Source organism: Hemitrygon akajei, chromosome 29 (genome assembly GCF_048418815.1).
Source record: "Hemitrygon akajei chromosome 29, sHemAka1.3, whole genome shotgun sequence".
Taxonomy (NCBI): domain Eukaryota; kingdom Metazoa; phylum Chordata; class Chondrichthyes; order Myliobatiformes; family Dasyatidae; genus Hemitrygon; species Hemitrygon akajei.
Window position 1 is genome coordinate 22,122,975 of NC_133152.1, and position 247,923 is coordinate 22,370,897.

Sequence of the window (247,923 nt, forward strand, 5' to 3'; positions counted from 1 at the left end):
CAGAAGCATTGTGGAGTATTCGAGAAGTCTTTGCAAACTTGAGGTGTGCAGCAATGTTTTTTTGTTAAGAGCAGTGGTTTCCTCCATGGTGTCCTTTCATGAACACCATTCTTGTTCTATGTTTTTCTTATAGTGGACATGTGAACAGAGACTTTAGCAAGTTCTACAGATTTCTGCAGGTTTTTTGCTATTGCCCTTGGGTTGTTTTTCACCTCCTTCAGCATTTAACATTGTGCTCTTTGCAGGACGCCCTCTCTTAGGGAGAGTAGCAACAGTACTGAGTTTCCTCCATTTGGAGGCAACTTCTCTTGCAGTGGACTGATGAACACTCAGGTCTTTAGAAAGGCTTTTGTAGCCTTTTCCAGCTGAAAACTGTTTTAATTGAGTTATTGTGCACATAAATACACGACTCCAAATAGCTTTTGTAGAAGGCATTACACCAGAAGTTCACATTTTTTGAACCTAGACTATGACTGTTTAGATGGTATACTCAGTAATGACAGGAAGTACAATTGTTTGTGTGTTATTAAGTTTAGGCAGATTTTTTGTTTGTCTATTATTGTGACTTGGATGAAAATCAAATCACATTTTATGCATAATTAACACAGAAAACCAGGTAATTGCAAAGGGTTCACAAACTTTTTCCTGCAACTGTAAGATAGCTAATATACATACACACAATATCAAGTCAGTGACAGTGTGGCGCAAGGGAGCTGTCTCATGGCTTCAGGACTGCTTCTAGTGCACAGGCTGGAACTTGCTTGCATGTCAAGCAATGCATAATTCGGGAATTAACTTATGCACCACTATGACCATGCACTGAATCAAAGAGTGTGTAATATCACCAGCAATAAAAACATCCATGTATTCCCGAATCAGAAGCCATGGATGAACAACAAAGTTCAGAACCTGGTCAGGGCTCAGGACAGTGCTTACAGATCTAGTGACACTGCATCATACAGCAAAGCCAGGTGAAACCTTAAAATGAGTCACTAAAACCGCTACGTACAGAAACAAACAACAGAGACACACTTCAGTAAATGTCACAAATTCCCAATGTGTGTGAGAAGACATCAGTTCCATTACTAACTACAAAGGAAGGATCTCCTGCCCTGTAGTAACGTCACACTAGCTGAGGAGCTAAACAATTTCTTTGCTTTGTTTGACAGGGCCAGCAACGAACAAATGATGAAAGCCTTGACACCCGAGGACACAGCGCTGACACTGAGCACACGAGGTGGACATACCCTACGCAGTATCCACACACGCAGAGCAGCTGGGTCAGGTGGAGTAACCGAACAGATCCTCAGGGTCTGCTCTGACTAGCTGGCAGAGGTTTTTACTTCAATTCATAATCTCTCTCTCTCCCTTGCTGTGAGCCCTGCATGCTCCAAAATATCAACCATCATACCAATCCTAAAGCAGTCAGCAAAATGCCACCAACTCACTAGTAATCACCTGTTCAATCTACCATCCAGCAGGATAAACAGAAACATCTCTGCATGGAAAACAGCTCCCCCCCCCCCCCCGCCCCCAAGGCTGTCGGGCACCGAACAGTGCCCCATTTTACAGTTTGTTTTTAACTCAGTTGTTACTTAGATGTCACTCTAAATAACTCAAACATTATTTTAAATTTATTCATTGTGTTTTATTCTGCTCTGCACTGTAATCTCATTGTCCTCAGCCATGACAACTAATTAGATTGACTTTATGTCCCTAGAGTGGTGCTACACACAGGAGTGGTCTGTACACAACGTGACTGACAGGATGGGGGATGTGGAGGGGAGGGTTAGTGGTGGTGGTATTGATTAGTCTTACTACTTAAGAATCGTAACTGTTTTTCAGTCTGGTAGTCCTGGCGTGGATGGGATCCTTTATTGTGTCACCTTTCCGTATACATGTCCTCGTTGGCAGGCAGGGTGGGGCCAGTGAATTATTCGGCAATTTTGTCTACCCATTGTAGAAACTTTGGTGTACAGTACATTGCATGTTAGGATGTTCCCCACTGCACAGCTGTGGAAGGGTGTGAGTGTATATGTGCACAGTCCAGCTCTCTTTGTCGTTCTCATAGAGGCTTTGTTGAGCTTTCCTGATTTGTGTAGACTGTTCTAGGACCACACGAGGTTGTGGTCCTAGAACCACATATGTGCATTTGCAGGATTTTGAAACCGCTTGTGGTTCCCACTGCAATGCTGCCATGTAAAGAGGGGTGTGAGTGAAGCAAGTTCTCCTGGAGTCAATAATTATTTCCTTTATCTTGCTGACATCGAGGAAGTGGTTATTTGCCTGGAACCAGGCCTAGAGCTCTCCCACATCCTCTCTGCAGGCCTTCTCATTCTTAAAGGTGATGAGCCCACCATTCTTAAATCTCAAATTTAAGATATTCTTAAAAAGTCTATTCTCTAAAAGAAATTAAAGTGCAAAGCATTTCGCTGAGAGACAGTAATACTGGATCGGATTCTTTCACATGAAATCACATTAAAAATTCAAAATCAAATCTAATGGTACTGACTGCAATTACTGGAAGTTGGAAATCAGGAGATTTGAATACAGAAATAGAGTGATGACATCTCAAGAAAATGCATAGCAGAGGGGGATAAATAAGTAACTACCAATATTTGCATCTCTCAATATTCATTTGATTTTATGTTTTTCTCAAGGTATTTATTTTCTAAGCGTTCTGCCTTCCTCACAAATACTTTGGATTACTGTCCTACAGAGTATGGGTAACCCTCCAAGTACTGAACTGTAATCAGCTTTCTGAAGACACACCAATGATCTGTATTTCTTGGTGCAACACTATTAGATCACAAGAATAATTATTACTTTTCTGAAATGAAACTTTGGAAATTAAGTGGGAAGATGCCCAGTTGAGATGAAGGATCATTCATCTTATTGAATAAGGGAGCTGAACACCAAGAAAATCTGCAGATGCTGGAAATCCAAGCAACACACAGAAAATGCTGGAGGCAGCCTGGCCTGCTGAATTCGTCCAGCATTTTGAATAGTGGAGCTGGCTTGTTTCTCCTCCTCTTGCTTTCATTTTTAATATCTATTTTGTGGATATGATTGTTACCACACATACTTTACACTTTGACAGTTCATCAGTCACCTATTTTTAAATTAATTTTCTAACATTTAATCTTCTCCTGAAAGCACATACCCTTTACTAACCTTGCCCAAAATGTATGAATCTTAATAATGAATGGTAGCTGTATGAAGAGGTAGTGGCTACACCCTCTCATGATAAGTCAGATTAGAAAAGGAACAGTTTTCAAGGTTTTGCATTTCATTGACTCCAACCATGAAATAGTAGAAGTCTGATGACCTTCTTGTTCATTCTAAAATGAACTAGCACCTTATGTTTAAAACAAATGCCACAACTCTAGGAGCTAAGGTGGACAAACACATTCTCCTAGGCAACTTCAATGCCAATGTCATAAAAGGCACAAAACTCTGAAAGACTGAATGGCAAGGAAGGAGAGAGAAAGCCAACTCCAAGTATCCTTGTCCTGACAAAATGCCTGGAGCAGAGTCATGTCATAATCTGTTTCATAAGAGACATGAACACGACATTATGGAAAGACACCTGATCTAGGCACTGACACGTTAGACTTTGTCGTCATCTGAGTCAGAGAAATCAAGGATGTCCACATCACTGACATCATGAGTAATCAAAGAAGTAAACCCACTGGGCTATGAACAAAACCTTTTTCAATTTGTGCTTTCTTTTTAAAGTCGCCTGTCAAGTTCAAGCTGGGTTTTACTTGACTTTTATATCTGTCTAAAATTTTTTAAAAACTTTAAAAAGCAGTGAATAATAATGAAAAATAATGGTTTTATACTTACCATAGAGACTGCATGATCTACACTTAACTGATAAATATAAATTTATAAATCAAAATCCCTCATGTATGGCTAGAGCTAGTAATTGCACGGTAAACAAGGTTACATACTGTACAAAAGAACGATGACATTGTATTGTAATGTGCACAGATCCACAGTACCAGTCTTGGATAATTATCTACCTAAAAACACCACTATAAATATCATATTTTTGTCTGAACAAAGATAATATATCTGAAGTGTATGCAATGACTCCACTCATCAATATGATGAGAAATAGCAAGTTAATTTAGTTAGAAAAATGAAAAGCTTAACTTCAGCAGAGATGGAATTCCATCAAGTTTTATGAATGAAACCATTTAAATTGGATCTAATTTAAACAAATGCTTGACTAAGATATAAAATTCTAAGCATGTCCAATTTCAGGCTTTAATGCTTGAACAGACTTAAAATTCAAATATCACTATAATTGTATTTTTTAAACATAGGAAACTGTGACACTTTTCTGGGAAGGGCTAGGACACAGTGTTAACTTGACATAAAGACAGCAGGGAAACTCCAATATGTCATAGTTCCACTCCATCTCCATATGTCAAAGGTAATATATTCCAAAATATTCTTCACAATAATTTGATGAAAAAGAAATCTTAAGATCTGAAAATAAACAGATTTGTTTTTTAAACTGAGCAAATTAATTCTGCTTTCTATACTTGATCCCAAATCATCAGCAGTATAATTATATATTCACATCACAGCTCATTGTCAATAATTACACATTCACTATTCCTTGAAATCACTTTTAGTGGATTCCAAGGTCACAGGACAGGTCCAGAAGGTGCAGACGCCATGATCATATGGCATGGCACAGCCTGAAACAGGCATTGTTGATGTTGAATTCTGTGAGACATCTTAAAAAATCATCTACCCATCAAAAAAACATCTAGCAACATTGAATAATGCCAGATAGTAGGTAAGTTGTATGTTCAGTTCAGAGAGAATACTACCATATCTTCTATAATGTGCTAAGATTTTTATTCTGTGTATCAAAATTATAAGTGCCTTCAACATTACCATGAAAGAATTGTTTTTGAGTTTTACAAATATTTACAGCACTGTGTAACACGGTTCAAGTCTGGGGGGGTTGGGTTTCCTTTCTTTTTTACACAAGTTAATCAGATCAGACCAAAGCACAGAATTCCAAAAGTACTATGTACAAACGCCATTAAAAAGTACAAGGAGACTGTTTGCTGTCAGTAGGTAGTTACAGCTAGTTACATGGCTGGCTCTGACAGCACAGCTCTATTTTCTCAGGAGTACCAGTCCCCTTGTGCACCCTTCCTACCAGTTAGGAAAAGGGTGTTTATTTATTCAGTACCAGTTTTTGCTGTTTATTGGAGACCACTTTTCACCACATTGGCTTAAATCTGAGTTGGATTGCTCCAAAAAAACAAGGAGGATTAAAAAAAACAAGTAAAGACTGTGGAAAGAATTTATAAATTAATGAGATTGAACAGATGTCCTGACAAGCATAAAATACTCTCACATCTTGAAGGGCAGCGTTAAGGAGCAGTGAAGCGCACTTAAGAATGAATGAAAGTACAAAGTCCGCATATGAAAATAAGATTTCTCTGAAAATGCATTTTGGCACAGGTAAAATTGTATGTTTTTTGTCATCTCAGCAAAGTTTGAATTCATGGTTCCAAGGTTTCAGCATTTCCCACCAGCTTTATTTCCCTTTTCAGCTTAAACTGTTCATCCCTCTTCTCTCAGCAACTGTCCGATTGATTCCTCAAAAGAAGATTTACAAAAGGAAAAAGTTGATCATTACGGTTGACGGTGGGGTTGAGAAGCATCCCATATCTGCCCTGCTGAAATAGGTAGCGATTTTAAGGTCCTGCCTTCCAAGTCCGTCAGAGGGGTCCAGGATGCTACCATGATAAGATCCATAACAATCTACTGCCATACAGTCACCAAGTCACTAATATAGTGCAATGGTAATCCCAATTCACTTAACAGGAATCGCCGAGAGTGCAGGATTACATAGAGGGGTTTCCACTCTGCCACTGGAGCCCACCAGTTCGCCCAGTACTGGAAACATTGTAAACACGTAGCTGCCCATTGTCCAAGTCGGGCCTTGCTTGGAAGAAGATTGGCAGTTGGCAGTGTAACGGAGTTCAAGATTAAAAGAGAGCAAACCAAATGCTCACACTGAAGCAATGACAATCATCAAATGAGGGGAGATGTTGGAGATGCTGGCAAGCAAATCTGGGGCTAGGCGGGATAGATGACTTTCAGAGAATTCACAGGGTGGGAATATTTGAAGAACGTAAGCAGGCTGTAAAGAGAAAAAAAATACAAAATCAGTTTATGTAGTTTTCAAAACATTAGTGGATTTCATGTAGAGTAATATTTATAAAGAAAGGTCACTTAAAATATTAACATAATTCCCCATGAACCATTTTGATATGTAAAAGGACCATAATAAGATTTAATTTCATTGGTGGGGGGAGTGAGGTTGTAAAAATCAGCTTCATTATGTCAAGAAGCTCAGAAACAAATCTCTTATAATTCATCAATATTAACTGTTTATAAATAGATCAGATTCCTCATTATTTCACCAACTGGAAATACAGCATGATCAGGGAGAGGGAAAAAAAAACAGCATATCCAGCAGGAGGGCAAATGACAGAAATGGCCTAGAAATAGTCAGATTCAACGTAGGGTTGGAAACACTAAAGTAAGGAATGAAAGAATGCTTTACCTTCCTGCTGCCAACCACTTTATCCTCAAGTACATGCTATTATTTCAAATCCCACTGAAAAATGCAATTATCTATTTCTTACAGCCCACTGGAAACTCCTATAATATTGTTCAGTTACATTCATTGGGGCAGCACAGTATTTCCCATTACTGCAATGAAACTAATACAAAACAATATAAGACAAAGAAAATTTTGTCACACTCCTGAATGAATGACATTGCCAGCAACACACCCCATGCTTATTTGGCATTCCCACAGATGACAAAGAAAAAAAACCGCACACACAAAGAGCCATGAGGTAATGCTGCATCTCTATAAAACTCTGGTTAGACCAGAGTTCTGGTTGCCTCATCAGAGGAAGGATATGGATGTCTTAGAGGGGGCGCAGAGAAGATTTACCAGGATGTTGCTGCCATTAGAGAGCATGTCTCATGAGGAAAGATTGAACTGAGCCATAGTTTTTGTCTTTGGAGTAAAAGATGATGAGAGGTCACTTGATAGAAATGTATACAATGAATAGAGGCATAGATAGAGTGGACAGCCAGCATCATTTTAGGAGAGTGGAGGAGACTAGGGGATGTCAGAAGTAAGTTTTTTTCCCCCAAAATTGAGTGGTAAGTGAACAGATGGTAGAGGCAGATATGTTAGGTACATTTAAATGACTATTAAATAGGTATAAGGTTGAAAGAAAAATGGATGGCTACGTGGGAAGGAAGGGTTAGATTGATCTTGCTGTAGGTTAAAATGTTAGCACAACATCATGGATTGTACTATGCTCTACTGTTCTATGTTCTCAATGAATTTCAGTTTGATAATCTACCTGATTCGAGCCAGGATTTGGAACATTGATAATTCCAGCAGCTTGTTTGAGCTGTAGATAGCTGATAAAACCAGCCTTCAGCGACTCTGTCTGACTCACTACCTCCTCCTGATCACGGCCACAAGGTAATGCTAATAGTAAGCAGTAATCAGTTTCCACCTGGAAAACAAAATTTGTGAATTAATTTTAAAACAACCAAGATTTCTTTCTTTGCAAGCACCATATTAAACTTACAATGTAAAAATAAAATTGCTGTTGAGGCATTTAATGCCCCATTAAGGCATTTTAAAGTCACTTACTGTCATTCTGCGTGCTACACCTTCTAGTTGTGTTGCTTCCAACCGCATGCGCTGAGCAATTCTGAGCGGAGGTCCACCCTCTGATGCTGGAAGCGATCGATGGGCCAGCACATTGTTGCCAGACACAAAATGTAGTTGTACTGCAGCTGTATCATTCTTAAGAGCTAGCAGACCCTGCCACACAATTGGGTATTTCTAAAGAGATAAATATTTCAAAATGTAAATCACAGTTAACAATCCTTAAAAATTACTGCACTTCAGGAGTATTAATCCCTTCTTGAAAAGCAATTTATTCCTTAAATTTGAGTTAGAAGCACATCATTTTTAATCATGGAAAAATGGTTAGGTGGAAGTATGAAACGAAGTGGACAAAGGTGTCAAAGTAATAACAGAGATAGAAATGGGAGAAATAGTCATCACAAGACATCACCAGTATAAGTAAATAACTTCCACATTCAGTCTTAACATTTGTACATAGCTTGAAATATCGTCTTATTAAATCTAAATCATCATGTTAGTAAATAAATCGAAGATAGTGATGAAGCTGATGCTTACAGTTAGAAGCTGCACCATGTCCACAGGTCTTTGTGAGCCTGATGACGTCTGTGGTTCCTGCTTTACAGTGGCTTGATGATCTGGCCTGGATATTACAGGTGATGGGGCTGCTCCTGGTGTTGAGGACTGTGTTGAAATAAACGATGACTGCTTTGGGGTTAGTGTTTGGTGAGGTGAGGGCAGTTCATGTTTGATTGGCAAAGACACTCCAGTTGGAGAAGGATAGGAAGTTGGATTAGCATCTGGTTGAACACGCTCTCTTTGTAGATGCTGCAGATGAGGTGAGTGCAGTTCCACCTGCCCAGACAGTCTGGTATCCTGGGATATTTGTGGAGTTTTACTTCTCTGTCCAGGATGGACATGTTCCCCTTCTGAAATACCCTATCAGAAATAGATAAGTTTTACAATCATGGAATTGAAAATATTTTCGCACTCATTCTTCCCATTGTTTTTATTAATGAATTAAGACAACCTCAGCAAAATTGCATAATAATTCTGCCTCCTCAATGATCTGCTGTGACTTGTCATCTGGAAATTGTCTTTTCAGGCCTGCTTTTAATATTGAAAATTAGCTACCATCCCACAATATTTTAGAAAAGTTGAGCAGAAATCTTTCATGGGAAGGAAGAAATGATGTGACTTATTATGTAGAAATAGAATTATACTTTTTATAGATAATTCCAAAATCAGAGAAATCCCTCATTAATGGATAATTAATTTTGCAGTATCCTGGACTGAAATGATGGCTTTTGAAAGGATAGAAAATAACTCAATTAAAGATATAATTGAAGGGTGGTAGTGGTGTGGAGAGAATTGAAGAAAAAAATCTCATTGAGAAGAGATCTGAAATTTTCAAGGCCAGTAAATTCCTCAGTGGATCTTCCAACATAATTGTTTACATATCAATCTGTAGTTGGAATAGGAAAGCTCAAAGCCGTGACAGAAGTTAATACGTTAGTCTTTGTTGGAGTCACAATAAGTTCTTGGTTGTTGTAATTGCTGAATATAGATTTTCCTTACATTGGGGATAAAACAGATCAGCAATGTCTCAGTTCATCATAAAAAAACTGAATATAGATAGAATAACAAATATCCAGACATACAAAAACCCTGTGCATACAACATGGGAGTAGTCAAAAAGACGAACAATGAACTTAATACTGATGACTACAATCAATTACAAGTGCCTTTTGAAAAAATGGGGACAGCATGAGTGCAAAGACTCAAAAAAAAGTATGCAGTAAGTGAGCAGACTAATTTTCTTCTGATGGTTACAGGAGGTTAGAGAGACAGATAAAACTAATCACCAAAAGCTTAGGAGTTGAAATCCATTAGCTAGATAGTGCACATCAGTTCAGATTTCACTGAGAGCCCAATTTCAAAGATAAATTTCAAGTCCGTGACGCATCCTCAAGGAAAATAATTCAGTGACAAACACATACAAGAAAAAGTTAATGAGCCCTTTGCAATTACCTGGTTTTCTGTACTAATTATTCACGAAATGTAGTCTGATCTTCATCTAAGTCACAATAATGGACAAACACAATCTGCTCAACTAATAACACACAAACAATTGTACCTCTTCTAATCAACTGAGTACACCATTTAAACAATCACAGTCTAAAAAATTATGTGAACCTCTGGGGTAATGCCTTCTACAAAAGCTATTTGGAATCAAGTGTTCCAATCGATGAGATGAGATTGGAGGTGTGGGTTGTAGAGGTGCCCTGCCCTATAAAAAAGACACAGAGAAACAGGTTACTGACAGAGCCTGTGCTTCTCAAGAAAGATTTGTAGATTTGTTTATGTGCACCATGCTTCGATAAAAACAACTTTTAGAGGACCTTAGACAAAGAATTGTAGAGATACATGAAGCTGGAAAAGGCTACAAAAGCATTTCTAAAGACCTGAGTGTTCAACAGTCCACATTAAGAGAAATTGTCAACAAATGGAGGAAATTCAGTACTGTTGCTACTCTCCCTAGGTGTGGGCATCCGGCTAAGATCACAAAATGCAATGCTGAAGGAGGTGAAAAAGAACCCAAAGGTAACAGCAAAAGACCTGCAGAAATCTCTAAAACTTGCTGAAGTCGCTGTTCATGTGTCTACTATTAGAAAAGCACTGAGCAAGAATGGTGTTCATGGAAGGGCACCATGAAGGAAACCACTGCTCTCCAAAAAAAAACACATCGCTGTATGTCTTAAGCTTGCAAAAGATTACCTGGATGTTCCACAACATTTCTGGGACAATGTTCTGTGGACAGATGAGACAAAAGTTGAACTTTCTGGCAGATCTGTACACCGCTATGCTTGGAGGGAAAAGGGCACTGTACACCAACACCAAAATCTCATTCCAATTGTGAAGCATGGTGGAGGGAGCATCATGGCTTGGGGCTGCTTTGCTGCCTTGGTACCTGGACAGCTTGCAATCTTTGAGGGAACAATGAATTTAAAATTGTATCAAAACATTTTACAGGAGAATGTCAGGTTAGCGGTCCTTCACCTGAAGCTTACTAGAAGTTAAATGATGCAACAAGACAATGATCCGAAACACAAGAGTAAATCAACAACAGACGCTATGGCATGACCTGAAGAGGACTGTTCATGCAAAGGTATCCCAGAAACACTGAAGAACTGAAACTGGTTTGTTTGGCGGAATGGTCTAAAATTCCTCCTCACCATTGTGCAAGTCTGATCAACAGCTACAGGAAACATTTGGTGGAGGTTTTTGCTGCTAAAGGAGGTTCTAACAGTTACTAAATACAATAGTTCACAGACTTTTTACAGGCTGGATTGTAAATGATTAAACAACGTCTTCAATAATGACATGAAAAGTACAATTGTTTGTGTGTTATTAGTTTAGACAGATTGTGGTTGACTGTTACTGTGAATTAGATTAAGAACAGACCACATTTTATGAGTAATTAATGCAGAAAACCAGGTAATTGCAAAAGGTTCACAAATGTTTCCATGCAACTGTAAAAGGCAAATATGTAGGTGAAAAATAAAAAGCATTGACAATCTAAGTAAAACAATCAAAGTGCTATAGTAGGTAAATTTTGCAATGAACATACTCAAAAATGACAAAGAAACTGAACCTACAAATTTGACAACCATTAAAAATAAATTCAATCCAATATAAAACAGCAAAATTTACAACATTGTCATCAGCAGCAAGAGAAGGAAATCCCCAAGCTGCTATGTCTGGAAGTACAGGAAAATCACTTGACTTGAAACTTGCAGTGTCACAGGGATCAGAGCCATTACAAACTACATTAATGACATAGATAATTAAACAATCAACTCTAGCTATCTAAGCCTACTGACAGTACAAAGATAGATGGAAAACTTGGCAAACAAACTACAAATGAACAAGGTGGAATGTAATTTGGGGAACAACAGAAAAACATTTTAGTACATAATTAGAAACCAATATATGTGGGCGATCCTTTGGACCAATGTCTCTGGATACAGAAAACAAACAGCCAATATGTAGCAAGTGACTAGAAAGCCAAAAGAAATGTTGTCATTGTCTACAAATGGGAAAAGAAAAAGAGGGTTTAGAATTATAAATGACAATAGTAAAAAATGCATTTGGAGTATAATGTGGACCTATGGTCATTCTTTTTTGGAGTTGTTATAGTAAATACTAACAAGTTTAATTTTCGAGGTGACAAGGAGGTTCAATTAATAGATATGAAGTGAAATGCCCTAAAACTCACTGGGATCAGAAGAATAAGTAACCGTCAGAATAGGTTCGGAGAGGTCTTTTCCTCAGTACAGCATTCAGATGCTTAGTCTTAGTCTGCTCATTTTCTCCACTTAAGAAACAATGTGAATCTTTAACATTTTCTACAATAGAAGGTTTGGTTGATCAGTCTCTGATTATATTTAATTATCAAGTTTTCAAATCCAGTGCTGTATAAAAACTAAAGTAGATGTCTAAATGGCTGTCATATTGTCCTTTTTACAGAATACCTGCAAGTCAGATTATCACCTCACTTCAAAACTTAAGCATTTGAAAATAATACATTGCACTTATTCAAGCAATATTTAGTTTAGCAGAACTGTCCTGGGCTGACCATATCAAAAAATGTCAAGTTTATGCATTCAAACAATCTTGCAAAGACAATGCTTCAAGGGAGGTCTAAGAAAGATGTACAAAAATACACTCAGAACTAATGAGAAGGCCTGTGGGATTGACGATTTGATGTGTGGAATAGCCACATAGATTAGATTATGTGGCACACAACCTGCAAGATTATATATATAGATCATGATTTTCAGTAGGTGTCAAAGGAATCTATGCAAGGTCTGCCATTAAAAAGCTGTGCTACTAGTGTGACATATATGGTCCGCTTACGGATCATGATTCAGCCATGCATCATACCTGATAATCAACAGATGAGATTGTGTGTTAATATTCAGAGCAGAGATCAACAGATTGTTTAGACTCAAAGTGCATAAAGGGACTCAGCAAGGTAGCGAGTTTGAATGGACAATCAGTCACTGAACAACAAGATAACTTGCCAGGCTTAATGGCCTACTCCTACTATTCTGTAGTTTTCTAAGAGGAACTAAAATCTCTCTGCAAGCTTTGAGTCAATTCCCTTCACCCATTGTCATAGGTGAAACATTTTCTGATTATTACATTGTTACTAATTGTGAAAGCATCTTACCACAAATAGGCTGCTGTGTTTCTTATATTAAAAAAGCAATTATACTCATTTTAAGAATTATTGAAAAGAGATTTGTGATATCCAATGAATATGAAAAGTCTTATTGTCTTGCATATGTTTACAAAAATTGGGTGCAATCTTTTAATCTCAATTATAAGTGTGCATTCAAATAAAACATTTCTCTACAGGAAAATGACCCAAGGGATATACACTCAGTGGTCACTTTATTAGATACACATGCTCATTGATTCACACCTTCAATCAACCAATCATGTAGCAGCAACTCAATATATAAAAGCATGCAGATGTGGTCAAGAAGTTCAGTTGTTGTTTAGACCAAACATCAGAATGGGGAAGAAATATGATCTAAGTGGCTTTGACCTTGGAATAATTGTTGGTGCCAGACAGGGTGGCTTGAATATCTCAGGAATTGCTGATCTCCTGGGATTTTCACGCACAACAGTCTCTACAGATCACAGAAAATGGTGCGCAAAACAGAAAACATGCAATGAGCAATGTCTTGTTAATTAATGAGGTCAGAGGAATGGCCAGACAGGTTCAAACTGACAGTAACTCAAATAACCACACGTTATAACTCTGGTGTGCAGAAGGGCAACTCTAAATGCACATGTTGAACACTGCAGTGGAGGGGCTACAGCAGCAGAAGACCATGAATATACATTCAGTAGCCACTTTAATAGGTAATAAAGTGGACAGAGTATATGTAAACAAATCTTTGAAGTGGCAACATGATTTGTGAAAACAGCTAAAATAAAGGATCCTTGATTTTATAAATAACATGTATCATATCTTCAACTTGGCAAAATACCCCAAGGTAATTCATAGCAGCATTACCACAAAAAATTCAGTAACAAGCCATAAAAGGAGATAATTAGGTTAAGTAAATTTTTATATGTAACTTGGAGGTAAGAGAGTATAGAGGCAGAAATACTTGGGAAGGGAGTTCCAAAGCTTAAGGTAGAGGTAGTTAAAGACTCATCAACTAATGCTGAAGTAGATAAAATTAGCCACACACTAAAACTGGAGAACGGTATTGAAGCTGATAGGGTTGAATGACTGTACAGAAATAGATAATGGCAAGACCCTGGAGGAATTTGAAAATTACACAAAATAATTTTAAGTAAAGGTGTTGCTAGATAAGGAGCCAATGTAAATAAGATTGTTAAGTGAATGGTATAACTTGGGTAAAGCTCTGAACCAATGTTTCAAGGCCAGTCAAGCCCAAGGCAGAAACTCTTGGAGAAGTCTGATCCAAAGTAAAAAAAAGTGATAGATGAAGGATTCAGAAGCACATAATCTGAAGTATGTGGAGAAAATAATAATAACATGCAAGTAGCAGATCTGACAATGGAGAAAATAGAGAGTCAATTTGTATCTCTGTTGCTATTAATCAGGTTCAGCAACAGGCAATGGCTAGGAGGATAGATGGAGGTGATGGCTTTAATTCTTCTTAATTATTTGTGTGAAATATCTACTCATTCAAAATAAGGTGTTGAAGGAGTAGCATACTTTTAAAAATTCCAGAAGTGACTAAGAGTGACTTTCTTGACATCTAAGTGGCATTACAGAGCCCTGTAAAAAATTAAGTCAATGAACATAAAATAAAAATACCGATATAACTACCTACCCTGACATACAATGGCAATCATTCTGGGAATTTCCAATGACCAGAAACATAACTGAACCACTGACATAAACACCATGGCTATAATGGGCACAAGCTGGGAATCCTATAGTGAGTGACTCACTTACTGACTGACAGTCTAAAGCCTTCACATCATTAAACAGATTAAGTTAAGAGCATGAAAAATTTCTCCACTCGACTGGATGAATGGAATACCAATAATTTTCTAGAAACTTGATACCATCCAAAACAAAGCAGTTCACTTGATTGGAACTCCATCAACTCTCCTAAACATTAACTCTCTAATACCACTGATAGACACTGACTTCAGAGTTTACCACCCACGAAGTTGCCTGAGCTACTCCAATATCAAACTGGCCACAACAAAGGAGAAAGCCAATTTGGATGTAGGTACAACAGCACCTGCAGGTTCTCCCCCCAATCACACGCATTGAGTTAGAAAAAATAACACTGGTGCTTCACTGTCACCAGGTTTAATCACAAATTTCTCTCCCCAGATGCACTCTGGAATATCTTCACCAGAAGAGCCGCAGAGATTGAAGGCCTGGCTTACGACCACCTTCTCAAGGGCTAGCAGGAATGGGCAGTAAATGCCAGGCTTGGCAGCAATGCCCACTTTCTGAAAACTGAATGCAAAAAAAAAGAGTGACTCAAGTGAAAGAGACAGTATTCAGGTAGAGCCATGTGTTATCAGAGTACATGCAAAATATTTTCAGATCATATTACAAAGAGGTCAGATTAAGATTAAGAAACAAAGAATATTCTAAGAATACTTCTGATATAATGGTGTGAGTTATAGGATAGTGGCAGAGAATAAAAGAAAACAAATTACAATGAACTGTTAGAAATTGCCCATTTCATGGGAAAATGAAAAATATCACAACCTTTGAGACTGCAAAGCAGCCAGTTAAATGGCAACATGAACTAGAGAGTTCAATGGAATTTTACTCCCTAAAGCAAAAAATATTATGAGAAAATCTAATAAAGGCATTTAACATCATTAAAGGTGCTGAGAGAGCAAATTAACGAAAATAGTCATCATAAGCAGAAGGATAAGTAATGGATAGGTGTCCATTTAAGGTAAAAGCAAATCAGTCAGATTTATTTTTGAATACTGCAAGGTATTATGATCTAGAATATGCCCAAAATTATGGTGGAACTGGATGGGAAAATAGTATTGGGAAAAAAAGAGCATTCAAGAAAGAGTACAGAAATAATCTAGATTGCTCATTCAAAAGCTGGTACATGCCAAATACCATCCTGGATTTTATGATTCCGAAATCCTAAGAATTAATCTAAACTGTGGAATTTAAGCAACTTTTAAAAATTGACATATACAGCAAGACCCAAAAGTTTAGCTGACTTCATAATTTGTTTATGGAATACAATGAGCATCAGAATTGATGAGTGCAGACTTCTTGTTCTTCACATTTTACAAGCTACATTGTATTTCTTCACTAATAAATTACCATAGATAAGAATGATCTCAAAACAATAATCAGTTTTTAAAAGGAAATAATTGAGAGAGGAAAATTGCTGTACTTACCTGAGGTGTCATACTTCGTGATGGCAGGTTTATTCCACCAAACTGTGGATGACCAAGATGTGAAGGATGGAAGTTCCGAAGATCTTGATATCGTGGATAGTCATGGAAGGAACTAGGGACCTGGTGCATGAGCTGAACACCGTGGGAGACCATTACAGACTGAGACATGGGCATTCCAGGGGGGACATTGATCAGCCGAGCTTCACTGTGAGGGGACTTCGCCATTTTCACTTCAGATGTCTTAGGAGCTTCTTTAGCTGGCTGAGGGGTTTTACTAGCTGGAGGAGTTTTAACTGACCCTTCTGGAGTCCTGGCTTGTCTGGTTTCATTATGGACATCGCCAACTGCCGTTAGAGGTGGATACATCATCCGAACATCACGCAGCAGCATCTCCTGGGGGACATTATATTGATCCAATCGTAAACTTCCAGGATGAATTCTGTATTCTGGCTGCATCACAAGGACATCAGGCTGTAGGGGACCCGACCCCCTTCTAATCCCATGATAATGGATTAAATCATCATCAGGTTGATGCTGATTGGGTATCTGAGGCATGCACAAGTCCCTGATAACCGTTGACTGTGGCGTGTTTGATCGCTGCGAACGAAGTTCCATCTGAGATTGAAGCACAGCTCTAGGGGATGGGTGATGAGCTTCAGGTCTAATTCCATATGGGATACCTGGTACTGAAGGGGCATTCATTCTTACTTCACCCTGAGAAAGGTGTCCTAAGGAGACTACCTGAGTCTGTGTCACACTGTGAGGAGGCATAATTACAGACTGTTCTGGTAAATGCACATTGGGAACAAATTGTGCCATTGTGAGGCCAGCATTCAGAACCATGTTTGCATTTATTGACTGAGAAGCAGATGATGTACTACTAGGCTGGCACACTTTGGGAAATGAGGAAGGAGAATGAACAGATGTGTGTGGGGAATGAGGTTCCTGTTTAATGGAAACTGGCAGAGACAGAGCACGTTCTGTTGGGGTGCCACGACCAGAACTGATGTGGTTAGTGTCTGACTGCATCTTACTTGGTATAGCAGCATGGTGAGTGCTGATTCCTGGACTCAGTGTTGACTGCTGAGTTACTTTGACAGGTTCAATTTTAGGAACAACTGGTTCTCCACCTTTTTTGTTAGTAGTTATAATGTTTGGCAGAAGATTGTATACAATCTTCACTGATGCTGGTTGAGAAAGGATGGCAGATTCAGATTTCTCAAGGATCTGATGCTCCTGTTTAACACTTGAAATCACAGGTGGTGTATTATATGGCTGCGCACCACCATGTCCTGCAAGTATGCTTGAGGAATGAGTTCCAATCACATTGTAGCCTGTTGGAGTTTGTGACCCTTTTGTCACAGGTTGTGACTGTGAAACTGGCTCCTGTTTAGCTTGTGACTTGGACACAGATTGCTGAAACTCTATGTCTACTGCACTAGCAGGTGGAATCTGGCTGATTGGAGCACTTATTCGTTGAGGACCTTCAGTCTTCTGGCCTGAGTAGCTCAGTACCACAACTCCTTCAGATGTATTTACTCTTAGCCCTGGACTTGACCCCTGATTTAATGGGATATTATCCACTGACCTTGGCTCATCTGCAATATATGCCATTGTTCCAAGTTTGTATCTGCTGTTTTCAGTCAAGTTTGATCTATATTTCTGTTTTGTCAGAGACATATTTGGGAGGCTGGGTGATTGAGATGGAAGATTACCAGGGCCTCGGTTGTTCACTGAAACTTTTGCCATTTCCTCTTGGTCTAAACTTGGTGGCATTCTGCTTATTACTGAAGTAACTTTAGGTGAGATCAATGAACTAACATGTTTTTCTTTTTCATTAAAGGTTGGTATCTCTGCCAACTGTTGCCCTGCAGTAGTGCATGGTGGAACTGCAGGCTTCTCATCCAAGACCAGTTTGTTGATTTCAGCTGAAGGAAATGCTTCCTCTGTCCGAACTGAAGTCAAAGGTTCATTTATAGCTGTGGTAACAAAAGTTGTAGGGACTCCTGTGGCTGATACATACTTTGGCTCCATGAGAATTTTCCGCAATGTACTGGAGTTTGTGTCAAGATCTGAAGCTTTGGTATCTGGGGGAGGAGCAGCAGGAGGAGGTGTGGAACAAGAACGGGATGCTTCATGTCTTGAAATCCAATCTGACACAGCCCCAGAAGTAACATGCGTAGTTCCTAAAACAGGTGCCGGACTTACTGAAACCTTTGCAGTGGTGGTGGCTGGGAGTGCATTAATAGCCAATCTTGACATGCTCTGCTTAGGCTGAGACTCAGGTGTATGATCATTGTGTTGCTTTAATTTAAAATATGGAGGACTTTTGTTATCCTCATTACATGAAGAATGCTGTGGATCCTGAGGTGAAATAGCTTCAGTTACTGACTCCTTACTTGGTACAGTAACTTTCATTTCATCAGGTTTACACTCTTCTACTCTAGCCATACTGTCAACACCAGTCTTGGGAACACAAAGCGGTTCCACCACTACTCTTTTTGTAGGTTTTTCTACAATGATTTCTGGTGTAACAGTGCTTTGCTTTATGTCAGTAGAAACAGTCACCGGCTCAGGTTCAGAGCTGTTGTCGTCTGCTAGTTCCCCTTTTCTGCCAGTGCTTCCTCGCCTATTACGTCTCGATGCTCTAGGTTTTGAACGCCCTCTGCGACTTGGAGTTCGTGGGACTTCAACAGGTTCTGGTTTCAGAAGGTTCTCAGTTTTCTGGGAGATAATTTCAGACTGCTGGAGGCACATGTCAGGATCTTTTACCTCAGACAAAGTAGTTAATAGAGCAGATCCAGAAACTGAACTGACTGAAACTGCTGACTGACTGTCCACCACTGAAGTTTTAGAAGCCAAACTGTCTGAAGATATAGCTGGAGAAGCAAGACTGACTATTCCAATGGGAGTTTCAGAAACTACATTCTCAATTGAAGTTGAAGCTTTGGAAATCACACTTTCCACTGAGGCAGGAGCTTTAGATATCACACTTTCCACAGAGACAGGAGCCTTAGATATCACACTCTCCACTGTAATAGTGCTTTTAGATAACACACTCTCTTCTGAGACAGGAACTTTAGAAATCATGGTATCTAATGAGGCTGAAGCTTTAGAAATTACACTGTCTGCTGAGGTGGAATCTACTAGCGTAGTAGCTTCAGTTACTACATTACTTGTTGAGGTAGTAGCTTTAGAAATTATGCTATTTGTTGAAGAGGGAACTTCAGAAACCGTTCTTTCTACTGAGGAAACTTCCGAAGACATAGTCTCTGTTGATACGGGAAATTTAGAAACTGAGGGTGGGGCTTTCGAAACACCACGATCTGAAGTTGGGATCTTTGATACCAAACGATTTGAGGGTGATGTTTTTGTCAACAACCGGCCTGAGGCACTAACATCATTATTAGACTCTAATATATTTACAACTGCCTGATCGGTTTCAGGCTGTAATGCATCTGGGGGTGTAGGGAGCACCATATGATCTTCAGAGATGCCTGCCACAGTTTGTTCAGCAGAATATCTTGGAGCAGATGTGAAGTTGTCAGGTTCTGCTGATTCATCTGCAATAATGGAGTCAATGGCAGCTGCAAGTTCGGTTTCACTTGCCTGATGAGCAGGCTTTTCTACTTCTTCCTCTGGCCTAACATCAGGTTCATTTGTTGCCTCTTTGTAAGGATGAACAGTTGGGATTTCTGTTAATTTTGCAATGTTCTCTACTGCTCTTTCAAGTTCTATCTGCTTAGCACGTTGCACAGCTTCTGGTGAACACTCAAGTTTTGGGGTTTCTTTTTCTGGTGATTTTGGTGGTTCTGAAAATGGATTACTTGCTTCTTTTTCTATTAGTTTGGGTGACTGAATGTCATTTTTCACGGAGTCTTTCTTTACTGTCCCAGTCATCTCTACATCACTTTTAGTAACTTTTAACTCTTCGGTATTTAGTCTTATTTCCAAATTTCGTAAACTCATTTTGTCTTCGTTGGTCTTAGAATTTCTTCCCCTTCCGCACTTTGATTTTGAGCCTTTCTCCAAAGTTTTTTTATCTATTATTTCACTAGTGTTTTTATCTGAAGGACATTTTTCTAATGCAACATCATTTTTGTCTGCTTTTTGATCAATTACCATCTCACTTTCTTCTACTGAGGATTTTATATTCTCATTCGAACTTTGCTCAGCTAAGGGTTCTGCAACTTCATCTCTATGGTCAACACAAATCTCAGATGTCCTTGATTCTGTTTTAAACCCTTTTTTTCCTACGTGGCTGCTAAAAGCAGCTGAAGCAGGTACAGAATGTACAGCTTTCTGTGATCTTGGTGATTTCCAGCCTTCAACAGGTTTTGTGCTTTCAGTGCTATCTTTAGTTTCTGTTTCTTCAACTTCTTGTTTTACCTGGTCAGCTTTAAAACACGGGACCTCTTCCCCTGGTCTACGGCGGGATTTTGGGGGTCTACCTCGACGTGGTGGTGTTTGTACATTTGATGGTTCCTGAATTTCTTTATCGCCTCTTTTCCTGGTTGACCGTGATGTATCAGCTGAGTCCTTTAGATTTGGGCCATCATCAACTGTCGCGTAAACTGATCGCACATTTCTGCGTCTTGTTCTACCTAAAGGCAAACTTGGCTCCACTGTTTCAGACTCTGGGGCAGAACTTGGAGACTTTGCTGTATTTTTTGAGACTCTTTCTATTTCCAATTTCTGTTCCTGAACTTTCTGAGTGTCAACACGGGGTGATGATGACCTCTTCAGCTTTTCACGGTCTATCCTCTCACTCTTCCTTGTTACGGGTTTTTCTGTGATGGCTGCAGTGACTGCTTGAAGTGGTGCCTTTGTTCTTTTGGTTTGAGAAGACCTTTTCTCTTTTACACCTACAGAAGGTTCTGCATCTACTTCATTATCCGAAATCTGTGGTTGTACCTCCAAATGTTCTTCTTGCTGGATGGTATCAAACTGGGCAGTGGTAGAAGGATTTTTATCTCCTTTATGGTCTTCTGCTGTCACTTCTTTTTTGTTAGTTTTGGAGGAATCTGCACCGGGTTCTTGCACTTCAGTTTCAGGATTTACGCACTTTTCTTGTAAGTCAGTTCCCCCTGGAGTTGGTGGTTTAATATTCAAATAAGAGGAATGTTCTCCAGCTGATATTTCCTCCTCAGTAGTCACAAGATCTGGAGTAACATTTGCATCTAATTGCTTGTTTACAATAGGTTCTACTTCACAAGGGCTCACACTTACAACAACAGGTTTCAGGACATCTGCTGCAGAAGCAAATTCTGAACGATTCTCTGTTGAGCTGGAAAGTACATTTTCTACCACTGATGCTTCATTTATTACATTATTCTTAACTGTATCCTGCTGTTCAAGGGGAACTGCCTGGGGAACAACTGATGACGGTGGTGGTATATGAGGCCTAAAAAGTGGTGTAGCATTCTTTACCTCTGATTCAGGAAGAGATTCCGGTGTTTTAGGCTGAATTTCTTTTTCAACTTCTCGTCGCTCAAGTTCCTTTGGTTTCTGATCCTTTTCCTTTTCCTTTTGCTGCATACGTGTCAATTCAATGAACCGACTGTGAAACAAGACTACAGGTTCTTGCATCAGTTCTAGGGTGTTATTGGAACCATCTACAGATCCCTGCCTTCCAAATAATTTACCAGAAATTACATCCAAATCATCATCTTTTCTTTCAAGGTGCTGTAGACGTTTTGAATCCTGCTCAAAAATTGAGCTATGCAGGAACCGGGAAGCAAATAGTTCCTGCCTTTCTTGCTCATCTTCCTTATGGTCTTCCTTCTTTTCATCTAATTTACCTTCAGAATCTGTTCTGATTTTTTTCTTTTTCATATACCAAGAGGGGATTGGCCTTGGTGCCGATTCCACCTTTTCCTTATCTTTATCCTTTCTAAAATTTGCAAATCTAGAATCTCGATCCAGAAATGACCAATTTTCCTCTCGCGATGATGACAGAGACTTTGCCCTTTCAAGTAAAGCTTTAGTGTCAGGAGTAATTGTCTTGTCAAGAGCAAAGGAGTAGAATTTATTTCTTTCTAGAGAACTGGATAGCTTCAAGTCTGATATCCTATCCTCCCTATTCCGGTAAAACGAAGGAAATCTAGAACTTTCAAAGGACGTTGAAGCTTTGGGTGAATGAGACTTATGTTCATTATCCTCATCAGAATCACTCGGTACCTCACCTGGTTCTAGCTCACGCACTGAACGCTTGCGAATTCCATCTCGTTTTATAATGCTACTTGGAAAACTAACATCAGATCTACTTGCATCAAGTTTCAAACGTGTTTCCCAACGAGGTGTCTCCTCTTCAGAGCTCTGGGATGTTATTTTAATTCTCGACAAATCTAATACTTGTTCTCGCTTATTTGATTCATATGCATTGCACTTTAAAGGTTCTTCTTTAACAGGAATTTGAATGGTGGAGTCTGGTTTGGGAGAAACTTTAGATTCTTTTAGTAACAATGTCTGACGTGGAGAGTCAGAGTTATCATCCTCATCTTGATAAGCCAGAATATGTCGAAACCCAGGAGAAAGGACAGTTTTTTCAGAATCCTCACTTTGCTGTCGAGAACTCCTATAATTCCTCTCTCGTTTCATGCTAATTTCAAAATCAAATTGGTCAGTTTTTCTCCGCTTAACTGGAGGAGAGTCATCTGTAACATCCTGAGGTGGCTTCCCCACTTCATGGACCAAACTTCTTCTCTCAAATTCATCTGCATTCTCTTTTTTGGGGCTGTTAAATTTTTCTGATTTTGCCATTTCCATTTCCTGTTGCTGCTTAAGCCGGCGGTTCTGTTCCATTTGTTTCCTATAACTCTGAGTGTAATCGATATCAATCCCAAGTTTCTCCTCTGCATCAGATGTCTGCAGTTTTTCATTGGTGGTCTTGTGATCATTTGTTTCTTCAGTGCCACTATACTTCCTCTTCCGTTCATCTCTTTTAATTTCCCCTTCTCCAGACATTTCGTCAAGATGTGGAGGCAGCTGCTGAAGAATTCCCTTAGTCAGAGGTTTCAGTGTACCCACTTTCTTCACTCCAGTTTCCTGAATATCCACCAATTCTTCAGATGGCTCACTTAATCTACACTGTACCTCTATGCTGGACCGCAAGCCAATCCCTGCAGAAGCAGTGGAAGACTCCTGCCCTTCTCTGGGGCTAAATGCTGGAACCAATTTTTCTTGCTTAATTTTTCTGTGCTCTCGTTTGAGTGCCTCTTTCCGCACTGGTCGTCGGTCCAAGTCTCCTTCTTTACCCACTTCTCTCCAGGGAGCCAACTCGGGTTGTTTTTTTAGGCCTAGACGCAGTTCCTCTTCCTCTTGACTGCCTCGTTTAACCTCTAACTTCTGCCTGTCTGTTCTTAAAGCTGGATCTGCAAAACGCCTCTTCCTCGCCTCCAGTTTGTCAATATCCATTGCATTTGGTGCATCAGCACACTGTTCAGGTTTGAGGTTCTTTTTATGCTTAATTTTCACTTCCTTGTCCACAATTTCTATTTGGCTGGCAAGCAGTTTCTCTTTTAACAGTTTTGGCCTAGTAGGCTCTGATTTTGACAGCTCAGCTTTTGTTTGATCAGGTCGTGTTAACTGTACTTTGTTTTGTTCTGTAGGAGGAGATTTGACAACATCATTCTCTGGCTTCCCTCTCAATTTCTCTGAAACCAAGGGTTCAATCACCTTTGTCTCTCTTTCCTTTACACGAGTTAAGATCACACATGGAATTAAATCCAAACGATTTTTTGAAGCTCCTTCTTTCTCTGCTTTTTCTTTCCCTTGTTTTATTTTACCCTTTTGTCCATCAGGATTTAGATCCCTATCTATTTCCTGGTCTGTTTCAGAAGATGGGGAACTTGGAGTTGGGGGTTTCACCTTACGTAGTTTGAGCTTTTCAGTTTTTTCCTTCTTATCCGGTTTCTCCACCTCAGATTTTTCAGTCTTTTTCACTCTTTCCAATTTGTCAACTTTTTCTTTTCGCTGAGTTCGTTTATCGATTCTTTCAGGCTCAAACAGCCGATCTTTCTCTTTTTCATTTTTATCATAACGATCTGGTCGGATTTTGTCAGGCTTGTCAACTTTATCATATCGAGGAGGTGACAATGAGCTGCAACTACCACTACGATCAGAAGATCGACTATAAATCCTGCGTTCAGAGTCCATGCTGTCACTCTGATGTCTTTCAGATTGTGTTGGTGATGCACTACAGCTCTGGGCTCTCCTTGAATGTGTTGGGCTTTGGCTTCGTTCACAAGTTCGTCTTTCATGATCTCGTTCGCGATCAGATTCATAACGTTCTCTCTCTCTTTCTCTTTCTCGCTGTCTGTAACTGTACTCCCTTATGTCCTGTTCATAGGGATCTCTGTAGTCTCTATACTCTCGTGGATCCTCATAATAGCGAGGATCATAATAATCACCCTGGTAGGGATCCCATTCTGCATAAAAATCTCTACTTCTTGCCCGATAGTCTCGACGAGGATCTTCAGGAAATACAGCAGCTGGACCCCTTACTGCATCAAAGTATGCTCGATCTGTAGGATATTCATGATACGATCCTCTCCGGTCCTCTCTGTTAATCAAAGAAATGTATATCAATTCAAATGTCATTGTTTTAAACAAATCAATGGCAGTATAAAATTAATTTTCTATTTGTAAATAGGCCATCGCCAAAATTAAATACTCTAGATTTGATCCTTGTTTCAAAGCTATTCTGTAATGGAAAACTGCAGTCTTTTTTTCACAAGCTGTTGTTAACAGACATTCATTTGATGACGTCTTATCCTGTGCTGTTGAAGTTTTCTAACTCTTTAAATTTAGATAAATTTAAATTTAAATAATAAGACGCCTTTAAATTTGTTTTGTCTTGCCAAGTCTTATCAGCACCTGGAAAGCCTACCTTCTTGTATACAAACCAGCAAACTGCATAGGTTCAATGCTGACCTCTGATGCTGAATTTGTGAATTTTTGCATGTTCTCCTTGTCACCATGTGGGATTTCACCTGAGTGCTCTGGTTTCCTCCCTTTCCCAAAAATGTACTGGTAGGTTAACTGGCTAGTTTAAGTTGTCCTTACTACAGATGGGTTGCAGGAAAATCAGCTGAGTTAATGAGAATGGCGCACTGACTGAGGGGCAGCCTATAATCTATGGGTCAAACAGACTTCTTCGATGTCAACTGGAAAAAAAATCAAAATAGAATATGAAAGGGCAGCATTTGTAAATTTCCATGTCATGAAAACCATTCCTTAAACAGGGCAGCACAGATTGCCTTGTTTTGAAAATGTTACCATAGTGCAGGTATAAAAAAAATTCTTCTCATTGAATCAATGTAGCACAGGGAGCAAAAAAAACATAATCTTTTGAAATGGGGAAAAGTAAGTGGTGCATTGATGAAATTCCAGGACTATATTTGACATAAAAGACAGAAACCATAAGGGACATTACCTATTTACATTGGACATTTCATGTAGGCAACAAGCAAAACACCTGTTTCCACATGTTCCCCCTCCCCCCCCCCCCCCCCAAAAAAAGCACTTCCTACACAGCTATTTCCATCACCTTCGGATAATTCAGATTCAAGCAAGGACATCATCAAATGCTCCACAGAATGTATGGAGTTGCAATATTTGCTGATTAGTAAAGGTCCTACAATGGATTGATCAACAAATCATGGAGTCAAATAGCATGGAAACAAATCTTTCAGCCCACTGAATCCACACAAATCCCATTTAATCCTTCCCACACTATCTTCAGCTCTCCCCCAAAATAGTTCCACTCAATGAGTGCTTGGGCAATTTACAGTGGCCAATTAACTTATCAATCTGCACATATTTGTGAAGTGGATGGAAACCAGAGGAAACTCATGCTTTAATAGGGGGATATGCTAACTAAACACATAATGTACCTGAGGTCAGGATTGAATGCAGATTGCTGGAGTTGTAAGGCGATGGTTCTATTTGTTATGCTATTGCACTGCACGACTCTCATTTTGAAAGTATATTATTATTTACTGAGTTAATGCTTGCAGACACTGAATCATTAGTTTTTTTCCTGCTGTAAGTTAAGAATCAAGTCCTTTAAGTTTCTGTCTTGACAACAGAAGATTCACAAATGGATGAGTGTTTTCACCAAGTCACTGGAGTGATTGTTTAAAGTTTGTTCTGTCTTCTTTATACAAAGTGCATTTTATTAATTTATATCAAAATAAACAGCTACACAAAAATACCAGTAATACAAAATGGTCATTTTGAATTTGGACACAAAGTCTGATATTTTTACCCAGTGATGAATTGATACATCCCTGATCAAAATTGAAGTGCAAGTTGAAAACCAGAAAATGAATTATAACGTTTAAACCCATATATATCTGAATTAGGGAAGAGAGAATTATATCTGACTGCCATGGCCCTTGGATTATGCTAAGTATAGGAAAAACATATTCTAAAGACTTAAACAAAGCTTCCTCCAGAGTAAACCATTTTACCAACAATGCTTTTGAGAGGTAATTAAAACACTAGTGGAATGCATTGGAAACACATTTCGAATATACAAAGGTTCTACATTTTAAAGTTGCTAAGGCAAAAATAATGCATTTATGAGTAACCAATCCATGGACATACAATTCCTAATTTACATATAATAAATGTTCAGACATCTAATTGTCAAAGTTGATCAAAAATCCTGAGCTGAACAGTGTAGCAAACAAGAAGTTCTTCACACTATATAGTTTTCATTGTTTAAGAAGCATTAACAAACTTAAAAAAAAGATTCACTTGCCTTCTCTCTGCAAAGATTTCATACAGATCTCTAATATCTTGCCCAGAGACTTCCATTGAACGATAAAATGCCAACTGACTCTCACGGTTTGCAAAATCCACCTGTATGGAAGATATCTCACTGTTAGGCATTAGAAGCAGAAACTATATCAAGTATGGATATATATATATATATATAAAAAACAAATAAATATAGCTGAATATTCAACTGCAGAAGTTGAACTGGCAGCAAATAGTATTGTTTTAAATGCTTATGTTTCTTGCAAGCATTAAACTGCTTTTCCAATTTGCTTGCTAGTCATTATGCCACTTTAAATTGCTGAATGCCAATAGAGTATGCTTTCCAAAGTTATAAAATAAAATTTTAAACTTTCTGGGTTTTTCTTAAGATTTAAACTAAATAATCCCCTTCAATGTTGCTATTATTTCATGCTCTGGTTCTGAACATAACACATCAGCATCTCATGCAATTCCACAGAACTGAGGAAGGGTTGGGAAAGTTTGTGTATGTGAGTGTGAGAAGACAGGGAACAATGCTATAAACATCTACCTGAAAGACAGAAAGAGAGGAATTTTAAGAATGAAGAGAACGTGCACTCCTAGATTCCCCATGAACTCTCTTATACTAACCTTTATTCTATTTCCTCCAATCTTCCTGCCCTTGGTCTCCTGCACCGCTGTCTGTGCGCATTCAATTTCATCGTACAACACCAGAGCCATTCCTTTCTGACGATCCAACACAATCTGTCCCAGGAGGTAAAGAAAGAAGTCAGCTAGTTCCCTGAATAGGAAGGGCATGTAACTGATATCTAGTAGAATCTCTCGAGGGTTTGTGCATTTTTGAGAAGGGCTAAGTTAGAATTGATGTTTGATGTCATTTTCCTGTAAGTAATCCATAAGCAGAGAGGTCTACTAGAGCTCATATCAATAATGATTATTGTGAAGGTTGTTTACATAGCTTATTCGTGAGCAAGGGACCTGTAATAAAATGTTATTAGAGAAGTTGTGTATCAGAGAGTGACATAGTGAATGACAAATTAAAAGATGAGCTGAAGATATAGAGAATGCTATAGCAAAGAAATAATGCATCATCTTACTACTTTCACATCATTTTATACCCAGAAGAAATTAGCTGCAATGATAAATATAATTTTCAAATAAGCTTTGAACATATGATTTGTTTGATTCAATATCCTCTTCATAAAACTATTGTTGGTCTTACAACCAATTTCAAGATTTAATATGAGAAAAATCAACACCAGGGCTTCCAAAATAACCCAGCACAGATTGTAAAACAATGGCTCTCTACTACCATTACTATTGTTATACAATGCAACGGTTCAATGTTCAACAGCTCCTCACTGCTACGTTCAGCGTTCTGAAAGGAGCCGGGTTACATTTTGTTGCTAAAATATAGAACCGCTCTATATGGACATAAATAAGATTGATCAGTAATTCACAGAGTAAATTTTTCAGTGGCTTAGGTGGGAATATTCATCAGAAATGAGATCTGACAAAGAACTTGCACCTGAAACATTGAACAACTTTTTATTTCAGATTCTCTGTTCGTGAGCTGATTACTTAAAAGCGGTGGGGGAAAAAAAGATTAAATATGCCATGCTGTGGGTGACATTACAGGGACCAGACATTAACTTTTTTAAGCATTTTAAACTGGCCAGAGCAGCAAACACAATCTTATTAAGGAAATAGCTTTTAAAAAGATTATGTTTAAATACTCTGAATAAAATGCATTTTTCACAAGTTTCTTTTAAGGTACAAAATAAAACTGAAAACTGACTAGATTAATATGCTTATGATACAAACTGATTATTATTATTTGCTTTTATCAGAACATGAAATGTATAGAAGGAATATTTTGAAGGGGAAATCGAAATCCAAATGATTGGAAGAAAATTCTTTTTGCTGCCAGTTGTTAATAACTTAAGGTATGTAAATGAGCACTGCAAGAAGACACTTACTTTGAGCACAGGACCATAACGACAAAAATGTCTGGACAAGTATTGTTCAGTAATATTTGAAGATAGACCATCCAGCCATACACAATTAGTTGGCATACTCTTTCCAAATCCCAGCTAAGGAGAATGAGAAACAGAGAGAAGAAAATAAGTGTATTTTAATTGTAACAAAACTCAAGGACCTAAATTCAAAAGATTAAGCTATATGGTAGACTTTCATTTTTGCAAATATCATCTAATTGGCTCATGGACAAAATTTACAAACACTACTTATCAATTATAGAATAACTGATATAAAGATATTCACTGGAGATAATTGGTATAGAAACATGATGGAAATTTATACATGATTTATATATTTTGAAGATCTTATTCATCATATCTTCTTTCACACATAATTGACTCATACATTATTTGGCAGCTGAAACAGGAACTCTGCCTTTCAATTTCCTTGCAGAACTGGCCTTTCAGGATATACTCAAGCATGTTGGGATGACATTCTAAATTTCCCTCACTTCATTTGGGAATCTGCCATTTCTTTCCTTTACAGCTGAGCTAATTTCTCATGGAGTACTGATGTTATGTTTTGTAACTTCAAGATATAATATCTTGAAGCATTTACTCGCTGTTTAAAAGTACTAAAGAGCACACAAATGTCTAATATTTTCATTTGTACATAAAAGTATTACTTAATTATAATTAATACTTCATTATATTAAGTATTAATTATTGTTATTTATCTTATTAGAAAAGTACAATGTAATGGTAGTAGAGAAGAGATGGCCACTCAAATTGTAGTACATAGTCAATTATACAAAGTAGTAATTTTGGCTTTCTTTGGTATATGCCTACTGTATTCAACTGAGCAAAATGAATTTCATTTGAACATTCTTAAGTAAATATTTTCAGCTTCCATGTTGGCATTATTATAATTCAAATTTACATTCAGTGTTATGATCAGATATTCCTACAAACATCCTTGCACTAACTAGATATTATATACATTATTACAACTTGCCCATATAAAGTCTTGCAAAATGCAAACTTATGCATATTGCTTTCAAATCAAATTACAAAATGCAAGAGAAAAAAAACGGCACTTTGCCATATTGGGGACATAATTACTTTATTGTTGATTTCCTAGATGTTGAGTTCCTGATTTTTACTGAACCAGGTCAAGAAAAAAAAAATCCAAATGGAAGTGAGAGAAATCTAAGGATAAGTTGAATTTTGAATCAGATGCTTCAACCACAGAGGTCTGCATTAGCTCATTAAGGTTAGCATGGGTTGCTGTGTGACATGGGGATGGGGTGTAAGGAAGGAGAAACCAGAGCAGATCAATCTTCCAATCTAGCCCAACGGAATCTTAAATCAGAAAGTGCCAGGCTTCACCATTGTCCAGGTCAATTTAGCTTGTTTCAACTCTTATCTGAGAGAGAAACAGTAATGTTTGCTTTCATACACTGTTCAGTCACAGCTCAGACAGGTTGACCAAAGGTAACACCAAATACATCCACAGACAGATCTGCAGGTTGGACACTATACCTAATATGCCAAAGAGAACAATGTAAAAACTTGGAGGGAGGAAAGGGAAAAGTAACTCAATAAAACAATGGGGAATATTACAAAAGTAAAGTTACAACAAAAAACAGTATACAAGAAATTGTTCAACAGAAAATTCTTACTAATATTTCACTGTGAATTCCTGATAAGTGAATATTCCTGATAAGCAAATGACTGTATTTCTCCTTCCTGACCTTGAGCCGATTATTTCCTAAGTACTCTCCGTCCATTTTCTTGATGGCTTTGCAGACACTTGCAATGTCACAGTACTGTAGGAAGGCGTATTGAGGAACCCCATTTACCTTCTTGATGTCAATATCCTGTCATTTTAAATAAAAAAAAAAGACAATAGCATGGACATTGAACTCTGGGCCTTTGCCTCATTTCAAAATCTAGGCAATTTTAATGTTTTGATATTGTTTTCTTTGCATTTACTTTTTAGATTAAGTTGTGCTGCAAAAAAAATTCTTTGTTAAACATTTGATAGCTATTTTCATGTGGAAATGTAATGCATAATATCAACCATTTGCATTGGCCTCTTAAAGGAGTAGAAATGGTCAATTAGAAAATTACTCAAGGAAATGTAAATTTCTTAAATTTTAACAGTATTAAGACACCTGCTTGGATAACACAATGTGTCTTCACCCAATGCTTGACCTTAAAGGCTTGGCAGCAGTTAGGACTTGCACACAACCTTTTAACCTATAAACTATGGTTCAATTTGGAAACCAGACTGCTTCATATAATGGTGCTATTCGGGTTGCAAATCTGGTTCCAGATTTTAATAATTCATATTAACCAAATATAGAATTCAATGTGTGCAGATAAAAAGACAACAAAAAGCGAGTCATTCCTTGCCCTTTAAAAACTTCTGCCTATAACCCTATACCCCATTAGGTCATACTCATGCAAAATCCTGTCCCCATGCTTCCATTGGTCCAGAAGCCCTAACGCTTCCAATTTAAAATTCCTAGTCATGTTTAAATCTTAGCTGGCTTTTTTTACTCTAGTGTTTCAATTAACAAATCAGGCAGGTTGATCAATGTTTAACAGTGCCTTGAAATACTGCAGGCATTCCCAAACGAGGTATTTGGAGTCTGCAGAGTGTTAACACACTTTCAACCTTTCAGCATTATGCACATTGATTTAGAATTAATTTGACCCTGCTCATCAGTTTTACCCATCACCCAAGAGGACTCATAATGTGACAATTAGACTATCAAAATTAAATGTAACAAATATAGCTTATTCTCCACAAGAGATTAAATACAAATCACTAAAGTTATTTATTTAATGTTTGGTAAAAAGATCTGCTCTGCAGCAATTATGGAAGATAATCAAGATGATAAATAATTAGAACGTAGATAAATCTATACAGCCTAACCACTTGCAAATCAGAAGCTCATAGAAAATCCTGTCATCTTCATAATGACCAATCCAACAGTGTACATACCACAATCTCCCCAAAGCGTTCAAAGATGTTTCGAAGATCTCCATAGGTTGTTGTTTTCTCCAAGTTTCCAATAAATAACGTCCTTGTGGCCTTGGGATGAAACTCATCTATTCGGTCATCCAGCGGTCGAAATTCATTCTCACTTTCCGTTTCTGCAAGGGGACCCAAACAAAAAAAAATTCAAAAATATATTATGTCACCACCACTAAAACATTATGCATACTAATCCTTCACATAACTATGCAGTACACATTACGTTCATGTAATCACACAGTTACTTTGTATTTCTCAATCCTCAAATGCTTTAACTAAGGTATAACTGACTAAGGAACTGTGTCATCTAGTTATCAAATACTGATTCCACCCAACCATTGTTAGTCATTTGTTCATCACCTGTGGCCCATTTTCCTAGAGTGGATATATATTCTGTGCTGCAGCAAAGACTCAATGCTGTTCCCTTCAGCCTGACAAGAGTAGTGAAGTGACAAGAGATTAGTTACAGCAAGCAGACGCTAAGGAGACCAGCAAAATCATGGCTGGCAAGTCACAGGTTGGAGGACCAAATAAGCAGGAGTCATGTGGGCCGATCACCAGGGTTGGAGGTCCGTGTGTGATAAAAGTCAAGACATCAGTGAGTCCTGGGGTTGAGGTTGGAGGCCCAATGACTGCAAATTTGGGAGCTTGGGGCCAAGGACTAGAGACAGTCTGTCCTGAAGTTGGAAACCAGTTTGTCTGCCTGGGTGGGAAAGGTTTGTTTTGCTATTGTTGTCTTTTGTTTTGTTGTTGCTGCTTGTGTTGTTCTGTTAAACAATACAGGCATGCTATGTTGGTGCCAGAAAGTGTGGCCACACTTGTGGGCTACCCCCAGTACATCAATGGGTGTTATAGTTAACATAAATGACACATTTCACCGTACAAGTGATGTACACGTGATTCAATGTATACATGATAAATGAATCTGAATCTGCACTAATTTTTAATGCAAGGAAATCCTATCAAAAGCAGTTATTACAGAATTCATAATTAAGTGAAAATGCTTTGACTACAGATTCTAGTTGACTATTGCCTCTACACTTCTACCCACACTGGCCAATCAATAGTTTTCATTTAAAGATAGACCTGAAATCAGCAGCCCACTGGTGAAGTGTGTACACAGATCCACTTTGAGGAGCACTGTACTGTAGAATTTCTCAATGAAATAAACTATACACAAATGAGACTTACACAAACTGATGCTTCCAAGTCAAAATGTTTAAAACAAGGGATCAGTTTTAAAATAAGGAGCTAGAAAGAAGTAAGAACCAATGCCTTCATCCAGAGGGTGTGACATCTTTTGAATTTTCTATTCAAGCAGGTTATGGGGACTTAATCACATTCAAGATAGACAGTGCTAGATTTTTGTACACAAGTAGAATTAGGGGACATGAATTTTTAGTGAAAAATGATTTTCAGGCAAAAGATGATCCATAATCTTATTGAATAGCAGAACTGAGAAAAGCTTGAATGGGCAACTTCTGGTTTTCTTTCTTTATGACCAAGAATAGGCACTTAACAGGACACAAAGCAGGAAGTCAGTTGATTTAATTGAGTTGAGTTTGTGTACCTTTCATCTCTGCATAAAGGTAACAGACAATGTACTACGGTTCTTGTTCTGGCCTTGAGAAGCATCGTTTGTTTTGTTCGAACATCACTTCCTGTTCATAAGCTGTTTTTCACATCATATCCTGCACAGGTTAATTTGGATTTCGACCTGAACCACACATGGTAGAAAGACATCCATCTCCAATCACTCTTTATTTGCCCTTGAAACTGTGATATTTTGTGAATCCTGAGCTTTCTTAATATTGGTAAACATTTAGTAGATGGACTTTGAAGAGGTAGTATGTCCTTTATCACTATTAACCCACAAATTCACTCTGATCTAAATGGCATAGTTACAGAATGTTGCATGTGTGTGTGTTACCTTGTATTCTCACTGATTGTGAGAATAATTGATAGTGTTAGTATATTCAGGCGTGTGACGATTCTGTATTGAATCTAATATGTACTTAACTTAATACAGTTTTACAAGCTTGTCCTCACCAAAAATCCTGAAAAAAGTCTCTGGCTCGGGTGACTTCTGAGAAAAGTTAAACTCCTTGCCTGGGTTTGTACACACACACTGCAAGGGCAGTAGAGTTTCTATGTAATAAACTAATCCAAAACACAATTGTTCCGTGCTTCCATAAAGCCTTTGATATAACCATACTCTCTCAAAACTCAGTGCTGCTCAGTATACACCTACCTGGGCCAGTCCAGGCAGTGACTTCAATCTGCATGCCAAAAAATAACTTCCCCTTAGATGCATTCATAGCCTTCTCTTGATCTTCTTGTTGTCGAAAGAAAACTAGGCCATAGCGCTCTTCGGATGCACCGTGGATCTGCACAGATGTTACCTTTCCATACTTCTTAAATTCATGAAATAGACCATCTTTAAGGCTTGTGTCTAAATGCAAAAATAAATATTTTCAATACAACACTGTCCACATGATGCAAAGTATCATTTTTCTTTAGCTTAATTAGTATTCAACAGAAACTCCAATTTTACAAGTGCTTACATCTAGTATGCTCTTCTGATCTGCAATGATAGACAATCCTGGTTTTCAGAGATTCTCAGATGAGAGCTACCAAAATGATCTGAAAGTATGGAAAGCACTGGCCATGCTGCAGTCAGCAGACAAATATAATATCCCCTGCAAAATCAATGGAGGGGAAGTTGGACTAAGAGAGAATTTGACCTGCTACTTGTATCCAATAATTATAACGACAAGGCTTTGCTCAATTTTAATCCAGATCTGTGTCATCCTTTTCAATAATATTACTAGCACGTAGAAAAATACAAAAAAATTAAGCTGCAATGAGGATCAAAAAAAATCCTAAATTTTATTTTTATATAAATTATGCCGCAAGATGGCATCCCTAATCTAAACTTCTATTAAATTCTCCTATTTTATAAAAATGGATGCCAGATTTATTTCTAGTTCAGATTCTAACTACTATACACGACTGAAACATCAATATTTATAATTTCAACTGCTTCAAGAAATGCAGTAATAATTTTTAAAATCCCAATATTAGCATTTCAGAGTTAAACCCTTTAAAAGGACATACATTAAGAAACCAATTAACTATGGGTTCTGAAATTAAAACACAGTAATTAACCATGTGATAACCATCAAGTTTGGAACTCTAACCTTTTAGCACTGATATAATATCAAATCCAGGTAACTTCTGAGTTTGCTTCCTCCACACGTGCTTTCAATCTTTTTGTTAGGCTCAATAAAGTGAATAGATTGAGGTAAAAAAAACAATCACATTTTTCTGAAGAGTGCTAAAGTTAGTACCCAGTGCTCCCTTTCCCCTCACTCTTCCTCCTAACTGTTTTTCCTTCCCATTTGAAGAGATTTATTACTTGCTGGGGCACAACTGCACAGACTTTTAGTACATGTAGAAATGGCCATTTTCATGTGTACCTACCACATTTAATATTAGCAGATTATTTGGTAATCACACACTCCCACCTCATGTTCACAGAAATAATTTTGACAGTGATAAAGCGAAGGTCTATTTTTCTATCCATAACATGGGTACTTTAGGATCAGATACGGATAATGGGTTCTACCAGTAAGACGGCGGTGTGCAAAGACGCAGCAGCCTCTTAGGGTCAACCAAAGGTGTTTGACTCTGTTGAACACCAATAATGTAAGGTGCTTCAGTTGAACCGAGGTGTAGGCCTCAATCTGCGGGTTTGCCTGCTGCTGCAGTCCAGGAGAGGAGGTGTCTGAGGTGGAGTAGCATGCCATCCATGTTCGGTTGGGGGCTGGCCTCTCCCTTCGGTGTTGCTCCCCAGTGTTTAATTGGTGGAATGGGGTGGGGGTGGGGGTGGGGTGGGTGTGTGTGTGTGTGTGTGTGTGTGTGTGTGTGTGTGTGTGTGTGTGTGTGTGTGTGTGTGTGTGTGTGTGTGTGTGTGTGTGTGTGTGTGTGTGTGTGTGTGTCTGTGTGTGTGTGTGTCTATGGCCTGGCGGGGAACTGCACTATCAATTTGTAGGATATGCCACTCAGGTACTTGGGCTATATACATTTTGTGTGACTGTATGTATGCTCGCTATCTTGAATGTGCTGTGTATGTTTTGCACCTTGGCCTCAGAGGAACATTGTTTCGTTTGGCTGTATTCATGTATGGTTGAATGATAATTAAACCTGAATTTGATTTGAATTTGAGATCTGCAATTACCATCATAGCTGAAGTCATCCTATTAAGCAGAGGATTCCAAATACCTTTATGGCTTAATTTTAAAATTCTCATACATATTTCTAAATTTCTCTCATAGCCTCACGACTTTCTATGTTGTATTCTCCTCTAGCCAGTATGAAAAATTTTCAATCTTCCAATTCTGGAAATGCCTCCCTAAAAAAGTTCTCCTCTCTCTCTGTTCTTCCTTAAGACACTCGCTAAAGCCTCTCCTCTTGACCTAGGTTATTTATTTGTGGTGCAATGTGAAATGTTACTTAATTATGTTCTTTACAGAGTACTCTGAGGCATTTTACTAAAAGCACTGCATGAATTAAAAAATGTTTTATCAGTCACCTATTGAGTGCCTTAACTGCTATCATTGTGGCTCTGGCCTGAAGTATATTCTAACGTTTTATCAATTTTATTTTTACTTCATCATAGTAGTGAGGCTGTCAGGAAGGACAGGTAGATGATAAACCAAAATTGGGATGAGTTGCAGTATAGAAGGGGGACAAAATCAAAAAGTGTTTTGGAAACAGGATTGCAAGTTTTATTTTTGAATGCATAATGCATATGGAATAAAGTAGATGATCTTGTAGTGCAGTTAGAGATTGACAGGTATGACATTCTGGGCAACACTGAGTTATGGCTGAAAGATGATGATATTTGGGAGATAATATCCAAGGATACACATCATATCGAAATGACAGGCAGGGAGACAGTGGAGGTGGTATGGCTCTGTTGGTAAAAAATAAAATCAAATCCTTAGAAAGAGGTAACATAGGATCAATATTGAATCCTTGTGGGTAGAATTAAGAAACTGCATGGGTAAAAATACCCTGATGGGAGTTATATTCAAGCCTCCGAACAGTAGTCAGGATATGGGGTACAAATTACAATGGGAGATAGAAAAGGATTGTCAAAAGGGCAATGTTACAATAGTCATGGGAGATTTCAATATGTTGGTAGATTGGTTTGTGCTGGATCCCAAGAGAAAGAATTTGTAGAATGCCTACTAGATAGCTTTCTGGAGCAGCTTGTAGTTGAGTTCACGAGAGGATCAGCTATTCTGGATTGGGTGCTGTGTAACAAACTGGATTTGGTTAGGGAGCTTAAGATAGTGGAACCCTTGGGAGACAGTGACCACAATTTGATAGAATTCACCCTGCAATTTGAGAGGGAGACGCAAAAGATGTACGAGTATTACAGTGGAATAAAGGGGCGAGAGAGAGGGGAGCTGGTGGAAGTTGACTGGAAGGGTACACTAGCAGGGATGACAGCAAAGAAGCAATAGTTGGAGTCTCTGGGAGCAATTTGGAAGGCGCAGGATAGATATATTCCAAAGAAGTGATAGTTTTCTAAAGGCAGGATGATGCAACTATGGCTGACAAGGGAAGTCAAAAGCCAACGTAAAAGCAAAAGTGAGGACATATAATACTGCAAAAATTAGTGGGAAGTTAAGTGGATTGAGAAACTTTTAATAACCAACAGAAGGCAACTAAAAGAGCCATTAGGGGAAAAGGTGAAATATGAAGCAAACCAACAATATCAAAGAGAATACCAAACATATTCTCAGATGTATAAAGTGTAAAAGAGAGGCAAGAGTAGATATTGGATAACTGGAAAATGAGGTAGTAATGGGGGACAAGGAAATTGCGGACAAACAATATGGATTTTGTATCAGTCTTCATTGTGGAAGACACTAGTAGTATGTTGGAATTTCAAAAGTGTCGGGGGTTAGAAGTGAGTGCAGTTGCTATTACTAGGGAGAAGGTGCTTGGGAAGCTGAAAGGTCTAAAGGTAGATAAGTCACCTGAACCAGATGCACTACACCCCAGGGTTAGCTCCTACGTGTTAAGGTGTTATAAAACAATTCTTCAGCTATTAGAGCCAAGTCTGGTACATAATGAAGAACATTTTTTTAATGAATTATGCTTAGTTTATTTTTGTTTTCATGTATTTGATCACAGAAGACAGATGCACATTGGACATGTTTTTCTTTATCTCAATCTCTACAAGAAATTGCAGAAATACCCATTCGCATTTTATTCTCCTCATAATCTTATCAGCTCCTAAGATTCTATCACTCACCTGCACACCTGAAGTAATTTACAGTGACCTGCTAACTTACAAATATCCCACAACGAAATAAAGAAATCTAATTAAACACAAAGAAATCGTCATCTGCTAATTTAAACCAAATTGAAATTTAAATTTCCAAATTGTAAAACTGTTTCTTTACTGCAGCTACAACGTTGTGATAAGATTACCAGACAATTTCTTCAAACTTTTCAAATATCTACTAGAATATGACTGCTATCTGGATAAAACTTAACAAATGATGTGTTACTCACCAGTAGAACGGACTGGCAAATTTTGGACCTTGATTCCATAACTCTTGCGTGGTTCATCCTTTTCCACAGGTGTTGGGAGTTGAACTGGTGGTGCAGGGACTGCAGCAGACTGAACAGATCTTGCTGGAGACTCGTCACTGGAACTGCTGCTTGAATCACTACTGTGAAAAGAAAAAAGCTGCTGATCAGATTTAACCAAATGTGTCCTGGAAAATATGAGCATTTTCCTATTTCAGCTGCAGAATAAACAACATCCAACTTATTTATATCTATCCTACAATCTCAATCCTGTTACTATGGAAGATAATTTATTATTTCCCCCAAAATACAAAGCTGTAAATAAGCATTAATTGAGACACTAGACTAGAGGCTCTTATAAACAAAGCTAGCATAGCAGCAACAATGAGCTTTTAGAAAGTTTTGCTCAGGTTAGCATGAATGCACATCAATTTACTGTGTAAAAATTTTATAAAAATGCAATATTAGGATAAAAACCATTCTTTTATAGTAAGGCTTGCTGCCTTTCATGGCAATTTTATTCAATCAGTACTTAATGTATGAAATGTCTTTATACATTAAGTACTCAGCAAGGCATTATCATGTCTCTTTACAAACACTAAATTGTATTCAAGGTGTACAAAATAACAGAGCAGCACAATATATGAATTCTCATCAGTTTAACCATATGTGTTAATAATGTGATGTCTCCAGCTTCTGCACTTTATAAGCAATCAGATTTACATCTCAGTGACCAAATTCTAACTTTTTAAAAGATTGATATATTAAAGAAAGCCTTATAATCTATAACTCAACTTAGCATTAGTCATGTGGAAAAATCTTCAAAAAGCTGATAACCACAAGCATTAAATAAAAACTTACAGACTCAATGTACACAGGGTAAGCACAATTAAATTTCAAAATGCAAAACAAACCTAAAAAGACCAACAACTGTTCAATCAAGCTATCTACTCTCAATGATCAGGAACTGATGGAAACCATTACCAACAGTGCTATCAAGTGGCAGGTAGCCACCAATGGATCATGAACACAAGAGACACTGCAGAAAACTTCAGTAATACACACAAAATGCTGGAGAAACTCATCAAGTCAGGCAACACTCATGGAGGGGAACAAATATTGGCTATTTATTCCCCTCCATATATGCTGCTGGGCTTGCTGAGTTCCTTCAGCATTTTGTATGAATAACCAGTGGAATCATCTGGCTCTACATCTCATAACAATTAGGTTTTAAACATGGACTAAAGATCTGAATGCCATGATGAAGCAGATTCTGAGGTCAATAGAGTTCATCTTATTGTACAACGAGACCATTCAATAGTCATGAAACAGCAGGACATAAGCTTTCCTACAGCCTGGTGGTGCATACTTTCAGACTTTTGTATTTTTGCCTAGTGGGCAGAGTGAAAACAGAGATGGGTAGTGCCTATGATTGTGCTGGCTACTTTACCGAGGCAATAAAGAGTGTAGACAGATGCTATGAAGGGTAAGCTGTTTTCCATAATGTGTTGAGCTGCATCCATAACTCCCTGCAGTTAGGTTATTGTAGTCTCGGCCAGTCCAATTGCCATACCAAACCCTGATTCATCTGAGTTCGATGCTTTCTATGGTGTATCTATAACAATGTTGAGAGTTAACAGGGATATGCCAAATTTCTTTAGCTTGCTAAGGAATTAGAGGCGTGGCTATACTTCCTTGGCTATGGGTCTATATGGTTGGAATAGATAAGGCTATTGGTGATGTTCACTCCTAGAGCTTAAAACTCTCAACATAGTTGATGTAAACAGGAGCATGTGCACCCCTTTTGCCTTGAAGTCAATGACCAGCTCTTTTGTTTTGATGATAATGAGGGGAAAATCACTGTCATGACACAATGCCACTAGGCTTTCTCCTAGTACTCTGACTCATCATTATTTAAGATTTGGTCCATTACATTGGTGTCATCTGCAAACCTGTAGATGTTGTAGAGCTGATTCTGCCACTACAGCTGTGAGTGTATGGGGAGTACAGTAGGGGACTGAGGACACAACCTGGTTGAGCATCAGAGTTGAGGATAATTGTGCCAGATGTGTTGCTGCATGTCTTTATTGATTATAGTCCATTCACCAACAAGTTAAAGATCCAGTTGCAAAGGGAGGTGTTAAATCTGAGATCTAGGAGTTTGGCGATGAGTTTCCTTGGAATTATGGCAGAGCTGTAGTCTAACATAGATGTCTTTACTATCCCAATATTCCAGAGGGCCAAGGAGATGGTACGTGCTGTGGACTTTTTTTTTGTGGTAGGCATACTGCAGAGTCTGGCTGGAAACTGGAGTTACGCCATGTCTAGCTTCTTGAAGCATTTCATGATTGTGGACATCAGAACCACTGGGCAATAGTATCAAAGCACATTACCTAACTTTAGGTACCAGTATAATAGTGGTCTTCTCAAAGCAGATGAGAATCTCAGATTTAAGTAGGGAGACATTAAAAATGTCTGCAAACAACCCCAATGTCTGATCAGTGCAGAATCCAAGTATGTGGCAGGACTCCATTGGGTCAGATGCTTTTTGAGGGCTCACTCTCCAAAAGATTTATCTTACGTATTCCGTGGTGACTCTGTGTACAGGTGAATTGGAGGTTATTAGGTGGGTAGTGTCATTCCATTTCTTTTCTGTTCAAAATGTGCATAGATTGATGCATGGGAGCACCACACCTGCAGGTTCCCCTCCAAGTCATACAACATCCTGACTTGGAAATGTATCTCTATTTCTACACTGCTGATAGTTCTAAATCCTGGAATTCCTTGCCCAACTACACTATGTGAGTATCTGTACCAAAAAGACTGCAGTGGTACAAATGGCCAGTTTACCTCAACAATTTCAATCGCAATTAGGATGGGCAAAACCCAAGTCCTCAGAAAAGTATACATGGGATAAACTTGCACACTTGAGGATGGATGGATAGATGATGCATTAATGATATGGTGTGAATTTAGGACAAATGACCTAGTTCAGGAGTTTCCAACCTTTTTTAAGCCACAGACCAATACCATTAAAGCAAGGGCCCATAGGTCCTAGGTTGAGAACTCCTTATTTAATATATTTACTTAAACTTTCAAATTCAAGGATTACACAGCATCCCCTTGGGTGAATCCTGAGGTTTGGAAACCATCAGAAAATGTATATAGCTTATGGAAGCAGCAAATTTCATGGGGACAAGAGAATATTTCTTCTTTGATAACCAAAAATATTGCTGATGCTAAAAATTTGAAATGAATCAGAAAACCCTGCATCTGTGGAGACAGAAACAGATCAATTACTTCTCATCAGAATTCCTGCCTGATCTTCTGATTATTTCTGAAACATTCCTTTTTAAAATTTCTATACTTTTGTATTTAATTTTTAGCCACTTTGTATCTCATCTGTTTGTTTTAAAACCACAGATATGAATCAGTCATGCAGATAAGACAATCAGCCTAGCAAAATTATGAGGTCCCACAGTGTTTGATGCTAAGTATGAAGACTAATTTGTGTACTGCTATTAACAAGTCTAATTAATTACTAACACCAAATAAAATAACACATTATCTAATATCATTCTGAAAACATAAGTACTGAATAATGTTTCAAAAATTGTTAACTTGCATGTTCACATGAGAATCTACTGAAACTTGCTACCTCTTTTTGTTACAGAAGAGGACATGCCACTTCAAAAATAAATTTTCAAGTGAATTAAAGCTCTTAATGCACCAGAGGCAAGAAATTGGAATTAGAAGCCAACTGCACTTTTCTCTGTGGAAGACATGGAAGAAAAATCAGAAGGTATGTTCTTATAAATATATGCCTGCTGACACTTACTCCCGGATGATGCAATATTTTAATATCTGGACATTTAAATCATTTCAGAATTTTGTGGACAGGATGCTCTTCAACTATCTGTTTGACTAATGTTGAGTGGATTTAATGCATTTCAAATGACCAGTGTTCTCATAGATTAAAATAATGTGCAAAATTATCTGCTATGAATTTATATTGTCTGACATGCATACATACAAGTTTAAAAAAAAACATGAAATTGCATGATTACACATACAATTCAACTCTGTACCTCACTGAATGGTAGTCATCAATTTCCAGCAGCGCTGTCATATTATACTCAAAGCAGCTGCAAGGTCACATCACGTCAGGCTGCTGACACCTAACCCAGCTGAAAGATTATTTCTTAGCAGAGCTATAAAAGTCACCAGCAACTGACATTTTGGGTTAAGTACAGTGGCACAAAGCCAGAAATTACTCAAATTTTGTACGCTGCATCATACAATAGGCTCCATAAGATAGCAATTGTTCTACACTTTTCTGGTTTTATGAATGCTTATTTCAATATTTATTTCATTTAGAAACACTCAATTCATAGTTACTCATTACTTTTACTGTGATGCCCTAACCCATGTCCATCTGTTAACTTCTTAAATATCTACATAACAGCTGATCAACATTTTAGATATTCAATAGCCACCATACATAAAAACTGGGGGGAAAAATTACAACCAATTTATCTAGCTGAAACACTTTTTTATCCACATCTGCTGCTGCTATAAATCTAAATTTTTGAAACTTGCTCTCTTTAAGCGGTAACCCTCAAATTAATTTTATTAAATATATAGTACAACTCACTTAACAATAATGATACAATATAACAGACTGCCTCATAAGCAAAAACACAAATAAAATATCCATAGGGATATTCTGTGCTCCATAAGCTTCTAAGTTGAAAGAAGTTATTATATTCTTGTTTATTTATTAGTATTATGTCAAAACCAGTTTGGTTTCATTAAGAAGTCACTGAAACGGGACTTTGAAATCCACTAGGAGGTTCTGTAGTCCCATGAAACCAAAATTGAGCTTTTTGGGTATCACATCAAAAACACACCATCCCTACTATGAAGCATGGTGGTGGCTGCATCATGCTAAGGGGATGCTTCACTGCAGCAGGTCTTGGAAGGCTTGTGAAGATAGAGGGTAAAATGAATGCAGCAAAATACAGGGAAATCTTGGAGGAAAACATGATGCAGTTGCAAGAGAACTGTTTTGTTTTTCAGTAAGACGATGACCCCAATCATGAAGCCAAAACTACAGAGGAATGGCTTTAAAACAACAAAGTTAATGTCCTGGAGTGGCCAAATCAGAGTTCAGACCACAATCCAATTCAGAATTTGTGGCTAGACTTGAAAGGGGCTGTTCACTCACAATGCCCATACAATCTGATAGAGCTTGAGCAGTTTCATTTTTTTTAAAATCACTAATTTTTATTGCAACACCAACAAATTACATTCAATACTACCAGTTGCCGATTACATTTTGACTGTTTAACCCAGCCATCCCCCAACCCTCATCACCACCCCCCTTCCCCTCCACCAACCAATTGAATAGTAGTGCATACACAGACAGAGCTTTCCTATTTTAACAGAGGATCTTTTAAGTTAAATATCAAATCTGTCCACATTAAGATTGTGTTTGGTTGTGTATCATTTATTCTTGCTGATGATAATTCCAGGTAAGAAATGTCCAAAAAGCTCTGAAGCCAGTGAGTACTTGAAATATCATGAGGAGGTTTCCAACGCTGGACTACGATCTTCTTAGCTGCAGTCAAGCCTGCCAGCCAGATTTTGCGTGTTTTTTCCATAAGGGAAAAGTGGGAGTCATCATTTAGAAGATGTACAGCGAGGTCCATTGCTAACTGCACCCCCACTAGTTCTGTAAGAGTACTGATAACCTTCCCCTACAAACCAAAAACCCCTGGACATTCCCATACAACATGTATAAAAGAGCCAATGGTTCCGTGGGGGCAAAATGAGCAATATGGGTCAGGAACCAGTCCCATTTGATGTTTAATTCTCAGTGTTAGATATGCTCTATGACAAAATTTCAAGTGTATACACCGATGATTTAGGTTTATCGAAGCACCGGCAGCATTATCCCAAATCGCATCCCAGTCTCAGTCTTGTCCCAATTCAGATATGTCCCTATCCCAGGCTTTCATTCCTGATGTAAGCATATATTTCTGGGAGTTTAATTTATCATAGATATATGACACTATCTGTCTTGGAGCACTCTGTATCCAACTTTAAATGGGATGGTCCTTTAAATCTGACCTCCAGGGAACCCCATAGGCTTTACAAGCTGATCTTACTCTAAAGTAGTAGAAAAGAGAGTGCCTATCAATACTATAGCGAGATACCAGTTCTTGAAAGCTAAGGATAGTAGTACTTGCTCCATTAACACCTTGAAGAGTAGTAATACCTTTATCCTCCCAAGTTCTGTTAGTGAATGGTTCCCCCCCAGATAGAAATGATTATTGTTCCATAATGGAGATGATTTGCACCATAAAATTTTAAATTTTAGGAATTTTTCTGCTGCTCTAAACACGTGTGGCATATGGGTTAAAATTGGACCGTAATACAAATCACATTTTTTGGTAGACATACCTTCTACATTATTTGTGCTATTAGCTCTTGTTCTATATTTTTCCATGACGAAACTTTATCCTCCTCCATCCAATAGCTAAGACTTTTTAATACAAATGCACAGTAATACAGTTTAAAATTTGGACATGCCAATCCCCCATCTGACTTTTTGAATTGTACAGCTGACCACTTTATTTTGGGTCATTTACCGTTCCAAACATAGCATCGCAGTAAGGAGTCCAGTTTTTGCCAATATCTTGCTGGAGGCGCAAGTTGGATCATTGAGTTGATAAAATTAATGCGGTGAAAGATGTTCATTTTAATGACCAATATATGAGCTGGGACTGATGCTGGCAGGTGTCTCCATCTATTACTATCTTCTTCTAGTTTTTTCAAAATTAAAGAGTAATTTGTTTTAGCCACAGATGATAGGGAAGTATTAACTTTAATACCCAAGTAGAGGACCTCATTTGTAACATTAATCTGGGGAGGGAGAGACACCTTACTTTTATCCATATTAATCAGCATCAGTGCTGATTTTGACAGATTAACTTTGTATCCTGAAAGAAATCCAAATTGCTTCAGTGTTTTTAAAACATAGGGGAGTTTGTTGAACATTTGCCGTATAAACATTTGCGTAAAGTGATACCGAATGTGATGTTGTACCTATTGTAATAGGAGAGATCTAAGGAGAGTTTCTAATTAAATGTGCAAGTGGTTCAATAGATACAGCAAAAATTAAAGGAGACAAAGGGACCCCTTGTCGTATGCCCTGTCCTATGTCAAATAACTCTGTGAAACCTCCTCCCACACATACCCAGGCTGAGGGATTAGCATACAGTGTTTGAAAAATATTGATAAATTTATTGCTGAACTTACATTCTTTTAGAACTCTCCAAAGATATGGCCATTCAAGGCGATCGAACACTTTTTCAGCATCTAGAAATAGCAGGCCACAGGCAGATGGGATTTTATGTATTGCACTCAGTATATGTAAGAGCGGGCGAATATTATCAGATGCTAGACATCCCCTGATAAAGCCTGTTTGATCTGGGCTAATTATCTTCCCAACTACTGTCTCGAGTCTACTGGCTAAACCTTTGGAAAATATCCTGAGGTCGGCATTTATCAAGGAGATTGGACGGTAATTGGCACACTCCAAGGGGTCCTTACCGGGCTTAGGTATAACTGTGATCAGGGCTGTGTTTAGATCTCTATGGAAAGAGCAAGTTCCAATAGCATAATTTAATGTTTCTAATCATACTGGTCCAGGAATATCCCAAAGTGCTAGGTAAAGTTCCACAGGTATGCCATCTATACCTGGCGTACGGCCCTTACTTGTAGCTTTGAGTAGCTCATCCAGTGTAATAGGAGAGTCTAGAGTTTTGGTGTCCTCTAATGACAACGTATTGAGGTCTAATCCTTTTTTTAAAAATGTGAAGTCATTCTCAGAAGGAACTGAGCCACTTGTATACAGTTCTTTAAAGTAGTTCTTGAATGTCTCATTTATTTCCTCTGTTGAAGATACTACTCCACGTTTAGCACACCTAATCGCTGGTTTAGACCTTTTAGCTTCCTGTTGTTTGAGCATTAGTGCCAGAAGATGGCTCGGTCTGCTGCCTTCTGCTTAATACTTATATTTGGTTATATGGATCAACTATTCTGCCCTGCTTCTTAATAAGTCACTTAATTCTGCTTGTTTTGTTTTGAGCTCATTTTCTTTTATTATGGTGTATCTCCTTTTGAGATCATTCTCCAAAACCTTACATTGTTCTTCTAGGGTGGAAATCTTTTGAAGCCGGCTTTTATGCAGATAGGAACTGAACCATATGGCGTTATTTCTTAAAAACCCTTGATGGAGGCCAAAACCACTGTCACACCTGAGACTCTATTTTTATTTAAATTTATAAATTCCGTCAGTTTTGTTAGAAATTTAGAAGGGTGGAGTTAAAGCTCCACCTAGTAACCTTATTTTTGATTTTGCCATAATTAAAAGTAGATATAACTGGATTGTGATCAGATAAAAAAAAGTATCTCTTTTTAGGGGGAGATACTTTTTATAGGCACTGCATGTGCCTAAGACTTCTGCACTTTACCAATAACCATTATAACATAAACACCATCAGCTATGCAATCCAAAAAGCTTAGTAAATAGGTACGATAGCAACATTTCAGAAGCACACAGGAGGCAGGCATGTGAACAGGCAGGGAATGAAGGCATATGTGTAGGCGGATGGGATTAAATCATGATAAATTGATATCATGGTCAGCAGACTTTGTGGACCAAAGGGCCTGTTTCTGTGCTGTACTGTTCTGTGTTCTGTGATCAATGTGGTACAAAACTTTCACTGTCTTACCACTCCTGTCTGAACTCTTGAACAATCAATACAGTGATCCAGCCCAGTGAAGTAAATAATTTCCACTACATGACTTCTTATATTAAAAAGAGTATCCATACTTCACATATGCATAATAAAAAAACTGAAAGATTAAATAGAACCATAAAAATATTGATTGGTCTTCAAGCAAAAATTTCTTTGATCTATACTTTTTAAATAAAGTTTTTAGTTGCTTTATGCATAGCTCTGCAACACAAGTTTTATTTCTAAAAAGATGCTATGATTAATTTCCAAGAGGTCACCAAGTTAATAGACTCAAAATTCCACAATTCTAGAAAGAGAATGCTGACCAAGTTGATCCTGCAAACATCAACCAATGATCAAACAGACCAAAGAACAACTAGTTCTTGCATTTTTTCAGAAGGGGGGTAGCATAGAGAATGTGACAACAGGGTGGAAACCAAATAAGACTAAATATGCAAGTGGTCAATCAGCTGAGAGGGCAACAAATGTTCGTTAAAGTTGAGTTCAGAAGAATAATAAATTAAAGGAGCTGAATTGAGATCTGAGGAAAGGGGGAAATAAAAACCCATTGGAACTGTCAGTCACAGAACAATGCAGGTGTTAGCAACTGGAAATACCAAATAGGTCTGGCAGAGTCAGCAGAAGGAAAACTGAGTTAATGTCAGAGTTTTCAGCTTTTCAGCAGAATGGGCTGGTTCTGACACAAATTATGCCAAAAGCTCCATTACCCACCATGCCAATGTTTCTTTACATCATGCAAGTTACTACCCAAATTATATTTGAAGGATGTTCAATAAACTTAATAACCATCCATATCCAACATGATCTACAACACTGCATTCCGGTATTCAATGTTCAATCCACAATTCCCTGCAGGAAGCTTTCCACCTGAATAATACCGTGGGAGAACATGGTTGGTCTGTCAGAGGTATCTCTAAAACAAACATAAATAAAGTCCTCAAAATAAACCAGAATTATGCCATGCATCACTTCATACTCTAGGAATTTTTCAAATACACACACATCAAATATTAGCATGTACCTAACAATGTGATACTAGGAACACTGGAAACACAAGGTCTTGAAAAGATACATTAAAGGAAAAGTTAGATGAATACACAAGCAAAGATGGGGAAAAATATAAAGCAACTAGGCAAAATGCCTTGGAATGCCGTGCATCTGATATCCTCTACAGTACACTACTTATTTCTGGCACTGTTTATTTGAGAAAATTCACAGCAATTATAATTTCTACTTTCAAGGAAAAAACTGTTAGACATGTAAGGTAAATAAACCTCCTCTATGTCAAGAACAGCTTTAGACATCTAAATATAGATGTAAATATACAATATAAAATGTAAATGTAGATGTAGATTAAATATAGCATTGCTCAACTAGCACTAAATTTTGGCATTGGAGCTAGATGGTGCACAAAGGTAAGAGAGCAGTACAAATTATACTTACGCCTGAGATACTGTATTCAACTACTAAAATAAAAACACTTTACAATTACAACAAAATACAGGAGTAATTTACAGAAGCATTGTCAATTACCAACTGGGTCTTAACCACAGAAGATATAACAGCAGAGGATCAACGGCTTAGTCAAAGAGATTTCAACAAAGTATAAAGGGTGAAGAGAGATGTTTAGGAAGGAGAAACCCCAATATTTGGCTAACAGAGCAGTAATGTGGATTATCAGTAACAGAATGACTAGTATCAGAGAAACACAAGATATCAATAATAGGAAGACTGGAAGGAGTGAGGATATGGAGAACCCTAAAACAAAGACATGAACAATAAAACTGAGGCACTGTTGAACTTGGAGCAAGGGTTATTCAGTAAATAGAAATATGATAGGTGAATGATGCAAGTTAAAGCAGGCACTGCTAAGAAAATTCGTGAGCCTGTTTATTTAGTGAAATGGAATACAGTAAACTCTTGTTTATACTTTCGCAGTCTTCAAGAACCTGGCAAAAATTTCTAAGAATATTAATCAGGGAATTTTGTTTCAAGTGATAAACAAAAGAGTGAAAAAAATTACTTATTTATAAGAAAGGACAGTATATTTGTGTTTGATTAGTAGCAACATCATCTGTGATGATACGGCACTTTATTGGGTAGCAAGTAGTCATTCATTAGATTCATTTTTGCCATATTTTACATTAGTTCTGCCTAGCCTTAAATATAGAGTTGCAGTGTAAAACATGGTAATTTAAAAGGGTAAAGGGATGAAATATAGTTCAGCAATTTATTTAAAGGTTTACGGATAGGACAGTAGTTGTGTGATACATCATAATTTTTTGATTAATTCTGAACTGTTGCCACCTGCCCCCTCCTCATTCACATACCCCACAAAGTATACTGTAATCAGGCAACAGTGACAACAATAAGGATGTCAACATAGTTGATATTAGCTTGGTGGAAGTAAGCAGTCTTGTTGAGTTACAGATACACAGCCAAATGTTCATCTCGAGAAAAATACCATACCAATGTTATTCTGTATAAACACTGATTCATCTTCAGAGAGATGCTATGGGGAGCAACAAAATCAGTGAATGGGAGCTTTTCAAGATAGTAACAACTAAGACACTATCTATATTTTTTCCTTAAAATAGTCTAACTGATCAAACATCAATAGTTCTCAAATTTGTTTCAAAAATATTTATCTCCTGTTTTTGCCCTAATCCAAAAGCTGAGTCTTGTTCAGGCACAACTACAAGGCTAGGAAATTGCAGTCAAAATATACTTAAAAGCCTATCCTCTCCAAGTCAAGATACAACGTGAAGCTTATAAGATTATTTAAAACACAATTTAATAGAGAAAAAATTGCAATTATTGAATTGTTTCTAAAATTAAATTGAAAATATACACATTAAATGATTAATATTTGTTTCACGATTATTTGTTTATATCTTCCAGAATGTACAGAAAGCTAATCTATTTAGTGTTTTATGCACAATTAAATGCAGGTAGTCCCGAGTTATGAACATCCGACTTACGGATTTAAATGCGTTTGCATTTCCCCCTCCCCCCACTACTTTCAAATCTCTTACTATCTTTCCTTTCAGTTAGTCCTGACGAAGGGTCTCAGCCCGAAACGTTGACAGCGCTTCTCCCTATAGATGCTGCCTGGCCTGCTGTGTTCCACCAGCATTTTGTGTGTGTTGTTGTTTGAATTTCCAGCATCTGCAGATTTCCTCGTGTTAACTCAACCTGCAAGTTAACTTTTAGGGAATCTTGCACGAGGACTCCCAAGTCTCTTTGCACCCCTGATTTTTTTTTCACCAATTAAAATAGTCTAAGCCTTTATTCCTCTATCACATTCATGCATTTCCCTACATTATGTTCCATCTGTCCTTCTTTGCCCATTCCCCTAATCTAAGCCCTTCTGCTGACTCCCTGCTTCCTCAACACCACACACCCCTGCACCTATCTGCATATCAACTGCAAGCATAGCCACAAAGTGGTCGATTCTGCCATCCAAATCATTAACATATAACAGAAAAGAACGGGTTTCAACACTGACACCTGCAGAACACCACAATTTGCCGGCATCCAACCAACCCCTATATTCCCACCCTTTGTCTTTTATTTTTCCTGTAACACCATGGGCTTTTATCCTCCAACCTGATGGCATGCTGGGTAGCCTCCAACCTGATGGCATGAAGATTGATTTCTCTAACTTCTGTTAATGCCCCTCCCAATCCCTTATTTATCTGTTTATTTATTATTTTCCCCCTTTCTCTCTTTTTCTTCTCTCTATCCCTCTCACAATCATTCCTTGCCTGCTCTCCATCTTCCTCCGGTGTTTTCCCTTTCTTTCTCCCTAGGCCTCCCATCCCATGATCCTCCCCCTTCTCCAGCTCTGTATCCCTTTTACCAATCAACTTTCTAGCTCTTAACTTCATCCCTCCCCCTCCTTCTTCTCCTATCATTTCGGATCTTCCCCTCCCACTTTCAAATCTCTTACTATCTCTTCTTTCAGTTAGTCCTGACGAAGGGTCTTGGCCCGAAACGTCGACTGTACTTCTTCCTATAGATGCTGCCTGGCCTGATGCGTTCCACCAGCATTTTCTGTGTGTTGCTTGAATTTCCAGCATCTGCAGATTTCCTTGTGTTTGGGCTTTTATCTTGTTAAGCAACCTCATGTGCAGCACCTTGTCAAAGGCTTTCTGAAAGTCCAAGTAAACAGTATCCACTGACTCTCCATTGTCTATCTTGTTTGTTATTTCCTCAAAGAATTCCAACAGATTTGACAGACAATATTTCCCCTTAAGGAAATCATGTACGTAGTCTTTGGTCATCTTATCATGTGTCTCCAAATATCCTGAAACCTCATCCTTAATAATGAACTCTTGAATCTTGCCAACCACTGTAGTCAAACTAACCAGCCTACAACTTTCTTTTTCTTCTTCCTCCTTCCCTTCTTAAAGAATGGAGTGACATTTGCAATTGTCCAGTCCTCCAGAACCATGCCAGAAATCTAGTGATTCTTGAAAGATCATTACTAATGGCTTCACAATCTTTTCAGCTAGCACTTTCAGAATCCTGGAGTGCAGTCCATCGGGTCTAGGTGACTTATCTACCTTCAGACCTTCTAGTTTACTAAATACCTCCTTATAGTAATAGCAACTAAACGCACTACTGCCCCGACACTCTCAATTTCTCTGGCATACTGTTAATGCCTTCCACAGTGAAGACCGACACAGAATAATTATTAGGTTCTTCTGCCATTGCTTGGTCCGCAATTACTACCTCTCCAGTGTCATTTTTCAGTGGTTCAATATTCACTCTCACCTCTCTTTTACTCTTTATAAATCTGAAAGCGTTTGGTATTATTATTAGCTAGCTTTCAGTGGACTACAAGTGCAAAAGACTTGTGCTGCACCAACAGTCTGGCAAAATGCCAGCTTTTGCTGATTTTCTAGCTCTTGGGCTGAGAAATCTCTTAATTGAACCTGTGCCAGGCTAACCTTGGCAGAAATACATTGGGGCCCACTGAAATGAAAAGGGAGAAATTTGCTTCAGAACGAAAGGTAAATTGAACTTATTAATTAAATTAAATGATTTTAATTGTTTCAAGTAATGTCTGTAATTGTTAATTTCCATATTTTATTTTTAAATAACTCTAATACTTTGAATTATTATGGTTATTTGGCAATCAGAATCATTATATCATCACTTGTAATGGAAGAGTCTCTGCACTGAACCAAGATTCTACAGCAGCGAGTTGTGTTCCAAGTCACAAGGGGGAAAAGAGCGCAACACCACAGATCATGAAGCTGTGCAAAATGTGCTCTGAAATTTTTATACTTTAAAAAAATAAACAGAATATACTGTTTTGATGGAACAAAGGTCATTTACCTGAAATATCTGCAGCTGCTCTCTGACCTACTGATCACTCCAGCATTTTCTGCTTTAAGTTCAGGAGCCAAATAGCCAGTGTTTTGTTTATGTGCACAGTGTACAGAAAGCATTAGCACTGACTGGACATTAGCAATTTCTTTAATTTACAAATGAAATTACTGAAAGTGCATTGTTTAGCACCTTTAGCAACAGCTTGTTCAGGCAATACACACAAAATGCTGATGGAACACAGCAGGTCAGTATAGGGAGAAGCGCTGTTGACGTTTAGGGCCGAGACCCTTCATCAGGTCTAAGGGTCTCGGCCCTAAACGTCGACAGCGCTTCTCCCTATAGATGCTGCCTGACCTGCTGTGTTCCACCAGGTGGGGGGGGGGTGGGGGGGTGGTGTGTGTGTGTGTGTGTGTGTGTGTGTGTGTGTGTGTGTGTGTGTGTGTGTGTGTGTGTGTGTGTGTGTGTGTGTGTGTGTGTGTGTGTGTGTGTGTGTGTGTGTGTGTGTGTGTGTGTGTGTGTGTGTGTGTGTGTGTGTTGCTTGAATTTCCAGCATCTGCAGATTTCCTCGTGTTTGCTTGTTCAGGCAGTTTCCATTCCGTGTGTACAATAATTCATACAGTCCAAAATAAAACAGAAAATCATTAAACTGCAGAATTTTCACAAAGATGGCAGCTCAATTATATAATGCTGTACATACGGAATTACTGCCATTTCCTTCTGCCTTTATGTTGCTTTTTCAATCTATCCATTCTTTTTTGAATAGCATTAACATTTTGATTCCTTTTTCATTTAAATTGATACTGAGTCACTAAAGACAGCAGGTTGTGTTGATGGTCTGTGAGTTAAACGGGACTTCTCTAAACTCAGCCGAATAATCGTGCTTGTCCTCAATGACACAGTCTTACTGTGCCTGCTGCCCTTTTGTTCAATGGCCATATCTATCCTGTCCCTCAAAATAACCTGCTCAATCTCACTACCCACTCTCCTCTCCGTACTGCTCATTCACATCAACCTACCGAACATCTACGGTTCTTAGCAATCTCTGATATAGGTGAGAATTTCTTCACGATTCACTTTTCTTTTCATTTACTTTGCATTCAAAATTCAGATTTTTTTAAACTGTCAGAAGAGAATGAAGAGATAATTTACCCCTCTCCTTTTGTATCTCTCTCTCGTTATCTGTCTCTTATTCTGTATCACATGATGGAATTTAAAATTTTGTCATGGATGTAAACCAATCTTACTAACAGTCAACAAAATACAGGTAAAACAGTTAACTGACTGAAGTAAAATACATACATTGTTCTTCCTTTCCTTTATTTTTCAGCTCTTTCCAACTCTGAACAATTTACTTAATCTTTTAACAATGCTCACTTTTTAACATGGTCTGGATGCTTTACATTAGCAGTGCTTCTGGAATTTATCCATTAGCTTAGTTTTCAAATAATTTTAGAATGCATCTGCAAAAATGGTAGAAACTAAAACGAATTCCATCTGTACAGCTGAGAATCCTCCAGACACACCGCACATCCAGGACAATGCAATTTTAATTCTAAATCAGCTCTGGGACAGGTTATTAGCTCCAAATCTGAGAGAGAAATCTTCAAGCGGTATTTATATGCAAAGAATACATTTCATGTTATGATAAAAGTGATTTTTTGTTAGCAACAAGTATTTCAAATTCTTGGGGGGAAAGAAATGATAGCTGAAAAAAAGGTGTGGGGGGGGGGGTAATCTTAACTGACAAACTCTCAGTCCAACTGCCAAAAATGAACAGTTAAAATTATAAAGTTCAGAATCAGAATCAGGTTTATTATCATTGCCATATATGACATGCAACTCGTTTTGCAGCAGTAGTACAATGTAAGGATGTAAATTTACTCTAAAATGCTAAATAAATAAATAGTGCAAAAAAGGAAATAATGAGGAAGTGTTCATGACGGTTCAGAAATCTGATGATGGAGGGGAAGAAGCTTTCTCTGAATTGCTAAGTGTACAGACTCTGTCTATAATAGGTATGGACTTAGAATTTAAAATATTTTTAGAATTGTAAAAATAGGAATTCAAATGGTACATACAAATTGTGCCATTAGATACATGCACATAAATATAGATATTAAACAAATATGACAAAATGGCATGATTTACACACATTGGATGTAAAGTCACTTCATGCAGCAACAAAGCATTTTGCTTTTTTCAATGAAAAACAAAGAAAGAAGAAATAGCAGGTTGATATAAATATATATTACATTGCAGTAACCATTTTACTGGGGTGATATTTTAAGTTTTATTTCTTATACTAGTGAACACAGTTTTAAAATGTAATAGCAGATTTTTCACTTTTATCCCAATCTAGATTGCTCTTCCAGTTTATTGTGGGAAAAAGGATAATCCTAATCCTCCAAAAGTTCATTATTAAATTGGAGGTCTGCAAATGGAAAATGGAGGAAAGGCAATTTGCTCTGTTACATAAAAAGTTTTTAAAAACTACAGAAGCCAAGGCAGACAAAGAGAAAAGAAAATGAAAGGTAAATTTTGTAATTTAGGAAAATAAAGTGAAAAGTAATAAATCTTGGGGGGCTCATTCACCAATTTTGATCAATGAACTTTAGCATTATGCTTCCAATCATGTGAAACCTATGTTAATTTGGTATCAGGAAACATTTGGTAGAAGGTTAGCACAATTCCTCCACAAGCTATAATGACAAATAATTTCTGTGATGTTTAATTCATGGCATCAAAATAACTCCAATGGGTGGAGAGAGCAAGAATAAATAGGATCTCGGACAGCATTGTGAAGATTATTTTGGATACAAGCAGATCATCTATCATGGCAAGTCAATTTTATTTGTAAATGCACTATAGTGGGTCAAAAATACTGTAGCATACATGAAGTACTCCTAAACAAAGTTCCTTCAGAAATTTGTGACCTAAAGAACAAAAGCTGAATGAAGAAAAGATCCAGAAAGTCACTAATGATCGCGCTTCTACATTGTCAAGACCATATCTTGTTCAAGCCCCCAAAAGCCCATCCTGACAGCCAAAAATGGAGGAAAGCACAAGGATAGAGGATGTTCACTGGAAAAAGAGTACTATGAGGAAATTCTCAAACACAATTCTTTCCTTCACTCAAGTCGACACGTGACCTTCACCACAAATTATACTGTTCAGGCCCACGGCCACTCAAGGCCAAAATCAACAAAGCTATAAACAATGAAACAGAAGCTTTGAAGTTTTGAAACGTGGTGGAGTAACTTCAGGGATAAAAATTGATTTTCATGTCAAAGGACAACAGAAATGCCATAACTTTGACCATCTGCAAGATAAAGAGGAAAATCTGATCAAGGTAACTACATCTCCCTGCCACCTACAATAGCAAAATCATCATATGGCTCTCCCTTCCAGTGACTATAGCACTGCCTCCTGATTTTTCAGATTGGATTTCTGACAATCAAGATTCATGACAGACATCAACTTCATTGTAAGACAACAGGAAGAGAAATGCAGAACATGGTGTAAAATGATGCATATGGTCTTTTTAAACCCAGAAAATCCTTCAACTCCATCAACTAAGGGACCATGATATACTACTCTCAAATTGGACTCCCTACAGAAATTTGTCAGCTACGCGATAGCAATCCACTGTCTAAAACAACATGCCCACAACGGTCCCACACCAAGTACAGACTGATGTCAAGCAAAGACATATCATTGCCCTAACACTTTTCACTATCTTCCTCACTGCAGTACTGAACCTTGTATGTAACAAGCTTCCTGTTGGAGAGAAACTAATCTATAGGATAAATGGAGAACTGTTTTATCTACATTGACTTCACTCCAGTACAAAAGTCATTCCAACCTCAAAGCTAGACTACACATATGCATACCTGCAAGGCACAATTGCATGCCAAGCTCCAAATCATTGTTAATTTCTTCACTAAAGCACATAACTTACCCTAAACTATGCTGTTAAGCAAAATATTTGTTATCAACTGTAGGATAAATGAGTCAGGCCAACATCCTCAGTTATCAACTGTAGGATAAATGAGTCAGGCCAACATCCTCAGTTTCACAATGCTAATCACAATCAATTGGCTCTGAAGGGCAGGGCACATTAACTGCATGCCTGATGCCAGGTTCCTGAGACTAGCACAACATTCCAAGCTCCACCTTGGCAAGATTACCAAATGGAAAGATGAAACTATTTCTTCGATAAAATCTGACAACCCCCACCAACTAAAAATAATTCCTGGACCTAACTGCCACAAACAGAGGAACATTTTGGGTGAATTCCATCAATGACAAGCAGGGAACCACCTCCCATCTTAAGAGCCTCATCTATTCCATCTGTGGCAGAGCCTACGGGTCCAACATTACCAAGCACAGATCCCCCAGAAATTACAGAACTGAAGTGGAATCAGGGAAACTTCTTAGTAGACAAGACGACAAAATGCTACTCATTGCAATAGCACAACAGTAATAACTCTATTTTCCCCAAGCAGTTATCCATGAGGAGCTAATAAAAGGAAGCTGAATAATAAAAATGCAGTCTAATTTGTGGAATAAAACAGGAACATATCCATGGAAATGCACACACACTTTACATCATTTGATTCCACCAAAAGCTATACAAATTACAGTACACAACATTTTTGCTTAATAATACTCAATTCAATAAGTTCAAAATAGCCTATAATGTTTTCCTAAAGGATAATATGCATAGTTGTTAGAAATCTCACATAAAGACAGTTAATCGCTATAGTCATTCCCAGACAGCACAGCCACTTTTCTCCAATTCTGCTCCACTTCATTGGGGCGGCAGCAACGTCTACAAGTTAACTGACAGGCTTTTTACAGTCACTGCTGAGAACATGAACCCTTTCCCCCCAGGCTAACCGCAGACTCCTGCCAGTCACATGTGTCCTCCCCTCTATCCTTCCCCCCCCCCACCCACACCACAAGGACTCCATTAGAGGAAGTGAAGCTCATATTACAAATCCAACATGGCCAGCAGCCAATCCAAACTGGATATTTCCAGTTCAAACTAGCCGAGAAGCCAAAAAAGCAGTCTTGCTATATTCAGATGCAAGCTTTTCAACTCATGCCACATAGAGTATTTTGCCAAAATAAGCCACCTTTCAATGTCATTCAGTTAAACATTATTTTTTATTCAATTAACAGCATCCAACTTTCACTTGTATACACTGCAATATATATATATATATACACACAAAAAGCTGAATTTGCCAGAGCATCGCTCTTCGTACTGTGATAAAGGCTAATTGTTACACAATAATTCATTGTTTCCTTTTGCCTGTAAAGTCACTAAGTTAATCCTCAATTAAAAAAAAAGCTTTGTGAATCTTTTCTTTTAAAAAAGACTTTCGGTTCAATCTTAGCATATAAATGCATATATAGAAAAAATAAACTATGTTTTATTTCTTTGCAACAAATAGCCTTTAGTTTTCTACACTAGTCACTTTTATATGATCTATCTGAGCTTTATAGTAACTGGATCTCCAGGCACTTAAATACATTCCCTCTGAGGCAATATGGGTTCTTGATTATGTATTACATATTTAGTTATGTAATAAAACTAATACAGAATCAAGTATATTCTATCAAATTCGACAAAGCTCACAAAATACACCGGTTGAGTTCAACAGGTGAATTCAGATGGAAAAAGTTGCTGGCCATATGAGCTAACAGCCCATACAGCCTTGAGCCTTAGCCAACTAATCAGCATCTTAATATCTGTGGCTCTCAAAAATAGTTGTCTTTACTGAAGCCATTTTCTAATAATAAAATATTCTTGGAATAGAACAGATGAAAGTGTAAAAATGAAAACATGAGTGGACCATTCAGCCCTTTAGCTAGCTTTGCTATCCAATAAGATACTGGTTGGCTCCCTAATATTTCCTTAATATCTAAGAATCTTAGATTCATTCAATGCCACCCACAGTGGAAAGAGTTTTATGCTTGTAATGTGTCTCTTAAGTACTTTGTATAAAAACAAATAAATGTACATCACTTGCACAGGTTTGCTATTATAAACAGTGATTCTGTGGAGGCTGGGAGGAGGGAAGCCTCAGACAAATTTATAAAATTACAACAGCCAAAGTAGCTGATATTTGTTTTCCCAGGCTTGCAATGTCCAATACTAGAGGGCATATATTTAAGGAGAGAAAGTTCAAAGGAAATGTGTGGGGCTAGTGTTTTTTCTTTATGCAGATAATGGCAGATACTAGGGCAGTGAAGGCAGATTTGATTGTGGCATTTTAAGCGCTTTCAGGAAGGCACATGAATAAGATGGGAAGAAGGGATATGGACCACGTGCATGAAAAAGTGATTAATATTAAGTATCATTAGTTTAATTAGCTCGGCACAACATGGGCCAAACAGCCTGGTCCTGTGCGTATTACTCTACATTCTAAAATCACAATATCAAAATCAGTTGTTTTGCAATTCAGAGAAGAAATTTACTTTGATAATATGCTAAATTGCCACATTTCAGTTTCATTAAATGTAGTTTAAGCTTACAAACCAACTTACATATGCACATTTAATAAGGAAATGTCAAAGGTAAAGATGGAAGAGAAAAGAACTAAATAAGAAGAGTTAATCAGCAAAAGTTCCCTGAAAATGGCATTACAATTGGACAGGGTGCAGAAGGCTTTGGCACCCTAGCTTTCATCAGTCAGCACGGAGTGTAGGAGCTGGGATGTTACGATGCAGCTATACAGGATATTGTTGAATCTGCCCCTAGAGTATCGTGTACATTTTTGGTTACTTTATAATAGGAAATATGTAATCAAGTAGAAAAATTGCAAAGAAGACTTACAACAATGTTGCCAAGACTGGTCAAACTGAGTTATAGGGAGAGGTTAGGTAGACTAGGACTCTATACATTGGAGTGTAGGAGTCTGGGGGGTAATTGGGGTGTATAAAATTATGAGTGACATAGGTAGGGTGCACTTTTTTTTCAGCAGGGAAAGGGAATCAAAAACTAAAGAGCATAAGTTTAAGGTGAGATTTAAAATGGACCTTAGGGCAACTTCTTCACACAGCAGATGGTGCCGAAATGCAATGAGCTACCAGAGGAAGCATCTGAGGCAGATACAACAACATTTAAAAGACACTTGAACAAGCACATGAATAGGAAAGGTTTAAATAGACATGGGCCAAAATGCGGCCAAATACGACCAACTAAGATAGGCATCTTAGTTGCTGGACATGCTGGATTGCAGAGACTGTTTCCATGCTATAATAGATTATTAGTTAAGATTTTAATTCTAATAAAAGCACAACATATCTAATATGATTTCACTTACTAATACCAAATTTGTACTTTTTTTTCCATCCTCATATTTGTTTGTTCTACAAATGCAAGCTTAGTTCCTTGTTAAAAGGTACTGAAGAAGTTCTGCATTTGGTTCAAATGCTTTCTGACAGATGAGATATTAAACTGAGGCCCCACCTACCTGTTGAGGTAGGTGCAACAATTCAAAAAAAGAATTCTTTAGATGTTCTCCCCAATATATCCTTCAACCAACACCACCAAAACAGGTAAACTTGTCTTCTGTTATTGGTGTTGGGGGTTCCTGTTGTGTCCAAACTGAGCCTAAAAGAATGAGATAGGGACAGCCAAACTTTAGAATAAAAATTTTAGATCTGGCTTTATATGGCAACTTAAGAACATGAATTTGCAATTTAGAACTAAAGCCTGTTCTCTCATTTAATGAGATCACAGTTGACCTGTTCTAATTCCCTTAACCCTGCTCATTCCAAAATGAAAGTTAAAATCACCAGCCTTATATTTGCCTTATCTTTGCATTTTTACATAAGGCCTATTATCTTACAATTATTTCCTTGTTAAAACTACAATAAACAAGCTAAACTCCCATTTAAAAAAATGTAGCTAACAAATACACATTTTAGTAAGCAGTTTTTCACAGGAATACTAACCATGGAAAGGCCACAGAAAATAAACACATTATTGTTTACACAGCATTTACAATGGCTATGTAATTCAAATTCTGGAAAATAACTCCAGAAGTATGTTGCCTTTGCTATGAAACCATTTTCTGTAACACCTTGCTAATTATAAAATCTGATTTATAAGCCCACTCATCTAATAAATAAAAATACACATCAGGTGAAGACTTACTGAACCATCTGGGACTTTCAAAATTTCCTGCAGTCAAAATATACATACTACTTTCTCCTACTAGTTACAAAGAAACAAATTCAGATGTTTGATTTTCTAGGCATAATAAGTTGATCCAAATTGTGTGTATCTGCTACACTAAGTAGCACTGCAGCTTTCATGCACATCACTATACTTCCATTTCTAACAACCATCTAATAACAGTTGATAGAACCACATTTGCACATAAACATTTGGTACATATACAGAAGGCAAGCAGCTGAATAAAGTCACTATAATAAAACTAATTGCACTGATTTATCGCTTTAAAACATCAGTGTTTATTCAGTCACATTACTTCAAGGAAATATTGATAAGGCCTCAGACAAAGTCAGGAATCAAAAGGTTGAGTGTGGTATAACTAATGTTCTGAGCTGCATATATTTTAATGCAAGAAATACTGTAGGAAAGTCAGATGAGCTCAGGGTACGGATCAACACATGGAATTATGATGCTGTAGACTTAGTTGCAGGAGGTGCAGACTGGCAACTCAGTAGGGTTTCATTGTTTGAAACACGCCAGAGTGGGAGAGATTAAAGGGGGAGGGTTGGCATTACTATTAAGGGAAAATGTCACAGCAGTAATCAGTCAGGACAGACTGAAGAACTTGTTGAGTGAGGCTTTATGGGTGGAACTGAGGAATAAGAAAGGTATGACCACATTAATGGAGTTATATTACAGACCACCCAACAGTCTGCAGGATTTAGAAAAACAAATTTGTAGAGAGATCGTGGACTGCAGCAAGAAACATAATGCTGTTATAGTAGGTGATTTCACTTTCCACGTATTGACTGGGGCTCCCATACTGTAAAAAGACTAGATGGGATAGAGTTTGTCAAATGTGTTGAGGAAAGTTTCCTTCCTCAGTACACAGAAGTCCCAACGAGAGTGTGCACAATACCTGATCTGCTATTAGGGAATGAGACAGGGCAGGTGACAGAAGTTTGTATAGCAGAACACTTTGCATCTAGTGATCATAATACTATTAGTTTCAATGTCAATATAGAAAAATATAGACGTGGTCCACGGGTTGCGATTCTAAATTGGAGAGAGGTCAGTTTTGATGGCATTAGAAAGGATCTAGCAAGTGTGGATCAGGACAGGCTGTTTTCTGGCAAATGTGTACTTGGTAAGCAGGAGGCCTTCAAAAGTGAAATTTTGAGAGTACAAAGCTTGTATGTGTCTGTCAGAATAAAAGGTAAAGATAACAGGTTTAGGAACTTTGGTTTTCAAGAGATATTGAGGCCCTGGTTAAGAAAAAAAAAGAGATGCATAGCAGATACAGGCAGGTAGGAAAAAATGGAATATAAGAAATGCAAGAGAACGCTTAAGAAATAAATCATGAGGGCTAAGAGAAGGCATGAGGTTGCCCTAGCAGACAAGATAAAGGAGAATCCTAAGGGATTCTACAGATATGTTAAGAGCAAAAGGACTGGAAAGGGGAAAAAATTGGTCCTCTGGAAGATAAGAACGGTAATCTATGCATGGAGCCTAAAGAAATTTGGGGGGGGGGGGGGGTTCTTAAATGGATTTTTTGCATCCTGTATTTACTCAAGAGATGGATACAGAGTCTACAGTAGTGAGGTAAATTAGGGTGGACAAATCCCTAGAGCCTGACAAGGTGCTCTGTGGGAGGTAAGTGCAGAAATTACAGAGGCCCTAACAGAGATATTTAAAACATCCTCAGTGACAGGTGAGGTACCAGAGAATGGGAGGATAGCTGATGTTGTTCCGCTGTTTAAAAAAAAATCTTAAAAAATAAACCAGGAAATTATGAGTCGGTGAGCCTGATATCAGTTGTGCAAAAGTTATTGGAAAGCATTCTAAGAGACCAGATATATGGGTATTTGGATAGACAGGGACTGATTAGGGATAGTCCACATGGCTTTGGGAGAGGTCGGTCATGTCTAACCAATCTTATATAGTTTTTCGAGAAAGTTACCAGGAATGTTGATGAAGGTTAGGCTGTGGATGTTGTTTACAGGGGCTTTAGCAGATATTTGACAAGGTCCCGCATGAGAGGTTGGTCAGAAATATTTAATCGCTTGATGTTTTAGATGAGATAGTTAAATTGGATTAGACATCGGCTTTGTGGGAGATACCTGAGAGTGGTAGAAGATGGTTGCCTCTCTGACTGGAGGCCTGTGACTAATAGAGTGCCACAGAGATCATTGCTAGGTCCACTGTTGTTTGTCATCTATATCAATGATCTAGATAATAATGTGATTAACATGACAGTAGTTTCAGGTGACATGAGGGGTCAGATTGGGGGTGTAGTGGACAGCAAAGAAGATTATCAGCATGCAGGGGCATCTGGACCAACTGGAAAACTGGCAGATGGAATTTAATGCAGAGAAGTGCAATATGTTGCACTTCAGCAGGACCAACCAGTGTAGGTCTTATACAGTGAACGGTAGGACACCAAGGAGTACGGTGGAACAAATGGATCTAGGAATATAGATCCACTGTGTCATAATAAAGCTTTTGGCACATTGGCATTCATAAATCAAAGTATTGAGTACAGGAGATGGGATGTTATGTTGAAGTTGTATAAGACATTGGTGAGGCCTAATTTGGAGTATTGCGTGCAGTTTTGGTCACCTATCTACAGTAAACATGTAAGAAAGATTGAAACTGTGCAGAGAAAATTTACGAGGATGTTGCCAGGACTGGAAGATCTGAGTAACAATACAAGGAAATATTGAATAGGTTATGGCTTTATTCCTCGGAACATAGAAGGGAGATTTGATAAAGCTATACAAAATTATGAGGGGTATACATAGGGTAAATGCAAGCAGACTTTTTGCTGAGGTTGAGTGAGACTACAACTAGAGGTCATGGGTTAACAGTGAAAGGTGAAAAGTTTAATGGCCACAAGGGGAAACTTCACTCAGAGAGGATCGTGAGAGTGTGGAATGAGCTGTCAGTGCAAATAGTGCATGCAAACTCGATTTCAATATTTAAGAGAAGTTTGGATAGGTACATGGATAGTAGTGGTATGGATGGCTATGGACCGGATGCAAATCGATGGGACTAGGCAGCTTAAATGGTTTGGCATGGACTAGCTGGGCGAAGGGCCTGTTTCTGTGCTGTACTTTCTATGACTATAATTATATAAAATAGAGCCATGAAAGTAGTTTCAAGAAAGGAGAGATTGACAAATCAAGTAAACACAGATGCAATTTCTTGCTGTAGGCAAATTTCTGGAATCCATATATGGGGATAAAAGTGAATGTGTTTAGGAATACAAAAGCTTATCAAGATCAGGCAGCGTGGATTTCAAAAAGTCATGTTACTTTTAACAAATTCAAATCATGTTTAAAGTTGTTCCTAGCAAGATAAATAGAAGGTGATACCTAACAAAATCATACATTTTTAGAAAGCATCTAGTAAGATTTCTTACAAGGGATTCATTAGTGAAATTCAAAACAATGGATAAAAATAAAGTAATTCACCCAAAAAACCTTCCAAGGACAGAAAGCAAAAGGTTTTTGGATTTTAGAAGTATCAATTAGAATTAGAGATGGATTAGAATATAATACCAAAGATGCTAGTGACAAAACAATTGCAGCACAGGGAGACAAATAAATTAGTGAAAGCAAAGTGATAAACACAATTTGATGTGAAGTAACATATTTTAGGCAAGAATTAGTAATGGAAATGCAGACTCATAGTAGAAAGTAAATAGTAGAATGAAAAGATAAATTTCCAAGTTCAAACTCTTCCATGAAAAGTAGATAAAGTCACATAATTAGTCAATTTTATTTTGATACTTAAAGAATGTAAACAGATGAGTTTCCACATTATTGATAAATTTGGAAAAAGGCAATGAATAGGTCACAGTTAAAAATCACTGAATCTTCAGGTAATCAATTACAGGAGAGACCAAAGCCATTGAGACTTCATAAAATTACTGCCGATGATGCAGATCTGAAAGTACAGTGCATTAACTTCTTTTTCTCCTTTCATAAATGCTGTCTGGTCTGCTGAGTGTTTTCCTATCTTCTGTTGATAATGAAGCTATTCAACAGGATGAAGCTGTTGTCTAAAATACACTTATGGGCAGAGGTAATTTAAGATACTGGAACAACTTCCATTGAAGGAAATAATGCTAAAGTAATTTAATACAGAGATTTTGATATAATATTTTTGCTAGATAGCTCAATGTTGTGACACTAATTTTCATTGTATAATATTCACTCCATAGAGACGTTGCGATACAATTGCAGTTTCCTGAAAGAGCAAGAACATACAGAAAGTGTAACACCTAAAGCTACTTTAATTCAAGATATGAACTAATGGAAGTACTATAATGATTAATTTAAACAATGATAACCAATGAATTTAATTTAAAATCTTTATATAACATAAGCAAGTTTCTGTTATCTGTCTCTCCATAAGCTTCTTCAATTCAACAGAACAACAGCTAGGAATCTTTTATAAATGCTGTTCGCCACATACATGAGTCAATGATGACTCAGAATGTAAGCAAAAGGCAATTTTTTTCAGAATGCATAAATTAAAATGAACCAACATAAAATATTAATAAGGTGAATACTGGCCACTGAATATGGTCAGTAACTTTGCAGATGGCATCAAAATCTGTGAAGTTTGTTCTTTATGTACTTGCCATACAATTGTAATGATCATTGCTCTAAAATAGTGTCTTGGGTGTTAGCAGAATACACACATTGGAGAAAGCAATACTGGGATTGGCTGAAAGGAAGTCCTTAGTTCATGATGTCACAAAGAGGGTGAGGATCTTTAAATGGTCTTTCCTTTCTGTAGTTTCCCATCATTCTGAGTTTTGTTAACCTTTCAGTGTCATGGATTAGTAAATAAACTGTTGCCTACTTCTGCTCCTCCCATGCACCCAACCCTGAATATTACCAACTTCAGATTCAATCAGCAATATTCTTTTCAATGTTATTACCAGTCCCACTTTTTACTTTTATCAGATCCAAGCAATTTCCAGTTTTGCAATTTAAAGCATAGATCCCACAAAAAGTTGCTTGTTACACCTTTGTTTCTATTTACATCTCCTTTTGCTATGTGACATCTCTATGGCAGTTATCCAAGTGATTTTTATTGCTTGTACCTCAACTATAAGACCCAGAGCATTTCTGTCTTACTGTAAATGTTATTTTGACCCATACAAACCACAAGTAATCAGTTATACTGTCACTATGTCTTAATATTTCCATAAATAATGTAATCTGACCACATTCTAATCACAATGCCATGCTATAATAGCAAACTACTTCACAGTACAAAATTAACATAGTTTTCCCCTCATGTTACATACAGATGAGAATATCTGATGAATAAGAAAGCAGTAAGCCAGCTAAATTGATTAGGCATTCTTAAGAATTCAAAAGTAGTTTTCATACGTCTACATATAAATTATTTTAATAGAAGTCAAATGCTTTGATGCTAAACCCATGATGCTGTTAGCTTATTTAAAATATGCCTTTACTAATATTTTTACCACTATGTCACAAGATAAGGTCTATAGAACCAACCAATATCCCAGTAATTTTGAATGTTTGCACACTAGTATAGACACAGCTCTAACCAGATATACTGTTCCACTACAAGCCACATCAGAGGCACCAACCTAACAATACAGAAAATGTTCTAGGTAATGGGAATGGGGCTGCCACATCCACAAAAGACTCAACAAACCCAACTGGAATAACCACAGCCAAGTCATTTTACTTTCAACTAAAGATGTGGAAAGCGTCTTTTACAAGAGTTAATAACCAATAACCCACTCACCAATTCTACCAATTGGCTCCAAACTTCATGAGGTAGGTTCCAGAGAGATTGAAACAATGACTGCCCTTGATGCCAAAGCAATTTTTGACCAAAAGTGGCACTAAGAAGCCATAGTCAAAGTTATGAGAATCAAGGAGTAAACTACCCAATAAATGACGTCTACATTAATGTACATAATTAATATTTTAGCCAAACCAAAAAAATAAATTTGTTTTGTTTAATGTTGTATGATCTCAGTGCCAGGACATCATTTCAGAGTAGTGTCCTCAGCCCCTATCTTCTTGAACTGCTTCATTGATGACATTTCCTCTATCACAAGGTTAGAAATGTAAATGTTTTCAGACAACTCCAAAATATTCAATTTTCACAGCTTGTCTAATACTGAAGCACTCTGTGTCTGCAGGCAACCAGTTTTGGACGTCATTCAGGCAAGGGTTGATGTGGCAAGTCACCAAGCACATCAGGCACTGACCACTGCCAAAAGCAGTAGCAAGTCAAAGAACCAACAATGTTTACTGAATCTCCTGCTGTCAATATCCTTGTGGCTTAGAGGGAGTAAAAACACCACTCAAGCTAGAAGAGCAGATTGGCTGGGGACCCCCTCTAACTCACCTTCTGCCTTCGAAACGAAGAATAGCCTAATTCTGTTACTATGTCTTATGGTCTTACTTACAGGAAGAAGGTGGGATAATGGGATAGAGAGGGATATTAAATCAGCACAGATGGAATGATGCAGCAGACCCAAAAGGTCTAATTCTGCTTCTGTGTCTTATGGTCTATAAGGTACATAAGGAATCAAATAGAATACTATTAACATGTTTAGATAACTACAACTCTTGAAAAGCTTGATACTACTCAAGTTAAGGCATCTATACGTGTAGTTCCCTCAACTTATTACAACAATTCTGAATTACCTCCTTTTCAGGTTTCCTTCCAGCACTTCAACAATTCCTTAGATATTTCTAACCATGAATGCTAGACTGTTTATTGTATCATGAAGAGCATCATATTCAGGTCCAATATCTATCTCCTAGGTCACTATCTGCATACACTTGCCACAGAGACAATAAATATATAATGACACCAAAAACTAGCTAAATAATGATATACTTAAAAAAAATCAAATTTTCTCTTCTAATTTTGGATACCTTATTGGTGCATCATGTTAACTACCTAGGAAAGGAGTAGCCAGAAAATGCATTGTTCTGAACTACTTCATGAAAAATATACATTTTACTGAATCAAAACTGGTAAACCAATCCAGTTCCTAAATATTTTAACTGTTCACTCGTTAAAAATGGAGATTAAATCCATGTCATTAAAGAGCTCAAATCTATTTACTACTTCTATTTCTGTTCTACCTACAATTGAGACCTAGAGCTTCCAGCTGTGTGCCACATTAATTATCTAATCCAGCTTAACCTGTCTTCAGCCCCTTGTATTTTAGCAAAGCTCAATACAAACTCAAGGAATATCCCTCATTTTCTGAAAGGTACATTAAGGCATTTTGGAATAGACAGTGCTTTCAGCAATTTCAGGTAGCCAGCAATTCCAATCTTTGTAGAACCCTAGCATTCTTAAGTGATTTTTCAACCATCTCTTTTTTGCTGGTAATTTCTTAATCATCATCTCCTTATTTATATCTCCTGCTACATTCTGCTATTTATTATACTGGTACTGATGCAAACCCAGATTGCATTCCTGAAATCAGTGATATAAAAGGTGTCGTTACAGCATCAAATAGAGAGAGATGCAGTATGTCCCATGATCCTGTATAAGGAACCTGGCATGAACTTCTACCCTTGTAGCTGTGCATTTCTGTGCTGGAATCCTTGCACAAATCACATCACTGACTTATACAGAACCTGCCTATGAGGGCTAGTGTTGAGCAAACTAAGGTGGCCAATGTGGTCACTCAGCACTGAGACATGGGGCTCAGAATTGCTCTCTGGCCAGCAGCTACAACCATTGCTTTGTAATTGACAGCACCTACTCCATGTGCTGGCTCTCTCATCTTTTCAACTTGATGGAAAACACTATCACCCCCCTCTGGGCTCGGATGATCAGTGGAGGAAAACAAAAGTGAAAGCCAGATGACAGCTTCAATCACATTCAACTGGTGGCAATGAGGGAAACTGTATGAAACAGGAAGTCTGTAAACACAGAAAAAGTGCTGCCAGTGCCCAGCAATGGTCTGTATTCACAGTGCCAGTCAAAGTGCAGCCCTGAGCCTAAATATCTCAGTGCTTGACAGCTGCATTACTTACCATGCCCACCCAAAAGCAGACCTCATTGGCAGTTTCCTCACAATGACAATTTCATTGTTAGATATGCACCAAGGGAGGGCAAGGGTTCACACCAGATTCCCATCATAGTAAGATACAGTCTAAGTAAATGCTTTTTTTGTGTGTAAATAAAGTAACAGTGAGTGTTCGCACTGGAAGACCAAGAACTCTATAATGACAATGCTCTAAAGGTTCTCAGTGGGTACTAGCATAATGCCTTTATTACTTACCTTCACTTTCAATCATCTCATCACTCTGCCTCCACCCTATCATAGATATTCCCTTATTTCTTCCTTCTGCTGCCAACATTTTTCAACTTAAAATATATTTCACCACTAACTTTTCCCAACTTCAATGAAAGGCTAGTGACTTGAGACATTTAACTCTGTTTCTCTCTCCATGCCTGCTGCCCAACCTACTAAGTATTGTGTTCCATTTATGAACTATTAAGCATAAATCATGTATTTAACGTACCACAAATGGTCTTAGATTAGTTCATTTTTAATAGGAACGATATTCCCACTACATTATATATGCAATATAATTAATAGAACATAGAACAGTACAGCACAGTATGAGCTCTTCAGCCCACATGTTGGGCTTAACTATATAAACCTGCTCAATGAACAATTTTATCCTTCCCTCCCACACAGCCAATAACCCTCCATTTTTCTTTCGTCCATGTGCCTCCCTAAGAGTCCCTATTGTATCCGCCTCTACTACCACCCCAACAATGTGTTCAAGGCACTTACAACTCTTGTGTTTAAAATCAAACTACCTCTGACATCCCCTCACCTTAAACAGATGCCGTATGGCATTGGTCATTGCCCCCCTGGGAAAAAGGTACTGGCTGTTTCCTATATCTCTCATAACCTTATACACCTCCATCTATGCCTCTTATCATCTTGGTGACCAAAACTGAACCCATTCCCTGTTAAGTGAACAGGAGCAAGAAAAAAGCCAATATCAAGTAAACTAAAAAGAATTTTATCCGTTTTATATGACTAGATATTTACATTGACTCTGCAACTTCACAAATAAATGGGTGGCATGGTAGCATAGTGGTTAGAATAACACTATTACAGCACAACGAAAGACATGGATCTGATTCCATCACTAACTGTAAGAAATTTGCATGACTTCCCCATGACCGTGTGGGTCTCCTTCAGGTGCTCTGGTTTCCCCCTACATATCAAAAAACATACAGGTTATGAGAATAATTGGTTACATGGATATAATTGGGCAGCAAGGGATTAGTGAACCAGAAGGGCCTGTTACTGTGCTGTATCTCTAAGTAAAATGACTGAACTGTACAATTCTAGTAAGTAATTCCACAGTTAAATCTGAAAACCATACAGTTCAATGAACTTTCTTAAAATTCAGTATTGCAGATGCATTTGGACTGTGTAAAGTATCTCCATAAAGCATTTCATCATGGTTATAACTGGGGCTATTAACCTTTCTGTTCCCACAGATGCTGCCTGATCTACTAACCATTTCTAGAAATGTGTTCTAGGATATGCAGCATTTTGCTCCTTGACTAATATCTCTTCCTTTGGCTCAGCATTCACAAGACTTTTCTCTCCAGTAGGCATGTATTAAGTCAAAACTTAACAAACTCTCACATAAATTGTTTTTAAATGCAATGTCATTTGGATTCGCAAAAATAATTTAAATGACTCTTTACACTGCAAAGCCAAAATCAAAACACATCCAAACGTGTGTAATGTCACATTTTAACGTATTCTTTATTTGGTTAATACTGGAGATTCAATGCTATTTTTTCTGCCATGAATTCCCTACTCTGCATTTTGAGGATTAGCCAGAATAGCAGCAATTAACTAAACCATTTCCATTGCTCATATACACATGAATTAAGAGCAATAAGGTACAGAATGCAATCTATAATGGAAAACAGCTAGAGCACTTGTTTGAAAATTCACATGTTTACTTGACAATAAAATGATGTTGAGCCACAAATTTAACTAATATCATAAATATGTAATGGTTATATTACATTAGCAATAGATGTCAACTGTTATTTTATTATTCCAAATTCCAATTCTTAGTTGATAAAGGATTTCTTGGATATTTTCAGTGCAAAGGTTCAGCAGCTAAAACAATAACATTTATGTAAGACTAGTTTTTCCCATTTGGGATGGTTAGGAGGAATGACAGCAAGGGCTTCAGGTTGGTGTGGTGGTGGCTAATGTTAAAGACTTTGAATCCTGAACCTATGGTGAACTTGCTTAGGAAAGGAGTTGATTAAACAGCTATCTAATAAATATGACACAGCACAGCCAAATATAACCCTAGGACTAGTGGCAGCTGTCAATGTCCTTTCCAACAAAATCCATATGTTGTGTTATGCATCACAGCTCTTTCTAAGAGCTCAGATTATCTGGTAGAAATGTGCAAATGTGTGATATTTATACAATAAAAGAACATGATTTAGTTTCATATTTCAATTTCAAGAGAATCAGTGCCCTTAACTTTTACCTATCTTATAGCTCTGTAAAGGAACAACAAACTGATTTCAACACCACCACAAAATTCTCATTTTCTCAGAGCAAACTGTATTTACACACAATGTACTTACAGACCTATAGAAAGCAACAAAATATATACTCAGTATATTATCATAAGGAAGTATTTCCTAAAAGCACTTGAAAAGCTATGACAGATAGTACAATGGATGAGTCTTTAAACATACATCTACTTATAACCAAAGGTTATTCAGAAATTTACTCAGAAGGAATCAATTTGCCCAAGTTAACATATCTTACACACAGTTGCTGTCCTTCCCTAGACTTAAAAGGGCATACACTTCTGAAGATGCTATATCTCATCATTGTTCCAAATTCAGGAATTAACAGAAGCCGCACAATTTATAAAATTCCATTTGGAAAAAAGGTGTCAAGAGGAATGCAAACAGATAATGCTCTGCAATACTCAAATGGGAAAACTGAATCAGAAACTCAACAGTAACATGCCAAATGAAAATAAGATGATAATAACTTAGATTTTGTGGTTATTAATGGCATCACAACTACCTGTATAATACATTTTAACAATTCGATGCAACATTTCACACATGCACAGTTTAATAAAAATCCCGAACTTGCTGCCAGTAGTGCAGTGCTCTTTTGTAACTGCAGTTTTCAGTCTGCTCCAACACTATCAAGAATTGCCTGAACTGACTTAAATTTAGGCTTTCTGCAAACCAGCCTCACTTCAACATCTCAAACTCAGTTCCATGATATTACAATCAATTCTGACTAAACAATTATAATTACAGCAAATTTCTACATGCATTGCAATTTCCCTATATGACAAATATCTTAAAATATATGAGATTTTAAAATGTTTCTAAAGTTTGGGTTATTTCATTTTGTCTTTAATTCTTATTCATATGTGACAATCTTTTGTTCAGCACTTCACTAAAATGACCCACAGACCGCCTCCCAATATTCTGACTCCAAAATTCTTTAAGTGAAATGAGCTGTTCTGTCAGCCCAACCATATCAAAGCTGCTGGACACAGAGAATTTACATGGATTTTTCATTTGACAGCGGCAAATATTAGAAAAGGAGTGCTCACCGTACAAGTCTCTAGATATTTTATTTATTCACACTGATGGGTTCTGGATCACTGGAAATTTTACTGAATTATGTGGCCAAAAAAAATCTTAAAAAGCAATTTTGCACAGATTTCAAAAGCTTAGGTCATTCTTGAATATTCTTGGTAGAAGTTATAGACACTGGATAAAAGTCCAAAGGTAGGTATATTTCATATTCTACAAGTCCAAAGCATACTAGAATAATAACTAAGGTAGCACACCTGAGGTTAAGGTACAAGTAGCAGAATTCACAGTAAGCTAGCAATTGAACAGAAAACTTACGAGTTAAAAAAATTATTGAGTTTGGTGAAATTGGAAAAATTATGTGTCAAAGTAAATGGTATTGGAGTCACCACTGTTAATGCACTTTCATAATAACTTGGAAATACAATTTAATAATCACAATACTAATCAACATCAATGCTGATTACTGGAAAGTAACTTGTAAAACTGCAGTGTAAATAGTAAATGAATTTTTAAATGGGTAAACAAGATTTGTACAATTTGGCATGAGGAACATAAAGGCTACACATTTATTGTAATCAAAGCAATGTAAAAAATAAATTTAAAGAGTACAAAAGTGACATTAAACTTGCGTTTGATCTTGGATAGATCTCACTTGAAGTACTGTATATACTTCTGAATTATCAATGGCATTATATAAATGCAACAAGAATAATACTTGAAACAAAAGTGGAACTATTTTCTCTTTAATAAACATTTCAGAAGTGACTAAATGGGGTCTTAAAATGTATGAAGGGATTTACTGGAGCAGATGTAAACTATATACCTCTGCATGAGAAATATCTAAAATTAAGAAACGTAACTAAATAGCCAATACTAGATCCAAGCTAAGAAAATAGAAAAGCAGGCTAAACATCCAAGGATGAGAAAGCAGTATATGCTAAAACAACTAGGCAAGTAAGCCTGGGGTTGGCTTATGTATAATGTACAAATCAGCATTGATCATTTTAAAAACATAAACACATTGGAAAGATTACATTGGGGTATGCAACCTATTCTACCAATCTTAATTGCCTGTTAACTCTACTGTCACTGCATCAACCCCTAGATTTAATTTATTCTTGTAGAAATATTTGAGTTATGATATAATAGCTATGCAAATTAAACCATGCAGTACCAACAATGCAAGTCACAAATCTTTGATATGCTTAAGGTATGACAGGTCTTTCTAAATGAGCTTGTTAACTAACGATTCCTGTATGCCAATGTTTCAAGCTGAGAGCCCATGCACCACACCATTTTACCATTTCAAGCAGCAGAATACAACTGGTATAATATTTTAAATAATCTGAATAGTAATCATAGTAAAATGAAAGGTAGGAAATGTAATCTTTCACTATGTACTCATAGGATCGGATGTATCCATGATGCCACATAGTTAGCAGGGATCAGGCGAAATGTTAAAACCTAACAAAAATGCAGTATACAAGTTATACTTTCTCACTAGAATTTTTATTAAAAACTGACATGATATCTTGATCATTCTGCTCCAAATACTTCTCAAAAAACAGACGGGTGTACAATATGCTAAACGACACGTTGTACTTTAAATACATGGATTACCAAGTTGAGGGGAAAGAAAAGATTTCACTGCTCTAAAAAATTCAATATTGCTATCCTATCACCAGTAATTTTATATAAAGTCTGAAAGAAAAAACAGAAATTAATAAATGAAAAACTGAAATGCATAATTTTCTAATTCCAAAGCATCTGAATAGACTAACCAGACACAACTAAACCAAATCACCCAAAACTAAGTATCATTGTGACAAAAACCCACATTCAAACGTATAAGTATTGTTACCAAAAAAATTTTCACACGTGGTAAAAAACCTACATAATCTCAAATTGCTAGTGCCATCAGCATCAACTTAATTCTGTGTTCTACACAAAATATACTTCCATGACTAACATTTTGTAAAGTTAACAATGTTCCTTAATAAAAATGGCATGTAGGTTATACATTCTTACCACTGCATATTCATTGAAATCCTAGTAACACCACCAAGTTATTCTTCTATCGCGGTGGCATTTCATACACATTGTCAAAGATGGATTGTGCAAAAAATACATTCCTTTCTTTTAAATAATTTTTGAGAACTCTTCATAATAAAACATGTGGTAACATAGATAAAAAACAACAAGTTTTTAAAATGTTGAATTACCAATCTGTACACTTCACCTTTTTTGATGACTAGTGAAAGCGACCAAATGATCCCCTTTATTCTGGCGGCAAATGGGATGCGTTGATGGAAACTAATTGTGGTATGCTCCTCTCCACCTACCTGTCACTGCTGGTACTACTGCTGCTGCTGACTGAATCACTGCTTGATGACCTACTCCGGGACCCACTGCCACTGGGAGATCGCCGTGACCGTCCTTGGCTAGGTCGTTGTGGGGACTGGTTTCCTGACCGTGAGGAATGTGGGGATCGACTTCTGCTGTGCTGATAATTCTTTTCCTGGCGTCTCCCCCTTACTTCCCGAGTAATATCTTCCCTGTAGAGATCTCGGTGCACTACACTTGAAATTGCAAACTGTTCCCTCCCTCTTTGTTCATAACGTGGATCATGAGCTTCAAATCGAGTTGGACTTCGACTTCTTGACCCATAATAAACTCCATGCTGTATAGTTCGATCCCGAGGATCTCTATAGTAATCCTGTTCATAATGTCTGGGACGATCAAACCCTGCTGTTGTACGATCGTGGTGTCCATAGGCACTATGATCATAAGTACGCTCCCTGTTATCAGAAGCCCTGTGTTTTGTTAGGGGAAGGGATGGGAAGAGGAATGAAGAAAAAGACAATCAGTCAAGCATTCCCCACACAGCATGAAGATCTTCTAATTGCTCCCTCTAAATACCAGCAAGATAAGCATTTGGTTTTTAGCTAGTGAATATATAGAAACAATAAAGAAATTGGCAAAAGCATTATATTCAGTAGCAGTTATTAAAAAGCTGAATGCTTTCAATTTTTATCCTTCACAGTAGACCATCATTTCCTAATACAGTTGATAATATACTAATTATTAAGCTTATATTTCCTATTCTCAAATAGTAAAGTTAGGAAAACATTACTGCAGAAGCCATTTACCAAAGGCTAATTAATTTGCTGAACATTATCTTAGTAAAAATATACCAACTCATGTAGTTATTTTAAATTCTGGAATTTCCATATTTCTATTCATAATCTTCATAATTACTTTATAAGCATAACTTTTTAATTGCTTCCCATTTTAAAATTCTTCCATGCAAAATATTATAACAGAATTACTTTTTTGTTGACATTCTACAGATTCAGAAAACAGAAAACACTGAGTAGCAAAGCCACTAAACTATGCATAGAGTCAAGTTGACTTAATCAGCGAGGTATAGAACCGAGCTTACAATGTACTGCAGAATCATTTTACACTGACCTTTCAGCAATGAAAAGAAGCAAGCTGATTCCAAAGCATTACTGCCATCAGCTGACACACAAAAAACACAATTTCCTAATCCATGAAAGACAAAGACAGGCAAAGAAGCTAACAGAGGTGCAAGACACTGAGATTCTATTGGCTAAGTGCTGATTGAATTTTTAGCATTGCTAATGACTACTGGAGTTAGTGGAAAGATAGGGTTGACTGGGTTAGGAGAGGGGCTAAGATACGCATGGCAGGGCATACCAACCTTTTTAGACTGCAGTAAACACGACCTAAATCCCAATTAAATCTAGGGAGAGAAAAGTGTACAAACATTCCCAATTTGGTCCCCTCTTAAAGGGGTAATCCAACTTCGGATAGTGCTAGTGCCGCATTGATTTGGGGATTGTATCAAGAAAACTGAACGCCCAAGAAAGATAAACTTCCATTGCCAGTGTTACGTACATTCGCCTCAAACAGATAGCTCCCAAAGTTTAATAGTAACTCCCAAACCCCAAGACCTTTCTGAGATGCGGAGTACGTTCAGATTGATGTATGATGGTAAATAGATGTATCCCAATTCGCGTTGACATTAAGCAACTATAACCGTTACTCCCAGAGCACAGAGCTTTCTTCTAGTAGTAGGTACATAACATCCATTTTCTAGCAGTCAGTTGCCACGTCTTATAATATTTTCATATTTGATCTGAAAGTTAAAAATGTAATGTATCCACTAATAGATTTCCCTTGTTTGATTGTCCACTGGTACAATAAGTAGAATCATGAAGAGTACGAAACACAAACCAGGTAATCCAAACTGCCATAAAACTACTTTAAGATGAATATAATCCCATGTTGAAGAGATAATACCCTCCATTCCATTATGCAGGAAAGTGAAATTCCAAAATGTGTAAAAGCTTCTACAAGTTAATCATTGGACCAGAAATATCCATAAGATCCAAATGGCATGAATCAAAATAGACAGTACATACGTAGACCCTTGCATGTGTTACGTTCTCAATTCTTCAGTTTTCCTTCAAATAAATTCATGTTGAAAATCATTAGCTGTAATATCCTTCAAGGAAAGTAGTAGATCAAAGAGTACTACATCTTCGTTGAAATATTTCATATCCAAAGAATGTGCATCAATATCTTACACTTAAGCCAAAGCCAATATGATACTGCAGGAAGTCTTCAACGTACTTCAATATTGTCTCAAACAGTAGGTCTAGTAACTCCATAGTATTCCTCAGGTTGGTTGTACCAGGATGCAATATCATAGCCACTCAATCGAAGGGATACATCCAGAGGGAACTGCTTGCAATCCATGGAGAAAAAGGAAGCTTATTACGAGGGTTAACTCCATAGTAACTGATAAAAACCTTCCATCAAACTAACCAAACTTATCCCAGGAGTAGTCATCCAGCCAGCTGCAGAATAGATCCACTGCGAAGAGGCCAGAGCTGCTACTGGTTTCAATGCTCTTCCACATCCAACAACGGCACGAATGTATAGATTTCCTCATTAAATCCATCTGGGAACCTAAACATGAGCTGCTGCTTCTCACACTATTTATCAACACCCTGCCTAGAGAAACCTTGGAACTTACCCATCAAGTCTCCGTTCATAACGTCCTTCCCGTCCATGTAGTGATGGTGGTGGTCCATATGTTGGCCCCCCACCACCTCCCCTGAACCCTGAAACCTCTCTAGTACGAGTTCCTATAGGAACGGTATCATCTAATCCCCGAGCAGCACTTGGAATAGTGCCAGGCTCATTGTAATCCGTTCGAAGGTCCCGGTCTCCCATTTTGTTGACCGAATTATGAGCTTTCTGTGCACTTTTGATGTCCACAAAATCCACAAAGGCTGCCACTCCTCCTTCTGAGCCCCTTTTGGGAAGAATTTTAACACTTTCCACACGGCCATATCTGAAAGAAAGAGGAAAAAATATATAAATATGTAAAACACAAACTAGCCAGGACAAGTTACAATCAACATTTTACATAATATTGCAACATTTAAACAGTATTATTTTCAACTTTTCCTTTTAGGTAAAGAAGAAAATTAAATGCAACACTGTATTAAATTCAATACCAATGCAAAACATCACAGCAATTAGTACATCTAACATCTCCAGACACCCTTCAACCGATCCTAACCTTGGGTGCTTTTGTGTCAAGTTTGCATAGTCCCTGCATCATTCTTCTCCTGCAACCCGCACCTCTCCCCAACCCATGTCCCCAACAGTTGTGCTTCCACTCACATGCTAAAGATGTGCTGATTGGTGAATGAATTTGTTATTCAGGAGAATAAGAGAGGAGAGTTGATAGAGATGTCAGAGAGAAAAGAGGGATTAATGCCTGTCTTGATGACTAGTGTGAATATGGTGTGCTGCAGGAATCTATAACAAATTTAATTTTGATGTTTTTTTAAACTATATCCTCTAGCTAATATCTATACTCTTTCAGAAAATATAGCCAACATCATGAAGAAAGTATGACAGGACAAAGAATGGAGGACAGGGGTAAATTCTAAATTACTGTCAATTTCTTGCATATATTCTCTACCTGATCACCAGATTCCAGACCATGGTACTAATGAATATGTAATATTGTTGATTTGAGGACATACATATTTTGCTATCAAAGCCAACATAAGATCCTAATTTACACTGTGTAAAGAAAACCTCAAATGAAATTAACTGTGTGGATTATTTTACATCTGATGCAGAAATTTGAACAGAGCACAGTAACAGCAATCATGTATATTTCCAACATTCACTGAAATGAATCACTGATTCCATTGGTAGCTTTTCTTCCTTGTTCCTATTCTCACTTTCAAAATCAGAGTCCCTACTTCCTCCAATCTCTTATCGGTTTTACTCCATTAATAATCTTAAGAGTCCCAGATAATTGCCATTTTCCCATTCCTCAGTGAATTATCCATTGATGCTTTAGGATATGCACTCAGTACCCTGATGATTAACAGCACTAAATAAATTCCAATGGAAACAATGGCTCCTGCTAAATTCTTAAACAGAGAAACATCAATGTGCTTTAACCTGCTGAGAAACATAAATTCAAGTGTTCCTACAATGCATAAAATAAGATTTTTGTTTTCCAGGTTAAAATGATCCCATCCACTCAAAAAGATAAAGATAAAAGATCAGATTTATTTGGCACAATGTACATTGAAACAGTGAAACATACAGTGAAATGAGTTATTGAGTGTCAACAATCAATGCAATTCAAGATGTGCTGGGGTCCACCCACAAGTGTCACTGTGCTTCTAGGGCTAACCTGGCATGCCCAAAATTTACTACCTTAAGTCTTAATGTCTTTGGAATGTGGGAGGATAGGGAAAACACAAAAACCCTTTACAGACAGCGCTGCGAATTGAACCCCAATTTTATGCTTTACACTAACTGCTATGCTACTGTGCCATCCCATATTCATTAAATATGCAAATATTCATTACAGTCAACACATATATAATGTCCAACACAGCTAAACAATTCTTATAAGAAACTTTAAATTGTCATGTCATGATTTTCATTTCACTTGCCCCATCTCCACCTTTTCTTATTAAATTGCTAGCTTCCACTTGTTGAAGAGTATATCATTGGGACTTAGCTTGTAACTTAGAAAATGGATTATGGTCAAAATTTTACATTGTAAAAAAAATGCAAAATGATGTTATTACTAATGAATGTGCTAAAAGTAATACAACAGAATGTACAACCTATTCTTTTAAAGCATAAATTTTAAAAAATAGATTCCCATCAGTTCTCTCCTAGAATGTCCTTATCTTAGCCTAGAATTGTTTTATGTTTTCTAGGAAAGAATCTGCAGGACAGTGAGGAGTGCAGGGAAGCGAGCTGTTCTTGTAAAGGCCAATAATGATGAGGGGCCAAATGACTTCCTCCGAGCCAATAATGATTTTGTTGTGACACTATCTTTCTTTGACTGCATTCTGGCACTTGAAATTGATCATTTTCTTGATTACAAGAGGTAATATAATCTCATTTTCAACTATCACAATATAAAAACATGTTTCTCTTACAACCTGGTGGTATAAGATTGCTAATTTCCTACAGATTATTGTAAAATACCTACAAAGTTTCTTTTGGGATGCTACTGATCCACCAACCCCTTTGGCAACTCCAAAACGCAATTGCGTGTATTTCCAGGAGGTGTCATTACATAAAGAAATAAAATTGCTCTTCAAACCTCAGATGACTGGGGTTTGTTCTTGCACCCTAAATGTTTCTCACCTACGCTGTTCAAGACTTATCATACTCAATAAAAAAAACTGTTGTCAGCAGTTCAGTGGGCGGGGGCAGGTAAAACTGCGGATAAACGTGGAATCTGTACATGTTTTATTAGGGATGGTTTTATCTTTATAGAATTATTTTAAGTTTCAGTAAATCTCTTACTATTACTAGAAATAGTTACAGCTATGTTATATGACAATTCGTGACTGTATAAACATAAATAACGCATAAAAGGTACAATTTTGAATTAATCTGATCAACGTTTTTGCATCAGTAATTACAAAACCGCAGGCAGTAAAATACCATATTTTCACCAACATTTCTGTGACTGCTGTTATCAGATTTTTTTTTTCATTTTAATCCACTTTCAAATACATGACCTGTTTACAGGCTTGTGTGTACTTTCAGAAACCAAGGCCGTTTAAACAAACGACCGGACTTTGAGCAAATCCCCAGAGCAGCTATTTATGTGTTTTTCCTCAGTGACGAGTTAAACTGGCCGCATGACACACCTTGTGGCTGCTTTCCAACAAGCTCTCCCGACTGCTGCAGTCTCGCAGCCGACCAGCGGTGCAATGCTGTAAAATGGCGGGACATATCACAGGCATCAAACGGACACATATAATGGCGGGAGGTGAAGGGGGGAAAAACTCAAAATTGGGTCATTGTAGTAAATCAATAGCGCTAACTCAAGATGATCGGTTATTTCGATCCCGTCAAACATAATTTTCCCTAAAGCAATCCTTTTCTTTTAATTTCAAGGACATCAGTCTTCGTACGATTTTCATTGGGTGCAGTCATCAAATAATCTACCTTTCAGAAATTGGGTGGATCTAAAAAGGATATCACATGATCTGCTTCTATTGCAGTTTCAATGCGGTATGTTCTAATTTGTACTTGCTTCCCTACGTAGTAAATATATTTTTAAAATCCTCCTTTTCTTGCAAGTAGAGAGGTAGTTCGATTTCCCACTTTTATCCAGTAACTTTTACAAAGATCTCCATGAATGCGATTATATGTTTGTAAATAATTCGTGATGCGACGAGAGTGACGTTTATCAGCGGAAAAAATTGCCTTGTTTGCTTCTGGGCAAGCCTCTTGGGAGAAGCGAATGCCACACCGACATTTTTACACAATGCACATTATGTGGAGCTAGAAACTGCTCGACTACTGCAGAAATCCCGCATTCGAGGTTTTTTTTAATTAAGTTTACTTCTTAAACTACGCGGGATAATAATTCTGTTTTCACAACGGCAACATTTGAAAGGAAACAATGTCCGACTTAATGTGTGAAGAAATTATTTATGCTAACTCAAATATAAACTATCTGCACATCCTATCCAAATTCTGTACTTCTGCACCAGGAACATTCAGCTAATGTTACAGAAGATTGTTAGTACAGGGAGGGCGGTGCGAAGAGTACAAAACTTTTTTTTTCCTTTTTCCCAGTTTTGACAATTTTCAAAACGAAATGAAAACAAAACTATATGAAACAATCTGTACTTTCTACAGATGTTGCTGGATTAATAGTGTTTTCAGCATCAAGATAATTTTTCAGACGCCAACTATCTGCAGGTTTGTTTCACTTCGGGGGGGGGTGATAAATAAGAAACTCTCAAACGCCTGTTTATATGGTAGCAACTTGATCAACGTGACAGGGGTGAAGACATGCTGAAGACAACATGACTTGGAAATTATCACTTTAAAAACACAGAATGAAAATTTGAAAATAAGAAATGGTGGGTTACTCATCATAAATACAATTAGGTTTTCAAACCGTCACTCCCTCACTACGGAATCCAGTGGTATAGCCAGGAATCTGTTAACCTGACATGGGATCTACAATCCATAGATTTCACTGACTGTGGAGAAGGAAAAGGTCTATTTATTTTTGTTTAATGGTGGTTTGTTTAATATGTTATATTATCATATCATATTTTTACTGAGTTAAGTATTGTATGTACCGGTAATTAGTTTTGCTACAATAAGTGTATGGGACATTGGAAAAAATGTTGAATTTCCCCATGGGGATGAATAAAGTATTTATCTATCTATCTATTACTAGTTTAAAAAATGTTAATGCCACACATTGAAAAAACAATTTAAAGCTGACAATATTACAGTTGGGCTGTGGCATTTTGTGAACAGAACTTGTTCTGAGATTCACCCACTGACCACTGCTCTACTCTGGTTCTATTTGATCGAGCTTAACCTTCCCATTCAAATAAAGTAAGTTCAGTCAAGTGGCAATAGTGAGCAACAGTAACATCAAGGCCTTTTGGCTGCATTAGACCACTTATCTCTTTGCAAAGCAGCACTCCATATTATGAAAGTACTGTTGGTTTTTAAAAGATTGAGCTTTACACCACATATAAAAATGGTTCCAACTGCCCTATTGGTGATATTCCAGAGTGGCCAAAACTATCAACTCAATGTAGCATTTAATTTCCAAAGCTCTCTTCAAAGATCCAACAAATGACAGAGAATAGTCAACACCTATACCAAAATATCTTTGTTGTGTGTGGCTTTTCATTGATTCTGTTGTGTTTCTATGTACTTACTGTGAATACCTGCAAGAAAATGAATCTCAGGGTAGTACATAGTGACATATATGTATGTACTTTGAATTTTGAATGACCAGACCTGTTTAACTTATATTGAAACAAAATAGATGCCAGAAATATCCATAAGGTCAGAGGGTGTCTATGGAGAGAGAAAACAGAGACCTTTTAGATCAATGACTCTTCATCTCTCTCCATTGATACCACCTCACATGCTGATCGTTCACAGCATTTTCAGTTTCAGATTTCCAGCATATGCAGATGTGATATACATGGGGTTTTTAAATGTCTCTGATAAGACATGATAAAGACCAAAGCATGTAGAAATCAGACAAACAGGCTATCTAACAAAGCTGAGAATTATTAAAGGCAGTTACTCATAATGTAAGAACAAGGAAATGGATGTCCCAAAAATACCACAATTAATCTTCAGTACTGCCTGTATAATGCTATATCAATTTTCATACAAAATGAATCATGCATTACGAAATCACCTTGCCATGCAAAAGAACTCTAAGCTAAGTAAAAGACAAGTAAAAAAGTTATCCAAAATGTAATGCTCCATGACGTTGCGTAAGGAGACCAGTTTTTTGATTTGTTAACTATAAACCTTACTTCTTATAAACTTATTGACAATTTTTCTTCTGATGTTACAACAGTGGCAACATTTCACTTAGGCAGCACAAATGTCATCACTGTTAGTTATGCCTTAACATGCAAACTTAACATACACCCTTTCTGCCACTGCTTGCTCCAGTTATACAAATTAGTCACATGCAATTTTCCAGTAACAAATCTGTGCTGCCTTTATTTCAGGCAATACATTCCATGGACAAAACAACATAGCTGTTTCCACTTACTCAGCATCTTTAGTATGATAAAAAAATAACCAAGTGTTCTAGCAGCAATATTAATGTCTGACAACCAGTTGCACAAGGAGAAATTAAGAAAAAGTACCTTTGCTGAAATTGGATAAGAACACAAAAGCATGTTTTAAAAAAGACCCCTCAGGCCTACACCACCATTCAGTAGAATTATCGCTGATCTGATCTTGGTCTCGGCTCAACTTTCCTGTCTGGTTTCTTAACTGTTGATTCCACTAAAGTCTAAAATCTCTTTCAATTTTGAACATACTTAGTGATTCAGCCATCACAACATTATTATAAAGATTCACGACCATCTCATTAGGTCTTATGTCCTGTATTTCACGAGACAAAATATTCTTTCAAATTGTGATAACAGGTTGCATAAACTTGGGTTGTATTTTATTAAGTTTAGTAGGATAAACAATGATGCAGTTGAGTTGTCTAAATATTAAATTCAAAAGGGCAAAAAGACAAATCTGAGCTACAATACTTAAACAATGTTCTAATTTTGTACTTAACTATTAAAATCAAATTTCCAGATAACTTAGTATCCATAAGCATCATAAAAATTGAAGTGGATCATATCTTGACCAAGACTTGTTTAGTCAGTAAAAATCTTATGTGTATCTGCTAAATACATAAAATACCAAACAACTGCTAGCAATATATTCCAGACTTTTTCCAGATTACAGGAAATTATAAATTATTTTATCCATGCCGTCATTAACCATATAGATCCAAATACATTGCTGTTGTTTAAAACAACCGTCTCCACTCTAGCCAGTATATAACAAGTAAATCGAAATTTACAAAATACTATTTTTGTAAATGCACACTATATCCACACCAAGTATACACATCTTTGTATGTCTACTTTCGATACTTTAAAGATGGTTGGTGGTTTCACAATTTTTTAAAACACATAAAATTGTCAGATATTTAGCAAGCAGAGACAGGGTAATTTACTCAACAAATTAATCCAACATTACAAAAATATTGGAGACACAAGAGATTGCAAATACTGGAATCTGGAGCAAATAGAAAATGAGATCCTTCATCTGGATTAAGAGCAGAAGGGATAAATATAAATATACGAGGGGAACAGATGGACAAGAGACACTACACTACAATTATGACTGCATTGTTCAAAATGCTATCAAACTAGAATTGTTTTCAAGATTTCAAGTATGCATATGCTCTATATTGTATTTTTAAATATGTGTTCTAGTTACAAACACCAAGTCTGATTGTCCAGGTAGAATTCTTAGCTACAGTTGTTCTTTCCAGCTCCAAAACTGACAATTATCTAACTTCATTATGCAGCATAACATGAAGGAGTAAACAACTTAAAGGCATGAAATCCTCAATATTTAAGTGCACAACAAAGATTATAGTGAATTGCTTAAGATACATTTGTGGTGTAGTATCGAAGTAAAATATTGCCAAACAGTACTTTAAAAAAATCTGGCTGGTGGTGTTAATGGCATCACAGCAGACTTTGAGGTAAGTGATTCCGCTTTCCATCCATGCTAGGCTGAGTGGCGAGCTAGCACTTAGCCTAGTAAAAAATAGACAAATGCTAAGAAATATCAAGGTTGCTGGCCGATGAGCCACAAGGTGTGGAGAGGAACAACAACACAAGTTGTAAATAATAGGTAAAGCTTGCAGAGCTTATTGTTTGTCGGATCATTAACAAAATGTTATGATGTAAAGTACTTACAGCTAAATGATGCTGTTTATCCCCTAGATGAACTAAAAAGTATAATCTTTGTAGAGGAGGTACAGGAGCCTGAGACCCACATTCAACTATTGAGAAGCAGCTGCTTCCCCTCGGTTATCAGTTTCTGAATGGTCCATGAACACAATCTTGTTACTTTGACTTATTTTTGTAATTTAAAGTGATTTTATGTCTTTTCATTGCACTACTGTTGCAAAACACAAATTTCGTGTCATATAAATCAGTGTTAAATCTGAATCTGATTTTGATACATCATAGCTTTAATATACTGCTGTATTCTTCCTTCATTGTGGTGTCAGCCCAAGATTTTGCTGCAGGTTTCACACCTCTGCTTGAATCCATTGCAGACCAATTGTAAATCAAAGTCAATATTGGTTTATATTTTTGAAAGGTTGCATTTTAGATAAAAAATACTGATAGGGAATTGTACGCAAGTATGAGCAATACAGTTGTATTTAGGAGGAAGATTGTTTCCCTTGTATATGAAACCAAATGCAGACACAGCAGCAGGACCAGCTGGCACCTTTGTTAAATATTGTGCCAACAAACCTTAGCTGGTGGTTTGGAGCCAGTAATTTTGGACAAGTCATGATTTATTATTCATCTTTTTACTGCTAGCCATGCAAAGCCAAACTTTTCATTCTACAATCTTGTGCATAATTTACTTCACTTTATCTCTAAAAAAATGTACACATGGATTAGAAACACTTTTCAGATACCACATGCTGAATTCATTTTAAAAATTGTTCTAAGGTAATTAAAGTAGACTACTAACATCAATAGAAAATATCCTATTTGAATTTGATTCCAACATTAGTTTGACCATTGCGAGATAAATGAAATTTAAAATGTTCTCATTATGATGAAACTTCCACAAACTATGCATAAGTAATTTATTGAACAGTAGCAGTACAGTAAGTGCAGCCTTCTTGGAGATGGGGCAGGAGCAGTAATGTCAGTTGCATTCCTGATACAATAATCATCTGAAGTGATCCCAGGAAGAAGGTCAGACCAACATGGAATGTAAAATCAATTTTCAGATTTTGGAATGAATCTACCTTTCCCCATATCAGTAGGAACAGCTAGCTATCTTTAATAATAATAAATGGTCAGGAAGAGTAAATTTAAGTTTAGGCCCTTCCATTTTATCAGAAAAAAACTTCATTCAATGACTCCTAGACAAAATAATTCTTTGTTATTAAAAATGGACTTTCGAGTTTAAGTTATTACAAAAAAGTGCTTTATTTTAAAATGCAAACTAATCAAGATTAAACCTAATCTGTATTCAATTCAATAAGAACATTTCTCCTGAATTTAATAATTGTTCCAATTAGATTCTACTGCAATTTAACACTCTTCATATACCAGATCACAAGGAGGCCACGCCCTCTTCTTAGACCAGACTGTTTATACGCACAAAAAAATGACAACACAGTGTACACTTGAAAATTTTAACGATTTGAAACATTAATGCCAAATCTTCCTTTTGCTGAAGAAAGCATCCAGGCTACCGTCGCTGAATTCGCCCGCCTTGCTCCTACTTTTTAAAATATTTCTTAAATATACAACAACGGTGTATGACGAAAGAAAAACTCGTCGATCAAACGCTATTTAACATAGATCCACTTTATGCTAAGCTAAAGGTTTCCAACGATTCTCTACGCTGTTACAAAATAACATAAGCTGCAAATACAATGGTAAGTATTAAATACACCAAATATTGAATATTGTAACAATGAATTAGCTTGAGCTTTGTTTCACAACCACAAGCTTATTTGTATGTTTCCCCTGAAGTAGAACACTGTTCCAGATCGTTTCTTTCTGAAGCCTTTTGCACCCTCCCTCCCCCTTATGCGTTTCTCGCGTTCTCCAGTGGGGGAGGGGTGGGAACTGGCTTATTTGCATTTCAAACTGTTATACAGAGATACCGCGCTCTTCTATAATTAAATATGAATATAGACATCAGATTCTGGAAACCACAAATCGTTTCAATTCTTATAACCGTTGTGGTAGTATACTACGTACTAAAATTGTTTTAATTCTACAGATCTTTTGCTCGTCCAATCTACTGGGATAAAGCACTATAAAAACTGCAAGAATGTTTTTCTGCCTCTTAAAGAATTAAAACAAACTATTTTAATATAAAGATGAATTTATTAAAAAACGTATTTATAGCACTTGTAGATGTGCTCCCGTTCGCATCCACGTGGAGACATTGTCAAGATTAAGACACATTATATGCGTTCATATACAAATGATGTAATGCAAAATGATGGAATTTACATTACACCAGTAAACCAATCTATAAAATCTAGACATAAAGAACGTCCAAAACGCAGGATAATCGATGCTTATAAATGGGAAATAGAATAGGCAAATTCATCTTTATTGCAGTCATTAAATGCATGTTCTACTACTTCATATAAGATTTTTGACAAACTCCAGACTTAGATCTTATGTAATTAGATGTAACTTAAGACTGCGAACTTGATAACTTTGACAAATCACCAAGCAACTATAACTAAGCGACTTAAGCATTGATCTAAAATGTAGAAACTTCTTACTAAAATCCTTTATCTAAACACGGAATGCTGGCAAAATATACCGGATCCCCTTGTTACTATTTGTTTTCCATCGCACAATATGACTTTCAAATACCAGTTCCTTCTCCATTCCTACTCCTGTCAAAAAGCGAGAAGTCAGGTGCAGAGGTTTCGGAACAATGTATTTGCATCTTTGTCCAACCCTTCGGCCTCTTTCCATTTGTTAGAATAAAAATGTAATGATTTTCGATGCCTTCACACCATTTTGAACACGAGATAAAAACTCTTACAGATCAAGTCAACCGTGGTTAGTTTAACTAAGATTTATCGTGGTTTTTTTTTTAAATCAAGCAACAAACACACGGTTTATTATCAGGTCTGATAATCTCAATGAAATCGGTGTTAAATCCCTAGTGCGTTGTGCAGTTCATAACGATATTTCCACGGGAAAAAAATCGATGAGCTTTCCCGTATTATTTTAAGTTAGCTAGCTTCTGTTCTTCAATAGTTGTGATGCACCCTCCAACAGTTTTGGTATGTCTTTTGTGTTCAAAAAACGTAATAGGGATCAAGGACGCAAATTTATAAGACCATTAACATATTGTTTCACAAAATACTATGTCAGACATTATAGTCACAGCATCATACACAATATGGTAATTAGATTTTGCTACACATCCTCCGACAAAGTACATTTCAAATGCCAAACGTGAGGTATGATGCCGAGAATGGGATCCGCCATTTTACTCACGCTAGCACCACACGCTACGCTCAGTATCCCTATTTTGTCATTACCCTCTACATCAATACAACCGCTGATTAAAACATAACAGTTAAAGTTAGAAGCAAACAGTATGCACACTTGCGACTGGCTTTCGCAACGTAGCCATGTTTTAAAAAGTAAATTAGGTACAATTTCCCAAATTCCATCCATACACGCGAATTCGAACCTTTTTCAATTGAAACTCAGATCACTCATTCCTTTCTGGAAAATGCAATACAGTGCAAGATCTCCAGCTGAAAGATCAGAATTCATCATAGAGAAACAGGAACACATTTGAAAGCATGGCACCTAAAACTTAGTATTTTTAATCAAACGATTTCAATGGCATATTTCCTGCCAGCAGAAGTGTATCACGAGCCTGCAAATTTTCTTTCTTCGCTATGCAGGGTCAAGCAGCTTCTTCTGATCGAAGATAAGCGGCCCCTTTGCTATTAGCAAATGTGTTGTGCAGGATTCCCCTCCCCCAGTCCTGTTTCCCACAGACGGTCCTGTCCTCCATTACAGCTCCCATGTGTCTAAAAACACATCCTTCCCTCTCACGGGGCTGGAGCTTCCCAAACTCATAACGTTTTCCAGCATTAACTGGACGTTACTGCAAACTTCACGCTGCAGCGCACAGCGGTATTTTAAAAAAAGTACCGATTTAGCTAAGTAGCTGACTAGAATGAGGGGGGGGGGGAAGACAAAACGTGTTTGTGTCCCATTTCACTTTTTAATTGCACGGTCTTTCTTCTCTGCGGAGCTCGTCGAAGCTGTCTGGTGACATGAGTGAGCGTATATAAGGAGATCGCCTCAAGATTGTAGCAATGCCACATAACAATAGGAATACAGTCGGGCCGCCTGTGACCCGCTTTGCTAAAGTGGAGGATGTGAACTTAATCAGCAGTGTGTGTGTGTGTGTGTGTGTATATATATGGATCTCACCTACACAGCTGCAGCAAGACGCCGGCACTTTCTCCGGTTTCAGTTTACCCGAGCGGACTCGAAGCCGGGCCCACACAATAATACACTAAAAAAGAGTGTTTACTTCATCTCTCGCACTGCCAACTTACCGCTTAAAATGCTCGATAATCTTGTCTTCGCGGACATTTTCCGGCAAATTCCCCACCCAGAGGTGCCTGGTTTCTCGTACCATCCTTAGCGAGTCATAGGACCCCCGTTCAGTGTGTGAAAGTCCGTGATCGGGGTTGGCTGCTGGCGGCCCCAGGCCGGGTTAATCCTTGAGGTAAAATCCCACCATTAGGCTAACGCACACACTTACTCCTCGCTCGCGCCGCCCGACCTGACGCGTTTTTTTTTCCTCGAGACGCTAACAGTGCGTCCCGAGACCCGATACTGAGGAGAACCACGCATGCGCGGAATCCGCGACCGCGGGCGCGCAAGCGCCACGAAACCCCGGGTCGATTCGGCTCCACGCACGCGTGGAGAAACCCTCGCCTCCCTTCCCCCTCCCCACCCACCCCCTCACCCCGCCACTTCCCAGCCGAAAGAATGGACGCCGTCTGCGCATGCGCGCGCGCTATCTTCCCCCCCATCGTTCGGCTGGAGCCGCGGCACCCGCGCGTGCGCAGTGGGCGCAGCGCCTCCCCCGCTGCGCGACGCAAAAGGCTCCACAGCGGCAGCAGAAGTGCGCGTGCGCAGAAAGATAGCGAGAGGGGAAAAAAAAGCGGTCTGGCGTGTTGTCTGCGCAAATGTGCAGAGTTGGTGTCTAGTGACTGGGAGGAAAGTTCTGGAAAGGCTGCTGTCGGCGCCGGAGCGCGATGAATAGAGAGGAATCTGAGAGCGCAGTTCCAGGGATATCCACTATTCCATTTAAAGAATAGATCTGTTTAATCCGTGTCCTTCGACTAATACTAGATTTTGGATGTTCTGAACGATATGGGAAGATTTTAGATGGCTTGAACGCCGAAATGACCGATTTGAGGAAATACAACCTTCAAAAAAAAGAGCTTGTTACCAGTAGCTTTGTCAGAAAACTGCTGTGTGTTCGTGGGGTTTTCTTACAGGAATATCGTCCATTTCAGTCCTTTGTCCCTGTCTTTGTTCCCCTCCCCCTTCCCTTTCCAATCGGCGCCATTTTAAGGCGATGGAAAGTTCTGGAGAGTCCGCCATTTTGTGGCAGCCAATTTTCTGCCCTAACAGGGAGTGCAGCGCCTAGAAACTGCTGGAATACCAGAAATATAGACTACCTTGTGGCTTAAAATAGTGGAATAACAAGCACTTAAGCCCTATACGATCTTAAAGTGTGATCTTTCTTGGAAGATGCTATTTCGTTTAGTCATATTGCTAAATAAAACTGGCTTTGCGTCCAACCTATACAGATCAACTGTTACAAGATCGCTAAATTTAGGATATGTTAAATTTATATCGGGTTGGAGAGAAGGAAAGAATTCTCTGGGGAAAGGACAACAGTTTGGGTAGTGATACCACAATACAGTAAGTGTTTCAGAAAGGAGACCAATATAAAATACTTTATTAAATTTTGTATTTAATCATTACGTCACCATTCAAACATACATTTACAAACATATGTACAGACATAGCCTGATGGGTCACATGCTTCTCACGCTCTTGCTGTAAAATTGAGACCAAAAAAAATCACTTAAGTTTTAATAGTTTTTTGGGTGGAGGGTTCGTGTTAAAACGGGTTTTCCGGCGATCAGCTGTTAGTGGGGGGGGGGTTAAGTTTAAATGCTGATTGAAATTGCGAAATGTTCTTTGAATTCAGTTTGTGTGTCAAATGGTGCAATAGGCGGTTTCAAATGCCTGCTGTTTCAGCAGGCCCATTTTTATCGAGGGGGGGAAAGAAAAGTTTCAGTTATATAACGTGTTTGATATTCTGGAAATTAGCTGCATATCACAAAGTTGAGACGGAAATGGAACTTGGTTGCAGAAAGGTTACTTGTTTGACCTATGTACTTTATAATCAATCAAGGATTATGTTTACTGTTCTTGGGTATTTAGCCATAGTGACCTTTGGTGCAAGATACCGAGGAGGGAAGGGCAAGGCTGTAAAGTACATGACTCATACGCTTACAGCTTTTTCAAAGGCTGCAATTATGTTCTGAGTTCTGCAATTGGCACACACGCAATATTCTTAAGGTTGCATTTTATGATAGTAGTCATATAAAAGCAGAACTCATAAAAAGGGTAATGGCGTAGTTATCGGAGAACTTTGGATTTGTGTTTGGTGCTAATCAACAATAATTCAGAATTTGTTCCAAATGGAAGCTTTTGATCTAACTAATGTACTGCATTGTGTCTTGTGTACCTGATAATTGGGTCTTGTTTTAGTTACACGTATTTTTAGAAAATGCCCTTTGGAGGCACTTGCATTATTTCTGATTTTGTTTTCTTTCTCTGAATCATCTATGGTAGACTCAGGGTATTAAAAAAAGAGAATTCTTGTATGGAAGGGAATATATTTAGAAACCCAGATGAATACAGGTGTATGTTAAGCTGTTCAAATGTTTTCGAGTATCAGGGATATGACATTTATGCAGGAACATGGTGTTGATATAGAAAATCAGCCATGATTACCCCACTTTTATTATTTGTGAAGGCTGGTAATAAATAATTTTGTAAAGTGAGCACTTCAATTAAAATGCATCACAAAGCAAAATTGAAAGTGTTTTCTGGAGTTTCCTTGTATTTTACTTAATGATAGTGAACCCAAATTACCTTTGCAGTCTTCACTTGTGTGTAGTTGGGCATCTTTTGGTTAACACTTCTTTGCCCTGTGCATTTTGTCCTTTCCAAATAAAACAGAAACAGAAGAATGTTACCCCAAAGGCCGGTGTGTGCATGTATATGTCTTTGGATTACATTCTGCTGACTAAACCGGTCCTAAACAGAACTGCAATTTAGCTTCATGTTCCATTTATATGTGTACTTAGTGATGTTTTGTAACAAATTCAGTAGTTGCTTCCCAGCAACCAGTTTTGTGGTTTCCCAGCAACTACCTTTTTGTTTTGTGGAAACCATGTACATTTGTTCCAAACTGGCTTTGTTTGCTATTCATTGGTTTAACTGTAAATGTAACCATAAATAGTTACTACACTTTTTGCTGTATTTTATGTTTATTATTGAGGTTTCCAGAAATTCTCTGTGATCTAAAAATGGGTCACATTGCTTCAAGTGCCTTGATATTAAGAACATTTTATCTGAATGATTTGTATTTTAAAAATGTAAGTTTCTATTACAAAGCCACAAAATAGGAACAAGGTTGTCCTGTGGCTGAACTGCTCTAGACCACACCTGTGCCAGTTCCAGAGAGCCCTCAATTGTGTAATCATACAAAAATGTATTCAACTCCCCAAGGTATTAGTCTCCTCAAACTTCTGGGGTACAGAACTCCAACATTTAACCACCTTTGGTGAAAATAATTTGTTACACAGCTTTAAATGACTGTTTCCTTTCTAACTCTGCCTTCTTACTCATGGAAACATCTCAACCTATGTAATGCTCCCTTAGGAATTCACATATCAGTAAGATTGAAGATTTTCCTAGTCTTTTCAGAAATTAGCAACTTCACTGGCGGACGTTTTCCAAATATATTGAGCTGTCAATTTGGTGGAAACAGAAGAAGAATGGTAAAATTAATTCAGCCCAACATGGATTGTCCCTTTATTTGGGTTATTTCCTGTATTTAAATAGAGGGGAATATTCTGCATGATGAACAGCATCTATGCATAAAAGCATTTCACATCAATGATCAATTATCACTAGTTATAGAATCAAAACACCGCACAGGAATAGGCCCTTCAGCCTATTCTGCCTTTCAGCCTGAACCTGAATAGAAGCACTCCATCTTCCTCCCATCCATGTACCTATCCAAATTTCTCTTAAGTGTTGAAGTTACGACCTCTAGTTCTAATCTCACCCTACCTCAGTGGAAAAAAACTTGCATGCATTTACCTTAAATTTTACCCCTGCTTACATTTAACCCTCATCAAATCTTCTCTCATTCTCCTATACCCTAGGAAATAAAGTCCTGATCTATTCAACCTGTCCTTATTACACAGATAATGGTTCCTGTAACATTTGTGCATGGTAACTTCCCAGAAACAACAATCAACAGATTGGTTTGGATCTCCATTGAGGAATAAATATGAATGGGGTAGCAGGAGAAAACTTCAGCTCTTCTTCAGAAGGAAGAGCATTTCTCTTAGAAATTATAGCAGGGGTGCTTGTGCATCCGTCTCTGGAGCACTCTTCTGGAGAAGCCCACCAAGAACAGAATTGGTATCAACTATCTCCTGTCACAGACTGGCATCTAATGAAGAGTTCAAACTGCAATGCCAATGTGGGCAGAAATACTGGCTTTTTTTGCTATCCAAATGCTCCTTGACCTTAGTTTTTACAGCATTGTTTTTATTTTTGGTTCCCAGAAACCAGTATTGTAATACTTCTTAATTATATGTGTTTGAATTCTTTTTTTCTGATAACGATAGTTCGTCATTTGACCTTTAAAAAATAGGTTTCTAAAATGCAAAACATAGTCTCTAAATGCTAGCAGTTAGATAAGCTTCTTCCATATTGTGAATGTCTTTTATCATTTCTCTGCTTGTATTATTCCAAACATCGATGTTTGCTACTTGATTTAATGGCATGTACAATTTAGGAAACTACTTTCATCCATTTCTAAAAATGAATACACGAGCTTAAATTAACTTTGTTTATTAGCATTTATTTAGTTACTTTAAAATTATCACATTTCCTTAAAGTTCTGATGCTCTCCTGACGAACCTTAAAGTATCCATGAAATGTTTCATGGGTGAATTCCTCTGGACACCCATATGTATGTCTTTTCCAGATCAAATCATTGGCTGGCATGCTAATAATTTTCCCCTCAATTCAAAGATGTTGCATTTCACTTAAATTCACACCTATTTATTATAGGTGTGTGGTCATGGACCTTTTCCTCTTATAACTATTTTCATCCAAGTGAAATCCTTGGATGTAAACAGACACGAGGAAAAAGTATGTGACCATAAACCTACATTACACCAAGTTATTCAACTAACCATGAAACTACTAGGTTATCTAGAGAGAAAGAAAATGGTTTTCTGATGCCTTTGAGGGATGGAAATACCTCTTTAGCTGGTCAAGTGTATGTGTGACTCCAGATCCATTGATTTAAGTTGACTTCGAACTATATCCTCAATTATATAGAAGCATTGGATTAGGAGTAAACCATCTGGCCCTTCAAGCCTCCTCTGCTATTCCAATGATCACACCAGATTCTTAGTACCATGCTTTTATTTCTTACTGTCCTTGCTGAATTCTGTGCTTGGACGTCTGTCTCCCTTTAAGTATATTTTGCAACTTCTTCTTCACCTCCTGTAAATCCTCCCATCTGAATGGGGGAGGAGGGAAGAGTTTTTATAAATCTCATTTCAGTATTGTCACCCTGTATCATGAAACTGTCACCCCGATTCCAGACTCTTTTCCCTTTCACCAACCTATCCCTCCCTCTCTTCACCTACTGACTGGCAACGTCCAACGTTCTGTATCAGCCCCAATTTCTCCTTCAGTGACCATAAATCCCTGTATGGTAAGACTATCCTTGCCAAAACTGAGTATTGTCTTACCAAGGTCTTCTATAATTTTAGTAAGACAAGCTTGCTCCTGTCTTCATTACAAAATGGCATGTAGACCAAAATACTACTTGATACTTCAACTGCTGGCCACACTTGCATGTTTGCTTTTGATGACTGGTGTATAAAGACATTGTATCTGTTTACATCAATTTATTATTTAAATAATATTTTGCCTTTGTGTTTTTCTTACCAAAGCTGATAACCTTCCTACCTATAATGTTTAAGGGCCAATTGAGGCAACTATTGGGATATTTTACCTCCTCCACCTCCCTCCCCTCCCGCCCCACATTAGGGAACAAAAAAAATTTAGACCTACCTTGTAGATCTGGGGCCTTCTGAAAAATGCATGATTGCAACAAATAGTACTTGTTTATGTTTGTCTTGTAAACTGTCATTTTGCAATAGTAGTCTCATTCAGGATTTCCATCAATCTTAAAAATTCTTGGGTGATATTAACCTTTAGTTGAGATAGTAGTGTTAGTTAGCCTTGCTGCTGCTTTCATTGAAATTAGCTAAGATTTTGGAGGACTGCTGCAAGACACTTATGACTTATTTTTTGCTCATAATATTTAGATTGCATTTTTGTTAATCTTCAAGAAATATCAATTTAGTAGTGTAATGTTTAACATTATGATGCTCCAACCTGTCAAACTAAATTATTCTGATTTGGTTTGGATTTCTCAATACATACCTTGTCCTGATTTACATATTAAATGTGTGTTGTAAAATGACCAAATGTTGTTAAATGTGGAAATTACTGTTACTAAGCATAGTTATTAATATTTTGTAGGTTTCATACTCAGAATAGTGCAATGATTTATTTCCCTTCTGAGAACCCCTGAAATCAACTGCAGTAGCATCCTGAATGTGCAGATTTGTAATAGGAACTCTTTTTCTATTTTGGGAATTGAATCTTGCTGCTTCTGTTAGCTAGTATGCTTCAAGAAATACATTTATACCAGTGTGTAATCACTTATTTTCTCAGCAGCATTTTACCTAGACTCGATGGTAAAACAGCTATCATACTTTTTTTTGCAGAAATATAACCCTTACGCAATATTACAAGTATGGATAAGCTATAAGTTACACTATTAGGTTGTACTTGGGGGACGTTTACTTTGAGGATTTTATTATTCTTTGTACAAGTGAAAGGTTTTTTCTGGTTTTTTTTGGTAGTTAATTAAGGAATATATTACTATGAAGGCATTATTTAAGGCCCAAAAGAAATTGCATTTGAAAAAGGGAACTGCCATCTTGAATCATTATGGTCTTTTTGGTGATTTATTTCTACTGTGTTTCCAAAGAGTTGTGTGTGGCTTCAAGGGGACTTGCAAGAGTCAATAATCTCATATCTGTTTTCAGCTTGTGCACTTGGGTAGGACAGGTTGTGATTATGGCTATTGTGCTTGGATTTGTCTACATTGCATTTTGTTTTTATGATGTGACCCAGTGGCTCTTGCATTCATCATCTTGAAGTGTTTTGAGAGACTGGTCATGGTATGCATTAATTCCAGCCTCACAAGCAATCTCGACTTACTGCTGCTTGTCCACTGACATAATAACTCTATGGTAGGCACCATCTCCCTGACCTACACTCATCTCTGGAGCATCTGGAAAGCAAAGACACCTATGTTAGGCTATTGTTTAATAACCACAGCTCTACCTTCAGTACTACAATTACAAACTCATCTGTAAACTCCGAATCCTAGGACTCAGTGCTTCATGGCCAATGGACTACATTCAGTAAGGATGGGCAGCCAACACTAGCATACCATAAGACTGCATCCTTGTCCCCCTACCCCATTGCCTATACACTAACAAATGCATAGCCAGATTCTGCTTTAATTCCATGTGCACATTTGTAGATGACACCACTAAATGGGCTGTATCTTAATGAGTTGAGTAAAGGAAGCCTAGTGATATGGTGTCATAACAACCTTTTCCTCAGTGTCAGTAAAACAGGAGCTGGTCATTGATTTCAAGAAGAGGACGCAACACATAGCGCCTCTTTACGGTAACAATGTTGACATTGAGACAGTTGATATATTCAAGATCATGAGAGTGAGCATCACCAATAGGCTACCCTGATCCAATCACATTGATAGGACCTTACTGCTCCTCTACTTAGGAAGCTAAGAAAATTTGGCACAGCCCCTTTGACCCTTAACAATTTTTATTTATGCACTATAGAAAGCTTCCTATTGTGTTGAATCATATTATGGCAGTTCCTCTGCTCATGACTGCAATAAACTGTAGAGATGTGAGCACAACTCAGTGCTTCACGGAAACCAGCCTCCCCTCCACAATCTCTGTTTACACATGTCACTGCCTCAGTAAAACAGCCAGCATAATCAAAGGCCCCACCCACCCCAGACATTCTCTCCACTCCCCTCTACCATTGGGACAAAAGCCTGAAAATATTCCACCAGGCTCAAAGACAGTTCTTTCAATAGAAACTATTGAATGGTTTCCTGATGTAATAATATGGACTCTTGACCCCTCTCTACTTCAGTGATCTTTCATCTTACTGTACCTGCACCACACTTTCTCTGTACTGTAACACTTTATCCTACACTTTATTTTACCTTGTACTTAATGCACAGTTATAATGTATGGGCAATATGCAAGACAAATTTATCCACAGTACTTCAGTTCAAGTGACAATAATAAATAAATTTTCCTCATAGTCAATGAAATAATACTAAAATGCAGCAGTTGGTTGTAAGGAGACATGTAACTTGTGCAAACTATTTGGTGGCAGCACAAATCAGTGTTTAGCCCCCTGTACCTTTTCTTGATTTTCTCTTGCACCTCTCGAGGCTAGAATGTATTTGCAAGCTACTCAATCTCGACACATTCTCCTTGTACAAATTGTGTAATGCAAAGTGATGGCACAATATTCCACTGTTTAGGCTACACAGCCAAGTCCAATATTGCACTTGGCAATTATAAAAATGGTATCCAGCAGTTGGAATTGCTGGATGGCATTTAGCATTCCTAACTTTTTTCCTCCTTATCCTGAGAACAAATGTTTTTTTGCCACCCAACCTTTGATTAAACCACTTGGCATAAATCAAGGATTAAAATTGGTTTGTATTATTTCAATTGTGTATATTGATTTCTTTTACCGTTTCATTGTGATGCAGTGGAAAAGACGTACTTCAATATGAATTGAGGTGGGACAGTTGCTGCTGCTTTTAAAGACCCTTTGTTATTCAAGTGACATATATATAATTAGTTCTGTAATTATGCTGGTTCCAAAATGTAATACAACCTAAAGCACGATTGCTTATATTTAAGTTGGATATATTTTGGGGGTCAGTGTTATTTGATGTGTGCAACTTCTGATCTAATGTAAATAGGAACAGATATCAAGTACAAAGATTCACAACTTTTAATATGAAATAGTGTATTAAATGTGCTACATATGTAAAGATTGCTTAGTCCTTGGAACTGGCAGCAATATATTTGGAGCTGGTATCAGGAAGATAAATGTAAAACTTTTTTCATAAAATTAAAAAAAACTTGGATGCAGTTGAATTAGCTTAGAAACATGCCATCTTGCCCATCGTGCCTGTACCCATCTCAAAGGCTTACATGAATGCATTTTTTCTTTTACATTGAGCTTGTGTAGACAAGTACTCTTTACTTATAATGCATGATACAGTAAATTAAGTCATTATACAGGCTTTCCATTCCATACCTGCCCAATCAGGAAGTGATGACATAATTTCACAATAGGGAAAATGTGACTGCCAGTTTGTATAGCCCCTCAGTGTTATCACTAAATTTGTAAGGAGGGTGCTGATGCCAGTCTTATAGCTGATAGTTATTTTGGGTTTGATCATCGGCTATTCATCAAATCTGGTATTTTCAAGGGTTTTTTTTGGCACATTAGAGCTAAGTATACAGAAGCCTCTCACATAAATGGGGTCTGAGGAATGGTTTTTCAGCAGTCTAAGTTCTGATACTGTCTATTTGAAGTGATTAGAAACAAAATAGAGATCTGCAACAACAAACAGCAGTTCACAAGTTGAATAATTCAGTTCTAAAATCTGGTCTTCAAGTAGTGGAGCTGGTACTTAGGGATATGTTACAAGTCTTGCAAAGGATCTGTTTGTTGAGTGGAAAACATCCTTCTTCAGTTGGGTCAGGAGATAGAACAATTCCACATTTCTGTAATACAACATGAAACATTTTAATCCACAGAATGAGTAAATAGACATTACATTCCAAACTCTTCACTAATGCTAACTTGAATTGCTAGCATCCTAATCCTACCACAATTAATCTGATTGTGACAAAGGGTCTAAGTGGATTTCTCAGCACACAGCCCTGTCCCTAGATTAACACACAAACAATATCAACCCCAGAATATGTACTCAAAGGAAATTATGAGTGATGCTCCCAAATAAATTAAGTCACTGGACCATTCCCTTTACAGAAGTTTGATCTATTCCTGGTCTTCATTAAAACTGACTAGACCTTGGCCTCAATGCCTCCTTGTGCAATTAGATCTCATTTGCAGACCCCAGTCAGTTCGGATTGGCAACAACCTCTCCATCAGCAAAGGTGCACCACATTAAACTGTGTGTTTAGTCCCCTGCTCTACTCACTTCACTCTTGCGATTGTGTGGCTAAACACAGCTGCAATGCCTTATTCAAATTTGCTGATGACACCACTGTTGTAGGCCAAATCAAAGATGTTGATGAAGCAGCATATAGGAGGGAGGTTGAAAATATGGTTGAGTGGTGTTATAACACCAACCTCTTATTCAATGTCAGCAAGACCAAGGAACTAGTTATAGACTTCAGAAGGAAACCAGGGGTCCATAAGCCAGTTTTTCATCATAGGATCAGAGTTGGAGAGAGTTAGCAACTTTAAATTCCTAGGTGTTATTATTTTGGAGAACCTGTTCTGGGCCCAGAATGCAAGTGCAATTACGAAGAAAGGATGGCACCAGTTCTACTTCCTTATTGTTTGCTGAGATTCAGCATGACATTAAAACTGTCACAAACTTCTACAGATAGACAATAGGTGCAGAAGTAGACCATTCGGCCCTTCGAGCCTGCACCGCCATTTTGAGATCATGGCTGATCAATTCCTATCAATACCCGGTTCCTGCCTTGTCCCCATATCCCTTGATTCCCCTATCCATAAGATACCTATCTAGCTCCTTCTTGAAAGCATCCAGAGAATTGGCCTCCACTACCTTCCGAGGCAGTGCATTCCAGACCCCCACAACTCTCTGGGAGAAGAAGTTTTTCCTTAACTCTGTCTTAAATGACCTACCCCTTATTCTCAAACCATGCCCTCTGGTACTGGACTCTCCCAGCATCTGGAACATATTTCCTGCCTCTATCTTGTCCAATCCCTTAATAATCTTATATGTTTCAATCAGATCCCCTCTCAATCTCCTTAATTCCAGCGTGTACAAGCCCAGTCTCTCTAACCTCTCTGCGTAAGACAGTCCAGACATCCCAGGAATTAACCTCGTGAATCTACGCTGCACTTCCTCTACAGCCAGGATGTCCTTCCTTAACCCTGGAGACCAAAACTGTACACAATACTCCAGGTGTGGTCTCACCAGGGCTCTGTTCAAATGCAAGAGGATTTCCTTGCTCTTGTACTCAATTCCCTTTGTAATAAAGGCCAACATTTCATTAGCCTTCTTCACTGCCTGCTGCACTTGCTCATTCACCTTCAGTGACTGATGAACAAGGACTCCGAGATCTCTGTATTACTCCCTTACCCAACTCTATACCATTCAGATAATAATCTGCCTTCCTGTTCTTACTCCCAAAGTGGATAACCTCACACTTACTCACATTAAACGCCATCTGCTAAGTATCTGCCCACTCACCCAGCCTATCCAAGTCACCCTGAATTCTCCTAACATCCTCATCACATGTCACACTGCCACCCAGCTTAGTATCATTAGCAAATTTGCTAATGTTATTTTCTATGCCTTCATCCAAATCGTTAACGTAAATGGTAAACAGCTGTGGTCCCAATACCGAGCCCTGTGGCACCCCACTAGTCACCACCTGCCATTCCGAGAAACACCCATTCACTGCTACCCTTTGCTTTCTATCTGCCAACCAGTTTTCTATCCATGTCAATGCCTTCCCCCCGATGCCCTGAGCTTTAATTTTACCCACCAATCTGCTATGTGGGACCTTATCAAATGCCTTCTGAAAATCGAGGTACACTACATCCACTGGATCTCCCCCATCTAACTTCCTGGTTACATCCTTGAAAAACTCCAACAGATTAGTCAAGCATGATTTACCCTTGGTAAATCCATGCTGGCTCGGCCCAATCCTATCACTGCTATCTAGATATGCCACTATTTCATCCTTAATAATGGACTCTAGCATCTTTCCCACCACCGATGTCAGGCTGACAGATGTGTTGTGGAAAGTTATTGACTGACTATATCACAGCCTAGTACGGAAACGCCAATGTCCTTGAATAGAAAATTCTACAAAAGGTAGTAGATACAGCCCCGTCTATCATGAAGAAAGCCCTCCCAACCATTGAGCACATCTACATGAAATACTTGCAGGAAAGCAGCAGCCATCAAGGACCCCCTCCACCCAGGACATGTTCTCTTCTCGCTGCTGCCTTAGGAAGAAGGTGTAAGAGCCTCCAAGTTCAAGAATAGCTACTACCCCTCAACCATCAGATTCTTGAACAAAATTGGATAACTTCACTCAAATTCATTCGCCCCACTGTTGAAATGTCCCACAATCAGTGGATTCTTTTTCAAGGGCTCTTCATCACATGTTCTCAATGCTTACTGCTTTTTTAAAACTTTTTTTTGTACTTGCACAGTTTATTGTCTTCTGCACTCTAGTTGGGTGGTCTTCCATTGATTCTGTTATGATTATTAGTCATAGATTTATGGAGTATGCCCACAAGAAAATGAATCTCAAGGTTGTATATGGTAACATAAATGTATTTTCATAATATAATTTACTTTGAACTTCGGACTTTATAGTAAGCTATCAAATGTTAATATCAAAATTTGTCCTTACAATACAGTTCACACAGAAACAAAAATGTTTCCATAGTAATACTATGCAATGTTACGCTAATGCAAGGACATTAATCTACTTTCACAAAGGCACAATACATGTCTGTCACATGCAATAATTCACACTAAAAATAGTACTCATAACACAATGTACTCCGCTTCTGCACACTTCACACTTCACCTCCAGACAGCAGTTTGTTCAGTTGTGCAGTATCCAGATTTCAACACCATCTGCTAGTATAATAGTGTTACATTTAGTATACTGGGTTTAGATGAACTGTCATTGCCCTAGTCTATTAACTGTAAAGACTAGATTTAATACTCTTTTACAGTATACATTCAAGGTAACCAGTCCAAGTGATAGCACATTGAAGTTAGCAGCAAAATCAGTGCATGGTGTCTGATATGCCACACATTACTTTAAAGTTAGCAAATTCAGACCTCTTTTGCGTAGACCTTTCATCACATTGAAGTGAATTTTCATCATTATTCTTAATGTTACGTGTCTTATTAGAGTAGTTTATGGTGGTTGCAAAGGCAACTAAGTAAAAATGCAATTGTTATATAAGGATCAATTATTTGTCATGACTGTAGAGAAACAAGAAACTGATTATCAGTGATTATGTTTTAATGCCTGGGTCATTGGAGTATTTTCCTATATGATTCCATTTCATCTTTCTGTTTCCCATAATTATAACCTTGAAACAAAAAAAATGCACTATCTAGTGTTGGTTTAGAATTCTATTTAAGCAGTGGTAGTGACGTTGCCTTATTTATTGGTTTACTACAAATTCTGGATCTCCTGAAATACTGCCAAAAATTTCGATTATACTGCACTATCCTACTCTGCTTCTGCTCTAGAGGAAGAATTGTCCTACCCTAAATTTTAAGGCTTTTTTAATACTTATTTTTCTACATCTTTAATCTAAAGATTTTTGGCCCATTTTGTTAATCTTGTATTCCAGGTAACTTAAAAATCTATTCAAGAATATTAACTATTGTTCAGTTGAAAAGTCCATTAAGAAAATCCTATTCTGTTGCAATTGTCATTTACAACTAAATAATTGTGTACAGCATTTTGCTTTTAAAGGACGTTTGTGCTGTGTCTCATTTAGTAAATCCTATTGTAATTCATTTAAGTTGTTGGCAGTATACTTGTGTATCTGGTCCAGGAAAATTCTTAGTGTTTGCTGTATATTTATGACTAAATATAGACATTTTTGAGGGTAGATGTATATAGTATAAATGTTGTGGTCAATAACAAGCTTGATCGTGTAGTGCATAGACAAGGCCATTTGCCTTATCCAACTCATTCAAAGCCTAATCCGATTCTTTGCTCTATATTCCTGTTTAATTATTTCATTCTATTGTGCAATTTGGACATTGGTGTCCTGGATGCTGGGGAGACTAGTGCCCAGGGTGGAGCTGGCATAGTTTACAACATTCTGCAACTTTTTCCAATCCTGTGCAATGGCCCCTCCATACCAGACAATCAATGCTTTCACTTCCATTGTTGCCCCTTCAAAAACTGAAGGCACTTCAACTGACAGCAATAATATTTAATTGTTTTAAATCTCATTTCCCTCTTGGCTCCAACAAAAACAATCACATTGTATTTTCTATAGTGGAGCTAAGAAAGTGCTCTAATCAGTATTTCAAACAAATTTACTTTGTTTACTGTGTTACATTCTTTTTTAATTCCTGATTGCTCTTTTAAATTGTTCATTATGTACATTTGTACTCTAAGAAAACATTTTTGAGGCAGGTCTTTTGGTCCACATTAATACATTTTCATTGTGTGTATGCTCCCTCGTTTTTAATTCAATTTATCCACAATAAATTATATTGTTTCACAATTGTCTGCTCTCTAACCTGCCAATGTCCTTTTGAAAGCTGCCTGACTGTAAATTTATCCTCCTTTTGTATCATAAATTAAGGTTTGACTTTTTCCCCAATCTCTTGACAGATTGATGTAAATATGATCCTGGGCAGTGTCTCAATGTTGAGTGTAACATGCTTCCATTTTAGTTCTGAGGTTACTGAAGTCAATGTGGGAACCACAGATTGAGTAGAAGGTACCTGACCAGATGGGTGAGTGGGTAGCTGATAAGATGCTATTCTTTTACTGCTCTCTGTTCTGGAATTCTGTATATTCCTGATGTATGCAAATAAGAATTCTTAATGCCATCCAAAATGCTCCCCTCCATTCTGAGCAGTCTTATACCCTCCACTCTAGCAGGCATCTTGTTGATGACATTCTGCATTGGGGCAAGGGTTATTGGAAAAAGTGGAGCAATGACACATCCTTGAGAGTCTTCACTGAGATTGTGGATTGTTTAGGATCATGGCTTGCATACCATTGTGAAACAAACATATGCTGAAGACTGACTTTGAGATGAAGTTTCACACTATCTCCCTGTGGATGAAATCAAATGCTTTGAGGTTGAAAAAGGCTATATTTATAGTGGTTGGTGCTGCTCCATGCATTTCATCTCAAATCGTCACACAAAGAGAATGCCACGTGTGAACTTGGGAAGCAAGTAGGAAGTAAACAAGGCTTTGAAGCAGACAGTACTCCTAAATTCAAAAGCTTGAGCAGCTTAATTTGTGAATCTACATATGTTTGGTCTACAATTTGGTAGAGGCTGACTTCAAAGACACTAAGACTCTTCCAGAAAGGAGACATTTGACCTTAAAATGACCTCCTTGCTGTTGACCATAGTGAAAATCAGGATTACTCTTAATGATATGCCGGTGGCCAATTGCAACATTATATCTATTAGTTCTAGAGACAAATAAGATATCATTTATAATAGGGGTTCCCAAACTGGGGTCCAAGGACCACTAGTTTAATGGTAGGGTTTCATGGCATAAAGAAAGGTTTGGAATGCCTGATTTACAAGATACTGCACAATCCTTAAGGAGGTGAAGTCCTAACTTCATGCAAAATTTCTCTTCACCATACTGGTCTCAACTGCATATAACCATTGACCAGTATATAAAACACAGTATTTAGCAATTTGCCAAAATAGTTAATATCTAGCTGCAGAATATGAATTCACTAAGGCAACCACAAATCACTGAGAATATCTTTCTCCACTAGAGAAGACATGAGCATCATTGTAATGTAAACACTTCCTTCCATGTCATTATTTTAATTTTGACTTATTTTTCCCACACTTTGCTACTGGACCACCATTTTGGAGTTGTTTCACCATGGACAATTAGTTTGGATTTCTTTTGGGAAGATTGTGTCTTGACTAATTCTATGAGGAGGTAGCAGTGTACTTATATAAAGGTTTGACAAAGTCCTTTGTGGCAGATTGCTCAAAAATACAATAGTTTTCAGCATCCAAGACTGAAAAATTGGATACACAATACTGTAGATATTTGTGTGATTGTAAGACTGTTGCCATTAGGGTTCCAGAAAGTGAAATGCTCACTCTTTTATCAAATGAGGTAGAGATAGAGTGTGGAAGCTGGTTCTTTGGTGCAAGTCCACACTCACCATCAACTACCAATGTCTCACAAGTTCTAGATTATACCATTTTATTCTGAAATTCCCTAGCTTGTACCTCTCACCTACACACTAGTGGTAATTTGTAATGATCAATTAATTTACCTACCCACGCATCTTTGGGTGGATTGGGAGAGAAATTGGAGTGGTCAGAGGAAATCCAGGTGGTAACAGAGATCAACTGTAAGCCCCACACAGCACCCAAGGTCAGGATTGAATCCTGTACTCTGGCACTGACTCTGCTGGATGTGCCACTGTGCTAAGAAAAATATGTATTTATGATTTAGACCTAAATGGATGAGGCACAATAAAAGGTTTCAGATGGTATTAAAAATTGTCTATGCTTGACAGTGAAGTATAGTTTAAACAGCAGGAATATATAGATAATCTGCTTTTCTGTGCAGAAAAAATGGCAAATGGAGTTTTGGTGAAATCTAATGTAATGAGGAAAATAGAACAGGGCAGTACAGTAAAGAATTGAATTGTGGAATAGTAGAGAGACTGTCCTGTGTATGTTCAGAAATTCTTGTTACCTGAGGCATAAAATAAAGAGATTATGTCAGAACTGTGCACAACACTAGTTAGTACTTGAAGTCTACACTTGCCTTTACCAGCAGGAATATTATTACCACATGGGCAATAAATGCTGGCCTTCCTAGTGTTGACAACATCCACAAATGAACTAAGAAAACATGCAATTTCAAGAAAATATTTTAAAGAACTGAAAATGTATTCACTCAATCACACAAGAATTAGTCTTTTACTCTTTTTCCAATGCTAATAGAGTTGGATGGAACAGCACTATCCAATCCTACCACCTTTAGCGCCTTTTAGAACCACAAGCAAGTCTTTCAGCCCCTGTGGAATTTATGTTAACTTCACTATCTTGGATGCAAATATACAAGAATGCTGCACCTCAGCCACCACATCTTTAGGCATGGTGAAAAACAAGACATTCCTGTTAATAATCCAAAAATGAATTGAAAATGTGTACTTGATCACTTTTGAAGTTGAGTTTGCAGCAAAAAGTGGAATTCTCAAAAATCGATATATGTAATTAATGTTCATAAGTAGGCTTGAGTATGTATCCACAGTTAAGGCCCACTGTCTTGCCCTGTAGTTAAATTTTACTCTATCATCAACTGCTTGGCATATTTTTTGGAGAAAATAAAGCCTTTAGAACTCAACAAATACATGCTTACCTCTACTTGTAGATAGAATTTAACTAAAGCCTGTTGTTACCTTTTAAAAGTGTGGGTTACACCCTTGTTGCATTCATTGAGGGTAAATATTTAGTAGTTCTGACTCTATTTTCCTGGAAGCTTCTGCTTATGAAATGTGCATTGTTCAGGAACTGGTATTTCAAGTTTAAGCAGGAAGACAGACAAAGAAACAAACTGCCAACGAGATCACACAGCCATTTACATAATAGAACTACTTTCCCAGCAAGCTATAATTTTGACCCAGTAACACTGGGCATCAGTAGAATTAAATTAACACACTCCATAGTGTGATACATAGTACTTGTCTGTTTCCCTAATATTGGAAACTTCCTGCTCCATCCAGCATTTTTGATGATTTATCAAAATGTTTGTTCTAATCTTTGCCCTGTTAGAACATTCAAGGTTGGACTTAGAATGCAAAATATTTTAACTTGCCTGTTGATGAGTGTGAGCTGATTAAAGCTCAGAGACTTTAACAGATTGAAGGATTAGGAAACAAGGAGAAATTGTGGGAAAAAGTATAATTTAGTATTCGTGGATTCAATATCAAACCAGATACAAAAGAAAGTTTAAATTATATTGAAAAAAGGTCCTGTTTTAAAATTTGATTTTTTAGGAAATTTCAACAAGTAATAACTGAAGCAAAGGCAATTTAAGCAAAATATTTTAAAAATGTGTGTTACTCCTGTATTGTAATAGCAAAATGCTGGGTATTGTTAGAGAATCAGCTATACTTAGATCCAAGAATAGAGAGGATCTCATCAAGATCAAAAGGGATCTCACTGGAAGATCCATGACGGTAACTACCCCAGAAAGGTGTTGAAAAGATCATTCAACAGTTGGAGAAACAAGAAGACTTCTGGAGGAGTTGGAACCCTCCTGAAGTTCTAACACATGGCACATATTCATAACCTCATCTCATTCCGCTCAGAGCACATAAGGGCATGCCAGAGATGCTGCAATTGTGATGATCTCAAGAAAGGAGATGAGGCTTGTGTCAGTATTTACAGAACAGCCTCCAATTTTTGCAGGGGAAGTCATCACAAAAATCTGCAAGCAACACACACAAAATGCTGGTGGAACACAGCAGGCCAGGCAGCATCTATAGGGAGAAGCACTGTCGACGTTTCGGGCCGAGACCCTTCATCAGGACTGAAGAAAAATCTTCAGCTGTCTTCTTCCAGTAGCCAAAGAGTTCCACCTAGAGTTTCAGTGCAGGTTCCAGCCATTGAGAAGTATTATGGATGTGATATTCACTGTAAAACAAACCCAAGAAAAATGTAGGGAGCAACACCCATCCCATCACTGCATGTTTTTTTAAATTCCTACAATAACCTTCAACATCAGTTTGTGAGTCTCTTAACTATTTGAAAGTCCTCAAATTTGTTTATATTCTATGTTTGCTCTATAGCTCCACCACAAACCTAATTCTGGTGCAGAGTGAAACCAAGCAAGACAGTATCATAAGACTAACTCTCATAATTTTTTTCAATATTTGACTCCAACAAAATGAACGGGAAACTATTCAACCTTTGCCTCCTTTCCAGAATAAAAAAGATCAATCAACTCATCTACCTGCTTGACTTATGAAACAAGTATTCTAGTTTCACTTCATTGTAGTAAGAAATTTCCTAGAGGATACAGAAAACATTTCAAGGACAATTCTCAAAAGTTTCTTTGAAAATTAGTAAGCAGGAATCCCCGAGCCTTGACAGTCACAAATTGGAGAAGGAGCCAGAAGACACCAAACTTTCAGATTGTCTATCACAGGAGTAAACAGAACCACACAACATCCTAATCAAACCAACTTTAACGAACACCATCTACCCCTACCCATGGCGGAGTGTGGATCACACCTCAAAACCCATTAAAAAATCTGGAGTGGAAGCAAAGCACCTAGTGACTGCCTAAGTAGAAGAATGAACATTTTTGAAGTTTTTTTCTTTAACCTTTCTGGTTCTATAAAAAGACCTTTGGCTTGAAATAGGCTGCCTGACCTGCTAAATATTTCCAGCATTTTCAGTTTTTAAGCTTTTGTTTAGATCTTTGTAGTGAAAATTCTGGCTTTGCAGTAATACTCTTTTTTTATATACTGTGGATTCCAGTTAATTCGGACATTTTGGGACCAGTATGTTTGGTCCAATTAAGAAGATACCCCAATTAGCCATTTTTATGGAAATAATTTAAAAGGTATAAAAAAGACAAAACTGCTGTTTAACTGAGTAACAAATTATGTATTTAGATGAAATACAGAATAAATTAGAACACTACTACAGAACTAGAAAACAATGTATTAGTTCCAAATACAACACACACAAAATGTTGGAGGAACTCAGCGGGCCAGGCAGCATCTATGGAAATAGATAAACAGTCGACATTTCAGGCTGAGACCCTTTTTCAGGATTGGAAAGGAAGGAGGAAGAGAATAAAAAGGTGGGATTAGGAGAAGGAGATAGTTAAAAGGTGATGGGTGAAGCCAGGTGGGTAAGGAAGATAAAGGGCTGGAGATGAAGGAATATGATAAGAAAGAGAGTGGACCATAGGAGAAAAGGAAGGAGGAGGGGCTCTGGGGGAGGCGATAGGCAGGTGAGAAGAGGTAAGAGGACAAAGTGGGGAATAGAAGAAATGGGGAGTGAAACTTTTTTTACCGGAAGGAGAAATCAATATTTATGCCATTAATTTGGAGGCTGCACAGACTTCTTCTTTGGTGCTAGATATGATTTAATGCTCTGGAGAGTTTACCCTAATATTCTCATTGACTTCAGTTTTACTAAGGGTTCTGGATGTGCCACAGTCAACTGCTACTATGATACCAAGTGCTGTTACTCATATTTATATATTCTTCACTCACTGAGAGAAACAGTTAACATTTCAGATTGATGATCTTTCTTTAAAAAATGGAATTTTAAAAATATATTTTAAGATGCTGGTTTTCAGATAAAATTGATTACTTATTCCCATTTCTGAGGAAGGATCGTTGACATGAACCATCTTATCTGTTTCCTGACCTGCTAAGTAGTTCTTCCTTTTCCCTCCTCCTTCAGACTTCAAATCTCCAGAATATTTTTGTGTTATATTCATCATTTATTATTCTCAAATCAACTAATATTACAATTTTTGTTCTAATATCTATGTTAACACACCTTGTCAATTAAAGCTCTTATTAAAAGTAAGGTGAATTCTGAATTGAAGATCTAGCTCATGTTAGATCAGACTCAACTTTCTTCACTGTCACTTTAAATGTTGTGATTTAATTTTTTCTCCTATGTACCACATTTAAAAAGATGATGGACCAGAGATACCTACCTATTTGCTAACCTAACATCCCAAAGCCCTGTTACTCTAGCTTCATGAATGGGAGAAATAGCACCATTCTCAGACACGGCAATCAGGATGATCTATGATCATTATTAGAGAGAGAAATGCTCAGTATTTACCTCTTCCTTTCCTTAGTCTCCTTTGCTGCAAAATGAGGCTACCATCTCCATCAAATGGGCTGAATAGCCTAATCCTGCTCCTATGTTTTATGGTTCAATCTATATATAATTTTACTTTTTAAAATTCTCTATTTAAAGCTTCCTATTCTTCCAAGTGAAATATGAGAAGGTATATTGTTGCATTTTCAGTGCATTTCCCAGGAAAGCAGCGCGGACTTCCTCCACTTATGGGTTTCTACCATGTGTTTGTCCAACAGATTTAATGTTCTATCAAAGAAATATGATTTGAGATGTACCATGGGCAGCAGTTCTGACCTAAACTTCCCCATGAGCAAAACTGTCCTAGATGTGGTCTTTCAAATGGAAGTTCTCCCAGTTATGGGAGTACATACAATTCTAGTCATATTTTTGATAGTGTAGTAAATGAATAACTGAGTCATACAGAGAAGTGTGCTATTGTATCCTTGTCCTGAATTCAAACCACACATTGCGTGTATCATGATGAATTTTTGGGAGGTCTTCATTAATCTATTTTTTTTTAAACAAAATTCAACAACATACTAATGTCATCTTGATTGTAAAGTGCAATCAATATGTTTATTAATTTAGTTTCATAGTGGGATTAGATATATATCTAGTATATATGCATACATCTCCTGAACTGCGATCGCTGCAGTCTGCAGCATGTAATTTCCCTTTTAAGGATGTACTTTTGAACTGACTAAACGATCTGGCACTTTTGCGATCTGAGAGATTCAGCGAACTAGAGTCTAGAAAGTGCTGGTAGAGCCCCATCACTGAGGGTGGACGCTACGTCGAAGCCTGTTAGCAGAAGACAAAACTGTTGTCAGCTCTATTACTCCGCACTGATTAAAGCAGCAAGCAAGGTTAAAATCATCAAGGATGAGAGTGGAAAACAAACTGGTGTTCTGTACCATCTGCTTGCGTTTGACCAGTCTCGCATTCTTCTCACAACCACCTTCAGGCAGAAGGTACAGGAGTCTTGGGTCCCATGGGGCCAGATTCTGGAGCAGTTATTGTTCTGCAGCTATTGGGCTCCTGGGTAGGCATCACTCTATCTCTGCACTGAACTGGCTCCGTGGCTGTGGACTCTTTTTCGGGGACTGTGTAATTCATGTTCCACGTGTTTTTGTTTTCGTAGTCTTTACTATCTGTGCGGTTTGTCCACCTTTGCAAATTGGATATGTGGTGATGGGGGGGGGGGGGGTGTGTGTGTGCTGCTGAATTCTATTGTGTTTCTTTGTTTTGTGAATGCCTGCAACAAAAAACATTTCAAAGTTGTATATAGTACCGTATATATATTTTGATAATAAATTTGAAACTTTAAGATCCCTGCAACTGTTGAGTTTACTTTGAAGTTCAAGAGCCCTTTTTCATTATCAAAAACTATCAAACAGTAGATTGCAAGGAGAAAGTTGATACTCTTTTCTGAAGCACAATGATCAGAAAGCAAGTTTTTTTATAGTCAAGGTCACTTTCACAATGTGAAAAACTTGGAAACCAATTTGCATACGGCCAGGTCATGTGTCTAAGTGGTCATGGACAGAATTTAGAGTATTTCAGTAATGTTGGGTGAGAGCAACTCATCATATAACAGTACAACTTAATATGGAAACTGGAGCTTCCCTGGTTAGCATGACGTAATGCAACACATAGTGTTTATTCTTCCAATTTTTTCATATTGTTTTCTAAATATTTGGCTGAAACTGCTTCTCATCATGTGCCGCTGACTTCATTCTGCTGAGTTTCTCTGTACTTTCAACAGATTATTTGAGTTTAGACTATAAATCCACAGCAAATTCTTAATGATGTCTTACAGTAAAGCCTTAATACTATATGGATTGTAAGTTACAAGTTTTATGATGTTCCATAATACTTCATGTATAAAGATTTGCTTTGATGTATGTGACTGTTGTTTTGGAGGAAAATATATCTGCAACAGTCCTCAAACATTGAGAGTTCAGTAACCTATAGGTCACTTTCTGTGGGTGTTATTGTGCAATGAATTTTGACCAGGACGCCAACACTCTGTTCCTTTTCAAGTACTGTAGAGTCATTGAATTGATAAGGTCCACGTGAGTGAGCTGTGACATTGCTCAATTAAAGGTCACCGATTCTAACATGATCTAGATATCAACTGACTTTCTATAAGGATTGTTTAGATCATATATGTCAAACTCAAGGCCCGCGGGCCAAATCCGGCCCGCAGTGGAATTATCTTTGGCCCGCGAGATAATATCTAATTACTATTAAAGCTGGCCCCAGTAATCGAAGCGCCTATGGCGTATGATATGGCTAATGCTGAGTTTATTCAGGTACCAGGTTTTCAGGGTTTTTAGTGTTTATTTGGCAGTCTTCTTCATAAGAAACGGAATTTGTAAAGTGAAACACTTTGTAGTTATAGCAGAGACTGAGACACATGAGAGCAGGCTGAAAAAACGGAGGCAACGAAAGCTGCGTTCGCACGCGTCCGACTGATCCGGCCCGCATGAAGCTGCATTTTGCTCAATCCGGCCCGTGACCTAAAATGAGTTTGACACCCCTGGTTTAGATTGTCCACTGTAAATCTGAAAGAAGACCCATGGAAATCTTAAAAATATGAAACAATTTTTGCAGATTTTCAGTAGCTCCCCAGGCAAAGTTAGAGTAGATGACTAGGATATTACTGCAAGTGAACTTGGTTGGAAGGAGAAATCGAATAGGGAATGAATTCAGCACCAAGAATAGGGATCTGTATTGGGATTGCTTCTTTATCCATTATATGTCACAATTGAAGGCCTTGTGGCCAAGTCTGCAGATAGGTGGAGGGACAGGTAGTGCTGAGGAAGCAGGGACTCTGCAGAAGAACTTAGACAGATTAGAAGAATGAGCAAAGAAGTGGCAGATGGATTATAGTGTAGGGAAGTGTATGGTCATGTACTTTGGTAGAAGGAATAAAGGCATAGATTATTTTCAAAATGGGGAGAAAATACAGAAATCAGAGAGGCAAAGGGACTTGGGAGTTCTCATGCAAGATTCCCTTAAGCTGAACTTGCAGGTTGAGTTGGAAGTGAGGAAGGCAAATGCAATGTTAGCATTCATTTCAAGAGAACTAGAATATAAAAGTAAGCATGTAATGCTAAGGCTTTATAAGACACTGGTATATTGTGAGCTGTTTTGGGCCCCTTACCTAAGAATGGATGTACTGGCATTGGAGAGGGTCCAGAGAAGGATTATAAGAATGATCCCGAGAATGCAAAGGTTAACATATGAGAAGCATTTGATAGCTCTGGGCCTGTGCTCATTGAAACCTATCAAATAGAGTGGATATGGAGAGGATATTTCCTATAGTTTAGGACCTAAGGGCACAATCTCATAATGGAAAGTCACCCCTTTAGAACAGAGATCAGGAGGAATTTCTTTAGCTAGAGGATGATGAATTCATTGTCACAAATGGCTGAGGAGGCCAAGTCGTTGAGTATATTTAAAGTGAGGTTTGATAGGTTTTTGTTTAGTAGGGCTATCACAGGAGAAGGCAGGATCTAAAGCTTGAGAGGGATAATAAATCAGTCATGATAGAATGGCAGAACAGACTCTATGGGCTGAATGGCCTAATTCTGCTGCTTTGGTCTAGGAAATGTTACAATTAGGCAGAAAATAATGTATGCTAAATGGCACAGTTATAAACCTTTGAAAGCGGCAGTACACTTTAAAAGGTAATGGGATTTGAGGACTCATAAATACAGTATAGATATAAAATTAAAGAGTATGAGGTTATTTTGGATCCTTATAAAACCAGGTTAGATCACATCTGCAATATTATCTAATTTTGGCCACCATGCTTTAGGAAACAAGTGAAGTTCTCGGAGTGGATTCAGAAGAGATATATTAGGATGAGGGGTTTCAACAATGAGTACAGACGGAAAAACCTGGGGTTATTCTCCTTGCAGCAAAGATATAGGAACAAAGAGCTTAAGATTGTGAGAGGTTTAAACAGGACTGGGAAAAGTTGTTCTCATTAGCAGTCCAAGGACAGAGGGATTCTGATTTAAAGTACAAAGTAAAACATAGAGGAGAATGTGTGGATATTTTAAAAAATTACTACAAATGGTGATGGCATGTCTAAATGGAGCAGGATTAACTGGGCTTTCAAAAGGGAAAACAATTTATCCAGCTACAGGGAAAGAGCAGGAGAATGGGGCAGAATAGATAGCTACGCAAGGAGTTGCCATGGATTGCATGGGTTGAAGAGCTTCCTCCTCCACCATAACAATTCCATGAAAAAAAAATCATTCCTGAATGCTTCAGTTCGGAAATAGGTCAACCCCACAACTTGGTATAACACATCACATGTCTCTGTGTAATGGAAAGATAGCTCTCTGATCCACTTTATTCCCACTCTATCCAAGGAAGGGCAAGGAACAATATTCCCTCTCCATAAAGAAACTCTTACACTCTTCCATCAATTCACTACCTCTGTCCCTCCAGACCCTAGAAACAAAAAATGGAGTGACATATTGATTGTTGCTATTCAGAACATAGAACAGCTCAGCACAGTACAGGCCCTTTGGCCCACAATGTTATGCTGACATTTTAATCTAATCCAAGATCAATCTAATCCTTCTCTCCTACAAAGCCCTCCATTTTTCTTTCATCCATGTGCCTAATTAAGAGTCTCTTAAATGTCCCCAATCTATCTGCCTTTACTACCAAGCCTGGCAGTATGTTTCATGTGCCTAACACTCTCTGTATATAAAACTACTTCTGACATCCCCTCCCTATAGTTTCCTTCAAATACCTTAAAGTTACACCCCATTGCATTAGCCATTTCTGTCATGGATAAACCCACTCTATCTATGCCTTTTATCAACTTGTACATCTCTACAAGTCACCTTTCATCCTCCTTTCAAGAGAAAATCCCTAGCTTTCTCACCCTATCCTCATAATCCATGCTTTCTAATCCAGGCAGCATCTTGGTAAAAATCTCTTCTGCACCCTCCCTAAAGCTTCCACATCCTTCCTATAATGAGGCGACCAGAACTGAACACAATATTCCAAGTGTGGTCTAACCAGAGTTTTATAGAGCTGCAACATTATCTCATGGCCCTTGAACTCACGGTGTGCATTCTTAACCACCCTATCAAATTGTGCTGCCATTTTGAGGGATCTATGGAAGCAAATTTATTGTATAATTACAAACTTCTTATAATTTACGTACTCTAATGTACAGTCTTCCATTATAAAATTGCTGCTCTTTTGCACTAAGACATGGATAAATTCTCCTCAGCCCATTCTAGCTATGCCTGCAATAACAGAATTTGTCCTCCACAAATCCTTCCCATTACTCAGTGATGAAGACACTTTTGAGATACTTTGCAATAGATATTGCTGTTTCCCTCAAAAACAGAAATTCGTTTGAAAATGCATAGAGTTCCCGACTATATTTTAACATTCTCTCTTCTATTGTCTTTCCTGAAATCGTTTATGCTGCAGCAACCCCTCTACCTAAAATTCACTGTTCAGATGGTTCACATTGATCTCTAGAGTGCAGATGTAGATAGATAGATAGATAGATAGATAGATAGATACTTTATTCATCCCCATGGGGAAATTCAACTTTTTTTCCAATGTCCCATACACTTGTTGTAGCAAAACTACTTACATACAATACTTAACTCAGTAAAAAAAGTATGATATACATCTAAATCACTATCTCAAAAAGCATTAATATTAGCTTTTAAAAAGTTCTTAAGTCCTGGCGGTAGAATTGTAAAGCCTAATGGCATTGGGGAGTATTGACCTCTTCATCCTGTCTGAGGAGCATTGCATCGATAGTAACCTGTCGCTGAAACGGCTTCTCTGTCTCTGGATGGTGCTATGTAGAGGATGTTCAGAGTTATCCATAATTGACCATAGCCTACTCAGCGCCCTTCGCTCAGCTACCGATGTTAAACTCTCCAGTACTTTGCCCACGACAGAGCCCGCCTTCCTTACCAGCTTATTAAGACGTGAGGCGTCCCTCTTCTTAATGCTTCCTCCCCAACACGCCACCACAAAGAAGAGGGCGCTCTCCACAACTGACCTATAGAACATCTTCAGCATCTCACTACAGACATTGAATGACGCCAACCTTCTTAGGAAGTACAGTCGACTCTGTGCCTTCCTGCACAAGGCATCTGTGTTGGCAGTCCAGTCTAGCTTCTCGTCTAACTGTACTCCCAGATACTTGTAGGTCTTAACCTGCTCCACACATTCTCCATTAATGATCACTGGCTCCATATGAGGCCTAGATCTCCTAAAGTCCAATGTAGCAATGAAACGTTGATAGCAAGGACACAGAGCCTTGATACAGGAAATGAATTAAACACCATATGGAATTACACCTCATGTCTACTACCTAGCACAGACAAATGCATAAAGTACAGGACAATGAACGTTCAGAATGTTCTTTACTCACTTTTAGAAACAAGACTGAGCCTAGACGGTAAATTTAAAGAAACAATATTGGCAGACTATTCACCTTTCTGAGATTGTCACGGAGTTAAGCTTAATCCTGTAAATTCAATCCAGGTGCATGCATTTTGTGGCAAGTCACCGGTTACTGATCAAAGTGGGTGCCCTATTAATCTGAAGGCTAATTATAGTGCTTCCTATAACTGCTTCAGCATACAAAGGAAACCATATCTGAAACCTTTTTAACCTCAACAACTCCGACTTAAATAATATTTTTTAAAAATCTGAATATTTACCACAAAGAACCAGCCATAATTATGAATGAAATAAAGTAACCTCATTTCTCCATACACAAGGGCTCACCTCACATCTATAACAGTTCACATGAAAGTGGAGCCCAAACAGTTCAATGTTTATGCACTCCGCCTGTCCAGCTTCAGGTATGATCGGCATTTTGCAGACACAGCATTGCGGGGCATATTTCCTGAAAGATATGAAACCATAATCAAAAACCACACATGAGCAATGAAAAACATCATTTACAAAAAAGTGGTAGAGCTTAAAAGCAGTCGCATTTTTCTCCAATCCATTAATTTTCATCCATTCTCTGAAAGCTGTTGATTTGGGAATACATAGGCATACCTCTGGGACCTTTCATAAAGATCTAGTCTTCAGAAACTATATTTGGGAGCTAATATGGTTCTTCTTCACTCAAAGTGTACCACCACGTGCTTCCCAGGGGAACTATTGTTTGGTTTAATTTTCTTCCCTTGCAAACCAGAAAACTCAATTCATTGAAAACTGAATCCTTGCATTCCCAAGACCTTGTAATCTCTGTTTCTCAGCTCTATGTTTGACAGTTGACTTATCAACCTGTGCCATGAGTAAATTTCTTTTTATTAACTTTGCTAATTCAGTTCCTGGCTATAAGGAGATGAGGGCAAATTCAATTGTTCACAATGTGAGAGTAGGTTAAAGTGTAGAAATATTCTATTGTCTCTAAGCAATATGTATGATAATCTCCTTTATATTACGAGCATGGGCTTTCTTTTATCTATTGGCTTATAAGTCATACCCAGATATTGAAATCCATAGAATCATAAAAATATACAGTCCTTATGTCCCAGAAGGTCCATGCCAATTATGATGCCTAGCTACACAAATCCCATTTGCCCAGATTAAGCCTCCATCCCTCGCTGTCTTTCCTATTATACAAGGATCCTTCCAAATACCTTTTAAGTGCTGTAAATGTGGAGGCGAAGTGCCACCACCACCTCCTCTAGCAGCTTCTTCCAGATATTCATATCCTTTGTGTGGAAAAAATTGCCTCTTAGAACGCCTTTAAATTTCTCCCCTATCATCTAGGCTCTTGTATAATACAGAGGCTTATACAATCTTGATGCAGACTATCAAGGTTGTTTAAGCCTCTATAATGCCAGCCCTCAGTCCACTATTTTCTAGTGAAGATAAACACAGTCTATCGAATCTCCTTATAACGACAGCACCCACCCCACCCCCCATTCCAGGCACAACATCCTGGTAAATTTCTTCCGCTCACTCTCTATGGCTACCATCCCTTTCCTGTAGTGTGGCAGTTAGAATTAACACGATACTAAGTGTGATCTAACCAATCATTTGTACAACTGCAACATGAAGTCACAACTCTTATCTTCAACACCTCAGCCCACAATCCCTGATGAAGACGGCAGAGTTTGTCATCAATTCATCGATTATAATCGGTACCTGTACCCAGCTGGAAACCCAGAAAGATTTTATTTGTTACAAACGTCGGGAAAGCACTAGATCCCTTTTCCTCAGCTTACAAAGTTTACTAAATGCCTTTTTCACTACCTTATATACCTGTGTCACCACTTTGAGGAAGCTATGGACTTGTACCACAAGTCTCTCCGTATATTTATGTTCATAAGATCCATGCCATTTATATATTCTACAGAATTTGACTTACATAAGACTATTACCTCACACTTGTCTGGATTAAATTTCATCTGCCAGTGCACAGCCCAACTGTCCAGCTGATCTGTCCCACTGTATCCTTTAACAATCTTTTTTACGGCACAACATGAAAATTGTTGACCTGCAAAGATACTACTCATACAACCTACATTCTCAGGCCAATTGTATATAAATTGCAACCAAAGCTCCCAGCACAGACCCAAGCAGTACACCATTTGTTGCAGACTTCCAGTAAGAAAAACACCTATCCACCCTATCCCTCCACCTCCTATCGCCAAACCAATTTTGGATCCAGTTTGCCAACATACCAACATTCCCTTGTGCCTTACCTTCTGAACCTTCATCATTTTTCTTAGTTATCACCTCAAAAAAAAATCCACATGCACTATTTGACTCTAAATATTTCCTGTTATTTTTGTGGATTCAATGTACGCTGTATATTGGCATAACAAGGGCATATATAAGTGTCATCTAACAATTAGATGTTCTGATCAAAAAGTCTTATATTAGTAGTTTGTTTATTAATAATATGCAGCCAGTAAAGCTAACTTGCTTTTTGTAATCCAAATTTCCTGATTGGTTTGCAAAGCAGTTTCAATGTACAACAGTGCCACAGACTGATAGAAAGTGGACTTGCAATTTTGCACCAGACACCTCGTGGAAATGGGCAACCTTTTCAGTGACCTTGAATGGCAAGGATATTCAATTTAATGTGGATATTACAATGATTAAATGGGGAAATATTTGCTCATTTACTAATCTAATCTACAGCAACGTTGTTTTGGACAGACGTGGCCAATAAGCAGACTTCTTCATACTTTGCTCAAAGTTACTTCCACACAGTGAGTGATCAACACCCGGAATGGACTGGCAAAAAGTTTAATAGAAGGCTGGATGGCTTTCAGAAACAAATTGATGCAATAGTAGGCTAACACTAGAGTGCTTCTCGAGGAATGAACTATTAGGAGTTAAATAGGCTCTTCAGATCAGCACTTGATCCACTCCTCATTCATTTCCATTCACTTCCCAGCACAAATCACTGATTTTCTTTTCATCCTATCCCAGGGGCATTGAAGCTGACTTTGCCATCCAAAGTGCTATTATAGTTGTGACATGCTATTCCCGTTCACTGCAGACACTGTGATCAGTACGATAGAAGCAATGCAATTCCTTTCTGAGCCACCTTAGAGAGTGTATTAGAGAACGTCATGGTTGCTACCATGGTAAGTTAGAACTATAAATCAGTATAAAAGCAAACCTTCTGCTGAAGCATGATCTTTTCAGTATTCTTTTATGTAGCAATTTAGAAATTATACCTCTGGAAATCTTCAAGGCAGAGAACCTCATTAGCCTGGTTCACTCCAAAGCGCTCCGTTCCAATAAGCCGGTGGCAGACAACACACATGAAGCAGTCAGGATGGAAAGCCTTGTCCATAGCTCTAATAATCTGACTCATTATGGTTTTGTTGCATTTTGCACACCTCTCCAAGGTGTTCTGCAATTTAAGGGAGAATAGAAATCATCGTTAGCATCCTCGCTGCAGCTGGCAAAGTCGGACCCATTATATTGCACACATTATATTACTTGAGCCAAATTTGTTGGGTCTCCATTAAATTGCTTTTTTTGCTTTTCAGTAAAACTGCACTGAATGAGGTATGTGTAGAAATAATAATCTTATATTGGGAAGATATTTATGTGACCTGTATTACATATGGGCTTCTTAGGCATAACCAGTATCACATTTAATTTGATTCTTTCAAGCCAATGGTCCTATCTGCAGAGAAAAATAAGGTTTCTATTTCCCATGGGTTAGATCAGGGGTGGGCAAACTTTTTGACTTGTGGGCCACAAAGGGTTCTAAAATTTGGCAGGGGGGGCCGGACCAGGAGCAGATGGACGGAGTGTTTTGGTAATACACCTCATAAGAGAAAATAAAATATCATGGGATATGTCGAAAACATGTGCTTTAATTTCAATTGAAAATGAACAAATGCATTACAACAAAATATCTGTCTTTGAAGTCCCATGGTATTTAGCTATTTATTGAAATGACTTTTAAAACACTGAAAATTAAATGAATAAAATACAGCTTTTTTAAATAGTAACAGTTATTATTTTAAAGCACTGAAAATTCTGTTATCCTTCAAGATATTATCATCATCACTCTCCTCCTGACTGTCTTTATTTCAAAAACGGTAGGAGATGCAGGTCTACTTGTCCTGCTCCTTCTTATTCAATTGTCCCCTGTGCCAAAACTCAACAACGACCAGCACAAGGACAGAACAGTGACAGCGCGCCAGTATGCGGAGCGCGTTATTTGATCTGGAACGCATTTTTTATTTTGAGAACGTACGTGCACCTGCGCACTACTCATGTCCATCACTTAACAGAAATGACATGTAACATGTAAGGCTTATTGAAAAAAATATTTTCAAATGCATTTTTTACATAACACAACGAAGAAACTTATTTTTAATTTCAGTGGGAACAGTGTTGTTGGTCTCCCTTTTTAGCCAGCGCATCAAAGTCTGGATTTAGTTTTGTTGTGGCGATTCTCAGGATGGATCTGAGGTGTTGGTCAGTTAACTTGGATCTGTGACTGGCTTTGTTGATGTTCATGACGCTGAACACCTGTTCACACAAATAGGTCGAGCCGAACAACGCCAGCATCTTCTGTGCCATCCTCCGGAGGTTTGGAAACACCTCTTTACCAAGTGAAGCATAAAAGTCATTCAGTTTAAGAGAGTTGAACTTCTCTTTTAAGACAGGGTCAGACTGAAGGTCAATCAGTTCCAGCTGTAGCTCCTCTGGTGCTGTTTCAGGATCTTGTGACAGGACAGGCCACCAACTGAAGTGACTTGTCAATTTTTTCAAAATCAGAAAAGCGACGGCAGAATTCTCTGTGCAGCGCATCCAGTGACTCGCTGTATTTTTTCACATTTGCGCCGGTCTCTTCCAGCGTGGCTAGTGTGGGAAAATGAGTGAATAACTTATTCAAAATTTGCCTGGAGAAAAAAGCCAGCTTGGATTTAAAGGCTTTCACGTTTGTGTACATGTCATGCACAAACTGATCCTTCCCCTGTAGCTTCACGTTCAGTTCATTCATGTGTGAAAATATATCCACAGCAAACGCAAAGTCACAAAGCCAGCTCTTGTTGCTCAGCTCAGGAAATTCGCCGGCCTTCCTCAGTAACTCCAAAAATGCACCGATCTCCTCTTTGAGCTCCCATACTCATTGAAACACTTTGCCCAAACTTAACCAGCGGACACGGGAGTGATAAAGTAGGTCCTGGTGATCCGCATCAGTTTCCTCCAGGAACGTGATGAACTGACGGTGCTGAAGTCCCCTTGCACGTATAAAGTTGACAAGTTTTACGACAGGATTCACAACATGATTCAGCTGTAATACCGATTTACATAGAGATTCCTGGTGGATGATGCAGTGAAGGAAAATAACATCCTGGTCAGGATTTTCATTTTTCACTTTATTCTGTATTCTCCTCAGCAGGCCGACATTTTTCCCTGTCAAATTAGGAGATCCATCTGTGGTGATGTTGATAAGTTTACTCCAAGGGAGCTTCATGTTTTCGATGACAGCAGACACCCAGTCATACAAGTCCTCTCCCCGTGTTTTTCCTTTCAGAGACTCCATTGTCAAAAACTCCTCCGTTATTTCAAAAGTATTGTTAATTCCTCGGATAAAAATGAGGAGCTGAGCAGTGTCTTTTACATCGTTGCTTTCATCCAGTGCTAATGAATATAACCTGAACGACTCTGCCTTTTTATTTAAGTCGCTGGTTATATCTTCATCTATCAGTTCCACACGGCGAGTCACTGTCCTGCGTGATAAACTGATTTTTTCAAATTTGTCTTTGCTCTCCGGACACAATACACCTGCTGTCTCCACCATACATTCTTTTAAAAACTCGCCTTCAGACAGAGGCTTGCTGGCCTTTGCTAATTTGAATGACAGCATAAAACTCGCCTTGGTACTTGACTCATGAATGGCAGTTTGACGGTGAAAAAAATTTTGTTGAGTCTGTAAATTAGCTGCCAACCTCTGAGCATTAGCTTCCCGTTCTTTCGTTGACTGGTTGCTAGCATAGTTGGCATGTTTTGTGGCAAAGTGATGGCTGATATTATATTCTTTTAAAACCGCCACAGTCTCTTGGCATATCAGGCATACAGCAGTTGATCGGTGTTCGGTAAAAAGATATTTAGTTGTCCACTCCTTATTAAACACCCAACATTCTCTATCCACTTTTCTTTTCTTAGCTCCACTCATCTTTACAGAAGGGGTGAGAGGTCAAAGAGTAAAGCGGAATAATACGCTGCACCTCAACAAAGGTCAATGTATATAGAGTGCGTCATCTATTGGGAAAACGCCAGAATTGCGGGGAAAAAACGTTAACAAGGTTTATTAATATAATTTCATCAAGTTCTGTGGGCCGGATTAAAAAGCTTAACAGGCCGCATATGGCCCCCGGGCCGTAGTTTGCCCATGCCTGGGTTAGATTATATTATGCTGTCAGGAAGTGTAGAGATAGGTGACAACTGTGCTGTGCCACATAGTCCATCTTCTGGAGGGCATCTTACACAAAAACAATGCCAGAAAATCACAATGTTGCACTGAAAGACTGTATATCCAGCCCACAGTTCTATTTTATTCATGCTCACGTGTAGAGGATAGTGTCCAAAGCATTGCTTTAGCAAAGGTTTAGTAGGTAGAGTGGCAGAGCGGCACTGTGTGTGTCTGCTGTCTCACAGTTCTACACATCCAGGTTCAATCCTGACTTTGAGTGCTGTCTGTGTAGAGTTCGCATGTTCTCCCTTGACTCCGTGGGTTTCCTTCAGGTTTTTCCCAAGATCCCAAATATTTAAGTTAAGTTAAAATAAGTAGTGCAAAAACTAAAATAAAAAAAATAAGTAGTGAGGTAGTGTTCATGGGTTCAATATCCATTCTGAAATCAGATGGCAGAGGGGAAGAAGCTGTTCCTGATTCGCTGAGTGTGTGCCTTCAGGCTTCTGTACATCTGTCCTGACGGTAGCAATGAGAAGAGGGCATGTCCTGGGGGGTGGGTGTCCTTAATGATGGATGCCGTCTTCCTGAGGCACCGGTCCTCGAAGATGTCTTGGATACTACAGAGCTTAACTATGATTTTGTCGATGTCAAAACATTATTATACTGTACTAAGCAATAAAACTTTTCTTCAATAAATGTTATTGCCCTCAGGAAAACAAAGAAGGAAAACACGAACTTTATAAAAAGAAATAATCACAGTACCTGGTAGCAAGATTCACAGTGAAGATCACCATCTAGATTATAATACTTTTTTCCCACGAGTCTGCAGTTACATTTTCTACATGTCAAGCAATTTTCGTGAAACAGTTTGTCCATAGCTTGAACAGCAGGGACGGTTAGAGGAATTGGTTGGTTGCAAAATGCACAGATATCTAAGAGAGGGAAAAAAGTCAAGTTCTTAACTTCCCCAAATCTAGTACAGTCTAGCACGAACAGAACTGTATATTAGAGCCTAGACAGAATTAGGGCACAGATTAATGCTTCACAGTTTGACTGAAACTAAGAGACTAGCATTTCAAAGGCAAGTCAACAATCTCAGACTCCAGGCACCAATTTCTTCACAGTCCTCAGGAAGTAGAGCTTCTGGGAAGCTTGTATCAGCAACTAGCAGATCTTATACTCATGAAGACTTCATGACTCAGTGGCAAATCCAATAATCTGGTTGAGATAAAGCAATTGGTACAAGAGAAACCAAATATTAAGTTGTATTCGTTATGTGAATTTGTTTCCATACCATGGTATATCTCCTAATACCCTTCAACTCCTATTTTAAAAAGTGTCTCTTTAAAAAAAGTTATTATCAATTTAATAGCTCAGAATCCTTTTTTTACATTTCAATACAGTGTTCTAGTATTTTTTAACTTGCCAAAGAACAGCAATTTTCAACATTGTTTTACTTTTGAAACTTTTAAATCAAAGTGAAGCTTGTTTGCTCTGTGGCACCTTCTAATTGAGGAGGGAAGTTCTATACTATATGATTGCAATATTCTTAAATAGTTTTAAGAAATCAACCAATCACGACAATGAAAATCTTAACATTCTTCAGCAACTGAACCTTCAAATTATAATGAAGTTTGTGATAGTTAAAGAAGAATGTTTTTGTGTGTAAGAAAAAAAATCTCTTCAGTTTCAAGCACATCCAAATTTACTAAAGCACAAATTAAACAACAATGTAAAGTTTCTTCTACACTGTCCCAACAATGTGCTTCTACTTTGCCCTGTTGACAGCAGGTCACTGACATTTTGAATTGACTACATAATATGTGTTGTATTGAGTCCAACTTAATACCGCAGATGTATTTGTTTTTCCCAGTTTGGATCAACAATAAAACTAAAGGGCACATTAAAGTTTTATACCCCAGCAGTCAAGGTTGCATTTTAAAATAAACAGTTGAACTAATCTTGTCCAACAGAAATCAGAGAGTAACCACAGGTATGGTAATACCAAAACATTTCTGGCATTAAAGGTTCATTTTATTGTCAAAGTACGCATGATATGGTAATGGGTTTGAGGAAGATTAAGCCTGCACTGCTCCCTGTTACTATTGATGGTGAGGACGTGGATGTGGTGAGGATCTACAAGTGCCTGGGATGCACCCGGATGACAGACTTGAGTGGGGAACCAACACAGAGGCTGTGTACAAAGAAGGGCCAGAGTGGCTTCAGCTTCCTGAGGAGACTGAGGTCCTTTGGAGTGTGCAGGCCATTCCTTCACATGTTCTCTCAATCTGTTGTCACCTTCTGTGCGGTGGTGTGCTGGGACAATGGCATCAACATGGGTGATGCCAACAGGCTCAATAAACTGATTAGAAAGGCTGGCTCTGTTATAGGAGTCAAACTAGACACACTAGAGGCTGTGGTAGAATAAAGGACCCTACGGAAAATCCTGACAATTCTGGGCAATGTTTCTTACCCTCTGTGTGGCACCTTGGCTGAAGAGAGGAGCACTCTTAGTAATAGACTAAAATGACTGCGCTGCACCATAGAGCGCTATGTGAGGCCATTCTTACCCTCAGCCATTAGGTTCTATAATGAGTCAACCTGTAGCCGGGGGAAGTGATGACACCCCCTCCTGTTGTACTGTTTGAGGTAACTCGTTTTTTTTAGTCCTTCACCCTCCGCATGCCACCTTGGCTGAACAGAGGAGCACTTTTAGCAATAGACTAAAACAACTGTGCTGCTCCAAAGAGCGCTATGTGAGGTCATTGGGCTCGAAAATGAGTCAACCAATAGCCAAGGAAGTGATAACCCTCTCCTGTTAGACTGTTTGAGCTAACTTACATTTTATTCTTCCTTACTTCTCTGTACACTTGTAATGCTACTGTGGCACTGTAATTTCCTTTGGGATCAATAAAGGATCTATCTATCAATGTACAATACAACTCTGATATTCGTCTTCTCTAAATAGCCATGAAATGCAGAACAAGGCATTCCTTTATCAGAGATTGATTTTACATTGATGTATTTATTTAAAGATATAGTGCGGAACAGGGCCTTCCAAACCAATGAGCTACAATGCCCAGCAATCACCTGTTTTAACCTGAGCCTGATCCTTAAGGTTGTTAAAGCCAGGGGAGGTAGTGGGGACAAGCTCCCACTACCTATTAAATGCTCCCAATGTCATGTGCCTCAAATAGCCTCTGACGACCAAGTCCAGCTCCTGGCCTTCACGTGTGTCTTAGCTACCAAGCCCAGCAGAACTGTTTCTACTGACAGAAGGGGAAAAGGCGGGTTACTGATGCCATAAAACCAGTCGTTTTGGATAGATGTGGCTCGTCAGCCATGGCTGGTAGCTCATTTAGGAGAAGGAAAACTCTGATCTCAGACTTCCACCACCTTGCGGCTATGCCCTCTCATGGGGAAGGCTTTGGGAGTAAATCCCAAGGGAAAAATCCGGAGCTGGAATCCCTACATTGAGTTCAATATCTACTGGCAACTCCCACAACGCTGCTGATACCAAACTGTATCAGTCTCTGCCATTCCTCTGGGTTATTCAGATCCATGGAGAGGGGGAGCTTGCTACATGGGCAATAACTTGAACTCCATATCGTATCGCACAAGCTTGCATATCTAGTCAGCTAGGACACAATATCCATGGTCAACTCTGTGCGACAGAGGCCCTCACCTCAATCACAGAGCATTTTAGAATGACCAATTAACCTATTAACTGATATATCTTCGGACTGTGGGAGGAAATTGGAGTGACCGGAGATAACCCACTTGTTCACTGGGAGGAGGTACAAACTCCTTACAGAAGATGCCAGAATTGAACTCCAAGCTCCAGCACCCCAAGCTGTAATAGTGTTGCACTAACTGCTATGTTACCATGGTGCCCAGGATTACCATTCGGGTAAATGTGAGTATTTCCACAATGAATGCCAACCTCGACATAAAAATAGAAAACAATAATCAAAAAAGTAACTTGTGCTCCCTGCCCATCTTTTAATCAACATGCAAATATAAAGCCATGTAAATATTAACTTTGAGATCTTATGGCCAAGAACAGCTACGCTTTAATTATGAACCAATAGTTCAATTAATCAGTTTTAGATTCCCGATCATCATGTTGTTGCTCTGAGCAACAAAAAGGATCCAGTGTCTTCCCAACGTAAATGATGAATAAACTCTTCTCGGGCTTCCAGCCAGGTACAGGTATCAATTATGACCGACGTTACGATGAAGATAGCAGAGCTGGTCACTGAAACGCCGTTTATAATTGATACCTAAACCCGGTTGGAAGCCCAATAAGAGTTTGTTCACAATGCTACCCAGGAGATTCAATACAATTACTACCAAAATGAATTAAATACAATTAATTCATAATTGTATTTAAGGTGATGGCTGGAATTTTTTTCTGGTTACGCAAATGAAATACGTGTCAGTAGGTGATACATAAAACAACAGAGATAGCATTAAATGCTTTTAGTTTCCGTAGAATATTCAATACCCAGTTATGTTCCAGGAAACAAATAAATATGTGAATCCATTCCACACCAAATAATACCCACCTACCTTCTGTGGAACTCGGTGAACCATTCAGTTTGTCATTCAGTGTCTGAGGTGCTGAATTTTTCCGTATGTTTCCCACATTAGGAATGCTGTGTTTCACAGATTCAGAGGTTGGAGAAAATTCCTGGTTTTAAAAAAGTACATTAGAGAATTTATTTCACTCTCTTTTTCTAGTTTTTCTTTCCACCTCGTGACAGGAAAATAAGGCTGTACACTCAGTGTCTGACATATCAAAAGTTCATAAGTTTGCAAAGATGCATATCTTACTGATACTCGCATGGCTAAATAGATGAATTAGAAAAATTAAGCTTCCTACCTGCCGTCTAGGGCCTGATCCACCAGTTGGTTTCTGCACATTGGATTGTTTGGAGTCATTTACAGATGGAACTGCCCCCTCTTGGGAAAGCAGAGGTGGTGGAGGAGGAGGAAGTGGCATTTCACTGGGGTAAAATGCATCTCTTATGTTTTCTGGAGCAGGTGGAGGGGGAGGTGGGGGGTAATCTGCAAAAAAGAAGAGTGTGTAATATGGACAGGTAAAGTTGTTAAGACTAAGGCACATCCAAATGGTGGGACATTTCTACAATAGATCGATTAGAGTGAAAGAAACCGTTCTGAACCAAAAAGAGTTCGGGCACTCAGCTGCTTTAAAATGAACAATGAAAATTTAAAATATCAACAATTACTGTTAACTTTTTTATGAAATTTTAAGCCTGTTACTTAATCTCACTAAGCAGATTCAAGAAGGGTTTTGGAAGGGTCTTGTGGTGAACTACATATACCTGTCTGGACACGCCCCCCCCCCCCCCCCCCGCTGACTGCTCCTGTGGCTCCTCCCACAGACCCCGGTATAAAGGCGATAGAGGCCTGAGCCCTGCCCTCAGTCTCCAGGATGTAGCATGGTGGTCAATTGCTGCTTGTTCTTTCTTCCAGTCAATAAAAGCCGCTATCTCGCCTCACGTCTCAGAGAGTTATTGATGGTGCATCAGGTCTCGGCCCGAAACGTCGACAGCGCTTCTCTCTATAGATGCTGCCTAGCCTGCTGTGTTCCACCAGCATTTTGTGTGTGTTGTTGTGTAGATTCAAGACTCCACTGTCTTTCCTGGAGGCTCATTACAAGATGTGGAAATGCAAGCTTTTCCTCTGAAATTTTCTTAAAACACCCATATTTTGTACAAACTTGCAATAAGTGTTGGAAGGATTTTTAATTGTGTATCCATGACAGTCAAATCCAATTCTAGTTTTACCTGATGCATTACATACATACATTTTGCGGCAAGAATCACTGGATAATGATCACAAAAGTTCGTAAAGTCTGGTTGTTTTTTCCCTTCTGTCAAACAAAGGGGTGTTGAGATAAGTTAATTAAGGACTGATATAGAATTGAATGTGGACTGCCCTTATCTGTATGGATCAGTAATGCGTTTCTCCACTACGCCTTTGGGGCAGAGCTACGATCAAATTACCTTAGACATTGTCATTTCCACCTGCGTCTTTACCCTAGTGCAACCTAAACAATCTGAAGTTGGATAGTAGCCCTGATTCATCACCTCAGACTAAGCCCACTGCAAGTTCCGCAGAAATTGATTAGAATAAAGTCACACTGATGAGAGATTGAGACAAACTGAAGCAGACTTTCCTTACCTTCGCTAGCAGGATGTACATCTGGTTGCACGGTCGCTGCCACTCCTTTCCTACCCACATTTTCAAATCTATTGGAGGAGGTCCCGGATCTAGGTGCTGATGGCGCTAATTTTTGATATCTATTGTCGGCCACCCTTGCAGCTTCAAGAGATTTATATGTCTTCGGGGTGCTGACAGTCCCGGGAGTAGCAAGTTGGATATAAACTGAAGAAACCTTTCTTATCTGAGACATCCTCGATTCGCAATGCCTACAGAAACAAATGATAATACTGGACTTGAGACTCTTTGGCTTGGGGTACATCTGACTCTCTGCAGAGTCCTGGCAGACATGATAAAAAGTAATTATCAGCTGTGGTTGCTGAAACACAGATTAACTCAGGTGCTCAGAAAATAACCTGAAATGTTTAAAACAAACTTCTGTTATACTTGAAAGACCAGTCATTGTATTTCAGATAAGATGAATGTATGGCTGTTTCTCCAGTTCTCAAATCCTGACAGCAGAGAGGTCCTGTCCATTGGAGAGGGCCAATAAACAGATTAGTTTCTTGCCTATTCAAGTGTATTTCTCTTTAGGTTTCTTAATTTCTTCTCTCAGAGGGCAATGATCCTCCGGAATTCTTTGCCCCCGAGAGTGGCATGGACACCAGATCATTAGATACACCGTATTTAAAGTGAAAATAGATAAGTATTTGAAAGATCAAGGAATTGAGGGTTATGAGGAACTGGCACAAAAAAGGAGTTGAAGCCAGCTTATACCAGCTATGAGCACATTGATACAGGGAAGGCTTGATGATGTTGATTAATATTAGAGTGAGTTACCAGTCTTTGGTAAGTTGTGCTGACACAGGCAAGGCAACATCCTTCCTACCAAGGAAGAAGAGTGATAAGATGCAAGGAATGAATCTTACGGGAGCTCAAAGAGGGGTCTTGAGCAACACAACAAAATGCTGGCGGAGCTCAGCAGGTCAGTCAGCATCTCTGGAAGGAAGTGAACTGTTGACATTTTACCAAGACCCTTCAGGCTGCTTGACCTTCTGAATTCCTCCAGCAATTTATATCTGTTATTCAAGATTTCCAGCATCTGCTGAACTTCTTGTATCAAAGAGGGGTCTTCAAGCAGGATGGCTTCCCAAAGTTGACCTCATGTTGAAGCATTGACATTCACGGTTCTGCTCCAAATAAGAACCTGACCAAAGCCTTACAAACACACCTATTTTGTCCAAATACATCAAGACTAGATCCAACCTTCACTGCTTTTATGTTTTCAGATAAAACAAATCAATAGAAGAATTTTGATGGAAATTACCAAATTATAAACCGAAAATGACAAGACCTTTAGGAAGAGCATGTGTCTTTCTGTTAGACTCAGCTGCTGCAACCAGGTGGACAAAGTAGTTGAAAGTTCCACTTCTAGTGAGGAGCAAATGAGATTGCAAACTGTATTTTTTTGCTTCCATAGCCTGCACCAATCCTCTATAGGCAGTCATTCAGATACATGTTGCTTCAAGGATACTGTATAATGTGTTGTTTGGCACATGCAATTAAAAAGACTCAGAACATTAATAACCCATTTGGCCCTGATATCCAATGTGACTTGTCACAATGGTGATCATAATGATACCAGCAGCCCTCCATAAAGGACATAAATCATAGAAAGATAGCCACCTTCTAGGGCCTTGGACTCGGTACAAACCAACCAAGCAAATACTGTGGCTTAGGTGCAGCCTTGACCTTCCTGAAACTGTTAACGCGACGTGCAAATTCTAAGAAAATGACTGATTGCAATGCCCCTCCCAGAACTAGGTGTGCTGAGCAAGTCGTTCAAAGCTCAAATCTATGCGTACACAATGATGACTGATCCCAGGGTTTATTGGGTTCACGAGTGGTTGTGGCTCAGGTAATTTGGCTGCCATCCCAAAACATAGTGGGGTGAAACAAATCAGCAAAAGTTCCTGCTCTCAACCCACTCCAACCTCTTCCACTTACAACACTATTTAATGATTCTACGATAAGACCAACTTCTTTTTAAGTTGCCTAGCAGATGACGTATTTCAAACAAGAATTGGCCTGTCAATTTTGCATTAGACACACCTAGCTGAAATATTCAGGTGTTTAATTTGCTGAGAATTATTTCTGTTTCAGCTAGTCGTTTGTATGGTTAATTTTACTTAAAAGAAAGGAAGAAGACTGGACGGACCATTCAACTTCTTATTTGCAGGGATGGATAAGAGCAATTCATTTAAGACCATAAGATTTAGGAGCAGAATTAGGCCATTTGGCCCATCGAGACTGCTCCACCATTATATCATGGCTGATCCAATTTTCCTCTCAGCCCCAATCTCTTGCCTTCTCCCCATATTCCTTCAAGCCCTGACCAATCAAGGATCTATCAACCTCTGCCTTAAATATACATAAAGTCTTGGTCTCCACAGCTGCCTGTGGCAAAGAATTCCACAGATTCACCATGCTCCGGCTAAAAAATGCTCTTCATATAACAAGCCATTCAATCCTGGACACATTTAATCCTCTTTGTATGTTTCAATATACTTACAGACAAGTACTCTCAAAAAGTAGAGCAGCACCCACTATTTGAGTGCATTTCTGAAGAACAATGAGGTACCAGAGGATGGCCAAAGGCTGTGAAGCTAATGTTCGGCTCACATCTGCCCAATCGGTAGAGGAGGGAAGAACACAGTGGGAAACAATGTAGCAGGAACAATACCCAAGCCGGCTTGAAAAAGACAGTTTATAAGTATTTACTGTATGTTACTGGTTGACACCTATAATCCAATTGTACTCAGAGTTCCCTGGAGCACTTACCGAAACTGTAGTATTTGCTGTAGGAAGGCAGGGTTTATATTCCACTAGCACACCTCTTTCAGAGTCTGCAAGCACAACCACTCTGAGTCTGAACTGGTTCTAATTATCTCCTTCCCTCACTCAGGGATAGCCCGTCCGCCTACCTCTGCTTCACTTTACCATAAAAGGAGAATGAATTCCTCAGGCATTAGTACAGCAAACAGGAAGCTGCTCCCTAACCTATCCACTCCGCACAGACTCCGTTATCCATCGTCAAACTTCTGTTAAAAAAAAACGCACTATAATGCGGTTCTAAGATAAGGCCAGTCACTCTGGAAGTTTTTTGACAGATGATGTATTTCACACAAGAAATAGCCTGTTCGTTTTTGCATCATCTCCTCCAGCTGAAACATCCAGGTGCTGTTTACAGAGAGTTCTTTGTATTCTAGTTAAAATCTTGTGTGATTAATTTTACTTAAAAGAGAAAGGAAGGGGACTGAAGGAACATTGCACCCCTGTGACTTCTAGCTTCCCCAGAATTCCCTTTCCTTTTAGACGACTGCCTGCTGGAGATGAGTAAAGGCAATCCATGTTAACCCTTTGAGTTCTGTAAGCCATTATTTCAGGAAAGGCATCTAGAGAGAGCTTCTCTGAAAGACAACTTTCTTGTCTTTTGTGAAGTAATTATGAAATTATGTCTTTCATGAAGTAAGTAAAGATGAAGTAATACCATAAGACAGAAAAAAAGAACAGGGCCAGGTAGGAAAAGATCTTTTTTTTTTGGTGAATATTTTTCCACTTTAACTTTGCAGAATGTTAGTCCCTAAAATTGGAATTGTTTTATTATTGTCACATGCACTGAGACACAGTGAAAAGCTTCTTTCACACTTCTTTACCCAGGGCATTGAACAAGGTAAAACAATAACGTTGCAGAATAATGTGTAACTTGCTGCAGAGAAAACGTGGAAATAATAAGGTGCAGAAAAATCATAACGAGGTGACCTGTGAGGTCAACAGTCCAACTTATCGCAGTGGGGAACAGCAGGGTAGAAGTTGCCCTTGAGATTGGTGGTAGGTGCTGTCAGGCTCTTGTATCTTCTGCCCAGTGGAAGAAAGCAGAAGAGAGAATGTCTGGGGTGGGTAGGGTCTTTGATCGTGGGGCTGTGAGAAGTAAAGGCAGAGTCCATAGAGGGAAAGCTCTATGTGCTTAGCTGTGTCCACAACTGCAGGTGGCTGTGGAGGCCAAGTCATTGAGTATAGTTAAAGTGGAAGCTGATAGTTTCTTGATTAGTAAGAGCACAAAAGGTTATGGGGGGGGGGGGGAAGGCAGGAGAATGGGGTTGAGAGGGATAATAAATCAGCCATGATGGAATGGTGGAATAGACTCAATAGACCAAATGGCCTAATTCTGCTCCTATGCCTTATGGTCTACGGTCTGTAACACTGTTTGTGAAAGTCACACAAAGAGTGAGGGTTTAGTGTAGTGTTATTGAATATCCACATGTAACAGCACACTGAAAAATGGCATTAGTGATTTCAGTGCAGTACTTCCTATTCTTGTGTTGCAAGTTCTTGCATTTGTCCACATGTAGGTCACAGATGCAATCTTTGCAGCCAGTGCTTAAAGGCATAAAGCATAAAACATTTCCAATTCCGGGACAGGAGTGAACCGAGGCTGCAGTGACGAGAGCGGGGCGGGAGAGCGGTCCCAAAGGGTTGAAGGGACTTGGAAGACTTGCGAAGGAGACATTTGCTTTGTGCACAGAATCCGCCAGGGCTACAACATGTTCCTGCAAGGGCATGAGTGCAGTGTGGGTCTGTGGTCTACACCTTGAGATCATCTACAACATAAGTAAATGCTACTCTCAAAGGCAAAGAAAAAGAGATCAAATCTTTTCTTCATCTCTTTGCAGGCCTCGCTAGTGTAGCAGCAATCAGAAGACTAGGACATGTGGCAGAGTTCAGCAGCAGCATCTGAAATCATCCTGAGGCGAGAAGGCTGAGTTCCAACCCTACCTACCAAAAAGATCAAGGCACATATAGGATAGATTTCTGAAGACACAGGCATCCATGGGTCTCCAAGAATACCAAAAAAATGCGGTTGGAGCATTAATAGCACAATTTCAGGAACTTGGCGTTAAACTCTGCTTTGTGAATGGATAAGAAATGAGAGACAATTAAGATTGAAAGATAAATTTTGCAGTGCTTATGTGTCTGCTATTGTCATCCGTTGTGGGAAATTTGCGCCAGAAAAAGAACATTCTAGAGAGAACAACATTTCTGTCAAAGATATCAAATATAATTTTGGTTCCGTAGTGTGTACCCAGCCCCTTATCTCAAAGAGTTAAATTTCCTGCCAGTCATAAATATACCCAGAAATGTGTGCAAGATAATAACCATTCCACGTCAAGCTGATTTCAACAGGGTTTTGTCAAAACAGTTTTAGCTATTGGTATCCCATTAATTACTCACAAGTCAGTACAAGATGTGCTAAATGCAGATTAAAAACCTCTTTCACATTGCCCGGTTAAACAAGATCATATCAGTAAGCACTTACGTGAAATTCGGTGGTGAAGCTCCTTCCGTACTGCTCCAAGTATTCCTTGCCAATTAAACAGAGTTAGATACAAAATGAGGTGACCTCTACACTATCTTAACCGAACACCTTATCTCAGGGGCACAGCTGAGGAATACTGTAATCATTTCCCGCATCAATCTTCCTTCGAGGTTACAATCCAAACTATGCCTGGCTCAAAAGGTCCATGTTTGAACTCCATTTCAAAGAATCCAATGCACAATGACTTTTGGATGCTGTCTGTGTGGAGTTTGCGTGCTCTAGCTGAGACCAAATGGGTTTCCTCTGGGTGCTCTGGATTTCTTTCCACATCCCAAAGACCTGTGGGTTTGTTGATTCCTTAGCAACACCAATTTGTCCCTATTGTGTTGATCAGTGGAGTTGGTAAGATATATATATTATTTAATTATTGAAATACAGTGCGGAGTAGACCCTGCCCTTCCAACCCTTCCAGCCCTTCAAGGCCACACTGCCCCAGCAATCCCCCAGTTTAACCCTAGCCTAATCTCAGGACAGTTTACAATGACCAGCTAACCTACCAACTGATACATCTTTGGAATGTGGGAGGGAACTAGGAGGAAATCCACACCGGTCACGGTGAGAACGTACAAACTCCTTACAGGCAGAGGCGGGAATTGAACCCTGTACTGTGAACCATTGTGCTAACCACGAAAAGAGATGAGTGTAAAATGGATGCTTGATGCAACAAGACCTGGGCAATATCCAGGCCTCGGTTAAGTGGCAAGTAACATTCACATCACATGATTGCTAGGCAGTGTCCATATCCAACAAGAGAAAATTTTGCTATTGCTCCAATATTCAATGACATTACCATCACTGAATCCCCTGCTATCAATATACTGGGAGTTACCATGGCCCAGAAGCTGAACTGGAGCAGCCATATACAATGTGACTACAGTAGCCGGTCTGACACGAGGACCTCACCACCTAAATCCCAAAGCCAGGGTCAAGTCAGAAACATGCTGGAATCTGCTCCACCTGCCCGGAGGAGTGCGACTCCTTCGACACTCATAAAGCGCTTTAGGGAGGCGCTCCACCCCCCCAGCATTCACTCCCCACCACCGCAGCAGCACTTTGCTCCGTGTATGGGATTCCTGCAACAGCTCACAAGGGCTCTTCAGACAGCACTTACCAAACCCACAACCTCTACCAGTTGGAAGGGCGACAGCGACAAGAGCATTGGGCCGCCACCACCTGGAAGATGCCCTTCGAGTCACAGACCATCCTGACTTGGAAAGACATCACCATTCCTGTGCAATGGCCGGGGCTCAAGTCCTGGAGCTCTCTCCTTAACAACATTGTGGGCACAGCCACACCTCACTGTAGCAGGTCAGGAGGGCAGCCCACCACCTCCTTCTCAAGGGCAATTGGGGATGCTGGCTCTGCCTGTGAAGGAGTAATAACAAAATGGCGGAGCAACACGCACCAAATTCTGGAGACAGCATCTATGGAAATGAATAAACAGTTGATGTTTCGGGCCGAGGCCCTTCTTCAGGACTGCATTAGCATTTGCAGACTTTCTCTTGCTAATAATTGTTTCAGTCTTGCTGTTAGAAGTGCAGTACAGAGTGCACATCAGACACACTTTTGGATGTGACAGAAAACCCTGCACAGTCTGGCCTCTAATGTGGACGAGCAGATCCCAAAGCATCGTCATCATTATGTGTGATGTAAGCGATCATGGTCTTTCCAGGGCTATGATTATTTTTGGCAATTTTGTTAACAGAAGCCCTCTTATGGACAGCGTCTTTACAAGATGGGTGAACCCAGCCATTATCAATATACTCTTCAGAGGTTGTCTGCCTGGAGTCAGAGGTCGCAGAACCAGGACTTGTAATATGCACCGGCTGCTCATACGACCATCCACCTCCTGATCCATGGCTTCTCATGGGGGTGTGGGGCTAAGCAGGTGCTACATTTTGCCCAAGGATGACTTGTGTCGTGGTTTCTCGTGCCCCACAAACGACCAGGAGATGCAGAAGATTCTTCAAGAAGTATTAAACTTTAATTTGCAAATCAAAGCTGAGACAGTCATTGAGCTAGTCGCTGATTGCCCACCGATCCTTGTACATAGCATTTTTTATAGGAATCTCCTGGTTTAGTTGCATTAGCATATGCAATCGGTCTATAGTTGCGTATCACAAGTACATTCGCCACTATTGTTTCTACCCATTGACTTAATCATGTTCTAATCTACATCTCTTAGCTACCTCTCATTAAGACACCATTATAATCTACATCTCTTAGCTAGCCTCTCATTAACACCCCATTATCTTCTACATTCTTAATATTTCATTCTCCTACTAAATTCGATACATGCATAGCAAATAGCAAACTCAAAGCTGACTACATAGTTTTGGTCACACAGCAAACAATGCAACTTTTATACTCCAATATATCCCCCCCTTTGAGACCCATAGGGTCTCACACAGAGAAAGAAGACTAAGAGTCCACGCACAAAAGCCCCAATAAACTCAAGCACTTATTCCCAAATCTCGGGTTAAACTATAATTTTCTGTGCCAAGACCTCAAAGTATTCTCTCTCTCCGTTACCCTGGGCCGCTGAGCCAAAAGCCTGTCCCTTTATACCTGAGACAGGGAAAAAAACTCAGAAGCCCTTACAATCTACTCCCACACTGTCGTTTTGCTCTTGTTCATCCTGCAGGTGTTGTAGGCTGTAACGATACATTTTCGGTGTTTCTTTCTCCACTAAGCTTGCTTCAGTAATTGCCACGAGCATCGGAAATTGTTTGGTTGCAGCACACACTACAAGAGGCTTGAGACAAGGAAGAAAACAGCACAGCACAAGCGCACAGCTCAACAATACAATACTGACAGTTATTGCCATTTTAGTCAGCCATGCTCCCCATCCTCCGAGTTTACTTTCTAACCAGTGAAATAACTGATGTCCGGACCCTGCATTCTGTTTAACTTCCTTTCTTAGACTTTTCAACTTATACATTGCCTTCGTAAATGATCCTTCTGGACTAGTGTTATTTGGTATAAAAGTACAGCACTTCTCTCCAAACATCACACAAACTCCTCCTTTTTCTGCCAACAGCCAGTCCAATGCTTGTCTGTTCTGCCACACCATTTTGCTAGTTGCATCTTAGCTGTTCTCCCAAGGCCTCCAATGCATCATCGGTGTAGTTGATGAATCTTTGCTGATTGTAATATATATAATTTATCCATTCAAAATTCTTAATAGTTCCTATCAAGGGTAAAAATGTTTCGAAGCCTGCAGCAATCTCATTTCTCGCCTTAAATTCGTTAGGTCGGTAACTCATCAATGCTAACGGTAAAGCATCGACCCAATTAAGTTTAGTGTCTGCACAAATTTTGTTCAGTTTGGCTTTCAGGGTTCCATTAATTCTCTCTACCATGCCCTGCGACTGAGGGTGGTATACACATCCAAATCTTTGCTTTATCCTCAGCGCTTGTAGTACCAATTTGACCACTTTCTGGATAAAAGCTGAACCATTGGCTGAGCTAACTTCTGCAGGTATTCCAAACCTTGGGATCACTTCATTTGTCAGAAATTTTACCACTGTCTTTGCCCCTTGATCTCTTGAAGGTACTGCCTCCACCCATCTGCTAAATCAATCAATTACTACCAGCATGTATCTTTTCCCTCTTACTGTCTTTATCATGTCTACATGATCGATCACTGGATGTTTAAATGGTCCTTCAGGTACAGGAATGTGACCTATTGGGGTTGTAATTCCCTTCCGAACATTATTCTGTGCGCATACCTCGCACTGTGACAAGACAAAGTCCACTGAAGCCTGTAAATAAGGTGACCAAAAACCATCCTTCTTTATTTTCTTTATCACTTCCCCCCTTGCACAATGGTCCATCCCATGCGCTTCTGAAATCAGAAACGTCAGTAGAGGGGTGGGCACTACCAACAAACCGTCTTCCATGCTCCACAAGCCTTCCGGGTTCTTCGTCTCCACATTGTCTGTCCTGCCGCGGTCGCCAATTTTGTTGTGGTTTCCTATTCTGTTCTGCCCGTACAGACCTCTATTTAGAGCGGTATCCACAGAACTTGCTCTTTGCACCTCGTCTATTCAGACCCTTATCTCTTAAGGCGGTATCCATGAGGATTTTCTCTATTTTCCCTTTCCCTGCCCATTCAGACCTTTGTTTCATACGAAGCGGTATCCACAGGGATTTTCTCTATGCACCTCATCTATTCAGACCCTTATCTCTTAAGGTGGTATCCATGAGGATTTTCTCTATTTTCCCTTTCCCTGCCTGTTCAGACCTTCATTTTATATGAAGCGGTCGGTATCCACAGGGACTTACCAACACCACGTGGAATTTTTCTTCACTTAACTTATTAGCTTATTTGTACTTACCCTCATTGCAGTGTTCTTGATCAATCCTCTGAGCCTCCTGTTAACCCCCAATTCTGCCAGATTCTTTGGACCGGAGAGACCCTTCGGCAGTGGTTCCACACTTCTGAGACTCCAAGACCTCCCCAAAACCAACAGAATTCTTAGTCCAAGTTGTCACAAAAAGCACTTACCTTTTGTTTGGGTGCACCCTTAATTCTGTTAGCCTTGTGGGGGTCCCTAGAGGACTGGGAAGCGTCCCCAATCTGCCGTTTCCTTTCTGCGGGTCTCTTTCCGGTCCTGTCGCGGTCGCCAATTTTGTCGTGGTTTCTCGTGCCCCACAAATGAGCAGGAGATGCAGAAGATTCTTCAAGAAGTATTAAACTTTAATTTACAAATCAAAGCTGAGACAGTCAGTGAGCTAGTCGCCGATTGCCCACCAATCCTTGTGCATAGCATTTTTTATAGCAATCTCCTGGTTTAGTTGCATTAGCATATCCAATCGGTCTACAGTTGTGTATCACAAGTACATCCGCCACTATTGTTTCTACCTATTGACTTAATCATGTTCTAATCTACATCTCTTAGCTACCTCTCATTAACACACCATTATCTTCTACATTCTTAAGATTTCATTCTCCTACTAAATTGGATACATGCATAGCAAAATAGCAAGCTCAAAGCTGTCTACATAGTTTTGGTCACACAGCAAACAATGCAACTTTTATACTCCAATCTTGCAGGCTAGTAGAGGGCAGGAATGCCTCATACTTGCTTTGGTAGAAACTATCCCCACCACAATCCCAAAGCACTATCTGAATAAATGTGGGAATTCTCCCGGTGTCCTGGTCAGCATTAATCCCTCCAAATCCCTCCTGCCAACACAGATGCCTTGTGCAGGAAGGCACAGAGTCGACTGTACTTCCTTAGAAGGTTGGCGTCATTCAATGTCTGTAGTGAGATGCTGAAGATGTTCTATAGGTCAGTTGTGGAGAGCGCCCTCTTCTTTGTGGTGGCGTGTTGGGGAGGAAGCATTAAGAAGAGGGACGCCTCACGTCTTAATAAGCTGGTAAGGAAGGCGGGCTCTGTCGTGGGCAAAGTACTGGAGAGTTTAACATCGGTAGCTGAGCGTAGGGCGCTGAGTAGGCTACGGTCAATTATGGAAAACCCTGAACATCCTCTACATAGCACCATCCAGAGACAGAGAAGCAGTTTCAGCGACAGGTTACTGTCGATGCAATGCTCCTCAGACAGGATGAAGAGGTCAATACTCCCCAATGCCATTAGGCTTTACAATTCAACTGCCAGGACTTAAGAACTTTTTTTAAAGCTATTATTAATGCTTTTTGAGTTAGTGATTTAGATGCATATCATATTATTACTGAGTTAAGTATTGTATGTAATGAGTTTTTGCTACAACAAGTGTATGGGACATTGGAAAAAAAAATGTTGAATTTCCCCATGGGGATGAATAAAGTATCTATCTATCTATCTATCTATCTATCTATCTATCTAAACTACAACATAAAGATGACTTGTTCATTTATCTTACTGACATTCTTGAGAGCTTGCTATGTAATTTGGCTGCCACATTTGGCACTATTTACTTAGAACTGGCTGCACCTCTAGCCAAGTCATTCTGACATGGGCTTTACCTGACAATGTGGAAAACTGGCTGAGCGTATCCGGTTCACAAACAGCAGTAAATCTCAATCGTCAACAAGGTGGTGGAAGCTATCATCAACAATTTCACCTGCTCAACAAGAACCTACTCGCCAATGTGCATTTTGGGTTTCAACAGGACCACTTATTTCCAGACTTCATCACACCCTTGGTGTAAATGAAGTCTGCCTTGGACTAAACCCGGGGTGTCAAACTCATTTTAGGTCACAGGCCAGATTAAGCAAAATGCAGCTTCATGCGGGCCGGATCAGTCGGGCGCGTGCGAACGCAGCTTTCGTTGCCTCCGTTTTTTCAGCCTGCTCTCATGTGTCTCAGTCTCTGCTATAACTACAAAGTGTTTCACTTTACAAATTCCATTTCTTATGAAGAAGACTGCCGAATAAACACTAAAAACCCTGAAAACCTGGTACCTGAATAAACTCAGCATTAGCCATATCATACGCCATAGGCGCTTCGATTACTGGGGCCAGCTTTAATAGTAATTAGATATTATCTCGCAGGCCAAAGATAATTCCACTGCGGGCCGGATTTGGCCCGCGGGCCTTGAGTTTGACATATATGGTCTAAACAGTGACTGGCCTTGGCTTAAAGGCAGAATTTGATTAAATGTGGTACCAAGGTGCTCTAGCAAGACTAGGTATCAAAGGGAGTATGCTCCAGTGTTTGGAGTCACAAAGGAAGATGGTCATGTTCATCAGAGGTCATCATCCCTGCCCCAGGATGTCACTGCAGGAGTTCCTGGAGAGAGTGTCCTTCCCAGCACTGATGACCCACTTTCCATCATAAATTCAGAAGCTGTCTCACTCCTCTTGTGGTCCAGGTTTGACCCTAACATCTGGCGTTCTCTACATGGAGTTTGCATGCTCCCCCTGTGGGTTTTCCCCGGTGTTCCAGCTTCCATCTACAAAAGGAATCATCAGTTGACTACTGTAACTTCCTTCCAGTGGAGGAGGATGTCAAAAGATTGAGGCTGCATTAGTGGGCAGGTGTGAGAAAAACATTTACAGGGAAATAACTGGGATTGATGAGATTGACCTGGGGCAAGCAGAGACTCAAGGGATGGAATGGCCTTCTGCAGTGTATTATGAAGCTAAGTAAGAATCGGTGGTTCATTTACAAGAGAAGCGAGACAACATTCAGGGATGGGCTGTTCATTGACATTGTTCATGACACAAAGTGTCAGGCAGTAAACATCTCCGGTGAACAAGAAGCTCAAGTAGAGCTTTGGTGATCCAGACTCAACCCTGACTTCCATTGCTGTCTGTGTGGAGTTTGCATGTTCCTCCTGTGAGTGGTTGGGGTTCTTCTGGGTATTTTGGTTCCCTCCCATCTCCAATGGAATCACCATCTAGGCTGATCTTCCCTTCCCTTCCCTATTTCCACAGCGATCATACTCTCCATAACTCCCTTGCTGCTTCTTCCTCTCTACTGATCCCGGCACTTATCTCCACAGCTATGTTAATGCTTGCCCCTCCACCTCTTAACCCCCATCCCCATTCAGGGCCCTAAACAGTCCTTCCAGGTGAGGCAGCACTTCACAATGTGCATCCATTGGTGCCTTTTATTGCAACGTCTGCTCCTGATGCAACCCCCTGTATGTCGGTGAGACCCGACGCAGACTGGGGCTATCGTTTCACTGATCACCTTTTCTCCATCTGCTGTAGCAGGCAAGGTCTTCTGGTGGCCAGCCATTTTAATTCCACTTCCAATTCCTACGCATCATATTCCATCTTGGTCGTCTCCAAGCCGATGGCACCAACATCAATTTCTCCAACTACCAGTAATCACTTCCCTCTGTTCACAGTCTCCTCTGTTTTTTTATTCCGTTAACCATGTGGCCCCTTCATCCTTTCTCTTTCCCCTCCTCCATCCTCACAACCGGCCCATCACCTTCTTCCTCCCTCTACTTCTCCACCTCTGTCCTTTTAATCCATGATTGACTCTATCTTCTTGCCTCTTCCACATATCACCTGCCAGCTTCTCATATCATTCCCACTCCCCCCCTCACCTGCCCACCTTCCCTCTCTCACATGATTCACCTATCACCCACTAAGATGGTACTTCTCTCCATAACCTCCCTCCACCCTTAATTCTGGCTTCTGCCCTCTTCCTTTCCTGACCAAGGGTCTTGGCCTATAGCGTCAATTGTTCATTTCCCTCCATAGGTGCTGCCTCACCTGCTGAGTTCCTCCAGCATTTTGTGTGCGTTATTGGAAATGTACAGTATTACCTGTCCTTCACTGTTACTGGTTTAGCACCCCAGAAATCTCTGTACAACAGCATCACTTTCAAAAGACGAGATACAGAATTCAAGAATGTAGTTCATTATCACCTTCACAAGGGCAAGCGAGTGACTAATAGAGGTCAGTCTTGCCCGCAGTTCCCAGATCCCAGAAGTAAACAGAACATTATCTGCAGCAGCTGCCCCGGCCCTATCTTCTCTATTGTTCACAAATCAGTGGGACCTGTTCCTGTCAGATTCTGTCAGTTGCAAGTTGCCTGGCCTGTGAATTGTCTGCCCTGCATGACTGCTTGTCTCCCAACAGCGACTGTGTTTGTCCTGGTCACTCCCTGCCCCCAACGTGTTGCTTTACTGATTTGCAGTGACGTGTAAGATGTTTTTACATCAACGGCTTCTGTGAACTCTCTCACGTTTTTGTCAGCCTTTGGTTGTTTGTCAGTCTTAGTATAGTTTTTCATAAAATCTATTATTTTTTTTAATTTTCCTGTAAATGCCTGCAAGAGAATGACTCTCAAGTTAGTATATGGTAATATATGCTTACTTTGATAATAAATTCACTCTGACTTTTGATACTTTAGCAAATGGTTGGATCCCTTGGGTGCAGATGAGTGGTTTTCAGCTGCTATTGATGTTCAGTGAGTCAATCACACATCAGAAGTCCATAAAATATAGGATCAGAATTAGGGCATTCGACCCATCATGTTTGCTCTGCCGTTACATCGTGGTTGAATTATTATCCCTTTCAACCCCATTCTCCTACCTTCTCTCCATAACCTTTGACGCCCTGATTAATCAAGAGCCCTTCAACCTCTGCTTTAAATACACCCAGTGAATTGGCCTGTGTAGCTGGCTGTGGCAATGAATTCCACAGATTCACCAGCCTTTGTCTAAAGACATCTTTCCCTATCTCTGTTCCAAATGAACGTCTTTCAGTTCTGAAGTTGTGCCCTCTGGTCCTAGACTCTGCCACATCCACTCTATCTAGGCCGTTCAATATTCAATAGGGTTCATTCTTCTAAACTCCAGAGAGTACAGGCCCAGAGCTATCAAACGTTCCTCATATTAACCCTTTCGTTCCTGGAATCATTCTTGTGAACCTCCTCTGGACCCTCTCCAATGCCAGCACATCTTTTCATAGATAAGGGGTCCAAAACTGCTCACAACACTCCAAGTACAGACAGACTAATGCCTTATAAAGCCTCAGTACTAAATCCTTGCTTTTGCATTCTTGTCCTCTCGAAATGAATACTAACATTGCATTTCCCATCCTTACCAGCAACCCAACCCGCAAAGTAACCTTTAGGAACCCTGTAGGAGAACCCCCAAGTCCCTTTGCACCTCTGATTTTTGAATTTTCTCCCCACTTAGAAAACAGTCTATACCTTTTAGTCCTTCTACTAAAGTGTATGACCATGCATTTCCCTACACTATTCTCCATCTGCCATTTTTTTGCCTATTTCCCCCCCGAGTCCTTCCATTGACACCCTGCTTTCTTAACGCTACCTGCCCCTCCATCTATCTTTGAATCATCCATAAACTTGGTCACTAAGCCATCGATTCTGTCATCCAAATCATTGACATATAATGTGGGAAAAAGTGGTCCCAAACCTAACCCTGCAGCATATCACTAGCCACTGGCGGACTACTGAAGAAAGCCCCCTTTATTCCCACTCTTTGCCTCCTGCCAGTCAGCCAATGTTCTATCCATTCTGGTACCTTTCCTGTAATACCATGGCCTCTTACTTTGTTAAGTAGCCTCGTGTGCGGCACTTTGGCAAAGACCTTCTGAGAATCCAGATAAACCACTGACTCTCCCTTGTCTATCCTGACTGTTGTTTCCTCAAGATATTCCGACAGATTTTTCCGGCAAGATTTTCCCATTAGAAAACTATGCTGACTTTGGCCTATGTCATCATTTTTCTCCAAGTACCCTGAGACCTCATCCTTAATAATCAACTCCAACATCTTCTCAACCACTGAAGTCAGGCTAACTGGTCTATAATTTCCTTTCTTCTGCCTCTTTCCCTTCTTAAAGTGTGGAGTGAAATTTGCAACTTTCCAGTCCTCAAGAACCATTCCAGAATCTAGTGATTCTTGAAAGATCATTACTAATGTCTCTGCAACCTCTTCAGCCACCTCTTTCAGAACCCTGGGGTGTAGTCCATCTGATCCAGGTGACTTATCTAGCTTCCAGAGCACCTTCTCCTTAGTTATAGCAACTACACTCACTTCTGCCCCTGACACACTGGAATTTCTGGCATTCTGCTTGTGTCTTCCACAGTGAAGACTGATGCAAAACACTTATTATTAATACTTATCACCATGGGTGTCCAGTCCCTATATTCCTCCATCCCCCACCAGGAAGGTCTCAAAGCTCTCCGCTTCTTTTTGGATTCCGGACCTAACTAGTTCCCCTCTACCACCACTCTCCTCCGTCTAGCCGAATTAGTCCTTACTCTTAATACTTTCTCCTTTGGCTCCTCCCACTTCCTCCAAACTAAAGGTGTAGCCATGGGCACCCGCATGGGTCCCAGCTATGCCTGCCTTTTTGTTGGCTTTTTGTTGACTTTTCCTTCGCTACATCGATGACTGCATTGGCGCTGCCTCCTGCACGCATGCTGAGCTCGTTGACTTCATTAACTTTGCCTTCAACTTTCACCCTGCCCTCAAATTTACCTGGTCTATTTCCGACACCTCCCTCTCTTTTCTTGATCTCTCTGTCTCCATCTCTGGAGACAGCTTATCTACTGATGTCTACTGTAAGCCTACAGACTCTCACAGCTACCTGGACTATTCCTCTTCCCACCCTGTCTCTTGCAAAAATGCTATCCCCTTCTCACAATTCCTCCGTCTCCGCCGCATCTGCTCTCAGGATGAGGCTTTTCATTCCAGGACGAAGGAGATGTCTTCCTTTTTTAAACAAAGGGGCTTCCCTTCTTCCACCATCAACTCTGCTCTCAAACGCATCTCTCCCATTTCCCGCACATCTGCCCTCACCCCATCCTCCCGCCACCCCACTCGGGATAGGGTTCCCCTTGTCCTCACCTACCACCCCGCCAGCCTCCGGGTCCAACGTATAATTCTCCGTAACTTCCACCACCTCCAACGGGATCCCACTACCAAGCACATCTTTCCCTCCCCCCCCCCCCTTTCTGCTTTCTGCAGGGATCGCTCCCTATGCAACTCCCTTGTCCACTCGACCCTCCCATCCCTTCCCACCGATCTCCCTCCTGGCACTTATCCTTGTAAGCAGTGCTACACCTGCCATTACACTTCCTCCCTCACCACCATTCAGGGCCCCAGACAGTCCTTCCAGGTGAGGTGACTCTTCACTTGTGACACGTACAACACACTGGAGGAACTCAGCAGGTCGGGCAGCATCCATGGAGACGAGCAGTCAACATTTCGGGCCGAGACCCTCCGTCAGGACAGGGCAGTGTACTTTGTGTTTACTTCACCTGTGAGTCGGCTGGTGTGGTATACTGCGTCCGGTGCTCCCGGTGCACCCGTCTATATATTGGTGAGACCTGATGCAGACTGGGGAGACTGTTTCGCTGAACACCTACGCTCTGTCCACCAGAGAAAGCAGGATCTCCCAGTGGCCACACATTTTAATTCCACGTCCCATTCCCATTCTGATATGTCTATCCATGGCCTCCTCTACTGTCAAGATGAAGCCACACTCAGGTTGGAGGAACAACACCTTATATACCGGCTGGGTAGCCTCCAACCTGATGGCATGAACATTGACTTCTCTAACTTCTATTAATGCCCCTCCTCTCCTTCTTACCTCATCCCTTATTTATTTATCTATCTATCTATTTATTTCCCCCCCTTTCTCTCTTTTTTCTCTCTCTGTCCCTCTCACAATAACTCCTTGCCTGTTCTCCATCTCCCTCTGGTGCTCCCCTCCCCCTTTCTTTCTCCCTAGGCCTCCCGTCCCATGATCCTTTCCCTTCTCCAGCTCTGTATCCCTTTTGCCAATCACCTTTCCAGCTCTCAGCCTTCACCCCACAGGTCTTCTCCTATCATTTCAGATCTCCCCCTCCCTCTCCCACTTTCAAATCTCTTACTATCTCTTCTTTCAGTTAGTCCCGACGAAGGGTCTCGGCCCGAAACGTCGACTGTACTTCTCCCTATAGATGCTGCCTGGCCTGCTGCGTTCCACCAGCATTTTGTGTGTGTTGCTTGTTATCAAGTTTGTCCGCCATTTCCTTGTCAAACATTACTGCCTCTCCGTTGTCATTTTCCAGCAGTCCGATATCCACTCACTCGCACCTCTTTCTTACCCTTTATATATTTGAAAGAACTTTTTGTATCCTATTTTATATTATTGGCTAGCTTTCCTTGATATTTCATCTTTCATTACCCTGTATCTGTGTTCTCTGAGAGTGGCAGGGAATGGAGGGTGACCCTGGGGAACGAGCATCTGACAATTTCCTCAGGATACCCCTAAATATTGTTTATACTTGCACTATTTTTGTTACACAGCCTCGGCAGCTGGGTCCTATTAGTGGCAGAAAAGCAGTTTAAAAGTAAAAAGTGAATTTGAGGCATGCAAGGAATGCAGAGAGAGAGCAACTGTGGGGAGATTGCACGATAATGAAAGCTGATGAATGCTATTTGCACACTATGTATTTCGCCCAGGAGTGCCCTAATTGCTGATGGGGTTGTTACTCTCTGGAGTTTATTCCTGATGTCAGCTTGGTTCAAAGGCAGCATGGTCGTCTCACCGCCCCCGGTACATAAATAATCTGTGTTACATTTCTGCAGGTGTCATTTTTCCGGGGGGGGTCATCATATTTAAGTTTGCTGACGGCACCACTGTTGTTGGTGATCAATTGGCATACAGGAGGGAGATTGAAAATCTGGCCGTACGGTGCCACAGCAACAACCTCGCTCCATGTCAGCAAGACCAAAGAACCATTGAATACAGGAAGAAGAAACTGAAGGTCCACGAACATCAGGGGATCATAGATGGCAAGCGTATTTAAATTCCTCGATGTTATCATTTCAGGAGATCTGCCCGAGGTCGAGCACGTACATACCACCACAAAGAAGTCACGGCAGTGCCTCCACTTTCTTAGAAGTCTGAGAAGATTCGCGCGTCATCTAAAACTTTATAGCTGCGTGGTGGAGGGTATAACAACCGGTTGTGTCACAGCTTGGTACGGAAACTCCAATGCCCTTGAATGGAAAAGCCTACAAAAAGTAACGGATACAGACCAGTGCACCATAAGTGAAGCCCTCCGCACCACTGCACACATCTACAAGGGACAGCATTGCAGGAAAGGACCTCCCCCCCCACCACCACCATCAGGCCACGCTCTCTTCTCACTGCTGCCATTGGAAAGGAGGTACAGGAGCCTGAGGACCCACACGGTTATTACACCTCAACTATCAGGCCATTGAACCAGAGGGGATAACTTCACTCGCCCCCAACACTGAACTGATCCCATAGCCCATGGACTCACTTTCAAGGACTCTTCATCTCATGTTCTCGATATTTATTGCTTATTTCCATTCTGTATTTGCTCAGGTTGTTGGCTTTTGCACGTTGGTTGTTTGTCTATCCTTGCATTGTGTGCTTTTCATTGATTCTGTTGTGTTTCTTTGTAGTTACTGTGAATGCATGCAAGATCTCAGACATTTATTTATTTATATATATGCACTCTGACAATAAACTTGCTTTGAATTTTAAAACCAACTTTCCATCTACCTGTGATCAATCAATTTGCATGGTACTATTTAAAGAAGCTTGATATTAATCCCCCAGCCAAGAGTTTTAAATGATAATTAAACGTTAATTGGATCATTGCTCTATTTTTTATTACAAAATCCTGTATTACAAATATCGGTGCTATAAAATATATACAAAACAGTGGCAAACACATTTACTTCACTACAAATAGACAATAGACATTACACCAAAATGTTGCCATCTCTATCCACGATGGCATTTACACCCCGCGGAGCCCAACGGTCTCGAAACTCCTCTAAGGTCGCCGTGGACTGCGCGTGTCCTTTTTCAATATTTACCCGGGCACGAACGTACCCTCTAAACATTGCGAGGCAGTCTGCCCGGGGAGATCCTCCCGCCACCCGTTTCCAAGACCCTCGGATGGCAGATTTCGCCAGCCCCAGGAGCAAGTTAACTAGGACATCCTCATCCCTCCATGCCCCCTTCCTTACTGGATGACCATATATAAATAGGGTGGGGCTAAAATGCAGCCAGAAGGCGAGAAGCAGCCCACGTAAATACGTAAAAAGAGGCTGCAGCCTCGCACACTCCATGTACATGTGATACACGGTCTCCTCTGCCTTGCTCTTTTGTCAGATTGTTGCTGAAACCAGACGTGTGAAACATGACACTGGCCAAATGACTCAACCCTGAATACCTACATTCCACAAGTGAAACTCTCACGACTGAAATCCATCGGCATTTGATTATCTATATCTTGCAGAGGGTGGTGAATGCCTGGAATGCTCTACCCCACTTGTGGAGACTGACTTCATCGTAAGTATTTAATATCGCGGACGGTAAAGATTTGAAAGGGTTTGGAATTGACAAAAATGGGATTGAGGCACAGAGGATGGGGGAGGTCTGGGGTAGATCTCCTGGGGTACTGAATGGCAGGGTGAGCTCGAACAGCTAAGACTCCTACACATATCTTGTGGCATTCTTATACATTTTTCTCCTCGGTTTCTGTCTTCAAGGTGCTAACCCGGCCCAGAGTTGACAATACTGAGGTGGTGCCCCCCCCAGTGCCTCAACTAACCCGGGGAGTATCAGCAGAATATTTAACTGCAGAGGGACTTTAGCCAAATTCAGTTCCCTGACTAGATATTTACCGACAATCCCATGCCAACAAGCATATAGGGGATAGTGCAGAGGTTGAGAGGAGATGAGAGGACTACTGACCCTTTGTTGATGCTTTAGAGTTTTCATTTTGCTCTGTTCTCTCTGGGTCCAGAGGAGGTTCACGACAATGATCCCAGAAATGAAAGGGTTAACGTATGAGGAGCATTTTTGATGGCTCTGGGCCTGCGCTTACTAGAGTTTAGAAGAATGGGGTGGGCGGGGGGTGGGAATCTCATTGAAACCTATCGAATAAACGATCTAGGCAGAGTAGACATGGAGAAGATGCTTCCTGAAGTGGGGGAGTCTCGGACCAGAGGGCACAACCTCAGAAAACCAGGACACCTCTTTAGAAAAGACGAGGAGAACTTTTGTTTAGCCCGAGGGTGGTGAATTCGTTGCCACAGTGGCTGTGGAGGCCAATTTATTGGGTATATTTAAAGTGGAGGTGGATAGGTTCCTGATCAGTCAGGGCATCAATGCCTATGGGGAGAAAGCAGGAGAATGGGGTTGAGAGGGATAATAAATCAGCTGTGATGGAATGGTAGAGCAGTCTAGATGGGCCAAGTTGCCTAATTCTGCTCCTATATCTTTACGGCTTTCTTTGATCTTCCCCAGCAGACTCAGTGATACAAAATGACACTGATGTTTTGCCAGGAATTCTTCCCAGCCTGATCACCCTCATGCTCTCCTAGTTATTTTTAGGTGCTGCCTGCTGATATCCGAGACTCCAGCAGCACAGAGCAGTTCAATAACCCCGTCTCGGAGGCTGTGACGATGGGACAAAGCACCGAACATGTGGTGCAGGAGGCCTACGTAATGTCGCAGGATTACATCAGGTACGTGACCGGTAGGGCGTCAAAGGCAGCTCCCAGTGTGACGGCAGCCACCCTGAGGCACGCAGGCGATGACCTCCTGGTGAAATATCCCATCTTCTTCAAGCGATGGCCCCGGGTTTTCAAGGACGTTAGCTCCGACGACGCCTGTGACTACTTATTCAGGATTCTGGACGAGCATTTTCAACCAGAGAAACCCTGGCAGAAGAAAGAGCTGACTTGGAGTGGTATCCTTTCTATTTATGTGCTGGCAGGGCAGCTGGCTATACACTGTCAAAAGAATGGCATGGAGTCAGTGCTGGAGGAGCTGGAACTCAGAGTTGGAAAGTACGTGGAGAGTAACGTATGCCCAAGCATTAGAGAAAAAGGAGGATGGGTGAGTATTGCTGGGGGAAAAAAGTGCCACATCTTGATTCAAAGGCAGTCGGATCAAAATAGTCTGAGTGCATTTGCCAGCCTGCAGTGCACTTCCCCGGCAACAGTGGTGTCGAGAATCTACACCAATCAGTACATTAATGGCCTGGCCTGACTCCAGTCTGAAGGTTTCACTTTGATCCCATTTGACTCCCAAAAATGTGACACCCCACACAATCCACACAACCCAAAAACACCTGTTTCAAAACAGTTCTCTGACGAAAAATGTGACCAAAGAAAAATTGCTTTTTTCTCTGAAAGCAATTTTCCTTTGGTCACATCTTTCCTCGTTAATTTTTTTTCCCTACCCCACTATAATCTTGTTTTCCTTCACAATTTTTTTCAGAATCAGGTTTAATATCACTAGAATATGTTGTGAAATTTGTTGTTTTTCAGTAGCAGTACATAATAATAAAAAAAACTATATTACAGTAAGTGCTGTATGCATGTATAAATTAAACAAGGAATGCAAAAAGAGAGGAAAATAAAATAGGGAGGTAGTGATCATGGGTTCAATGTCCATTCAGAAATCTGATGGTGGAGGGAAAAAAGCTGTTCCTGAAACTTTGAATGTGTGTCTTCATGCTCCTGTACCTCCTCCTTGATGGTAGCAATGATATGAGCACCTCTCCTGGGTCCTTAATGATGGATGCCACCTTTTAGAGGCATCCCCTTTTGAAGGTGTCCTGGATGCTGGGGAGGCTAGTGCCTATGATGGAGCTGGCAGAGTTTACAACTTTCTTCAGATTTTTCTGATCCTGTGCAGTGGCCCCTCCATGCCAGAAGGTAATGAAGCCAGTTAGAATGCTCTCCATGGTACATCTGTAGAGATTTGCAAGAGTTTTTGTTGACTTACCAATGCTCCTCAAACTCTTCTGTTGTGCCGTCTTTGTAATTGCATCAATATGTTGAGCCCACGATAGATCGTCAGAGTTGTTGACACTGCTCTCCCTTTCCACTTCCGATCCCTCGATGAGGACCTGTGTGTTCCCTCTACTTCCTCTTTCTGAAGTCCACAATCAAATCTTACTGACATTGATTGCAAGGTTGTTGCTGCGACACCACTCAACCAGCTGATCTATCTCACCCCTGTACTCCTCCTCGTCACCATCTGAAATGCTGCCACCAATAGTTCTTTCTTCTGCAAATTTATAGATGGTGTCCGCGCTGTGCCTAGCCACACAACCGTGAGTGTAGACAGAGTAGAGCGGTGGTCAAGTACGCATCCTTAAGGGGAGCCAGTGTTGATTGTCAGCGAGGAGAAGATGCTATTTCTGAGCCACACGGACTGTGGTTTCCCAGTGAGGAAGTCAATGATCCAGTTGTAGGGGGAGGTACAGAGATCCATGTGCTGTAGCTTGTTGATTAGAATTAAGGGTATAATTGTGCTAAACGCTGAGCTATACTCAGTAATAAACAGCAGCCTGACACAGGTATTGTTATTGTATTTTTTTTCATACTCGGGTTATGTAGTTATGTTATGCCCAATCATATTCTATCAAAAGCAGTCCCCTTCAAATGCAACTTCAACAGTCCTGACGAAGGGTCTCGGCCCGAAACGTCGATTGTGCTTCTCCCTATAGATGCTGCCTGGCCTGCTGCGTTCCACCAGCATTTTGTGTGTGTTGCTTGAATTTCCAGCATCTGCAGATTTCCTCGTGTTCAACAGTTCTTCCTGTACCTCTACTCTACATAAACAAACCCAAGTCCATAACAAGATTATAGGATAACCATGTGTCAATGTGTCTCCAACATCATATGTATCCTCTCTTACCCACACAACAAACTCACCACCCCTTAACCTCAGTCCTCTGAATCTGCTGGACCCCGACGATACCCTTCCCTCACATTCATTTCGATAGCAGAACAGCAAATAGAAATAAAGATTGCCCATGTATCTCACCAACAACTCACCGAGGAAAGGAAGTCGGAAAATAAGAAAGAACAGAAGAAAAAACAGAGGAACAGGATTTCATACCCTCATTGTCTCTAAATTGTCACAATAGTTGGACTGCTTGTCTGATATTCAGTACCAGGTGGACTGAAGTTTCCTCCAATGAAATAGTATTAAGTCTGAAGTTATTGTTTTCAGTGCCTATCACAAACCCTGTTCCCCAGTTAACATCATCATCCTGCTCTTGGGAAATAGATCATCACAAACTCTAGTTAGACAAAACCAACGTGCATGCATTCACATTTTCCCACCTAAACGCATTGGATTAGTCTCCTCCAACAGCACAAGGGTGGCCCACAGCATCCATACCCCTTAGACAAGAAGGGCTACAGACATGGAAGTCATCTGCAGGTCTCCCCCAAGTCACACGTCATCCTGGTCAACACAGACACCACCATTCCTTCATCAGCACTGGCTCTAAACCCTGGAACTTGCTATCTAACAATGTTGGGGGAGCGAATTGACCAGGAATCAGTGATTCACCACCTCCTTCTCTGGAGCATCAGACATGGACAGTAAACACTGCCCTGGCCAAGGATGTCCATACCCTATACATTAACAATTCTGTCCTCTCCTCGGTTCAGCAGCTGCTAAACCCTCTTCCATGTCATTTGATCTGTAGACCTGACCACTGCGATACGGTTGTAGCAAGCCTCCCCTGTCCCACCCACTCATAAACCCAACCTCTGATAGATTGTCGGTGCCTTAACCCTCACCAAATCCTACTCACCTTTTGGCCCTGTGATTACAATTGTAGAATTATCGAGCTCAGAAATGGGACTTTTCCATACTGACTATGATGCCTATCTATGCTAATATCATTTGCCCACACTAAGCCCATATCCCTCTACATCTTTCCTGTCCAAATGCCTTTTAAATCTTATTGTGACTGCCACCCCCTCTCACAGCTTATCCAGATAACCACCGCCCTCTGTGTGTGAAAATCTTCTCCCTCAGATCTCCTTTAAATTTCTTCCACCTCACCGTAAATCTGTGCCCTCTAACTCTAAGCTCCCTCACCTGGGAAAAAAGACTTTGACAAAGTATCCCATTCGTCCCCATTATTATATAGATTTATAAAACAGTGTGTTAGTAATGCAGAGTTTGAATTCTGTGCACATCGAGAGGAGCAGTAGACCGTTACCGTTACAGTTGCCAACCCCTTGGTGTCCAATCACACCAGGCCATAGAGTGGACTCCTTGCCAACCCAAGCATTAAAGTCTCCCAGCAACAGCGGCTTATCGGAAGTTGCCATGTTACTGATGGTGGTTTTCAGCTCACTGTAAAACGCCTCCTTGACTTCACTGGGATTAGCCAGAGCTGGGGCGTAAATGTTGACTGTGGTGAGGTGGCGCTTTCCTTGCAGAGGCGTATGCGAGGTCTGGATTCGGTCAACCTCGCAAGACTGGGAGCAGAAACTAAAGTCAGGGACATGGTGGCGCGTCAGCTACAGTTTGCTGATGACTGGACACTGGTTGCCCACTCTCTCGAAGCCTTACGGGAGATCACCAGTCGCTTTGCCAGTGCGGCCAAAAGCTTCGGACTGACAATCAGCCTGAAAAAGACGGAAGTTTTGTACCAACCGGCTCCTGGCTCAAGCTATGAAGAACCAACTGTCCTCATTGATGACACTCGGCTCAGTGCTGTCAACAACCTGGGCAGCACAATAACACCCTCGGCTTCTCTGGATGTTGAGTCAAGAACCAGAAAAGCCTGCTTTGCCTTTGGTCAGCTGAAAGATCAAGTTTGGTCACAGAACATCAGGTTGGCCACCAAGTGCAAGGTATACAGGGCCGTTGTCATATCAGCCTTGCTATACGGGTGTGAGACGTGGTGCCCATATCAGAGTCACTACGCCAGCTTGACCACCTGCAGCTGCCTCACCTACGTTCTCTGATGAAGATCACCTGGTGAGACAAGGTCTCCAATACCGAGGTCCTCTCTTGAGCCGGAATGCCAGCAGTTTCAACCTTGGTGATGTCAGCCCAACTGTGCTGGGCAGGCCATGTTGTCAGAATGCCTGATGGAAGACTGCCCAAGGACATCTTGTATGGCCACTGTCCAGTGGTACCCGAAAACGAGGAGGCCAGCGACTGCGGAACAAGGATGTTCTGCACAGGAGCCTCAAGGAAGCTGACATTGCCCCATCAACATGGGAGGATCGGGCTCAAGATCACTCACAGTGGAGGGACGCCATCAGAAGAGGTGTGGACGCTGCTCGTAGAGGCAACAGAGGAAAGGCACAGGAAGCACCACAACAGAGCTTCTGCCCCTGCTGCCCCTCCAGGCCTCACCTGCCCAGAGGGGCAGCAGTGCCTGTCAATGATCGGCCTGTACAGCCACTCCAGGATGCACGTATCAAACCCCACTAACTGACTGAAAGGAACCATCATCATCCTATGGGATGGATAGCCAGAGACAGAGAGAGAGAGAGAGATTTATAAAAGTATATTGTCCTTCAGCCTCCTACATTCCAGTGAGAATAACCCCCTTATAGAATCTCCCCTTATAACCACAGCCTTCTTTTCCGGGTGAATCTATATCCGGTGTGGTGAGCTGAACTTTACTACACTAAGTGTAGTCTAACCAGTGACTGGTACAGCTGAAGATTATGTCCCAAATCTTGTATTCAATGCATTTTCCTATGAATGCAATTGACCGAATTCCTTCTTTGCCACCCTAACCACCCTTGCTCCCTTTCAGAGAGCTATGGACTTGCAACCATGGTGTCTCTATATATCTATGCTCTTAAGGTCACTGCCATTTCTTCTGCAAGTCCTATCAATTTTGACCTCCTAAAGTTCATTTCCTCACAACTGTTGTACCAATTGACTGTTGCCATAATTCCAAAAATCTCACCTTTGTTTTCAAATTCTTCTGTGTCCCAATTCTTTCATCTACCAAATTTTCTAGAGGCCTATGACACTGAAATAATTGTGCTTGTCCAATTCTGGACCATCTTTGAGAGACCATTCATTACTCTCCGTGATGGAGTAATTTGTAGCTACCAAAATCCAGCAGTCTCTTTCTGCACTGTGTTAATCTCATTTCTCATCGAAGTAATTAACTAATAAACTATCTGGTGTTCCTTGGGGAAGAGTGACCATAACATGATAAAATTCTTCATTATATAGGAGGATAGAAGAACTCATTTGGGGAATCTAAGTAAAGGAATCTTGGAAGATATGAGGTGTACATTGGCTATGATAAATTGGGAGAACATTACATAGAAACATAGAAAAACTACAGCACAATACAGGCCCTTCAGCCCACAATGATGTGCCAAACACGTACTTACTTTAGAAATTGCCTAGGGTTTACTCATAGCCCTCTATTTTTCTAAGCCTCATGTACCTATCCAGGAGTCTCTTAAAAGACCCTATCGTATTCACCTCCACCCATTCCATGCACTCACCACTCTCTGCATAAAAAAAACTTACCCTTGACATCTCCTCTGTACATACTTCCAAGCACCTTAAAAACTGTGCCCGCTCGTGCTAGCCATTTCAGCCCTGGGAAAAAGTCTCTGAGTTTACGAGTTGATAATGAATAGGTCATGAGATGCATTTATGGAATACAAGGGCAAATTCCAACAACTGTTCACTCCACTCTGGCATAAAAATAAACCAGGAAAGGCGACTCAACCATGGTTTACAGGATAAAGAGTGGCAGCAATAATACAGTATTAGGTCAAAGGAGGAGAAGTCTAAGATGCCCAGAAAAAGCAGCAAAGCTAAAAGCAGGAGCAGTTCAAAATTCAGTCAAGGGAGACAAAAGGAAAATAAAGTACGAGACCAAGTTACAGAGAAAAGAGAACTATCTGTAAAACCCTTCTGTGGAAATGCGAGGAGAGAAAGATAATTGAAAGCATGTGTGGACCTCTTACTGGGTCAGTTATAATTGGGAAGCAAAGAAATGGCAGACCTATTATGTGCATACTTTGGTTCTGTCTTCACAATGGAGACACCAATAACTTTCCAGAAATATTGGGAGACACATATACGATTCAGTGGGTGGGGTGGGATCTAAATGAAATCCATACTGCAGAGAAATGGTGTTAGTGTTGAGTGTTGATGACTGATAAATCTGCAGGCCTGTTAATCTACATACCAGATTACTTAAGGAAATGATGCTAGAAATAATAAGAGCACTTCTGGCCATTTTCCAAAGTTCTATAGACTCTGGAAGAGTTCCAGTAGACCAGAAGGCGGCTAATGTAATTCGACTATATGAGAAAGGACAGAGAGGGAAAAAAGCCAGCTATGGACCATTTAGCCTGGTAACAGTAGTGGGAAAATGTTAAGAGTCCATTATAAAAGATGTAATAGCAGAGCACTTAGAGACACAATCAGACTAACTCAACACGGATCAATGGAAATTGTTTTAGCAGAACTATTGGCTGTGGTGTATTTGGGTCTTCAGAGGTTTTCAGTGAGGTCCTGTTGAACTCTATCTTATTGGATTGGGGATAACACACTTCCACAACATGGAAACAGGTCCATCAGCCCAATGTGTTCATGCCAGACATGGTGCCTCCCTGATCTAGCTTAATGCACCAATGAGGAGTAAAATTAAAGGGCCTTTTTTGCCAAGTGACCAGTAGAAATCTGCAGGGACTCGTGCTTGGAACCCAACCATTCACAATGTGCATTGATGACTGAGACGAGTGAATTAAATGTAAAATCTGCCAGTTGGCAGTAAACAGAGCTGGGCGGAGTGTGAGCTATGAGGAGACTGGAGGGGAGGCTCCGGAAAGATTTGGACAGGGCTAATGCATAGCAGATGTAGCATAATGAGATTATCCACTTTGGTGGCAAATACAGGAAGTTTATCATTAGTGGTAGATTGGGAAGGAGAAAATGAAACAAGACCTCAGTGTCCTTCTGCAGTAGTCACTGAAAGCAAATATGAAGTGCAGCAGGTCAGTCGTATCTTGTGCTTTGCGGGATAGGGAGTTGGGGTATCTTGCTGCAGAAATCGAATTTAACTATATACATGTATGTAATGTATATAATCATATAATGCATATAGAAGTGTTTCTCCAAAGCAGGACATAAAGCACACGTAACACACAATAACTTATGAAGGTAAGGAGGATAAAATCCACAGGTGAATTACACATAAATAACGAACAAAAGTGCAGAATCAGAATCAGGTTTGTTAACTTAGCAGCAGCAGTTCAATGCAATGCATGATAGAGAGGAAAAAAAATAAAATAATAATAAGTAAATCAATTACAGTATACAGGTATTGAATAGACTAAAAATTGTGCAAAAAACAGAAGTCATATATATTTAAAAAGTGAGGTAGTGTTCATGTATTCAATGTCCATTTAGGGATTGGATGACGGAGGGGAAGAAGCTGTTCCTGAATCGCTGAGTGTGTGCCTTCAGGCTTCTGTATCTCCCACCTGATGCTATCAGTGAGAAAAGGACATGCCCTGGGTGTTGGGGGTCCTTAATAATGGACGCTGCCTTTCTGAGACATCACTCCCTATAAAGGTACAGAACAGATTAGCCAGTGACACTTTGAATACAATGCGGCAGGGAGTTCAGAAGCCTAACGGCCTGAGGGAAGAAAGTTTCCTATCCTGACCGTTGTTGTTTTTATGCATCATTCCATACAGGGCCTTGAGGAGACCACAACCTGAGTATTGTGTGCAGTTTTGGTCCCCTTACCTGAGGAGGTACGTTCTGAGGAGAAGGCAGCTCTGGCAAACGGAGAGGCACTTGGCCACCCAGAGTTATGTTCACCAATATTTCGACGAATGAGGGCATTTTATAGAAACTTGCAAAGTTCCAACCGGGTGGCAGAGACTAAATGTAGGAAAGATGTTCCCAATGGAGTCCAGCAACAGCGATCACATTCTAAGGATAAAGGAGAAACCATTTAGGGCTGATATGAGAAAAACATTCTTCACCCAGAGAATATAAAACCTGTAGGACTCTCGACCACAGCTGACAGTAATCATTCAAAAAGTTAAATATAATTGTTGAGGATAGAGTTCTCAACGTGCACGGGAAGAAAGCAGGAATAAGATATGGAATTTGGATCAGCAAGCCAACAGTCTACTCCTGCTCTTCTTCTCTACATGAGAAGTTTTCTATGTTACTCCTTAAAATCTAGCTCAACATCAGACAGAGTTTAGCTTGAATTAAAAAATGCTGGAGGAACTCAGTGGGTCAAGCAGCATCCGTGAACTGTCGACATTCTGGGCCCCGATGAAGGGACACAAAACAAAAACGTCAACTGTCTATTTCCCTCCACGGATGCTGACTGGCCTGCTGAGCTCTTCTGCTCCAAATCCCAGCATCTTTTGTGTCAACATGTAACCTGAAATGCATCAAGTATTTTTGCTGTACTATGGGTGCTACATACAGAGTTTATTACACTTCCTTTTGTACCTTCCGAAATCTTGATGTACTTTACACCACACTTCCATATTTCCTCCAAGGCGTTTCCCTCCGATCCTTTCCCTTTCTGCCCCCCTTGCCTCCCTGATGCCATGTGCCCAATGAAACAGCTGAAAGCCAGCAAAAAAATCTCTGCAATTTAATCCCAGATGACCTCTAGTAAATTTAATACATGTTTCCCCCATATATTTGATGCTATGTTATTTTTAGCAGGAATGCAAAAATATTACCATTACTGTACAATGAATAATCTAGTGAGGGGACTCCGGGCAATTTATGCTATCATAATTAGTGACCTCTTTGGTCCTGTTACAATGTCATTATATTGCCCTGGGCCTTCAGATTGCAGGATCCAGTCTGCTGGCAGTTACACAAAACACAGTCTGCTGTGTTTCTGTCACACAGCCTGCAAGACCCCGGAACCTTCCTAGCTGAAGCAATAGCTAATTCCTTCATCGTGTTGTAAAGCTCAGTCAAATTTACCTTTTTCTGAAGTTCCGAGAATCAAGAACTTATCTGGGTAGCTAGGAATCTTCAGTGGCACTTCACAGCACCTTATCCAAAGTAACACACACACAAAATGCCGGAGCTATTCAGCAGATCAGGCAGCATCTATGGAAAGGAGTAAAGAGGCAACTTTTCAGGCCGAGACAATTCATGGCTCTCGGCCAGGAATGCCCACTCTTTATTCCGCTCTATAGGCATTGCCTGACCTGCTGAGATCCTCCAACATTTTGTGTGGATTTCCAGCAACTGCAGAATCTCTTGCATTTACTCCTTCCAAAGACTTTACGTAAGCCACCGTGTGAGAAGACATACCTGAACACTTTAATCAGATATCAGTGCAAACACTGAATAACACAGCTTAGATAACATCTGGTAGAGACTGTCAGATGCTTGGAGTAGAAGGCGGTGAACTTTATAGAGGTAGTTACCCTTGCAAGCAGCCCAAGAGCTCCACCTGCCCATTCACTTCCTCCCTCACCCCCCAGACAGTCCTTCCAGGTGAGGCAGTGAATCCGCTGGGGTCGTCTATCGTGTCTGGTGCTCCCGTTGGAGCCTCCTGTATGTCGGTGAGACATGGTGTAAATTGGGGGACCTCTCCATTCAGGCACCTCTGCTCCATCTGCCAAAAGCGGAACTTCCCGGCGCCCAAACATTTTAATTCCAATTCCCATTCCTGTTTCGACATGTTGGTCCTTGGCCTCGTGCTGTGCCAAGATGAGGCCACGCTCAGAGTGGAGAAGCAACAACTTGCATTCTGCCTGGGTAGTCTCCAACCTGATGGCATAAATATCGATTTCTCCTTCCAGTAAAAGAAATGTTTCCCTCTGTCTCCCCTCTTCTTCTATTCCCCTCTCTGGCCTTTTACCTCTTCTCACCTGCCTATCACTCCCCCCTCCGGGGTCCCCTCTCCTTCCCTTTCTCCTACAGTCCACTCCTATCAGATTCCTTCCACTACAGCCCGTTACCTTCCCCTCCCATGTGGCTTCACCTGTCATCTTCTATCTAGCCTCCTTCCCCTCCCCTCCAACCTTTTATTCTAGCATCTTCCCCACATTGCCTACCAGCTTGTACGCCTACCTCTCCCTCACCTCCTCATTCTGTCTTCTTCTCCGGTCCTGAAGAAGGGCCTCAGCCCAACTATTTCCACCGATGTAGCCTGACCTGCTGAGTTCCTCCAGCATTTTGTTTGTGTTGCAGAGGCAGACAAAATTAAGAGGGGTATAGATGAGCTGGATAGAACATAAAACACAACATAAAGCACAATACAGGCCCTTTGGCCCAAGATGTCGCACCAACCTTTTAACCTACTCCAAGATCAATTCTAATCCTTCCCTCTTTCACAGACCTCCATTTTTCTATTGCCCTTGTGCCTATTTAAGAGTTTCTTAAATGCCCCTAATATGTGTGCCCCTACCACACAGAAAGGCATTCCACACACCCGCCACTCTCTTTATAAAGAACTTACCTCCAACATCCCCTCCCCGTACATTCCTCCAATTGCCTTAAAATTATGGCCCCTTGTACTAGCCATTTCCAAATTTCTCTGGCTACCCACTATACACAAGAATAGTCAGAGTGTTTGTCCTAGATTAGCAGAGACTGAAACGAGAGATTTAACATGGTGGTGGGGGTGGGAGATTTAAGGGACAGGTTAACAATAACTTTTTTCACCCAGAGGGTGGTGGGTATGTGGAGTGAGTTGCTGGAGGAAGTAGTAGAAGCAGGTATAATTACACTTGAAAGACATTTGGACAGGTCTGTGGATAGGAAAGTTTTAGGCTGAATCAAAGGCAAATAGAACTAGTTTACGTAAGCTTTGGTTGTCATGAACACGTTGGGACACGTTGGGCCCAAAGGCCTGTTTCCTCGCTGTACAACTCCAAGTAACCCAATCCTTACAGGCAGTACAATCCCTTATCTGAAATCCTGGGGCCAGCTGCATTTTGGAATTCAGAATTTTTCGGATTTCAGAATCCCTCCTTATTGGTTCCGGGACCCCCCCACGGATACCAAAAAACACGTGTTTTCAAGTCCCTTATTTAACCTGTCTCAGTGCAGGTGGACTTTAGGACCCGGCGGAGCTCCAGACATCCTCCCGTATACTTTAAATCATCTCTAGGTTACTTATAATACCTAATACAATGCAAATGCTATGGAAATAGTTGTTATACTGCATTGTTTAGGGAATAATGACAAGAAAAACATTCAATAAAATATAAAAATATACAGCTTCAAACGAACCGAATCAAACACATGGTAAATGACTTATTGGAATAAACATAGAACGTCACTGTCACTATAAAACTTCATAGAAACATAGAAAATAGGTGCAGGAGTAGGCCATTTTGCCCTTCGAGCCTGCACCGCCATTCAGTATGATCATGGCTGATCATCCAACTCAGAACCCTGTACCTGCTTTCTCTCCATACCCCCTGATCCCTTTAGCCACAAGGGCCATATCTAACTTCCTCTTAAATATAGCCAATGAACTGGCCTCAACTGTTTCCTGTGGCAGAGAATTTCACAGATTCACCACTCTCTGTGTGAAGAAGTTTTTCCTCATCTCAGTCCTAAAAGGCTTCCCCTTTATCCTTAAACTGTGACCCCTCATTCTGGACTCCCCCAACATCGGAAACAATCTTCCTGCATCTAGCCTGTCCAATCCCTTTAGAATTTTATACGTTTCAATAAGATCCCCCCCCCCCCAATCTTCTAGATTCCAGTGAGTATAAGCCTAGTCGATCCAGTCTTTCTTCATATGAAAGTCTTGCCATCCCAGGAATCAATCTGGCGAACCTTCTCTGTACTCCCTCTATGGCAAGAATGTCTTTCCTCAGATTAGGGGACCAAAACTGCACACAATATTCTAGGTGCGGTCTCACCAAGGCCTTGTACAACTGCAATAGAACCTCCCTGCTCCTGTACTCAAATCCTTTTGCTATGAATGCCAACATACCATTTGCCTTTTTCACTGCCTGCTGTACCTGCATGCCCACCTTCAATGACTGATGTACAATGACACCCAGGTCTCGTTGCACCTCCCCTTTTCCTAATCGGCCACCGTTCAGATAATAATCTGTTTTCCTGTTCTTGCAACCAAAGTGGATAACCTCACATTTATCCACATTAAGTTGCATCTGCCATGAATTTGCCCACTCACCTAACCTATCCAAGTCACCCTGCATCCTCTTAGCATCCTCCTCACAGCTAACACTGCCGCCCAGCTTCGTGTCATCCGCAAACTTGGAGATGCTGCATTTAATTCCCTCGTCTAAATCATTAATGTATATTGTAAACAACTGCGGTCCCAGCACTGAGTAACTTGTCTTTCCTGTTTCTTTAAATCATATACAGTGGTAGTTCCGACACCATATTCTTCAGTAAGACGCCGCACAGACACACCACGATCAAGCTTCTGCAATAACTCCACTTTCTGTGTTATTGATAATGATAGATGCCTCCTTCTCTTTTTCTCATTGTTACCCACAGGGGTATCTGCAGCTGTTTTTGACATTTTCACAGTGAAATTAAACACAAAGTCAACAGTGAACACAAAATAACAGCGAACAGCAAATGCACGTGTAACCAGTACGAGCGCTGAGCCACAACTGACGTCTGGCGGCCTCTGCTAGTGCTGCCACGTCACACCTGAGTGCCGTCAGCTGTTGGCGAAAAAATCTTTGGTTTTCAGAATTTCAGATAAGGGATTGTGGACCTGTAGTAGCACCGCTGGCTGAGCCACTGCCTCAATTCCAATTCAATCCTTGAGCCCAGTGCTACCTGTGGAGTTTGCACGCTCTCCTTGTGGGATTCCTCCCAATCCCGAGCGCATGTGCATTGGTAGGTGAAGTGGCTACTTTAAACTGCCCCTGCTCTGGGCCTGTATACACTAGAGTTCAGAAGAATGAGGGGTGACCTCATTGAAAACGATTGAATTGTGAATGGTCATGTGTATGTGGAGAGGGTGTTTCCTATGCTGGGAGAGTCCAGGGGACACAGCCTCAGATTCAAGGGGTAACCTTCCAGAACAGAGATGAGGTGGAATTTCTTCAGCCAGAGAGTAGTGAATCTGGAATTCTTTGCCACAGGCAGCCGTGGAGGCCAAATCTTTATGTATATTTAATGATAATAGATTCTTGATTGGTCAGGGCCTGAAGGGATACAAAGAGAAGGCAGGAGATTGGGGCTGAGAGGAAAATTGGATCAGCCGTGATGAAATGACAGAGCGGACTCGATGGGCCAGGTATCCTAATTCTGGTCTTATGTAGGCGAGTGTCAGCATTTGGAGAAAGTTATGGGAAACTAAAGGGGAATAAAATGGCACTAGTGTGTGTGGGGGTTGTTGATGGGGGGGGGGGTCCAGCTTCAGTGGTCTGAGGAACATGTCTCTCAAAGCTGAGTAACTCCATCATGCTATAAGTCTTCCTGTCTCTTTTGTGGAGTCACAGGGCACTCTAGCACAGAATCAGGCCCTTTGGCCCATCTATTTTATACTGTCTTGTTTTTCCTGCCTAGTCCCATCTACTCAAGCCTACACCATAGCCCACCATGCACATCTCACCCAACTACAGAACCTACACAAACTCCTCTTAAACCCATGTACCAATCTAAATCTCTCTTAAATGTTGAAATGAACTCGACATCTACCACTTGTGCTGGCAGCTCGTTCCACACCCTCACCGCCCTCTGAGGGAAGAAATTCCCTCCCATGCTCCCCTTAAACATTTCACCTTTCCCCCTGAACCAATGACCTGTTGGGCAGCTGCTCTACGCTACTAAAGGATTTTGCTTCACTGTACGGTGCGCACAGATGAAATGCTGCTGCAGATGCAAACAAATTGACGTTTGCAGGTGGGAGTTTGGATGGGGTGGTTTAGAACAAAACAGATACAGAGTCGGAGACACAAGGAGCACTACAGCACAGAGAGAGGCTTCTAATCCAGACCACGTCAACCTGTTACTCTGCAAGGTCCCTTTGACCTGATACAGAGTCATGGAGCGCCTCAGCACTGAAACAAGGCCCTACGGCCCATCCGGTCCATGCCAAGCTCAAAACTCTGCCTCGTCCCATCACCCAGCACCTGGACCACACCTTCCCAATCCACGTACTTATCCAAACTTCTCTTAAACATCCACCATTTCTGCTGGCAGCTTGATCTGCACTTGTGTCACCCCTCTGAATGAAGTTACCCCTCCTCGGGTCCACCTGAACTATTTCACTTTTCACCTTTAACCTCTGATCTCCAGTCCTAGTCTCACCACACCTCAGTGGAAAAAACCTGCCCGCATTAACCCTATCTATACCCCTTATCATTTTTTTTTTAACCTCTATCAAATCTCCTCTCAATCTTCTATGCTCTAGAGAATAAAGTCCTAATCTATTCAGTCTTTCTCTATAAATCAGGTCCTCAAGTTTCGGCAATATCTTTGTAATTTTCTCTGCTCTGTTTCAATCTTATTTACATCTTTCCTGTAGGTAGGTGACCAAAACTGCAGACAATACTCTAAATTAGGCCTCACCAACAACGTATACAATTTTAACAGAAAATCCCAACTCCCGTACTCAATACATTGATTTATAAAGACCAATGTGCCAAAAGCTTTCTTTATGACCCTATCTACCTGTGACGCCACTTTCAAGGAATTATGGATCTGTATTCCCAGATCCCTCTGTTCCACCACACTCCTCGGTGCCCTCACCATGCAAACCCCACCCTGGATGAACCTTCCAAATTGCAACACCTCACACTTGTCTGCATTAAACTAAGAAAGCTGTGGACGCAATCTGAGATAACCCTGACCCTGGCACCCAGGAGATAACAAGCCAACTGAGAATTTAATTTTCATCCACAGAACCTCCTTTCTGTTCCCCTAACCAGTGGATCCCCTATCGTTACAGCTCGCCTCTTCGCCCACTTCCCTTCTGAGCCACAGGGTCAGACTCAGTGCCAGAGACCCAACTGCAGGGGCTTTCCTCTGCTAGGTCATGCCCCCAACAGTATCCCACTGATATATATCTGCTGTTGGGGGGAATGGCCACAGGGGTACTCTGCACTGGCTGCTTATTCCCTTTCCGCCTCCTGACCATCACCCAGTTATCTATGTCCAGCATCTTGGGTGTCTATGTCCCCTCAGTCTTCCGAATGATCCAGATTTAATCTGGTTCCAGCTCCAGCTCCTTAGCACAGTCTGTTAAACGATGCAGCTGGATGCACTTCTTGCATGTATAGTTGTTGGGGACATTGGGGATCTCCTGACTTCCCACATGAGGAGCATTCCAGTATCCCGTCTGGCATTCCCACAGCTCTAAAAGTGTATTAAGAAAGAATAAGTAATGGAACGAAAGATCTACCGATGGCCTACGCCTCTCATCGCCAAAGCCTTGATGACCCAGGACCTCAACTCCCCACTCAAGCAGTGGCCACTCTGCTCAAATCCAGCCACCCTTCATTGGCCCACGCTCAGTGCTTAATTGTGCACAACCCAATGTCTCCTCAGGAACTGTGACATGCACAACGTGCTTCTTTTAATCTCTCTCTCTCTCTACACAATTGGATGACAGTACAATATTATCCAAATCTCTAATATAGATGATAAACAATAGGCCCAGTGCTGATCCCTGTGCCACTCCACTAGAAACAGGTCTCCAGTCAGAGAAGTAACCATCCCTATGGCTCCTCCAACTAAGCCAATATTGAATCCAATGTATTACTTCATCCAGAATGCAAGAGACGGAAGCTTCTAGACCAGCCTCCCACGCAAGACTTCAAAGGCCTTGCTAAAGTCCATGTAGACAATGTAAACACCCTTTTCTTCATTAACTTTCCTGGTAATCTCCTTGAAAAGCTCTATAAGATTGGTTAGACATGACCTACCATGCACAAAAAGTATATTGACTATCCCTAACCCCAATACTTTCACTGTATTTCATGTCCTTTAGAATACACTCCGATAATTTACCCTTAACTGACATCAGGCTCACCAGACTGTAATTTCCCAGTTTACTCTTAGAGCATTTCTTGAACAAAATAACAACATTTGCTGTCCTCACGTCCTCCAGCACACACCTGCGACGAAGGATATTTTAAATATCTCTGGCAGGGCCCCAGCAATTTCTGCAATTGCCTCCCACAAGATCTGAGGGAACACCTCGTCAGGCCCTGCGCACTTACCCACCCAAACGTAGCTCAAGCACCTCCTCTTCCGTAATCCAGAGATGGTCCATGATCTCACTGCTCTTAAGTCTGACTCCTGTAGACTCCGTGCCTGCTCCTGAGTAAATACTGTTGCAAAGCAGTTCTGCCAGACTGCGACAGATGGTATAATTACACTCAAATGTGCATTACGCCTACTTTCCTCCAAGAAGGAGACTTCAGTCCAATTAGGATGCAAGTGAAGAGTTAGAAGAGGACAGGTCAGTGGCTTTTGAATAGCTTGTAATGCACTTGCACCAGATATGATGCAAACCCAGTTATTTTTAGTGGTTAGAGACATCACAAAAACCAAAGGATACCTCAGTCTCTCAGGATGTAGTTATTTGAATGTAATCTTATTATATGGACATCCTCTTTCCCAAATCACAGGATCAACTGTAGAGAGGGAGGGAGTCACACCACACTGAATGGTTGAAAGTCGGAAGTCTGGGCAAAGATGTAACCCTTCTTTACCAAGCCACTGATACCTAATCCCTCGACCCCTCAACATGGGGAGGCACAATGGCTTTTCATTCAAAGAACTAGAGGTCTTTGGCTGAAATACTAAAGAAACAGGTGTCACAGAAACCAGGCAAGTGTTAAAAATTATCTGACACTATCTGGACAAAATCTTGAGATTTCCTGGTTACCAATAGCCCTTGAACTAACAGCATCAAAAGCTGACAAGCTGGTGTCATTGCTGGCTTGAGATTTTGCTCAGCTTCCTGCTTAATAATGTTATCGGTAACACACGATGCAAGCGTTTCAAGTTCAAACCACGCTGTCTTCTTTCTTTCTCAGTCTGGTTTCGTGGAGCGCTACGCCGAGAAGGAAGAGTCAGAAAACATGGTGATTCGCGTATGCTGTGGAATGTTACTCCTGTTGGCCACCATGTCCCTCACTTACTACATTTACAGGAGGTTGTGAGGGAATCGGCTGCAGATCGTACACACACACACACACCACACACACACACACACACACACACACACACACACACACACACACACACACACACACACACACACACACACACACACACACACACACACACACACACACACACACACACACACACACACACACACACACACACACACACACACACACACACACACACACACCTGAAGCCCAGGCTCTACACATGATTCCATGGACCAGATCATCAGATTAACCACGTGTGCCTTAGGCAAGTCTTCTCTGCATCTTTCACAAATACTTCAGCAAAAATAATGGCATGTAATAACTCAAATTAAATTATATGAACGATTAAATTATGTGCTTTGTCCTGAGGGCAAATTTGTGTGAATTGACAATTAACCTCTCCTCCTCAACAGCATATTCAGATTAATATACGCAGTGACCACTTTATTCAGTACTCCCACTTGTTAATGCAAATATATACTCAGCCAATCACGGGGCAGCAACTTAATAATGTACATAAAAGCACGTCAGCACGGTCAAGAGGTTCAGTTGTTGTTCAGACCAAACACAATGTGATCCAAATGACTTGACGGGGTGGTTTGAGTATCTCAGAAATCGCTGATACCCTGGAATTTTCATGCACAACTTTTTCTAGAGTTTATAGAGAACGGTGCAAAAATATTTAAAAATACATCCAGTGAGCAGCAGTTCTGTGGGTGAAAACAGCTTGTTAATGAGAGAGGTCAGAGGAGAACAGCCAGACTGGTTCACGCTGTCAGGAAGGCGACAGCAACTCAAACAGGCATTACAACAGTAGTGTGCAGAAGAGCATCTCTGAACACACAACACGTTAAACGTTGAAGTGGACGGGCCACAGCAGCAGAAGATCACGAACATACACTCAGTGGCCACTTTATTAGGTACAGGAGATGCCCAATAAAGTGACCACTGAGCGTAGACTGGTTTATAGCATCTGGTAGGATTATCTGAATTACTTAATTGGGACAAGGTTTCATTACGGGCCAGTTCACATAAAAACCTGGCTGAATTGACCCACGTAAGTGGCCGGCTGGTGGCGCGGTGACATCAGCCGGACTGCGGAGCAAAGGTTCCCGAGTTCGAATCCAGTCGGGCGGCTCTCGGACACACATCCCATCCGTGCCGGGTTGAAGTCGGCCCTCGTTGTGAGAAGGATGTGGGGAATCACTCACACCATCTTTCCTCCAAGTCAACCACTTGAAAACAAAAGTGGTCGCGGCTATGGCACACCAAAAAAAAACACACCTCTCACAGCCCTTAAAACCTAACACTGACTGGAAAGCATGTTCATTACCATCAGACAGAGCAAGAGCAGGATTGATTACAGGATTGATGGCCTTTTCAGATGCAACTCCATGGTAGTTCTTCAGCTTGATTCAAGCTTTGCTGTGGCACTAACTAGAACAAGACTAGTCAGAAATAAATAACAGTATATCAATAAACAGTTTCTCAATAAATAACGTCTTCATTTGGCGTCAAATACTTTCTTTCCCCGGCATTTTTTGTTCGCACCTTGCAGATGCATTTGAGGGGATAAAGAAACGATAATGTAAAGAAACTAACCCAACAAGACCAGCCTCGCCACCTAGCGGACACAAACGTCATTACCACAAGTTCCTCTGAAAACTTAGTCAAGTCCAACCTGCCGAGTTCCTCCAGCATTTTGTAGGCGTCTCTTTGTGGAGAAATCTCAGCCAAAAAATTTTGAATCAGCCAGAAGTCTTAATGTAGCAGAGCAAGGTGAGCATGGGCTCCCAAAAATAGTCAAAAATCACCATTTTTACAGATAAGTAATGATTTAAATACAAGAAATGTTTCCGTCCACTTTCTCCCCCAAGGAAATTGCCACACACTGCATCTGTCTCCTCACTCAAATGCCCAAATTTAATCTATGTTTGCCAAATAAAACATGTATAAAAATGTTGCCTGATAAAAGGGCAAATAAGATTCCTTTCCATCTTCATGTCACCCTCACACAACACCAATTTCAATTTCATGCGACCATCACACAGTCGAATTTCAATTTATATTGCATTACTTGTGTGCCAAAACTTGCTCTATGGAAACATGAACCAAATTAAAGATGAAAGTGATGCCCAGTCTGAGGTATTAGGGCAGATATCAATGACTTGACTAAAGGTAGCTTTATGGGACAGTTTAAAGGAAGACCCTCGTCAAAGCACAACTAGCAATTGCATCCCGGCATGTGCAAAGGTTTAGGATCGCAGCAGTGCGAGGGGTTACAGATCTGGAGCAGATGGTAAAAACGGGGAGGGTTGAAACCTTGGAGAGATTTATACAACAAAGATCAGAATTTTAAAAACAAGTTCACAAGCCAGTGTAGGTTAGCAAACATAGGACTGATGGGTTAACAGGTGGACAGTAGTAAGAGTTTTGGAGGACCTTAGTAGTGGAGAGTGGACCACGAGGATGTTGGAATATTCAAATCCATTAAAAGCATGGATAAGTTTCAAAGCAGAAGATGAACTAAAGTTGAATCATACCACAGAGGAGAAAGTAAGTGATCTCAGAGATGCCCCAATCAAAGGAAACCTGACAAGTTTTCTTTCCGAAGTCTAAGCTCCCCATCTCTCCATCACCGAATCAACTGCTAGTGGACAATTAGCATTGACCAGTTAGCGGGGGGCAGCTACCAGACTGAAATAATTACACTGGACATGAAATCAAAGTCAGGTTGAATATCACCAGCATATGTCATGAAATTTGTCGTGAAACTTTTATAATTTTGAGAATCAAATGTTTATTCAATAAATTTTACACAGAATGTGGCGAGGTAGATGGCAACAGGAAAACCAACATTCCCAGTCTAGGATCTTCCACATAACAGACACACTTAGAAAATATTTTAAATTCCTTAAAAATGTTTCTTACTCCTATGCTACTTCAAAGTCTGAGTGTGCTTACTGAAAATATTTATGATATCAATGTAGCATAAATTGCAAATACAAATTTAAAATAAATTTTCATTCAATATTCTCTTTCTAACCCCCACCAGTGTCAATACACATTGAGTTGTGGAGCTCCACAGACGTTATCATATCTCCACATCTAAATAACAGAATAATTAACTACAAAAGGGATCAAAACTAAGCACCATACCTTCCCCAACTCAATGTCTGTACGTACACTCAGTGGCCACTTTATCAGGAATCTCCTGTACCTATAAAAATGGTCACGGAGTGTACAAGAGACATAGATCACTGAACAGTAGTGGGAATTCTAGATCATTTCATTCCTTTGCTCCGATTAGTTAGTGCATCCCCAGGTTAACATTGGTAAGAACCTCTACAACCTCCCTCCCCTCAGCTGGAATCAGCAGGCAAGACCTGGTGATATTCCTGCCTCAGAACCCGGTGATCTTCCTGCCTCAGAACTCGGTGATCTTCCTGCTTCAGAACCCGGTGGTGGAGGTGGAGATATCAGGATGTTTTTTCTTTCTGTTTAATACTTGGGGTGGGGTGGGAGTCCAAAAATGGGAAGTAGCAGAGTCAATGCAGGGAGCTTCCTCCCCCACTCCCCCAAACACATACAATTTACTGAACTGTTTGAGATACCCAGATGTTGTTTCAAGGAGATGCCCCAGGGTAATTAATAACCAATCCCCCCACCACAATAATGGAAAGGCTGATGCCACTAATATTATGGGCCTCTTCAACACTACCAACAAACCCGTTTTTGAGAGAATTATGGTTTTAGAGTTTGGCTGTGGGCAACTTTTCTCTTCCCTCCGCGTTGTTACAAATAGCGAAGGAAAAACACACATGTTGAAATAGTCAACTTCACAGTGACCTGTGGTCTTTCTCTAAATAATCTGAAGTTTGAACGTCCGGTTCTTTCAGTCTCTGCGCACCGAACCGAGGTTGTCTTCTGTGACGGAGGCTTGAGGAATCCTATAAAACAACACGGAAACGCTGATTAAAATTTGCACTGATGCTAAATCCCGCTACGTCTGAAGGTGCTGACACACACACACAGGAGTTCAATTTCTCAGGCACCCAACACTGGTCCGTGATGGGCAGAAGCGTCATTATTAACGGGTCCGGATGTCACTTCCCAGCGTTCATCCCGCTTGATCCCTGTAGGCAAAGGCAGGGAAACTGCAACCCATTAAATGTTACCGAACCTCGAAAAAGAATTCAAACGCCAGGAAGGTGACTCGAAACAAATAAATGCAACTGAGTTATAAACACGGAAGGATATTAATGTACAATTAGTGTAAACGGCTGATCGATTCTCCTGACTCGTGAGCGTTTCCCGCGCTGCAGCTCAGACTGTAACAAATACAGGCAGATGCAAACGTGGAGGATGCACGGAGGGGTGTGCCCACCCTGTTAATGCTCCCATTATGTGAAAACACACACCACTGTTGTTTATCTGAGAGGGAAACAGAAATATAGAAATTGCAGCGACTTCAAAAAAAATTTCAAAAATCGAAGGCAAAGCCCGCGATTAGATAATTTTACAGCGATGCTTCAGACGATCAGAAAGCTCTCTCAAAATCTGTGCAAAGGCTCTGCCTTCGGGCGGCAGCAACACTTACAGGCATCGCTGCACAGAACGGAGAGGTTCCGCCTCATTCCAGCCACTGGCCTGATCTGATCGTCCTCATTTTATTTTATTTTTATCCATTTCAAAGTAACAAACTAATGCAAACTAATTCAAAAAAGAACGCAGCAATTTTCAGTTTCAACATCCAGAGGGAGTTGGCCCCAAGATTCACCAGTCCGTGATTAAACCCTGAGGAATAACTACTATACTCTCTGCAGGCCAATGGAATAAAGATACAGATCAAATGGCGCGTTCATCGTTAGCGATCAGAGCCGGTGACCGGGCTCTGGGAGCGCTTTACTCGCCTGTCGTCTGCAGGTCTCCAACATCGCTCCGGCGTGGATCAGGCACCACACCTCCCCGATGACGGACAGCAGCACGTGGGCCACATCTATCCACCTCCCCACCGTCAGGGTCAGGATGAGCAGCCCGCCCATCCTCACGGCCACCGTCTGGTAGGCCATCTTCTCGTTTGGGTTTTGCTTCTGCTCTTCTGAAACGACAGGAAGAAATAATTCACAGGGACGTCAGGCACAAATGGGGGATCACGTACCACCAGACTGAAGGACAGCCATCCATTCGGCTGTTATCAGACCTCCCACACTCTGAAAGAAGAAACCTTGATCTCCCAGTCCACCGTGTCACGGCCCTCGCACTGTGCCTATCTGCTCCGCACTTCCTATTGTATTGTTACTGTTAGGGATTCCGGAGTTGTGGTATATAGCAGATGCTAATTTCAACAGCAGCCGGTCTTTAGACCTGAACGTGGATTGTAGATTGAGTTTAAAATGCAGCTCTGAACAATGGTCTCCCCGGAGCTGCATTCTGGGGTCAATGGCAAACCCCATTTGAAATCGCCTGCATGAACGTGGCCCAGAGTCACAGCGGGAATTCACATTTGTTTCAGGTGTCTGGAGCGTCGGTGTCAAGATGCAGGTGCTTTTGAAAAATGTATCTAATCCAAAGGAAGCATTGTAGATGGACTGTGATGACAGAATTGTCCCGCTGTTACCTTTGACCTTTAGCGTATAACCATGTCATGTAATATTGGGGCAGGCAGGCCACTTCTACCAAGGGTGTCTCAGGGTGCCTGCTGCTCCTTTTGCTGAAGAAAGATTTCTACACCCACCAGCTTCAGTGTCTCACCGGTCGGTGACTTTGTACACAGTCACAACATTTTATATGCATTATATTTCCACATTCTATTTTCCTCTTTACCTGAAAATACCGATGTATCACATCATCCGCCTGGATGGAACACAAATAGATAAAAACGCTTCACTGTCTCTCAGTACTTTCAATAATAAACCAGTGATAAAAACTAGAGTAATGTGGGGTCTCACTGTTAGAACTTGCATTTATGTAGAATCTTTACCATAAAGAGAACTGGGAAAGATTTATATTCATAAACAGCAATGCATCTACAAGGGGTGTTTGATAAGTTTGTGGCCTAAGGTAGAAGGAGTCAATTTTAGAAAACCTAGCACATTTATTTTGCAACATAGTCCCCTCCTACATTTACACACTTAGTCCAGCGATCGTGGGACATAGGGATCTTGGACCTCCAGAAAGTGTCCACAGCAGGGATGATTGATAAGTTTGTGGCCCAAGGTAGAAGGAGATGAGGTATTAACTTCAAACTTTCTGCATAATCACTCAGAGTTGAACTGCATGTGCATGTAATGAGAGCTGTATAACTCATCTCCTGTTGGACATTGAAAATGTACAATGCCTCAGGCCAGTTTCTGTTATTTGCTGGGAGGACAGATGGCGGGGGAGTTGCGAGGACTAGGCCTCCAGCTACAGGCTTGCCTACTGCTGCAGTCCAGGAGAGGACACGCTGGAGGTGGAGCAGCGCGCGACCATGTGCGGTTGAAGGCTGCCCTCCAGACTTGGGCTATATATATATATCTTTTGTGTGACTGTGCGCGCTCACTATTCTGAATGTGCCGTGTACGTTTTGCACCTTGGCCCTACAGGAACGCTGTTTCACATGGCTGTCAGCACGTATGGTTGAATGATAATTAAACTTGAATTTGAACTTGATTTGAAGAGCCCCATCTCTCAGATCCTAGTCCATTTCCTTCTATGCCCAAGTAAATAAGGAGTTCATTGAGACATTTTTAAAAGCTGGTGGACGCACGTCCCCTTGGCCAGGCACAGTCCACACTCTTTGTGGGGCAGGGTGGAGGGGAAACTATCAACACATCAAGTCAAAATATCCTATTCTCCCAAATTACAGCTACATTTAGAACAGTTTACAAAGCTGGCAGGGTGCAAAGGGAGCTCCAGATCCAGACTAAACTGGAGAAACACTTCAAACAGATAGAATTATCCACTTAGAAGAGGGAAGATGGGAAGTTTGCGGAAACTTTTCTAACACGCCCCTTTTCCCAGAAAGACTTTGATTCCCTTCCAACGCAGCTGGCTCCCATCCAGGTCACAACCCTCTTTTACACCTAACCATAGGTAATAGAACTTTATTAGTTTCACTGATTACTCATTCCACTCTCTGCCGCAGTCCCCAAGTGTCACTGAATGGCTATCAAGATGAGAACTTTGCGACTGTCGCTCTTTCTTTTCTTCTTTAACCTTGGGATAGAAGTTCTGCCCCGATTTGGAATCCACACCCTGACCACGTTGGCCTGTACATCTCCCCAAGTGATACATTAACCTAGGTGTCACGGAACAGTTTCTCCTTACGCCTCCCAGCCAGTGGATGAACTAGACGGCCTTCCCCTCCGCCACTATTCAGTCCTCCTCACCTTGCATGTAGATGACCAGCAGCGTGTAACAGATGGTCAGGGGCGTCCAGAACCTTATTGCCTCTGAGGTGGTGATGAAGTCTCTGTTGATGAGGAAGATGGCCGCCACATCCGCCACCACGAACACGATTTTCAGGGCGTTGCACAGCAGCTTAGGAATGCCGTGCCAGGTGGTCAGGAGGAGGATGCAGATCCCACAGTATCGTTCCTTGCTGTGTAGCTCGTACATCAGGCTGGTGTGCTTTGAGAGCTTCCACACGTAGCACATAATCAGCCCGGCCAGACCAGCGCTGAGCAACAAGCTTAACGTCGAGTGAGGCGCCCCCTCATTCAGGTAGGTCAGGCCGGCTGTCATCCCACATCCCAGGGAGAACTGGCACAGGAGGAAGATCTGTATATTGGACGTGAGCTGAAATATAAAGTCCAGAGACCCTCAGCATTCTGAGCCGGTCACAGGCGAAGCCCTCCCCCCCACCCGCCACTGAGCACACCTACAAGGAGTGCTGCCCCAGGAAAGCAGCATCCATCTTCACGGACCCCCACCAACAGAGGTAATGCTCTCTTCTTGCTGCTGCAGTTGGGGAGGTGGTACAGGAGCCTCATGCCCTACACAGCCAGGTTCAGGAACTGTTATTACCCCTCCGTCATCAGGCTCTTGAACCAGTGTGGATAACGTCACTCACCCCAACACTGAACTGATTCCACAACCTAGGGACTCACTTTCGAGGACACTACAACTCCTGTTCTCAATATTAGTTACTTATTTATTGTTATTTTGATTTTTAAAAAATTTGCACAATGCTTGTCATTGTTTTATGTGCAGTTTTTCATTGATTCTATTTGTGTTTCTTTGTATTTACTGTGAATGCCCACAAAAGATGAATCTCAGTGTAGCATAAGGTGACATAATCGTACTTTGATAATACATTTACTTTGAACTTTGAATACCAACAGAGCCCACAGCTATCCCCCAATGCCCACTCTACACTTGAACCCCTGCTCAAAGAGGCCTACTACCTTCCAGAGACTGATAATGCCCACATTCCCATATGACAGAGCAGTTTCGATGGGCTGAATGGCCTAATTCTGCTCCAATGTTTCATGGTCTTGTAGGCTACTGACCATCTTATCTCCCCAAAGTCCCCCCTCAACTTTTGACAGCAAGAGCCCTCATGATGAAAACACAAAATGCCTGAAACACTCGGCAGGTTGGGCGGCATCCGTGGAGGGAGAAACAGCGTACGTTTCAGGTCCAGGACCTTCGTCAGATCCGAAGAGGAGAGTGTTGAGTTGGGATGTCACGTTGCCGCTGTACAAATGGTCAGCTCGCATTGGAGTATCGTGCACAGTTCTGGTCAGCGCACCACAGGAAGGATGTGGTAGCATTAGAAAGCGTGCAGGAGAAATGCCCCAAATGGAGGCTTTCAACACAAGAAGAAATTGGTTTATTCCCACTGGAAAATAGAAGACTGAGAGGCGACCTTAAGGGGTTTATACAAATTATGAGGGGCACAGACAGGGTGGATAATCAGAATATTTTTCCTATGTTGGTGGAGTCTACAAGTAGAGGACATAGATTTAAGGTGAGAAAGGAGAAATTTAAAAGAGATCTCATTTTCTGGTTTTCCTCCACACAGAGTGGTGGTCATTTGGAAGGACACGTCAAAGGAAATGATGGAGGCAAACAAATTACAACATTTAAAAGGCATTTGTACAGGAACTATGGAAAGATACAGTTACAGGAATGATACCATGGATAGCGGAATGTCTGACAGGCAGGAGGCAGCGAGTGGGAATAAGAAGGGCCTTTTCTGGTTGGCTACTGGTGTCTAGAGGTGTTCCTCAGAGGTCAGTATTGGGACCGCTGCTTTTCACATTGTTTGTCAGTGATTCGGATAACGGAATTGATGACTTTGTGGTAAAGTTTGCAGATGATACAAAGATAGGTGGAGGGGTAGGTAGGGACGAGGAAGCAATGCGATTCGAAGAATGGGCAAAAAAGTGGCAGATGGAATACAGTGTTGGGAAATGTATGATAATGCATTTTGGTAAAATGAACAGGAGTGTGGACTATTATCTAAATGGGGAGAAGGTACAAATATCTGTCCAAGTCCTTCTGTAGCCTCTCCTACAACCTCAAAGCTACCTGCCCTTCCACCTATCTTCATATTGTCTACAAAGTTTGCCACAAAGCCATCAATTCCATCATTAAGTCATTGACATAACCATTCCTCCAGATCGAAAGCAGCAAGCTGGCTGTGTGCCTAGAGACCTAGTTATGTCTCCCCTCTCGCTGTGAAATGGGGACACCTCCTTTTCCCTTATTCAGGAGAGAGAGAGAGCCTGTGGTGTGTCGAATTACCAGGTGAACGAGTTGTCTTTGGGGTACTGCAAGTCTGGGTCTTTACTGATGCTTTGCTGCACGTTTGAGTGCTCGGTGGGGGGGGGGGGTGCTGATGCCTTTTTGCTGGATGTTTGCGAAGAAAAAGAATTTCAGGATGTATATTGTATACATCTCTCTGACATTAAAAGTACCTATTGAAAAAGAAGTGGTCCCAACACAGACCCTTATGTTCCATTGGCAGCTAAGCAGAAAAACCTCCCTTTATTCCCACTCTTTGCCTCCTGCCAATCAGCCACTGCTTTATCTGTGCTACTTTCTTTCCTGTAATACCGTGGGCTCTTAACTTGTTAAGCAGACTCATGTCAAAGACCTTCTGAAAATCCAAGTACACAACATCCACCGATTCTCCTGTACCTACCCTGCTTGTTATTTCTTCAAATAATTCCAACAGTTTGTTAGGCACGATTTTCCCTTGACAAAACCATGCTGACTGTGGCTTATTTTATCATGTGCCTCTAAGAACCCCAAAACTACATCCTTGACAAGTGATTCCAACATCTTCCTAACCACTGAGGTCAGACTAACTGGCCGATAGTTTCCCTTCTTCTGCCTCTCTCCCTTCTTGAAGAGTGGGGTAACATTTGCAGCTTTCCATTCCTCCAGAACCATGCCAGAGACAATTGATTCTTGAAAGATCATTACTAATGCCTCCACAATCTCTTCATCCACCCCTTTCAGAACCCTGGGTGTATACTTTCTGGTCCAGGTAACTTCTCTACCTAGAGGCCTTTCAGTTTCCCAAGAACCTTCACCCTAGTAATGGCAACTTCACACACTTCTGCCCCCTGACACATGAACTTGCACCGTACCGCTGGCGACTTCCACGAGCAGAATGATGCGAAATACTTTTTCAGTTTGTCTGCCATTTCCTTGTCTTCCATTACTACCTCTTCAGAATTATCTTCCAGTGGCCTGACATCCACTCTCACCTCCCTTTCACACTTTATGTATCTGAAGAAACTTTTGGCATCCTCTATTATTGGCTAGCTTACCTTCGTATGCCATCTTTCTCTTCTTAATGACTTGCCTTCTTTTGGTTTTTAAAAGCTTCCCAAATCCTCTAACATCCCGCTAATCTTTTATATGCCATTGTTTGGTTTTATGTTGGCTTTGACTTCTCATCAGCCATGGTTGTGTCATCTTGACTTAAGAATACTTCTTCCACTTGGAGTGTATATACCCTGCACCTTCTTAATTGCTCCAGAAATCCCAGCCATTGCTGCTCTGCCATCATCCCTGCCAGTGTTCTTTTCCCAATCTGTTTTAGCCATCTCCTCTCTCATGCCTCTGTAATTCCCTTTACTCCACTGTAACACTGATGCATCTGACTTTAGCTTCTCAAATTTCAGAGTGAATTCGATCACATTATGACCACTCTTCCCCAAGGGTTCCTTCCCTTTAAGCTCTCTAATCAATTTCGGTTCATTGCACAACACCCAATCCACAATAGCTGATCCCCTAATGGGCTCAAGCACAAGCTGCTCCAAAAAGCCATCTCCTCGGCACTCTAGAAACACTTCCTCTTGGGATCCAGCAACAACCTGATTTTCCCAATTTACCTGCATATGGAAATCCCCCGTGACTTTTGTAACATTGACCTTTTGACAAGCATTTTCTATCTCTCGCTGTAGTTTGTAGACCATATCCTTACTACTGTTTGGGGGTTGGTATACAACTCCCATCAGGGAGAATTTACCCTTGCAGTTCCTTAACTCTACCCACAATAACTCAACACTTTCCAATCCGCTGTCACCTTTTTCTAATGATTTGATTTCTTTTTTTTTTAAATCAACAGAGCCACGCCACCCCCCTCTGCCTTCCTGCCTGTCCTTTCATGACAACGTGTATCCTTGCATATCGAGCTCCCAGCTGTAATCTTCTTTCAGGCACGATTCAGTGATGCCCACAACGTCATACCCGCTACTCTGTAACCGCGCTACGAGTTCATCTACCTTATTCTGTATGTTGCGTGCATTCAAAAACACACCTTCAGTCCTGTATTCACCCTTCGACTTTGTCCACCTATTACATCGAATCTCTTCCCGTTGACTGTAATTTTGCCCTATCATCAGCCTCTCCGTGCTTGCAGCCTCACTACACACTGCCTCCGTTTGTAAACCAACTACCTCATCCTCAGCACTATACACCATCAGACTCATTTATCTGAAACCTTCAAACACTGTCAAGCTAACTGGGCAAGAGTAACAGACCAGGTGAAGTGTCTCGACTGTACAGTTCCCTCCGTAGATGCTTCCTGATGGCGCTTCGTGCGTCGCTCCCGAAGCTGCAGTCTATTGTGACTCCATTTTGAATGACCAGGAATGTGGTTTGTTTTTCTCCCCCTCTGTCAAAGGTAATAAAAAACCATCGGCCCTTACCTGGTTGTTGGAAAGCAATACGGAAACTGTTCGAAGGGAGAATTCCAGCACGGTGAGGGAGGCCACTCTCGATCCCACGAGGGAGAACAGGACGGTCAGGACGCAGAGGTGCAGAGTTTGCAGGACCTGCTGCGGCGAGCGCAGTTTTGCAGCTGCCGTGCCGTCGCGCACAGGATCACTAAAACAACAAGACAACAGCCTTTCGTCACGACCAACTCTTCCTTCCCGCCACGTGGCGCCCCCAGACGACAACAGGTTGGAGAAACTCTAGTGAACTGAGTCCCTGCTGTCGTCACCGTCACCTTTCCAAGGGTTGCGGGATGTAATGACCGTTCCCTTCCATCTTTCCGCTTTGGAAGGGACTTCACCAGCATCCTCAACCACCCACCCTGTCCAACCCAGTCCTGATGCAGAAGCTGCTAAATACCTTGAGAATGGATAAGGACGCAGTATTCAATCAGCGTGTGACTTTCTGTCACCCTCTCAACAAATGACACGTACAACTGGTTTATGACATGACCACCTCCAGTTAAAGATATCTGCGAACCACCAAGAAATATCGTATGACAGATTACTTTGTGTACAGAATTGAGCAGCAGGCTTCCAAAAATAGCAATGGGACACATGACAAGTTCATTTGTTTTGGAAGCGGAATGGTAGAAAACTGGGATAATTCCCAAGTAGGCAAAATAAGTTTCAAAAGTTTCAAAGTAAAAGTATACTACCTTAAGATTCATTTTCTCATGGGCATTCACAGTAGCACAGAGGAATACAATAAAATTAATTTAAAAGACTACACACAAAGACTGAAACAATCAAGACAAACAGTGCAAACTTTAGAAAAGTAAATAAATAATACTGAGAACATGAGATGCGGAGTCTGAGAAAGTGAGTCTACAGGTTGTCATATCAGTTCAGCGTTGAGGTGAGTGAAGTTACCCATGCTGGTTGAGGAGCCTGATGGTTGAAGGGTAACCTGTTCCTGAAACTGGTGGTGTGGGACCTAAGGCTCCTTGACTTCCTCATCGGGAGACCACAGCCTGAGTATATCTGAAATTACATCACCTCCTCACTGACCGTCAACACCAATGCATCTCAGCCCACAGTTCTACTCTCTCTGCACCCATGACTGTGTGGCTAGGCACAGCTCAAACGTGGTCAGTGAGTTTTCTGTTGACTCAACTGTTGTTATCCGGCTGGTGGTTTGTAGTGGCATCAGCACCAGACTTTGAGTCGAGTGCTCCCGGGTTCGAATCCGACCGGCCCCTTGCACGATTTCCATCCATGCTGGGTTGAGCTCGAGCTAGTAACTTGGCCTCATTAAAAAACACACACAGGTAAATGCTAAGGAAACAGCAAAATAAAAAGCTGCTCGATGCACCACGAGGCACAAGAAGGAATAGCAGCTGGTGATGAGGGGGCGTACAGGAGTGGGATGGATCTGCTGGTTGAGGGGTGTGGCAACAACAACCTTGCACTCAACGTCAGTCAGACCAAGGAATGGATTGTCGACTTCAGGAAGGGGAAGTCGAGGGAACACACACCAGTCCTCATCGAGGGATCAACAGTGGAAATGGTGAGCGGTTTCAAGTTCCTGTGAGCCAACCTCTCTGAAGATCTATCCCAGCTCCAGCACGTTGATGCAATGACAAAGAAAGCACGACAGCTACTATAATTCATTAGGGAGTCTGAGGAGATCTGGTATCTCACCAAAGACACTCACAAATGTCTACAGCTGTACCGTGGGAACATCCTTACTGGTTAGGTAGAACCACTGCACAGAATTGGAAAAAGCTGCAGAGGGTTGCAAACTCCGCCAGATCAGTGGGCACCAGCCTCCCCATCACCCAGGACACATTCTCTTCTCATTACCATCAAGGTGGTACAGGAGGCTGGAGACACACACTCAACATTTCAGCTTCTTCCCCTCCATCATCAGATTTCTGAACAGACAACGAACACGTGGGCACCACCTCACTATTTTTGCTCTCATTTGCACCATTTATTTTAATTATTTTACATACAGTACATTTTTAATAATAATTTATAGCTTTTTATGTATTGCATTGTACTGCTGCAGCAAAACAGATTTCAAGACATATGTCAGTGATATTAAAACTGATTTGATTCTGACTTCCCAAGGACAAAATGCCACTGCCTTCAGTTGCTTCATAGACAACCTTCCTTCCGTCAGAAGGCCAGAAGCAAGGCGTTCACTGATCATTGTACCCAGGACCTGCCCTCTTCTCTCTACCACCATCAAGGAGAAGGCACAGGAGCTTGAAGACGCACACTCAACATTTTAGAAACACTTTGTGCTCTCTGCCATCAGATTTCTGAACGGACCATGAACCCAGGAACACCACCTCACTATTTTGCTCTCTTTTTGAACAAATCACTGAATTTTTAAATATACGTTTCTAGTAATATATAGCAATTTTTATACATTGCGATGTACTGCTGCCACAAAACAACAAATTTCACAACATGCGTCAGTGACGGATGCTTTGTTAATACCAGAGAATGAAGCATTGCAGACAAAGACCTTCACCACTAATGAACTGTTCAGCACACAGCAACTTTGGGTAAAGTAAGGTCTACCAATTGTCGGGAGGCTTGACCCAAAAGCAGAGCAGCAGAGACGATTTTGCAGTAAACAACAAATTTAATAATAGACAGGAAAACAGCAAGCCACAAGGGGCCACAAAACAAGAGGGGATAGAAACTAAACAATAGGCAACTTTAGGCAGGGAGATTGAAAGTCAGGAGCAATGGGTTGAGTCCGGCTGCTTCAATGAGTGAACAAGGACCGTGGATGAGAACTGGGTTTAAATAGGTTGCAGGTGATGAGTCTGGAATGAGCGGCAGGTGAATCGTATTCACTGTCTGGAGATGCGGATATGCCTGCAAAGGACATCCTTCAACGGCCACAAGGTTGTAGGGGTGAGAGACAGGTTTGGTAAAGAGTTCAAGCTGCACGCACACACACACACACACACACACACACACACACAGTCCCATCCAGAAGGTTGTCTGCTGCATCAGCATCATTAGAGCTTCCTGTGCATATAGAGCTGACAGAACATGAAAGAGGACAAACGGAGTGAGACAGGCGATAGTGCTGGAACAAGGGGCTGAGGAGAGCTGGCCAGACAGAAAAGCCCCTCGTCTCTGCCTGGAGACCAGTGGGCATTTGATGCATTGGTGGCTGGTTGCTCCTCAAGAGCACAGAAATTGCTTCTCCACCATTGGGGGTGGGCTGTGGGGTTAAGGGAGCTCTCCCTTACTGCAAGGGTTCTGGAGCATTAAGGATGAGGGTCCTGCAGCCTGCAAAGGTTCTGGAAATGGAACTGAGGGTCTGGCTGCTGACGGAGAGCTGGTGTGATGAGGCTTTTGAGGTCAGAGGGCACCTGCCAGGTAGACAGCTCACCATTCTATCCCTCTGAAATGACCAGAGCAAAATTAGGCCATTTGACCCATCGAGTCTGCTCCACCATTCAGTCATGGCCGATCCTTTTTTGTCCTGATGATAATGGACCAGCCGCATTTCTGCATTCCAGCCGTGCTCGGCCAAGAGGGTCCTGAATTCCACAGTGTAATCCAGCACGGAGCGCGAGCATTGGTGCAGGTGCAGTGTCAGATCCGCTGCTGCCTTTCCAAACCCGCCACTTTCCATATTCGTTGCAACTGGTGGCTTTACTGTCCCAGTTAGGGGTGGCCTAGGTCAGAGCTCGCCCAGTCAAGGGATGAACCCGTCCATTGAACACAGAGACAACTGGAACTGGGAGCGTAAAGTGCGCTGGGACAGGGCGTTGCGGTACCAGGTTGGAGTGTTCAGGAGCTCAAAGGGAGCAGGAGTTGCTGTACCATGGATGCGGCTGACAGACAGATAGACGATGGCTTCCTGCTGCTTCTGGGTCATGTTCTAGTGTTGACAGACGACTTCCTTTGGGTGCGCACACTCTGCTGGGTCAGTCAGCGGCTCCCTCATCCTGTCAGGAAACGTGGAAGAGGCTCGACCCAAAAGCAGAGCAGCGGAGACGATCCGGCAGTGAACGATAACTTTTAATAATAGCACGCCACGAGGGGGGCCACAAGACAAGAGAGAACAGAAACTAAACACAGCAGACAATGACGTAAACTTTAGGCAGGGAGTGGGGGGGGGGGGGGGGAAGTCAGGAGCAATTGGTTTGAGGCCGGTTGCTTTGATAAGTGAACGTGGACTGTGGATGAGAACTGGGTTTAAATAGGCTGCAGGTGACGAGTCTGGAATGAATCGTATTAGCTGGGTGGAGACTGGGAGGTGCCTACGTGCGCGGGCGGGGAGGTGTCAGCAGGAGTGGTCCTGGCATCAATCACAAAGGCTGTTCACTTACAACCTCACTGGGTCTGCATGTTAAGTACGTTTACTCCAGAAAGACAGTGTTTAACAATGTAATAACTGTTAAAGTCCTGTGAATTCATAGCAACTGTTTAAACTGTACATTCTCACCCTCGCAGGGAATAAAATTAGTTTAGAGATCAAGCACTTGAAGTTTTCTTTCCACCCGGCACTTAACCCGCACTGTTCTCTTACTAATTTAATTTTGTCCTGCTAATTCTTAACCCGCAGCGAGATTAGACTGTTGGCCCCATTGTTCACAAACGTTGCACCGACCCTTTGCACTCTCTGCCCTGATATGCCGGACAATACATGACAAACTAACTCAAACATGCCTGAGCTGAGGGACGTATACAGGATTGGGAACACAGGTACGTTGCGAAGCACAGGACCATCAGGCTCACAAAGACATTGAAGGATAGCGAGACTGCAGACGCTGGTCGGGAACACTGAGAGGACTCAGCGGGTCACGTGGCATCTGTTTAGACAACGTTTTCCGCCAGGACCCCACATCAGGTCCCAAGACAAGGGGATCTGGGTTGGATGCATTTATACCAGGAGATTACCGGGGATTCGATTAAAAAAAACCCTTGATTTCGATTAAACTCCAATGGCGAGTCTCCAGCGCAAACCCACTGAAGTATTTTTTTTTTAAGCCAAAAACTTACTTGAGATGTTGGATGTGAAAGTAGATTTGCAGCAAGTGGTTGAGAATGGAGACGGCACAGGCGGCAATCACACCTAGAGAGAGGGGGCAATGTTAAATCCGGCCCACACACACCCCCAACACAAGATCCCTCAGGTCCTCTAACATCCCACTCCAGCCCTCGTGGCCACTGACACCCCAACCCAATCCCACACTGTCTCAGTTGCCTCTGCCTCTCCTATTCCCAGCCGGAGCTCCCCGGCCTCCAGCTCTCTTACCACAACATCTCTCCACGTCTCTTTCCCGCCCTCTGGCCTGAGCTGCGATAAGACCCTCATTTACCCCCAGCCCTGCCTCCTTCACCAATCCTTGCCCCTTCTTGTCCAAGTACCCAGACTACCTCACTACCTTGTTCTCCCACCCCAAGGGTGGGTAAGTAGGTTTCTCTCTCTCTACTCCATCCGCCCCCTCCTCATTGTTTCCCCACCTCTATCCTCTCCAACCAGACTCCCCTCCCCCGCCCCCAGCCTCTCAGCTCCGGATCTCCCGCCGGACTCCTCACCCTGTAGGAGGTTGTCAATGGTATTGATCCCCTGGAAAATCCACCCAAAACTGGGAATGCAGCTTCGGAAAAAGCCCCACATTTCCCTGCTCCGTCCGTCCAGGTGGTGGATCAAAGTCCGCCTCAAGTTACTCACGCCTTGCGCTGGGACCAGCACCGCCCGGCGGCAGCGGAAGGCGAAACTCCAACTCGTTCGAAGTGAAAATCCCGAGGCGAATAATTTAAATCAGATCAGCCCATTAAACCAGGCAGTCTTCGTCCGTCTCCGTGGAGGCTTCAACCTGCCCCGCACAAACCGCGGAACCACGGTGTACAAACCAACCCTCAGAGCTGCGTTAAGATTATCAGTGCTGGAAGGAGATTTACAAGTCAAGTGTTGCAAGTACAGTATTCCCCATCTCCGCCGGCATTTTCCCATTATTTACAAAAGATTATTCACTAACAAAATCACTGTGCATTAATGAGAACATAACTATTTATAGTTTCAAATTAAAATGCGATTATCTACAGCACACTCGAAGCCCCTGATGTGTTTTCCCATCTCATTAACACAATGATAACTGTTAACAATGATTTTGTTAATACTGTCCAGAGCCAAAACCATCATCTTTCAACACCGTCCCCTCGTGAACAGCATCGAACTCCAAACTTCCAAAAGAAGCACAATTATCCTCCACCGCCCGCCCATTGCATCCCAGACACGCCCGGAAAGTTAATTATCCCTCACAATCAAGAGAAAAGCTGCAGATGCTGGAGGTCCCAGCAACACATACAGACTGCTGGAGGAAACGTCGACTGTTCTTTCTTCCCCCCCATAGATGCTGCCCGGCCTGCCGAGTTCCTCCATTGTTAATTATCCCAACACGGGCAGAGCGCCCAGTCAGACGGGTTCCAGCCATTTCTGAAATTGGGGCTGCCACCTCACCTTCCGCCGTTTGCACTCTGCGGACATTCACATTACTTTTCGAGCCCGTGATGCCCGATTGTGGGAGGTTGGACGATGGAACGGTGTCAACCGGGATCCCGGGCAGAGTCATCTTCTTATCCAAAATAGCGCCGTACATTCTAACGCACTTACTCCCCGAGGCTCTTGGTGGCAATGTCCGCCACGGCAAGTAGGATTCCCCGGTACAGTATCCACCCATTTTGATTCTACTCCCCACTCCCATTCCGACATGTCAGTCCATGGCCTCCTCTGCCGCCGGATCTCAGTTCTGTCTGGGTAGCCTCCGACCTGATGACATGAACATTGATTTCTCTCACTTCTGGTAATTTCTTCCCCCACCCCCACTCTTTTTCCAATTCTCTTTTCTAGCAACCCCCCCCCCCCCATCCCTTCCCCTCACCTGCCGACCACCTCCCTTTGGTTCTCCTCCTCCATCCCTATCTCCCATGGTCTGCCTCTTCTTCAGCCCATTACCTCCCACCTCCCACCTCCATACTACATCTCCCCCCCCCGTACTCCTACCCCTCCCCCCACCTTCTTTCCCCCTTCCTTTCCAGTCCTGATGAAGTGTATCGGCCCGAAACATGGACTGTTTATTCTCCTCCATAGATGCTGCCCGACCTGCTGAGTTCCTCCAGCAGATGGTGTGTTACTCTGCAGACACCCCTGGGTTTAGTGTTCATTTCCCCCCTATGATCCGGAAGGAGGTATTTCCGCCCACTGGGTCTCTGCTGGTTCCTCGCTAATTTTTCCTGTAGCCTTCGACCCGCGTTCCCGTTAACTCCGCCGGATTCTCCTCAATAGTGACCACCCGAACAACCCACCCAGCCGCCCCTGTGACGTGACAGGAAACCGGAGCACCCAGAGGATACCCCAGCAGCTGCGGGGCGAATTAACGCAATTACCACCGTCTCGGGAGCTGAGTGTGACGAGGATGGTTCGGACCCAAGTGCTGCAGAATTCGAGGCTAGGATCGCGAACTCTGCACACAACAAAACACAGGACCATACCTTTGGTTGGGCTCCGTTCGCTGCTCTTTAAATACTCAATTCTTGTCGCTCAAAACACCATCGCCAGTTAGCGGGACGGTCTTCAGAGGGGCCGCGCCAACTATCCCTATTCCGGAGGGTTAGAGCGTCGGAAGCCCGGCAGCTGGCGCGGCTGGGTGAGTGTGGTCACAGTAGCTCCAGACTTCTTAAAGACTTGTGCGTACTCAGTACATTGGATACGGTGAAGTGCGGGTGACCCGATACAGAGTCATGGAGCTCCTCAGCACGGGAACGAGGTCCTACGGCCCATCCGGTCCATGCCAAGCTCAAAACTCTGCCTCGTCCCATCGCCCAGCACCTGGACCACACCTTCCCAATCCACGTACTTATCCAAACTTCTCTTAAACATCCACCATTTCTGCTGGCAGCTTGATCTGCACTTGTGTCACCCCTCTGAATGAAGTTGCCCCTCCTCGGGTCCACCTGAACTATTTCACTTTCCATTTAACCTCTGATCTCCAGTCCTAGTCTCACCACACCTCAGTGGAACAAGCCTGCCAGCATTAACCCTATCTACATCCCACATGGAGTCATAATCCACTTTGGGCAGTTCGGCCCATCTAGTCCATGCTGAACCATTAATCTGCCTACTCCCATGGACCCTCATTCAGATCATAGCCCTCCATACCCCTCCCATCCATGTACCCACCTAAGTTTCTCACGAATGTTTAAATCAAACCCGCATCCACCACGTGCACTGGCAGCTTGCTCCACACTCTCAACACCCTCTGAGTGAGGAAGTTCCCTCATGTTCCCCTTCAACGTTCCATCTGTCACCCTAAACCCCTGACCTCTAGTTGTGGTCTCATCCAACCTCTGTGAAATTTACCCTATCTATACCCCCTCAAAATTTTGTATATCTGTATTAAATCTCCCCTCAATCTTCTATGTTCCAGGGAATAAAGTTCTAACCTATTCAACCTTGCCCTATAAATCAGACCCTCAAGTCCCAGCAACATCCTTGTGAATTTTCTCTGCACTCTTTCAATCTTATTTACAACTTTCCTGTAGGTTGGTGACTAAAACTGCACAGAATACTCCAAATTAGACCTCACTAAACAATCTAAACATAACATCTCAACTCCCATACTCAAACAGATTGATTTATGAAGGCCAATGAGCTGAAAGCTTTCTTTATGACTCCATCTACCCTGACGCCACTTTCAATGAATTATAGATCTGTATTGCCAGATCCCTCTGTTCTACCACATTCCTCAGTGCCCTACCTCTCACCGTGCAAGTACTACTCGGGTCAGTCCTCCCAAATTGCAACACCTCACACTTGACTGTTAAATTCCATCTGCCATTTTTCAGCCCATTTCACCAATCTGTCCAGATCCCGCTGCAATATTTGATAGTCTTTCTCACTATTTACTACACCCCTAATCTTGGTGTCATCTCCAAATTTGCTGATCCTGATCCAGATGACGAGCAACAATGGACCCAACACTGATACCTGCAGCACACCAGTAGTCACAGACCTCCAGTCAGAGAACGATCATCTACTACCACTCCGTGGCTTATCCTGCGAAGCCAATTCTAATCCCATGGGGGATCTCGTTGAAGGCCTTGATAAAGTCTACGTAGACATTATCCACTGATTTGCCTTCATCAACTTTCCTGGTAACTTCCTCAAAAAACTCCATAAGATTGGTTGGACATGGCCTACTATGCACAAAGCCAAACATCCAGGACCTCACCTGCGGCTAAAAATGTTATAAATATCTTAGTTAGCACCCCTGCAGTTTCTGCACTAGCATCCCACAGGGTCGGTGGGAACAACTTGTCAGTCCCTGGAGATTTATCCAATCTAATTTGCCTCAAAACAACCAACAGCTCCCCCTCTGTAATCTGTATAGTGCCCATGACCTTGCTGCAGCTTTTCCTCACTCTTACAGACTCTGTGTCCGCCCCCCCCCCCCCCCGAGTAAATACAAATGCAAAAACCCATTTAAGATCTTTTTGGCTCCACACATAGATTACCACACTGGTCTTCCAGAGGACCAATTTTATTCCTCGCTATCCTTTTGCTCTGAATATATCTGTAGAATTCCTTAGGATTCTTCTTCACCTTGTCTGCTAGAGCAACCTCTAGTCTTCGTTCAGGCCTCCTGATTTCACTCTTGCATGTCTTACTCTCCTCAACTACCTCATTGGTTCCTGCCTGCATATTCCTGCTATGGCACCTCCTCCTTAACCAGGGCCTCAATATCTCCTAAAAAAACAAGGTTCCCTAAACCTGCTATCCTTGCTTTCTATTTTGACAGGAACGTACAAACTCTGTATTCTCAAAATTTCACTTTTGAAGGCCTCCCACTGACCAAGTACACCTTTGTCAGAAAATAACCTGTCCCAATCCACACCTGCCAGATACCATCAAAACTGGGCTTTCTCCAATTTAGAATCTCGGCCCGTAGACCACACCTATTCTTCTCCATAATTACTTTGAAACTAATGGCATTATAGTCACTACAGGCAAGGTGCTGCACTACACAAACATCCTGCCTCGTGCCCTAACAGGAGATCTAGTACGTCATTCTCTCTAGCTGGGTCTTCCATCTACAGATTAAGGAAACTTTCCTGAATACTTTTGGCAAATTCTTTCTCACCCAGCCCTTTCACAGTATGGGAGATGGGGGAGGTCCTAAATGGAATTTTTGCACCTGTATTTACTTGGGAGATGGACAGAGTCTATAGTAGTGAGGCAATGCAGCAGTGAGATCATGACACAGATTACAGAGGAGGAGGTGTTTGCTGTCTTGTGGCACATTAGGGTGGGATAAATCCCCGGGGCATGACAAGGTGTTGCTTCAGACTCTGTAGGAGGCTAGTGCAGAAATTGCAGGGGACCTTGCAGAGACGTTTCAGTGTTCAAAGTAAATTTATTATTAAAGTACATGAATCTTCACCACCCCTGTGTTTCTTTTTCTTGAGGGCATACTCAGTAAATCCAAGCAACATGATAGAATCAATGAAAGATCTCACCCAACAGGACAAACAACCAAATGTGCAAGACAACAAACTGTGTAAATACAAAAGAAATAATAATAATAATAATAAATGAATAAGCAATAAATATCAAGAATGTGAGATGAAGAGTCCTTGAAAGTGAGCCTATAGGTTGTGGGAACAGTGATAGGGCGAGTGAAGTTGAGTGAAGTTCTCCTCACTGGTTCATGAGTCTGAAGATGGAGGGGTAAGAACTGTTCCTGAACCTGGTGGTGTGAGTCCGGAAGCTCTTGTATCTTCTTCCTGATGACAGCAGAAAGAAGACAGCATGCCTAGTTGGTGTGGGTTTTTGATGAGGATTTGAAACATCCTTAGCCACGGGTGGGTTGCTGGAGGATTGGAGGATAGCTAATGTTGTTCCATTGTTTAAACAAGGCTCTAAGAGTAAACCAGGAAACCATAGGCCAGAGAGCCTGACTCAGTATTGGGAAAGGTATTCCAAAGGATAGTCAATATGGCTTTGTGCGTGGTAGGTTATGTCTAACCAATCTTATAGAATTTTTTGAGGAAGTTACCAGGAAAGTTGATGATGCAAGGCAGTGGATGTTGTCTCTATGGACTTCAGCAAGGCCCTTGACAGGGTTCAGTTGCTTGGGATTCAAGATGAGGTAGTAAACCTGATTAGACTTCGGCTTTGCAGGAGAAGCTGGAGACTTGTTGTAGATGTTCGCCTCTCTGACTGGAGTCCTGTGACTAGTGATGTGCCACAGGAGTGCTGGGTTCATTATTGTTTGTCATCTGTGTCAATGATCTGGATGATAAACTGGTTTATCGAATTTGCGGATGGCACCAAGATTAGGGGTGTAGTGGACAGTGAGGATGGCTATCCTGGCTTGCAGTGGGATCTGGACCAGCTGGATAAATCGGCTGAAAAATGGCAGATGGATTAATGCAGTCAAGTGTGAAGTGTTGTACTTTGGAAGAACAAACCAGGGAGGGTCTTACACGGTGAGCGGTGAGGAATCTGGGAATACAGATCCAAAATTCCTTGAAAATGGCATTGCATGTGGATAGGGTCGTAAAGGATGTCTTTGGCACATTAGCCTTCATAAATATTGAGTACAGGTGTTGGAATTTTATGTTGAAATTGTATACATTGTTGGCGAGGCCTAGTTATGAATATTGTGTGCAGTTTTAGTCACCTACCTACCGGAACTGGGGGGGGGGGGGGGGGCAGGGAGGAGATACGTCTGTACTGAAGGAGGTGTAAGGCACCCCTTCCCTCTGCTAGCCTATTGGGCAAGGTGTAACACCTGCTTAGCCCCTCGATCAGGGTCACATGTGTCATGGGAGCAGGTGGCAAATGGTCGTATGAGCAGCTGGTGCTTGTCACAAGTCCTGGTTATGCGACCATTGACGTCATGTAGACAATCTCTGAACAGCATATTGACAATAGCTGGGGTCACCCATCTTGTAAAGACACTGCACAGAAGAACCAATGGAAAACCACTTCTGTAGGACAAATGGGCAAAAGCAATTATGGTCTTGGAAAGAACAAGATTGCCCATGTCATGCAACACGGCACGTAATGAGCAACACGGCACGTAATGATGATGACCTACAGTGGATGTAAATAGATTGAAAATCTGCAGAGAAAATTTGCAGAGACGTTGCCGGGAGTTGAAGACCTGAGTTCTAGGGAAAGGTTGAATAGGTTAGGATTTTATTCCCGAGAATGAAGAAGATTGAGGGGAGATTTGATAGAGGTATACAAAGTTATGAGGGATATGGATAGGGTAAATGCAAGAAGGCTTTTTCCACGGAGGCTGTGTGAGACTACAACTAGAGGTCATTGGTTAAGGCTGAAAGATGAGAAAATGAGGGAGGTCTTCTTCACTCAGAGGATGGTGAGAGCATGGAATGATCTGCCATCACAAGTGGTGGATGTGGGGTCGATTTCAACATTTAAGGGAATTTGGATAGGTATGTGGATGGGTGTAGAATGGAGGGCTCTGATCTAGGTACAGGTCGATGGGGCTAGGCAGATTAATGCTTCAGTATGGACTAGATCAGCCAAAGGACCTGTTTCTGTGTAGTATTCTATGACTGTAAGCAATGATCAAATGCAGAGCAGACTCGATGGGCTGAATGGCCTGATTCTGCTCCTCATGCTCTTAAAATGGCCCTGACTTTTACCCATTTCAAGGAATCAGAGATATAAGCTGGATAAAGCCTATGCAAGGATAGCGTTTAGATACTATCACAGATTTAATGTCACAGAACGATATTCTCACTTTGTCACTCAGGCCCAGAGGCTGGCTGACCAATTTTCTTTATAGTTTAGGAGAGAAAATTCCATTTAGGATGGTACGTAAACATCTGCAGTGCATTATCCCTTCTATGGGTAACATCTGCTTAAAATGGAACAACTTCTTCGACCTGTGATTTATTTGCTATTGTGGTGTTCGCCGAGCTTGGCAATTGGCCTGCGGACGTTTCGTCACCAGTCGAGGTGACATCCTCACTGCGCGGTTGTTGGTGTTTCTCTCTGGAAACACTTGCCTCGGTCCCGATTGGCTATCCCTTCGGCTGACCTTTGAGTTCTATTGGCTCGCGTTTCTTTGGCTCTTTGGGGGTTCGAAGATGGCGTTGACTTCGAATAAACAATATCGTGATGAAATGTCTGCAAGCCAATTGCCCAGCTCAGCGAGCACCTCAACATCAAATGCCTCAGCCCAAGCCACCAATATCCACGACCATCCGAATTGTGACTTATGGCAACGGGAAGGAAAAGCGGGTCATGGACATGGAAATGCCACCACCTTCACGTCTCCCTGCGTACCGCCTGCATTTGCCACCTCTTTGCCACAAAGAGCCCTTCACCACAATGTGTACAGCACTTCAAAATCCTGCCTCACCAGTAGCTACTCAAGGTCAGGGCTGGCCTCACTGGTGACACCACATACCTTCAATGGATTAGAAAAGACACACGTGTAGTTCCCCAGATTAGTTTTGCCAAGGCAGTTGTCTCAAATCGTGATGTAAGCTACAAGGAAATGTACTTTTATTGCTTCATTTACAATGCCCAAATCCAAAATTAGGACTTGTTTTCAGAAGCTTTGGCTCATAATTTGGAGCAATCTTGTCAGTTTATCTTTGGTTACATTTTGATGTTTTGTTGAAGCTTTGTTTGAGATTTATGAACAGTAGGTAACAATATCTGGCCCAGGTGTGACTTCAGGCCCATCCAAAACATCCCCATCTTCATTGATGTGAAACTACAGCAGGTGAGCGTCGAACCCCCTTCCCTCTTTTCCATTCCTTATTCTGGTTACAGTGTCAAAGGTTACGGGGGGAAGGCAGAAGAATGGTAGGTGAGAAGGATAATAAACTAACTGTGATCAAATGGCAGAGCAGACTTGATGGGCTGAATGGCCTAACCCTACTGCCCTGCCTTGTGCTCTTAATATATGGTCTACGTAGCACAGCTGCTTGTCATGATCTGTGGTTTCTGGTGAGTTCACAAAGGCAGCAGAAGGGAAGGTCTGTTAAAACAGGACTGAGTGAGAGAGTGGGTTTTGCCAATGGCTGTACCTATTAGATCCAAACCCAGCTGGAGATTTTAGCTTCCCCCCATCTTGCCGCTGATCAGTCCAAAGGAGACCAGAGTTCAAGTCAGAGACACGAGAGACAGCAGTTTCAACAAACAATCTGTTAAGAGAAACTCTGCAGCATCTTTGGGTTGGGTGGGAGAAACGTGTGGAAAGGAACTCCTGGCCACAGATGCTGCTTGGCCTTCTGAGTTCCACCAGCGGACTGCTGCTACTCCAGAGAATAAACCACCACAATCACCCATCACCTCTACCACGCCCCAGCCTTCCCCCCCCCCCACTTCTGTTGGGTTCACGCACACCTTCTGCGACTCTAATTATAAACGCGGCCCGTTTTGTGACCAGCTGTGATCTCATCGCGTTAGCTCAGTTTTAAAACCCTCGTTACCACAATTGTAACAATTCAGATCATTCAACGCAGTTCACAACTCTTATTTATTTTCGTCTTTTTATAAGTGTTAGACAAGAGTAAAAGGCACAAAGGGTTAGAGTAATTCCCTGGACACCGTGATCCGTGTGGACAAAATCCACGATGTAGGGATGGCAAAAGTAATCCTTAGGATAATCAGTGCTTATTGGGTGTGCAGTAAACCCTCGTGTAGACTGTGTTCTACAGGACATGATCAGCTGGGGGCAATAGTGATCCTTAATGTTCATTGTACAAGTTTGGTTCGAGTGATCTACAGGGTACACATGATCTACGATCTGTAGGGCACACAACGATCTGTAGTACAGCTGGAGCTGAAGTGGACACAGAACGATGCAGCAGTTGAGTGATCCTTTCGGGCAGTTCCAGCCTATCCGAGTGTACTGAGGTTCAGAGTGTAGACTACAATGAAAGGCACTTCACTGGGGTAGCAACAATCTCAATGTTAGTAGACAACTCATATCGACTGCATCTTTCCTTTGGAAGCCACAGACAGCGTGTGGCTCAGGACTGCAACCTGGGGAGCAAAGCCATCGCACTGGAGATCTCACTGGCATACTTTTTGGTGCAGCTTTGGCTAAGCTCGTGGGTTTTTCCACAACCGGCAGCTCTTGCTCCAGCATTGCAAAGTTTCAGTCTTTTGACTTCAGTCAGGCACCTCAAGTTGATGAGTTGCTGCACTGTGCTGCTTGTTCCGTCAACCAAAACCCAGACCTTCTGTGCCCACGAGACGTTGACAGCAGTGTCGTCTACGTACGCTGCCTCTTCAAAAATTTAACAGCTTTGTGCGTTTATCCTCAAATTGAATTGCACTTTGCATTAGTTGGCTTTGTAGTTGAGAAAAGACCGGTGTTATATGGAACTCCATTCATAATTAGTCTGGAGAAGGGGCCTTCACTGAATGGTAATGTCATTTAGATCCACATCTGGCCCCGGATACCCTCGCTCTGATTGTTAATATTGCCCTCAGCTCAGTCAGAATAGAGCCATCCACTTAAAGAGACTGGGGGGGGGGCAGATAATATAGGTTCAAAAACATCACACAAGGGTTTGATTCCACGTTCCAGTGCTGTCTGCGTGGAGCTTCCACGTTCTTCCTGTGACTGTACGCGTTTTATCCGGTGTCCTGGTTTCCCTCCCACATCCCAAAGATGTGCGGGTGGGTGAGCTGAAGATGGCCCCTACTGTGTAGGCACGTGGGGGGATCTGGGGAGGAGTTCACGGGAACGTGGGCAGAATAAAAGACTTTCCACATTAAGAAGGTGTTAACGCTGAGTGCAGACTCAGTGGGTGAAGAGCCTGTATCTTTCTATGACCCTCTACGGGGAATTGCGCTGACTTTTGAAGCATGAAGGAACCTTACTCCACAGTTAACCTGCCTTACACCGGACCTGTGCAGTGTTTGACGGGGGACTGCTGAGGAATCTGACCAAGGGGCACCTGCTGCTGACAATGGATGCCTGCACTACCCACTTCTCTGCACTATCGGGTAGCTGAATGTCCAACCCTTTTTTTTAGATAAGTTGGACTGCCCAGCAGTGAGGCTTAAAAAGCAGACAGAATGGATCGCCCTGATTCCACAAAGAACAAGGGTTATTTTTCCACTGCAGCTGTGGGCTGCGCTGTCTGAGTTGGAGAGAGAGAGAAGGGGTCCCCGGTCTAGCAGGGAAAGTGACAAGAGAGACATAGTAAGGCTTTTGCGTGTTGAAGGGACAGATCAACATAAGGTTGTCCTTTGTGATTTAGTCCCCAAGTTATTTCTGCTGCTGCTCCAGACCAACATGTGGGCAGATCTATCCCTGGGCCCTTCTAATAGACCCAGTGTAACTCCCTCACTACACAGAGCTGGGTTCGCAACACCACAGAGCGATCGATCCATTGGGGCATTTGATGTGAGGGGAACTTCAGTAGAAACGAGCGGTGGTGTGGCCTGTCTTTCAGCATAGTTAAATAATAACAATCTCTCCGCTTAACTTGTGAGCGGGGACACCTTTCTTTCTCACCAGTGGGGACGTCGCCCCCTCTGTCCTTCTATAACAGGAAGTCTCGCCCCCAGTACGTTTACCTCCCGGCTGCTGGGGGAGCTCAGATTTTCTCCTGGTAGCTAGGGTAAGCCAGCTTCTTCAGTTCGTCCCACAGGAGCAGGCTGAACACCGTGTGCGGTCCCAGGCGGAAGTAGCTGGGTCCGATCCCCTTGTACAGACCCAGGAGCCCTTCTTTACTCGAGACCTTCAGCAAGCAGTCCCAGAATCCCCTGTAATGCTTTCCCTACAAGAATAAAAAGGTTAAAATCAAGCAGGTCCTTCTTAAAGGGACATCACAACCCGCCCCCCCCACGCTTAGAGCTCACTGAGAAGCAGAGTTCAAATAAAACGAAGAGGGCTTTGACCTTAGGGTGGCTGGCTGCCCGAGTGCATCGACTGGTGTCCACTCAGAGAACAAAGAGCTGACTGTGCTTTGGGGCTACGGGTCCGTCACAGGCACCCAATGAGGCAGCTCAGCGGACTGATCCCGCAAAGACCCACAGTGGATTCCTGAGAGAGTGCCCCGCTTGTATGAGTAAGAGGAGGTCAAACGCCTGATGCATTGGACACCGCTGGTCAGCGTGCAATCACTGTCAACAAGGCATCAGGCCAACCTGACCCATTCTGAGGCCCTTTCCGTCCCGTGGGAGAAGTGGGTTAAAATTGTCTCCCGTGAAAATTGCAACAATCGAGCTGTACCCTGGCACACAGGATTAAGGTTGATTGTGAAGTATGTATTTCTAAAAAATTGAACTGGATACCAAGAAGAGCCGGGAGTTGGAACAGCATTTGTGTTTAGTTGTAGAGGTCCCATCATCCAAGGCATTCTCTCTTCACACTGCTGCCGACAAGGTGGTGGTACAGGAGCCTTAGGTCCGACACCACCAGGTTGACGAACAGTCATCACCCTTCAACCATCAGACCTCTGAACCAGTGTGGGTAACTTCACTCAGCTGATTCCAAAACCTATGGACTCGCTTCCAAGGCCTCTACAACTCGTGTTCTATTTACCTATTTATTATTATTATTATTATTTGTTTTAAAATTGTATTTGCACAGTTTGTCTTTTGCATATTGGATGTTTGTCAGTCTTGGTGTGTAGTTTTTCACTGACTCTATTGCATTACTTTGTTCTACTGTGAATACCTGCGAGAAAATAAACCTCAAGAGTTGTATGTGGTGACATATGCATAGTTTGATAATAGATTTACCCTGAACTTTGAGCCTCTTGCTATCGCTCACTGCTGATGACACCGACAGACGCCATGGCGATCGCCACAGCAACAACCTGTCAGCCCTCAACAAGCTCTCGCCATGGACCCATTGCATTGCCACCAGCCTGAAAGCTACTGGATAACGGATGGGACCAACTCACAGCCTAACTTCAACCGAGAGTCACATCCAGGCTGGTTGGCAATCAAAATCTGGAGCCCTCCCTTCCAGACCTCAGGCTAACTAGTTTTATTGCAGTAAGTTAAGGATTAGAGCCAGAGTCCTGCAGCTCAGTGTGATTTAGAAAGAGCACTGAACAATCGAGAGATCAGAAAAGAGGAATAGATCAAAGTATTAAATGTTGATCATGGCTTATTTGCCCACTTAGCCTCCCCGCCTCACCACTGGAGATAATTATGTAGTTTGCCTCTCCGACAGACAGGACTCCTGCTCCATTGGCTGAAGAATTGGGGAGGTGGCTTACTTCTCCTCGGGACTTCCTTTTCTATAAGTACAGATTCACCCCATGCCAGCCATGACAGATGGGGTGATTGGGGGCGGGTGGAGGCTGGGGCAGGGTGAGCTGATATAATTCCATTGTTACATCATAGCTGCCCGAGTGGTTAGGCTGTGGGGAGGGCACCTACCTTGCCAACCTCATCGACCGGTTGGTTGTAGAGTCTGGTACTGATGACATCAAAAGGAGTCATGGTGATCACCACGGCGACACTGCTCATCATCCCTCCCAGCAAGCTGGCCAACCAGCTGTCAGTGTGGAACAGCTACATTAAAATAAATTGCAATAAACACGATAAAGTTATAAATTCTCCTTTATTCAATTCAATTATCAATGAACTCCCTCGATACCTAAATTGGCAATACTGCACGTGACAATACGAGAGAGTTGGAATCCAATATTACTGACATCAATACAACTCAAGTGCACACTTTCAAATCTGCTCCTTGAGTTATACTGACGCCTTGCAAAGATCTAAAGATCTGGGAAATTACTGTTCCCCCTTCAAGGCAGTGTTGCCTCGGTATCCTTCACCTGCTCCACATCTCTCCAATAAATAACTTCAAAGCTTCATTTTATTATCAAAGTATGCATGCAGAATACAACTCTGAAATTTGTCTTCTCCAGGTAGAAATGAATCAAAGGAAAACCATGGAAGTTGTTGAAAGACAAGACGTCAACTCCTCCCTCCTCGCACAAAAATGAAAAAGAAACAAGATTTGCAAACCTCAAACCCCCAAACCCCTCCTTTGCATCAAAGGTGTCAACTCACGAATGGGACCTTAAACCGGGGTTCTGCAGGCAGCTCAGGTTGATATAAGGGACTGTGCCATGGACCCATGGTGGAGTTGGGTCGCTCAGGCCAGTACTGATGCTTCAATCAATGTACAACATCCTGAAGCAGTGGTAGTGAATTGTTTCTTCGTTTCAGGTCCTGGTGGCAGCTGCTTTATCCAGGAGTTGGCTCAACCCGCAATGGGACTGATACAAGCCACGGAGACTTGGACAGATTGAAGCTGTTCGAGGGTGGAAGGTGCATAGCTGGGCAGGAAAGTAATGGAGGCTGGATGTAACTAGGGCATGTGAGTGGGCTTTGGCAGAAGTTGAGGGGAATCAAAGGGTAGGCAAGTCATTAGAGCTGCAGGCTGACTACCTGGCCACTTTCATAATGGTAATAGAACAGGATTGGAAATTCAGCCTAGGACAGCACGAGATGCCAAGATCATTGCCTGGCTCAGTCCCCTTAGCACTTCTGTTAAATCACTTTTTGACCTTCCTGCTTCAGCAGAAGCACAGTTACCCCTGATTTTATACTATGGTTCTCAGCTCTGGAATCTCTATGCACTTAAGTTCAAAGTTTAAAGTAAATTTTATTATCGAAGTACATATACGTCAGTATATACAACCCTGAGATTCATTTCCCTGTGAACAAATCTATAGAATAGTAACTATAACACAATCAATTTAATGTCCCATAGTCCATATCAGAGGTGACAGAGGCACCTGCAGATGTTACAATGAAGGAACTGATAAGGCCACACCTGGAATATTGTATACGGCTCTGGTTCCCCCTAATGAAAGTTTGCACTTGAGATAGAAAGAGTGCAACCAAATCAAACACTGGGATGGGGATTGACTGATCTATGAGATTATTAGATCGTGGATTTATGGAATTTGTTGCCACATACAGCTGTGGAGGCCCGATCATTGAGGGTGTTTAAGGAGGAGATTGATAGGTATCTAATTAGCCAGGGTATCAAGGGTTGGGGGGGGGGGGGGAAGCTGGACATTGGAACTAGATGGGAGAATAGTGGAGTGGCGGAGCAGACTCGATGGGCCGAATGGCCTACTTCTGCTCCTTTGTCTTGTGTGTGTGATTAAGTAGAATAGGTCGAAGGTCCAAGGAGCTTAGAACAAGGAGAGGCAATCCCAGGGAAATACGTAATGACGTAATGTTCTTCTGGAGCTTAGCAGGGTAAATAGCAGGGTGATTCCCCCCCCCCCCCCCCTCAATACAGTGCATTGAACTGGGATCACAGTGTCAAAATAAGGGTCACTGTTTAAAACCGAAGAAAGGATTCAGGGGTGGTGAAGCTTTGGAATTCTCTGCCCTGGACAACTGGGATTCAGTTGAACAGTCCAGAACTACGGGAAGTAAGGGATAGGCGTTTGTATGAGTTGGTGGCCTTGAGGTAAAATTGAATGGTGCAGCAGGTACGAGGGACTGAATGGCCTACTCCTTCTCCTGTTTCTTGCCCTTGAACATGGATTAGAAGCAGCATCCAGAGCTGATTTTCCCCTCTGTAGTCAGGTTACTGGAGCCAATCTCTACACGTAACCTGAGGTTAAAACGGATGGCATGGTTCAGCCTCATCGTGCTGTCAGATTTGTTCCGATGGGTTTAGTTAAGAGGAAGAGGAGCCTTCTCCCACCCTTTCTCCTCCCTATTTTCACACCAAAACACCCCAGGGCTCCACACTAGTAAAAGCCAGTTGTAATAAAAACCAGATTAGCATAGAACATAGTACAGCCCTTTCAATTCATCAGGTTGTGCTGTCCTTTTAATCTACTCTAAAATCAATCTAATACTTTCCACCCACATAATCCTCCATTTTTCTTTCATCCATATGCCTAACTAAGAGTCTCTTAATTGCCCCTAATGTATCTGCCTCTAACACCACCCCGAAAGCATATTCCACACACCCACCACTCTCAATGTGAAACACATTCCTTTGGCACACCCCTATACTTTCCTCCAATCACCTTAAAATTGTGCCCTTTTGATTTAGCCATTGGCGCCCCTGGGGAAAAGCCGCTAGCTGTCCACATTCTCTATGCTTATTATCTTACACATTTTTATCAAGACACCTCTCATCCTCCTTGGCTCCAAAGAGAAAAGCCCTGGCTTGTTCAACCTACCCTCATAAGGCGTGCACTCTAGCCCAGGCAGCAGCATGGCAAATCTTCCCTATGGCCTTTCTAAAGTTTCCACATTCTTCCCAGAATGAGGTGACCAGAACTGAACACTAAATTCATTACACACTTATTAATTGTACATTAAAACGGCATCATCCCACCGGGCCAGTTCCTAATCCAACAGGACACTCACCTGCTGGTCTTTCACTAGCTGCTTGGCGGAGTCGAACGTAGCGAGCTGAGCCGCGGATCCAATCATTACCCGGGGAACAGCACCGCTCACCCCCCGCCAGAGTCCCTGGAACCCTTGCCGCCTGTAGATCGCCAAGAAGGCAGTTCCAACACCCTGGGGTTGAAAACACAGGAAGCTCAGAAAAAACCACTCTACGAGAGAGAAAAATCAGGCACGTCCTCACTCTTACATAGCACTCTCTTGTGGGGGGGGGCGGGGGAGAGAAGGGGAGGAAAGAATATGGGGGAAGGGAATCATCAGAATCACTGGCATTTGTCATTAAATTTGTGTCTTTGTGGCAGCAGTAAAATGTCATACATAATAATAGAGAAAAAACTGTGAATTACAGTGTGTGTGTGTGTGTATGTATATATACATACATATATATACACATATATATACATATATACACACACACATATATATATACACATATATATGTACATACACACACACACACAAAGTACATATATATATTTTAAAATATAGTTAAATTAAATGAGTATTACAAAAAAAAGTAGTGAGGTAGAGGGATAAGCGCCCTTTCTTTAAGATTAAACAAGATTGGGAAAAGGAACTTAATTTGACTTTTATAACGGAGGACTGGATGCGGATCTTGAAGTTGGTTAACTCTTCCTCGATTTGTGCTAGCCATTCATTGATTCAATTTAAAATTGTACATCATTACTATTTGACGAAGGAGAGACTGTCTAAAGTCTTTCCTAATGTTGGTAGTTATTGTGATAGATGTAAAACTGAGACAGCTACACTGACACACATGTTTTGGTCTTGTTCTATACTGGAACAGTTTTGGAAGTCAGTTTTTTCCCACAATTTCTAAAGCACTTATAATTAATTTACAACATTCTACAAATTCCCTCTCTTGGGATCCAGAAGGAACCTGATCTTCCCAGTCTACCTGCATATTGAAATCCGCTATGATTATTGCGAAATTACCCTTATTACAAACCTTTTCTATTTCCTGTTGAAATTTATATCCTACATCCTGGCTACCGTTCGTGGGCCTGAATATAACTCCAATCAGGGTCTTTCACTCTCATAGTTACTTGACTCTATTCAAAGGACTCTACATATCCAATCCTATTCAAAGGATCTGATTTCATGTTTTACCAACAGAGCCAACCCACCCCCTCGGCCTACCTGCTTGCCCTTTTGATACAAGATGTATTCTTGGATATCAAGCTCCCAACTGTGACTATGACCTGTGATAGTGAAGGGGGAGGGGATGAAGGGGAGAGCATGAACTCTGCCACAGTGAAGGATCTCTGCTTCCGGAGAAGGAGGCCTCTCACTCCCTGTTGCCAGAGGGTAGGCCCCTGCATTTGAGAGGCCTCCCTCTCGATGGATGTTACCGCAGTTCTGAGTTTATGGATTTGAACTGTGGTCTGTGCACTTTTCAGTCTTATGGTTTTTATCTTCTGTGTTTTCACCCATTCTTTCTTGTTGCCACGTGATGTGATTTGTTTAGTTTTTTTGTGCGAGGAGAGGGGATTTGGTGGTTGGTTTTCTTGTCGGTTTTTTCTGAGTGGGGGGGGGGGGGATTGACATTTTCTTTGCACGACCTCCATGATTTTCTTTGTTTCGCCACGTAAGATCAGAATCTGGAGAAGATGAATCTTAGAGTTGTGCACTGTGGACATCGTTTGATAATAAATTAACCTCTGGGAGCACATATCTAGTTTGGAGTCTCCGAGGAAGGAGTGATTGATAAAGGAGGGGAGAGTTTCTGGGGGAGAAGTGATCCCGAGAAAACATATTGTTGTGGTACATCAGGAAATCTAGTCACTACTGAATCTGGCGAGTTTAATCTGTTAACCTAACCAGTTTAACCTGACCTTGATCAAATTAAGGGTGTTTCTGTACAGTTGTGATTCCACAGTGACAAGAACCAGTGTCCAATTCCCCTGCTCTCCCCTCAGTTACTGAATAATTCGAGTTGTGATGAAATGTTCAGTGTCGGGATTAAACTTCAGAATGGAAAATGCAAACTGTCATCATTTCACGTCAGGCCAGACTTGGCCACCCTTCCCTTGATCTGTCAGCTTTGACTGTGGTTAATAACTAACTGAATCACTATTATTGACCTTTACTGTGGATCGTCACAGGCCAGCTCCCAACAGAACAGCAAGCTATCTGTGACAGGAGGAGCACAGAGTCAGCACATTATCCTCTCTCAGAACAAGTGATAGCATAAACACCAGCATAAGAGATTCTGAAGGGGCTGGAAGTCCACAGACACACACACAAAATGCTGGAGATCAGGTAGCATTTCGGGTCAAGACCCTCCATCAGGACTAGAAAGCGAGGGGGACAATGCCAGAGTGAAAAAGGCTGGGGGAGGGGAATGAGGACTAGCTAGATAGTGATAGGTGAAGCCAGGTGGGAGGGAAGGGTAAAGGGCTGGAGAAGAAGGTATCTGATAGGAGAGGATAGTGGGCTATGGGAGAAAGGGAAGAAGGAGGGGCACCAGATGGGAGGTGATAGGCAGGTGAGGAGAAGACATATGAGGCCGGAAGGGGGAACAGAAGAAGAGGAAAGGGAGAGGGGAAAAGAAAAGGTGGAAAAAATTACCAGGAGAGATCGATTTTCATGCCATCAGGTTGGAGGCTACCTAGATGGAATATGAAATGTTGCTCCTCCACCCTAAGAGTGGCCTCATGGTCGTAGAAGAGGAGCCACGGACCAACATGTTGGGCCGGAAATGGGGTTAGGAGTTAAACTGGTTGGGCACTGGGAAATCCTGCTACTGGAGGATGGAGTGGAGATGTGTGACAAGGCAGTCCCCCAGTTTACGTTGAGTCTCGCCAGTGTAGAGGAGAGCACATCAGGAGCACTGATACAATAGGCGAACCCAACAGATTCACAAGTGTTGCCTCACCTGGAAGGGAGGTTTGGGGCCCTGCTGAGGAAGCCAGGAGGGAGATTAGCGGGGAGGAACGAGTGGACAAGGGAATCATGGAGTGAGCGATCCTGGTGGAAAGCAAAAACTCGAGGCTGCTGCAGATCCAGTCCATAATGGCAGCCGTTTACTTTCTCTCATTTCTTTCAGAGAACAAACAACTGAATTGCAAAGTCTGGGCTGGGCCAACGTCTGCCGTACTGGCATTTGGGAGGTGCCAGGGGGACACAGACTCAGAATAGAAAGACATGCCTTTGGAACAGAGATGAGGAGGAATTGCTTTAGCCTGAGGGTGGTGAATTTGTGGAATTCACTGCCACACATGGCTGTGGAGGTCAAGTAACTGGGGAAGTTGATGGGCTCTTGATTAGTAAGGGCATCAAAGTTTATTGGGAGAAGGCAGGAGAATGGGGTGGAGAGAGATAATAGATCAACCTCGATGGAATGGCGGAGCAGATTCAAAGGGCCGAATGGCTTAATTCGCCTCTTATGTCTTATGGTCTTGTTACCTTCAGTATTTCTGAGTAAGAAAAGGAAGAAACCACACCAACTCTCTTGAACCTGGTCCCCAATCTGCACTCCTCTGAAAAGAGCTCACATAAGTGCTTGAGTGTCAGCATACAGCAGGCTCCTACGATGCTGCACTTAGTGGAATGGTCCACTGTTCCTTCAGCATTTGAGAGAAAAGGAACTGGCTGGAAAATGATAGACTTTCTCTCCATGCCTTGGGTTCAGAATCAGAATCAGGTTTAATATCATGGGCATATGTCGTGAAATTTGTTAACTTTATGGCAGCAATACAATGCAATACATAATAAATAAATATAGAGAAAAAACAGAATGACACACACACACACACAAAAGGGGTGTTTGATAAGTTCGTGGCCCAAGGTAGAAGGAGTCAATTTTAGAAAACCTAGCACATTTATTTTTCAACATAGTCCCCTCCTACATTTACACACTTAGTCCGGCGGTCGTGGAGCATACGGATCCCTTCTTTGTAAAAGTGGTCCGCAGCAGGGGTGATTGATAAGTACATGGCCTAAGGTAGAAGGAGATGAGTTATTAACTTCAAACTTCCTGCATTTTCACTCAAAGAGTTGAACTGCATGTGCACGTAACGAGGGCTGAACAACTCATCTCCTGGATCACCCCGTCATCGTTCCCGATGAAAGCTGATGCTCTTTTGATTGAAGTGGTACAACATTGTTTTCAAAGCAATTTAAAGATAACGCAGTTCCCTTTTACAGAAGGACATAAGCCTCTCCGTCCAAACAGCACGTACCTGATGGTTATGCTGGTGCCCCACAGCGATGACTGCTGCAGACTGGGCCTGCAGGTGGGTCTTTACCTGGGAAGAGACAGAATACGTTCATTCACAAATGGTATACGGACTGTGGGGAACACGTTTCAGAAATCAGCAGTGAGGTTAGAGAATAAAGAATCAGACAGTCCAATTGCTGAAATGCCTTTTCTGCCCAGCATTCCCATGTGTTGATTGAGTAAACCCATGAGTATTTAAGTGAAGGGTGAATGACTGTCCCACCAAAGGATCTTTGGACTGCTTCATCAACACCAGTGATTTAGATATGCATTTCCCTGCATTCTGTTATCTGTTTATAACCACTAATCAGTAAATTGAAACAGGTTTCACTACTACTTAGAGAATTAGAGTCATAGAGAAGCACAGCACAGAAACACGGCCCTTCAGCCCATCTAGTCCATGCTAAACCATTTAAACTGCCTACTCCCATTGACCTGCACCAGACCATACCCCTACCATCCATGTATCTATCCAAACTTCTCTTAAACGTTGAAATCGAGCCCACAGGCACCATTTATTCTGTCAGCTCATTCCACACTCTCAAAACCCTCTGCGTCAAGAAGTTTCCTCTCGTGTTCCCCTTAAACTTTTCACCTTTCGCCCTTAATCCTTGACCTCTGGTTGTAGTCCCACCCAACCTCAGGGGGAAAAAGGCTCTTGGCCTCTATCAGATCTCCTCTAAATTATTACATGAGTTAAAGACCAGCCTTACAAAATAAGGTGCGTGTTCCACTTTGAGTGAGTTACTGAGTCTCAAGCTGATTCAGAACCTCCTCCACACCTTTTCTGTCCACTGACCGACAGCTCTCAGCTCCTGGCTGCTCTCCAGTTGCTTCTGTACAGGAGGGTGGGGACCTTGAGATGGTCTTCAGTAATAAGCTAGAAAGCACTTAGACAACAGGCAGCACCAAGCAGGGGGTTGCAGGTGACTGGAAAATGGCCACCGATAATACAATATGTCACCTTCAAGCTGACGTTCCCTGTGCGCTGTTACTTAACATTCAGTGTAAATTAATGGAATCGATTGCCAGCAATGAACGTGAGGATCATCCGTAGCCCAATAACCTAGTTACAAGAGGAAGATCCATCATGACCAATCATCTCAACCATTTTTGAGGAGGTGACCATCCCTGAATGGACAATAGTTAGCTCCCAGGACTGGCCTCTGAGAGGCTTATGGATTCAATTCTACATGAAGAGCTGTCAACTAGCCCCAGCATTGTGACAGTAGAGGTTGAATGAAGATTCGGGTTCTTTGAGTTTTGTCAAGAGCAGACCAGAGTCCCTGAACAGGGAAGTGTTTATAAGACACTAGTCTGGTCACAGGTCAAGTATTGTATCTTGTTTCAGGTGCTGCACTTTATGAAAATGCAAAAGCTGTCGAGGAGGAGTAGAAGGTAGTTTGAAAATCATTTATAGATGAGGAGCTTCAGGCATGGTATTGTCCTCTTCGGTACAGAGACAAGGAGATCTGATGGAAATATCGAAAATTGTGAAGGATGCAGCTGAATAGATAGGAGCTATCCCATTGCAAAGAAGTTCAGGAGTAAAGAACAGACACTCAGTGAGCACTTTGTGAGGTCCACCTTCTTGTTAACGCAAGTATCTAATCAGCCAATCATACGGCAGCAACTCAATGCATAAAAGCATGCAGACATGGTCAAGAGGTCCAGCTGTTGCTCAGGCCAAACATCAGGATGGGGAAGAAGTGTGAACTACGTGACTTTGACCATGGAATGATCGCTGGTGCCAGACGGGGTGGTTCGAGTATCTCAGAAGCTGCTGATCTGGGATTTTCACACACAACAGTCTCTAGAGAATGGTGAGAAACAAAAAAAAATCTAGTGAGTGGCAGTTCTGTGGAGGGAAACGCCTTGTTAACGAGAGAGGCCAGACTGTTTCAAGTTGATAGGAAGGAAGCAATAACTCAAATAATCAGGCGGTACAACAGTGGTGTGCAGAGAAGCATCTCTGAATTCACAGCATGTTGAACCTTGCAGTGGATGGGCTACAGCAGCAGAAGAACATGAACATACAGGAGGTTCCTAATAAAGTGGCCACTGAGAGTGGAATAAAGGGATTACCAAGGGGTCGAGAACTGATATGTGGGAAATTGGGCAGCACTGGGAGTGCTTCGGGTCCAGAATGTAGTGAGCAGATTCAGCTGTGCTGCTCAAAGTGGGTCTGGGTGCCTATCTGCGAGGGAAGAATTTGCAGCAATATACTAGCTAGACTGATCTTGCACAGAGCTGGTACAGGCCTGACGTGCCAAATGGCCTCTTTCCACGTTGTAAGTGTGCGACTCTGTCCCCACAGCACCTTTTCAAAGTCACCTCGAGACGCACGGCCACAGCGGGCGGCCTGAGGAGAAGCAGCTGTTGTTTTCCTCTGCAGTGTCACTGGAACAGCTCTTGCACTCCACGTGACACCAGGGTTATTTAAATCTCCGGCGTGTGGGAACCTTCAAAGAAGATGGCAAGCGGCTGCACGCTGGAGACTCAGGAACAGCTGCCAGCCCAGTCTCCCCACCGGATTGTGCGCGGAACCCGACAGGAGCGTTCACAACCAGAGGGTGTTGCCACTGGCAGAGGGGGTCAAGAACTGGGGGACTGAGGAGGAAAGGAACTGGCAAAGGTTTTTTCGGAGGTCACTGTCCGCAGTGCGCTCCTTGCAGTAGTGGTAGTGGCAGATTCATTTGTAGTTTTTGTATACTGGCTGAGCAAGCACCTGAACCAGGTCTGCAGGAGACGCAGGGAAGTGGGATGAACTGGGATTGTATTTACATTGAGTCAGAATCTACTAAATGGGCTGAAGCATCTCCTTCATCCTTTAACACTCATACAGCACGTACAGGCCTTTCGGCCCAACTGCCTTATGCTGACTAAGATGCCCAACCAACTCAGCGAAAGCCGGGCCATCGAATTCATCTGAAACAGCGAGCACAACACGAAGACGTTTCCAGGACACACACTGATTGCTACCTTGATTTACTCAGCGTGGAAACTGCACCCTCAGAGCGACAAGGCGAAAACTATGTTGTACCACTTCAATCGAAAGGACACCAGCTTTCATCAGGAACGATGACTGGGGTGATCCAGGACACACGTGGCTTCTCCTCGAAGCCCAGCACGGATCACTGTCTGGCATCTGTCACGAGGGCTGCTCACATAGCGTGACCGTTGTATCTCCGAGGGTAACACACTGAGTCACAGTGTGCGTCCTAGTTGCATTTCGACGTCCGATATGCGGAAGAATCAGTGGTGCTGTCTTTTGTACGAGATGTTGAACAGAGATCCAGCCTGTTCTCCAAGGTGCAGCAGAACAATCTCATGATGGGCATGGGGATTGCCCCTTACGTCCTGGAGAGCATCTTTCAAAAGAGACAATCAGGGCACTTTCCTCTTGCTCGGTGTGGCAGTCTGTCACAAGGTGGTTGTTGCATTTCCTGCATTTGACAGTGACTACATTCCAAAAGGTAGCTCACCTACAAAGGTTCGGGATGTCCTATGTAGATGTAACTTTTTTGATTTGATTCAGCAGCTGATGGAAGCAAGTTGGATCTTAAGTTCCTTGGTGTACACATAATGGACAATCTGACCTGGACCCACAGCTCCTCCTTTCACCGTCTGCACTTTCCAAGGAGATCGAGGCGTGCCAGGCTCCACTCTGACAACTTTCTACAGGGGCGCCATCGAGAACGTCCTGTCTGGCTGCATCATTGCGTGCGACAGAGGCTACAAGGCATCGGACCGCGAGGCCCTGCAGAGGATAGTTAAAACCCCCTCCCGCCCACTTGTGATATTTACCGGGAGTGTTGCAGACAGAGGCCCCAGAGCATTGCTGAGAATCCCCACAATCCCAAGCCACCACCTCCGTCAGGAAGGAGGTACAGAAGAATCAGGACTGGGTAAAAACACCTTCCCTCAGGCTAAGGTCTTGTCACTAGATCAGCGTGCTGTTTACCGAATACTGTACTGTTTACCGAATACTGTGCTGTTTGCTGTTTACTGAATACTGTACTGTTTGCTGTTTACCCGATCAGCGTGCTGTTTACCGAATACTGTACTGTTTACCGAATACTGTGCTGTTTACTGTTTACCGAATACTGTACTGTTTGCTGTTTACCCGATCAGCGTGCTGTTTACCGAATACTGTACTGTTTACCGAATACTGTACTGTTTACTGTTTACTGAATACTGTACTGTTTACCGAATACTGTGCTGTTTACTGTTTACCGAATACTGTACTGTTTGCTGTTTACCCGATCAGCGTGCTGTTTACCGAATACTGTACTGTTTACCAAATACTGTATTGTTTGCTGTTTACCGAATACTGTACTGTTTACTGTTTACCAAATACTGTACTGTTTGCCTTTTACTGAATACTGTATTGTTTACCGTTTACCGAATACTGTACTGTTTACCGAATACTGTACTGTTTGCTGTTTACTGAATACTGTACTGTTTACCGAATACTGTACTGTTTACTGTTTACTGAATACTGTACTGTTTGCTTTTTACTGAATACTGCACTGTTTACCGAATACTGCACTGTTTACCGAATACTGTACTGTTTGCTTTTTACCGAATACTGTACTGTTTACCGAATACTGTACTGTTTACCGAATACTGCACTGTTTACCGAATACTGTACTGTTTGCTTTTTACCAAATACTGCACTGTTTACCGAATACTGCACTGTTTACCGAATACTGCACTGTTTACCGAATACTGTACTGTTTACCGAATACTGTACTGTTTGCTTTTTACCGAATACTGTACTGTTTGCTTTTTACCGAATACTGCACTGTTTACCGAATACTGCACTGTTTACCGAATACTGTACTGTTTGCTTTTTACCGAATACTGTACTGTTTACCGAATACTGTACTGTTTACCGAATACTGTACTGTTTACCGAATACTGTACTGTTTGCTTTTTACCGAATACTGTACTGTTTACCGAATACTGCACTGTTTACCGAATACTGTACTGTTTACCGAATACTGTACTGTTTACCGAATACTGTACTGTTTGCTTTTTACCGAATACTGTACTGTTTACTGAATACTGTACTGTTTACCGAATACTGCACTGTTTACCGAATACTGTACTGTTTGCTTTTTACCAAATACTGCACTGTTTACCGAATACTGCACTGTTTACCGAATACTGTACTGTTTACCGAATACTGCACTGTTTACCGAATACTGTACTGTTTACCAAATACTGTACTGTTTGCTTTTTACTGAATACTGCACTGTTTACCGAATACTGCACTGTTTACCGAATACTGTACTGTTTACCGAATACTGCACTGTTTACCGAATACTGTACTGTTTACCGAATACTGTACTGTTTGCTGTTTACCGAATACTGTAGTTTACCGAATACTGCACTGTTTGCTGTTTACCGAATACTGTACTGTTTACCGAATACTGTACTGTTTGCTGTTTACCGAATACTGTACTGTTTACCGAATACTGTATTGTTTGCTGTTTACCGAATACTGTACTGTTTACCGAATACTGTATTGTTTGCTGTTTACTGAATACTGTACTGTTTACCGAATACTGTATTGTTTGCTGTTTACCGAATACTGCACTGTTTACCGAATACTGTACTGTTTGCTTTTTACTGAATACTGCACTGTTTACCGAATACTGCACTGTTTACCGAATACTGCACTGTTTACCGAATACTGTACTGTTTACCGAATACTGTACTGTTTGCTGTTTACCGAATACTGTAGTTTACCGAATACTGCACTGTTTGCTGTTTACCGAATACTGTACTGTTTACCGAATACTGTACTGTTTGCTGTTTACCGAATACTGTACTGTTTACCGAATACTGTATTGTTTGCTGTTTACCGAATACTGTACTGTTTACCGAATACTGTATTGTTTGCTGTTTACTGAATACTGTACTGTTTACTGAATACTGTACTGTTTGCTGTTTACCGAATACTGTACTGTTTACCGAATACTGTACTGTTTACCATTTACCGAATACTATTCTGTTTGCCGTTTACCGAATACTGTATTGTTTACCGTTTACCGAATACTGTACTGTTTACCGAATACTGTATTGTTTGTTTACCGAATACTGTATTGTTTGTTTACCGAATACTGTATTGTTTGCTGTTTACCCGATCAGCGTGCTGTTTAGTTTGCTGTTTACCCGATCAGCGTGCTGTTTACCGAATACTGTATTGTTTGTTTACCGAATACTGTATTGTTTGCTGTTTACCCGATCAGCGTGCTGTTTACCGAATACTGTATTGTTTGCTGTTTACCCGATCAGCGTGCTGTTTACCGAATACTGTACTGTTTACCGAATACTGTACTGTTTGCTGTTTACCCAATCAGCGTGCTGTTTACCGAATACTGTACTGTTTACTGAATACTGTATTGTTTGCTGTTTACCCGATCAGCGTGCTGTTTACCGAATACTGTACTGTTTACCGAATACTGTATTGTTTACTGTTTACCGAATACTGTACTGTTTACTGAATACTGTACTGTTTGCTGTTTACCCGATCAGCGTGCTGTTCACTGTTTGCTGTTTACCCGATCAGCGTGCTGTTTACCGAATACTGTACCCGATCTGCATGCCTTTTCAATTATATTTTGTTATTTATGGTAATATTTGGTTTACGTGCTGAGTGTTACATGTTTGTGGGTGCACCACGATCCGGAGGAACGTCGTTTCGTTCGGTTGCAGACGTACAGTCAGGTGACAATAAACTTGAACTTGAACCATCCTTCCAGCCGTGCTGAAACACGGTGTAACAGCAGCATCAGTAGGATAACACATTTACGAGTGCACCTTTGGCCTGCTTTGTGGACTTTGAAACCTCAGCCTCCGTCAAAGGCCAAACTCTCCGAGTGAAGTCCTCCAGGAAGCTTCGCTGTCAGCAGGAAAGATGCAACAAACACAGAGACAGAAGAGATTCTGCAGACGCTGGAAATCCTGAGCAACACACACAAAGCGCTGGAGACACTCAACTGGTCAGGCAGCATCTGTGGAGGGAAATAAAGAGGGGTCATCAGGACACAGCCTCCATCAGGATCCCACAACATTAGATGTGTGGGTTGGGTGGTGAATTGGCCACTGTAAATTATGCAGGTGAGTGGCAGAAACTGGGGTCTGCTGACAAAAATGTGGGGAGAGTACGAGTGGAGTTGGATTTGCGAGATGGGTGCTTGGTGGTTGTCATGGACTTGATGGGCAGAAAGGCCTGTTTCCCTGCTGCCTGACCCTACTGCAGCTCAAGCACTGCGGGTTTGCAACATCCCCTCCCTCCCTGTCACAACTAACAGCACGTCCTTCCTCAGGCAATAATAGTATTTTCTCCAAACGAGCCGAGACTGACAGAGGAAGACAATAACGACACCTGGCTTTGTTGTTCAGAATGAAACTCAAAACGCCGTTTAATTATGTAGCTGCAGAATCCATTTAGTTATCTTGCTGCGATTGGCAAAGAAAATCTCTGTTTATTTTCCAAGATCCAATCAAAAAGCTCTTGCCTCAGTGACTCAGGGCAGAATTCCCACATGTTCGTTTTAAATTATCCGGTTCGAGGCCCATCACAACATCCTCTTGTAACAACATTACGTCGACTTAGTGTGTCTAACAAGCCTGAAGCCTTGTTACTCATCATCGTTATGTGCCGTGTTGTATGACGTGGTCTTGACCATGATTGTTCTTGGCAAATTTTCCACAGCAGTGGTTTGCTATTGCCTTCATCTGGGCAGTGTCTTTACAACACAGGTGACCCCAGCCATTATCGATACTCTTCAGAGATTGTCTGCCCCGGCGTCAGTGGTCCTGTGATATGCTCCAGAGGCTCATACGACCATACACCTTGCCCAAGGGTGGCCTGCAGGCTAGCACAGGGAAGGAGCACCTTACACCTCCTTTCTCCACGTATCTCCACCCCACCGCCCATTGCTATTGTTATATATAATAAAAAAAGATGGACCAGTGGGCAGAAGACCTGAACCTTGACATCCCACAATCAGGATGCGTAAAATGCTGAGTATCTAGTAACATGAGCAAAATTCGCTTGAACTAATTCTTCCTGAACAGTAATTTAACAAGCTGGATTTACAGTCTTACTGGATAAGCAACTCAGAGGCAGGAGATGAGAGTTCAGTCCTAGCCTCTGACACTGTCTGTTTAGAGCTTGCATGGGTCTCCTCCCTATGTTCCAGTTTCCTCCCATGTGCCGATGGTGGTAGGTTAATTGGCCACTGTAAATTGTCCCTAGTGTCTAGCTGGGTGGTAGAAGCCAAGGGGAATGTGGACCGTATGGGATTAATGGAATTGGAAGCTTAATGGTTGATGTGAACTTTGTCAGTGAGACAAAGAACCAGTCATTCCTTATCAGACAGACTATACTCCTCATACAAATAACACCGTCCAGTTAAGGTTGTAATTGATTTACCTGGACCCAAGAACAATTAGTCTTAAATTAACCTAGAAAGCTACAGCACTCACACCTCACTACAACAAATGACAAACACGAGCCAGTTAACAGTTTGTGTAGGTATTATTAGAAGGTGCAAACTGGTGTAATTAAGCTGCGTCAGATTTCTTCCTTCTGCTTCTGAAGGCTCTGGCCCTTGTAGTCGCACATTTCTGGAGTGCCAGCCATTCTCCTCGTGTACTCCTGGATACCTGTTGCTGTTCGTCAGGTGAAATTAACATTGATCTCACCCACAAAAGCAACTTCCCGTGGGGAAAAGGATCGAGCGTTTTCCCAGTGTATATGACAAATAAGCAGCTCTTCTTGGGCTTCCAGCTGGGTACAGGTATCGATTATAACCGATGTTTTGATGCCAAACTCTGCCATCTTCATCAGGGATGATGCCTGGGCATGTCTAGTCTGGGGGCATTCATATGCACAAAGTCCGTCCCTCCTGGAAAAACCAGGAAACCGAACAATGAACCCAGCACTACCGCCTGTCTTCCCTGTATTTCCACGGTTTCTGGAAGGATCGTCAGGGTCCTGAAGAAATACCGGATTAATGCCATCCACAATCCTGTAAGGGAGCTCAAATCACAGCTTATGCAGGTCAACGATGACCTGGGAGTCGGGAGTCAGGTCAGTTGGTGTTTACAGGATTCCCTGTGAATGTGGAGCAGGGTATATCGGCCAGACGGCGGAAACCTGCAGCAAGGAGCACGGGAGGTGTATCTGTTTGGGTTACCTGGAAAAATCGGCATTCACAATGACCAGAGGATGGCCCAAAACTGCTGTGCCACACCAATGGCTTTTGGGACGGCCTGGTAAAGGAAGCCATTGAAATTACACTAGGGGAAAAGGATTTTAACAAAGACGAAGGTCTCACTCTAAGTAAGAACTGGGATTCGATTGTAAACAAGGTGGGAGCGGAAACCTGATTGGATGAGGACTAACCAATCAGAAAGGATGGACGACGGGGGTATAAATACCACCGGACTAGACATGCCCAGGGATCATCCCTGATGAAGATGGCAGAGTTTGGCATCAACACGGTGGTTATAATCGATACCTGTACCCAGCTGGAAGCACGAGAAGAGTTCATCTTCCAATGGGGGAACTGGAGATGGGTGATCTAGAGCAGAAACCCTGGATATTTTTTCTGGAGTGTGAAAATCCGTCACGTTCAAGGGGTTTAACGGAAGCTTGGATCTGTATGATCTCGGTCCAGTGCCAACAAGGCCCCCAAGGAAGTTCAGGTATTGACCAGAACCTACAGAATTTTCTTCTCTATTGGCTTGCGTTCTATATAATCTACTCCAACCCATAGCACAAGTGTGTGTGTGTGGGAAAGAAGAAAATTAACAGCTTGGAGATACGTCTTAAAGGAAAACAAAAATTTAACCGTTGCCCTGACGAGAAAAAAAGCCTTGCAGTGTCACATGGGTGGGAATGTTCTGTCTCCAAATAGCAAGATTTTGGAGAGATAATGCAACATCATAAATTAATAATGACACAAGGGACATAACAATGATGGGGTAAGGAGCGTTCACCAGCACTAACAAACAGCAGGGAATGTGCAACAAAGGAGAAAAGATTACAGGAAATAATCAAAGCAATTACAATGGCAATTAAGAAATCAAATTAGAAGAATGAGGAATAAAATTGTTATGACATTCTATGTGCTCGCAAGTGGAAAGCTGGGAAGGGTGTCACAATAAAATCATCAGCCCAGATAGCAGAATGACAGACGTTTGAAGTTGTTCATGGGATTGATACTAAGAGAAGGCTTCCACATGTGGTAAAGAGCAAAACTGAAGACCAATTACAACACTGTTCACAGGTCTTAGGCACATGTATATGGCTAGGGTGCCTAAAACTTTTGCACGGTACTGTGTTTGTCACCATGAAGCAGAGAGTGAGTTTGTAAATCTGCCGGGAGCAAAAAATGTTGGGAATGGCGAGGGTGGGTGTGGGACAGGTGACAGAGAAGGAGTGCCAGGGTGGGGTTGGCATAGGTGCAGGCACACTCAACCAGGTGAGGTCATTTGAATCCTAACAATTGGTTTATTGATCATTACAGTATGGTGCTTCCTGCTCCCTTCCCTTTTTTCCCCAACCATGATTCCCCTCTCCCTGCCCCCTGCCCCCTTCCCCCTCTCAGTCCACAACAGAGACCCATATCAGAATCAGGTTTATCATCACTCACATCTGTCATGAATTTTTTTGTTTTTCCAGCAGTACAGTGCAATACATAAATTTAATTACAGTACTGTACTGTGTTAGGCTCCAAGATAAATGAGTGTGTGTGTGTGTGTGTGTGTGTGTGTGTGTGTGTGTGTGTGTGTGTGTGTGTGTGTGTGTGTGTGTGTGTGTGTGTGTGTGTGTGTGTGTGTGCTGTATGTAAAATAGTCACTAAGAAATTAAATAATACACTTCTTTGAGAGTAGTTAGGAGAGAACTTGTTTCCACAGAGAGTGGCCGAAGCTAATGTATGGATGAAGTTAAGGAGATACTCAATGTGCAAATGCGGGTGAACGGAATGGAGGGGAAAGTGATGAGAAGGGAAGTCAGACAGAAGACCGAGTGGTATATACTCACTGGCATGGACTAGCTGAGGGAAATCGATCATACGCTACAATTCAAAGTAAAACAAATATTCTAATCGCATTACCAAAGGATTTTGAAATCGGGTGTCTTTAATCGTGTCAGAAGGTTGAGGGGGGACTTGATAGAGGTATTTAAAATTATGAGGGGGATAGATAGAGTTGACGCGGATAGGCTTTTTCCATTGAGAGTAGGGGATATTCAAACAAGGGGACATGAGTTGAGAGTTAGGGGGCAAAAGTTTAGAGATATCACAAGGGGGGACTTCTTTACTTAGAGAGTGGTAGCTGTGTGGAATGAGCTTCCAGTAGAAGTGGTAGAGGCAGGTTTGATATTCTCATTTTAAAAAAATCAGATAGGTATATGGACAGGAAAGGAATGGAGGGTTATGGGCTGAGTGCAGGTCGGTGGGACCAGGTGAGAGTTAGCGTTCGGCACGGACTAGAAGGGCCAAGATGGCCTGTTTCCGTGCTGTAATTGTTATATGGTCAGATGGTCTAGAGCAGAGGTTCCCCACCCAGGATCTACAGACCCCCTTGCTTAACGGTATCAGTCCTTGGCAGAAAAAAGGTTGGGAGCCCCTGGTCTAGAGAGAAGAATTGGACCAGGATGAAGTCTGCAGTTACAGTTATTTCTACTGATACAAAATTAAGTCAGCTTTTAGTCAGCTGTTTTTTTTTATAAATGACAGCCTAGAAGACAATGGAACACATCCGTAGCAAGACAAGTTGTTTGCTTAGGGCTAGTGTGCACAGAAACAGGCTGATAAAAGTCAGGGTAACCTTGGGGTTCAGAAATGGGTGCTGGAGGGCTGGACCTAAACCATATTAATTATCACTAATTTTCCACACTTTATCAATCTGATACCTCTCGCATCATTAAGGGGTTAATAGGAATGAACCAGGAAGAGTCAGTGAATCAGACAAGCTGTCCATCGCCAAGTGACAGGAGTAGGCCCAGTTCAATCTGCAGGCCCCATTCCATGGCAACGACATGCTCCACTGTCTGTCTCATCATTCAAAAGTCAGATATTGCTGAATTGAAATCAGGCAATGCCAATACCTAGCAGGTTAGGCATATTGGAGTATAAAAGTATAAATTTTGCTGTGTAACCAAAACTATGTAGCAGGTTTTGAAACTTGCTATTTGCTATGCATGTACCCAATTTAGTAGGAGAATGGAATCCTAAGAATTCACCTAAGACAATGGTGATTAAGTCACGAAATCTTAAGAATGTAGAAGACAATGGTGTGTTGATGTAGATTAGAACATGATTAAGTCAATGGGTAGAAACAATAGTGGCAGGATGTACGTGTGATACACAACTATAGACCGATTGCATATGCTAATGCAACTGGACCAGGAGATTGCTATAAAAAATGCTGTGTCCGGGGATCGGTGGGCGGGCAATCAGCGACTAGCTCAATGACTGTCTCAGCTTTGATTTGCAAATTAAAGTTTAACCCTTCTTGAAGAATCTTCTGCGTCTCCTGGTCATTTGCGGGGCACGAGAAACCACGACAAAATTGGCGACCGCGGCAGGACCGGAAAGAGACCCGCGGAAAGGAAATGGCAGATTGGGGACGCTTCCCAGTCCTCTAGGGACCCCCACAAGGCTAACAGAATTAAGGGTGCACCCAAACAAAAGGTAAGCGCTTTTTGCGACAATTTGGACTAAGAACTCTGTTGGTTTTGGGGAGGTCTTGGAGTCTCAGAAGTGTGGAACCACTGCCGAAGGGTCTCTCCGGTCCAAAGAATCTGGCAGAATTGGGGGTTAACAGGAGGCTCAGAGGATTGATCAAGAACACTGCAGTGAGGGTAAGTACAAATAAGTTAATAAGAAGTTAAGTTAAGAAAAATTCCACATGGTGTTGGTAAATCCCTGTGGATATCGCTTCGTAAGAAACGAAGGGCTGAACGGGCAGGGAAAAGGAAAATAGAGAAAATCCTTGTGGATACCGCCTTAAGAGATAAGGGTCTGAATAGACGAGGTGCAAAGAGCAAGTTCTGTGGGTACCGCTCTGAATAGAGGTCTGTACGGGCAGAACAGAATAGGAAACAAGGACAGTCCAATATATAGTTTAAAGCGCTGGTAGATAGACGATAGACTAGGCATAGAATTAGAGTAAATAATATTATCCAGTAAACGAACTGTGAATCTCTGAAATACCTTAAAAGAGAGAATAACATGACAGGTAAAGGAACGGCTGCATAGATTCTGAGCAAAAAATTCCCGATAAATAAATATGAGATCACAAAAACTTCAGAAAAATGGGAAAAAAGAACCAAAAACCTGGTCACAAAGTGGCCAAGAGAAGGAACGTTTGATGTAAGTTTGTGCGAAGAAATGGAGGGACTAATTAAAAATTACAAACCAAAAGATAAATCTAAGAAAAGAGGGCAAAAAAGAGAACGAGAAATGGAAGTGCTAAAACTCTTCAGAATGGAGGGAGAAAGGCTGAGGAGGACAGGTAGAATATTGATTATAAGCGAGGAAGACACTAAGGTGCTGGAGAAACTGCCTGTTAGAGAGAGAGGAAGGTACAGTGAGAAGCTGGCTTCAGATCCGTACCCGGATGTGAAAGAAGCAGAAAGACCCCCTCCCTATAATGAGGAAGGAACCCCTAAGCAGTGCCCCCTGCTGACAGGAACAGTAAACATGCAGGGAGAAGTACAAGTTTGGGATAATGAGGAGGAAAAAAAATACGTGAAGGAAAAAGTGGCGATATGGAAGGAGATACAGGCAGAAAGGATAAAGATGGAACAGGTAAAGAGAGAAATGGAAGAAGGGATTGAACGGATGAAATACTTGAGAGAGGAAAAGGAGTATGAGGAGTATCGGTTATACTATAGAAATAAACAGACTAGAAAAGAAAGTGGCTCATCAGGGCAGGAAGAGATGAGGCATTCAAGAAGAAGTGGAAAAAAGATAGGAGATAAGAGTCTTGGAGAAACACAAGAGAGAAGGGAATCAAGCACGAGTAAGGATCATGAGGAGTCCCTGCCACAGGTGTACAGACACGGACAGGAAGAAAGAGAAGGTGACTCATTGGAGGAGCAAGAGTTAAGTGGAGAGAGAGAGGATGCGAGAATTTGTGGGGAAGAGGTAGGAGGCAGAAGCCTAGAAGAGCAGAAGGAGGCGGTAGGGGAGCGACTTGCGAAAGTAGAGAGAGAGAGCTAGATAAGATACTGAGAGGGGATTGCCAGAGGAGATGCGAAAAATACTCCGGGGCCAACCAAGTATTGAATCAGGACAGAAAGGAAGGACTCCACAGGGAGACCGAGGGAAGAAGAGGACCCCGGAGAAATTTGTGTGGGAGGCAGTAAAGAAACAGACTAAATCCAAACAGCCCAGACAGGACTGGAAGTCCCAAGGAGGGGGACAGAGGAGCTATGGGCAGAGGGGACCAGTGAGGAAACAGGGGGAAAGAGGGGTAGAGAGATTGTGCTGGGGATGTAATCAGCCAGGTCACATGAGTAGAGATTGTCTGTTTACACCATGGCCTGTCACACACCAGCAGGAACCGATAAGAAGGGAACTAAAGTTTAGCCAAGGACCAGCCCCCACAGGCCCAAGCGGATCTGTGAACCCCTATGCGAGGTATTAGGGGCACCCTGAGAACTTGAGTGGGAAGGGACATTACCCAGTGATAACAAGGGAGGCAGATGAGGAACCCATTGTTCAGGTTATGTTAGAAGGGCAACTGACACCAATGATGATAGATACTGGAGCCACGTACACTTGTGTACAGCCACAGTATGCCCTTCACCTTCCCATGTCAGGAAAGTTTATTAAGACGGTAGAGTTCTCGGGGAAAACACAGTTGACACAGTGCACGGCTCCAGTGCGGTTGAGAATGGGAAATAAAGGAATTGTTTTGCCGGTGCTAGTATTTAAAGGAACTCCGATTAATTTGTTAGGCAGAGATGCCTTATTGAAACTGGAATTAAAATTAGAATGCACCAGAAATGGGCTGAGTGTGGAAAGAGCAGGGGCTCAATTGATAGTGCAAAGGACAAGAAGGCTAATGTCTTTTGGATAGGAGACATCGCAGATCAGATTCAGGAAATCTGGGAAAAATGGAAAAAGGGCGCGCAGGCTATATTACCCAGGGCTGTAATGCCCAAATCTGAGCTACAGTGTACAGTGATTTTTGACGAGACTCAGAACAGGGAGTTAGAGGAGAAATGGCACCTGGAGGTATGTACCCAACAGCACCTGGAAGGGGAGGCTATGATAATTGGAAAGCAAGGGGCAGCTTTACAAGTTAAGTGGAACACCATTTTAGAAAAATGGTACAGGATACCGGAGGCTGCACCCCACATAACATTGTTGGTAAACAAGGGATATCAGTCTAAAGACTTAGGACCTTTAGTTAAGAGTGCTGAAACCGTAACAGTGTGGAGGAAAATCACGCCAGAGGTATGGATATCAGAAGACAACAATTGCATTAAAATAATGGTAAGTGTAGATATGGTAGGGACAGTGAGAGAGGTCGAAATAACTCCCCACCCACACCTGCCCTTGCTGGGAAAGGAAAGAGGCCAGCAGAAAGGTAAAAGCTTAGATGAGTTGCCATCTATTCTGTGGTCACAGCATGACACGGACGTAGGGAAAATAAAAACAGCGAGTCCGGTGGAAATAAGGCTGAAAAGGGGAGCAATTCCACCCAGGAGACCACAATACCCTCTAAGACCAGAAGCAGAAGAGGGAATAGTATCGACAGTGCAGGGGTTGCTTGAAATAGGAGTGCTTAAAAGAACAAACAGTCCATGCAAAATACCCCGTTGCTGCTGGTCTTAAAAGCAGGTAAATCTAAGTGGAGATTGGTGCATGATTTGCGAGCGGTAAATGATGTGGTAGAGGACTGGCCAGCGGTAGTCCCCAACCCACACACGCTTTTGACTAATGTTCCACCAGAAGCAAGTTACTTTTCAGTGATTGATTTGTGTTCGGCTTTCTTCAGCATTCCTCTAGCCGACCAGTGTCAGTATCTGTTTGCATTAACTTACAGAGGTGCTCAGTATACCTATACCAGAATGCCGCAAGGGTTTAAACATTCACCACACGCTTTTAATCAGGTGTTGAAGGCAGACCTAGAGGGCATGCCATTGGAAAGTACATTGTTACAGTATGTGGATGACCTGTTGATTTGCTCCCACAGCGAGGAACAGTGTAAGCAGGACACTATAACTCTGTTAGAGAAGCTGGTGCATGGAGGACATAAAGTATCCAAAAAGAAACTGCAATTTTGCACGCAGCAAGTGGAGTACTTAGGCAGGGTAATATCCAAGGGAGTGAAGGCGATAGCACCAGATCAGATTGAGGCATTAACTAAGGTCCCCAAACCCCAGACTGTAGGGCAGATGATGACATTTTTGGGAATGGCAGGGTACAGCTCAGATTGGATAGGAGAATATGCTGAGATTGTGGCACCTTTGAGAAAGATAATGAAAGAAGCAGGACATACAAATTTGAAGAACGGCTTACAGTGGAATGAAGAGGCGGAGATAGCTTTCAATACTATTAAGCAAGAATTGCAGTCAGCACCAGCATTAGCTTTGCCTGACTACGAGAAGGTTTTTCGTTTGTATGTATCCAACCGACAGGAGGGTTATGTCACAGCAGTTCTAACACAAGAGACAGGCACAGGAAAAGCAAAGCAGCCGATAGCATACTACAGTACGAGACTAGATGAGGTGGCTCAGGGGTATCCACCCTGTTATCAGGGATTGGCGGCGCTGTACTATGCATATGAAAAGGCATCATCTGTAACCTTGGGCTATCCTGTGACTCTGTACACACACCACAAAGTAGCAGAATTGCTGGAAAGAGGGAAATTTGTGCTGACGCCAGCCAGGATAGCAGCGTATCAGATGCTGTTGACATTTCCTGACATAACTATACAGAGATGCACTGCCAGTAATATAGCCGATTTTGTCCCTTTGGGCTATGAAGGAAAACCCCATGATTGTGTAGAGAAGACGATGGCATTTGCCAAATTGAGAGCAGATTTACGGTCAGAACCACTAGAAGATGCAGATAAAAAGGTTCTGTTCGTAGATGGCTCTTGTTATAGGGATTATGATGGAAATCACGCAGGGTTCTCAGTAGTGCAGCAGGATCAGTCAAGCTATAAGATTATTAGGATGGAGTCCTGTCCCCAACCGTGTTCCGCCCAACTAGCAGAAATCAAAGCCCTGACAGCTGCGTGTGAAATGATGGAAGGTAAGACAGTAGACATCTATACTGATTCGGCATATGCTCATGGAGTATGCCATTTGTTCAGGGCAGTGTGGAAACAGAGGTTTTAAAAAAAAAGCAGTGGAGATCCCATACAACATTGTCAGCGAATTCTAGACTTAATAAAAGCCATGATGAAACCTAAAGCATTGGCTATAGTAAAATGCCAGGCACATAAAAAGGGAAATGATGTAATACCAAAGGGAAATCAAGCTGCGGACGAGGCAGCCAGAAAAGTGTCTGGATGTACATCAGCTGTCATTGCCCCCCAGGTAAGCCTAACTCCAGAACCTGTGGTAGAGGATCTAATTGAAATACAAGGTAAGGCAACTTTGGCAGAACAATGTGGAGACAAAGGGGGGCCAAGCAGAACCCGGAAGGCTTGTGGAGCACGGAAGACGGTTTGTTGGTAGCGCCCACCTCTCTACTGACGATTCTGATTTCAGAAGCGCATGGGGTTGACCATTGTACAAGGGGGGAAGTGATAAAACAAATAAAGAAGGATGGTTTTTGGTCACCTTATTTACAGGCTTCAGTGGACTTTGTCTTGTCACAGTGCGAGGTATGCGCACAGAATGCAGGGTTCGAACAGGGTTAGAAAGTAGACTCGGAGGATGGGGAGCATGGCTGACTAAAATGGCAATAACTGTCAGTATTATATTGTTGAGCTGTGCGCTTGTGCTGTGCTGTTTTCTTCCTTGTCTCAAATCTCTTGTAGTGCGTGCTGCAACCAAACAATTTCCAATGCTCGTGGCAATTACTGAAGCAAGCTTAGTGGAGAAAGAAACACTGAAAATGTATTGTTACAGCCTACAACACCTACAGGATGAACAAGAGCAAAACGACAGTGTGGGAGTAGATTGTAAGGGCTTCTGAGTCTTTTTCCCTGTCTCAGGTACAGAGGGACAGGTTTTTGGCTCAGCGGCCCAGGGTAACAGGGAGAGAATATTTTGAGGTCTTGGCGCAGAAAATCATAGTTTAACCCGAGATTTGGGAATAAGTGCTTGAGTTTATTGGGGCTTTTGTGCGCAGACTCTCTGTCTTCTTTCTCTGTGTGAGACCCTCTGGGTCTCAAAGGGGGGATATATTGGAGTATAAGAGTATAAATCTTGCTGTGTAACCAAAACTATGTAGTCAGTTTTGAAACTTGCTATTTGCTATGCATGTACCCAATTTAGTAGGAGAATGGAATCCTAAGAATGTAGAAGACAATGGTGTGTTAATGGGAGGTAGCTAAGAGATGTAGATTAGAACATGATTAAGTCAATGGGTAGAAACAATAGTGGCAGGATGTACATGTGATACGCAACTATAGACCGATTGCATATGCTAATGCAACTGGACCAGGAGATTGCTATAAAGAATGCTGTGTCCGGGGATCGGTGGGCAATCAGCGACTAGCTCAATGACTGTCTCAGCTTTGATTTGCAAATTAAAGTTTAACCTTTCTTGAAGAATCTTCTGCATCTCCTGGTCATTTGTGGGGCACGAGAAACCACGACAGGCACTGCCTGTGCCGAGAGAGACAGAATTAAAGTTTGGTGTTGGTGAGTTTTCATAAGGGCTGATGAACATTCATTGACCTGAAAGATCTCCTCTCCATAGACGCTGCTGAGTGTTTTCAGTATTTTCCGGTTTTAGGCTTGCTTATTCACTGGGCACCAGATCAGCTGGTTAATTGTTTCATCATTTGTACCTTTGCAGAGGAGGTGATGGGGGCAGTGGTTTTCACACTGTCTAGATACCCAGAGCAAATTCCTGGGGACTTTGGGTTCAAATCTCACCATACCAGATGGTGCAAAATTTAAAGCTGAATTAAAATGTCTAACAATGACCACAGACTCACTTCCAAGGACTAGGTATTATTTATTTTTCTTATTCATTATTTGCACAATTTGTCCTCTTTTGTACATTGGAAATTAGTCAGTCTTTGTTAAGCATAGTTCTTCATAAATTCTATTGTATTTCTTTGTTTTACTGTAAACACCTGCAAGAAAATTAATCTCAAAGTAGTGTATGGTGACATATACTTTAGTAATACTTCGAACTTTAAACTTTGATTGTTCTTTAATCTTAGATTCACGTAGAGGTGGAAATTTGCTATCCTTACCTGGTCTGGCTGACGTGTAGCTCTAGACCCACAGCAATGGGGTTGAGTTCCAACTGTTCTCTGAGATGTTGAAAATAACCACTAGGCTCCTTACAGCCCACAACACGGCCGTTAGTTTAAATGCACAGTAACACTGACAGCATCTGAAAAGCATTCGTGTGAAGTCTGATGGTGGAAGGTGTGGTGCAACAGGCTTGCCAGCCATTGCAAATGTCACAGATCAAGCCAGAAGTCAAGACAGAAACCTCCAAGAGGACCACAACCTTGCCGTTGGGTTTGGAGGCTTGCGTGCCTCGATCTATGTTGGCTGGAGTGCTTTGGCTCTTGGTAGGGTCATCCATGCCAAACAGGTCAAAGGGTAGAGGCCAGACTAAGAGTGGCCCACCAGTCCTCCAGCGCTAACAACCCTGACTGGTCGCAAAACAAATTGGTATGCACATAGTAATGAAGCATCCTTCTTTATCTGTGTGTGACGGTAAGGACAGACAGAGGTGGGGGACTTTCACTGCAGTCCTAAATGCCAGCAGTGTAACGGGCAGTAAAAACCCCCCAGAAAATCAGCAGGTTAGGCAGCATCTCTGGAGAGGGAAACCGAGTCAATATTTCATCATCAGTAGGCATAGTCTCAGGCTCAGAGGCCAGAGAAAAGTGTCCAATGGATCGGTAGTTCTGTAGATGGGAGGAAGGATCTATAGCTCTTCCTGTCTGAAGGGATGGGAACAGAGGTGAGACAGGCCAAAGAAGTGTCCAATATCATGCCAGGCTCAGAATTCATTACCACGGGATGAAGCTGAGACCTCTGGTGAAGACAAACTATTCAAGATCCAGAAGGCCTGGTGAGAACGTGGCGAAGGGTAGTATTAAAGGTACAGTCTCCCAGGAAAGTGATGGGGCAGAGGGATCTGGAGAAGCACTCGATTCAAGATCTGTTGACGTCTGTAATTTCAGACATAGATAGAGATTGCTCCTTTACTGAATGTGTGATGGCAGAACTGAGTTAAACCAAGTCAGCGATGTAGGAGAGAGAGGTCAAGAGCACCACATATTGTCACATGGCATTAATCATTTCAGAGACAGATCTTGGAATGTGATGAGAACAGTGGATGTCTTGAAATTAAGTTCATTGACCTGAAGTACTAACTTGGTTTATCACGCTAAATATGCTTCTGAGCAGCTGAGTATTTCCTGCATCGTCAGATTCCAAGCACCTGCAACTTTTTATTTTACAAGTAAAATTAGACATGTTCTCTTTGTTAATGTGTCGCTATGCTGATGCCCTACAAACAAAAGCTGCAAGCCACAAAATCTTGGATGCACTGAATTGCCACATCAGTGAACGCGTGGGAGAACTGGTGTGAATCATTTCAGAGACAGTCCACTGTGGCAAAGTAAAGTGGAGACACTTTCTGTGTGTTGCGACAGCGGGGGTCACTAAAATAATCTTCTAATACTGTTTGCCTTTAGATTCCCCAGCTCAGTATTTTCAGCAAAATTTTATAAAAATGAAGAACGAGGAATTAAGTAATAAAACTGAATCAGGAAGATGAAGACACAAGTAGGGCTACTACTAAAGCTCCTTACATCGATGGGCATTGAATAGCAAGGCATAGAAAGGTTACAGTCCGAATGCAGGCAAGTGAGTTTAGTATAGAAGGGCATGAACTTGATGGGCTGAAGGGCCTGTTTCTGTGCTGTTCAACTCCATGACTCAATAGTCACTCTTTCTGATCCTCCCAGCAGTAAACTTTGCTACTGGGCTTGCTGGTGTTTGCTACAGGCTGTAGGAACCTCTTAGCTCAGCAACTGGATCCTGACCTCTGCTGCCAGCTACACTGACCCTGCCAAAGGGATCATTGGCAGAAAGTCAAGAGCAACAAAAACTGGACAGTAAATGGGAGGACTTCTGGAAAGCTGCTAAATGCTGTACCATCCCTGACTGTTGGGCAGACCTGAATTCTGGGCTGTTGTGTCAAGACGGGTATTTTCAACAGGGCAGGGGCATGCTGCATCTGGAAGTATGAGTTGCTGGTGAAAGTGTGTTACAGCAAGGACCTGGGTCCTCACTGTGTGGTGAATGTGTGTTACAGCAAGGACCTGGGTCCTCACTGTGTGGTGAAAGTGTGTTACAGCAAGGACCTGGGTCCTCACTGTGTGGTGAAAGTGTATTACAGCAAGGACTTGGGTCCTCACCGTGTGGTGAATGTTTTGTACTGCAAGGACCTGGGAACTCACCGTGTGGTGAATGTTTTGTACAAGGACCTGGGTCCTCACCGTGTGGTGAATGTTTTGTACAAGGACCTGGGTCCTCACTGTGTGGTGAAAGTGTATTACAGCAAGGACCTGGGTCCTCACCGTGTGGTGAATGTTTTGTACTGCAAGGACCTGGGAACTCACCGTGTGGTGAATGTTTTGTACAAGGACCTGGGTCCTCACCGTGTGGTGAAAGTTTTGTACAACAAGGACCTGGGTCCTCACCGTGTGGTGAAAGTTTGTACAAAAGGACTTGGGCCGAAACCAGGTTCCTCAGTAGAAAAACACTGCCTTAAAATCATTTGGATTATCTATTCAACTAAGCAGCAGACCTGTAACTCCTCCCAGAATGAAGCCACAAACACGGCCTACCCTCCCTCATGGACTGTGAGGACAGTGTCTTTATCTCATTAAAATTCATTAGTTTCTGCTCCCACTGTTGTACTGAAATAATGGAGAAAGCCATATCCTTTGTCACCTAGATGAGTGACCAGGCAGTACTTATCCTTCACATGGGTGACCACACCACCCCATTCTTCTCCACTGCCATCAGCTAACAGGCAGCTGAGTACATCCTTATCCGCCACTCACAGCCAGAAAATCGTTTCCAGTGGGTTTGCTTCCTGCTCCCAGTCGGTTAACTCTGGTGACAAAGATTGGAAGTGGTCTCAGAAGACAGTTTCCAACTTCCGTCCCACTCTCTAGGTACGGTGTCAGTTTAGACACGTTCACTAGCGACACCCATCCCTGGCTGACCACCACCTCCCTCAGTGCTAAACTGCCAGCCTGCTTCTCCAAAATCTGCCAGACATTTCTCCCGATAAAGACTGAGATGACCACAGCCATTATCTTGGGATCTCACCACAGTGCCTGTTCTTTAGCCACTGGCTCCATCGTCTCCCTGTCAATCATCCACACTGATTCACAAATCTGACATAGAGCAGATGCCTGGCCCCCATGTATCTAAACCACTGCAATCACTCCTTAACCCTGTCTCACTCTCAGCCCGTTTTTAATGTAATGTACACTGATATGCCATGGTTCCCTCTGGATAAGCCACACTAGGTCCTTAGTTTCCATGGGGATAGGGGTACGGACTTCTTGGAAGATGATACTATTAACTAAATGGTAAAAGATTGCAGCATGCTGCTGTACAGAGGGATTTGGGAGTACTTGTGCATGAATCACAAAAGGTTGGTGTGCAGGTGCAGCAGGCTATCAAGAAGGCAAATGGAACGTTGGCCTTCATTGCTGGAGGGATTGAATTTAAGAGCAGGAAGGTCATGCTGCAACTGTACAGGGTACTGGTGAGGCCGCATCTGGAGTACCGTGTGCAGTTCTGGTCTCCTTACTTGAGGAAGGATATACTGGCTTTGGAGGCAGTGCAGAGGAGGTTCACCAGGTTGATTCCAGAGATGAAGGGGTTAAACTATGAGGAGAGATTGAGTCACCTGGGGCTGTACCCACTGGCATTCAGAAGAATGAGAGGAGATCTTATAGAAACATATAAAATTATGAAAGGGATAGATAAGATAAAGGCAGGAATGTTGTTTCCACTGGTAGGTGAGACTAGGGGACACAGCCTCAAGATTCGGGGGAGTAGATTTAGGACAGAGATGAGGAGGAACTGCTTTTCCCAGAGAGTGGTGAATCTGTGGAATTCTCTGCCCAATGAAGCAGTGGGGGCTACCTCAGTAAATACATTTAAGACAAGGTCGGATAGTAGGGGAATTAAGGGTTATGGGGAAAAGGCAGGTAGGTGGACCTGAGTCCACGGAGAGATCAGTCATGATCTTATTGAATGCCAGAGAAGGTTCAACAGGCCTGATGGCCGACTCCTGCTCCTATTTCTTATGTTCCAATATTGTAAAGATAGGACACTGCAAATACACTGTTGTCTCTCCCCACAGACAATGCATCTCCACGTATATATGCTGTACAATATTCCGAAGTGTTCAAGTGCTTTAATAAACATATCAGGACATTTCAACACTTAAAAGGAAGTTATGTTACTAGTTAACAAAATAATATTAACATAAATATTATTTATTTTTATGGCAGAGCAGACTCAATGGGCCATGTGGCCTAGTTCTGCTCCTTTGTCTCGTGGTCTTATTATCATGAAAAGTACACGTTTACAGAAGATGATACAGAAAGCAGTAACGGAGCACTGTGGTCCTAGGGAAAAATACAACACATCTGGTGGACCTCTCACAGAATAAACGAATCAGTCCTCAACGAGATCAAACCCAGTCTCTCTCCCTCTCCCTCTCTCGCTCTGGAGGCTCAAACGACAAGACAATGCCTATAGTACTTTGGGCACGTCATGCGAAGAAACAGCTCCCCGGAAAAGGATTTCACACTTGGCAAAGTGAAGGACAACGGAAAGAGTAGGGCCGCCAATCGGACGTTTGAACATAATAAAGACAGCTACGAACCCCATTTTGAGCCACCTTTGCAAGGCTCGAAACTCATTCAGAGCAACTATCCATAGGATCACCGTGAGTCGGCAACAACTCGATGGCAACTAACAACAACACAGCACTGTGCAGGTTTTATTACTGCAGGTCTGGGGGGGGGGGGCATGCGGAGGGATCATTAATAAATGTTTGACAGCAGAGCTCTGCTTCAGGGATCCAAATCTGTCTGTGTGGAGTTTGCCTGCTCCCCCGTGACTCCTCGGGTTCCTCCCCCTCCTCCCTGGGTGCTCCTGATTTTCTCCCACATCCCGAAGACGTACAGTTTGGTAAATAGCCGCCATAAACTGTCCCCGGTGTGCAGCTAAGTGGCTGCGTTTGGAGAAAGCTGATGGGAACTGTAGGGAGAATGGGATCAATGTTAGCACAGACTCGGTGAGTCGAAGGTCTGTAGGACTATGATTGTGTGTAGAACTGAGACAACAGGATGGGTTACACCTAGATGGTGTAGGAAATATGGCCATAGGAATTCATCTGTACACATTCCCCTCTTTTAAAGGTGTGTTATATCTTTCTGAGGTGGCTGAAACCCTCTGAATAAACTCAGTATGCATCCACAGATAGCAAACCAGCTGACAATAAGTACTGAATGTATTCCAACACACTCCCTGTAAACCTGCTTCCAGATCTCTGCCTGTGTCTCTGTTGACAATGTTTATCCATCAGCTCTGAGCTTGTGATAGCTCCTGAAAAACAGATTTTAAACCCCTTCACAAGATTGCATCTCTCTGTAACCGTCCCTGGCCGTACAATGCCCCAAGATGATGGTATTCCCTGATTCTGGCCCACAGAGAATCCTCAATTTTTCACCACTCTACCTTTGCTAAGTCATACCTTCTGCTGCCAAGGTCCAACGGTCTGATTTAACCTCTTGGACTTCCACACTTCAATTTCCTTCTTTCAGATCGTCCTGTAAACCTCTGGCAGCAACCATTCTGCGGGTCAGTCAGCATCAGTGGGTGGGGAGGATTTTGTCAACGTTTTGGGCCGAAACCCCAGCATTTGCAGTCACCCGTGTCTCTATCTCGTTGACAAGACCTTAATAAGCCAGGCGTTCATAAGCCAGGCTGTGTTTATGAACGTTAGGCTGAGGGCACACATTATTGTTGTTGACAGCCGATGTTACCATTAAAGTCAAAAGCTTTCTGATCTACTGTGTCAATAATTGTTGCAGCCAACCTTGGAACAACCAGCAAAACACCCCAGGGAACGTTGTGGAATAACAAGATCGCACATGGAATGGATGTGAGGATTTACGCACAAGGTAACCTGTGCATGTGGGAAGGGTGCAGGGAAAAAGGGGCAGACAGAGGAAGAAATGGGCAGGCGACACTGCAGAGTGGGCCGGAGAGAGCTTTGCCACAGCCCCAGGCACTCGCCCACAGCCGTGAGAGATGGAGGCAATTGGTGTGGCGCTCGCTCGCGTGACCCAAGCGGGTTGCGGGATCTGTAACCATGACCCTGACCTGCGGTGGGGATAAAAGGAGAGAATTTGACGGCTTTTGAAGATGGGGAGAGAGGTGACAGGGAACGGTGGGTATCTACCAAGCTGGGTATCGGCTGACCTTTCCAAATCAAAACTCAATGTTCGAAGAAAACTTACTTTCTATGTACATGTCACTGCGTACTGACATTTGTTTGAGAACATTCACAGTAGATCAACAAATCAATGAAAAACTACACACAATAACAACTAATGTGCAAAAGAGAAGCTACAAATACAAGCGAATAATAGTAATAAATGGTAAATAATTAACACTGAGAACATGAGTTGTAGAGTCATGCAGTCATAGGTAGGTTGTGCAGTCAATTCAATATTGAGGTGAGTGAAGTTCTCTGCACTAGTTCAGGGGTAATAACTGTTCCTGAACTTGGTGGTGTTTACCCCAAGGCTCCTGTACCTCCTTCCCGCCCGCAACAGTGCACGGAGAGCGTGGCCTTTCCTGTGATGGACGGGGCCATCAGATCAAATTGGAGCTGACAGGACTGAAGGGGAAGGTTGATGAGGGGAATGATGGTGAGTTGAAGGCTGGGAGGAAGGTGTGCGATTTTGCTGGGAAAGACATTTTGAAACCTGACAGCCCCCTACATTTATTTATTTATGGTGACCGCCGCACAGCAATCCCCCGGTTTACAATGACCAATTAACTTACCAGCCCGACCGTGATCAGCCGGAGAAAAACCCACGTGGTCACAGGCATTGGCGGGAATTGAACCCGGGTCATTGGTACTGTAAAGCGTTGTGCTACGCTACCAATAGCCAACACCGATTAAAGACCAGCGTAAGGGACGAAATTTACGTTGAGTCTGCCCGTCACTTCAAAAGATTTTTTTTCACGCAGTGCAAGGTTCAGAGAAATGGAGGGCGCGTTCCAATTTAAGCTAACTCATTAGGACCGGCAGCTTACCTGTGCATAATTAAAGAAGTTATTAAGAACACGAGCAGAGTTCAACAGCTGATAACAGTTACTGAAACACTGAGGTTGCAGAATGAAGGTTGTCGCGGTCTCTGCTGACTCGAACAGCACAGGGTTGGGTAATTATTTTACTCAGTGGATTGGCCGGATAAATCCGAACCACGGCAACCGTTACCCCTTTCTTTAAAAAAAAAACACATTTTCGCCGGTGATTTTACCGGCGGTGCACGAACAAACAGCCAGGCTCGCGTCAATCTGGGTCTGCAATCTCTCCGATTCCTGTCACACCGCCGTGGTCTTTACCGGCGAGACCCCATTAGTGTTCGCGCAACGACTGAAAAGCAAAACACCGCAGACGCAGGAAATCTGAACTAAAAACCGGTGGATTTAAATAAAAAAGATTGGAAGTCCACCAGAATCCAACGGAATCAACTTGTCCTTGCTTCCAGCCTAGTAACCCCCACCCCCCTCCGTCTCCAGACTCTACCTGTCCCGAGTACCTCCAGCATCTGTTTTACTGTATTTTCACAGAACCCACTACTCTGCCTCCCTCCCGCCGTGGGCAGCAGGTTAATTGGATACTGTTAATTGTCCCTAGTGGTAGAGTCTGGAGGCAGAGGCTGCGAGTGCATGCCCCGTGTATTTTCCACGGGCAGACGGGCCTGTTTCCATGACGTATCCCTCCGTGACTCTGTCACCCAGACTCACCGAGTAAACAGCCCGCGGTGTTACTGTTCCGCTGAAGCTGCCAATACAGAATACACACACACAGAGACAGACAGACAGACACACACACACACACAGACAGACAGACAGACAGACAGACAGACAGACACACACACACAGAGACAGACAGACACACACACACACACAGAGACAGACAGACAGACACACACACAGACAGACACACACACACACACACAGACACACACACACACACACACACACAGGCACTCACCAGATAAGCAGGGCTGCCCACCACGGCGCCCATGGCTCCGGCCACTGCCCCCGCCGCGATGCTGGAGGCGGTGCTGACCCTGCCGCCCTGGTGCCGGGTGAAGCCCAGTCCCTCCAGCTGCGAGTAGGCGCCGAGGCGGACGCCGTTCATCAGCGCCTGGTACAAGATCGCGGCCGTCAGTCCCTTCTGCAGCCCCAGCAGCCCGTCCTTGCGGGCGATGAGGACCAGTGCGTGGAAGACATTGCGGTAGAGCCGGGGGTAGGAGCCCCGGGCGCGGAGCTCTCCCTGCAGCTGCATCCGTGTCTTGACCACCTCCAGCGGGTTAGTTAGCACACAGGCACCGGCCGCCGCCGCGCCGCCCAGCGCGAAATCCAGCGCCTGGTTCCGTCGCTGCATCGCCGGCTCACCTCGTCCCCTGCCGACCCGGCGGCCGGTAGCAGCAGGAGTGCACCCCGGGGTGCCCCGGCGGATCGCCTCCGCGTCAATCGATACTCCCCCCACACACACACACCCCCACCGGCGCGACCAATGGCAACGCGGAACCGCGCCCCGCCTCCGAACACGCCACGCCCACCGGCTGCGGGCTTTAAACTAGGGCGCTGCATTGACAATGTGCTCCCCTGTGTACGGGGGGTGGGACAAGTGCAGGCTGGGTGGCAGGGCGGCCCCCTAACGTACTGTCACAATGACTCTCCTGTCTCACGGTGAGTTTAACCTGATCTCTCGGACTGTTTGCGTCACCCGTCGGCACTTTCAGCTCAGCTTGTTCTCTTTTTCTCTCGATCTCCCTCCGGTTGCGTGGGAACCGCCCGCCCCCCCGCAATACTCACATTCTTTAATGCTGACGACAAATAAAAAGCTGCAGGTTTGGCAGCGTTCTTTTCAGGTAAATAAAGCGTTCCAATTCGATAGGCTATGACCATGGTTTTTCTGGTATTTGGCTCTGAGGGGGCTGATGGACCTGCTGAAAGTGCACAGTGCTGACAACACAAGAGGCATCATTTTCACTGTAAGCAGGAAGGGCAGAGGGAGGGGAAGAAACTGGTGACCTGTCTCTCTGTTCAAAGGATGACAAGATGCAGCCGAGAGCCACCATCAATCCTAGGCACTCAAGTCAAAGCTTTTCGGTCCACCGTCGATGTGACTGTGTCCTGTTTGCACCCACAGGTTGATCAGCATTGATGACCAGGTTGGTCTGGTTTCAAGAGGCAGAGTTTCCTCTGTCAGTTTGCCCCCACCTTACTCTGCTCTGAAGAAAACAAACCCAGCCTATCCAGACACTCCTTAAAGGCGAAACGTTCTATCCCAGGCCACATCCTGTGAATCATCTCTGCACTTTTACAGCGAAATCTCGACGTGGCAACCAAGCCTGCACCCAGCTGTGACCTAACCAACGATTTAGAGTTGTGCGAATAATCTCCCACCTAATGAAGGCACGTATTCTTGACCTTGACATGTCCACCAAGGTGTCTCGCTTCCACAGTGCTTCTTGGGTTTGTGTGTATCCCAGTCTTACTTATTCTTCCAAAGCACGCCTCCTTGTTTTTTGCCATTTCATTACCACGTGATCAGTGCGGCCCTGCAACAACAACCCTGCCTGTCCTCATGTTATCTAAACACTTATTGATTGTCCTTTCTATTGTTATGTACCCCTAGGGTCCATGTTTTCCTGTGGACTGTCGCTTTAAAACAGACCGACTTTTGGACCCTGTTCGAGCTGCTCCAGAGAGAGAGAGAGGTGGAGTTATTTGATGGACAATCCATGTTATGGTTTCTCCGCTGCTTGTTTACTTTTTACAAGGACAGTCACAGACACACACAGTTAGAGTCGAGATGGATTCAGTCAATGGAAGAGTCGGTCGCTGGTTTAAACTTTCAGTAGCCCAAAAGGGGTGAGTTGAGATCATTCCAGAGTATTGATAAGTGACTCTCACAAGTTTCTGCAACTAGAAGAAGTTTGCAGAGAAGAGAGGAGAGGAGAGGAAGGTTTGAAACAGAAGAAAACTAGTGACAAAGAGATCACTGTTTGGACTCTCTCTCCAAGTAGCCCGAGAGGGTGAGTTTGTTTCCATTCGAATACGATTGTGTGATTGTCACTGAGTTAATCCACAGGAGTGGGCTCTCTGGTGAGGGGAAAACCTTTGTGAATACCACGTGTGTGTTTACCCTTTGTCTGGGTGGGTCTTCTTCGGTTGTCCATCGGAATCCGATCACGACGTCCACTCCTTTAATGGTGAGATCTTTGATGACTGTACAGTCCTATCCTGGACCCACAAGCTCCATTGCAGGTGGGACATGTATATGTGGTAGTGGTGGTAGTGATGGCAACCCTGGCTCTCTTCTTCAGTGGGTAGTTCACTGAAGAAAGGCACCCTGTGGCAAATCACTGCTGGTGTTATTTTGTATGTTGTGGAACTGAATAAGTGGCCATCACATTGTGTGTGATGGGGGTAACCTTGTGGAATCTACTGGTGTGTCGACCCTTGCCTGGGTGGTGGTTCCCTTGAAGATGCTCCCCTTTGTGATGAGCTACTGTTGGTGATAATCCCTACGTGGATTCTGTTTGACCATCCTGTGGCCACCACTTTGGGATGTCCCGTAGCTGAATTCGGGTGTGGTACCACTTGTGTTGAAAGGATATTTGTTGAAGATCACTGTCGGTGATACTTCGTGTGTGGAGTGGAACAACTTCGGAGATAAAACCTACCACTATTGTTATTTTGTAATGCTGTCATGGAATCTGTGGAATATCGACATAATTGCCTTCTCACAACATTTGCCTTTGGATTACAAACATCTCGCATTAATTAACCTGTGAACTGAACTTTTCTTACATACCATTGTAAGACTGTATCGCTTACCAACTAAGCTTGAAGAAGTTTGGGGATTTATATATTTACACCTATATATGCATAACACTGTTAACTCTTGATTTACCTGGTTTAAGTTACTTTATGACGTAGTTACTAATAAAATAGTGTTTTGTTAACAGCAAAACCAGACTCCAGATGTGTTCTGTTGCTGGTATTTTTACAGGGTTGCTGTACATAACGCTGTTTGCAGTCAGATCATGAATACATATAACCAACAACAAGGGTCCCTGTTGCACACCATTGGGTTACAGGTCTCCAAATACAAAAGCAATCACTGGCCATCACTCTCCCCCTCCTAGCACCAGGCCAATTTGTCACTTGCCCTGGATTCCACGGGTTCTTTCGGGCCTGACCCCATGCAGGACCTTTTTAAAGACATTATCGAAGTTCACGCAGACTACCTCCTCTGTGTTACCCTCATTTGAGGCTGTTGAGGAAATGACTAACTGCGTCAATCAAATGAATCTGACAGGACCTCCCTGATCAAATCTATGCTGTTAATCCTTAATAAACCCCTTTCTCTTCAAGGTTAGATTAATCCAGTCTCTTAGAATTTTTTTCAGTAGGTTGTCTCTCCTGTTCTTCTCATATATGGGTACCACCTCCACTCCCATAGCCCCAGCAATCTTCTTCCTTGCCTCCCATTGCAGACTGGAATTCAATGCATCACGTACTGGGGATTTATCGACATCAAGCCTATTGCAATATATATTAACTATTTTCAATGGTAATTAAGCATAGAACACTATAGCACAGTACAGACCTTTGGCCCATAATCAACACACACAAAATGCTGGAGGAACTCAGCAGGCCGGGCAGCATCTACGGAGAAAAGTACAGTCGACGTTTTGGGCCGAAACCCTTCGGCAGGACTTTTGTCCATCGATGCTGCCTGGCCTGCTGAGCTCCTCCAGCACTTTGTGTGTGTTGCTCTGGATTTCCAGCATCTGCAGATTTCCTCCTGTTTGTGATTTGGCCCCTGATGTTGTGCACGACATTGTGAGGTGCACCACAAGGCTACGTGCTTCGCCCCCACTCTAATCACTTTATAATTATAACTGTCAGGCTAAGTATAGGTGCAATGCCATATCCAAGTTTGCTGACAGTATCAAAGGTGGTGACGAATAGGCACATAGGAGGGATATTAAAAATCTTCTTGAACGGTACCACAACAACTTCTCACTCAATGTCAACAAAACCGAAGAGCGGATTATTGACTACAGGAGGAAGAAACTGCAGATCAATACACCTGTCCTCATTAGGGGATTGGAGATGATGAGGAGAGGGACAGTACCTTTAAATTCCTTGCCATGATTTCAGAGGATCTGTCCTGGGACTGGCTCGTGAGTGTCATTACAAAGAAAGCATGGGAGTGCCTCTACTTTCTTAGAAGTTTGCGCAGATTCGGCATGTCATGTAAAACTTTGACGAACTTCTGTAGCTGCACAATGCAGAGCGTCCCGACAGGTTGCAGCATGGGCTGGTATGGAGACACCAATGCCCAAGAGCAGAAAAGCCTACAGAAAGTAGTGGATGCAGCCCAGTCCATCCCAGGGAAAGCCCTCCCCACTATTGAGCACATCTACAAGGCATGATGCCACACGAAAGCAGCATCCATCACCAATGACCCCCATCACCCAGGCCATGCTCTCTTCTCGCTGCTGCCATCAGGAGCCTTACCAAGTTCAAGAACAGTTCTTACCCTTCAACCATCAGTCTCCTGATCCGGCATGGATAACTTCAATCCCCTCAACGCTGAACTGATTCCACAAACTATGGACTTACTTTCAATATGTATGCATGTATGTACATATTTATTTATTCATGTATGTAGTTGTACAGTTTCTTTTTGCACATTTAGTTGTTTGTAAGCAGATGGGTGTTCCAATGCAGCAGTCTCTCGGGGACCTGTTTGCTGGGGAGACGGGCGATGAGGCGACGGGCGATGAGACAACAGCGTGGCCTCGGTTGTAGGGAGGACAAGTCCTCAAGCGGGCAGACGCTGGAGGCAGTGTAGTGTGGAGTCTGTGCTCGGTTGGGAGCTGGCCTTTCCCGTCAGTGCTGCCCTCCAGTGTTCGAATGGCGGAAGGACAGGCTGGGTTGCAGGAGCTGTACCGTCAATTTGCATGTCGCTCAGGGACTATACATCTGTTTTCTTGCATTACGATGTGTGTGTGTGTGTGTTTTCCCTCTCTTGCTATTTTAAATGTATGTTATACACCCAGGCCCCAGAGGAACCCTGTCTCGTTCATGTTTAGTCTGAATGTTAATTAAACTTCATTTGATTTGGTTATCTTTGTTTATGTCTGGTGATTTCATTGATTCTATTGTAGTTCTTCGTTCTACTGTGAGTGCCTACAAGAAAATTAATCTCAGATTAGCATATGGTGACATACATGTACTTTGATAATAAATTTAATTTTTAAAAAAAATAATAAATTTTTGAACTTTCACCTTACACAAAGATCAATTTAACCCTTCCCTCCCACATAGCCCCTCCATTTTTCTATCATTCACATGAGAGTATCTTAAATGCCCTCCCACTTCTACCACCACCCCTAGCAGGGTGTTCCACGAATTCACCACCTTACTTCTGAGATCTCCCCTCTACACTTTCCTCTAATCACCTTAACCCTGCAGACAAAGGGAGGGTGCTGTTGTAGTGCGGCGGACTGACCCCTACCTTGTTGAGGCCAGATGGTAAATTTCAGACATCTTCTCTTTCTTACTGCTTGAAAAGGATCCCGCTCTCACACCATCAGGCGACCGTCTTCCCCACCATCATCGAGGTTAATTCCCGGGATGGCGGGACTGTCATATAAGACCATAAGTCAAAGGAGCAGAAGTTGGCCATTCGACCCATCGAGTCTGCTCCGCCATTTCATCATGAGCTGATCCAATCTCCCCTTTAGTCCTATTCCCCTGCCTTCTCACCATAACCTTTGATGCCCTGACTACTCAGATACCTATCAATCTCTGCCTTAAATACACTCAATGCCTTGGCCTCCACTGCCACCCGTGGCAACAAATTCCATAGATTCACCACCCTCTGGCTAAAATAATGTTTTGCATCTCTGTTCTGAATGGGTACCCAGCAATCCTCAAGTCATGTCCTCTCGTACTAGACTCCCCTACTTTGCCACATGCACTCTGTCCATGCCTTTCAACATTCAAAATGTTTCTATGAGGTCCCCCCTCATCCTTCTATGTTGAAAGATTGGAGCGACTGGGCTTGTATACACTGGAATTTAGAAGGATGAGAGGGGATCTGATAAAAACATATAAGATTATTAAGGGACTGGACACACTAGAGGCAGGAAGCATGTTCCCGATGTTGGGGGAGTCCAGAACCTGAGGTCACAAGTTTAAGAATAAGGGGTAGGCCACTTAGAACAGAGTTGAGGAAAATCTTTTTCACCCAGAGAGTTGTGGATCTATGGAATGCTCTGCCTCAGAAGGCAGTGGAGGCCAACTCTCTGGATATTTTCAAGAAAGAGCTAGATGGAGCTCTTAAAGATAGCGGAGTCAAGGGATATGGGGAGAAGGCAGGAATGGGCTACTGATTGTGGATGATCAGCCATGATCACAGTGAATGGTGGTGCTGGTTCAAAGGGCCAAATGGCCTACTCCTGCACCTACTGTCTATTGTCTATTGAATATGGATACCTCTCATCCACTGGGACCAAGCTCATAGTTCCCTTACTCTGCACTGCTCATTTCTACCTCCTACCCAAGATCCACAAGCCTGCCCATCTGAGTGGTCCATTGTCTCCGGCTGCTCCCACTGAACCCATGCCACATACCTTAACTTCATTCTGTGCCCCTTGGTTCAGACCCTTCCCACTAACATCTGTGACACTGCCCGTGCTCTCGATTTCCTCAACAACTTTCAAACCCCTGGCCCTGGCAGCCTCATTTTCACCATGGATGTCCTGCCCTATACACTTCTACCCCTTCAAGAAGGCCTTAAAGTTCTCTGTTTCCTTTTGGACAAAAGACCCAACCAGTTCCCCTCCACCACCATCCTCCTCCATCGGCAGAACTGGTCCTCACTCACAACAATTTCTCCTCTGGCTCCTCCCACTGTCTCCAAACTCAAGGCATAGCCGTCAGTACCCATTTGGGTCCCAGCTATCCCTGTCTTTATGTTGGCTACAGGGAGCGGTTCATGTTCCAAGCCTTCTCTGGTAGTGCTCCCTAACTTTTTCTGTGCTTCATGAATGACTGCATCGTGCACCCATGCTCAGCTTATCAATTTCATCAACTTTGCCTCCAACTTCCACCCCCACTCCGTGCCCTTAAATTCACTTGGTCCATTTCTGACACTTCTCTCCCTTTTCTTGATCTCTCTGTGTCCATCTCTGGAGATCAACTGTCTACCGACGTCTTCTATGAGCCTAAAAATTCCCACGGCTTTCTTGACTATACACCTTCCCGTTTCGTCTTCTGTAAAAATGTTATTGCCGTTTCTCAGTTCCTTCGTTTCCACGGCATTTGTTCCCAAGATGAGGCCTTCCTTTCCAGGATATCAGAGATGTCCTCCTTCTTCAAAAAGCAGTATTTCCGTTCCTCCACCATTGATGTTGCCCTCATCCACATCTCTACCATTTCCTGGACATCTGTGCTCACCCCATCTTCCTACCACTTTAACAGTGATAGAGTTCCTCTTGTCCTCACCTACCACCCCATGAGCCTCCACATCCAACTCATCATTTTCCGCAATTTCCGCCACCTACAACAGGATCCGCCACCAAACACATCTTTACGTCCCCTCTCCCCAACTCTCCACTTCCCACAGGGGTCACTCCCTCGTGATTCACTTGTCCATTCATTCTTCCCCACTAACCTCCCTTCTGACACATACACCTGCAAGGAAGAGAAATAAGACCATAAGATACGGGAGCAGATTTAGGCCATTGCCCATCAAGTATACTCCGCCGTTTCATCATGACTGATTCATTTTCCTTCTCATCCCCAATCTCCTGCCTTCTTCCTGTATCCTTCATGCCCTGACCAATCAAGAATCTATTAACCTCTGCCGTAGATGACTTGGCCTCGACAGGCACTTACGTCAATGAATTCCACAGATTCACCACTGTCTGGCTAAAGAAATTCCTCTTCATCTCAGTTTTGAAAGGACGTCCCTCTATTCTGAGGCTGTGTCCTCTGGTCTTAAGACTCCTTCACTACAGGATACATCCTCTTCACATCCAGTCTATTGATGCCTTTCAACATTCGATAGTTTTCAATGATGTCTGCCCTCATTCTTCTGAATTCTAGTGAATACAGGCCCAGAGCCATCAAATGCTCCTCAAATGACAAGCCTTTCAATCCCAGAATCATTTCTGCAAACCCCCTTTGATCCCTCTCCAATGTCAGTACATCCTTTCCTAGATAAGGGGCCCAAAACTGCTCACAATACTCCAAATGAGACTTTACCAGCCTCAACATTACATCCTTGACTTTTATATTCTAGTCTTCTCAAAATAAATGCTAATATTGCATTTGCCTTCCTCACCACAGACTCAACCTGCAAATTAACCTTTTGGGAAACTTGCATGAGGACTCCCAAGTTCCTTTGCATCCTAGATTTTAAAAAGTCTACCCTTTTACTTCTATTAAAATGCATGACCATACACTTCTGGACACTGTATTCCATGTGCCACTTCTTTACTCAACCTCCTAATCTGTCTAAGTCCTTCTATAGTGTCTCTACTTCCTCAAAACTATGTGCCCCTACACCTATCTCCGTATTGTCCACAAACTTTTCCACATGACATCAATTCCACCATCCAAGTCATTGACATATAATGTAAAAAGAAGAGGTCCCAACATAGAACCTTGTGAAATACCACTAGTCACTGGCAGCCAACCAGTAAGTCTTCCTTTATTCCCACTCTTTGCTTCCTGCCAATCAGCCACTGCTTTATCCATGCTAGAATCTTTCCAGTAATACCATGGGCTTTTAACTTGTTAAGCAGCCTTATGTGAGGCGCCTTGTCAAAGGCCTTTTTAAAGTCCAAGTACACAACATCCACCGATTGATTCTCCTTTGTCTATCCTGCTTGTTATTTCTTCAACGAATTCCAACAGATTTCCCCTTAAGAAAACCATGATGACTATGGCCTATTCTATCATGTGCCTCTAAGTACTCGAAACCACGTCCTTCAGGCACTCTTTCAGGACCCTGACGTGTATGCCATCTGGTTCAGGTGACTTATCTATATATCTTTAGACCTTTCTGTTTCCCAAGAACCCTAGTAATGGCAACTTCAGTCATTTCTGCCCCCAGACACACTTGAACTTCAGGCATACTGCTAGTGTTCTCCACAGTGAAGATTGATGATAAATACTTATTCAGTTCGTCCACCATTACTACCTCTCCAGCATCCTTTTCCGGCAGTCCATTATCGAGTCTTGCCTCCTTATGTGTCTGAAGAAACTTCTGGAATTCTTTTTATTCTCACTGGCTAGCTTACCTTTGTATTCCATCTTTTCCTTCATTATGACTTTATTAGCTGCCTTCTGTTGACTTTTAGGAGCTTCCCAATCCTCCCACTTCCCAGAAATCTTTGCTCTATTACATGCCCTCCCTTTGTCTTTTATGTTGATTTTGACTTCTCTTATTAACCACGGTCATGTCTTCTTCCCCTTTGGGATGCACGGTATGTATCCTGTTACACCTGCCTATTCACCACCTCCCTCACCTCCATTCAGAGCCCCAAACAGACCTTCTGAGGGAGGCAACACTTCACCTGCAAATCTGTTGGGATCATCTATTATATCTGGTGTTCCTAATGCGGCCTCCTCTAAAATTAGTGAGACCTGACGTAAATTCAGGGCTGCTACATCTAACAAAGGTGGAATTTCCCGGTGGCCAACCATTTTATTTCCTATTCCCATTCCTGTTCTGACATGTTGATGCAAGGCCTCCTCTTCTGCCCTCATGAGGCTGCTCTCTGGGTGGAGGAGCAACACCTCATATTCCATCCATCTGACCTCCAACCTGATGGCATGAACATTAATTTCTCCTTCCAGTATTTTTTTTTTCTCTTTTTCCCTCTTCTTCTATTCTTCACCCTGGCCTTTTACCTCTTCTCCTCACCTCTCCCTGTGGCCCCTCCTTCTTCCCTTTCTCCCATGGTCTTCTTTCCTCTCATGTCAGATTCCATCTTCTCCAGCCCTTTACTTGTCCCACCCAGCTAGCTTCACCTATCACCTTCTAGCTTGTTCTCCTTCCCCTCCCGCCACTGTTTCATTCCGGTATCTTCCCCCTCCCTTCCCAGTTCTAATGAAATGTCTCAGCTCGAAACGTCGGCTGGGTATTCACTTCCATGTATGCTGCCTGATCTGCTGAGTTCCTTCAGCATTTTGTATGTGTTATTCTGCAGAATCTCTTGTGTTACCTTAAACTTATGCCCCCTTGTATTAGAAACTTCTGCCCCAGGAAAAAGCTCCTGGCTATCCACTCAATCTATGCCTCTTATCATCTTGTATAACTCCATCAAGTCACCTCTCATCCTTCTTCGCTCCAAAGAACGCTCAACCTATCTTCCTTCATAAGTCGTTCTCTAATCCAGACAACATTCTGGTAAATCTCCTCTGCCATCGCCCCGCCCCCCTCAAGCATTTACATCCTTCCTACAATGAGGTGACCAGACTGCAAGAGTGGACCACCCAGGATATTATAGAGCTGCAACATTATCTCATGGCTCTTGAACTCAATCTTCCAATTACTGAAGGTCAACACACCGTATGCCTTTTTAACCACCTTATCAACTTGCACAGCAACTTTGAGGGATCTATAGACATGAACCCAAGATCCCTCTGTTCCTCCACACTTCTAAGAATCATGCCATTAACCCTATACTCTGCTTTCAAATTTGACTTTCCAAAATTAGTTCTAGATTTCCACTACTCCTCTTCTTGAATTCTCCTACCACAACGTCCTTGTGGTTGTGAGGCAAAACTAAAGTCATTGCCAACTGGGATGCATTGGTATTCTGTCCCGAACACGTGATTCTGTCCAGACACAGGGAGTCTGCTGCACAGGTTGTCTTAGACTGACAAAGTAGCCATGGTCCATATGGAATTTGCCTATCTTCTAGAAAAAGAAACTAAGCACCACTGGGGCTGATTAGTATGGACCTTCTTTGACGTCTGCTTTTCATCTTACGTGCTTCCGGAACTGTTAGAGTTACAGTTTGGAGATTGATTGAGTAATCTAGCGCTTTGCTGTCTCCAAGAAGATTCTGGGAAGCAAGTGTGAGCTCGAACGCCCTCAAGGCAAAGAAACCTAGAGGCAGGCCGTGAGCCAAAGTTCAACTCCATTTCACCAATTAAAGCATCGGGGGAAGTTTGAAACATCGAGGTGAATGTGAAAGATGAGTGAGGGTTCAGATCACTGTGTGGCACCTCACTGTGGCCAGAGGGTAGGACTCTGCATTTGGTGGCGTCTCTTATGGTTTTTATTTTGTATTTTCGACAGTTCTTTCTCATTGCCTTTTTTTGTGTGAGGGGAAGGCGTTTGGGGTTGAAGTTCTTGTTCCATTTTATTAGTTTTTTTGTGGGGGAAGGGCATTTGCAGGTCATGTTCTTGTGTTTTGTGCAGGGGAGGGGGTTTTGAGGGTTGATGATCATGTTGCCAGTCTTTTTTGTGAGGTGGGGGGGGGGGGGGTCGATGTTTCTCTTGATTGACTTCCGTGGTTTTGTTTAGTGGCTATCTAGAAAGATGAATCTCAGAGTTGTACACTGCATACATACTTTGATAATAAATGAAATTTTGAACTAGGTTCAGGAGTCAGTCTGCAATCTATGGATAGGAGGTATTCCAGCCCACTTCCTCCAAATCTCTTGCACATGTGGACATGGGCCATGAATTTTCATGACACTAAATGTGTAACAGGGTAAATAAACCCTTCCCTTTGTTTGTATGAACTTTGTACTAGTATAGATTTGTGTTGAAGTATTTCCTTTGAAATAAAACGTTTTAGTTGAGTTAAACGACACCAGGCCAAAGAAGATCTGAAGCTGGGCGACTCGCTTTCCCATACATGGAAGATGTTATACAGGGGAGGAAAAGAATATATTTGAACATATTGTTTTGGGAGTTTGGAAGGCAGGTAGAATTGGAAATGTAATCGGATAATAGATACATCCTTTAAGTTTGAAGAAATCTGGCGACCTTTTATGTAATATTTTCATATGATCTGATTTTTGTACTGATTCTCTTCCAGCTATTTTTTCAGAACCTTGGGTTTGATCAGAGTCTCTCTTCTCCTGGTTTTTCTTTCAGGATGGACTGCCCAGTCCTTTTCTCCCCGTTTAGAATGGTGTTTTTTTACCTCTTCTTTTATATAAATATTTTTTAATAGTCTTCTTTTCTTCATAAATTGCTAAGAGAATTATACATTCTATATCAAATTTATACTTTGTAGATCTTTGTATAAATTTATAATTGTATAAATTTTACTTTGTAAATTTATACTGCGTGTGATTCTGATAGTTTATTTTACCTTCTGTATGTACTGCTATTGACATATATACCAGAGATATTCTCCTCCTGTTTGTATACACACTTTTGTTTTAAATCAATAAAAAGATTGAAAAAAGAAAAAATTGGAAATGTTAAACTTTAAGGAGGCTGGTTTACTGGCCATTGATAGAGAGAGAGAGAGAGAGAGAGAGAGACATGTTCAAATCCCTCTATGGCAGCAACAGGAATTTAAGCTTATGTAATAAAGTAAGAGAACTAGAATTGGCAAGCATAAAACTATTGACTGATGTAAAGTCCTTCAGCGAAGATGACCACTTTTCTTGCCCAGTCTGGTCTAGAGGGTCTCTAAACCAACCAGTAAAGTCAACTTTGAAAATAATTCTGAAAACCAGTGACCTTTGGGGATAATTAGAGGACAACACATATTGGTCTTATTAGTGACATTCACATCCAATGAGGAAGTGGAAGAACAATTTGCAATGGACTAAGGCTGGATTACATTTACAGCTGTTCAGCAAGGATATAATGACAGAGTGACCACTTGAATATATTATAACAATTTTATCAGTGACGAGTCTTTTGAAGAGGTTGAGGAAGATGAAGATTGAGATGTGAATTATAGAATTTCAATGGCATTGTACTAAATGGCAGAAAGAACATCTGATGGTGGTACCAAGAGAATGAAGAAGCAAGAATGAAAGAATTTGCATAGATGGTTAAGGATAAAATGATGCTAAACCACGAGGGGATGTAGTTATTAATTATTTATTTATCAAGTGCTATTCATGCAGATGATGTAGTTCAAAGTGCTTCACAATGGGATAAAGCACAAACATGAAAATTAAAAAATACATGGTAATAAAAGACAAACATATCAAGGTTAAATAAAAAGTGGTTTTGAGCTGGCATTTAAAAGTGTCAACTGAGTCTGCATCCCTTATAGTTATAGGCATTGAATCCCACAGTTCAGGAGCGTATTTTAAAAAAAACTGAACTGCCAATTATTTTTTGAAGGTGATTGCTAAAATTTAAGACACTGGTGGAATAAGACATGAGAGCTCAAACAGGATTATAAAATAAATGTGTTTCTGTGATGTACTCTGGTCCCAATTATTGAGAGCTTTAAAAATAAGTAAGGGAACTTCAAAATCAATTCCAAAAGATACAGGAGCCAATGCAGTGTAGCTAGGAGGGGAGTGATATGCTCCCCTCATCCTAGTTTTGGTCTATTTCGTACTGAGATGAAATTAAACTTATTCTCTCAGAGGGTTTTTGGAACTCTCTTCCTCAAAGGGCAGTGAAAGCAGACTCTTAGAATATTTCTAAGGCTGATTGATACTTGATGAGTGAAATGTTACTTGGGATAGGCAGGAATATGGAGTTGAGGCTATAATCAAACCAGCCAATATTTTATTGAATGTCGGAAGCAGTTGCAAGGAGCCCCACAGCCTACTCAGTTCAGTTTCTAATTTGTGTGTTCATGCCTATGGCCTGTCAACTCCTATTATGAGACACTTGAGGGCAGTATGGAGTAACATGCCTGGTTATCTCACAGGGCATTAGAAGTACCAGTAGGTACTGTGGATACAAG

The 247,923-nt window shown here is 41.6% G+C and overlaps 5 protein-coding genes across 7 annotated transcripts; 1 reads left to right on the plus strand and 4 right to left on the minus strand.

The window, feature by feature from the left end:
• Nucleotides 1-4,856: 4,856 nt before the first annotated feature.
• spen (spen family transcriptional repressor) lies at nt 4,857-90,163 on the minus strand. 3 transcript variants are annotated; one of them, XM_073031831.1, is made up of 15 exons: nt 89,877-90,163; nt 77,667-77,987; nt 74,944-75,414; nt 38,558-38,715; nt 34,215-34,415; nt 31,931-32,082; nt 30,672-30,797; nt 28,918-29,031; nt 27,569-27,682; nt 26,940-27,040; nt 16,172-24,734; nt 8,282-8,662; nt 7,727-7,921; nt 7,428-7,586; nt 4,857-6,181 (listed from the first exon to the last, which is right to left on the minus strand). In XM_073031831.1, the coding sequence occupies exons 1-15, from the start codon at nt 89,957-89,959 to the stop codon at nt 6,050-6,052; spliced, it is 11,271 nt and encodes a 3,756-aa protein (XP_072887932.1). In that variant the 5' UTR covers nt 89,960-90,163; the 3' UTR covers nt 4,857-6,049. The 3 variants fall into 3 exon arrangements, with proteins under 3 accessions (XP_072887932.1, XP_072887931.1, XP_072887929.1); XM_073031830.1 differs by having other exon boundaries at nt 38,558-38,718; XM_073031828.1 differs by having other exon boundaries at nt 30,600-30,797; nt 38,558-38,718.
• An 8,634-nt stretch (nt 90,164-98,797) lies between these two features.
• On the minus strand, nt 98,798-132,979 carry fblim1 (filamin binding LIM protein 1). The gene is made up of 8 exons (XM_073031832.1): nt 132,623-132,979; nt 129,803-130,050; nt 128,478-128,662; nt 128,165-128,285; nt 124,355-124,524; nt 120,387-120,565; nt 117,460-117,580; nt 98,798-99,602 (listed from the first exon to the last, which is right to left on the minus strand). Exons 2-8 carry the CDS (start codon nt 130,032-130,034, stop codon nt 99,489-99,491), a joined length of 1,122 nt encoding a protein of 373 aa, XP_072887933.1. The 5' UTR covers nt 130,035-130,050; nt 132,623-132,979; the 3' UTR covers nt 98,798-99,488.
• Nucleotides 132,980-151,032: 18,053 nt separating this feature from the next.
• On the plus strand, nt 151,033-168,593 carry bcl2l16 (BCL2 like 16). Its single transcript, XM_073032522.1, has 2 exons — nt 151,033-151,530; nt 168,438-168,593. Exons 1-2 carry the CDS (start codon nt 151,096-151,098, stop codon nt 168,561-168,563), a joined length of 561 nt encoding a protein of 186 aa, XP_072888623.1. The 5' UTR covers nt 151,033-151,095; the 3' UTR covers nt 168,564-168,593.
• Nucleotides 168,594-171,335: 2,742 nt separating this feature from the next.
• Nucleotides 171,336-186,478, minus strand: tmem82 (transmembrane protein 82). Its single transcript, XM_073031833.1, has 6 exons — nt 186,305-186,478; nt 185,765-185,837; nt 180,716-180,893; nt 175,934-176,342; nt 173,474-173,661; nt 171,336-172,510 (listed from the first exon to the last, which is right to left on the minus strand). The coding sequence occupies exons 1-6, from the start codon at nt 186,384-186,386 to the stop codon at nt 172,400-172,402; spliced, it is 1,041 nt and encodes a 346-aa protein (XP_072887934.1). The 5' UTR covers nt 186,387-186,478; the 3' UTR covers nt 171,336-172,399.
• An 8,802-nt stretch (nt 186,479-195,280) lies between these two features.
• On the minus strand, nt 195,281-234,470 carry LOC140718294 (solute carrier family 25 member 35-like). Its single transcript, XM_073031834.1, has 5 exons — nt 233,964-234,470; nt 206,393-206,458; nt 202,149-202,301; nt 199,170-199,304; nt 195,281-197,554 (listed from the first exon to the last, which is right to left on the minus strand). Exons 1-5 carry the CDS (start codon nt 234,357-234,359, stop codon nt 197,372-197,374), a joined length of 933 nt encoding a protein of 310 aa, XP_072887935.1. The 5' UTR covers nt 234,360-234,470; the 3' UTR covers nt 195,281-197,371.
• Between the last annotated feature and the right edge of the window lie 13,453 nt (nt 234,471-247,923).

Coding starts and splice junctions, on each gene's coding strand:
- bcl2l16 (XM_073032522.1), top strand. CDS start 151,096: ATGGGACAAAGCACCGAACATGTGGTGCAGGAGGCCTACGTAATGTCG. Junction 151,531..168,437: donor TTAGAGAAAAAGGAGGATGG/GTGAGTATTGCT, acceptor TTTCTTTCTCAG/TCTGGTTTCGTGGAGCGCTA.
- tmem82 (XM_073031833.1), bottom strand. CDS start 186,386: ATGTGGGGCTTTTTCCGAAGCTGCATTCCCAGTTTTGGGTGGATTTTC. Junction 180,894..185,764: donor TTTCACATCCAACATCTCAA/GTAAGTTTTTGG, acceptor TTGTTGTTTTAG/TGATCCTGTGCGCGACGGCA. Junction 173,662..175,933: donor GCTGGTCATCTACATGCAAG/GTGAGGAGGACT, acceptor CTGTCGTTTCAG/AAGAGCAGAAGCAAAACCCA.
- spen (XM_073031828.1), bottom strand. CDS start 89,959: ATGGTACGAGAAACCAGGCACCTCTGGGTGGGGAATTTGCCGGAAAAT. Junction 27,683..28,917: donor GTTATGGTCCTGTGCTCAAA/GTAAGTGTCTTC, acceptor CTCCTGGGACAG/ATTGTGTTGGATCGTCAGAA. Junction 27,041..27,568: donor TTGGAGGAAATAGAATAAAG/GTTAGTATAAGA, acceptor TCTTCCATACAG/GTGGATTTTGCAAACCGTGA.
- fblim1 (XM_073031832.1), bottom strand. CDS start 130,034: ATGTCTCAGATAAGAAAGGTTTCTTCAGTTTATATCCAACTTGCTACT. Junction 128,663..129,802: donor TGTACATCCTGCTAGCGAAG/GTAAGGAAAGTC, acceptor TCTTTTTTGCAG/ATTACCCCCCACCTCCCCCT. Junction 99,603..117,459: donor TGAACTGTTATAGATGTGAG/GTGAGCCCTTGT, acceptor GTTGTATTACAG/AAATGTGGAATTGTTCTATC.
- LOC140718294 (XM_073031834.1), bottom strand. CDS start 234,359: ATGCAGCGACGGAACCAGGCGCTGGATTTCGCGCTGGGCGGCGCGGCG. Junction 199,305..202,148: donor AGCTAGTGAAAGACCAGCAG/GTGAGTGTCCTG, acceptor ATTTTAATGTAG/CTGTTCCACACTGACAGCTG. Junction 197,555..199,169: donor CGGTCGATGAGGTTGGCAAG/GTAGGTGCCCTC, acceptor TTATTCTTGTAG/GGAAAGCATTACAGGGGATT.